Here is a 288,358-nt window from a genome sequence, read left to right on the forward strand (position 1 = left end):
AGCACCGGTGGTTGGGGCATAGACTTGGACTACTGTGATATTGAATGGTTTGCCTTGGATTCGAACTGAGATCATTCTGTCATTTTGAGGATTGTATCCCAGTATTGCTTTTCCTATTTTTTTATTGACTATGAAGGCTACTCCATTTCTTCTGAGGGATTCTTGCCCGCAGTAGTATACCTGATGGTCATCTGAATTAAATTCACCCATTCCTGTCCATTTTAGTTCGCTGATACCTAAGATGTCAATGTTTAGTCTTGTCATCTCTTGTTTGACGACGTCCAGTTTTTCTTGATTCATGGATCTTACATTCCAGGTTCCTATGGAGAAAAAATCTTTATAGCATCGGACTTTCCTTTCACCACCAGACATATCCACAGCTGAGCGTCCTTTCGGCTTTGGCCCAGTCGCTTCATTCTTTCTGGCGCTACTAGTACTAGCCCTCTGCTCTTCCCCAGTAGCATATTGGACGCCTTCCGACCTGAGGGGCTCATCTTCCAGCATCATATCGTTTTGCCTTTTGGTACTGTCCATAGGGTTTTCATGGCAAAGATACTGGAGTGGGTTGCCATTTCCTTCTCCAGTGGATCACGTTTTGTCAGAACTCTCTGCTATGACCTTTCCGTCTTGGGTGGCCCTGCACGGCATAGCTCATAGCTTCATTGAATTACGCAATCCCCTTCGCCACGACAAGGCAGTAATCCATGAAGGGGTTTCCATGAATAGATATGTGCTAAATCTATAGTTAGAACACAACCTCCCCTTCTGCCCCTTCTCTTTTTTAATAAAAAGACAAAAGTCTTTGGGGAGAGATTATTTTATTTATTCATTTTATTGTTTGATTAGTATAATTCATGTGCCATATATAGGTGTCTTCATAATCTTGATCCTAAGGTTGCATTATAAATTGGGTACAAAGATGGGTATAAAGCTTATAGTGTTGTGAGATGAAATATTAGAATAACAAAGTACAATGTATCAGTAAATTATGTATTGCTTTTTCCAGTGCTTTTTTTGTAAAAGGTGCCGGAACTGACACATGTCATACAACCTGCCTTGCCTACCCTACAAGGTTCCATCCAGAACAGGTGCCGGAACTCCGTTCTGAGGGTTCTATGACAAAAAAAGCCCTGGCTTTTTCCATAAGCTTTAACATGCGTAACAGAATATTATGGAAAACATTAGTAATGTTGTTACACAAAATATTCAAGATTAAGTATCCTAGCATACTGTTTCATATAACTTGCTACTTTATTGTGATATTACTGAATATTTCACCAACAGTGAGTGGACTGCCTACTTAATATATGGACAGGGCAAACTGTGGTACAGGCCACTAATTGGGTCATTTGAATGAAATAAAATTATATTTGCCAGCCAAGAATGTTTACCATTTCAGTATAGTGCTGTTTTGGGGGAAGAAGATTGATTTGAATATCAAAAGTTTTTGCTAATGTGCTCCAAACATGATAATAGAAATGGCAGACATAGAAAGTTATGAGCTATGTCAACTATATGATTATTCCCAATATAGAAATATGCTCTTGGCTCAATTTACGTAATTCTTTGCACTGAACCATTAATGAAAGACATCTTCCACAACGCAGTGGGCTAAAATACAGTTGCCTAGTTTGAGCTTGATTGTAATGTTTGAACATGACTTTGGGTCCGTTTTAAGCTTGCATGCCAAATCTGAAACCTTGAATTTTAATTTTTTTTAAAAAAAGGAGTCCTTCTACTAGTGTAGTCCTTCTTTAGTAGAAGTAGTGCAGTACTGTAGCAGAAGGACTCACTGCATCTGTGAGGCCACACTTGGAATACTACATCCATTTCTGGTCATCACAATATATACTGAGACCTTAGAAAGTGTGCAGAGAAGAGCAACAAAGATGATGAAGGGAACCACGTATGTCTGCCTAATAGAGAGAAGGATTAGGGATGACATAATAGCTGTCTTCCAGTACTTAAGGGGTTGTTACAGTGAAGAGAGGGTTGACTTATTCTCCATAGGACCTGAGGCAGGACGAGAAGCAATGAGTGAAGCTTGTCAGAGGGAAAGCTAACCTGGAACTAAGGAGGACTTTTTTAAAAAGAATGAGAAAGATTAATCAGCTTGCCTCCCATAGTTGTGGGTGCTCCATTAAAGGACGTATTTGGAAAAAGATTGGACAACCATTTGCCCGGGATGATATAAGGCAGCGATGGTGAACCTTTTAGAGACCGAGTGCCCAAAAACTGCACCACCCCTGCACCGCCTCTGCTCCACCCCTGCACTGTTTCCACCCACCCGGAGGGCCACCCACCACCTCCACGGCCCACCACAGATTGCCCAGGCAGCCCAGCAGGGCCATGGAGGCCATGCCCTTCACCCGTGCCCCGCAGCATCATCTGTTTGTGACGGGGCGCATAGGCCAGAGTCTTGTCCCCACTGCCCGGCTGCCATGTCCTTGGCTGCACTGCTCCAGGCGGGCTGTGCCTGGGGGCGACTCTCCTCTTGGGGGGAGCTGCTGGTGTGGAGGGGGCTGTGTGGGGAGGCGGGGCTGGGGGAACAGCACATGTGCCCACAGAGAGGGCTCCAAGTGCCGCCTCATCAGGCAGCTTCAAACAAGGGCTACATTTGCATGTAAAAAAAATACATTTTGAACTTTCACACAACCTAACCTTTGACGTCCATGAGATGAAACTTCTGAATCTCAACAATTAGCTGAACTTATGGAGGAGAAGCTTACAGAAATGAGGGCAGACATCTTACTTGCATTTCAAGGCATGGCTGTATGTATAGAGCGTCTGGATGAGAGAGTGGAAGATCTCAGCCAAAATAATATCAGATTAGATGCAAAAATGACAGAGACTGAAAATGTGGTGGATAAGATTGACAACGATTTGACCTTGGTACAGTACAGGGAGATGGAGTTCGCTGTGAGAATTAGAGGTTTAAAAGAGGATTCTAAGGAAAATTTGAAAAAAATAGTTTCAGAGGCTTTGGAAGGTGTTTTGGAGCGATCAGCAGAAGAAATTATGGTGGATATAGACAAAATATTTTGTGTTAATTTGTGGATTGCAAGACAAAGGAAATTACCCAGAGATGTGGTGGTTTACTTTACAAAGAGAGCAATTAGAAATGAGGTTATTCAAGCTTTTTACAATAATAAATTTGCAATTGCTGAACAAGAAGTTTTAATTTTAAAAGAGATCCCTCCAAGAATCTTAAGGAGAAGGAAGGAATTTGCTTTTTTGGCACAAGAATTAAGAAGACGGGATATTCAGTTCAGATGGGAGATACCAGTGGGCATGGTGGTGATGCATGCAGGCATGAGACATCGTCTTCTTACAGTGTTACAGGCACGTGATTTTTATACTAATGTTTTAAAAGCAGTCCCCATACCACTTTTGGAATCTAAAAAGAAGAATGGTGAGGGAGTGTGTCATTCACAAAGTGAGAATCTACAAGGTGCTGAAGGAGTTACGCAGATGAAAGATGGAGAATTCCAGAAAGTTACAGGAGTGGATCAAATTTCAGTATCATCGGAGGTTAGAGACCAGAGAATGACACGTGCTGCTGCTAGATGAATGAGACAAGAGCAAGAACAAGAACAGCAGAGAGTTATGATGGCACCTCCAAAACCTACTTACAGTGAAGCAGTGGGAGGAGCGCGACCTAAGAGAGTGCAGGTGATTTTGGAAGAAGCGCTCCAAAAGCTTTAGGTCGCGAAAGATGGCGACAAAGTTTCTAACCTGGAATGTTAATGGTTTAAATTCACCACAGAAGAGAAAGTATTTCAATACTTAAAACAATTTAAGAATGATGTTATTTGTCTACAAGAAACACATATTAAAGCCACGGATCAAAAGTATTTGATAAACTCAAGGTTGGGCACACAGTTTATTGCTTCTGCAACTGATAAGAAAAATGGAGTGGTTATTTATGTTAAGAATACTCTGACAGCAGCTTTAATTGAAGCAGATAAACAAGGAAGATATGTTATAATTGAACTGTTAATAGAAGGCAAGAAAACGCTTTTGGTTGGACTATATGCTCCTAATCAACAACAAGGAGATTTTTACAGTTTATTACACAGCAAGATTATTCAGTGGGATTATAAATCTTGTATTTTGATGGGAGACTGGAACGGTGTTTTGGATGTACAAATGGACAAGGTTTTTTTTTAAAAGCACCCCAAGTCATGCTAAACTGCCTAAATCTTTTTTTGAGATGAAGGATGACTTGGAATTGCGAGACATTTGGAGAGAAAGAAATTTGCAAGAAAAGGACTATACTTTTTTCTCCGACAGGCATCAATCTTTCTCCAGGATTGACTTTATATTAACCACTAATGACTTTTTTTCTAGGATTAAGAAGATTAAGATTTGTCCAAGAACTATGTCTGATCATAGTCCAGTATGGTTAGAGATAGAAAAAGATAATAGGGATAGACGGTCCTGGCACTTAAATGAAAACTTGTTTAGATATCAGGAAAATGTGGAAGAGTGTAAAAAACAGATGAAGGAATTTTTTAAAATTAATATGCATAAAGGTACTTCTATTGAGATGGTTTGGGATGCTAGTAAAGCTTATATGAGAGGTGTACTAATATATTTGAACAATAAATATAGACGTAACTTGGAATTTAGGAGGAAAGAATTAGAGGATGAAATTAAGGAAAAAGAAAAGGCCTTAATTTTGAATCCATCTGATGGGAAGTTTAAAGAGGTAATTACTTTATTAAGGGGTCAGTTTGATAAGTTAATGGCAGATCAAGTGGCAACTAATTTACGGTATGCTAGACATAATATTTTTTGTAATGCTAATAAACCAGGTAGATGGCTAGTTTATTTGTTAAGGAAGAAGCAAAGGGCTTCTAATATAGATAGAATAGAACATAAGGGTAAGGTAGTGTACCAGCAGAGTCTTATCAAAAAGACTTTTGTTGATTTTTATTCTAAGTTGTATGCCAGAGCTAAAATTAGAGATGCAGATATAGAAAATTACTTGGCAAGAGCTAATATTCCTGTTCTTACGCAAGAACAAAAGGAAGGGATGAATCAATTGATAACTGATGAAGAAATTTTTTTAGCAATCAAACAACTGAAAGTGGGCAAAGCGCCGGGTACGGATGGATTGACTGCTGTGTATTATAAAAATTTACAGTTAGAGATGGTGAAGCCTTTAAGGGAATTGTTCCAGACAATTCAAATGGGAGGAGGGGTACCTCCGTCTTGGAAGACTGCTTTTATTTCCTTGATTCCGAAGGAAGATCAGGATGTCACCCAAGCAAAAAATTATAGGCCAATATCACTTTTGAATATGGACTACAAGATATTTGCCAAAGTTTTAGCTAACAGATTGATGAGGGTAATACAACAAGTAATTCATGGTGATCAAACTGGGTTTATAAGTGGTAGACAAATGAAGAACAATGTGAGACATATAGTAGATTTGTTGGAATTTTTGGAAAGAAACAATCAGATCTCTGCAGCGTTGATCTTCTTGGATGCTGAAAAAGCCTTTGACCAATTGGATTGGCAATTTCTGATGAAAGTATTAGAGAAAATGGAATTTGGGGATAAATTTCTACAACCAATCAGGGAAGGGCTCGCAACTTGGGAGTCCTCCTAGATTCACGACTTACTCTGGAAGACCATATAAAATGTACTGTAAAACTTTTCAATAAAAAAAAGAGAGATGAAACTTCTGTTCTGCATAGAAATTCAAGTTGAAGCATTCCTAGAAGGTGGATGTCTTAGGTCCTGGTCAAATGCATGCAGAGGAAGTAAGCACACATCTCTAGATGATTAGTTCTTCCTAACATTTCATTGAATTCAGTCTTTCTGTAGCTTAAATCCATTCCTCTAAGTCCAAATCCTGGAAAGATAGTGAACAGCTCTTTATTTTTGTTACATGACATTCTTTGACATATCTGAAGGTTGCTATTATATCCTTGCTCAGTCTTCTCTTTTCAAAGCTAAATTATTCCCAATTATCTACCATCTCTCTTCAGAGGACTTAATTTTTAGTACCTGAATATTCTCATTGTCTTTCTGTGATTCAGCTTTTTTAAACCATTCTTAAATTGCAGTGCCCATAATTGGATGTGATGCAGAAGGTAAGATTTGACCGATGCAGAACAAACTGAAATACATTATATCCCAGGATTTGGAACCTGTGCTTCCAAATTTGGTGAGCCATCCAGCACCCATGGAACTGTCTTGCTCATTAGAATTTAATGCTTTGAAAGATACCGTATGTTGCCGAGATTGTCTTTTAAGCCGGCTAGTAATAAAAAGATTAGCTGCACTTGACTGGTTGGAGTAGTCCTCAGGATACTCACTGACTGATCTCTTATGTGCTAGAAAATCCTCCCAGATATTGATAGTTTGCTGTATCTTCCTTTTTCTTTTTGAACTCCAGTCTGCTATTTCTTCTGTCTTTCAGAACTTTTTGCAGGTGATCCATAACTGATTGAACAGACCATTAACCAGTACTCTACAATGGAATTCATCCATCTGGATATTAGTTCTGTCACTTTGTTGTTAGCAAACACCCGACCAGAAATAGGAACTGAGTAACTCTGCTTTTCCTTTAATATTTATAACAGAATTTTGCCATCTTCATTGATTAACTGGCATACTAATTATTTTGCTTTTATTTATCAACACATCTGAAAAATAATGTCATTGTTCTTAACTAACTTTGGCTCATTTTCACATTTATTTTTCCTTATTTTTCTATTGCTCTGTACAGCCTTATGTATTTTTTTATGACATGTTCTTTCCACCTCTTAAGTGTCATTTTTGCTATTAGGCCAGACACGTCAAACTCCTGACATCACATGACGTCGCACAACATATCGGGACGGTTTTGCCATTGCCGGCAATGGGGTGGGCGCAGCTTCCAGATGATGCGTCCAGCCCAGGGTCCAGCAGTTTGACACCCCTGTATTAGACCTTCATCAAAGTCAGAAATTGTTTCTTCCGTGTGGATCTCAAAGCTGTTTCTAAGGTCCAGTGATGCAATTTTCTTAGGGCTCTCTTCAGTTTCTGTCGGGACCTGCATCTTAAACAAGATACAGTAATCAAGTTTTGTGCCTTACCATTGTCATTTGGATCAAGTTTAGCTTCTACTCTAAGGTTTGGGAAACTGGAACTTGAGGTTGACAGCAATTCTTTGTTATAAGTTCTCATTTTCAAGCTGCCTTGTGATATCTGTTTTTAGTTTGAACGCATTTAGCTCTAAAGCTAGATTCAAATGCAGGATGTTGCAGGAGAACACAAATAAATTGGTGCTACTGATTTTTTTTCTTATTAACATGCAAACACAGTCTTTGTACTTGCTGAGAGTGCAATCTATTTTACAGTTGTGTTTGCACAACATATTTACCCGCAGTTAATATTTAATATTTACCCAGAGCTTTGCTGCTTCTTTCCCCAGTTTCTTGGGGGGTGGGGGGGCTGGGGCAGAGTGGTCGGGGGAAGAGAAGTGATGTTGTATTGGGACAAGCCCATTTTATGGAGGTCCTACAGTATTTTGATTTCAACTGCCGAGAAATATTTAACTTCAAACTACCGTATTATGTGTGTGTGAATGAAGGGAACCAGTTACCTTCACCTGGAGTATAAAAATGTTAAGGCACTTGAACTTGTGACTCAAAATTCAGGTTTGGATGATATGCCAAGGCACAACACAAATACCCATGATTTGTGAATTATGGTTAGTTAAATAGAGTTGACTGATTTGCAAGACTCATGAGCCACAAGCTGGTAAACTACATTTTAGCCCAACAGTGCACAAATAATCTACAGTATTGTGTAAGTCTAATTTCTTTGTTAGTTTATGGTTGTCACAGAAGCCCTGATACTGAGATCATGGTCACGCTAAACCTAAATGAGCATGAACAGAGTTTGGTAAAGATATCAAAACTGCAGGCATGTAACACTCACCTGCCTTTGGAAAGCAGTGTTGTTTATCACAAAGTATAATTGCATTGCTGAAGTCTAGACTCTGGCTTTGCAAGTGAAACAACGTGGCAGACTCAGTCCAGCACAGCCTATGGCTTTTACTGATCATGATCATTGAAACACTCAAGAATGTTCCTTTAAGCGCTACCAAGGAATCACAAATGCTCTAGTTCCTCCCTATCCAGATGTAGTGCCAGGAAGAAGAAGGGGGAACAAGGCTGTTTGGGTTCATGTGAGAGTCAAGACTTGGAACTCTCCACTACAATTTGTCCATTCCTCAGAATGCAGTCTGTTGTTGCTATTAGTGGCGGGATCCTGTCTTTCCCTCCATTTCAGCCTTTGAAAGAGAATTCGCAAGTTTGTCATCCTGTCCCCCCCGCCACGTTGGCAATCAAGTGTTGCATAGTGCATTGCTCTCAGGTGCGTTGTAGGTAGTTCTTGACTTACGACCACAACTGAAACCAAAATTTCCATTGCTCAGCAAGTCGAGTTTTGCCCCATTTTACAACCTTGTCATACTTGTTAAGTGAATCACTCCAGCTACTATGTTTAGTTATACAGTTGTTAAGTGACTCTGGCTTCTTCACTGACTTTGTCAGAAGGATGCAAAAGGTGATCCCATCACTGCAACCATCATAAATACACGCCAGTTGCCAAGCGCCGAAATTCTGACCATGTGATCAAGGGGATGCTACAATGGTCGTTAAGTGTGAAAAACGGTCATTAAGTCCCTTTCTTCCATGCTGTTGTAACTTCAAAACAGTCATTAAACAAACGGTCGTAAATCGAGGACTACCTGTACAACTTGCGAGGCAACAGAAGGGGAAGAACTACAGAGTAAGGAACAGGTTCAAGGTAGAGTTGTTTACATCCCGGGAGAGGTCACATTGGGCAACCTGTTTGCTGTGGGTGTGAGAAAGAGCTTTCAAACTTTTGGGTGTATTTGGCATCGGGTGGCACAAGTGGGTTTACTGCATTCTGACTGCATGAGTAAGGAGGACAGTCTGCAGGCTGCCACTTGTGCTCTGGGTACAGGTGACTTCCTGCAAAGGAAACCTTCTCAGGTCCTCAGAGGGGCCACTGGTCTTCTGCAGCTGGGGTGCCCTGCAGCTGGCTGGCAGCCATCTGAGCCCCACCGGGCACAAGGGTTGGAAGAAGGGAGCAACCTCAACGGGCTCCAAACCGCCACGGGCTTCAGGAGCCGAATTTACTTTCAAACAACACTGAGCCCCCTCCCCTTTCTCTCTGTTTAGTGCCAAAACTCCCTCATCCCTCAGAAGCGCCTGGCGCTGCTAATCCCCCAAAGCCACGAAGGGTGCCCATTCCGCGCTTCCTTCTCCAGAAGAGCGGTCGAACCCCGGGCGGGGCTGAGGTTTCTCCGGGTTCCGCGCGGGTAGAACTTCTCCGGGCGCGCATCTGAGCCTCCAAGGCCTGGGCGGTGCGTTTGTGCGCATGTGGCAAAAGTATCTGTTGCGTGTGTCGGCCGCCCTCTTCTCTCTCGCCCATTGCCAACCTCGAGCGGAGTCCGGGCTTTGATTGAAGGCGGCGGCGGCGGCGGGGCGGTCTCCCCGCACACCGAACGCCACAGGTGATCTTGCCCGGCCCTTCTCTAGCGCGGGGAAGACCGCAGACGCCTATTCGGCGGCCCCCCCCGCCTCCCGTGGGGGGGGGCGTGGGTCTGCCGGCCGACCGGCCTGCCTGTTGCCCTAGAGACGGGCTTCCCCGGCTCGCGCTCTTCCTCCTTCCCGCGGCAGGGGGCCCAGGAGCGCGCCAGCGGGCAGGCGGGCGGAGCCGTCGGGTCTGGCCCGGGGCTGGGATCCTCCTCCCGCCTCCCTGCCGCGCGTGGCTCAGACGTCAGGAGGAGCCCAAGCGGGCAGGAGGAGGCAGCGCCCATCCACACACACACAGCTGCCAGAAGTGTCGGCGGGTGCCGGACGGGGCAGAGCCGGGCGAAGCGGCTTTCCTGGCTTAAGCGAAGTCGAGGGAAAGCAAGAAGGAGCGAGAGGCGGGGAAAGAAGGAGGGGGGGGTGTTTCGCTCGGGCGCGCGCGCCATGGCCGACGTCTTCCCAGCCTCCGAACCCGGTACGGGTCCTGACGCGGCTCGGCGGTTCGCTCGGAAAGGAGCCCTTCGGCAGAAAAACGTGCACGAAGTCCGGGACCATAAATTCACCGCGCGGTTCTTCAAGCAGCCCACCTTCTGCAGCCACTGCACCGACTTCATCTGGTAAGGAGAGCCGCCGACCCTATCTTCTCCGGCCGACACCCCCCTCCACACACACACACACACACACACACACACACACACACACACACACACACACACACACACACACACACACCCTCGGCCGTTGCCTCCTGTGCAAAGCCCTCTCCCCAAAGCGAGCTCCGCAGCGCCGGCGCCTCCTCAAGCCGCCGCCTCCCTCAGTCTCTGCTTCGGTCTGGCTTCACCCCGCTTAAGCCTTCCCCGAAAGGCAGCTCGACTCTTCGCGCCGCCTCTCCGGAGCTGCCTCCTGCGCCCGTCCTTCTCCCTTTAACTCCTCGGCAGATTTCCCAGGGGATTAACCGTCTGGGTGCAGGAAGAGAAGAGTCCGCTGTCGGTCCTTTGCACTGGGAGAAACGGATTTCCCCTGGGAGTGAAGTCTTGGAAAGGCGAGAAAGGGACTCCCGAGAGCCATCCCAGCGAGGGCGGCTGCTCCTCCGCTCTCTTCCTCTCCGGGCTGTCACAACTTTGGCAGTTTTTCCCCAACCTGATATCTTCCAGATGTGTTGGACGCCAGTGTAAGGTCCTCCTCTGGAAAGGATGGGAGGCGATGTTCCCACACGCCTGGAGGACAACAGTTTGGGGAAAACACTTCCTGAGTAGGTGTGTGTATTGCTGAGTGAGGGAATCTTCCAGCACACCATGGCTTGGATACCTGTGGGGATAGATATTCATCTTTGCTTCCTTCCATTGAGAAAGCTTTTGGCCGCTCCTCCCAGCTTGCCAGAAAGGATCCTCGTTGCCTGGTCACTCTGGAGAGATAATTAAACAGTATTTCATCGTTCTCCAAAGGCACTTCCTGCCTTGTAACCTTCCTTCTGTGTCAACTCCGCCACTCCCACTGACCACATCAGAAAATGAAGCCTCTTTGTGAACCACTTCTGCTCTAGACACAAACACACAAATTCAGATCTATCCTTTCTCAGCACCAGCTGACTTTTTTTTTGGCCGTAAAAGACATTTTCTCTCTTCCTTCTCAGAAAAGGATCTTTGTGTGATAACCCTTGAAAGAGAGCACCTTTCTAACATTTGGGGCCAGTGTTTGGGTTTTCCCAAGATAGATAGATATATAATAGAGATTAGGTAGGTAGGTAGGTGGTAGAGGATAGGTAGGTAGACAGACAGACAGACAGACAGACCAACTACAGTGTGTCCCAGGGAAGAAGCTGTTATGTCTATCCTTCCACTTGTTGCTTTACTGACATGCATGACATAGCATGTGTCTTCCAAAGGAGATGTGTGCATGTTGTGTTGACTTATTTGCCTTTAAACCAGTGTTTCTCAATCTTGGCAACTTGAAAGTCCACACATCTTCAAGTTGCCAGGGTTGAGAAACAGGATCTGGGCCCCTCCCTTCTTTGTAACACTCCCTTTCCTTAGAAGAAACGGGAAACCTGAGGCCCTTCATATATTGCTGAACTACACCTCTCTGCATCCCTCATAACTGTATCATGGTTAGAATTTCTGGGAAGCCATTGTAGGGGAAGACCAGATGTAGAAAAGATACTTTTCTACATCTGGAAAATTACTGGCTGTGCTAAGATGAAGAAACTGACATCCGCTCTCTACTCTTAAAAATACAAGAACTTTGCCTTCTGTTGCCCTCAATTATCTTGTTCTTCCATTAAACTGAGTTCATTTGATAACGGGTTGATAAATTTTATTCCCTTTATCTGCCCCTTCCTGGTATGGGATACTGATTGGTAGCAACTGTTGAGAAACTACTTCCTAATGAGAAAATTTTATTGACTTCCTGACATCACATCAGAAACAGACACAAAATACATTTTTCTTCCAACATAGGAATTATACTAATACCGCCAAAAGGTTAATCTTGTCTGAAAAAAGATAGAAGTAATAATACCATTATATATGTCTTCTATGAATATTAGCAGAAATTCAAATTCAGGGCATCTCTACCTTCCGAAATACAGGGTAGGTGGGAGGATATAAATGAGAACCTTGCCAAAAGCACTCCTTAAATATTTTTCCTGAGAATTTCTTCCTTAGACCCAGAATTTCTTTAGGAAGACACTTCTGTCTGACAGAGACTTTCTGGCCGTATTCACATGATATATTCATACAATAATACTGATTAATCCACAGTTTATTATTTATTATTTATTTATTATATTTTTATACCGCCCTTCTCCCGAAGGACTCAGGGCGGTGTACAGGGCGTGTACATATTGTGGCGGGCAGAACAGTGCACCATGAACTAACTTTGGGCTAGACTTGAATGTGATTGTTTGTTTATGTAAAAGAGAACTTATTTATGCAAAACTTACCCAACTGCTGTGTACTGACTAGTGAGATTTCCAGTTGTAGTCTTGTATAAAAGAGTCTCTCCCCCCACCTTAAATTCTGGCGTTCTTTCATGCTCTACTTGAATTCTGTATTGATTGTCTAACCTATTCATCGGCTTTATTATTATCCTTTAGAGACTTTCTTTCTCCTTTCTGATCTGTCTTGCTCTTTAATGAAAAGCTTTCGGTTCTCACTAGCTACAGTATTGACAAACCATGCTAACATATAGTTCACGCTTAAGTCTTTGTCATGGAACATGCAAAGTAATGCTACGACAATCAGACTCTCTCCAACTAATCCATAACATATCCACATATATGTTGCCTTGAATCCCCCTGAGAAAAAATGGGATGTAAATAAATAAAAGCATATTGAGCTACAAACTAACTAAATACAACATGTGGGATCCTACCCATTATGTCTCATTTCATGCTTTTACTGGTTACACCTAGGTATATGTTTGGTACTGAACCCATAGGTTATAATTGCACATAACACTAAATCTGAATTTTTAACCATGGACTATTCAAGTCAGTTGGCCCTGGAAATTAGCAAAACAATTCTAGCTTATTGAATTAGTTTCTATTTAATTTTTCCTCAGTCTCTTTTGCCAGAACCAGAATTGGTTTTATCAAACAGTTGGGAATAAACTATAAAGCCACAAATAAGCCATGACAGACAGTTTGGTCTGGTGGTTAAGGCACCAGGCTAAAAACTGGGACACTGTGAATTCTAGTCCTGCCTTACACATGAAAACCAGCCTGGTGATTTTGAGCCAATCACCCTCCCTCAGCCCAACCTGCTTCACAGGGTTGTTGTTATGGGGACAGTAGGAGGAGGAAGGAATGTTGGATATGTTCACCACCTTGAATTATTTTATAAATAATAAGGGCAGATTAGAAATAAATTTTGGATTCTGACATAATGGCATTTCACATTTATAATTAACCAGAGCTTGTAACCAGTAGCCTCCAGCCATGGTTTCATTGTAAGAATTATGTTTCTTGATGGAATCACATCTTATCCTAAGCGTAGAAAAATCAAAGTATATACTCACTTTACTGAATTTAGAGGGCATGTGGCAGGATTTGCTATCTCACTTTCTTGTTTTAATAAGGCTCAATCTAAAAGCAAGACCTATATATTTTTTTTATTTAAACATAGCTGTGGTGAATTGTGAATTGGATCAGAACAGTAAAGATGTTGGGGTCTTTAAAATCTCTCCCATTTCCACCCCAGAAGTCACTTGAAACCAACAGGCCAAACCTGTCTTTGGCTTGAAAGGGCAAAAATACAGTATTTGTATTTCCTTGGAAAACCAGTTTGAAACCCTACATGTCTTGATAATTAGTAAAAATGACATGGTGGAAAAATAAATCCCCTTGCACCTGTTTCAATTAAATTCAAAGTCCTTCAGGTCTGTTTTTAAACAAAAGACAAAAATAGCAATAGGTTTATCAGTTCATGCATAGTTTGCATCTAATTTGTCAGCTGTCATTTGGCTTTTACTCTTTTTCATGTTGATTTACAGAGTTCTTAACTAATTAACACATATTGGAGGGCAGGTCTTCATATGCTAAACAATGAGACTTAAGGTTAAATTTCCTTTTTAATGTTAGTGTAAGTTAATACCTGAGTCTTCTGGATTTAACAGAATTAAGGATTTTTAATTTAAATTCTGGTTTATTATCATTGCAGAAAACTGGTGATACAAGCGGTACCAATCACTTTTGCTATGCTTTTTAGGCTAGGGAGAGCACTTAGATAAATAAGATTTCTATTCATGATTTATTGCTTTTAAAGAAGCCAGAATCTGAAACTCTTCTGTCTTGACTTATGTTCTTGCTTCTCTTGAGAACAATAAGTCAGGAATCCTATTAAGATAGTCAGGGCTTTTTTTCTCATAGAACGCTCAGAACGGAGTTCCGGCACCTTTTTGGGATGGAACCTTGTAGCAAAGGCAAGGCGGGTTGTATGACATGTTTGTTTGGCTGTGTATACTGAGCAGAGATCTCACAGGTTTCCCATGCTCTAATAGCCATTGTAGGAGAAGACCTGTGCTAGTCTGGGTGGAAAGATCTCAAGAGGAGTTTCATAGCACCTTTTCTTGTTAAAATATTTTATTAAAACTCATAAGCTTAAGAGATGCATAGAGTATCTAGACAGACGTAGGATTTAATCTGGAGTGAGGCAGGGGAGAAGAAAGGAGAAGACAGAGTAGTTATGCAAATTCAGGTTATATGTCAGACAGATTACAAGTATCTTACCAATTAACAATTGCAATCTGTTAGAAATATATTGTGCGTCTTACACTGGCATGCCCTGGAAAATGAAAATGATCTAGTATTATTCTGTCCTTGTTTTGAATCCTCATATCAAAGTTGTGTCCATTAATTTTTTTTTCTGCAAACTTTTTCCCCATTTGACCTAACTAGAATCCAGAGGGGCACTGCTGACAGATGATAGCATATTTCACGTTAGAAGAAGAGCATGCGAAGAAGGTGCCTCTGATCGTGTACGTGTACATGTTGGGGCCTAGGACAGTGCTGTTGACATAGAAGTTTTATTTTATTTATTCATTAAATATTTATGCCACCCATCTTATTGATAAAGCAACTCTGGGCAGTTTACAATATAATAAAAAGTAAAAAAAAAGATAAAGCAATTAAAATTAGGAGAGTTAAATATAATAGCTAAAAACCAAGACGATGGGTGGTCTGGTGTTGGGGATCTTCTCTACCCCATCAGCCACCTCCAATGTAACAGGCCTCTGTCAGGATCCCAGTCCAGGTGGCAGAGCCCAGATTTGGAGCTGTTCTGGAAGGCCAGGAGTGTGGGGACAGATCAGGGGCCACAGTAGAGAAGGATCTTCTCCTGGATCCCACCAACAAGTTCTTTGGCAGGTGGGATATAAGTAAGCTGTTCTGCTGGAATGATTGGGGTGAGCTACTATCACTGGGATGGCAAACCTCAATGTGAAGAGTTGTATGTGCGTGTCTGTCTGTCTCTCTCTCTCCCCACTGTATTTTTTTCTCTGTCTAGTTGTTTTCTGTCTCTCTCCCCCCCCCCCTCTGTTGAGTTGAACTCAACTCAACTCCTGGTAAGAACATGAATGTATGTAGGGTTTTTTTTGGCAACAGTTCACAATAGTTTACTATTGCTTTCCTACAGGTTGCCTTTTCACTCCTGAAATTCCCTGGGGGTGGGTGGGTGATTATGTCTACGTATACACACATGTACACACTGATTATTATGAGGAAACATACATGTGATATATTGAGCATCTTCATCAAATTCATTGTGAAGTGTATGTAACTGGGCTGTTTAAAATCAAATGATTTGGCAACTGGCAAACAAGCAATGGGGTCTTTATTACTGAAGTCAATAAAGAACTATACTGGGTTTCTGTTACTGCACTCACACATACGTATTCAGTATTGAAGCTATGTATTGTGGGAGAAGGAATTTTTAAGGTTTATTATAGTCTTAGAGTACAAGTGAGACAAAATTCTCCACATAGCAAACCTCAAGCCACTGGGAATAAATTCCACTGGGAAGTCAGAAAATAATGTTTCTTTGTTAAATCCCTAGTTATCATGAAAACTAGGTAAAGCTGTGTGATTAAATGTGTTTATATAGATTGTTGTATTTTAGCTGATTAACCATGGATTGCATCCAGACTAAATTAGTTTAACTAATAGCCACCAAAATCACCAAAACCAGTAATGCATCTTGTATAGTATGGTTTCAAAGGGCGTGAAATTTAGTCCAGATTCAAGCATGTACGTGATCCAGCATATTTCTCCTTTATGTTCATCTTGCTAGCAAAACATGACTATTCAAGTGTCATTAACAATTTACATTGAAATCATCTTGCTTTTACAGTACTTTCATGTGGTAGTTTGTTTATCTAAGAGCAGGTTCAATACATGACCATTGCAAGATGACTGAAAGGTAGAATTTCCAGGATGTAGTCTTTGTTTAAACTATCTTAAGGCACCTTGCATTGAAGATAATGGTACTCTCTGAACAGCTTCTTTGAAGCTAAATTGTGAATTTAGGAAATAGTAGTAGAGTGGTCCTTGTTCCATTGTGAGTGAGTGTCAAAAAAGGTTGCTGTATTTTCATGCTCAATCATGGTTTAACCATGGTTTATGGAATTACCCAAATTTTTTGATTTCACATAACATGTTGAATAGTACATATAGGCAGGGTTTGCTAAGACATTAAGCTAAAATCTGATTGTTTAGTTTATTGTTCCCTCCAAAGCCAGGTATTTGGAGGAATGTCTGAATGAATTGGAATATATTCTTTTAAAGGATAATAAAAACAGAAGTAGATTGAATTTTCTGATATGTAGATTCAAGGGATACTAGTCCATTATAGACAATTAAAACTTTGTATCCTGGAGAATTCCTGAAATTCTAATTGTGTTTATCCAGTAGAATCAGAATACAAAATATCCTGTGCAGTGTCTAAACATCTTATTATATCCTGAATTAAGATAGAAACTGTCCCTTGGAGGAAAGCCTATAAATACCATGAGAGTAACACCACTGAATACAATAGTTTTCAAAGGAAGATGAGATTGCTGTATTATTGGCTGTGTATTTTTTCTCCTCTGTGTACTTGTTGAAAATACCCTGTATGGGCAGTGGGAAGCTGAAGATAAAGAAAATGGGAAAGATGTAAAAGTGTCCCTGATTTACAAACATGGATTTTTAAAAAAAAAAAGTCACAAAGGAGGAAATGTCTAATGATTTGAGAAGTAGGAACAGAAAAGAAAGGATAGGGTTTTTCAGAAGTAAAATTATATATTGACAGTATCATTAAGTAAAAAGGTAAAAAAGGTAAAGGTTCCCCCGCAGATGCGTGCTAGTCGTTTCCGACTCTAGGGGCCGGTGCTCATCTCCATTTCAAAGCCGAAGAGCCAGCGCTTGTCTGAGGACGTCTCCGTGGTCATGTGGCCGGCATGACTAGTACAGAGGGATAATTAATGCATTTTAAAAGCTACAGTACTTTGATGTTACATTATGAGGAAACTCTTCTTGTAGCTCTTGAATTCTATATTGGTAAATTTGAACTCCACTTTTACATCACAAGCTCAAAGTTGTACTTATATTAGCTCTGCCTCTCAGAGCACGTAGGTTTAATGGGGAGACAAAGAGAGAGAATGAGAGAGAAACAGAATATAGTGAGCTGAAAATTGGTTAGTTTCATGGTTGAAGCAGGTTGCTTTAGTCCTTATTTTCCTCTCTCTGGTGTGTTTTCTGTGTTAGCAGGCAAGGAGTCACACTCACACTCACACACACATATTCTTCAAAGCTTTCCTTATGGTTTATAGGAGAAAAATATCGTTGAGTTAGAAGATCTTATCTCTAATACATTAGAAGACATTAAATTACAAGAATTCATCAAGGATGCTAGCAATGGTTATGTAAATAGTATGCTTCAGTTAATCAGTAGTACAGGTTGTCCTCAACTTAGAAATTCATTTAGTGACCATTTGTCCTGGAGGTCATGGGATCCCCTTTTGTGACCTTCTGGCAGGCAGAGTCAATGGGGAAGCCAGGTTCACTTAATAACTGTGTTACTAACTTAACAGCTGTAGGGATTCACTAATCGTAGTAAAAAAAGGTCGTAAAATGAGGCGAAATTCATTTAACAACTGTCTCACTTAGCAATAGAAGTTTGGGGCTTAATTGTGGTTGTACATTGGGGACCACCTGTATTTATCAAGTATGTTGTTATTGGACTAAAAGGGAGCATCTGTGATTTTAATAGGTTATGCTGGCTATTTTTTCCATGTAATTCTTGTATGTTGAATATTTTTAAATTTATTTCTAAATTTGTATTCAGTGAATACTTTTTATTTGTTTGAATTATTTGTATTCAAAATCTGCACATTATAGAAGTGGTAATCAATAAGCACAAATTATTATTTTTTAATTTAAGTCTGCTGCCTTGAGGCACTGGATAGAAATTTTTTTATTAAAAGCTTAAGTTTCATCCTGTGGTAAGGGTAACAACTGTTTTTAATCACATGGATATTTTTGTAGCATTATTGTTTGCACCTTCAGAGCTTGCTAACATTTGCAGAAGTAAGGCTTTCTTTTGTTTTTTAACTGGCCCGAAAGAATATTGAAGTCAAACATTTGTGGTTCTAGTTACTGATAGGTAACATTAATAGACACTATTATTTAAACTCATACAGTTTGCTCATAGCAGACAGAAGGCCCTTGCACATATGAAATCTCCACCTTACTGTGGAAAAAAAATTGTTTACCATTCTGTGGTCTCTGAAAAATTATTCATTGCAGCTGGATTTAACTAAGTTAAATATCTCAGTGGGATTGCAACTGTTTTATTTGGACACAGAATTGCTCTTCCACTGGGACCTTTTCTCTCTCCCATGACCCTTATGCTGTTACTTGCTGTCAAGTCAATGTCAACTGGTCGTGATCCAGTGAATGGCTGTATTAAACTGTGCTCAGTTTTAGACAGCTGATTCTTGCTAGGATGGCATCAGGGGCCACTGGTGTTGTACCAACCCTTCACCTTTCATATTTTCTTTCAACCTCACTAAGCAGGAGATTTGTCTCTAATTATCCATCTCTTTGCCTAAAGTACCCATAGCACGAAACCTAGTTTTGTAATTTGAGCTTTTATGGAAAGTTTAGCTTTGATTTCTTCAATATTGACTATATGTTTATCAGGCAATCCCTGATATCTAGAGTATCCTTTGCTAAGTTTATTACTCAAAGACATGGGGGTGTGTGTTTCTCTTCATCTTGTGCCTCAATTGTTTAATTTGCACATCCATGTTATGTACTTGAAAATATCATGGTCGGAACAAATCAGATCTTGATACGTGAATATTTTTTTCTGTACTTAAAGAACTTGTTTAGGCCTTACACAGTCATTTTTCCAACATTTTTCCAATTCATTATTTGGGTGCTTATAGTTTCATTACTTATCCAAGCCAATTGAATTATCAGCTATATCTATTTCCTCTCAAGTCAAGGACAAAATTACTGATATTACCAGTTGTTAGAAACTTTTTCCTCTTTCATTAAACTACAGTCCTATTTTGAGACTCTGCTCTTTGATCTTGATAAGCAGACAGTTCAGAACATTTTCATACACAGCCAATAATTTGCTATCATAAGTGTAATGTATTGGGATTTTACTTGAACTGTTTCACATGTCTGTTTGAATGCTGCTTAAGGTTGCTCAATTGGTGTATCTGTGTAACGGTCACTGACTAGCCAGACTTGCTGTCTCCAAGAAGATCATTGGATTATTTGGGGCGGGAATGGGTTCCTTTAAACCTATTGGCCACTGCCTAGTGGCCAACCGTATAAGTAGCTGCACAGAAGCCTCTGTTTCAGTTCTGTTCCTGTTTGCCTCAATAAAGCAATGTTCCTGTTTGCAACTTCTCGTCTCACTTACTGCCTCCAAAGAACTCACTATACAACACTGGCGACAAGGATGGGACCCTGCTTCTTCGTAAGAGCTGAAAGTCACTTAGGGGGTTGAGGCCAGAACAGCTCCTGGCAGGGACCGCGTTCCCCCCCCCTCAGTCAGCCTAGCAAGCCACGCTAGCAACCACACTGCCCTGTGGACCAGTCCCAGGGCCTACAAGAGAAGCAGGATGAGGCAACGTGAGGCACGAGCCGTGAAGACTTTCCCACCATGGCGAAAGTTGGAAAGCTCGAGGAATTTGACATCACTCACCCAGAGAGATGGTCGTTCTACATTTCAAGAGTAGAGTGACGTCAAATTCCTCGAGCTTTCCAACTTTCGCCATGGTGGGAGTCTTCACGGCTCATGCCTCACATTGCCTCATCCTGCTTCATCGTCCTACATTTCAAGAGTAGAGAACTACCTCCATGCCAGCCAAGTCGCTGAGGATGGCCTGAAGGCTGCAACACTTCTCAGTGTCTGCAGGTCTGCAACGTTCAACATCGCGGAGAACTTAGTCGCACCGACGCAGCTGGAGTCCATTACTTACGCGGATCTGAAGAAACAGCTCGGTGACCATTTCCAACCAAAGCTGTCGGTGATAGCATGGAGGCACACCTGTTATGATTCAGCATCAGCCTGTGGTTTCGGCAGCTGAATCGGACAATTCTGAGGAGGAGGAGGAGGGGTTTGGAGAGCCTTTGGTTGCAGATGCATCACAGAGCTCTCAGCCAGGCCCCTCCCATCTTGTTCCTCCTCAGACCCAGCTGTGTGAGCCTGAAAGATTAGATGAAGATGATCCACAGCTGGCTTTGTTCAAGGACGCTAGAAGCAGGAGGCAGACAAGCAGAAGTGAACAAAGAAAAGCAATGAGGCACCTCGGGAGGAGGCAAAGAGAAGCCACGCCCTGAGACTGTTGTTTAAAAGGGGAATGTGTGCGAGGTGCTGGTTGCTGAAGGCAACCGGTTGAAGAGCTTCTGATATAGTCTCGGTCTGTATTTGTTTTACTGTTTTGAACTGTTTTGTTTAGTTTTTGCGAATAAATTTGGTTGGCTTAATTCCAGCCTATTGAATATAACAAAGGGGTTGTCCCTGACATTTCTGCAGGGCTGGTTGTAGGCTGGAACAGAACAACGCCTTCAAACAACAAGTTCAACAACCCAGCGAGATGGCCAAAGAATTAATCATGGCATTGAGACAAGCTTCGCGCCTGTGCCAATTTTTGGACTTAGAAGAAAGGCTTTGTGACTGAATAGTCTGTGGACTCAGGAGCAGAGAGTTACAATAAAAACTTTTTGCAAAAGAGACTCTCTCGCTCCAAGAAGCCTTAAAAGAGGTCATGGCAGATGAAGCCGGGGCCGTGAAGGTGTTGCAGCCTGCCAAAAGCACTCCTCACGAGGAAGCCGTCCACCATGAGACGCCGAGCATTCTGAAGATGTCGACTCCAATCATGAAGTTGACAAGTTCCAATGGTACCACGACAAGGAACTGAAGCCCCCTTACAAGGCAGTTCCCTTCCTTCGATGTTTGGGCTGTGGTGGCTGCCACCAACGAGCGGACTGCCGGTTCCGGACAGCCATGAGTCGGGCCTGCGGGAAAACCGGCCACATCGCAGCAGTCTGTAGAGGTCGCCAGAAGGACCACCAATCAGATGATCCGATCAGGAGAGGTACCAGGGCCCCGGCGCAGCATAGAGTAGGGTTCTGCTCCAGTCGTTGGAGTGTTTGCTGCACTGGAGCTCACCGCCCCCTTAAGCCAAAACTTCGGCTTCAAGTTGAGCTGCAAGGTGTCCCTTGCAGACACTGGTTCAGCCGTTTCCATTATTTCCCTGGAGACTTTCCAGTTCATGTGCAACCACAGCAAGAGATAGGCCAAGCTTAGGCCATCCAACATCATCCTTACTGACTTCCAGAATTCCCGAGTAGCCGTCAAAGGCGAGGCCACATTGGCTGTCAAATTCAAGTGGTTTTTGGGGGCCCTAGATGTGATTGTGGTAGAGGGCCAGAGAACGAGCTTAATAGGGCTTGATTGGTTTCATGCACTGGACATTCAAGTAACTGGGATCCACCAGACACAAGCCGCGAACTTGGCATCAGTATGCAAGGAATTCGCAGATGTTTTTGACACAAGCCTGGGAGAGTACAAGGGCCCTCCGATAGCTTTAAGCTTGATCCTGCCATAACGCTTATTAGGATCAAGCCCTGTAGAGTGCCATTTGCACTGAAACACAAAATCGACGCAGAGCTGGACAAGCTAGTCAGTCAGGGGGTACTACAGCCCGTAGATGGGGGTGAATGGGAAACTCCCATTGTCACGCCACTTAAGGCCAATGGAGAGGTCAGAATTTGTGCTGATTACAAGTGCCCCATTAACCAGGCACTACAGCAGCACGTGTATCCGGTGCCAGTTATTAGCCACATCTTGGCATCGCTGCAAGGGGGTACTGTGCTAAGTTAAATTTGGCACAGGCCTATCAGCAGTTACCTGTGGATGAGGCCACAGCGGCTGCCCAAACAATTGTGACACATGGGGGGGCTTTTAAAGTCAAATGCCTTCAATTCAGGGTTAGCATAGCCCCAGGAATCTTCCAGGGAGTTATGGAGCTCACACTCAAGGGCATTCTGGGGGTTTGCCCCTATTTTGACGATGTGCTCATCGCTGGTGAGTCCACTGAGGTGCTTGCAAGGAGGCTCAAAGCTGTCCTTCAACAGTTCTGCACAGCAGGACTCAAATTGAAAAGGAACAAGTGTAACATTGGGGTCCTTTCCACTGAGTTCCTGGGATTCTGTATTGATGCTGAATGCATCCATCCTGCGGAGTCCAAGCTTAAGGCAATTCAGCTGGCACCAAGCCCCAGGTCTAAGGGAGAGCTTCAGGCATTCCTGGGTCTCCTTAATTTTTACCATGTGTTCCTTCCTAACAAGGCCACGGTGGCAGAGCCATTACACTGGCTCTTAGACAAAAACACTCCATGGAAGTGGATCAAGGTTCATGAAAATAGTTTTAAGGCAGTAAAATCACTACTGTCCTCCAATTTGGTGCTTATGCACTTTAATGAAACATTGCGTGTGATGCATCCCCTTATGGGGTGGGGGCTGTTGTAAGCCATTTGTCTAGTGATAGGACTCAAGTCCCTATTGCCTGTTATTCAAGGACATTGTCCTCAGCTGAGTGCAATTTTGCTCAGATTGACAAAGAGGCCTTGGCCATTGTGGCCAGGGTGAAGAAATTCCATGATTACTTGTATGGCAGGAAATTCACAGTCTTCACTGACCACAAGCTACTGTTGGGGTTATTTACTACAGATAGGCAGACGCCTCAAAGACTGTCCCCTAGAATGTTAAGATGGTCCGTTTTTATGTCAGCCTGCAGCTATAGGCTGGTTCACAAACCCGGCAAAAACATGGGCCATGCAGATGGCCTTAGCAGGTTGCCATTTCCACAGGTAGATTCAGATCCAGCTCCAGCAGCTTGCATCTTGTCAATTCAGGATTTGCCTGAGTTTCTGCTCCATGCTGGCGATTTGGCTGCAGAAACTGCTGCAGACAAGTTTTTTAAGCAGGGTGCTATCCTGGATTCACACCGGGTGGCTTGAAAATAGCCCTGGACCACAGTTCCAGAGCTATTTCACACATAGACACGAGCTTTCAGCTTACAAAGGCTGCATCTTGTGGGGGAGCAGGGTTATTGTCCCCAGTTCATTAAGGCACCGTATGCTTCAGTCTCTGCATGAGGGCCATCCGGGCATAGTCCAGATGAAGGCATTGGCATGAAGCTACCTGTGGTGGCCAGGGTTAGATAAGGCTATTGAAGCCCAAGCACATGGTGTTACACGTGTGAACAGTCCAGACCAGAGATGCCACAGACCCCTGTCCACTGATGGGAGGAGACTCATACACCGTGGTCAAGGATTCACAATGACTTTGCTGGGCCCTTTCAGGGACAGCTGTTTTTGATAGTGGTCGACAGCCACTCTAAGTGGTTGGAAGTAATTCCTATATCTACTATGACTACTGCTAGGACCATCCAGTTGCTTAGGAAGGTTTTTGCTACACACGGGCTGCCGGACGTCGTAGTCTCGGACAACGGGGCCCAGTTCACAGTGGCAGAATTTCAGGCCTTCTTGAGGACTAACCTCATAAGGCATGCAACATCAGCTCCCTTTCACCCCTCGACTAACGGGCAGGCTGAACACATGGTGCGCACAACAAAGGAGTCACTCAAGCATATTGTGACCTGGGATTGGCACCATAGGCTATCTGATTTTGTGCTTTGCCAGCACACTACACCTTGCACAGCAACAGGCAAGAGCCCAGCAGAGCTTCGCTGGGGGAGAAGGCTAATCACGAAACTGGATCGGTTACATCCTGACTGGGTTGTAGTAGACACCGCATGACCAAAGGCTCCAAGGGGGTTGCAAGTGGGTGATGGGGTGTGGGCCCGGAACTTTGGTCATGGGAACTTGTGGGTGCCGGGTAAAATTGTCAAAATTTCAGGACCTCTTTCATATGAGGTGGATGGGGGGCGAGTTGTTCGCCTCCATATTGATCAGCTGTGGAAGTGTTTTGCAGAATGGCCACTAAACGAGGATCTCATGGCAAGTCCGCAATTAGGGCTGGAAACCGGCAGCCAAACAGGGCAGTTCACACACTCTGAGGACTCAAGCAGTCAGTACAAAGGGGAGGTGGTTGTAGATGGACAAAGTCCGGGAGTGTTACCTCATTGGACTTTGGGTTGGGCCGACCAAGAATGGCCAGCCCAAGGGGACCTCCGGTGGTGACGCGACGCCGAAGACAGCCGTTTTCGGGCTGCCCGCTCCGCAGCTGTGTTTTTCCATCGTAAACAGCGCCGATCAGCTGTTTAGATGGATTTGAAGCCCCCTCCTCGGGAGAAGAGGAGGGGGTGAGGCCCCAGGTAGGGGTTGAGCTCTCCGGGGCTGCCTGAGCTGAGAGTTTGGGCGGCTGAAGGATGAGCCCCCCCCGAAGCCTGGGTTGCTCTGAGCTACGCAGCGCCCCTGCTCCGGGATTTTTGGAGCAGAGCCAGGCGTTAGCAACCACCCCTGCCAAAAGGAAATACTTTTGATTATCAAGATGCAGGCAGAGCGGTACAGGAGGTCAAGGTGATGTGGACTCTTATCTTTACTCTCTAGCTCAATGGATTTTATAGCTTTAAAGTGAAAGTGCACAATAAGTGAAAGTGGGGGAAGATGGCGGCTAAAACTTCTAAAGCTCTTCGGAATGCGGGCTCTTCCCTGGTGCAACAGACCTCATTGCAAGCTTTGCTTCCTCCTGCACCTCCTCTGGCATTGACGCTTAAGGATTTACAAGATGCTCTTGGAAAGCATTCACAATTGATGTCTGACATGATGGATGAAAAGTTGAAAAAGCTGGAGGAGAAAATGGAGAAATTGGAGAAGAAGATGGAAGAGAAGTTTAGAGCAATGAGGGTGGACATGTTGTCTATGATTGAATCCGTAGCTGAATGTGTGCAACAGCTGGATGTAAAAGTGGAGGATCTCAGTCAAAAGAACTCTATATTAGAAGCAAAGGTATTAGAAAATGAAAATATAAGGGATAAAATGGACGGAGAATTGAGCCTTGTTCAGTATCATCAGATGCAGTATGCTATTAGAATCAGGGGTTTAAAGGAGAATTGTAAAGAAGATTTAAAGCAGCTGATTTCTGAGGCTCTGGAAGGGGTACTGGGCCAGCCAGCATCTGAAATTGAGGGAAATATGGACAAAATTTTTCGTGTAAATTCATGGATTGCAAGACAGAGGAAGTTACCCAGAGATGTGGTGGTCTATTTTACAAAGAGAGTAATTAGAGATGAAGTCATTCAAGCTGCTTATGATACTAAATTGGTAGTGGCTGAGCAAGACGTCTTGGTTTTAAAAGAGATTCCTCCGAAGATCCTAAGGAGAAGGAAAGATTTTGCATTTCTAGTACAGGAACTTAAGAAATGTGATATTAAGTTTAGATGGGAGATTCCAGTTGGACTGGTGGTGACGCATGAAGGTAAAAGACATCGTCTGGTTACTGTGGCTCAGGCACGTGATTTTTATAGCAATGTGTTAAAAGCAACCCCCCTATCATTTTTGGAAGCTGTAAAGGGATACGGCGAGGGAAAGCTTCAAGATCTTGCAGATAGACAGACAGAGGACAATGGTGTTGGAGGGGATCAAGTTACAGTCTCTTCGGTTGTTGCAGGAGGCCAGAAGATGACACGTGCCGCCCTAAGAAGAGCGAGACGAGAGCAAGAGCAAGACCAGCAGAAAGTTATGGAATCTCCAAAGTGTACTTACAGTGAAGCTGTGGGAGGGGCGCGGTCTAAAGAAGTTTTGGGGGTCATGACAGACGTGCTCCAAAAGCTTTGGAGCGTTAAGATTGGTGATTAAATTTTTAAATTAGAATGTCAATGGATTAAATTTATCATAGAGGAGAAAGAAAGTTTTTTTAATATTTAACACAATTTAAGATTGATGTTATTTGTTTGCTAGAAAAGTATATTAGGGTTATGGACTAAAAGTATGTGTTGAATTCTGTGAGACATTTGGCGTGATACATGCAAGAACTATTTTTGATCATAGTTTAGTTTGGTTTGAGATTATTAAGGTTAACAGAGATAGGCGCTTTTGGCACGTAACTGAGAATTTGTTTAGAAATTAGAGAAAGGTGGGAGAATGCAAATAGTAGGTGAAAGTTTTTTTTCTTTTTTTTTTTGAAATTAATATGAATAAGGACTGGGATTAAGAAAATCTATTCTGAGTAAAGCTCTTTTTCTGTTTTCCTCTTTTTCTTTTTTACTTTATTTGTAATATTAATATTGTTTGTATTCATTTTATATGAGCTAGAGGGAGATAGAATTAATAGTTTATTGTTGATAACATAGGGGTGCTTACGTTTGTTTTTCGATTTTATACCCTGTATTTAGCTCTGGGAAGTCGGGGGGGAGGAGGGAATGGGGGAGAGGGATAGGGAGGGCTAGATAGGGGTGGGGGAGGGGGGATTAAAGTCAAAATGTATTGTAAAACTTTTTAAATAAAAAAAAAAGAATTGCCAGCCCAAGGGACTCGAGTCAATCCGACTCATGTGAACCTAAGAACCCAGGTCTACCCAGCCCAGCAGGCAACCTGGTAGACTGGAAGTTACTTGGATCCCCCAGGCATTCTGAACGGTCGCGAAAACCACTGCAATATTTACAAGATTATATTCTTAAATAATGTATGTACATTCTAGCAGGGAGGGGTGTAATGTATTATGATTTTACTTGAACTGTTTCACATGTCTGTTTGAATGCTGCTTAAGGTTGCTCAATTGGTGTGTGTGTAACCGTCACTGACTGGCCAGACTTGCTGTCTCAAAGAAGATCATTGGATTATTTGGGGCGGGAATGGGATCCTTTAAACCTATTGGCCGCCGCCTAGTGGCCAACCGTATAAGTAGCTGCACAGAAGCCTCTGATTCAGTTCTGTTCCTGTTTGCCTCAATAAAGCAATGTTCCTGTTTGCAACCTCTCGTCTCGCTTACTGCCTACAAAGAACTCACTACACAACAATAAGCACAATAGCAACTTTCACTGTGCATGATCCTTATATCTTCTATAAGCTATGAAGTTCTATTTTTGAAGGTTGGGGATTTATTTAGAGCAGTCTATGAATGGGACTATTGCCCTTTTCCATTTGATGCTGTTGAAGTCGATTGCCACTTCTCATCTCTTTATTTTCATAAAAGTTTCAGTAGGGAAATCTGACTTTCATGCCATAGGTAGAAATTTGGTATTCAAGGGATAGACTCCAGAGAACTCCTAGACTAAAAACCTGAAAGCCGGTGTTAACAAGACAGGAGAAAGAGGCCCCACTATAGAGAAATTTCCTGACAATTAGAACTATTACTCAGTAGAACGGCTTGCCTCTGAAAATTCTGGGTGCTTCATCACTGGAGATTTTGAAGAAGAGACTAGATAGCCATTTGTCCAGAATGGTATAGGACCTCCCCCTCAATCAGGGGGTTGGATTAGAAGACCTCCAAGGTCCCTTCTAACTCTGTTATTCTGTATTCTGTTATTCTCTTATATATATGCTTTGTTAACCAAATTTTGAGTGGAATGTGGAGCTAAGAGAAAGTTTTACTAGTATGCGGAGAGTAGGAGTAGGCAACCTTGGCTCTTTTATGACTCGTGAACTTCAATTCCCAGAATTCCTGAGCCTAACCCCTGCATCCAGTCAGATGAAGACTAAGTCTGACAGGCGAGTGGCTGCTTTGAAACTGAAATCTGAAATCTCTTAATGGAGGCGGGTGGCGAGGGAAAGATGAGGGAGGGATTCATATACCTGCTGGCAAGTTAGGGCTGGCTGGGAGGCACTAGTAGTGAGTGGGTGAACCCTCTTCCTCCCTGGAGGAGGGGGCTCTTGGGGTCATACCAGGATGAGGAATGGGGGGGTACAATTTTCCTTATGGTCCATGACTCCCTTTGTTCCTCTTCTTCCCAGCAAAACGGCAGGCAGTTCCGTGGGTCAGCCAAGTAGGAGTGATTACTGATGCTCCCTGCCAGCTTTCCACAAGCACAGTCAGTGGGGAAGCTGGCAGGAAGTCCTTCTGATGCTCTGTTTAGTTAGGAAATATCTCTGAAATGGTGACCCAATGGGTGACTGATTGTCTCTGTATGTGTGTGTACCTCAGATTATAATTCTTACAGTAATATATGATGCAACAAATTCTTACAAAGGCAACAGCCAATCAAATGTGAGCGTCTACAAGAGTGCTTTTTGTATTTTTGAATATAAAACATAGAAGGTCTGGCATGAAAAATAATGTCTCCCTGAGGAGAGAAGATGGATAAGACTATTGAAAAACTACCAATAAATGAATATCTTGGCTTGTGGATCTCGTATTCAAGCCCAACAACTGTCTTCCATATATATTGACCTACAGTCCCATAATTCTGAACAAGGATCAGTTGCTATGGGAATTGATGTCTATTTTATCTAAAGAATACCAGGTCATCAGAATCTGACTTAGACATAGTCATGCAATAGCCAGATATGACAGTGGTGTACTTTGGACATTAAAATTAGTTGCAAAGATAGTTTAATCATTAATTATCATACTGTTAAAAGATATCCTAATAGAGTGATGTGAATCATTACATTGTCAAAAAATATTGCTTTTTTTAAAAAAAAAATCAAGAGGTATCTTTCAAAGAAATATGGCTTTCATTTGAATCAATTGTAACCCTTTTTTCATATTTTTTCTCCTGTGGCAGAATTTTAGTAGATAAAATGTTAGTAAATGTTAGTAGAGTTAGTAGAGAAAATGTTAAGCTACCAATACATGTCAAATATATGATAGCTTGCATTATTTTTCACATTATTAAGTGTACCCCATCACAATGTTTCCACATTACATCAATATATTGTATCATTGTGCAGCACTTACAAGGTTTTTTCCCCTCAAAACTGAATATAAGAATTTTTTTTAAAAAATCCTGATTTTAGTTGAAAATAAGAGATCTTAACAGCTTTACTTTGCTCTGACAATAAGTTTAAACATATTGTAGTTCAGTATTACGTAATTGAATATCAAAATATATTTCTAAGTCTTTTCCTTTCTTTTTTCTCCTTCTCTTTGCAGGGGCTTTGGAAAACAAGGGTTTCAATGCCAAGGTAAGATACAAATGGTTTTACAATGGTTTCTATTTCCGTTTTAATAATCAAATCTAGGTAATGTATGAACCGTACCTCAAGAAGGAATTAAGCATGTTAAAAGGAGGATATTAAATTATCTAAGAGGATGTGTATTGTTTAATCATTTATCTCATGAACTGTGAATCATGCACTGTTTCATTTCAGCAGAGTTTCCTAAAATTAAATGTCATGTAATCTGCATATAGAGAACTCTTTAATTTTTCATGAAATGAATCTTTGTGGTTTATTTTGGTAGAGAACATTTTTCTTGTCGGGAGCTGCTGTCTCTGTGTGGGTGTTTTGAAAAGTGGTTTCACTCTCTGTTGGGTTTCCTTTAATACTCCCTTCTACCTTTTCCCTCCATTACTAATCGGCATGAGTTTAATATTCAGCTGAACCTTTGGTCATTGATTTATAGTTTGTTTATTTTGTGGCACAGTATAAGAGAAAACAAACTGTTTCAAAGCAGTGTCGGTTGCTTGCAGTGAAGTCTTTTAAATCTTGGGTTGGAGAAGAAATCCATTTCTGTAAACTGCATTATTAACGTATTAAGTCATAATATGTACTCAACAAAGCTGAAGCATATGCTTTGAAAATGAATACGAAAACTAACTTGCCACACATCAGACTTAAAAATTCATCTACCACAGTATAATCCATGCCAGATCTCAGCACCCCTCAAAGGACTTGCACAGAAGACTTATTCAGCTATTTCATTTTCTCTTGCCTGGACATTTTATGGATTGAAACTAGAAATTTCTGCCTTTGAAATATGTGCCGTGGCCTCTTTCCTGATGCCTGTAACTTTATCATGGATATCCTTTCCCTGAGATGCCGATGGAGCATTAATGTACTATTAATATCTCTAAGCAATATTCTTCCTGTTTATAGTTTAATATTGTTATTGAATATTGATTGTATAAGTTAGTGTTTTACCATGGAAACCGTTTGTATTAGCTAGATGAATGAAGCAGCATTTAGTCAGATAATTTCATCCTGTCAGAGAGCAACTGATGGTAATAGTTGAAGATTGCTACGTGATACCTATAAGATTTTTTTAAAGCCTTTGCCCTGTGGTTGTCTGATCTGATTATCGACTTGATAAACACTGTTGGCATGAACCTTTGCAGAGGTCATGACCACCACACCACAAAAACTATATTTAACGATCGTGAAATTTGAGCCACGAGATCTGATTTTAGAGTGATACTGAAAAGGAACAGGACATTAAATTACAGTCTCTTACAGCTGATAGCTAGCAATATATTGTTCAATCTTGTCACGCTAACAAAAGAGATGGTTTCTCTTATATTAAATGTTCAAAAGGTAGAGAAATGTGGTGCCACTTTGTGAGAACTGGAATGTTCCCAGTTCAAATAGTTCCTTTGTTGCCTTAAATGACCTCCTGGTCATGTTACCATCTCGAGAAGGAGATTCAGAGAGTTCATGACTTAACCATTCCTTTAGTGACTGTCCAAAGTTGCAGTGGCACTGAAAAAGTGACTTATGAGTCACGTATAAGTTTTCACACTTACCACTATTGCAGCATCTCCGTGATCATGTTATCAAAATTCATTTAGTGACCATTCAAAGTTACAGCAGTGTTGAAAGAAGGGATTCATGAATATTTTTCAAACTTATGATTGTTGCAGCATCCCCATGGTCACGTGATCCCCTTTTGTGACTTTCTGGCAAGCAAAGTCAATAGGCAAGCCAGATTCACTTAATAACATTCACTAATTTAACAACTGCAGTGATTCACTTAACAACTGTGGCAAGAAAGCTTGTAAAATGGGGCAAAATTCATTTAACAATTGTCTTGCTTAGCAACAAAAATTTTGGGCTCAATTGTGGTCATAAATCGAGGAGTACTGTACATTTTCTTTGGAGCAGTTTGTCAGAATTGTATGAATTTATTCCAAGTGCTATACTAGTGCTAGGTTTTACACCCTGTTCCGAGTACAGATATTCATGGTCCACTAGAAAGCTAATGTTATACAGTAGTTCAGCTGTTGAATTAGGACGAGGAAGATCCAAGTTTTGATCCATCCCTAACCATGGAGATTCACTGGTTCCCTTTAGCCTAGGTACACTTTCTCAGTTCAATGTTATTACCAAGAAAAAAATATGTGCTTGTGTGCATTTGAGCACTTGAATGAAATGTGGGATATACATTTAATCAAATAAATAAAATGATTTCCAAGAGAAGGTTCTTCAGTACAAACTTTCTAATGAAACCATGCAGTTGGGCATGTCTGTTGATTTCTCCATTGTCATGAACTTCAGTTCAGTCACTTTGAACCTTTGCATTGTAAATATTAAATTTGTAAATATGGCCTTTAAACTCTGGAGGCATCTGATCTCAAACACAGAAAACGATTGGAACCTGTGCTTCAGTCAGGAAGCGATTGGCAAAATATAAGCAATGCAAACATCCAGCGTGAAAGCCAAGCTACTGTCAAAAGAAAAATTATCAGGTACAGTCAGGGCTTTTTTTCTCATAGAACGCTCAGAACGGAGTTCCGGCACCTTTTTTGGTTGGAACCTTGTAGGGTAGGCAAGGCAGGTTGTATGACATGTGTGAGTTCCGGCACCTTTTTCTTTTACAAAAAAAACACTGGGTACAGTCCAAGCTGGGAATAAACAAAATGGAGACTGCTTAGGAAAGAAGGTTCAGTTTATTTAGTTGCCAGAAACTTCAGTGACACAGCATGTTTCTGGGGTATTTGACAAAATGGAGCTGGGAGTGGTGGGTTTTTATATCTTCTTTGGGCTTTGCATTTGAGGTTCTTCCTGTTCCTGTGACATGTATTTGACCTGAGCTTGAGTGTGCTCTTTTGGTATTCTAATGGTGGTGGTGGGGTTAATCCTATTATGTCCTAAAGATCAGGCCCTGCTTCTCTGGGGCTGTGGCTGAAGGCATTTTACTTATGAATAGGTGGCCCAGTCTTTCTGACTAGGATTATCAAATCTGCATTTCTACAGAGCTGGCCTACTCAGTTTCTGCCTGGGGAAACTTGGGCAGAAAAGCCATTTAAGTTTTTTTTCCCCTCCATTATTCCTTTGGGGAAATATAATTGTTAAATAGTGGGTTCTTTGGTGCAGGAATGACGACATGAGGCTGAGTACAAGATAACTCATACTTCATTTCTTACTAGAACTGTACTGAAGCATGGGCTGCAACCAGCCGCAATATATAGTCTAGCCCTTAGGCGGCAGCCAATAGGTTTGAACCCACTCTTGCCACCTAGGGCTAGCCAATTGCAGGACAGGAGACAGTTAGTCTGGTTTGCTGGAGAGCCGTTAGCTGCTCCAGCAACATATGTGGTGTATCACCAAAACCCAGTACATAACAATAATATTCTGCCTTTTTTAATATTCCCCCAAATATTTCCTTTTTTGGAGGGTTGGAATGCTGACTTCTTACACTACTATAGGGATTTATTTCTTTATACTTGCTCCTTTGCCTGCTCCTAAGTGCTGCATTAACTTCTTTGGATTAGGCTGTTTTTTTCCCCTGAGACTGCCAGGTATGTTGCAGAATTTGCAGAGGTTTAGGCCAATTTGGTCAACAGCTGTGATCGATTAATTTGAGGTTGTATTCTTGTGAACGGACTGATAACAAATGCTTTAATTTTGCATCTCACAATGTCTCTTGTCTCAACATGTGCCCCTTGAGTGCTTGAATGAAATGTGGGATATAAATAAGTACATAAATGTACATTTGAGTACATTTAATCAAATAAATAACATGATTTCCAAGAGGAAGGTTCTTTAGCACAAACATTCTAATAATGGGCATGTCTATTCATTTCTCCATTGTCATGAACTTCAGTCACTTTGAACCTTTGGGTTGTAAATATTAAATTTGTAAACATGCCCTTTAAACTCTGGAGGCATCTGATCTCAAACACAGAAAACAACCCCATTGGAGCCTGTGCTTCAGTCAGGAAGCGATTGGCGAAATATAAGCAATGCAGACATCCAGCATTAATTCCAAACTACTATTGGGATTTATTTTCTTTATACTTGCTCCTTTGCCTGCTCCTAATAGTGCTGCATTAACTTCTTTGAATTAGGCTGGGATTTTTTCTGAGACTGCCAGATGTGTTGCAGAATTTGCAAAAGTTTAGGCCAATTTGGTCAACAGCTATGATCAATTAATTTGAGGTTCTATTCTTGCGAATGGACTGACAACAAATGCTCTAATTTTGCATCTCCCAATATTTCTTTTTTTTATTATTGAAAAGTTTTAACATACAATTTATCTTTAAGAATCCCCCCTCCCCCTCCCTTCTCCCTCCCCCCTACCTCTCCCCCCTCCCCCCCTCCCCCCCCGACTTCCCAGAGCTAAATACAAGGTATATATAAAAAAACAATCATAAACAACCATATACTAACAACCATAAACTCTAAAATCCATCACTCTCTAGCTTATATAGGATAAGACAAACCTTAGTAATATTAAATATATAGAGAGAAACTAAAATAGAAAAAGAAAAAAAGAAAGAAGACTTATTCAAATGCTACATGAAACTTCTTAACCCTATACTTGTTCTGGATAAACTCAACCCATTTTCTCCATTCCATAATATAGCGTTCTTGTGAGTGATCTTTCAAATAGGCCAAAATCTTCGCCATCTCTGCCAGGTCGGAGACCTTTAAAGTCCACTCTTCTATGGTCGGCAGTTCCTCTTTCTTCCAATACTGACCTATCAAAAGTCTTGCTGCCGTAATTAAATTTAACATCAACTTAGTGTCTACAACCGTAGCATCCGTAATTATTCCCAACAAAAAGAGTTGCGGACAAAACTTTATCCTTTGCTTAAAAATCTTCTGCATATTCCACCAAATTTTTATCCAAAAAACCTTGATCTTTTTACAAGTCCACCATACATGAAAATATGTTGCATCTTCATCTCCACATCTCCAGCATTTTGGCTGATAGTTCGGATACATACTTGCAAGCTTTTTAGGATCTAAATGCCATCTATAAAACATTTTATAAAAGTTCTCTCTTAAGTTTTGAGCTTGTGTAAATTTTACGTTCCTCACCCAAATCTTTTCCCACGTGTCCATTGTGATAACTTCCTGGACGTTTTGGGCCCATTTTATCATACAATCCTTAACGAGTTCTGTTTCTGAATCAATCTCTATCAACGCAAGATATATCCGTTTAATATGTGCTGGTCCCTGATTTCTAATTTGCTTTATCAGATTTTCATCAGTCATTGTAAAACCATTTTTCTGGTCTTCTTTCCACCTGGCCCGTAGCTGAGTATATTGAAACCAATTTTGAACAATCTTCTCGTCTCGCAAGAGACTATATGGCTTCAAACACCAATCATTTCTTTCCAAGCTTAGGATCTCCTTGTACGTAGTCACATCATGTTTGAAACCAGCATGTATATTTTCTATTGCATGTTTTGGAATTGCCCACAATGGTATCTTACAATCTAACTTATGTCTGTACTTCTTCCAAACTCTCAGCAATGCCTGTCTTAAAATATGCACTCTAAACACATTATCTACCTTCTTATCATACGACAAATATGCATGCCAGCCAAACAGCAAGTCGTGGCCCTCAAGATTTAATAATCTCTCTTGTGTCAAATTAATCCAATCACTTATACCTGCTAACGCAGCAGCTTCATAATATAATTTAAAATTAGGCATTTTAAGACCACCTCTTTCACGAGTATCCTGCATAATCTTAAGTTTAGCTCGTGGCCTTTTCCCTGCCCAAACAAATTTATTGATACCTCGCTGCCATTCCTCCAAATTAGAATCTTTCTTAAGAACCGGTATCATTTGAAATAAAAATAAAAATTTAGGCAGGACATTCATTTTTACTGCTGCTATTCGCCCCAACAAAGACAATTGCAGTTTTTCCCAACTCTCCATTTCTTTTTGGATTTTTCCCCATAATTTTTCATAGTTATTTTTATATAATTTTGTATTAGAGGGCGACAAAAACACCCCCAAATATTTAACCCTTTTGACAATCTCAAATCCAGTTAACCCTTCTAAAAGGGCCTTTTGCGATGCTGTCATGTTTTTAGCCAAAATTTTAGTTTTCTGTACATTAACTTTAAATCCAGAAACCTTCCCATATTGCATTATTATCTCCATCAGGTCCTCAACAGAGTTCTCCGGCTGGGTCACTGTAACAACCAGATCGTCTGCGAACGCTCTCAATCTATAATCCTGATCTCTAATCTGTATACCCTTAATTCTTTCCGAATTTCGTATTTTTACCAATAATATCTCCAATGTTAACACAAATAACAAGGGCGATAACGGACACCCTTGCCTTGTGCCCTTCTCAATATTACATACTTCTGTCAGACTATTGTTAACTATTATTCGGGCTGTTTGTTTTTGATATAATGCCCTGATTGGTTGCAAAAATTTATCCCCAAAATTCATTTTGTCTAAAACTTTCATCAAAAATTGCCAATTCAATTGATCAAAAGCTTTACATCTCCCAATATTTCTTGTCTGAAGAATTTCCTTTTTCTTTTCCTGCAACACAGTCCTTTTTCTGGAACAGTTTTTGACAATCTGGTGGTTCTTTTCTTTTATCTTTGATAGGTTGGGCTTTAATTCCCCTCTTAGCAAGTTTGGCATTGAAGATAACTGGAGGGCCCTAAGTAGAAAAATGGTGCTAGAGGCTGTAGTAGTAGCATTCTGAACTTGGATAACCAGTTAAGGAAATACTTTAATTACACAGCTGGCAATTGACTAAATTGCCCTGGCAATTGGTTACCTCCTTCAGTGATCTACAATTGAAATACAAACATGCTGTCAATCTCACATTTATGTGTGAACTTTCAAATGCTTTATTTTCAATATATAACATCCTTTTGCATGAATTATTTTATTGATACCACTGGAAAATTTGGGGATGTGGGCACAGGTAGTTTAAAATGTTGGTAATTTGATTTATGTCATGTATTCTTTTTTTTACATATACCTAACTAATGTGCATTGGGGAAGGGAACAGAGTCATTATAGGTGACGTGTATTTAGTTAGAAGGAACGTTATGGCTGCCTTGGCTTGGAATCTAAATTATCATAAACAAAACTCTCTTGATGGGATATTTCCTTTGCAAGTAGAGAAGAGTGGCCTATTTATGAATATTCTTCCTGTATTGTTAGAGGATCTTCAGAAAAGGATGTTGTGCTCTAACTGAGCCATGTTGTGGATTTAGGGAATCTTTCTATTTATAAAATGGCAACAAGGATCCAGACACTTCAGTGTAATTTCCCCCCTAAACCGTGCCATTTCTTGCTATATTTAGGCAGCTCCAAGAGACTTCCAAGCAAAAGTAAATATTTTCAAATGAAAATCCTATTTATTGAAATCACACCAGCCATTTAAAGGGCACAAGTTAAAAGAAATTCAGTAGTGATTATATGGCACTGACTGTTAATGAAAGAGAGAGAGAGAGAGAGAGAGAAAGGGGGGGGGAAGTATGTGGCCTGATAAACTGGGAAATTAAATTGAATGCATGGAAGATTGTCCAGCCATCGTATCCTTCTCAGTCCTACTTTGCTTGTAGCTGAAAAACTACTGGCTTTCGTTACAGCGCTGTTATAATGTAATAGTTACTGACAAGTTTTTTCCTAGTTGTCAAACTGTCCAGAAGGTTTCCTTCTTGGAAACATATGTAGACTTGCAGCTGTAGCGAAGGCAGTGTGAGATGGTAAGATGAGGTCAGTGTGAGGTGATACTACTTGAAATAGCAACAAGCAAGAGATAGTTGACTTATAAAACCAAGCGTATCAAACATTTATCCAGCACTTTACAAGCGTCCAAAGCATTGCAGTTATATCATTTCTGTAACTTTTACAGCAGTTAGGTATGTTGTTAAAAATGTCCATAGTACTTGAACACTAGAATGGACAAGCTAGCATTTCTAAAATGTTTGGGACTACAAGCCCAGGCAGTGCATTGTGGGAATTGTAGTCCAATATATTAGGAAGATGTACATGTTGCTGATTCCTATGGCAGTGCCTTTGTAATTTGTAAATGTAAAAATGCCTTGGGTAGAAGGGCAATCAATCAATTTTTCCTACAGAAAATATAATTTTGTTACTGTACTTTGTGACTCTGGGCAGGGAAAAAAATGATTTGAAGATATTTTTTGGAAATGGAATTTAAGTACAGTTTTCATGTTCCCTAAAAATTCTGTAAACATTGTCAGAAATTTAGAAATAGGTGATAAATATTTAAGAGATATTGAAGTTGTGGATAATCTTAGCCCTCTCCTTGATTAAGAGAGGCATCCCAAAGAGCTGATCCACTCACCGGCTTCTCTTTTTCATCACAGCCATTGAATCTGCTCTTGCATCTTCAATCTGCCTCTATTTCCCAGAGGTCCCAATGATATGCTGCGTTTATCAATGATTTTCCTCATAATGACTTAAGAAATAAATATCTGCTTTGGTGTTACGGAATATGATCAAATCATTATTCTTAAGTTTTAAATAAAATTTAATCTTTAAAATATAATTCTGAAAAAGTATGTGTATTTTCTCTGAAACAGTAGTTCAATAACATTTACCTAATGGCGATTTAAGTAATGAAAATTGCATCTTTCCCGGGAGAGGTTTAAATCAAATCTGTGTGATGGCTATGTAATTTTCCTTGCTTATTTTGAGATTTTTTTGTCCAGTGAGACTTCTGTTATTTGGCTGCTTAAGGCAGCCAGAGTTGTTTTCTGTCTCAACTTCTATTTTGGAAAAGGAAGATGGTAAAAGGGTTGAAGCTGTGTTAAGAGTACTTGAGCAAGAAGGAGCAGCATATATTCTGGATTGTGTAAGAATGGGATAGCTGCCCTAGATCTGGGCTTTTCAACCTTTTCACCCATTGTACCACTTTTAGGATATGGCAACATCCGAGGAGTACCACCAGTCGCCTAGCAAGGTGTCAAAAATTTGATGACCAAAAAAAAAAGGAAAAAAGTGATGAAGTACAGGTAGACCTCGACTTACAACAGTTTGCTTAGTGACTGTTTGAAGTTACAATGGCACTGAAAAAAGTGCCCCCAAGCCACAGCCAAGCAAGACACCTGCCTGCCCGCCCAGTGGCGTTCTTCCTCCTGTCTGAGGTTTTCATTGTTGTGAGCATTTCTGTTGAGGATTGGCAGTGGGGGTGGGGTGGGGGGTGTTTGGTTTTTATTCCCCCATCTGCTGGGTGATTGCAGCAGGTTTTGGTCACTTCACATGACCTGGGACACTGTGACCATCATAAATATGAATCAATTGCCAAGCATCTGAATGTAAATCACAAGACCCTGGGGATCCTGCAACATTCCACCTGATCAGCGCTTCATCTGGGCTCAGCAGAAGCACCAGGATCAGCGCCAAGCTCCAGCTGGAGCCTGTTGCTGATCCTGGCGCTTCCACTGAGCCCTGACAGCCCTGCAGCTCCAGCCATCTCTCGCTCAGACTTGTGTGGTGCTGCCACCAGTTCAGCTTATTCCCCTCCCCCGCTACCACTTTTCTAGGATGGTCGCGTACCACCTGCCAGGTGCCAATGTACCACAGGTGGTACCTGTACCACTGGTTGAAAAGCCATGCCCTAGATGCATAAGTAAGAGGGAAATTGAATGTTGGCCCTGTGTGTTGAAGGACTACTGCTAGGCTGCAAAATCCTTCTTCCCCTTCTTCTCTTCAATATTTTATTTGTATTAACAATCAGATGTGATTGAATTGCTATGCTATGAATTTCTATGAAGTACTGCAGCTAAAAGGGCAAGATTTTTGAAATGATATCTTCATATCATGTTATTCATTTAAAAATCACTCTGGACATGTGAGCAGGTGAATCTAAAGATTCAAAATATTGTCAGCTTGGAAGAACTCATATAAGTATATAATAACTTTTCATCATATCCTTGGCCTTTTCTTTACATTTGTAAATTTGAACACTGCAAGCATAATTTAATGACTGTCTCCATTTCTGTCATTGCTTGCGTTATTGCTGTGCAGCAAAGGCCTGATTTAAGGACAAGGTATATTTCAGGACACTGGAACTATGCAGTGGGTTTGAAAATTCATAAGTGAATACAGTTGTTTTAATCTTTTGAAAAGAAGCTTAATTTCTTCTGTTGGAGAAGATTTGAATAATAGGAATAATCATGCAGGTCTTGTAAATTGCAAATATTTTGATGAGCTCAATCCTCATGTAGTCTCATGGACTGGAATCCAAAGGACCAGCTCTGGAATATTTTTTTTGCCACAACCAAGAATCCAGTTTTGGAGAATGTAGGGGACTCCTCTGAATAAGGGGAGGTTGGAAGATGTAGTCAGGAATCAGCCATTTATCACCTACAGTTTCCTCTGATCTGTTCGTGCCTTTAGATCTTGGCCATAATTCTGTTTTTTGCTTCTCACCACAGTAAGACAATTTTAGTGGCTTCTTATTTTCTGTTTTGATTGGATATATATCATTAAGCATTTCTGTTTTGCATTACACTATATAACTTGGTAAAACCTTAGCAGCCTTTTATCCCATATAAAACAGTGACATTTACATCTGCTTGCTGTTAGGAATTTTGATATTTTGGAAGCTAAATTTTCTTAAGCAACCCTTTTGGCCTTGCACTGCATAGTTTAACCCACATCTTGACAGCTTATTTTGCAGATCAAACAGGAGAACAAAGTAATTATGAGATTAATGACATGTATTTTAGTACAAATTATATGAAGCATGACAAAGAAATTACAGGGAATTAGATAAAATTAAATGTGTATTCACTCTTTTCCATGAAAAGAACATGAATACTTTGTATTCTATAAAAATAAATAAAAAATAAGGGTGTTCTGCTTCCTGTTACTGTATCTTTTTATATATATATATACACTTTTATTTCTCTTGGCTTCATTTTGGAGGAGAACATTGGAATTCATTGGAGAATTGAGAGGCATTCATAGTATTAGCTTCTCTGCCTCAAACCTAACCAGGAGTATTAATATAATGGTGGCTGGAGCACTGTTCAACTCCAATAATGTGAATTGCTATGACTTAACAATATATTAAAAATATTCTTGGATATATTTGAGCGGCTGAGCAGGAGGTTTGTTTTTTTTAAACAGTGCCAGGAGAACTGGAATAAATGTCAAATACAAAGTGAAAGAGTGCATTTGTTTACTTTAGAGAGGGTTTACGGACATTCCCTTAAATGCTTATCAGTGACTTTTTCAAACTGAATAGAGGTTCTGAAGAGGATGCTTGGGTAATATTTCAGGCCGTAGGCAGCATGGGGTGAGGCATTATCAATACAGTGATGATATTCAATTATATGTCTCTATTCTAAGCTGATGCTGTCAAAGCTCTGTCCCAGTGTCTGGAGGCTGAAGAGGTCTGGACAGGGAAGAACAAGCTCAACCTAGCAAGACCAAGTGTCTATGGGTTTGTGGCCCCTCTGATCCCAGAACTGGCAATTATCCACCATTGGCTATAGGGTGGGGGGGAGTTGCATTTCCCAACTCATAACTTGTGTGCAATTTGGGGTTCTCCTGAACTCACAGCTTTTGCTTGAGGAGTGAGTGGCATCTGTCATCAGGAGAGCCTATGCACAACTCCAACTTATATGCCACTTGCAGTTTCTAGATTGGGAAGGCCTACTTCTGGCCATGCATGTCTATACATGCCTTAGTCACCTCCTCCTGGATATTGCAATATGCTCTGCATGGAGCTGTCCTTGAAGACCATCCAGAATTTGTAATTGGTCTAGAACAGTGTCCCCCAATCTTTTGGGCACCAGGGACCGGTTCTTTGAAGAGAGGTTTTTCCACGAACCAGAGGGGGCATGGTTTCACATGCTGCCTGCATCCTGTGAATGGGGCTTTGCTTGTTTGTGCGGCCTGGTTTTTGGCATTCCGTGACCCGGTGCCGGTCCATGGACCAGGGATTGGGACCCTTGGTCTAGAATGCAATGGAGCTTGCAGTCTTTAGGCACAGTTTGGTATGCCTGTGTAACACCAGCAGTGTTTTGCCGGTTGCATTTGTTTCCATTAGACTTCTGGGTTCAATTTGACATGCTCATTATTCACCTAATGAGTTTTGCATGCTACAGGAGTAGTTATTTGCAACACTGCCTATCTCTGCCTTCTCTAGAGGGCTAGATCTTTGCAAAAATTGTCTGAAGTAGAATAATTTGAGCCTGATCATTTGTTCCTCAAGTAAGAACACTGGGTTGATTCGTTTGATGAGCCATTCGTTTGTTTCTTTCATTGTCCACAATATTCTCAGGAGTCTTCTCCAACTCCACAGTTGAACCTTTGCTTCCATTCAGTGCCTCAGGGAATATCATGTCTTGCAAATTCTGATCTTTGTAGGGACCACATTTCAATATCTTTTCCAAGGCCGAAATGGCAAAGATTTCGGCGTATTTGAAGGACCATTCGCAACAGAGATATATTGTGGAGTGGAAAAAATGGATTGATTATATCCAGAATAAATATGGGACTAAAAAGTTTCATTTAGCATTTGAATAAGTATTGATGTGATATTTATATTGCTTGTAGTCATTTTACAAGAGCTAAAGTGCGGTAGACTTAATAGCTTATTGTTGTTAGCAGATGGTAGTTTATGATTGTTTTTACTTTTATACTTTTTATTTAGCTCTGGGAAGTCGGGGAGGGGGGAAGGGGAGGGGGCAGGGCTGGGTTGGGTTGGGAAGGGGGTGGGTGGGTGGGGAGGGGTTGTTTTGTTAAAGATAAAATGTATTGAAAAACTTTTCAATAAAAAAAATCTTTTCCAAGGCCTTCGTGGCTAATCTACCAAGTGCTAGCATATTTCTTGATTGTTTCTTCCTTTACTAATAGTACTAGTGTTGATGACTGATCCTAAAAGGCAGAAGTTGTCCACCACTTCTATATCTTCAATGTCGGTTCTAAAGCTGGTTGTTCTACCAATTGTCATTGGTTTGATCTTCTTTATATTTAATTTTAGTCCCATATTTTCACTGTGCTCCTTAACATTTACTACTAGGGCTCACAGCTGCTGTGCATTATTTGTTATCACAGTAACATCAATAACCTAGTGCAGGTTATTGGTGGTTCTTCCTCCAGTTTTAAAACCACACACAGACACCTTCTTCCAATCAAACTTCCTTTAAGATATTTTGCCATACAGGTTGAATAAATAAAGGGGGAGAATAACATCCTTGTGTCACTCCCATCCAAACTGGAGCCAGTCTCTTTCACCATGTTCTGCCTATGAGCTCCTCCGTCTCCTTTTACCAATAATATAATCAATTTGGTTTCTACATACAGGTGGGCCTCAACTACCAGCAGTACATTTAGTGACTGTTCAAAGTTACAACGGCACTGAAAAAAGTGTCTTATGATTATTTTTCACACTTATGACTATTGCAACATCCCCATGGTCACATGATCAGAATTCAGATGCTTGGCATCTGGTTCCTATGTATGAGGATTGCAGTGTCCTGGGATCATGTGATCCCCTTTTGTGACCTTCTGAGAAGCAAAGTCAATGGTGAAACCCGATTCACTTAACAACCATGTCACTAACTTAACAAGTGCAGTCATTCACTTAACAACGTGGCAACAAAAGTCATAAAATGGGACAAAATTCACGTAACTGTCTCTCTTAGCAACATATATTTTGGGCTCAATTGTGGCTGTAAATTGAGGACTACTTGTATTCCCCCTGGTGACGTCCATATACAGAGGGATTGTTTTGGTTGCTTGAAGATGGTATTAGCCATGAAGAAATCATTGGAGTGGTAGAAGTTGGTAAGTTGGTCTCCTGCTTCTTTTTGGATTCCTAAGCCATGCACTCCAACTACCTTTTCCTCTTTCATTTTTCAAACTTGGTCATCCCCGTCTCCAATCCCAAGCAGCATGTTTTGCTCACATTGTTCTCTCAATTTCAAATTAATCACGATCATAATACTCACCAACCTACTCTTTTTCTGCATCAGCGGTTGGAGCACGAAGGTGAATGGTCGTCATATTACAGGGCTGTCCACAAAGTTTAATGATATTGTTTGATTTCTTTGTAGCCAAGTGCTGTTCTTGCTGTAACCTTCCTAACTATGACAGCAGTGCTGACCCTTCTTTGTTTTTCATGTCCTGAGTAATAAACTGTGTGATCCTCTGACTGAAATTGTACGGTCTCAATCTGATTCAGTTTGCTGATGCTTAAGATGTCAATTGGTATTGGTTTCATTTCATCTTCTACCATGTCGAGCTTTCCTATGTTGATGCTTCTTACATTTCATGTTCCTATCGTCTTTACAGCTTCAGATTTTCTTTTCCTGTATGGCAACATTAGCAACTGGAAAGTTTTAACCTAGGCATTTCATAAACACCATTTGTATTCTGATAGATCCTCAGCTCTTCCTCAATAACATGTTGAGTGCCACCTGACCTGAGGGACCCATCATCTGACACTATATTGTCCATCATTTTATATTTTCTATCCATGTTTTCCTGATTTAAAATACAGGAGTATTTTACCATTGCCTTGGTTATCTGTCTGTGGCATTTTCCTATAACACTGATGGCTAATATAAGTGCCCGCTTGCTTTTAGCTAGGCAGAAGTGGTCTTCACGCCTCAGGCGATCTTGCTGGGAAAATATACTCAGGAGATACAACTTTCAACATTCTTGGCTCATTTCTCCCAGGAGTGCACCCCAGCTCCTGCCATGATGAGGCAACACAACAGGACTTGCAACGTGTGTGTGTGTGTGTGTGTGTGTGTGTGTGTGTGTGTGTGTGTGAGAGAGAGAGAGAGAGAGAGAGAGAGAGAGAGAGAGAGAGAGAGAGAGAGAGATGGCCTTTAGGAAAGCTTTGGTTTCTCCCCCATGTGTTAGACCAGGATGAGAGAGAAGCCCTCTCTATGTCTTGGGAAATGGAATGTGTATTTGTTGGATTCTGATGATATGCTGCTTGTATGTCAGTGTTTGCCTTGTTCTTAATATCAGAGGTTTTAATTATAATTTGGCTTTTCCTTTGCTGTACTGGTCTACATCGTCACCTGAATTGTGTGCCTGTATACATTTTATAAATATATAGAACAAAGAATAACAGGGTTAGAAAGGACTTTGAAGGTCTTCTAATGTAACCCCATCCACATGCTTGGGGAGCCTTATTCTTGGCCCATAGTGGTGGGGAACTATGGCCCCTTTATGACTTGTGGACTCCAACTCCCAGAATTCCTGAGCCAGCCATGCTGGCTCAAGAATTTTATTTATTTTATTTTTTTTTATTTTAATTCCATTTATATCCCGCCCTTCTCCGAAGACTCAGGGCGGCTTACAAGCAAGAATTCTGGGAGATGAAATCCACAGGTCATAAAAGGGCCATGGTTCCCCGCCCCTGGTATAGCATTATATTAGACAATAAGGTTGCTAATAAACAGATCTGAGGTTGCTAATAAACAGATTTTATCACTCCAAGTTTTATGGTATTTATCAACTGTCCTTTTTCAGATTAGTAAACAGTCCTAGATAATGCTTATCAATTTTACTGATACCTCTGTGTTTGCTTGTGTGTGTGTTTGTGTGTGTGTACACATATACATACTGGATTTCTTATCTCATTGTATTAAGCGCTAAGGGGATCAAGGGCAGAACAATACTAAATAATATTTTATAGACCGTAATAGTTTAGGGATTTTTTGTCTGTTAAGGAGTATTAGAAGCTGCTGCATAATTTAATGTTTTTTTCTCTTCCTTTCAGTCTTAATGAGAAATGATATTTATTAATTTTTAATTTCTTATTCTTTAATTGTAAATGCTTTTCTTTTTTCTTCCTTACCCTGGAAATGTTCAATAAAAGGATTAAATCTCCTTTAAGTTTCATCAAAAGCCGATTAGTACATTGCTAAGGAATGAAAATAGTATTATGTTGCAGAAAAGAAACACTGTGGGGTTTTTTAATAGAATAACATGGTGCTTATTCTGTGTTATCACAATTGTATTTTGCATTATACAGTGCATTTGACCTTATGAGTCATTTCTCCTTCTGGTTCATAGTGAGTCTTCTTTTAGATTTATCTACCATTTTATCAAGTTACACCCCGTTAAATGATTTCTAGCCAGTAAGCTATTACAGTAGATTATTGCTGTGAAACCACAAGTGTATTCTGGGACTAAGTGGTTGGACTGGTGGAAGGAAGTTATACACTTAGCAGTGAGATTAGTTGAACATACTTTATTTAGATTTCAATGCTTTCCCAAATACTATTCTCTGTGTAACATTGTGTCTTGCTTTCATTAAGCCATAGATCTCACTCAACATAGTATGTTGTATGAATTCAGTCCTTGTGTTTTATAAACAATGAACACTTGGCTTATGATATTGTATATACCGAATAAATTCAGTATATTGAATCTATTCCTTAATATGGGAATTTTGGTGATTTGCTTTGTTTTGTTTTAAAGAAGTGTAATTTAAGCAACTGAATATTCTGTTTATGTTGTTGCTAGTTGCCTCTTAAGTATTGCTCCCAGCTTGGCTAATGATATTGGCATATTTACGGATAAATCTATTTTTTGTAAAATAGGCAAAATTAGAGATGTGAAAGCTTCTTTGGATATATAGGCTCCCAGATTAAACAATGTAACTTTTATTCTATTAGGTTTGCAATAGCAGCAACCCCTGGCTATATACTAAGGAAAAGTTAATTATGTTTGTTCTGTAGACTAATGTCTACAATGTTATGCAAATGGACATGACTTGAACAAACCCAGAACTCTTGGATGAGTCCATGAGCCTAGTTTGTTCGTTGCACTAAGGGGTTTCAAAATGGTGTTATCATTATTAGGTGATTGGCTTTAATTTCTAACCCAATGTTTACAATAGTGGCACATTCACGCTCCTTTTGTGAAGAATCAAAGTGATTCAGCTTGCAGCAATGCCCAAACAGAGATGTAAAATTCAAGGAAGTTTTAAAGCAAGTGGGGAAAAAATCTTTGTTTTAAAGCATAAGAGTTAAATATATAGAGTGCTTCTCTTTTATAAAGCAACTGTGGATGCGGTGGCTCAGCGGGTTAGGACGCTGAGCTTGTTGATCAGAAGGTAGGCAGTTTGGCGGGTCGAATCCCGAGTATCGCATAACAGAGTGAGCGCCTGTTACTGGTCCCAGCTTCTGCCAACCTAGCAGTTCGAAAGCACATAAAAATGCAAGTAGAAAAATAGGTACCACTACGGTGGGAAGGTAACAGCGTTCCGTGCGCCTTTGGCATCTAGTCATGCCAGCCACATGACCACGGAGACGTCCTCGGACAAGCGCTGGCTCTTTGGCTTTGAAACGGAGATGAGTACGGCCCTTAGAGTTGGAAATGACTAGCACGTGTGTGCGGGGGAACCTTTACCTTATATTAGGTATATTCCTCAGCAGTTTGGCTTGCTGATAAAAGAATGTTTAAAACACTGGCAGGCATTGTTTTACAGTCAGTTAGGAAGATGTTGATTTGACTCTTTAAAAATAGTTTAAATTATTGCTGCAGGTGGAGCTGCATATACCAAGGGATGTAGTAACCCTTCACCTTTGCCAGGTCAGGAAGAACAGGCAGGTGCAAAAATAGTCATGAAAAGAGGAATAAACAAGAAGTTAGGTATTAGATTAAGTCTAGTGGAAGAGATACATCCAAATTATAGGGATCATGTTTGAAACTGAATAGTGGCCAGTTAAAGCTTGTATTGCTTTGTTCAAAAGGCAATGCAATGTTATTAATTTCCCCAACCAAATTATATTGCAGGAAATTTAGATCCGGGGTGATTTTTTAGAAGAGTTGTCTGAGCTAATGTAACCACAGGTGCCTCCCTTAGCACACAGAAAACTACTTGTCCTCTTAGACTCAATGTTCTTTTGTTTAAATAGCAACAATAAATGGGACACTGCCATCTGCAACCAAAGTGCCAGCATCAATTTATTTATTGTACCTAGAAAATAAAAAGGTGAATAGCAACAACTCATGACTTTATTTGGAGGTGCGCCATCAACTCAGACAGAAAGAAGAGATCAGCTGACTTCTGGCTGACTCGAGAAAGGAATAGTTTACTTTCTGGTTAGTTGTCATTTGGTAATTGGTATTGACCACTATTTTTAGATGGCAATTATATTGCAAGAACATGAAGATATGTTCTCAAGTGTTCAAATGAGCTTCCTGTGTTCCTTCCTGAACAATTAGGGGTCTCTGAAAAAAGACTATAGTCGGCGACATACAACACGAAAGGCAAGGGCCACATATTGTGCTAGCTCAGGGGTAGGCAACCTTGGCTCTTTTAGGACTCGTGGACTTCAACTCCCAGAATTCCTGAGCCAGCATGGCTCAGCTTGGAAACCTCTCCCTTTCCCCTCAGCACAGCTGGCTCAGGAATTCTGGGAGTTGAAGTCCATGAGTCATAAAAGAGCCAAGCTTGCCTACCCCTGTGCTAGCTTATGGTTTACTGAATAATCATTGAAACGTTTCATGAAATCCAACCCAAATCAAATTGTATTGTGATTTAGTACAGTGTCTGAATTTATTTTATTATACTGTATATGCCTGTGGAATTATTTTATTTCAGGGTAGACAATGCCCACTTTCTAGAACAGACATGTCAAACTCACGACGTCACGTGACATCGTGAGACGTATCGGGACTGTTTTGCCATTGCCAGCAATGGGGTGGGCGTGGCTTCCGGATGATGCATCCGGCCCGTGGTCCAGCAGTTTGACACCTTTGTTCTAGAACCACAACCCCTTCCCCCAAGATCTGTATGTTTCCCGGCAATCCTATTTAAAATGTCTTTGAAAACTGGTTTTGTCTCCAAGCCATGGATTTTATGTTAATTTGAATGTTTGTTCTTCTGGATGTACATTGTTCTTTCCTTCTTTTGGTTCTGTCCTGCATAGCCTATGGAGTTGGATGGCTTTCTAAATGTGATTAAACAAAAGAATAAATGTGCCATGTACTTGGTGGACGCAGTTGTAACTTTAGAAATCAGTCCCATTATAGCAGTTCAATTTTTATCTCTCTTATGTTTTTAAAATATTTTTGAAATATTTGTAGTTGTTGTATGACCAAAATTGAGCCCCAATTTTCCGTTGCTAAGCAAAACAGTTGTTAAGTGAGGTTTGCTCCATTTTACAATCTTGCTTGCCATAATTGTTCAGTGAATTGCTCCAGTTGTTCAGTGAATCTGTCTTCCTCATTAACTTTGCTTGTAAGAAGATCGTAAAAGGTGGTCACATGACCCTGGGGCACTGCAACCATCATAAATATGAGTCAGTTGCCAAGCATCCAAAATTTGATCGTGTGACCATGCAGATGCTGCAACAATTGTGTGAGAAACTGTCATAAGTCACTTTTTTTAGTGCTGTTGTATTTGTGAATGGTCACCAAATGAATGGTTGTAAGATGAGGACTACCTGTATGATGTGGAGGAGCTAAATAAGTTGAATTTATTACTGCCTTCAAATCTTGACATCTCAAAATATTTGCAGCCCACGTTTCTCTTAGAGCTACACCGCCCTGAGTCCTTCGGGAGAAGGGCGGTATAGAAATTAAATTATTATTATTATTATTATAAAAGGGACGTGGTGGCTCAGTGGGTTAGGACACTGAGCTTGTCGATCAGAAGGTCGGCAGTTTGGTGGGTCGAATCCCGAGTGTCGTGTAACAGAGTGAGCGCCTGTTACTCGTCCCAGCTTCTGCCTAACTAGCAGTTCGAAAGCACGTAAAAATGCAAGTAGAAAAATAGGGACCACTACGGTGGGAAGGTAACAGCGTTCCGTGCGCTTTTGGCGTCTAGTCATGCCGGCCACATGACCACGGAGACGTCCTCGGACAAGCGCTGGCTCTTCGGCTTTGAAACGGAGATGAGCACTGGCCCCTAGAGTCGGAAACGACTAGCACGCATGTGCGGGGGAACCTTTACCTTTATTATTATTATTATTATTATTATTATTATTATTATTATTATTATTATTATATCATTAAAGGATTTTTCCACAATTGGCTTAGAAAGGGCCTGTGTTTGTAGGAACCGAAGCTTTCTATCCCCCATAATATGCCACCTGGAGAAACATATGCCAACTCCCAATTTCCTTTCCATTACACTTTAAAGGATTGCAGTCAAACAAAAGAGTACTTATCTCATCTTTCTGTTCTGCCTGAATCTGCTCAGTCTTAGTCTCTCTGCCTTCCTTCCCAGATTGTTAGGCTGGCTCACTTATTAGAAATAGAAGGAACACTTACCAAAATGGAAACAGAAAAGAACACTTATGGAATTAGACCTCACATGCCTGTTCTCTTTGAGCTGACATTGTACATATTAGCTGAAATCAGTGAAATGTTGAAATTCGTTGCGGTGAATGACGTGAAGGAGCAGGAAGTTATGAAATTTTTTTTTAAAAAAGATGTTGCTCACATTTAGTAGCTCAAGAATTTAGGAGAACTTAAATAAATAGTATAAGAAATGATTACAGCAAAATAATTTTTTATTAGTTTTATTCATTTATAACATAAAATGTGAAAATACAAAAGCAAATAGTAGGGGAGAAGAGTAGAAAAAGGGAAAACAAAAAAGGTGTGAAGAAGAGGAGGGGAAGAAACAAAAAGCATTGACTTCCGACTCTCTCTGTTGCAGTAAAACCAGACATTAAAATCAAATTTCAACTTTTTATATTTCTATGGTAGTATGCACTAGCTATTTCTGTATTGGCAGATCAGTAAAACCCCAAATCATATCATTTTTTCCCCACAGCTAAATTGCTTTTGATTTCCAGAGATACATAATTTGGCCCTAATATTAGCAGTTGTATTAAGATCTAGTCATATTTTATCGGAAATTTGGAATATGAAGAATTTAACCTTCATAATTAAGGAACTATTAGACCAGGAATAGGCAACTATTTATCTGGGCTTTCTGTTGGGAAACCTTCATAAACTTACAAGTACTAATAAGCTTAGCAGCCACAGTTATTTATTTATTTATTGATGGGATTTATATCCCGCCCTATCTCCCGAAGGACTCAGGGCGGCTAACAACCAAACATATAATAAGTACAGAAATTAAGATAAAAATAAAATTAAAATCATCTGTGCAATATATTAAAATTAAAAAATAAAAATAAAATTAAAAATTCTAAATATAATTAATTAAAATGCCTGTCAGTCCAGGTCAGCCTGGTGGAAAAGGAGTGTTTTGAGGCTGCGTCGAAAGGATTGGAGATTTTGGGCCATCCGAAGCTCAGGGGGGAGCTGATTCCATAGGGCTGGCGCTCCCACAGAGAAGGCCCTCCCCCTGGGGGTCGCCAGCCAACATTGCCTAGCTGATGGTACCCTGAGTAGGCCTTCTCTGTGTGAGCGTACTGGGCGATGGGAATTTGTTCTTTGGTCCTTTGGTTTCAAGCATATCAGATTCTTCTACTCAATTTGCTGTGTAGTGCCATCTACTTAGCAACAGCAGGAGCACTTAGACTTATATACAATTTCACTGGGCTTTACAGCCCTCTCCAAGCAGTTTACAGAGTCAGCCTATTGTCCCCCAACAATCTGGCTCCTCATTTTACTGACCCCAGAAGGATGGAAGGCTGAGTCAACCTTGAACCGGTCAGGATCAAACTTCTGGCAGTGAGCAGAGTCAGCCCGCAATACTGCATACTAACCATTGCACCACCATGGCTTACTTCACTGTTTCTCCAGTGTTTCTGGGAAAGATTCCTTCCATGACTCTAGCATATCACTCACTGTGGTGGTACCTTATGTAAAGGCTCTTTGCTGCTTATGATGATGTCATGCCTCAGATGGCAAGAGGGGCCTCATCTTGTATAAGGGAGCTCCCTTCCTCTTCTTTGCTTGCTGCCATATTCCTTTGTCTCCAGTGGTCAAAAGTTATTCCATTTGCTGTGCAGTCCAGTGAAGAGTCCATTTTGCTGGCGATGCTGTTTATCAGGGAAGCTAATGACTGGATGTATGTATATAGTGAAACTGTAACTAAACTTTATGACCATTTTGGCTACTGAAGTGACTGGTCATCTGACAGCCATAGCACCACTAGATGGCACCAAAAATTATTCTTAGACTTAGAAATAGCATCTTTGGCACCTGTGACATTGCACCACATTGCATTACCTATAAAGGTTGCTGTTCCTTTGCTTGACCTCTATTGCCTGATAAATCTATGGCCCCTGAAGAACTTCAGTGGGACAAAACAGTTCAGCAAAATGTACCTAACATGTATTTTATGGGCAATGGCCCAAAAGATCTTGATGAGGAAAGCCTAGATTCAAATTTAACCACTAAATGCTTTGGGTGAAGCAAGCATCAAATATTTTTCGGGGTCATGGTGAAGATAAGATTACAGAAATGTCATTGTTTTGCTTATGGTAAGGCAAGATACCTATGTGATAAAACTCGGTATTTACCCTGAAAAGGGAAGCTTGTGTGCAACTGGAGAAACAAGAGGCAATTATGGAAGCACAGCAGAGAAGAGGATGCAGTACTTGGTTCTATATTAGCCACTTTAAGGTGGTTTGTATTCAACCAACATCTATCATAGTAATAGCACTAAAACTTATATACCGCTTCACGGTGCTTTACAGCCCTCTCTAAGCAGTTTACAGAGTCAGCCTATGGCCCCCAACAATCTGGATCCTTGTTTTACCGACCTTGGAAGGATGAAAGGCTGAGTCAACCTTGAGCCGGTGAGGATTGAACTGCCAAACTGCTGGCAGCCGGCAGTCAGCAAAAGTAGCCTGCAGTACTGCATTCTAACCACTGCGCCACCACAGCTCATCATGATTCTTAATGCAATTCTTTTCAAGAAATAACACTGCATATGTGAACAATTTTATTTTATTTATTTTTTATTTTAATTCCATTTATATCCCGCCCTTCTCCGAAGACTCAGGGCGGCTCACAAGCTTAGCAGTAGCCTTCATTCTATGTATATGCCTGCTTATTAGGGCTTTCACACACACACCCCAAGCGGCATTATTACAAAGTCAGCTTAATTGCCCCCAACAATCTGGGTCCTCATTTTACCTACCTCGGAAGGATGGAAGGCTGAGTCAACCTTGAGCCTGGTGGGACTCGAACCTGCACTAATTGCAGGCAGCTGGTGTTACTTAAGGAGGCATTAGCCCACTGCTCCACCAAGGATTATTGTAATGTTGAAAGACAGTATTGCAAAGAAATTTACTACCCACTTTTCAATAATTCCTTTCTGCTTTAGACTTTTTTGCCAGAGGAATGGTTTATACAAAGCTTATAAGGCATGCACATATTTTTTGAAGCCAACTTTATCATATCTTGGTGACAGAAATTAGGAAAGCTGTATAAAAGCTGTAAAATATTAACTTTTCATCTTGAATAAAACTTTAAGCATATCCTACTTTCCCCCAAATATTTCCATTGGTTAAATAGACATGTTTCATTATTGTTTCTAAATGTACCCATTTCCATATCTAAAATTCACCACATGCTAGTAGAAATAGAATTGTGTATTTTAATTTTAGTTCTTGAATCCGCAGGCATTGTATTCATAACTTGAATTAAAAGGTGTTGCTGTTCATGAAAACCCATTGCTATTAGGAATTGAGTGTTGTGATTAAAATGTAATGTGAAAACCAAGCTTATTTTGACCAGGGAATTAACCAGCTGTGTTTGTATGATGCTTGCTTTATAATGGTAAGGGCCAGTGTCATATAAGCAGTAGAATCAGGTATACATACAGTACAGCTCAACAGACTCTGAAGAGTTTGGTCCTCAACAAATAAGGCCAAAAATTGGAGGAACATTTTTGCATTAGTTGTATAATATAGTGGGATGTTGTGATAAAGTCATTGAACTAAGATGGGTTGATCCATCTTCAGGTCCGTCCTGATCCAGTAATTTGGAGCCAATCACACCCATCCATCCATCCTAGCTCAATGAGTTATTGTTGTCAGCAAAAATTTAAGAGAACACCCAATGTGAGCCTTCTTCAGCTCCTGGAGAAAAGAAGGGATATAAATCAAACAAGTTAAATAAGTTTATTAAGCTGTGTAATTACTTAAGGCACCCATTTCTCTCCTTAAGGTAAAGGTAAAGGTAAAGGTTCCCCCGCACATGAGTGCTAGTCGTTTCCGACTCTAGGGGCCGGTGCTCATCTCCGTTTCAAAGCGAAGAGCCAACGCTTGTCTGAGGACGTCTCCGTGGTCATGTGGCCGGCATGACTAGACGCCAAAGGTGCACGGAACACTGTTACCTTCCCACCGTAGTAGTCCCTATTTTTCTACTTGCATTTTTATGTGCTTTCGAAGTGCTAGGTTGGCAGAAGCTGGGACGAGTAACAGGCGCTCACTCTGCTACGCGGCACTCGGGATTCAACCCGCCAAACTGCCGACCTTCTGATCGACAGGCTCAGCGTCCTAACCCACTGAGCCACCACGTCCCATTTTTCTCTCCTTAAAGAATAATTTAAAAAAAGCTGGACAAGCACTTAGAGGTGTTATTCACTGCCTGAATCTTGCCAGCCACTGAATATTATTCTGCAGTGTATCCAACTCACCTTGCTGTGAGATAGATCTTGACATACATACATTTGAACTTCACTTCCTGTGGAGCTATAATTAGGGACAGCTGCTCCTGTTGTGGTTTTCCTCCAGCATTAACAATTTTTCCTTTGCAAAGAATAGAAAAGTGTATATGAATCTTCCACAGTCCAGACCATTTGGAGTGTAGGTGGTTTTTTTTTTACATTTTTAAAAGCAATCAGATTCATGAAGGCCCTGAGTATTGGTTGGGTACAAGTCTTTGTAGCTTCATACTATCTACAGAATCACAGGAGGTCTTTTTTGGATGCCACTAGAATGCCACTTTGGGAACAACACTAAAAGCTCTCAAACACAGAGGTACTGACTGAAAGATAAACATCAATCAGACATCAGAGTTATGGGTAGACATTAAAGCAAGGAACATCTGTGCCTCAATAGGTTTTTCTATCTGTGACTGAAAATGGAATTTGTCTTACAAACAATCACAACTATCCACAGCTATCCCAAAATAGGAAAATTTTATTTGGTCAGAAAGCCGTAACCAGTTCTTTTTGGAATGTTAAATAATCACTAAGGTAAAGGTAAAGGTTCCCCTACACATGCGTGCTAGTCGTTTCCAACTCTAGGGGCCGGTGCTCATCTCCGTTTCAAAGCCGAAGATCATGTGGCCGGCATGACTAGATGCCAAAGGCGCACGGAACGCTGTTACCTTCCCACCGTAGTGGTCCCTATTTTTCTACTTGCATTTTTACGTGCTTTCGAACTGCTAGGTTGGCAGAAGCTGGGACGAGTAACAGGCGCTCACTCTGTTATGCGGCACTCGGGATTCAACCCGCCAAACTGCCAACCTTCTGATTGACAAGCTCAGCGTCCTAACCCACTGAGCCACCGCGTCCCTTAAATAATCACTACACATGTGAAATTCTGTTTTTAAAAAACAGCCTTTTTTTAGGTTTGTATGTACAACAAGCCCACGAGCAGATGTTTTGTTTGTCAGATAAAATGAAACCTGATATTTTTATACTTCAGATTGGAATTTTCTACAGTTAGCCTTAAAAAGCTATCTGGTGAAACTATTTTGGGGGAGTAATCCAAACATTGAGAATAATGTGAAAGAATTTGAAACAGGCTTTACCCATTTATTCATCTCCCATTGCATGTTATGGTATGTGTGGTGCTGTCCCCTGAGTAGCACTGTGGGAGACATATGTTTCTTACAGATTTGAAGTTATGGAGGTTGCAGCAATATCTGCATTCCTTCCAGAAGATTGAATTGAATGCTATGAGATCAGCCTGAGAGATTCCCTACTTGTCGGGCACAAGCCACAAGAACCACTCGTGGATAGTCTCAAGCAGAAACATTATTACTAGCCATCCATGTTACAAGAATCTCAGCAGACTGACTGCATTCCCTTGGGAATGGTCAGATCAGACTTTGGGGATTCGGGGGAAGATCAGGCCTGTGCTTCTTTCTGAAGTGCAAGGACTCTAAGCTCAGCCTCTTCTTAATACCTCCCTCCACTCTAGCTGGAGATTCCATCATGCTACCATTAATAATCTGTATACCAGCTATATTTCCCCCAGGAAAGAAAGAGCGAGGGGACATTTTGCCATTGATCAAATAATGAGTTTTGAGTTTCTCCATCAAACACTCACCTGTATCCTATGTAAGGAGTTTTGGTGGGAGTTCCTTGGTTTCTGGATTGAGGTGCTTGCCTCCTACTGACTAGCAGTAGACTGCATTTTTAATTATCTCAAATTGCAGTATGGCTAGAAAGTCTAGCGAAAAACTATGGATCAACTATGGAATTTAAACTCTTTCTACACCCCACAAAAACTGAATATAAGTAAATAACTATTACTTTCCTTAACAAGTCCCCCCCCCTTATTGCCATATTTAAAGTAGATAACATTAAGTTTTTCTGAATGTTACAAGTATTCCTTCTTGGAGCACTTCCATTTCTATCATTAAAATTAACAATATGTAAACTAATAATGGAGAAAACTGCTTCATTATGGGGGAGTTGCATTGTTAATGATATAATTTCTAAGTTGGAAAGTGTAGATAATTCTTCAGCTTTCAAAGAACTTTATTTCAGGCTAAGCAATTCTGTACACGATGTGTTTATATTATTAAGCTTTGTTCTTAAAAAGAACTGCACTCTCTTGAAATACGATCCCTGCAAATAAAACCAATTTGTCTTCAACTGAGTTGCCGTCACTATTATTGTTGTATTCTTTCTTTTTTGTTATTAATTAAAAAGCAATAACAAATTTTAAAAAGTTCTAGAAATCATTAGTCATTATAGCGATGTGTCGAATTGTTTGGCCACCACATCATGATAATGGTTTATATATGATATATAACAGAGCAAATGCGAACTACTTTGTGTTACTTGGCATCTGCCCCAACCACAGAAAATAAACAGATGTGGCTTCATGCTGAACGATATTGTAGCAGCTGAAGACAGATAGTTAAGCCACACAAAAAAGCAAGAGAATACAGTACATTTACAGTGATATGTGCCATTTTTCAATTTATCTTCTAAGGTTGAAATAGATACAGATTGGCACATTTTCCACCATATTTGAAAACAACAGTCATTTAAGATGAACTTCTGAGAATGAAAGAATAAAAAGACTTTTGGGGTGATTAAATACTTCCTGGCATCTGTAGTCTTGAGTCAAGTGGGATATTTACTCTCTACAGTTCTACCTTTAAAGAGGAAATTATTAGATAAACATCAGAGCATATTAAACCAGTGGAATGATTCTCCGCATATGAAATATTTCTGTCATAAATTGCTAGTTACTAGTTATGCTTAAAACTGGGAAAAGAAAACAATAGAAAACAAACTATAATGCAAGGAGAGAGAGACAGGAAAGAAACAAAAAGCTAAAGTACTATTGAACAAAATATTGTATTGTAGCCTTATATCTTCATAACACACCAACAGGGATGAAAAATTGATCAGAGTATCTACTCCATTTAAAATACATGAGATTACATTTCTTATTCAACAGGGGTCCCGCAATCTTAATCACTGAAACAAATGTTTAATTTTTTATTTATTTTTATTTTATTTTTATTACATTTATATCCCGCCCTTCTCTGAAGACTCAGGGCGGCTTTACAAACTTAGCAGTAGCCTTCATTCTATGTATATGCCTGCTTATTAGGGCTTTCACACACCCCCAAGCGGCATTATTACAAAGTCAGCTTAATTGCCCCCAACAATCTGGGTCCTCATTTTACCTACCTCGGAAGGATGGAAGGCTGAGTCAACCTTGAGCCTGGTGGGATGCGAACCTGCACTAATTGCAGGCAGCTGGTGCTCCACCAAGGCTCTGTAGAAGACAGTATCCATATAAAACTGTTGCCTGGTATTCTGCATTAACCAACCAGTTAGCTTTCATTCATAATAAATTAGGTACACTGTATCAAGCTAGGAATGTGAGGATGTATTGGTTATATATTGGAAACAGATGGCTGAGTGAATAATCCTAAGAGTGAAAAGTGCTGCTTTCTTTCTCGCTCTATCATTGATATCACTCGGGGATAGCAAGATAATCAAGAAAGCAAGGTGAATATTGTTTGCCTTTCTGTGTACAACAATAGAGAAAAGTTTCCAGCGAGCAAAAGATTTTCAGCCTTCCAGGTTTCCACTGTTTTCTTGCTGGGTTATTTTGTTTTTTTCTTAAGATCAGCAGCTATATATTTGTTAATCTGGTTCTCAGTTCCAACAAACAGCTTTGTTGGACGATTAGAGTCATGAATTATGCAGAGAGCAGTAGGTCCATCACAAATAGAAGGACCGTATTTAACATGTAATGTCGTTTGTGTACAAATTCAAGCCCATCCAAAAAATCCAGCTGGAATGTTCTAAGAAATGTTACATAATTTTTGAAATATAATGGTAGATCTAGTTGGTCCCATATGTACTGGAGTTAGGGTAAAACAAACAGTGTAAGCATCTTACACCAAGGAGAATGAGAATGTTCTTCACATGTGATTATCAAATTATATACAGCAGTGCAAAACTTTATTGTCCTACTCATACCCTTTAAAATCAGTTGTATTTTAAGAAAGATATCAAAAACAGATAGAATTGTAACTGTTTATTGTTATAATGGCATCATATTATGTTTTTTTCTTTGTTATATTTCTTTTACTTTTTTGTTAAACCACTTTTGATGTATCCTTTTTTCTTCTTCTTCTCTTTGACAATGTATGTATCTCAATGATTCCTGGAACTTGATTAGAGCAGCAGGCGGACATACAAGCCAGTGGAAGTTTGGGTGGTCAGAAACAAACTTGCATGAAAGATCTAAGGAAATACCTTTCACCCTGGTGTTGACTTGTATTATAATAGTGGTTTGTATAAGGTATATAACAGATTCTACCTCATGCCTAGAATTGTCTCCCAGACAAGCCATAGTTATTTAAATTTATCTAATTTTCCAATTACCAAAGCAAAACAAACTATAGAAAACTATAGGATAATAACGTCACCTGTTTCCGCCAAGACAAAAAGCAACATTATTTGGTGTACTTTGCTGTAAAAGAAAAAAGGTAAAGGTAAAGGATCCCCCGCACATGTGTGCTAGTCGTTTCCAACTCTAGGGCCGGTGCTCATCTCCGTTTCAAAGCCAAAGAGCCAGCGCTTGTCCGAGGACGTCTCCATGGTCATGTGGCTGGCATGACTAGATGCCAAAGGCACACGGAGCGTTGTTACCTTCCCACCGTAGTGGTCCCTATTTTTCTACTTGCATTTTTACATGCTTTAGAACTGCTAGGTTGGCAGAAGCTGGGACGAGTAACAGGCGCTCACTCTGTTACGCGGCACTCGGGATTCAACCTGCCAAACTGCCAACCTTCTGATAGACAAGCTCAGCGTCCTAACCCACTGAGCCACCGCGTAAAAGAAAGGATCTTCTTAATTTGAAAGATTGGCTCTGCCTCTTTCTCAACGTAGCATTTCCCAAGGATGTTGTGTTACATCTGTCTCATTTACACAATCTCTAATGAAGTCAGGCAGTTCCAGAATATTTTTGAAAGATACTGTATTGGCTCTAGATTTGTTTTCCTCAAACTTCAAAATTGGGGAAAACATAGGGTTTTTTTAAACATTTCTTTAACTTTACTTAATAGAATGCTTGGCATGTCCAGCATGGATTCATTTGTGATATTAACATGTCACATTTAAATGTAATTTTAATTTGTATACATTATTAAAATAATTTCTCGTAGGTAACCTGAGATAGGTGAACTGATACATGATATTGTAGGTTGACTATGTCTAACCGCATCAGGGATATTCAGCCTTTTTGAACCTATTAAAGGTTTGGAATTTTGAGAACATATTATTGGAAATTTCACACAGCTTTTATGGTTTTGTCTCTAACAAAGCATTGATTTATCATAAGGTTTGAGGTTGGCCTGCACTGTGTTTTCTGGCTTCTCAGCGACACGTCACATGACACGGTAAGTTTGACACCCGTGATCTAGCGTGTCTTTGGAGGCCTACCTAAAAGAGTTTTGAGAAGTAAACATTATGTCTTTTGCTTCACAACACATTGTTGTATGTAATTTGATGAATGCCTGCACAGGGAGATCTGTGCAAGTGCACTAGCACTCCTGCGCCTGTGTTGCAAGCTTTGGATACAACCGTAGCAACCTCTTTACCAGATATTATGAAATCTGGATAAGCCTCTTTGCTACATAAATACATCACCAAGTTCTATGGAAATTACATAGTGTCCTTATTAAAGTTACAACCTATTTTTGAAATGAAAGAAACAGGAAGTATAGATCTGTGAAAATAAACATAAATGCAGTTGACAAATAATTAACTGAGGTCTGTTGATAGTAGTATTTTATGTCTGATTTGGAAGAATTACTTTTCATGGGAAAATTAGCTGACCAGTTTGATTTCCTGAAAGCAAAACTGTTATCTGCCTTTAATAAACAGCTGATTTTAATCAGATTTTGGTTTCTTCTTCTCTTGGTTTCTTCCATGTGTTTTTAACAGTATATATTGCAACAACTAATATATTGTAAGAGCTGTTCAATTAATGGCAACTATCCTACTGCATGTTTAAGTATTTCAAAGGTTTCTCCCCCCCACTTATTCTAGTTGTTTGAATAGGAAGTACAAAAAATGGTATCAGAAATAATTTGTCCTGGCGAGGGCATCAAAGTATTATGATAAGGCAGATACTATAACAAAATTTATGAGATATGGAGGCCTTCTTTTCCCTACAGGATATTATCTATACTTTTTTTAAAAATTCCATTTATAACCCGCCCTTCTCCGAAGACTCAGGGCGGCTTACAAGCTTAGCAGTAGCCTTCATTCTATGTATATGCCTGCTTATTAGGGCTTTTGCCCCCCCCAGCGGCATTATTACAAAGTCAGCTTAATTGCCCCCAACAATCTGGGTCCTCATTTTACCTACCTCGGAAGGATGGAAGGCTGAGTCAACCTTGAGCCTGGTGGGATGCGAACCTGCACTAATTGCAGGCAGCTGGTGTTACTTAAGGAGGCATTAGCCCACTGCTCCACCAAGGCTCTGTAGAAGACAGTATCCATATAAAACTGTTGCCTGGTATTCTGCATTAACCAACCAGTTAGCTTTCATTCATAATAAATTAGGTACACTGTATCAAGCTAGGAATGTGAGGATGTATTGGTGTTACTTAAGGAGGCATTAGCCCACTGCTCCACCAAGGCTCTTGAATGTGTTCAATGTTTTAAGGTCTTTCCATTATATCACTGAGGCTAATGAGAGTGTGAAACAGGCCAACTAAAGAATCCTTACCTGTAGCAGCTGAAAAAGTTGTGGAGCATGTATAAAGATGAAATCAAGCAGTGAGATCCATAATCATGTCATATATTCCTGCCTGTTGAGTGATGATGGAGATCTCCAAGGCAAAGACTGGGCAACTGGTGTGGGGAGTAATTGGAAATGGTGAATTTGTAGCCCAGCTCCCATACAGTGCTTGAAGGCTTCTTTTAGGTTTTTTGGCTTAAAGTGATCACAGTTCCCAGGTCATGTTTAACAAAGACAGGCCAATTTTCCTAGTGCAGAGAATAGAAAATACTACTCTTTTATGGAAATGGTCACTGTATTTTATCCAATATTTGTATTTGCTTCTTTATGTTCGCTTTAGTTTTCCCTACCATATCAAGTTCCCAGACAATAACTTTATTCATGCTGGCATGAGAATTCAAAATACATTTTTTTAGGAGAAAGTTTTTCTGTACTTAGTTGTGTGAGAGCTAGCCTGAAAACATAGTAGCTTACAGTTTACATACAAAGAAATATAAATAACTTTAGGCAGAGTTTCTGTCCCACAAATTATTCCACTATTGGTAATATATAATATTCCCAGTACAAAACTTTGCAAGATAATTTTTTTCGCACAATAAAAGCTATGAAAGAAGATACTTCAGTTCTCATCTGGGTTCAGAATTGCCATTCTCTTATTTCAGTTCAGTGTCCCTTGTTTGACCACCCTGGTGATCTTTACAGTTTGAATCAGCTTTTTACAATCTGGTACTTTCAAGATGCTGAGACGCTGAATCCTAAAATTCTGAGCTAGGGTGGTAAGCAGCCATTTGAGCAAAAACAGCTTAAATGCTAGTTCAGATCATAATGGAGTACATTAAAAGCTATTAGTTTCTATTCTTGCATGGAAGAAGAAAACTCTACTAATTGTTAACATATTCAGTAAATGCTCGGCATATTAAATACATGGGCGATACAGGATTTCCTCTTCAAATTTTGTGTCTTTTTTTTATCTTGTCTCCCCACTGTTTTCAGATCTATTGTGTATTTTTGTGTCTGCATGATGCATTTCAGTAATCTTATAATCTTATGATAAACTGCTTAGCCTGATAAAGAATACCATATATCAGCGAAGCGTACTATGGTGGCACTATATTTTCTAACATCCTTTCAAAGGATCTACAGTGGCATCTGTGTCACTGTCATTACATTAACCTAATCAACTCCCTCCTGAAGAGGGCCACGTCCTGGATTAACATTTTCAAAACCTTGCGATTATCAGTGATGCCACCGGGTCTGTGCATTTGAAAGGATTTTAATCATTTTACATCTCTTTATATTCAGATAATGTTTTCTCATTTATGTAATTGCTTTTTTGTTCTGCCATCTCTCCCTCTTTCTCTCTCTCTCTCTCTGAGAAAGAGAGTGAGAAAAGGGCTTGGATTTGGCTTCCAGTAATGCACTGGTATGGCCTGTCAGTCATCCCTCTTCAGAGACTGCTTTGTCTCTGTGGAGTCACTAATTGCGGGCAAAACAAGACAAGGAACTGCTAGGAACTTCGGACCTTTAGCCCAAAGAAAGCCTGTGTGTGCTAGGGCTAGATCAGTTTTGACTTTAATTTCTCACTTCTGTGTCCTGATGCTCAAATACAGTGCTTCTTAATTGGAAAAATTCCATATGAAAAAGGAGTGGCCTGCTAACTGTGAAATTTTCGTTAGAAACATTTTTTTCTTATAAGAGAAACTAGTTCCTGGTTAAAAGTGAAATCCATGGGAAAACATAGATTAGTGCTCTATTAAGTAATTTTATTTTTGATCGGTCCCTTTCTTATTAAAGAAGTTGCCATTTTAAAAAATATTATTTCCCTCAGGCTTTAGGGCCAGGAAGTTAGTGGAGCTCAATTTGTGTTTCATCTTTCATTAACCAAGGAGTTGAGCATTTTTACATCTTTATTATTGTTTTTGTTATTGTTATACATTCATTTTTGCCCAAGATGGGCGGCCGTATAAATTTGCAGAATAAATAAATATTTCTTTGTTAAACTATTTTGGAGTACATTGTAAATTTTACCCATGTTTTAAAAAAGTTTTGCAATGTCATAATACAGGTAGTCCTCGACTTACAATCATTCATTTAGTGACCATTTGAAGTTATAACAGCATTGAAAAAAATGACCATTTTTCACACTGTTGTAAAATCCCTATGTTGATCAAAATTCAGAAGTTTGGCAACTGGCGGTTACAGTGTCCTAGGGTCATGTGATCTCCTTTTGTGACCTTCTGACAAGCAAAGTCAATGGGGAAGCCAGATTCACTTAACAGTTGTATTACTAACTTAATACTTCCAGTGATTCACTTAACTATGGCAAGAAAGGCCTTAAAATTGGACAAAACAACCATCTTAGGCACAACCATCTTGGCTTGATTCTGACAGGATCCTCTATTTCATAGCTGCCATTCTATCATTGCCTGTGGATCCTTTTTTACAATAAAGGATATTATTAGGCAACTGATGGGTGATTTCTAAACAGACGATCTGCCTACATATGAAGAGTTCTTGTGCATCCAACTTTTCGTCCCTGTCATTCTCAACCTTCTTATATAGAGGGGAAAAGTCTAGGAGTGCTCCCAGCTACTCTCATTTGAACACAAATAAAGAGTCCCCTTCAAAACTCCCTGCTGTATGTAGTAAGATTAGAAACTAAGAAGGGTGTGTCCAGCACAAGCTATGTGTGCAAGTGTACATAGGCTGGTTTCCCTTTCATAAAGTTACACCCTCCTGTGCTTTGCCAGTAGTTATTTAACTCCTAGTTAAACATTAATTTCTTCAGAAATCCCAGTTTATTCTAGAAGTGGATGTTAAAAATAAATATATAAGTGAAGTATTTGGAAAATCCCAGCTATTTTAAATGTCAAGGATTATTCCTTGACCCAGTTGCATCACTTAACAATTTGTGCAGGGATACTTTAAAAAAGTTAGGCATTTTAATTTAGCCCCACTATTTCCACTATGATCAAGCCTGTACTGTGTAGTAGTAACTTCCAGTGTCGCAGTTCCACTTATTCTCATGTTTTACAAGATTGTGATTTCAACACTCTATAGTAGCAATAATGCATGGGTAACTCTAACTCAGACGGGTCAAACACAAGGCCCGGGGGCCGGATCCGGCCTGTGAAGTGGTTTCATGTGGCCATCCTGGAAACAGTGAGGGAACGGCCCCCACTGCCTTGGCCCTGGCCCAGAGACCCTCCTTCTGCCAAAGACCCTCAGATCTGTCCCAATCCTGCCCAGGCCCCCATAGGCACCCTTGATGCGAACGATGTAGAGCTGGCCACGCCCACCCAGTAGGCCATACGCACTCTAGCCACAACCACCCAGTAGGCCACGCCCACCCTGGCCATACCCACCCGGCCCCCTGAGGGCAACCGCAATGCTGATGCGGCCCTCAATGAAATTGAGTTTGACACCCCTGCTCTAATTGAACTAGTTAAGGTAGAAAGCAAAGCAATAAGTTAAATAAGGAACATTTGGGGTGAAAGCCTTGAATATATAAAAGTAACATCAGGAAGACTATGGGTGAAGCATTTGGAACATAGTAAAACTCCATCATTTCCTACATTTTTGGCATAGAACCTGTCATGTTTTCAGCAAGGAGTGCCAGGGTCCCCATAGATTTCACCGCAATGTTTGGCTGGCGTTTTTCTTTTCTTCTCTCTAAGCAACGTTTTGCCCGATACCAGTTGCAAGAGTGACGATATCATAAAATGAATTGCAGAATCATAGAATACTATGGGGAAAAAAATATCTTGGAGATCACTAGTACGATATCCCTGACAGATCACCATCTACCCAAGCATTTTGTTCCATTGTTCAGCACTTCTTACTATTAAAAAAAAACACACCTTTCTGAAGTTCATTGTTTTATGTGATTAAATCCTCTCTTCCTCTGCACCTTGCTGTGCATGAAATCACCAAGTGTTAAGCTCTGATGTGTATAAGCAGTGCTTTTTTTGTAAAAGAAAACGGTGCCGGAACTCACACATGTCATACAACCCGCCTTGCCTAGCCTACAAGGTTCCATCCAAAAAAAGGTGCCGGAACTCCGTTCTGAGCGTTCTATGAGAAAAAAAGCCCTGGTTATAAGCACAGTGTCTTTTTCTCTTCAGTCTCCTAGTTTTCAAGTATCCTCTGTCAAGCATCCTCCCAGCCTGGAAGACTTGTTCTTTTTCTCAATTCCCTACTTGGGTTTTCTTCAGCTTTTCTCTTCTTCCAGTCATCCGCCTTCCTAACCAGACCTTTGGGTCCATCATGTTCTTAACCCCTCCCTTGTTCACTTTGTTTTGCCAACTAATTAGTCATTGTTCTTGGACCTAACTATCAGTGAAGCTCACTACCCTGTTGACCAATCAGAATTATGCTTCATTTACTCTGTGGTCTCTGTAATCCAAGACAGCATCTCCCAGAAAACAGCCATTGTAAAAACAACGCCTAAGTTCCAAAGGATACATTTCTTCATTTTTACTACATTTTGGCTATTAGTGAGTTCCACAAGCTTAGGCAGTTATGCAATATCCAGTTTGCATAAATTTCTGAAATGGAACAGGAAGTAGTCTGTTTCTCCTCTCTTCTCTGCTTTAAATTCAACTGTATTTGCACCACAGCTGGAAGAAGATGGAATACATAGCCTGGAGAGAACTAAAGAAAAATAAGATTCCTAGAATTGCGGCAGAGTTCCTTTCAAGCCCCAGTCGGTATCAAAAAAATGTCTGAGGCCATCTTGGAACCATGTCCAATACAGCAATTACAGGAAACCTACATCAGTGTTAATTTTTCCTTTCTGAGTGGTTGGAAGTGGAGGTAGCAGAAGCATAGCCACGTAGGGAGGGCTGAACCGACTGCAAGAAATGAGCAGAAACTAGTCCATTTACTAGGTTAATCAGTGCTCAAGCCTAAACAGATTGCTGAAGTTGATAAAGCTGATAACTTTAAGCAACAGCTCACATACTGTGCAGAGTAAATATATTATCTATATCTGTATTAGGAACTGGCTAAATAGAATGAAAGGATTTTCCTCTGTGATGTAATAATGCTTTCTGTCTCCAAGAGGAAAGCCCCTATTGTTTCTGATATGACTGGGTTTGCAGTCGCAGAAAAAAAAAAGATTAGATTAAGCACTTGGAACAATATGCTTGTACTGAGAATCAGAAACATTCTCGGGTTTTGGAAGCAATGCATTTGCTGCTGATTCTCTGAAAGCTGGGTCAGGCCTCAAACCAAGAGTAACATGGGGTGATTCTTCCAAGCTGAGTTCTTCATTGTTTCACACCTAGAAGCCAAATCTTTGCCAGATTGAGGACACTGCTATCTGCATCTACAATACCGGTAGGCCTCCTGTACTTATAACCACAGTTGAGCCCAAAATTTCTGTTGCTGAGTGAGACATTTAAATGAGTTTTGCCCCATTTTACGACCCATCTTGTCACAGTTGTTAAGTGAATCACTGCTAATAACAACTTAGCGGTGGTTAAGTAAATCTGACTACCCCGTTGACTTTGCTTGTCAGAAGGTTACAAAAGGTTATGGCATGACCCTGGGACACTGCAACTGTCATAAATACGACTCAGTTGCCAAACATCTGAATTTTGATCACACGACCATAGGGATGCTAGAACGGTTGTGAGTGTGAAAAATGGACATAAGTCACTTTTCCAGTGCCATTGTAAGTTTGAACAATCACTAAATGAACTGTTGTAAGTTGAGGACTATCCTTATATTCTATAAACTATTAGGAAGGTGCTGCCTTCACCCTGATTCTCTCCCATATAACATTCTCCCTCTGGAATGCAGCTCCTCCCTCCACCTTCTTAACTTCATCCATCACACCTAAGTTCCTTTCTTTCATTATGATTCAAATATATGCCATTTTTTAAAAAAAACAATCAGGAAAAGGACATGAATTCAATAAGATACGGTACTAAACTAAAATAAAGGATTCTCTTTGATCTGACCCCAGTTTTGTGAAATAATAATTGGGCAACATGATGGAATCTCTTTTTACTATTTCAGTATTGTAATTAAGTTACCTGCAGATCAGGTTTTGGGGTTTGTTTGTTTTTTGATACATCAGTCACTGACTAACTGTAGAATGATGTATATCTTAACCTCTACATATGCCTTAAAATAAGTAAATTGGATCTTGCCCTGAAATAGTGATAATCAGGAAGATGATTACAAGAACTACTCATTGAAATGTATATTTATTTTCCTTTCCAACTATCCTCCCTTGTATTTCTTTCTATTCCATTTTGACTAGTGTCTAACTCTACTTGTCATATATGACATAGAGCTCTTTTGTTTGTAATGTCCCATGATAACAGTGTGCTTAATGCTGCTTATATTTATGCATTATAAAGGGCAAAACTATGAACAATCTGATTTTATTGGTTTTACATTTGTAAATATAGATGAATATAATATATAGATAATATAATATGTTGGTGAGACAAAGTAATTTATTTGAAATGCTTTTTGTAGAATAATGTGGTTTAAAATATTTTTTTCCTCACAAAAAAGCCCACTGGTGTATTTCCCCCCCCCACAAAGGGGGGAGGGCCTTCTCTGTGGGCGCTCCGGCATTATGGAACCAACTGCTAGTGGAGCTCCGGATGGCATCAGACCTCCGAACCTTCCGTCGCGGGTTGAAGACCCACTTATTCGAATTAGCTGGTCTGGCCTGATGGGGGATTATGGGTTTTAAATTTGGTGTTTTTAGTATTGTATTATTGTTTTAACTGGGCATTGATTTAATTTCTTTTTAACTTTTGTACCGTTATTTATATATGCCCTGTGAACCGCCCTGAGTCCCTAGGGAGAAGGGCGGTATAGAAATCAAATAAAACATAAACATAAACATAAATATGGAGAAACGCCAGGCATATTCTATCAACACAGAACACAGAATCATTGGGCTTCATTGGTTTTCTAGTCCAACCTTTTACTCAAGGCAGAAGCCTTATACCATCCCAGTCAAGTGGTTGTCCAGACTATTTTTGAAAATCTACAATGATGGAGCACCCACAACTCCAGGAGGCAAGCTATTCCATTAATTAATTGTTCTCGCTGTCAGAAAACCTGTCCTTCTAGGTTGATTCTCTGCTTAATGAGCTTCCACCCATTACTTCCTGTTCTGCCCTCTGGTGCCTTAGAGAACAAATCAATCCCCTCTACTGTGTGCAGTTAAAAAGTATGTAACAAGTACCGTTGATATATTAAAGCTTTCATGAAGATATTAGGTAAAGGTAAAGGTTCCCCCGCACATGCGTGCTAGTCGTTTCCAACTCTAGGGGCCGGTGCTCATCTTCGTTTCAAAGCCGAAGAGCCAGCGCTTGTCTGAGGACGTCTCCGTGGTCATGTGGCCGGCATGACTAGAGGCCAAAGGCACACGGAACGCTGTTACCTTCCCACCGTAGTGGTCCCTATTTTTCTACTTGCATTTTTACGTGCTTTCGAACTGCTAGGTTGGCAGAAGCTGGGACGAGTAACAGGCACTGTTACGTGGCACTCGGGATTCGACCCGCCAAACTGCCGACCTTCTGATCGACAAGCTCAGCGTCCTAACCCACTGAGCCTATGAAGATATTATTAAGATATAAATAGCAGTTATCAGAGACTATCAGAAACTTGCATGATAATAATTGTGTCTTTGAAATGATAAAGTTTTCTGGAGAGATTTGCCATTTGGAACTTGCATGAAGCTTCTAATTAATAGTTTTTTAGTAACATGTATTGATCTGAAAAAAAATCTGCTTAAAGGTAAATTTTGTACTTCATTTCTAAAAGCACCTTGGAGCTAAATCTGAAAGTAGATAGGGGTGGCCATGGGTATCTATTTTAGAGACTCCAGTTTCTTCCCTCTGTAGTATTAAATATTAATATATATTCTAAACTGAAAGGTGTCATTGGTTCAATTTCTTTTATTTATCAAGAATTGCTGATATGTACTTGAAGTACCTGAAGTCACTTAAGGTTAGGATATAGTTAGTTCTCTGCTTTCTAGTAATTCTATCTTTAATCAAATTTGCTTAGATATTTTGAAGTCTCAATTAATCCAGGATAAACCAAAACAGGTATTTCCTTGACTACAGTACCTGTTTTGGTTTATCCTGGATTAATTGAGACTTCAAAATATCTAAGCAAATTTGATTAAAGATAGAATTACTAGAAATCAGAGAACTAACTATATCCTAACCTTAAGTGACTTCAGGTACTTCAAGTACATATCAGCAATTCTTGATAAATAGAATTTATAAATAGAGGTCATAGCTTATTTATAGACATTGATAAATAGAGGTCATAGCTTATTTATAGACATTGACTCCAATTCATATCTCTCTTTTTTTGCAGTGAGATTATTCACTGCACCAAAGGTGAAATTTTTTATACGGGAGAACACTCTCATAGTGAAAAAAGCCTTACCAATTTAGCCCTGTATCTATATCAGACCAGAAATGTAGGGTTTTTTCCTACTAAAATTTGGATAATATATAAATGTTAAAAATATGAATGATTTGCTTGTAAGGTTTCATCTTCAGTTAAGAATTTTTTAATTAGTGGGTTACAACTTTGAAATTTTTTTCCAGTCAGAATAGAGAATAGATGGGCCAGGTGTCTGACTTACTCAAAGAGAGTTTCAGTGGCGCAAATACTGCAGGTAACAGGCATTTCAAATATTAATTGGTGCATATATTGAACTTGGTATTTCTGAACAACTTCCAGGTGTACAAGGAAGACCTGACTGTGGAATGCTGCAAATGATTATAAAGCTGACCTGCCCAACAAGCCAGTTGGTCTAGTGCAGGGGTAGGCAACCTCGGCTCTTTTATGACTCATGGACTTCAACTCCCAGAATTCCTGAGCCAGCATGGCTGGCTCAGGAATTCTGGGAGTTGAAGTCCATGAGTCATAAAAGAGCCGAGGTTGCCTACCCCTCGTCTAGTGGTTAAGGCACCAGACTAGAAACTGGGAGATAGTGAGTTTTAGTCCCACCTTAAGCATGAAAGCTGGCTGGGTAACTTTAGGCCGGTCACTCACGCTCAGCCCAACCCACCTCATGGGTTGTTATTGTGGGGAAAACAGGAGGAGGAAGGAGTATTAGGTATGTTCACTGCCTTGAGTTATTTATATCAATAAGTGTGGGAAATAAATAAATGGTCACATGACTGTAGGTCTGTGTGCATGCATGTATAGACCGTTTAGGTGTGCTTTGTGGACTGTAAAGCACTTATTCCATGACCATCTTAACTTTGGTTATAATATGACCAGTCATTAAGCAAGGTCCAGTGGTGGGATTCAGCCAGTTTGCACCACTTTGGCAGAACTGGTAGCTAATTTTTTGTTGCCCAGGCCCAGAATGGACTTCCGGAAGCAGCATCCACACAGAGAACCGTTTGTTCACGTATTTGAATCCCACCACTGGCAAGGTCTACCTATAATGAGGAATATAGTTGGCATAGCCTAGTGGAATTGTATTTTACGGGTTACAAATATATTTCACTGATTACAAATGTGGTGCATACACAGACACAACACACACACAAATACATATAAAAGCTCAGCTCAAGGTGTTGGTGCTTAACTTTATAGCCCTGTGAGCCAGCAGTTTAGTACCGGATTAGCCAAAAGGAACATTTTTTTCAGAGCACCTTGCCTGTGTTTTAAATCATTAAGACAGGTCTTCAAGAAACATTTATATATTCTTGAAGAGGAAAATATTCTCTTTTTAAGTGTTTTGTTTGAGGAATATCTACTCCATAGGAGTGAGATTGGCACAGTAGCTAGGATTGAAGAATGATTAATTTGTTGGACTAGAACAGGAAATCCACCTTCAACTATGAAATCTCAGTAGGTGATTTTGGGGCAGTAATCACCATCACTTCTGTCTGTCTGTCTCCATCCATCCATCCATCCATCCATCCATCCATCCATCTACCCATCCATCCATCCATCCATCCATCCATCCATCCATCCATCCATCCAATTTATTTCCTGCCGATCTCGTGGTTCAGGATGACTTTATTCACAGTTCTACAAGGAAGGAAGGAAGGAAGGAAGGAAGGAAGGAAGGAAGGAAGGAAGGAAGGAAGGAAGGAAGGAAGGAAGGAAGGAAGGAGCATGACATAAACTTATAATATATTATATACACATGTATTTCTACAGCCAACAATAAAAAACTTAAACATAATGCCTGAACCGCAACTTACTAAATTTACATTGATTGTATCCCTGCCAATTATAGCAGACTTTCAATTGCTAAAATAAGTTATTTTATTTATTTATTTTATTTTATTTATTTTAATTCCATTTATATCCCGCCCTTCTCCAAAGACTCAGGGCGGCTTACAAGCTTAGCAGTAGCCTTCATTCTATGTATATGCCTGCTTATTAGGGCTTCCCCCCCCCAAGCGGCATTATTACAAAGTCAGTTTAATTGCCCCCAACAATCTGGGTCCTCATTTTACCTACCTCGGAAGGATGGAAGGCTGAGTCAACCTTGAGCTTGGTGGGATGCGAACCTGCACTAATTGCAAGCAGCTGGTGTTACTTAAGGAGGCATTAGCCCACTGCTCCACCAAGGCTCTTATATAGATGAATAGACCTCCAATTGGTTTCTACATAAAATTTGGCCACTCTAAGAAACGTAACTCAGGGGATGCTAGATAACTATGTCTTCCCCACTCTAATTTTAATGAAATATTAAATATCTCACTTCTAATGAGATGGGCAGCTATATAAATTTGATCAATCCATCAATGAAGTGCATTATGTAATTAAATTGCTCAGATGTTCGTCTGACATAAATTTGATGGAGTAAATAGGGATCCAAATGTAGCTGGCTGAGGGAATACCTTCTCCACAAGGAGGAGATTTTTCTTCATTATCTAGAGCAGGAAATGAACACCGTAAAAAAGCTCAAAGAAGGACAATGCCGTTCATTGCTCATTTAGGGCTGTTGGTTGAAGTCCAGTTTAAGCAAAAAAATTGGATTAAACGTTTTCTGGAATAGATCGCTTACATGCGTCAGGCACTGCTTGTATTTCTCTGTTAAAAGGAGCAATGCAACATGTTCCACTGACTCAGTCTTTTTCCTCATGCTCATGTGTGGTTTTCAAGTATCTGCTTACTAAAAGTACCAGTGACATAACATTAAGTCTGTCAAAAGTGAAAGCTCTCCTCTGTCCAGTGTAGTAATGCAAAGCAAATAAATAGGTAGTAAATAAGTGTAACATTCAAGCATCTTTGTGGATCAAAATTTCAAACCAATTCTTTAATCACCTCCCTGATCTTCTTTAGATATAAGTAGGTCATAAATTCTAAGGAAAAACTGCAAAAATTGTTTATTTCCAATGGAGCTCTTCTATTTGTAAAGGTGTCTGGCAGAATTAGTGAGATGAGCTCGATGGAGAAAATAATTTGAATTATTGGCTAAAGTGTACTTTTTCTCCCTTTGAATTTATCCCACTAATTCTGCAAGACAACTTCACAAATAGTAGGAGAGCCTCATTGGAACTAAGCAATGTTTAAAGTCTAGTTATAAGTACATACTGGCATTAGGCACACATGATCAAATTTGATTGCAAGTATTTCAAATGAAGAGTCTCTAATAGAAGAATTATAGCAGCTGTTTTATCTTCCTGACTTCAAAAACTTTAAGGAGGGGGGGGATCATTTGTGTTGTGCCATTCACCATCTGTCAGAACAGTTGATTTCTCCAAGTCATGAAGAAAGCTGAGTAAACTCCTTTACCTCTTGAAGTAAAAATGGACTTTAGGCCTCACAAATAAATAAATCTTAAAAGACCAGACTGAAATATGTTTTCTAGGCATTTCAATTTTTTGTTGGAATTAATTTTATATTTGTAAACTGTATAGCCTGATTGTATTGCTATAATATATTATCTTTCTACTCCATTAAACTGAGAGTTACAAATTTTAATGTATTTATTTTTACACACATGTAATTTATCTCTAGGGGCTATAAAGCTAAGAGCAGTACATATAGTTCTCAACTTACAACAGTTTGTTTGGTGACCATTCAAAGTTACTACAACACAAAAAAGTGACTTATGACCATTTTTCACACTTATGATTCTTGCAGCATCCCCATGGATTTGGGATCACAATGCAGATTCTTGTCAACTGACTCCTATTTACGATGGTTGCAGTGTCCCAGGGTCATTGCGATCCCCTTTTGCGACCTTCTGACAAGCAAAGTCAACAGGGAAGCCAGATTCACTTAACAACCATGTTGCTAACTTAACAACTGCAGTGATTCACTTAACACTGTGACAAGAAAAGTCGTAAAATGGGACAAAAGTCACTTAACAAACATCTCCCTTAGCAACATAAATGTTGGGCTCAGTTTTTGATATAACACAATCAGCACATTTTGGGCTGTGATGATGTGAATGTAATGCTATTTCATAAGTAACTTTCCAGATTTCAGATTTGTATCTCATGAACTCATAATATTTTTTGAGAGTTGAAAAGGACAACATCATGATTTTATCAGTAGCCAAGGGATTCCAATCTTCTATATTGTACACAGTTATTTTAGCTGGTGGCTCTGGGCAGTTTACATTTGTTAAAAACATTTAAACACAAAGAACAATACAAAAGCGGCAGAAGGCACAAGATTAACAATAGCATGTTTTTCTTTTTATATTATGCATTCTTTTAAAATTGTAAACTTCCCTGAGTTTTGGCAACCTAGAAATCTAATACATAAATAGCCATAAATATATACCAAGGATAGTCAACCTGATTGCTTCAGAATTAAACTCCCACAAGGTCCAGAGAGCATGACCAGTGCAAGAAGTTATTTGAATTTCAGTCCAAAACACCTGAAAATCACTGAATGGGCTGCTGTTAATGTGTAACTTATTGAGTTTGGGTTATGAGACAGGATCTTAAAAGAAAGCAGATACGTTTGAAGGAACAAATCAGACAGTATGATTTGCTTTAGTTTTTCTTGGCATGAATTTAAAACCATATTTATTTAAGTATTTAGAATGCATAAGGATCATATGTTTTGACAAGTGAAGTTGATATTGCAGCTTTTTGTGTGTGTATTTTGAATGCTGTCAGATAATGGAGAGCAGCAGATAACTGAACAGCATTCTCCAATCTAATGCCCTCCAGGTGAGCTGGAACTGCAGCCTAGAATTTGCAGGTAGTTGAATTTTGGGGAAAGTTACAGCATTTTATTTTTATTTTTTATTTTTAAGTGATCTGTTATGTGCATTAGGTACCATAGGGCTATATTAGCAATTACAGTAAATAGGATCATTACATTATCAAATATCAATAAAAATCTTCTACGAGAGCCAATGCATCAAAGTATTACATAAAAAGCAAAAGATAAGGATAATAGTATAGGACAATCTCATTTCCTGGTTAAATTTGCAATTTTTAAGCAATTATTTTAAGACATTTCCACTGAATTTGAGCAGAAGGCTAGGGATGCCACATGGGGTTTTTTGGCAGTTTCTAGCAAGAATTCCCTCCTTCCTACACTCTCTGCTTTGATTCCCTGCTTTGGATTTTTTTAAGGTAAAAAACATTTTCTATTTCTTAAAGTGACATTTCACTTTCATGTGTCTCTGGAACTCTTTCTGATATAGGAATATACCTTTTAGTCACTTGCCTTCTTTCTTACGTTTTGTCTGTATTTTAATATTATTGAGCCCTATACCAACCATGAAGGGATGTTTACACATAGCCTCAAATGGGAGAAGATATATTAAGTAGTTCTGAAATTACTAATTTATGCCATTCAAACATGTTTTACATTTTGGAAATTTCTAGACTGTAACTTTAATACATGTGCAAATTACTGCATCGTTCCTGTAATCTTCAAAATCAGTAGGCATGTAGCTCACCCAAGTCTTTGGAACAGACTGGTTAGCTGGCAAAGTATTGGATGAAACCTGCTTGTTTGAGCCAGCCTGGGCCATAACATTGAATTAAAGGTGAGTTAAATAAACCTAAAAAATGTGGCCCCCTTTCCCCTTCCTTCTTCCAGTTAGGGAGCCAGAAATCACTGTAATGATCTTGCTTCTCAACATAAACCTGCAATGTGAGGTATTAAATAGTACTGTACACTGTTACGTTTCAGTAATACAGATGCAGAGCAGATTAAAAAAAGGTTTAATTGCAAATTACTAGTTTTAATAAAAATAATTTTTACCTTGTAGAATTTAACAGACAAGGTAGATGTGTGTGTGTGTGTGTGTGTGTGTGAGAGAGAGAGAGAGAGAGAGACAGACAGACAGACAGACAGACAGACATGGTAGATATGTGTGTGTGTGTGTGTGAGAGAGAGAGAGAGACAGACAGATAGACATGGTAGATGTGTGTGTGTGTGTGTGTGAGAGAGAGAGAGAGAGAGAGAGACAGACAGACAGATAGACATGGTAGGTGTGTGTGTGTGTGTGAGAGAGAGAGAGACATGGTAGATATGTGTGTGTGTGTGTGTGTGTGAGAGAGAGAGAGACAGACAGACAGACAGACAGACATGGTAGATGTGTGTGTGTGAGAGAGAGAAACAGACAGACAGATAGACATGGTAGATGTGTGTGTGTGTGTGTGTGTGTGTGTGTGTGTGTGTGTGAGAGAGAGAGAGAGAGAGAGAGAGAGAGAGAGAGAGAGAGAGTGTTAGCCAATCAACCAGACATAATGGCAGTAGACAAGGACATGAAGACAGTTGTCTGTGCACCAAAGCTGGAGAATAGTTCCAAGAGATCCAAGAAGCGTCATTAGAACTCTATGTCCAGAAGAGTGTAGAGTTAGAAACAGCTAAGAGACTGTACAGAACCCTCAAACTCCCAGGCTTCTGATAGAGGAACCCAGGTTGAGAAAGACACATCCGCCCATAGGAATGAGAAGGGACTTTTTATTTTAATTTCCTGTGTGCCCAGTTTATAGGTGAACATGGAGAATCCAGAAACCAATGAAAAGAGTTAATTTTGGTTCCCAGTATGGAGAGAGACAGAGGAATGTGGGCAACAAATGCAATGAGTTTTAGCGACGGAAGAAAATTGAGCTACACTTGAGACAGGCAGTTCTGGTTGGCCTAGACTTCCAAAGTTCAGTATGTCAGTAGGGTTACTGAAGAAAATTTATTGAGCCACTTAAGAAAACAAAAGTGCTAGGAGGCCAAAAGGATTAGTAAATGTTATGTACAAAATGGAACTCTGCTGGGCAAGATAGGATGCAGAATAGAATGAAACAGTAGGATAATATCACATATTATTTATTTATTACATATTACATAATACCATGCAGGAGAATAGTTCAGACAGTCATTGCATTAGTGAAGCAAAAGCCATGAATCTTTAAATGTACCACATGTCCTATCTATAACTGTGAGTGGGTAATACAGGTGGAAAATATTAATCAAGATAAAAGACCTGTCCTGTGACAGCTTAATTATGATCTCCAAAGGCAACTAAACAGGTTTTTGCAGAGATTTGTGAAATAAATTAGACACATTTCTGAATAGATCAAGCTCAGCAGTTGAGGGCTGTCTGCAGGTGAAGATGTCTTTCTAATCTAGGCATCCTTCCTTGTTCACAGCTGAAAAGTGAGAGGTTTTGAGTGGTGTCATGCAGCAGCATAGGGACTACTAGTTAGTTTATACTTCAGGAAGTTTTGTATTTCAAACCCACTTTCTGTTCATCTGGCGAAACTGACTAGATCTACACAATCTTACCTAAATATAAACCTACAAATTTTATTTATTTTTATTATTTTAATTCCATTTATATCCCACCCTTCTCCGAAGACTCAGGGTGGCTTACAAGCTTAGCAGTAGCCTTCATTCTATGTATATGCCTGCTTATTAGGGCTTTCACACACACCCCAAGCGGCATTATTACAAAGTCAGCTTAATTGCCCCCAACAATCTGGGTCCTCATTTTACCTACCTCGGAAGGATGGAAGGCTGAGTCAACCTTGAGCCTTTAAAACACTTCCCCCATCCCAAAATTCCTTCTTTTTTTCTTTCCATCATGACAGAGGAGGTTTCTCTGTTGAGAAGATTTGCTAATCCTGATTGCTGATGGATCCAGGAAGATGTCTGCATTAGCAAAGCTTCGAAAGGCATTTGGTTGGCTTAGGGCAGGGGTAAGCAACCTTGGCTCTTTTATGACTCATGGACTTCAACTCCCAGAATTCCTGAGCCAGCTGGCTCAGGAATTCTGGGAGTTGAAGTCCATGAGTCATAAAAGAGCCAAGGTTGCCTATCCCTGGCTTAGGGGATTGTGGGAATTGCAGAATGCTGTAATGTTTACTGGTTCAAATTATAGCATAAATTTTAATAGATCTGAGACCTCAGTTTCTCAGTGCCCAATTCTAGTGTTTAAGAAAGTATTTAAAATGATTAATAGTGCAATCTTGTGCATGATTCCACCCAAGCAAATCGTAGGACACCTAACTCAGACAAATAAACTTCTTTTATTTATAGCAGTACTTCTCAACATAGAGATTTCTATTGCTAGCATTTCTGTAGTACCCCTAATTAGATATATACTTTCTCTGTTCCTTCAGTAATGCTATGTTGCCATCTGGTTTGTTTGTATAAGTGCAAAAAATAATTGGGCTCAGAATGAATGGGCACTTTGATTTATTTCTGCGTTATGACAGTATGTTGAAAATGAAAGTGACTTGTTTCTACATGCCCAGTGCCAATATCTTGGAAACTGAATAAAATAAAATTTTAGAGGTATCTCTATGTGTATTTGAATAGAATAATTTTATATTTGCTTTTTAAAATGGGGAATATACAATAACAATTTCTGAAGAATCCCTTTATTGCATATGGTTACTTGAGCAGAATTTTGATGGGATAGTTTAAAACAAATTAACCTATTCATGCAGTAATATTATTTTTATCGGTTTTGTATGTTTCATAAAAACCATGTCAGGTACAATTGGAATAGTAAGATGATGGCTTCGGTAATTTTGGTTTCCTGAAACTCCTTTTGAAGTATCTATAGCAGTGTCTAAGGCTTGGGCACCAATCTCAGGAGGATTTCTGAACAACTAATACTCTTTGTTTCCAGATTTGGACACCAGATCTTTCTTTGATCTCTAATGATAAGGGCGACTTGAAAATAGCTTAATTGGATTTCCTGCTTAATAGTATTAGCAGGAATGCTTTGGCTTAGTTGAGCTTTAATGCCTTTTCTGATTATGAGGCTACAATTAAATGAGATTCTAAGTAATAATGTGCAGTGGAACTAAATGTTCGTTTACCATAAAAGCTTGAACTCTACTCTTATGAATAGCATTTCAGTAGGTATATCTGCCTCACTCATCTTCGGTTTAGTTTTTCAGTTAAAAAATGGAACACTGATGTAATTCATACAAGTTTGCAAATGTCAGCTTCTAACAAAACATGGTTTTTTTGTTGCTGGTAAAGAGGCAACATAAATATGAACCATACTGTACTTGTAACTAATGTCACTTCCTATTAGAAATAGAACTTCTGCTTAAATCCTTTGTATTTCAGCTCCTGTTTGGCAATTAAGAAACAAGTATCCATAGAAATGAGCATCTGATTACAGGGATGAAGTCTGAAGTATGTTTTCACTAATGGAAAAAGTATTTAGATCAGACATGTCAAACACAAGGCCCGGGGGCCAGATGCGGCCCGTGAAGTGGTTTCATGCGGCCCGCGAAGCCATCCTGGAAACAGTGAGGGAACGGCCCCCACTGCCTTGGCCCTGGCCCAGAGACCCTCCTTCTGCCAGAGACCCTCAGATCTGTCCCACTCCTGCCGAGGCCCCCATAGGCACCCTTGAGGCGAACGATGTAGAGCTGGCCCAACCAGTAGGCCATACGCACTCTAGCCACGCCCACCCAGTAGGCCATGCCCACCCTGGCCACACCCACCCGGCCCCCTGAGGGCAACCGCAATGCTGATGCGGCCCTCAATGAAATTGAGTTTGACACCCCTGATTTAGATGGTGATTCGAGTCCCAGTACATATAGTACTAGAACATCAATAAACATTTAACTTTTCCCCTGACCATGGGAACATTAAAGGTACTTCAAAGTCTTCCCCCCTTTTTTAACATTTCTATTTAAAAAAAAACCTTCCTCAGCTTGATGGCACCTACTTGTATTGACCAATTTATATAGCTCTCTGAACATAGCATAGCATAGCTACCCAAATTATGGAAGCTGAGGTCTAATATGTGGAAGTCACCAACTTGGTGAAGATGGTCCTGTGGTACCTGTGCTGCTTTGGGACTTAATAACAGGACTTTAATGAGTAGTGGATGGGCAGGTAATGGGTAGATGCTCGTATGTTAACCTTGTGCTGCAGTCAATTATAGCTCAAAGGGATTTACCATACCAGAAGGAGAAGGACTATAAGCAAGGAAGGAACTGATTAAAATGCCATGTTCTGTCTCTTGCTCCAAACTCACTGTATATGAAAGTGTCACCAGAATGATCCATTCAGAGGAATGTTCCAAATTGAGGCGCGCATATATTTGAGAATAAAAAGGTAAAGGTAAAGGTTCCCCCGCACATGCGTGCTAGTCGTTTCCAACTCTAGGGGCCGGTGCTCATCTCCGTTTCAAAGCCGAAGAGCCAGCGCTTGTCCGAGGACGTCTCCGTGGTCATGTGGCCGGCATGACTAGACGCCAAAGGCGCACGGAACGCTGTTACCTTCCCACCGCAGTGGTCCCTATTTTTCTACTTGCATTTTTTACGTGCTTTCAAACTGCTAGGTTGGCAGAAGCTGGGACGAGTAACAGGCGCTCACTCTGTTACGCGGCACTCGGGATTCGACCCGCCAAACTGCCGACCTTCTGATCGACAAACTCAGCGTCCTAACCCACTGAGCCACCACGTCCCTATATTTGAGAATAAGACATGCCAAATAAGTATGACACCTTTGTTAACTAAACATTCGTAGGACTTGACCTCTCTGCAGTAGAAGATTCAGCAGCAAGTGGGGAAACATGCTAAAAGCAGTGTCGTCCTGTGGTCTCTTTTTTGCAAGCATTGTGACATAGTACGCATGTATGAAAGGGACCGAGCTTGAAGGGCAGTGCTGGTTTCATTCTTTGGATGAGAGGAACAAGGTCCTGTGAAACACGCATTGGTGCATGAATGGCTTGAGTGAAACCTAAATATCAGTTGAAGTATGTGTTATGTGTCATCCATGTAGAAGCATGCCCTTGATAAAAATTACTGCTGGCTTTTCAACAGCCACTTTTTTTCTCTATTTTTCTCTTGGAATATTGCCTTGTCACTCTTTTTTGTAACTTGGAAGCTGCTGAAGAGACTACAGTGCAACGTTGTACTAGGAACATATTGCAAAGAGAGCTCAACCCAGCTGTTCCTCTTCTCAGGCATCTTGGTCCTTTATATTTTGCTGTATTGGTTGACATTCCAGTTGAGACCATTCATTGCTGTCTTGATTGCCTTTTACCCTTTGTGCCCTTCCTGGTCTCAAGACTGTTTAGGAAACAAAATATGGGACGGCGAGCTGTCAAACTTTTCCTTTAAAGTGGTTTGCTGTAAGTCAGAACTGTAAACATGACCCAAAACCTGTAGTATCCTTTTTTTTGTGTGGCTCCCAGAGCACCTCTGATTGTTTTTTGTTGTTGTTGTTTTGTTTTTTTGCTTTGGGTTTGGGTTGGGATTGTATCTGTGCATTTTTGGAGGATATTAAGGGGCAAAATGATTGCACCAAGTCTTATAGATGCTTAAGGCAGTCATTTCATTCCTTAATAATTCCTTATTCTTGCCCTGTACACCGCCCTGAGTCCTTCGGGAGAAGGGCGGTATAGAAATATTAATAATATTAATATTAATATTTCCAAAACATTTCCCAGAATAGGACTGTATCCATTTTGGGAGTGTAGCCTTCTCCATGCCTGGGGCTCTTGGAGGTTTTGGGCCTCTGGTGTAAGTGATGGGAGCGGGGCTTGATCCTTCAATCCGCAAGAGGGTGAGATATTTTCTGGGCTGAGAATTCTCTAGCTCCACTGATGCTGCAGTATAATGGATAATCGTGTTAGGCTCTTAGAAGGCAGTTAATTACTTCTCTCTGTTAGTGACTCACCAAAAATTTAGAAAGGTCATGGAAAGGTTGGAGAGTGTATTTTTAGGCCTTATTCTGCACTGTGTTTTAGGACAAAAATGCTGCTGCTATTGATACGCCCCCTTTCCTCATACAGATGGAAATCCTGCCTTGCCCTAAACCTTAATAAATTCATTGTATGCATTGCGAAAATTGAAGGCGTAGGGCAGTGTGAATTTGTTAGCTTGTCTTGACAGCCATATTTTGTTGCTTTGACAAATTTGCACCTCCTAATGCAGACATGTCAAACACAAGGCCCGGGGGCCGGATGCGGCCTGCGATGTGGTTTCATGTGGCCAGCGAAGCCATCCTGGAAAGAGTGAGGGAACGGCCCCCACTGCCTTGGCCCTGGCCCAGAAACCCTCCTTCTGCCAGAGACCCTCAGATCTGTCCCACTCCTGCCCAGGCCACCATAGACACCCTTGATGCAAACGATGTAGAGCTGGCCACACCCACCCAGTAGGCCATACGCACTCTAGCCACGCCCACCCAGTAGGCCACGCCCACCCTGGCCACGCCCACCCGGCCCCCTGAGGGCAACCGCAATGCTGATGCGGCCCTCAATGAAATTGAGTTTGACACCCCTGTCCTAATGCCTTTTGGGTAGGAGAATCTGGTTCAACGTAATGCAAGCCGTCCTAATTCAGTCCTGAACTATTTCTCTTTTCCATTTAGTTCTTGCAGTTTTAGATACCATGATTTGGTATTCAGGATGTGCTGTGAGTTGATGTGTTTTTTCTCCCTGACATCTAGTTTGCTTAAACTTCATGGTTGAGGGTACTCATCATGTTCTTTTGGATTAAATTTAAAGCCACATGTTGAAGTGGTTCAATTACTAAACCAAATTTTATGTATGTATGTATGTATGTATGTATGTATGTATGTACTTAAATTTCTGGGATGGATGCCTTTTAACCATCTGACCAAGGCATCTTGAAAAAAGAATAGAATTAAAGTTCAAAGCAACATTAATACCAAACCCAAATAAGTTATAACCGAAATTTCTGTTGCTAAGTGAGACATTTGTTAAGTAAGTTTTACCCCATTTTACGACCACTCTTGCCACACTTGCTAAGTGAATCACTGCAATTGGTAAATTAGTAACACGATTGTTGAGTGAAACTGGCTTCCCCATTGATTTTGCTTGTCAAAAGCTCACAAAAGGTGATCACATGACCTTGGAGCACTACAACAGTCATAAGAATGAACCAGTTCCCAAGCATCTGAATTTTAATCAGATTATCATGGGGGATGCTTCAAAGGTCGTAACTGAAAAATGGTCGTGTCATTTTTTCCAGTGCCATTGTAACTTTGAACGATCATTAAATAAACTGTTGTAAGTCGAGGACTACCTGTAAATCATCTTAATTCTAAATGGGAGAATGGTAAGCAGGTGCAGGAAACTGCTTTGGGCAGGGAATCCCTGCCCCTGATCTGAGAATTAGATCTTTTCTCTGAACAGAAAAATCTGAAGTTTCCTTTGATTATGTCAGTACTTAGGATCTGGATGTACTATAGGATGTTCTCCTTGGAAAAGTCATTGAAGTCAAAGAAATCAGGAACCAGGATAAGTTCAAAAGCACTAGGACTTTATTTTGTGCTACCATATGGAAGAATGTGAACTACTAATTGTCAAGGCAAATTGGCATCAGATAAAAGTCTTCAAGGTAGACTGGACTTAGGTCTCTTATGGGGGCGGTGTAGTGACTCCAAAGTGATTCATGTGTTTGATCCTCGCCCTCAAGCTCAGCCTGTTCATCTCCGACAGTTGTTGGCAGCAACATCAAGCTCTCCAAGTGTGCTGGCCAAAGTCCATGCTGTTGAGGAATATTGAGAGCTGCAGACAAAGCTGGAAAGTTTTAAGCTGAGAAAGTGTGCCATGAGATGCAAGCAGAAGTGTTAATTCTCAACAAAAGGACTATACCGATATAATTGTCAAATTATCTATATGTTCCTGATTTAATTCAACAGAACTATGTCATTGGGAAGGCAATACTGAAGTCTCGGATCCTACAGACTGCATTATTTCATTTTTTCTTTGACTAATACTGTCTTTCCTGTGATTGCCCCTCCTAGTGATCCAGTAGTCCCTCACCCTATTAGCTTTTTGGTAAAACCAGCTTTTTTTTTTTACCAGGCACTGGCATAGAGTGAGTTTATCTGGAGCAGGCTGTGGAGCATCCCAAGAGGATGATTAACACACTGAGTTTTGGTGTTTTGATACTGTGGCTGTGGTGTAATGGTTTATGATTTTATAGCTTTGGATTTTATTATTATTGTGAGCTGCCCAGAGTTGTGCTTAAAATTGGCAGCTATATAAATATTTTAAATGAAGGAATGAATGAATACTACACTTCTGACACAAACAACTTTCACTGAGATAACGTTAAGGACGTAAGTTGAGAATTAGAAGAGGGGACAGTTGATCCAGTCAGGTTACATTGAGCTGTCAGAATACAAGATTTCTCTGCTGCTTGGCTCCTCACCTATTCCATCAAAGGCTCTTGTGCATCTGTCACTTTATTTGTTCCTTTGGCATATTTTCTCTGTAAGAAAGGAATAGGATGAGCAGTAGACAAGCATAGAATTGTTACCAGTGAAAAGCAGGTGGTACGTTTTGGATGTCCCCTTATAAAATCTTGTGTTTGATGCAGGACGGTTGCATTGTAAAAACCTCATCTGGAAACTCCCTAACAGTTTCTGCTAGGGAGATAATACAGTAGTCAGAATGACCCAAATACATCTGGAAAATTAAAGGAACTGATAATAAACAGGTTCCCAGTGTTTAGGTTTCATATGAAAATAGATAAGCCTAGTTCATATTAAAACTCAGTCTTACTGTTAAGAAAGTGTTGATTTTAGTTAAGTTAAGGCTTTAACATTTCACGTGCACCAGGGAAACATTTTTAAAGCAAGGAGATATGTGAAATGCAAGTTGATTTCAGAAGCTTTAGGATTAAGAGACTAAGCAGCTTTTGGAAATGGCAACAAAGGGGCATTTCTTTGTTAGCAGGTATTAAAAGCAAAAAGGTCTCACTAGAATGATTTAGTAGATTTAAATTTGGATTCATTTCACTGATGATTTTTTAAAACGTAATCATTTGAAATTTTAGATGGCTTCTTGTTTTCTTGAGATTAATATGTATTTGAAGATACAGGAACCCATGTGTCCATTCAATCAATAATTAATCCATTGATGTCAGCCCAGAATTATGAAGTAATTACAATGCATAAGATGAGATTTGAAACAAGTGCTCTCGCTGGTGGTTTTGTTGGCTTTAAATTTGGCTGTCTGAGGTCTTCTTCTTTTAAATGGAAATATCAAGGAAAAACAAGCTATGTGTTTACACATTTAATATGGATAGAAATAGTTAAATACATTATCGATTGTTTAAAACTTGCATTATTATTACTTGATTAACTGTCTACTTGAATTTATGGAGGTACGGCACTTTGGTATCTTTATTTAAAAGGATGCTTAAAGTGGCATTACATTTTTCAGTGTATATGTCATGCATTAAGCTAATGCTTCAACTGTGCTTGACCACATGAACCATAGCTTATTGAACGAATTATTACTAAGACATTGACCAATGGGGAGCCTTTCTACTTATCATATGCAATTGGACCTCTCATTCCTGGCTATGGGCTATGCTGCCTGTGGAAAATGCATGAATTGCTTTGCATTAATCTTTCTGTATGTCTCCACTTGGCTGTAGTTAAAGCTACTCCAGCCAATTTCAAACAAAAGCTGCAGCAGTTTCTACTAACTCATCATCCTAGGTTAGCAACAAGCAATCCTATATGCCGTGCAAAACAGCAAACCTCACATTCTTTTTTAGGGCAGGTTAAACTCAGAAAGATGCATTTGGTGGCCTTCCCATTTTTTGTCCATAGCACTTGATATTTGGGAACATACTCTAAACATGGAGGTGCTCAGCTTTTCCCAATCGGATGCCCTCTAGATCATGGGTCTCCAATCTTGCCCACTATATGATTTGTGGACTTCAACTCTCAGAATTCTTCAGCCAGCATGGCTGGCTGAGGAATTCTGGGAGTTGAAGTCCACAAATCATAAAATGGCCAAGGTTGGGGACCTCCACTCTAGATTGATAGGAACCGCTGTTTTCTAGAATGGATCGTCTATTCCTGCCTTTCCAGATTATGCTCTACTGGTCAGACCTAGGATGTTGCAGCTGTAGACCAACTGTAGACTACAGTGTTTTCTTAGCATTTCAGTGACACCTTCAGATGCTGCTGTTGAGGACAGAAAAATAGTGAGAGAACTGCTTTGGCAGAAGGCCTGTCCCCCTTCAGAATGCATAGCAGCCTCCTTAGCTATGAATCCCCAAGGCAGCCTTCGGCCTCTAACTTGCTCAATACTTTGGAGAGCTTTCTCCTTACACCATATCCCCTTTGCTTTTTATGGCTTTATTACTGTTGCTTTGTGGGTGATAGTTGTTTTTACCATTCCTGATAAAGTTTCTGCCTCTTTCTATGTGCCCATGGACATTTTAAATCTTGTTTACACTCTATATTAACTATGAAGAGCCATTTTGATTACAATGGGGTGGAAATGTAATAAATAGAAAGAAAGAAAGAGAGAGAGAGAGAGAGAGAGAGAGAGAAGAAAAAGAAGAAAGAAAGAAAGAAAGAAAGAAAGAAAGAAAGAAAGAAAGAAAGAAAGGGAAAGAACGAACTATACAGGTGGTCCAAAATTTCTGATGCTAAGCAGCACATTTGTTAAGTGAGTTTTACCCCATCTTATGATCTTTCTTGCCACAGTTGTTAAGTGAATCGCTGCAGTTGTTAAGTTAGTAAAGTGGTTGTTAAGTGAATCTAGTTTCCCCATTGCCTTTGCTTGTGAGAAGGTCGCAAAAGGGGATGATCACGTGGCCCCGGGACACTGCAACTGTCATAAATATGAACCAGTTACCCAGTGCCTGAATATTGATCATGTGACGGTGGGGATGCTAGAATGTTCGTAAATATGACACAAATGGTCATGAGTGGCTTTTTTCAGTGCCATTGTAACTTTGAATAACCCTAAACAAATGGTTGTAAATTCAGAACTACCTGTACTGCAAATTGATTTTCACCAGGTAGCTGCTGCATTTTTTTCTGCTAGGGTGGGCCTGTGTCAACTCTTCGGCTTGCTGCCAGTGCTGCCTTCTCAGGGGATTGTTGACAGACCCTCTGGAGCAAAAGACCGCGGCTTATTTCCCTGCTCAGAGTTTAATTGTACCATTGCAGTTTGTTCCATGAGTGTCTGGGTAACTTTGAAAGTTGCTGCGCTGGTATTTTTAGTTTTATTCTCAAAGGTAGAGAAGAAGCAAAACTGTGGGAGGAGCACTGTTCCCTTTTTCTGGGAGGGTTGTGTGACTGTCTCTTACGGAGGTGGCATTCTTTGTAATTAAGGCCTTTCCATTTCAATTGCTGCAATCTTGGAATAGAAATAAAGAATTGGCACCTCATGGCGTTCCTCCAAAGATATAATTTCTTTAAGAGGCAAAGTAATTGCTAAATGGTATATCGACTCTTAATGCCCACGTCTTTCTAAAGCAGGGGTGTCAAACTCAATTTCATTGAGGGCCGGATCAGCATTGCGTTTGCCCTCAAGAGGCCGGGTGGGTGTGGCCAGGGTGGGCGTGGCCTACTGGGTGGGCGTGGCTAGAGTGCGTATGGCCTACTGGGTGGGCGTGGCCAGCTCTACATCGTTTGCATCAAGGGTGCCTATGGGGGCCTGGGCAGGAGTGGGACAGATCTGAGGGTCTCTGGCAGAAGGAGGGTCTCTGGGCCAGGGCCAAGGCAGTGGGGGCCGTTCCCTCACTGTTTCCAGGATGGCTTCGCGGGCCACATGAAACCACTTCGCGGGCCGGATCCGGTCCCCGGGCCTTGTGTTTGACATGTCTGTTCTAAAGTAAATCACTAGCACTGATGATGTTACTTAGTTTGGATAATGAAACATCTGCAAGAAAGCAGCCCAACTCAGAGAGCACCAAGGACCCCTCTTTCTGTAGTAGCTTCTTAGATGGACAGATGCCCGTTGCTTAGAGCAATGCCAATGGGATCACACTGAGTTCTTAATATCATGCTGTTCAACATTTCAGTCTGGGCCAAGCATGGTTAACATAATTATACCTTTCTGAAGGATGCTTGTAAGCAACCCATTTCCTAAATTCCTATGTATCAGCTTTAGTTTTTTCTTTGCAATTAAAGTTAATTTAACCATTGCACAGGACATTTCTTCCCAATTTTTCATTTCCCAATTTTTTCATTTTAATGTAGTTTCTGGTATAAGAAGACTTAAAGATTTCAGCCTTATTCTGGAAAGTATTCCTTGGCTTTCCTGGCCTTTAATTCAGTGGTGGGATTCAACTGGTTTGCACCACTTTGGCAGAACCGGTAGCTAATTTTTTTGTTGCCCAGGCCCAGAATGGACTTCTGGAAGCAGCATCCACACAGAGAACCGGTTGTTCGCATGTTTGAATCCCACCACTGCTTTAATTACTACTTTGAGTGAACTTTTGACATAGTGGTTCATTCTTTCTTGCTTTTATGTAGCACAAATCCATTAGAGCAAACATTTTGAGGTGTGTTATTTACATACTGTTAGGGTAAACTCAAGAAATGAGCATGTTAAAAACAAAGCAAAAGAAAACACAGTTTGATAATAGTGCAGGAATTGTTAGGGAAGCTCTCCTTAAAATCCTAGTTGTCCTTTTTAAAGAAAAATTGACATAGTCAGCCCAGTACAATGAGATATCAGCAGTATTTGTGGTGAGATATTTGGAAGGTTTAAATCTTGTTTGAAAAAGCAGTTTTTCAATGCTTATCATTTAACATTTTGATAAAATTCTAATTTGGTAGACATCCTCTATATTTTAATTTGTCTTAGTTCTGCATTTTCACTGACACCAATAGAAAATGAACAAGAAATATTGAATAAACAAAAATGTTTGAGATGATTTCTGTATAATACATAGTAAAATAGGATAAAAAGGATGTTGCCAGAATGATTCACTTTGTTTTGAATGTTAACTGCAGTGATTCCTCAGATTAGGGTTACATGATAAATAGACCTTGTAAATGGCAGAAATTGCAAAGCAGTGGACATAAAATAAATGCACCAAGATAATTATTTTTCTAGAACATTTTTTTCATCTATCATTTTCTTTGATTAAAAAATGGACCCCTCGGTATTTTCCTTCTTATTTTGGATTTCTTAGAATGAGGTTGCACCCTTTTCTCCTGTGAGATTAATTCTCTTCCCCAATATGGATCTACTTCTCCCAAATGCTTTCACTGTCACATATGTATACCAGGGCTTGCCCTGTTGATCCTCCAAATGGCTATAATTCAGATCAGAATTTTCTTTCTCTAGGATGATTACCTTCTTAAATTTTATTTTATTTATGTCCCACGTTTGTTATTTTGTGTTAGAAGTCACTCAAGGAGGTAAACATAGTTAATGCTACTTCCTCCTCCTATTTTCCCTACAAAAACAACCCTGTGAGATGGGTTGGGCTGGGAGGGAATGACTGGCCCAAAGTCACCCAGCTGGCTTTCGTGCCTAAGGCAGGATTAGAACTCACAGTCTCCTGGTTTTTAGCCTGATGCCTTAGCCACTAGACCAAAGTGGGTGGTTCATCCACTTCCCCTTCTTTAAATAGAACTTTTAAAAAAGTACCGTATTTTCCGGCGTATAAGACGACTCGGCGTATAAGACGACCCCTGACTTTTGAGAAGATTTTCAAGATTTTTCGTCTTATACGCCGGAAAATACTTACATGCCAGTTGCCAAGTGTCCAACACAAGCCCGATTCAGCCCCGTCTGATGCAGATGGTGCAAAGCCTCCCTTTTGAAGCCCAAAGGGGCTTTTCCTTCCACCCACCCTTTGGAATAAACGCAAGAGCTGCGTTCACACGACGCGCTCTTCCAGGCCAGACTCTGCAAACTGCACGCCAGAAGCCGCAGTCCGAGTCCGAACTCCGAGTCCCCGCCTTTCGGCAGCCTGCAGCTAAGCACAATCCGGCTTTGAGAGCACATTTGCAGACAGAGCAGCCGCGCGTTTGGAGCCAAGCCCAGGAGGCGTTCAGCCAGACGGGCCCGGAAGATGCGCTGGAGAGCCGGGCTTGGGGCGGCCATGCCGAGGTCGGCTGGCGAGGGCCGCTGCGTGGTCTGTGGGCGAGAGGAGCGCCAGGCTGCCAAGTACCACTGTCCAGACTGCTGGGAGAGATAGCGGGTAGCAGGGCGCGCTCTGCTTATGCTCAGATGCCGCTTGGGTGAGGGTGAGGGGCTTCCTGCCGCTCCCAGGGTTTGGCGTTTGCAAGGGGGAGGGGAAGGGGCTTAGAGGCTCTTGGGGGTAGGAAGGGAGAGTCACGTTGGAGGGGGGACTGGACTAAGGAGGCTTGAAGTTGCTTTGCAAGAACAGAGACACTCAATTGATTTATGGTTTTTTTCCCGGCGTATAAGATGACTGGGCGTATAAGACGACCCCCCCAACCTTTGAGAAGATATTCATGGGTTAAAAAGTCGTCTTATACGCCGGAAAATACAGCGTGTGTGTGTGTGTGTGTACAAACAAGAAGAAAGAAATGGGGGGAACGTAGAAATAGGATCAGGTAAATAACATTTTAAAAAGCATGGTAAAGTTACGTTTTTTCTTTATAAGTGTTAAAGACATCTGAATATTTTTGATCCCCCAAATCACTATTAAAGTCTATATAGAATACAAATAGCAATAATGACAAATAATACAATATAAATTTTATATTTCATAATTAAATTACAATAAATTTCTACAATAATAATAAAGATTATGATAATAAATAATACATAATAATAAAGGCTATTAATGTAGAAAAAGGAAAAGGAAAGAAAAAAGTAAAAAAAATGAAAAATGTAAAAATGTAAAAGACTAAAAATTACCAAAGCAGTACCAAAAACTACTCGCTTACAAATTATATTCCTCCCTCCCATTGGGAGGAAGCAGGGCAGGCCGGCGTCTGGCGGGAGCCGGCAGGGCAGTCCTGCGCACGCGCACGCGCACGCTCCCCGGCTGCTAAGGAGTCCTCGGGGAGCCATGGCAGGCGCCTCATGCTCTTCCCTCTTGAAGCAGCATCGGCGGAGCCGTCCGTAGGCTTAAAATACAGAAGGATCTGGACAGACTCAAACACTGGGCACTATCTAACAAAATGAAATTCAATGGTGAAAAAAGTAAGGTTCTACATTTAGGCAGGAAAAATCAAAATAACAGGTATAGTATAGGTGGTACCTTGCTCAATAGTAGTAACTGTGAGAGGGATCTCGGAGTCCTAGTAGACAATCACTTCAATATGAGCCAGCAGTGTGCTGCAGCTGCCAAAAAAGCCAACACAGTGCTAGGCTGCATTAACAGAGGGATAGAATCAAGATCAAGTGAAGTACTAATACCACTTTACAATGCTTTGGTAAGGCCACACCTGGAATCCTGTACCCAGTTTTGGTCACCACGATGTAAAAAAGATGTTGAGACTCTAGAAAGGGTACAGAGAAGAGCAACAAAGATGATTAGGGGGCTGGAGGCTAAAACATATAGGGAACGGTTGCTGGAATTGGGTATGTGTAGTTTAATGAAGAGAAGGGTGAGGGGTGACATGATAGCAGTGTTCCAATATTTAAGGGGCTGCCACAAAGAAGAGGGAGTCAAGCTATTCTCCAAAACACCTGAGAGCAGGACAAGAAGCAACGGATGGAAACTAGTCAAGGAGAGGAGCAACCTAGAACTAAGGAGAAACTTCCTGACAGTTAGAACTATTAACCAGTGGAACAACCTGCCTCCAGAGGTGGTGAATGCGCCAACACTGGAGGTTTTTAAGAAGAGACTGGACAGCCATTTGCCTGAAATGGTATAAGGTTTCCTGCCTGAGCAGGGGGTTGGACTAGATGACCTCCAAAGTCCCTTCCAACTACTACTACTACTTCTTCTTCTTCTTCTTCTTCTTCTTCTTCTTCTTCTTCTTCTTATTATTATTATTATTATTATTATTATTATTATTATTATTATTATTATTAGGATGTTATACTGTATTATTAACTAGATGATGTAAGATGGTGAGAAATAGAATATACTCAAATAGATAAGATCTGTATCTTGAATATTAGACTTTGTTATGAATTGTGATAAAGGAAACTTTGGTTACCTAAAACTTGGAAATTATAAATATCAAATGTTAAATTTAAATATTGATGGGAAACTAAAAATTGGGAAAAACTAACAATAGGACATTGATTGCCTATAAAGGTTGAATGTTAAAATAACTAGGATATGCATAAGCTAAAAATTTATTGATAAATGTAAGAATGTTATTTTTACTTAATTGATATATAAGAACTATATTAGTTCAAATATGAGACAGTAGATATTAAGGTAAAAGGAGAGGAAATATTTGATGTGGTAGCTTGAGATTTGTACTAAAGACTTTTGTATGTTATTATTATTGTATGTTATTGTATGAATTATTAACCCAGCCACCACATTGCTTTTTAAATACTTAAATCTAAAATTAGAAAATTAATAAAATATTACAAAAAAACCCCAACAACTTCCCATGGTAAAAATATGATCACATTGTTTTTTCTGTACAATACTATAAAATCTGTTTTTCATTGTACAAGTTGAATAGTAGAATTCCATCTTGGAAACCATCTTGGACTAAGCCGTATTTCAGGAATCTTAAGTGATAAAGAAAACCAGAAGTGCTGTTTATTAGCTTGGGCTAGTTATCCCCTGTAATCTATTTTTATCCCTGTTAGCATCTTATGCATTACTATTATTTGTAGTAAAAATGTTATCTGGAGATCTGTATTCCAGGATGTTAACTGAAATACCATTTTTTTTCAGTGCAGTCTTTCCCAAATTGCTATTTTACAAATGCCCTGTGTTGGGCTGTAATTTCCAAATTTGCAGGTAGTAAACCTATCTGAAAAATGTCAAATAAGGGAAGCAAGTTTTAGATATCAATTTTTGAATTAATTTTTTCACTCAGTTTGTTTCCAGGTCTAAATAAAAGTGCAGGATGTAAAGCTGTAAATGGCTTAAATAATTACCATAAGGATTAATTGTCTCTCTTAGAGTTATGCAATATTTTATGCCTACTAATTACTATGATACTTAAAGTTGTTCCTTGGATATCCTAATTATACAAGAGTTACAGGGGAGGATTATTGGTGTCAAATGCTGTCTTTGGCAAAGAACGCTTCCTGCCCTATAAAGATTTGGAGATCCTAGGTAAAAACAAAAAAAGAACTCCATGAGTTTAGTGCTTCTGCTCTGATGTAAGTTGTATTTGATTCTGAATTTATTTAATATGATTTATGGGGTTTTTTTGCTGTGACATATAGGATACAAATTGCTATTTTGTATTTTATTTGTATGTATATCTAACTCTGCTTATTATTTACATTTATATAATGGATTTTAAAAATCTCTTAGCCGTCTTTTATAGCCATTTTTCAGACAAAGTAGAGGTGTAAATGATTCATGAGTACCACATTAGGAATTATAAATATTTCTGGAGCTTTAGGAGTTATAGTCTGGAGGTGTATGAAAGTCTGCAGTGCATGTATTTGGAAGAAAGAATATGTGTGGGTTGAGATGAGTGGGGAATATCTTTTGATTTTGGGATATGTGTGTAGGAGAGGGGAAAAATACCTTTTGGGGTAGAGGTGATTCCTGAGACCATGCTTCTACGGTAGCCTATAAGAAAAGAAATGCTTTCAGTAGCCAAAAAATAAAACTTTTTTCTGTCATCGTAATGAGATATAGAAATAAAGGCTTAACTGCCTAATAAAAAGTATTACTTCTAGGTCAAAGATGCTATGACTTGGATTTTGGTAAAAAGATATAAAAGTGTACATTTTGAAAATATCTGCAGAGAAGTCACGTCTATATCTGTATAGTTCCTGAAATGTAAAATAGGTTTCCACAGCTAAAGAGTGCAAACAGTCTGAAAGCAATACGTATTAAATTCATATAAGAACTAGGTATTGTTCTTTATGATTGGCCCCTACTTTAGGCAGCCTAAGGGCAACAGCAGATGGACAATGGAGGCATAAATCAGAAATATGTATCTATTACATGCCACCCCTATGCCTGCAAATAGTTTATGGAGGGCAGGATAATAATTGAATTGGGCTGCCAGTCAAGTCTATATTTACATCAGAAAAATCAGAGATAGCTGACGAAGAAAAGATACAGCTACCCAAAGGCCTGAAACTACCCATGGTTGAACTACCCGTAGTAGTTTAATGGGTCCTCTGGATTCAAAGGCTTACTTTTGCATATATGTAGCGAAATTGTCATTGTTATTATTATTGTTGTGGTTCATCACATAGTCAGATGCCTAGACTGGATTTGGCATTTTTGTCTATCTATTAGGACCTGGGATAGGCAAATATTGTTTGATTATATTAAAAGTACCATAATAGTAAAGGTGGCTTTTGAAGTTGATTGATGGTGATTTTGTCAATGCTGATTATTATGATTCAGACTGGATTTGGCATTTTTATCCACCTACTGAGCCCTTCCCAAGGATAGGCAGATGTTGATATTTTTTAAAAAATGTTTGAATTTGATTAAAGTGTTCTATTAAAGCAGTGTTTCTCAATCTTGGCAACTTTAAAAAGTGTGGGCTTCAATTCCCAGAACTTGGTTCTTTATTATGATTATTTCACAAGTTGAAAATATGTGTCTGCATCAGATTTTTTAAAATATGCATTCTAGAAATAACATGTCAGTATTTATGTAAATATAAATGAGTAAATCTCCCTATTATGGTGCTCTTAAAGAGCCACTGAGATAAACATAGGAGGTTAAATGTTTCATTCACACTAAATTTGGTGGCTGGTGAAACACTATAAGAAGAGGCTTGCTGATTGCTTTAACATAGTTCATAGTTGGCAAACAATAACTAGCCTTTTTAAAAAATTGCCTAGTGATAACTATAGCAGTACATGAAAATTTACCATAAATAGGATGCATTCTTTGGTGTCTGACTCATTACTTTCAGACTTTCTTATGAGAGATAGTTGCGCAGCTGATATTTTAGTCAACAAGATATGAAAGATGTCCTCTGTGTTAAAGACTTTAAATTCACTGATGTAGGATTAATATTTATTTTTCCTTCCTTTTATCCTGGTCCTAATGTGTAAACAATTTTGAATTGGATTTTCTAATGATGCCTTCTTTACCTAAAAAAGTGCTACATCATTATAAATGTAGAAGACATTCTCCATTTACAAAAGTATTTCAGCTGATCTTAGCATAGTGAGGTGATAAGGAATAAAGCACTGTGTTAGTATTGTGATATTCTTGTCCATTGGTGCTGTTTATTCAAAGGCTCAGATTTCTATGTAAGAAATAATTTGTATGCTGAAAATAGGAAGACAATTTATTTAAATAATATTGAACAAGTTTAAATCAAATACAGAGACATCCTCAAAATAGCTGCAAATCCATGGTTTTAGCTTGCACTTGGCAACAGATAAGTTCTGGGATCTTTAATTGAGAAATGATTAGGATAGGAATGTCTTTTAAGTTTAAAATACTCAACTCCAGGGACTTCATTTGCAATGATAGCAACTAAATATGTGAAAAATACTTAGTTTAGAATTGTTTCAAATGAGAACATCATGAAACATCCTGTTTTGAGTTTTGTATATTTGAAAAAGGTGTTTGGTGAGCAGTGAACCTCTATTTTGGCAGATATACAACTATGTCAGTCTCTGATATAGCACCTTCCTTCCTAATTTTGCTTTTTTCCATTCTCATGAAAAGGATTTTTAAAGAGGGAAAAAAAAGAATATTTCCATCTTGAATGCAATGAATGTTGGTAAAAGTGTTACACTAGAGTTTGTCGCTGTAGACCCAAAGAAATTAGCAAAGGAATTAGCAAAAGACAGTGTGCTGTGTGTTCATTTTTATCTCTGGAATTAAGATAACAGTATTCTCTCTTTAAGTAAGCAAATTGTGCATGAGCTTCTTAATAACATCTTAGAATCTTGCTAATTGTGCCTCACCAAAATATTTTCCAGTAGTTTCTTTCAGGGCAATTACACATATATTATCCTCTCCCCTAACCAGGCCTCTTAAATTCATTCCCCACCTGTTTCTTTTCTGATTAGTCATGATTGCTGATATTGTTGCTTCTATTTTGTAGGAGAAAAAGAGTTGTAAGATAAAATGCAGCATATCTGCTAGTAATAAAAATTCTAATGAAAACACAGCCCTAATATTTGGGATTGTGTGAGAACTGACAATGCTTGGCCTCAGCAAAGCATCTCTTCAGTGCTTTGTAAATTGTTACTAACCATTGATTTCCTGCAAGTAAATGATACACATGCCGAGAAGTGACATCTGTGTTGAACTTAAATGACTCTGATAAGTAATAAAATGCCTTGCCATGCTGGGCATTTTGTTTATAAGAGATGGCATCAGGCACCAGGACTGGAGGCTAAAACATAAGGAACGGTTGCTGGAATTGGGTATGTGTATGCTTTTTTTTGTAAAAGAAAAAGATGCCGGAACTCACACATGTCATACAACCCACCTTGCCTACCCTACAAGGTTCCATCCAAAAAAGGTGCCAGAACTCCGTTCTGAGCGTTCTTTTAGAAAAAAAGCCATGAGTTTAATGAAGAGAAGGACTAGGAGTGACATGATAGCAGTATTACAATATCTCAGCGGCTGCCACAAAGTAGAGGGAGTCAAGCTATTCTCCAAAGTGCCTGAAGGGAGGACAAGATGCAACAGATGGAAACTAATCAAAGAGAGAAGCAACGTAGAACTAAGGAGAAACTTCCTAACAGTTAGAACAAGTAACAACCTGCCTCCAGAAGCTGTGAATGCTCCAACACTGGAAATTTTTAAGAAGAGACTGGACAGACATTTTTCTGAAATGGTATAGGTTTTCCTGCCTGAGCAGTGGGTTGGGCTAGATGACCTACAAGTCTTCTTCTTCTTCTTCTTCTTCTTCTTCTTCTTCTTCTTCTTCTTCTTCTTCTTCTTCTTCTTCTTCTTCTTCTTCTTCTTCTTCTTCTTCTTCTTCTTCTTTTTCTTTTTCTTTTTCTTTTTCTTTTTCTTTTTCTTTTTCTTCTTCTTCTTCTTCTTCTTCTTATTATTATTATTATATTATTCTTATTATTCTTATTATTCTTATTATTATTCTTATTATTATTATTATTATTATTATTATTATCTTCATCATCTCCATCATCATCTCCATCACCATCTTCATCATCATCATCTAGTTGCTAATTAATATTGAAATGATTGATTCAGTCACTGTAAGATTTTGCTTGCACAATCAGAAAAGGGAAAGTCGTTTCTGCCGAGTATCATTTTACTTGTATTGTCAGAGTCAGAAATCACAATTATTGCAGTTTATTGTAATACAACTAATGTCCTTTTTCTCTTTCCCTTTTTTCCTTGGCAAAAATATTAGCATTAGAACACTTTCTTTTATATTAAATGAATTATATCAGAAATATTTATTTTCATGTTCCATCATTAGTTTTTTGCATGTCTGTATCCAAAATAATATTTGTTGAAGTTAGATTATAAATAAATAATATTTTCATTTTGTTAATGTATGCTGTATAATTCTAAAGTAAAACACATTTAATTTAATAATAGACATTACCAAACTTAGTATTTTTATTGGCATGTTTAGTTGATCAAATGGTAAGTGATTTTTAGTCATTTATGGTAAAGATTTATTGTATTTATATTGGTGTTTGGGAGATTCTCAAAAAGAACTTACACAAAACAAAATATACAACTTTCTTCATTATGAACTAAAACAGCAAGAAACATTAGTGTACACGATTCTTAATTTTTCACTGTGCCTCAGAATACAATACAAAGCCAGCCAGTCCTAGGTCTAAATGTAGTTTATAGCTCTATTTTGTATCAGTTAACATATGAAAACAGATAATCCCTTAAATCATAATTCATGATTTATCTTCAGACAGAACATTTGCACATTTGCTTCTGTTTCAGCAAACTGTATTTCCTATTCACCAGTCAACATTTGGTAATCAAATATTAAGAGTAGGTAGGATAATATAAATGTAACTCTAAATTTTTAAGAACAAGGAAACAGCATGACAATACAGTAGTTCTCTATTCTTTATTGTACTTTTCATTTAGAAAAATAAAAGCAATATTTGTAGTAATTAACATGTGGACTAAAGAGAATGATAAGAGAGTAAAACCTGATGAAAACAAAGGTTTTTAAACAGAGCATCTGTCAGAGGAAGACCTAGGTAAATTTGTTTTGAATTTTCACCAGAAGCCATCCCCAATGCTACTAGCCTGGTTTCTGTGGGAAGGGTGTGGTGCCTGATACTGTAGTTCTATGGCAGAAAATACCTGTTACACTTCCAGCTTGAGGAATGTCAGACATTTCTGGGATTAGGAGGACATCTTCCCACAAACAATAAATCAAGCTCAGCCTAGATGGAAGGGTTCCAAGCTTACCGGTATATATGAATAACACCATCTTGAAAAATGACACGGCAATTCACCTGCAATATCTTCAGCCCACATGTCCAGTGTGCCGAATGAGGGGATCTGCTGAGTAATGATGCACCTCGCTGCAGTTTCTTTTACCTGCTCTCAAGAGACAAGCCCTACATAGAGATATTGTTCACAAGGTTTTATTGGGTTCACTGTTCCCACTTAGTTGAGTCTCCATTATGCACTAGCAGTGTCCATTCAGAAGTGACCAGTCAGGTGCAGAATGGCTATTTTCAAAGATTTTTCTCTCTGTTTCAAAGGGAATTGAATGACTGACACTTCCTTGCAGTTTCTCCCATCCTGTGATAAAAATTGTGATTTTTCTATTTGGGCTCAATCTATTTATATAGCCATCCACCTCAACAAGATGGAATCCCTATTCATTATCAACGTATATGTGTGTACATAATTTTGGATAGAGTATCTTTCTCCAATAAGCTTCTTGCAGTTTATTATGCATTTCTAAATTTCTGTTCAGCTCCAATGACTACGTCAGGAAATTCTCTTTTTATTATTTTATTCCATGCAATAAGTGCCCAGCAATCTGGAGCTCTGTCAGATCCACTACAGAGTTGCACTGTATGGTTTCCATTGTGAATGAACTGCAGTGGCACTTCAGCTGTTGCTTTACTTTTTCCTGTTTTCCCTCTTCACATTTCAGTAGAGGATTTTGCAAGGTTTTGTTTTAAAACAAACTGCAATCCCCATGACATTCAATCTTAAAGAATTGTTGTTTGTTCTTGGCTTCTTCTCACATGTGAAATAGATTTGCTCTGCTTAAATGGTGGTAGACTACTTTTCTTTCGTATCCAGGCACAATAGTCCCTGGTTAAGATGAGAACAGTTTTCTGAACTGAAATGTCAGATTGTTTAGCAGAAGAAGTTTCTGATCTTTTTTATGATATGCAAGAAAAATGGAGAAAAGAAGAAGGAACACATCAGTTTGCTGGGGCTTATTTGCAAACTCATCAGTCCTCATTAGATATGAACTGGGTTTCTGCTTCTGCTTCTTCTGAGCAGACCTGTGAATTGGACTGAGAAGCCAACATAGTGGCTGAGGAAAAAAGAGAATCTGCTTTATAAGTGAAACACTGACCGATTCGAAAATTGACAGTTTTATTTTAATTCTTATTTGCTGTTCTCTAATAGAGGATAAGACCAGCCATAGTGCTCTCAAGTGTTGACAGTTTGACATATTGCCTTTCAGATATGATATAGTCTGGGTTAAATGAGCCAACCAGAACATTAAATATAAAGTGAACATTTTAGGTAGAGACAGTAGATTTCGTGCGTTTCTGATCATGCAAACTTTCTCAGAAATACAGCAGGCAAATTCCAGGTTGGACATCCTATGAGGAATAAAAAATAAACTCTTAGGACTATAATATACAAAACTGAGGAGTGAGTACACTGGGAATACTTTTTCCGGTGCTAGGCATCCCGCCTCAAAATGGAAATTATAGAATTGGAAGAGATCTGAAAACAGGACCTTTAAAGGTGCAGGTGAAATATAACATTTGAGACTTAGTCATGGGGAGGAGCAAATGGAATTGAGGGATAATTAAGTACAAATAAAGTAAAGCAAGATAAGAAGAAAGTGGGAAGTGTGAAATCTTCCCTTGCTGAAAATGTTCAAACCTGTAAGTCATCCAATGAATGATGAATGAAGGCGATCAGAAAATGAGAATGTCCAGACAAGCAAGAAGGCTTTGCTTCATGTGATGAATTTCCCTGAGTACAGTATAACTGTAAAAAATAACCAAAGCAGGAAAATAAATCAGCCGAGAAATGGCAATTGGTATAAATAAAACTTGAATTCTTGAGTAAATAGTCTTTTCTCCAGCTATTTACATTTGTATTTGAGAGAATTTGCCTCACATGGAGGTGATGAGGGTTTAATATTAATGTTATTAATTAATATCGATAATGTTTATTTTAATTTTAGAATTAGAATTTTAGGAAATATTAATATTAATGTTTAATAATAGTACATTTTTCTTTACAAATGGACACTTGTTATTGATACCAGCCAAAAGGTGAAGGCTCTGGTGGACTGGTGCAATAAAAGTAACCTGGTTGTAAATGTTGATAAAACAAAGGAGATCATTGTAGGTTTTAGAAAGAGCCAGCATAGTCATACTCCACTCAGTATCAAGGATGCAGCTGTGAGGTAGTCAGCAGTATTAAGTATCAGGGGGTGCAGATAACTAACAATCTGAATTGGTCTCTCCACACCTCATCCTTAGTGAAGCATGCAAACCGGTGTCTGCATTTCCTGCACTGGATGAGGAGACCACATCTCTGTCCTGTCCTGGCCACTTTTTTCAGAGGCATGATTGAGAACATTTTAACAAACTGCATCATTGTCTGGTTTGGTGGCAGCTGTGCCTCAGATAGAAAGTCCATACAGAGATTGGTAAGGACAGGCGAGAAGATGATAAGAATCTCGCTTCCTGATATTCAGGATGCTGCTTATAGGAGCTATGTGCTTAGAGCTCAAAGCATTGTTAGAGACCCCACACACCCACTTTACGGTATGTTTCTGTTGCTCCCCTGTGGGAGGAGGTTTCAAAGTATTTGTAGCAGGACTACCCGATTCTGTAATAGCTTTGTTCAATATGCCATTCGTTTTTCTCGCCATGCACATGTATACATAATCTGAACTTGACTGGGTTGTTTCTTTGTGTCATATAATATATGTGGGTATATGCATAATTCTGTATTTATTTTTGTCATATTTATGTAGTGTATATTGGAAGCGGTGACCCTTTGAGAGCTGTATGCAACAAATTTTCATTTTAATGTATGCCAATTAGTGTACATTCAAAGTGACAATAAAGTTATTATTATTCTATTCTATTCATGAGTGACCAGTTCTTCTACAAAGACAGAACTCTCCATGTTGAGGGAGTGTGTTCATTCTCCCTCAGCTCGTTGATTTACCTCTGTGGGCTGACAGTGCATAGACATAAATGATTTACTCAACTGACAGCCATCTTATAACATCTCTTTGGGTTCCCAAAACACAGTTCCAACTCACCATTTTCCCTACCATTGGAGCATTAAAAAAAGAAACTTACCATATGGCATGACTGAGATTAGTGTAATGTATGGGTGTGAACGATGTCTCCATTTTTAATGGCCCTGCTAATTTACATACCGTGAGCTTTGATTTGTTAGCGTTTTGTCTCTAGTGCACTTCATTCATGGAACGTCTTTTTTAAATAATGTTTCATTGAGGCTTATTATATAATATAAAAGACAATGAAAATGAAGATTTTAAGAAAGGGGAAGTGCAAGATTTTTTAAAAAAAGGAAAAGGAAAAAAGAGCATTGATTTTCCACTCTTTTCAACAGAGTAAAACACTAATGTGCCAGAATAACAGTCAGCCATTTTTATTGGAAGCCCTCTCATATACTGAACTTCTGATGCATTCTAGTTTTATGTTTTTTATTATGTGATGAACCTTTCAAGATGATATTTGAAATAATTACCTTCCCTTTATATTTGTTTTTAAGTGAAATGTCAGTATGGTATAATAACAATAAATAAAGTTATGGTTAATCAAGCCTTGGGATTATCATTACTAAGCTCAGAGAGAAAGAGCGGAGAAAGAAAAGGCTAGTAACTTGAATGCAGATGATTTTATGTGTATATTTTGTGCTACAGATTACTGTCCCCTGCCAGTTTTAGCTTTTGGTGATTTACTAATTAAGAATAGATTTTCCTATTGAACTGTTGTCATACCTACTGCTGTAGGAGTAAAAGTGTTCTCAATTAGAAAACTGGAGGTGTTTGCCTGGAGAAAGGAAAAATTTGGAAGCTAAAGATGAGATAAATTATTCAGGGCTGGAACCCTTTTGGTTTTTTTTTTTTGTGGCGGAATGATTATAAAAGATTTGCTGAAAAATGGCAAAGTTTGAATTTCAAATAGAAACTAGTTTCATGAATGAAACCATTTTAATTAAACTGTGGATGCTGGTCTAGGAAGCAGGTGCCATAGCGTGCACTGTACTCCAAGATGTTGGTTTTGCCCCAACTTGATTTTTAACAACAACAACAACAATAATAATAATATAATTGTTATTAGAGCAAATATGGGTCTTTGGTGCTGCCAGTGCAACCACCTGTCAATTAATGCCTCTGTTCCTCCCAGTTGGTGAAACCTCTAAGACTGTAACAGCCAGATGGGTTCAGGCAGTGATAAATTCCTCACTGCAGGAGGTATTAGGGGTCACTGAGCTCATCACTCAAGCTGTAGTCATCTCATGGTTGGATTACTACAATGTGCTCTACATGGAGCTACCCTTGAAGAGCATCTGGAAGCTTCAGCTGGTGGAGAAAACAGATTCACAGACAGTTCTTGGGCCCCTAGGGTGGTCCCCTGCTGTGCCTCAAGCTGCACTGGCTGCCAGTTTGCATCTGGGTCCAATTCAAGGTGTTGGTTATCAGCTTTAAAGCCCTGCATGTCTGTAAGCCACCTGGAGTTGACTCTGGAAAGAAGGGTGGCATACAAATTTAATGAATGAATGAGTGAATGAATGAACAAAGAGACAAATAATTATAGTAAAAGATATATTTTCTAATTTTGCATGTGCACTCTGGGCCTTGCTTTTGCTACTCATTTATTTTATTTATTTGTCATATTTAAGAACTTGGGATACAAATCTTACTGCAGCAGTTTAATTTTGTGATTCCCTCTTATAATATGGGTATTATTAAATGGATGTGCAGCCTTCTCAAACCTGATGCCTAACAGATGCATATGACTCTATTGCTCACAATTCCATGCCTATCCTTCCTTTGATCAGACTGATTGACTGATCAAATTCTGAGAGAAATTGTCCAAGACATGGCTGTGTGTGTGTGCGTGTGTGTGTGTGTGTGTACATACATACGCACACACTTCTCTGCAGGCACAATGTTTAAGAGTTCTCAGGTGCTTAAGAGTTCAGATTAACAGTTTTTTAAAAAAAATAGTTATGTTAGTGGTATTTTTATGCCACCTCATTCATGTTTGACTCCAAGTAGTTTTTTGGAGTCTGCTATTTTATTTGCTATTTAGCTTTCTCTTGTAGTTGCAGAAGTAAATATTCTACAGAAAGAACAATGAAAATTCCTGTGATAGTTGCTTACTTTGCTTTTGAAACAGTTCAACATTCCACACCTTGTGAATAAATATATGTAGAGCAAGCATTAAAACTTAATATTGTGACTGGCGTGTTAAAAAGAGGGAACAGGATATTTCAGTTACCTGTACTCAGGGCTTTTTTTCCTCATAGAACGCTCAGAACGGAGTTCCGACACCTTTTTTGGATGGAACCTTGTAGGGTAGGCAAGGCGGGTTGTATGACATGTGTGAGTTCCGGCACCTTTTTCTTTTACAAAAAAAGCACTGCCTGTACTGAAATGTATACGGTTGTAAAGATAAGATATGCAGACCATTTCTAATTGGTCAATATTTCCAGGGACCTCCAACAGCAGGTTCCAGGTAGCAATGATGACCCAAATGAGAGGGGCAGCAAGGTGGCCCTTGTTCCCTGCTTCAAGTTGGCAGTGCAGCAGAGGACAGGACTCCCAACTGCTAACCCCCATAGGTAATGGGGAGAGCAACACCGATCTCTGACTGCCTCTGTCACCCAAGCTTCTGTCATGTCATAAGCTGAGCAACCTCCAGTTTCCAGTCTCTGGTGGTGAAGGGATATGAAGCTTTGCATTTATTCATTTTAGTATTGCTGGTTTTACCAATAAAGAGCCCCGATACCGCAGTGGTTACAATACAGCATTGCAGGCTAATTCTGCTGACTGCCGATTGTCAGCAGTTTGGCAGTTCGATTCTTACCAGCAAAAGGTTGACTCAGCCTTCCATCCTTCCGAGGTGGGTAAAATGAGGAGCCAGGTTGTTGCAGGCAATAGGCTGACACTCTTAAACCGCTTAGAGAGGACTTTAAAGCACCAGGAAGCAATATATAAATCTTAAGTGCTATTGCTATTGCTTTTGCTAAAGGAGAATTTTTGTAGTTCAGGGTTGAAATAAGGGTCCTTGGTCGTCTCTGATCTTGGTTGTTTTCTTACAGATGTTTCATTACCCAAACTAGGTAACCTCATAACAACAGTGCTGATGATGTTACCTACTTTGGGTAACAAAACATCTGCAAGAAAACAACCAAGCTCAAAGAGCACCAAGGACCCCTCATTGCTGGTTTTATTGTGATCATTTTATTTAATGTATATTTGACCCTTTTTGTCCTATAAAGCAGGTGGCACTGGTCTGTGGTGCACCAGAAACTGATCCATGTAAATGAGCGAAACCCAATCTGCACATGTGCGGGATGCAGGCAGGTGCACAAAACTATACCTCCTCTAGTCCACAGAAAAGCCTTTCCATGGAACCAGTCCCTGGTGCCCAAAAGGTTGGGGGGGGCACTTCTATAAAGTATATTTTATGAAGTAAAATAACCCCACAATCCATTACAGAAATGGTACATTTGGCACTGATATGAGCACCGGCCCCTAGAGTTGGAAACGACTAGTACGCATGTGCGGGGGAACCTTTACCTTTACCTATTCTCACATGAAATAAGAGGATATGTACAGGTGAAACTCGAAAAATTAGAATATCGTGCAAAAGTTCATTTATTTCAGTAATGCAACTTAAAAGGGGAAACTAATATATGAGATAGACTCATTACATGCAAACCAAGATAGTTCAAGACGTGATTTGTCATAATTGTGATGATTATGGCGTACAGCTCATGAAAACCCCAAATCCACAATCTCATAAAATTAGAATATTACATGCAATCAATAAAACAAGGAGTGTACATAGAACAATATCGGACCTCTGAAAAGTATAAGCATGCATATGTACTCAGTACTTGGTATGGGCCCCTTTTTCAGCAATTACTTCCTCAATGCGGTGTGGCATGGAAGCTATCAGCCTGTGGAACTGCTGAGGTGTTATGGAAGACCAGGATGCTTCAATAGCGGCCTTCAGCTCTTCTGCATTGTTCGGTCTCATGTCTCTCATCTTTCTCTTGGCAATGCCTCATAGATTCTCTATGGGGTTCAGGTCAGGCGAGTTTGCTGGCCTATCAAGCACAGTAATCCCACGGTCATTGAACCAGGTTTTGGTGCTTTTGGCAGTTGTGGGCAGGTGCCAAGTCCTGCTGAAAAATGAAGTCAGTATTCCCATAAAGCTCATCTGTGGAAGGAAGCATGAAGTGCTCCAAAATCTCCTGGTAGATGGCTGCGTTGACCCTGGACTTAATGAAGCACAGTGGACCAACACCAGCAGATGACATGGCTCGCCAAATCAACACAGACTGTGGAAACTTCACCCTGGACTTCAAGCATCTTGCAGTGTGTGCCTCTCCATTCTTCCTCCAGACTCTGGGTCCTTGGTTTCCAAATGAGATGCAAAAGTTGCTCTCATCAGAAAAGAGGACTTTGGACCACTGAGCAACAGACCAGGTCTGTTTTTCTTTAGCCCAGGTAAGACGCTTCTGACGTTGTTTGTTGTTCAGGACCGGCTTGACAAAAGGAATACGACATTTGAAGCCCATGTCCAGGATCCGTCTGTGTGTGGTGGCTTTTGATGCACTGACTCCAGCCTCAGTCCACTCCTTGTGAAAGTCCCCAATACTTTTGAATGGCCTTTTCCTGACAATCCTCTCCAGGCTGTGGTCATCCCTGCTGCTTGTGCACCTTTTTCTTCCACACTTTTCCCTTCCACATAACTTTCTATTAATGTGCTTTGATACAGCACTTTGGGAACATCCAACTTCTTTTGCAATTATCTTTTGAGGCTTTTCTGCACAACTGTCAGGTCAGCAGTCTTCCCCATGATTGTGATTCCTACTGAACCAGACTGAGAGATCATTTAAAGGCTCTGGAACCCTTTGCAGGTGTTATGGCTTAATTGGCTGATTAGAGTGTGACACTTTGAGCCTAGAATATTGCACCTTTTCACAATATTCTAATTTTCTGAGATTGTGGATTTGGGGTTTTCATGAGCTGTACGCCATAATCATCACAATTATGACAAATCACAGCTTGAACTATCTTGCTTTGCATGTAATGAGTCTGTCTCATATATTAGTTTCCCCTTTTAAGTTGCATTATTGAAATAAATGAACTTTTGCACGATATTCTAATTTTTCTTTTTTTTTTATTAAAGAGTTTTACAAAAACAAAATTTTACAATATATCCCCAAATCCCTCCCACCCCAAACCCCCCACTTCCCAGAGCTAAATACAGGATTATAGTTACAATAATCATATTCTAAATAAAAATTATGCATAATATACAATTAACCAAATTCATAATGCGCTTTAACTCTCTTTTAACATAGCTACCAACAACGTACCAATAACAATATCCCACTAAAATCTACTCATAAGCTAAATGGTACTTTTTAGTCCCATATTTGTTTTGAATATAATTTATCCATCTCCTCCAAATTGAAATATATCTTTCCTGTGAATGATCCTTCAGATAAGCAGAAATCTTAGACATTTCTGCAAGATTCGAAACTTTAAACACCCATTCTTCTACAGTGGGCAAACTATCCTTCTTCCAATATTGTCCCACCAGTAACCGTGCTGCCATTATCATGTTCAACATCAAGTTAGTTTCTTTAACATCACAATCTACAACAATGCCCAATAAAAACAATTGCGGGGAAAACTTTATCTTTCTCTTAAAAATCTTTTGAATGTTCCACCAAATTTTAATCCAAAAAGCTTTTATATTTCTACAAGTCCACCACATGTGAAAATAGGTAGCTTCTAAACTACCACACCTCCAACATTTAGACTGTAAATTAGGATACATGTTGGACAACATCTTGGGATCCAGATGCCATCTATAAAACATTTTATAAAAATTTTCTCTTAGATTTTGAGCCTGGGTAAATTTAACATTTCTGACCCAAATTATCTCCCAGATATTCTAATTTTTCGAGTTTCACCTGTAATTCATGCTTTGCAAGGAGAAAATGTAAATGATTGCCTCTCGGTAGATTCAGTACTCCATTCCTTTGATGGATTCCTACATATATTTGTGTTTTTGTTGGCTCAGGAAAATTATTCTATGGAAAATGGTTACTCAGAACAGACTGATAAATGAATATTTTCTTGGAAGTTTTGAGGAGTAGCTTTAATACCAGGTGAACAGAGCTGTTATTGTTCTTATTATCCAAATAGAAAGGATCTATTATCTAAAAAATAAACCAGATGCTTGGGGGGGAGGGGCTAAAATCACTCAATGAACTAATCTGTCTTGTGTTGCATAAACCGATTATTGGAAGATTAATTTAGTTTATGACCTACCAAGGCCTTATGAAAATAGGAATAGGAAGTGCTATCAGTCTCTTACAGTATTTGTTATATACTGCTCAAAAAATAAAATAAAGGGAACACTTAAACAACACAATGTACTGTATTTAATAGTAGGATGTCTTATTTTGTGTTCCCTTTATTTTTTTGAGCAGTATATTTATCCAAATAGAAGATTGTTTCCCGCTCCCAAAAAGGTGAAGAGAGACAGAAATTCTGCAGTGCTAATCTTCTTCATCAATTTAGGGGAGCTGACTACAGATCAAACAAATCCAGAAAAGTGGGACAGAAAAAAAAGTAATTGATTACTTGTAAAATAAAAGTACCTCTGTTATAAAACTCATTCATAGGCACCTGCACATGCAATCATTCGTATTTAGTTACCCAGACTACTGTCACAAATAAAATCACGCAAGTATATCTACTACCTTTTTTTCCCTCCTTGCAGCAAATGTTACAAAAACAAAGGGGAAGTTATCATGATGGATGGATGAATAGATGGGAGGGAAAGGGAGGGAAGGAAATCTGTGTAGGCATTGCAGAAAAGCTTACAATTTCACCCCCATCAAAGAAATGGCTTATCTTTGAAGATATCCATACTTTTCAACAGAAATATCCACTGTACCTCCCTTATGTTTGTTTATTTAATTTTACTTGTTGGGTATCATATGATCTTCAACCCAACTGATAAAAAGTTATTTGAGGCTGAAACAGCCAGTCATCTTACCAGATAAATGTAGTAATTTATAATCCCAAGAAATGGATATCCTTGAATATACCGATCTCATTTCCCAAAGTAATTTTGGGGAAAATACTTTCTGATTTTATTATTTGTATTATTTGTAGTTGTATTATTATTTAACTCTAAAAGTAAAAGTGTTAGCTTTTTGCCTGTGAGGACAAAAATTAGATAATTATCTAAGCATGAAAATAACCTTCAAAGAAATGAGTTGATAAGAGCAGAAAAACATTGGATAAGAGATAAGGAAAAACAATTATGGATGGATGGATGGATGGATGGATGGATGGATGGATGGAAGGAAGGAAGGAAAGAAAGAAAAACAGAATCTGTAAATAATATAGAGAATCAAAACCCAGAACAATTCTCAAGTCGCAGCTTCAAGGACAGATTTCAGCAGAAATATTTATAGTCTTGTGGTCCTCCATTTCGTCTAGATACGCTATGCTTCTCTGTAAAAATATATAATCAGCCCCAACCTTATATTCCTGTTTGGGGTTAAAAATCAAACTGTTTGGGTGAATGAAGTTCAGAATGGAGGAAAAGAGGCCAGCTGTCAATCTCATTCTTTCTTTCTTTAAATGTATGTTATATATTGTTATTGCATTAAATAAAGAGAACTTTGTGCCTTGTGCCTTATCAGAGTTGAGGCATAATTTATCTGTGTTTTTGTTTGCTGTGCACACACAGAGCTGTATGTGTTACTTTTAGCCTTCCAGCAATAGTCCTGCAACCTTCCCATGCAATGTTTTGAGCATGAGAACTATTTAAGGCTGTGACCTTTCTTGACTCTATCTTGGCTATTTAGAAGTGCCAGCTGCTGCTGGTGCTGGTGCGTAATCAAGTCTGTGAAGGAGACTCAATTCCCCTGAGAGATGGTTAATATGTGGATAATATGTGTTGTAGCTAAATATCTTCAGTTTTAGTTTTGGTTTGGGGGATAGTTTTATTTTTTTTTATTTGCATAGTTTTAATATTTTATTATTTTTCTATTTTTTTTTAATCATCTGTAAGCCACCCAGAATCACCTTATCGGGGAGAAGGCTAGCATAAAAATTTAATGCATAAATAAATACCTTACATGTCAAGCAGAAATGTGTATTACAACCATTGCATTTTAAAAAAGTGGGGCTTGACTGTCCTTCCTTCACCAGGTAAAGAAAATCAAGAAGTCAGGAGAGCAGTGCTACTAAGGTTGCTATTATTTTACAAGTATGTACAGTATGTCTCCCTTTTTTAGTGTTTCACTAAGCTTTTCACATACTACAGCAGCCAAAGCTAGGAAACAAACCTAATGCACAAATGACAGAAAATGTCTAGGAATGTATTATTTTATTTTGCAAAAAGACCTTGCAATAAAATGCTGTGTTATAAATATATTCATCTCATATAATCTTGGAGAATGACTAACGAATGGACGGAGCCCTAACCTAGCAAAATACTATTATTTTGACTTTTCTTTTTTCATACTAAGCAGACAGAAATGTAACAGCTGTCCTGAGGGGAAGAGTGCAGGCAGTTCTGGCTGTACTGTAAATGAGATGCATTCTTCCTGATGATGTGGAGTTTCCTGACCTTCTGACATTCAGGTCCTGTTGAAATGGAGTTCTTGTGTGGCCATTCCTTCTGCAAGGTAGCCAAATATTCACAACCATCCAGCTGTGTTTGAGGGGAGCAAACCTCACATCAGACACTTACAGTTTTTTTCACTGAGCTCAGATAGTTCCTAGAAATTTTTGATCAATTTTCAACATGCATTTTGGTGGCCACCTTCTTTTAACAGATAGAAAAAGATGAAGAATTCAAAGACGTGCGATGGTGTCTTTGAAAGTGAGACTGGGGGAAAAAAGAGTTCTAATGATATACAAACAGTCTGAACAAAAGATAACAGAACTCTTCATAGACTATTAGAAGAGAAACCACAGATATTCTGGCACATAAGTACAGCTTCCTTTTTAAAATTAAATAATAGAGAAGAATTGGACATGCTTCTTTGGTTCTAATAAGAAACTGAGTTATATTTTCATATATTTTTTTTAAATTCCATTTATATCCCGCCCTTCTCCGAAGACTCAGGGTGGCTTACAAGTTTAGCAGTAGCCTTCATTCTATGTATATGCCTGCTTATTAGGGCTTTCACACACACCCCAAGCGGCATTATTACAAAGTCAGCTTAATTGCCCCCAACAATCTGGGTCCTCATTTTACCTACCTCGGAAGGATGGAAGGCTGAGTCAACCTTGAGCCTGGTGGGACTCGAACCTGCACTGATTGCAGGCAGCTGGTGTTACTTAAGGAGGCATTAGCCCACTGCTCCACTAAGGCTCTTAAATATAATTTAATGACTGCAATTGTTCTAATGATTCAGTCGTTAAATGAAATGGTTGCTAAGTGAGTACATGCCTGAGAAAGAAGCTAGAAAGATTACTGGTTGCTGCCATCTCATTCTTTCATAGTATCCTTGCTTGACCAGTTTTCTTTTCTGGGTTTTGGGGGTTTTTTGCCCCCTCACAGAGGGTATGCTCAAACATGTTATCTCTTCCCCAACTGCTTTTCACCACAGTGCAGGGATTTCCTAAAGTGTGCCAATTGTAAGTTAACAAGTTTAGGTTTATGACCTTAATTAGTTGATTAGAGCCCTCCCAGACTTCAACAGCTGCCTGAAACTGACAAGACGTTAATCAGTTTCAAGTTGAAGACTTTCTTGCCCTTAAATGCCAGACTGTTTATTACCCTTTTATTTCTGAATAGTGCTACTTTAGGCAGTTGCCAAATGAGAAGTGCCTTTCAGGTATGAATTGTCAACCTATTCGATGCATTTCCTTTAGCATTAACACAATTAGCTCATTTATTGCCAAAGATGTGTTTTATAGAATTTCATTTTTATTTCTTCCCATAAATCAGAGAACCCTTTGAATCTTCAAGAATTCTGAGTCAGAAAAGATGGATAAAAATCCAGAGGAATCGTAATAGCAATAGCGCTTAGACTTAACTGTATATATATAAGGGGTTTACAGAGTCAGCCTATTGACCCCAACAATCTGGCTCCTCAATTTACTGACCTCAGAAGGATGGGTCAACCTTGAGCCGGTGAGACTTGAACTGCTGAACTGCTGGCAGTCAGCAGAATTAGCCTGCAATTCTGTATTCTAACCATCCTGCCACCACGGTTCCTCTACAAGGAGCAGGATGCAAAAAAGACATGTTTAGTTTGATCAGTACCAAGTGTTTAACTACTTAACCTTAAAAGTCAATTGAGGATCTCTGTCCAGGGACAATCCAACACTAGGTTATACTCCTTAATGGGCTTTGAAGTACTTTGTATGGAAATGGAATTAGGTTGCACTGTAGTTATTCCCCGTGCATAGATTAAAGCAGTAGCTCTGTTGCATTTTATATACATTTTATATTGTTAGAAATACAAGATTCAGCAGTTAATGGCAAAAGAATTTCCTTTCTGTCATTTTTCCTCTTGTTATATTCTCTTACTTGGTATCTATTTAATCATCTTCTGAGCCATTTATTGATTCCTTTCCTAGTGTACACATATGTGTCATGAGAAAAAGAATTAATATCTTTTCCTTTTATGGGTCATGCACAGGTCATATCAAGTAAAATTATGTGGAACTACAAATAGGTAAGGAATAGTTTTCGTGTAAGTGACAGCCAATCACACTTCTCTGTCTCTCAAAGCATTTGCTGAGTACCAGACGGAGTCAGCTATCCGTTCCTTACAAAGTATGCCTACAGCATTTGAAAGAATCAGGGCACACTAAGTACTTTTCATTCAAGGCCAACAATCCTAGCTGGTTTGCTACAGTCCCAAGGATTATTTCAGCATATGAAATAATCCTACCTTCTTGGAACTGGTATGGGGGTTTTTTTTTTTGCCTTCACTACACCATACATAATGAAATAAGTAGAGAAAATAATATTACATTAGTTGAGAATACAGTGAAAAGAAAATGTGTATGGAGAGTTCAGGTGGTCTCAGTCTTTCGGAAGCTATTGAGATCAAAATTAAGAACCAGTTGGGCTTCTGGAAAGAACTTTATTTCTAAATTTAATTTAATTTTATTTTATCCTGCCCTTGATACTTTAACTCAAGATGACAATCTATCTTCTAATACTCTTTTCTCCTATTTTGCCCACATCGGTAATACCTGGTAATATAACAATCTTGAGAGCCTGTGAAATATATTCTCTTGCTCAACTTACGGGTAGTGCAATTAAAGAAATTACAGAATGTCTTTCTTATGTTTCTCCCCACCCTGGACTCAAAAATTCTTCCTGCAATGGCCCTCTTTCATCTCTTTAAGTGCCTCCTTTGTCTTCCTGGGGTCTTTTTGGCCTATGCCATCACTCTGGGTGGGTTTTGTTTGTTTTTGCCTGCCTGATGATGCTCAGAATTTTAAACTCTCTTACCACAGTGGTGATCTGTATCCATGTCTCTTAGAAGGAGAGGAAATTTTTCCATTCCCTCTCCAATGTCTGAAGGGGAATGGGAACTTGTTGACCATCAACAGAAATCTGTTTGAGAACCTCTGGTTGTATGAAGCTAATAATGTTTATTATTTGTTTCAATGGCCACTGTTTTGTTTTGCTGGGTTGTTTTTTTTTTGCTGTCCATTAGATTATTTTAATCTGTGTGATTGAAAGTTTTTAGCTGTTTTTATGTTTTCCCCAGTCTTGTATACCGCTTGGAGTCCACTGGAGCTGGGAGGCCAATAAATATAAATAACAACAATAGCTTTGAAACACTATTAGCCAGTCTACTACAATACACACACGCACAAATCATCTGATTGTTTTTTGAACTGTTTAATTGAAGAAATTATACTTAATTAAATATGCTATGGAACCCAGCCATGAACATACTAAAAATTGGTCAAATTAGGGAAGTATTAATTTCTCTTTGAGTGTGACTCTGTTTTGGATACTCTGTTTTGTTGTTACTACAAGCAAACACAATAAGTCAGATAAATTCTGCATTACCGTACATTATTTCCTTTCTGGTTCCATGTTGCTCTTTTTTAGTTCTCAGGCTTACCTGCTCCATTTTTTTTCTCCTTCAAGTCCTTCACTCTGCTAGTTCAAGAAAATGGCCTGTTTTACATTTACAAATTCTGTCTAAATCTGCAGCCCAAACAAATAGCTCAGTGTAGATCCCATTAGCCTTAGTAAGAACTGAAACAACTTTGTGAATTGAATACCTTAATGAACCCTGCCTTCTCCATATTGTTGCCCTGGTTTGCTGTTGCCTTTTTTGTGACTTTCCAGCATAGCTTACAGCCTTGATATGTTTTGTGACTCTACCATTCAAGTACCAGTCTGGCCCAACCCTATTTAGTTTCTGAGCCCAGACAAAGGTGAGCATTTGCTACCACTGTGAAAATTTGCAAATGAATGATTAGGACAGCAGCAGCTTAAAGGTTGGGAAGGCTGACTTGGGCCCCTATTTGCCAACAACTTACTTTATAAAGTCCCTGTGAACATGAATGAATACAGTTTCAGCTAGAGCAGCGTGTGTTGGATTGCTTGCTTCTGATGTTCATAAAAAGAACACAAGGTCTGGAAAGTAGTACAGTAAATACTTTGTGTTTACTAAATCTGTTGATTAAATAAAATGCTTTGATATTAAACAGATTGTGTTTTCAAATTAGAATTAGAGAGATCTGATCTAAAAACTTGTCTATTTTGAGTAATGAATAGTTCAAGGCAAATAGTTATTTCTATGTGTAATTTCAAAATACACAACAGTTGGTTATTCCTATAAGCTCAAAGCTTCTTTCTTCTACCTGCTTAATCCTGGTTTAATTATGCGTGGCTTGTTTATTTATTTAAATTATGTATGTAGTCACCCGTCTCACAGCAGTTACTCTGGGCAGCTTACAAGAAATTTGAACTAAAATCAAAATACAGATGTAACCCTAAAATAATAGTAATAATAATAAGAGAAGGAACTGGAGAAAATAACAAAAAAAACACAAACAAACACAGAAGTAGAAGTAGAGATAGAAGTAGAATGACTATGGAAAAAGTAAGCAAACGAAGTACCAATAGTAATAGGTGCCTTGGGGGCAATCACAAAACAAATGGAGCACCACTTGAACATCACCAGCATTGACAAATGCGCCATCGGTCAATTGCAAAAGACATCTTTACAAGAACAATTTAAATCCTGCGACAATACCTCCAACACCATCAAACATCCACATCTGCCTATCATAGATCCTTGGGAGGGACTTCATGGACAAAAATGCCAAATCCTGCAATCTGAATATCAGGCTGGCTATGCGATTAGCCACATATACAATATATCTGGATCTAAAAATAATCCAATTTTGAGTAGCAGAAATAACCTGCTGGGCACCCAAATGCCTGAGGGAATATTTGGGTCTTTAATGCCTTAGGAAAGCCCAAAGATTGGGGCCATCCAGACCTGTGGGGGGATGCTGTCCATAATGCAACCTTTTCTCTATACCTTAAGAAGGGAAGTGAGTTTGACAGCATAGCACCTTTCATTGTTTTGGAAATGGTGACTTATTCTTTCCCATAGATTCTGTACCCGAGTTTAAACTTCTTTACTCAGCATAGCATTAATTAATTCAATGGATTTAAGCCCAACTTAACAAGCATACAATGACATTTGTAAGCTGTTTTTGTTAGTCCTAGAAATTGTTTGCTTTTCTCATCTTGAATTAAGACTTTCTTGGCTAATGAAATGACTGTGTGTGTGTGTGTGTGTGTGTGTGTGTGTGTTTTCTTTTTAACTTTTCCTCCCCCTGCCACCTTCCCTCTGATGACTGCACTTGTTTCTGGTTTTGTTTCGCTTTCAAAATCTGGCCAGCATAAGCTCATTTTAGCAGCTCTTTTCATAGGGCTGCTCTAGATCCCATCAATTGATCAGTGTCATCTTATGGGAACCAGGAGGCATACTTTCTGTGACACAATGCCCACCATAGGAACAAGCCTTCCCCCACTTCACAAAAATGCGGTTGGATTTGCAGCTCGGGTTTTGAAGTCTGACAGCCACCTTTCCCCACGGTCATATGATTGCATTTTGGGAGTTTGGTAACCGGTCTGCATTTACAGCTGTTTGCAGCATCTTGCAGTCCTATGGCCATGATTTATGACTTTTTTTTTTACCAGAACTGGCATTTACTCTGGTTTCTGACAAAAAAAATACCCATTGCAGACAATGGATTCACTTAAAGATTGTGGCATTTGCTTAATGACCACTACAAAAAAGTCATAAAATAGAGTCAGTCGTATGGGTACTTTATCTTATGACCATCAAGATATGTGATAGAAAATCTGGGCTCCATTAAAGTCATAAATCAAAGACTTCCTGTAGGGGTGTTTAAAATTCCTTCTTCAATTTTTGAGCTACAGTCATTGGTAGATGGAATGGGACAATTCACCTCTGTGCCCCCTTCACCCCATGCCTTCCAGCCACAGCTAATTTGCAGCTGGCATTCAGACTTAGCTGGCACTCTTCATTGCTCTGCTGCCGCCAATGGACCCCCAGCTCTCCATTCTCCCCATGGCGGGTGATTCACAGAGGGATAATTGTACTTAAGCAATTTGCCCCAAGGGACAAGTAGCCGCTCCTTCCAACAGCCAACCTGGGCTCCCAGTGGTGGGTATGTTCATTTTATATTTTATCTTGTTCAGCCCTTCTGTTTTAGATTTTACAGGTATAAGCAGCATGCACTAGTGCAGTTGTATGAATATAGTGAAGAGGCTAGCTCTGTTATGCAAATATATGGAGAAGAATTTGTGATCTTACTTCAGTCATACTCTTTCTAGTATAATACAGGATTATGGCCCCAAAAACCTGAAACTCTTCTTTGAAAAAAAATCAGATTAACTTACTTACATAAATATGATGCACTGGTTTAAGCAAGTCATTTGCTAGCCAGACTTGTTCTTTCCACCTTAAATAAAGGTTTGCTTCCTTGTTGGATTAAACTTCTTAGTTTTTATTAAGCATGCAAGATTAAATCTGTTGGCAGCTAAAACTGTACACAGGTTTAGTATAGTTTGTATTTAAGTATTTGAAATGTCAGTGATACAAAACTCTTTTTTGCATTAATGAAATAAATGTACCGGTATGTTTTCACTGTGATTATATCCATCTCATAATATAAAAGTGAATCTTTAGATATGATGTATGAGGGTTTTTTTTCTTTTCTGTGTAAACAATATATTTTTTATAATATAAATGTTTCTGAAAAGAAGGGAGAATGCATTTTGATAGTGAATGAAGTCTGTACGTAATTTTAATTGATGGATCTTTTCAAAGTAAGACATATGGGAATAATATTATGGATTGAAATCAATCAAGTGCTCGGTGTGCATTAAATTCAAAAATTATTGGGTAAAAATATTGTTCAATATACTTTGATCAATCAAGATAATGCTTTAGCAGTCCGTGTTACATCTTGAATTTACAGAATCAAATGCTATTGCTTTGAAGAGGTTCAGTGTTGGGTTAGGAATGGCTTTTTACAAATTAGTTCAAAAGGTTTTTTTTCTTCCATCCTGATTTGCCTCTATAGGGATTATTGGCTAAGACCTAGAAAATTATGTATGTAAGAAAGTTATGAATATGACAAAAATTGCAAATGGGCAACTGTTACTTTATTTTCTTTTTCCACTCAATCATGTCTGATTCTCAAAAGATTGGATAAGTCCCTGCAGTTTTCCTGGCAAGGTTTTCAAAAGTAATTTCCCCTTGCCTCCTTCTTAGGGTTGAGAGAAAGCGACTGGCCCAAAGTCACCCAGCTGGCTTTTTGCCCAAAGCAGGATTAGAACTCACAGTCTCCTGGTTTCTAACCTGATGCCTTAACTACTAGACCAAACTTGCTTTCAAGCAGTAATATAGACTTGCACAAATGATTTTCTACCGGGACAATTTGCCTCATAAGCTTGTATCGAGGATAAAATATATAACTAAATGCAATAGCAAAACTTGGCTATTATGTGTGCATGCTCAATTAATCCAAAGAAGCTGCTCTGAAAATGTTAACAAGTTCATTACTATTTTGCGGCTAATTTGTGCATAGATCTTAGTGATTGGCCCCAGCTTTCCACTACTTGATATTCTTCAGATGTATTAGGTTGTAAACACTTGTCATTTCCAATAGCCAGTAATGAAGATGGTTGGGTATTATGACAGATGTAGCTTAGTAGACTTGGACTCTACCAGAATGAAGAAATTTAATTAACTATTCTTACGTTTCCTCTTAACTGAACAAAATTATAGCCACTAATGGGGGAAAGAGGATGGTTACATAGTAGTTTTGAAGCATATTGATAATCAGGTTCAAATATTAAAATCCCCAAAGGCAAAAAATAGAAGGTGAATTCCAGTGTGGCCTAGATGGACTACAACTACTACTACTGCTACTACTACCTCCTCAACATTTCTACTCACATCAGAGGAGTTTTGGGGGATGCTGTGGAAACTACACATGAGGAGAATTGCAGTCTACCAAGTCTGTTCCAAGAGCATGAGAACATATGTGGGCTCCACTTAATTATACCATAATCATGTAAGATTGCTGATTAGTTTCATACTCCTTTCTGTTGAACCATCTGAAGAAGCTAAGTAAGAGCTACAGAATCCATAAGCATTTGGTATATTATCCCCATATGGCATCTATTGGCATATGGGATAAGGAAATAGTGTCTTGTAAACTGTTACATGGATAGAAAAGGAGATGGTGAAGATTGGTGCATGATTTGAATGCTTGTCAAATAATTTCACAGGGCATATTACTGTGTCACTCTAACTTCCATGCATATAAACTACTGTAACTATAGATTTGTTGACATGGTTAAAGAAATTTATATTTCTTCTCTTTTTAGTTTGCTGTTTTGTGGTTCACAAGAGGTGCCATGAATTCGTTACTTTTTCTTGTCCTGGAGCTGACAAGGGACCTGACACTGATGTAAGTACATTGGATTTCATTCATTTTGCTGTATTAATTATTCTGAAAAGTCCTTGGAACATTAGAATATCTTAATCTTCTCTTTTCTGCATTGTGCCTTATACATATGTTTTCTTTGGCACTGGATAACTATGCGAATTAGAGACATGCACAAGCAGGTAATGATAGAAATAAATAGACAAAAATAAAGATACGGAATGTAGAAAAGAGAATGCACAAAGATTCTTCCTGGGATTTTCCTCGAAAGAGCTTCTAACAGACGTAGATCTTATCAGCAACAGCATGTTTTATTTTAATTACAACTTTTCTTTCTATTTAATTACCTGTAGAAACTACCTTATATTTATGGTTCTGGAATGCCTGATATATTGTGTATAGAGGCGGTTTTGTCTAGTACAGCGAGTAAGTTACTCTATGACAATATGCTCTTTACTAAATGTGTAAGAACTAGTTAGTCACATCACATGAAGTTGTCATATGGCATCCTTTGGTTTGGGTTAGCATGAAACATTAACCTATGCATTATTTTGTGTAAATTATAATTTGCAGTAAAAAAGACCATTTGATTTCCCAGAGATACATTAAGTATCCAAACTCTATTATTTTGTAGCCTTTTCAAGCATAATTGTAAAACAATTCTTAGTATGATTTCCCATTACAGTACTGTTTTTTTAATTGAAGCTAATAATAATATAAAATACAAATAAAAACTTCAAATATAAGGGAATAGGGAAGGGAAAAATAATGGGAAGGAAATGCAAGATAAAGAGGAAGGGGGGGAAGGATCAACTTCCAACTCTTTTTGATGCAGTAAAATACAAAATACAGTTACAACCTTGACTTTTTTTGCTTATACATTGAGTATATATTTACCATCTCTATAGCAACAAACTAATCTAATCATCAAAACCCTAAATCAAAGTTTTATTTTTTTCCTGTTTCAAGCATAAGGTCCAGAAGCCGTTTCCAATAGAAACAAAATTAGATACACTCTTCTCTTTGCCATCTCTTCCAGCTGCAACGCTTTCTCCATCCATTCTTCCATTGTGGAGATTAATTGTAGCATTGTGAGGGTAGAAACTCAGGCAGAGTGAAATTCAAGTCCTAGGCTAGGATGGACAGAAACATAACAAAGAAGTGAAACTCTTTCCCAAGAAAATAGTATATGTGTGCATAGGCTTTCCCTGTATGTCACAAGTTATCCATTATTTCCCTACTTCCTGCAAATTTCAACATTCCCAAAAACGGAAAGCATGGTCTGTGATATGTAAAAGAATAGTTTATGCTTTATAATGTGGAATCTAGGATTTACTGGCAATCATGGTTTTGTGAAGTGCTTATAATCTTTGTGTGAGTCAGAAAATCTAGTTCAGTGTTGGCTGCACAAAGGTATAAAATAGTGAGTGAGTGGCTGAGTGAGTCACTTAGAATAGTGAGATGATTGGCATATAAATTTAATAAATATATTAAGTTAGTAATGAAAGCCTTGGAGAAACTATTCAGATGCTCTGGCATGTTTACAGTTACAAGTTTATAGTCTATAGCAGGGGTAGGCAACCTTGGCTTCTTTTATGACTTGTGGACTTCAACTCCCAGAATTCCTGAGCCAGACGAAAAAAGAGCCAAGGTTGCCTACCCCGGTCTATAGTTTATAGCAGGGGTGTCAAACTCAATTTCATTGTGGGCCGCATCCGCATTGCGGTTGCCCTCAGGGGGCCGGGTGGGTATGGCCAGGGTGGGTGTGGCCTACTGGGTGGGCGTGGCCAGCTCTACATCATTTGCATCAAGGGTGCCTATGGGGGCCTGGGCAGGAGTGGGACAGATCTGAGGGTCTCTGGCAGAAGGAGGGTCTCTGGGCCAGGGCCAAGGCAGTGGGGGCCGTTCCCTCATCGTTTCCAGGATGGCTTCGCGGGCCACATGAAACCATTTTGCGGGCCGGATCCAGCCCCCGGGCCTTGTGTTTGACATGTCTGGTTTATAGAGAACCTAGGGAATGGCCTTGAAGGTAGGGAACAGCTGTTACCAAGGTGATAATCAGACCAGCCAGACTGAGTCCTTCCAAGAAACAAACTTAAGAAAACATCTCAGACAGGGCCCTCGTTAATTTACATAAAGATAAATGAGGGAAGGGGAAAGCACATTCAGTCTTGCAACGTTCTGCAACTATAACTGTTCCAATAAAAGTTTCAGGCCTATATGGCATTGATTTCTTGATTTCTTCTACCTTGTACAAAGGTAGAAAGACTGGAATCATTGTAGGCAATAGAGTTCTGTTATATTCTGTGGAAGTGAACATCAGTCTTCGAAGAAGTTACATAGAAAGAATAGTAACACTTTTGAACTTTGGTATTGGAGAAGGCTTCCAATAACTGCCTCCACCATGGATAACCAAGAAAGCAAACAAATATATCATAGAACCAATGATCCTATTGTTGAATGCTTTATGGAGCTATGTGACCCTCTGCATTTAATAAATAAATAATAATTATTTGAACCTGGTCATTTGATAGGAACTTGATGATACATAATCAGTGAATCAGTGGATTGTACTAATTGCAAATGGCTGTCCAGAATTTAACCAGAAATCTTTTTTCACCTAGAGATACCACAAATTACAGCTGTGATATTTTGTATATAGAGCAGATGCTTTGACATAGAATAATGGCTTTTCATTTCAATGCATGCATAATTAACTTTCCTAAAACAAGAAATAGCAGTAAGCCATTCCCAGGAAACAACCCAAATAGCAAAGTGAAGTCCATTGACTCTGTTGGCAAAGCACAGATTCCATTAAAAAAATCCCTTTCTAGCCAGTGTATATGGTGAATTCTCTAAGAATACACCTTTTGAACACAATATGAAATTAGGAAAGGGAATAGAATTCTAAGTTACCCTAAATTTGACTTCTGTTGCTTTTCTTCCCAGTTCAAGCCATTAATGATAGATTACTGGATCATGCATAATTCCACTTGTAGGAATGCATGCTCATTGTTTCAAAGAAACCACAAAGTGCCTAGGTTCAAAACCTGAGGATGCAATTTCTTTTAGAATTTAAGAAACTTTCAGTTTTTCGGATGTGTTCAAAGAAAATATAGAAACGTAGCTAGATACAGCCTAAGTCTACCACTATAAAGATGAGTCAGCCACAATAAACCATCAAATTCATACAACAAGACTTTTCTAGACTTTATTACTAGAATTTTAAAAGCTGTGGACACTCAGAACTCAGAAAGCAGCTTTGCGTCACATGGAGACTTCTGTTCACGAGGGAGTCAGAAATACTGTGCTTTTCTGGATCTTCACTTATTTCTGAAGAGGCTTTCAGTATTTCAACACAATAGTATAAATCTTTATTTTCCATCAATCCCAGGATCATTTCTTTTAAACGTCAAGTGAATTCAAAAAGTATTTATGTTGATGGTATCACAATAAGTCGGTCAAAAATTAAGCAGATTTTGTTTTTCAGTGTTTAATATTGTTCTCTGGCAGGTGACTTTATTACAGAAAACTCTTTCCAGAAGATACAGAAATATAATCTTAGAGAATTTGTTTTAAAATTTGCAGAGCCATAGTGGAAGAGAATGGAAAAAAATAGTTTGGTTATAAGTTGCAATGCATAAGAGGAGCTCCGATAGAATTTTCTTTTTGCTTATTTATTGAGAGAGACCGGCCCAAAGCTTTCATGGCTAAGGCGGGACTAATACTCACAGTCTCCTGCTTATGCTTATATGCCTATGCCTATGTTTCAATTAATAGGATACCTCCAATTCATCAGCAGTTAATTAATGCAGGTTTTCATTTCTGAATTGGGTCAACTGCTTGCTTCCCATTATAAGACAAGCTATTTTGTGCACAATGTTCTCTTAGAAAATGGTATTTATAACTAAATCACATTTAAAATTGATCTTTTCAGTCCACTCCAAGATTCCCATTGAACAAGAAGAATTCTTAGTCTTTGAAAAATATTTGATTTAGTTATTTCTCATATTTCTAGAGCAGGGGTGTCAAACTGCCGGCCCATGGGCCGGTTGCATCATGCGGAGGCCGCACCCACCCCAGCTCTGGCAATTTTAAAAAAGTTGCCATACGTTGCGACACATCACATGATGTGGAGAGTTTGACACCCGTGTTCTAGAGCAACTATTTGTGGTTCGTTTGTTTTTTTTGTCAGATTTGTATGGCTGCCCATCTCATTAAAAAATTACTCTGGGCGGCATATTACAACAATCCATATATATAAAACAATCAGCATGTAATATCAGAATTGGTATTAAAAGAGAAATAATACAAAAACAAAATATATAAACCCTAGACAAAGAGAGAATAAGAGTAGCCTAGAGCCATCTAGGCATATCTCCAGTAGCCAGGAAGCCTCAGGCCTGATGACATAACCTGATGAGGTTATGATGAGGCCTGATGAGATCTTGAGAGACTTCTGGAATATCAAAAGGGATGGAGACGATCTAATTTCAGGGGGAAGAGTACTCCATTAGGGTCATTGTACCATGGCAGAGAACTCATATCTCCTGGGACCCATGTAGGTGTAGATCCTTAGCTGATGGTATCTGCAGCATGCCATCTCTTCTTGCAGGAAATTTGAGGGTCTGCAAGTATTTTTGCAGGATTGTATTGTTTATTTATTTGTCAGCTTGGAGCTTAATTACAAAGTGTCCCTTTTGATAAGAAGTATATTCTCCAGGTTGGCTGAGCTTTCCTTTGTTCCTTGCATAATCTGATGTAAAAAGCTGCCTTGAACTATGAGTTATGTGGCTAATTAAAATTTATATATTATTTATACATTTAACAAATTTATATGGCTGCCCACATCATGTTTAGATGACTTCAGGCGGCGTACAACGTCTAAAACTTCATAACATAAAAACCCATAAATGTTCCACCTCATCCCATCCTCTATGGCAGCAACAACACAATCAAATCAACTATTTCATCGGTTGCATCTCCATTCGGGGTCCCTAGGCCCGCTGACACAACCATATTTTTAAGGTCTTTCGGGGGGAAAAGCAACAGGGTAGGAGCTGACCATACCTCAGTGGGAGTGGTATTCCACAGAGTAAGGACCACCAAGATTAAATTTAAATTAAAAATAAAGTTTTCTTTTTTTACTAAACAGTTACTATATTGTAAGTGGCTTTTAACTATTTTATGACTGTTCGCTGCTCAGAGTCCCTTGTCTGAAAAGGACAGCTAAAGAAATTGACTGAATCAATAAAAAAAATGGTAAAAATTAATTCCATTATTTTAGAATGCTACTGTACCCTCTGTTTGCTTGATATCACATGGTTTCATTTCAGATACCATGTTTCTCCAAAAATAAGCCCTAATGGGACCAAAAGACCCATTAGGGCTTATTTTGGGGGGGATATCTTATTTTGCGGCCACTTGCCGACTCTATCCCACCATCTGGTTGCTCGCAGCTGCAGTGGGGCAGGAGAGAGCACATTGCATCAGTGCCACTGCCATGAGGTGAGGTGAGGCAGATTGGGGTGGAGCTGCCCCACGTACCCCACACCCACTTAACTCAGGGCCCCCGCAGCCAGGCCACCCATGCCCCGCCACCTGCCTCACCTCATGGCGGCATCACCGGCAACAGCAGCCCCAACCAACAGGAGCCTACATGGCCCCTGGCCCACTTGTCTGGTTGCTAACAGTTGCAATGGGGCAGGAGAACAAACGTCACACTGGTGCCACCCCCATGAGGTGAGGCGAGGCAGGTGGGAGGATGGAGTTGCCCCATGTGCCCCACACCCGCTTACCTGAGGGCTCCAGCAGCCAGGCCACTCCCTGCTTGGTGACCTCCCCCAACTCGTTCTATGACCCGGCTGCCGGCCCACCTCTTCCTTTTCACTACTCTCTCAAGCCAGACTGCCACAGTCCCCCTCCCCCATTTCTGAGCCAGGTGCGGTGATGGTCAAAGGCCTCTGCCACCACTGCACATCAGGCATGTCTGCACTGAAAGGGATTTCTTTGGTCCCTGTTGGTGCTGCCCCATGCCGCAGATCACCTGCCTGGCGGCGGCCTCCTCCACCTACCACTTGGCTCCTGCAGTACTGGGTTGCTCTGCCTACTCCCTGTTCACTACGGAGCCAATTAGATGGTACCGCCCCAGACGCTTAATGGATCCTGATAGATTCCAAGCGGCGCTGGGGTCCCCACCTGCCTCCACTGCTCACAGCTCGGCGGATGCCTTAGTGGAAACCTGGGAAAGGGCAGCCACTGAGGCACTTGACCGGGTTGTACCCTTGCGGCCCCTGACCCGGCGCAGATCCCAGCGAGCTCCATGGTTTTCCGCGGAGCTCCGGGAGATGAAGCGTCGGAAACGGGGCCTAGAGAGCTGCTGGAGGTCTAGCCGATCCGAACCCGACCGGTTGCGGTTAAGAACCTATATTAGGTCTTATCTCGCAGCGATGAGGGTGGCGAGGTGCAATTACTTCTCCACCCTCATCGCGTCCGCAGATAATCGCCCGGCCGCCTTGTTTAGGGTGACTCGCTCACTTCTTAATCAGGAGGTGAGGGAGGATCCCTTGCAGGGTCGTGCCGAGGAATTTAGTCAACATCTGTCGGATAAAATCGCTCGGATTCGGACCGGTTTGGACTCCAGCTGGGCAGAGTCAGGCGATCAGGACACGGGCGGTCTTGTCAATGTTATCTGGGAAGAGTTTGATTCTGTGACCCCTGATGAAGTGGACAGGATTATGGGGAGGCTGAGCTCCTCCACATGTTTGTTGGACCCGTGCCCTTCCTGGCTGGTTTATGCAGCTAGGGAGAGGACACGAGGCTGGCTCCAGGCGGTTATATCTGCTTCTTTGAGTGAGGGTTATTTCCCCACCGTCTTGAAGGAGGCGGTGGTGAGACCTCTCCTCAAGAAGCCTGCCTTGGACCCAGCTGTTTTGAACAACTTTCGTCCAGTCTCCAACCTTCGCTTTCTTGCGAAGGTTGTCGAGAGTGTGGTGGCGCATCAGCTCCCTCTGGTCCTGGATGAAGCGGATTATCTGGACCCCTACCAATCGGGTTTCAGGCCCGGGTACAGCACGGAGACGGCATTGGTCGCTCTGGTGAATGATCTCTGGAGGGCTCGGGATAGGGGATATTCCTCTGTCCTAGTCCTATTAGACCTCTCGGCGGCTTTCGATACCATCGACCATGGTATCTTGCTGCGGCGTCTCAGGGGATTGGGAGTGGGAGGCACAGTTCTTCAGTGGTTCTCCTCTTATCTCCTGGGACGCACGCAGTCGGTGTTGGCAGGGGGGCAGAGATCGGCCCCTAGGTCTCTCGTTTGTGGAGTTCCTCAGGGGTCGGTTCTCTCGCCTCTCCTGTTCAACATCTATATGAAACCGCTGGGTGAGATCATTCGTGGTTTTGGAGTTGGGTATCATCAGTATGCCGATGATACCCAACTTTTCTTTTCGACCCCAAACCACCCCAGTGATGCCCTCACTGTGATGTCCCGTTGCCTGGAGGCGGTTCGGGTCTGGATGGGGAGGAACAGACTTCAACTCAACCCTGACAAGACTGAGTGGCTGTACATTCCGGCATCCCGGGACATTCAAAATGTTCCATCTCTTTCTATGGGGGGTGAGCTCTTACCCCCCGTGGATAGGGCTCGCAACTTGGGAGTCCTCCTAGATTCACAGCTTACCCTGGAAGATCATATAGTGGCCGTGACTAGGGGGGCTTTCGCCCAGGTTCGCCTGGTGCGCCAGTTGCGGCCCTATCTGAACCGGGATGCCCTGTGTACGGTCACTCATGCGCTCGTGACCTCTCGCCTTGACTACTGTAATGCTCTCTACATGGGGCTTCCCTTGAAGACCACTCGGAGGCTCCAACTGGTACAGAATGCGGCCGCGAGAGTTGTCCTGGGAGTTTCCCGGTACTCCCATGTTACACCTTTGCTCCGTGAGCTGCATTGGTTACCAGTTGTCTTTCGGGTGAGGTTCAAGGTTTTGGTAACGATATTTAAGTCCCTACATGGCATGGGTCCGGGATACCTCAGGGACCACCTGCTGCCGGCGTCAACTCCCCTCCGCCCTGTGCGTTCCCACAGAGAGGGCCTCCTCAGGGTGCCGCCAGTCAGGGAATGCCGACTGGTGACCCCCAGGGGGACAGCCTTCTCTGTGGGCGCTCCGGCATTATGGAACCAACTGCCGGTGGAGCTCCGGATGGCACCAGACCTCCGAACTTTCCGTCGTGACCTGAAGACCCACCTATTCGAAATAGCTGGTCTGGCCTGATGGGGATGGGTTTTAATAGTTGTTTTAGACTTGTTCACTGTTTTTAACTGGGCATGGGTTTAATCTTTTTTTTAATTTTTGTATTGTCTTTTTTATATATGCCCTGTGAACCGCCCTGAGTCCCCACCAAGGAGAAGGGCGGTATATAAATTAAATAAAACTATAAACTATAAACTACCTGTATTGTACGGTTTCAGTGGTGGCAGTTCTGGAAGCCAATGGTAGGCTCTCTGCATCGTCCCTGGGCTGCCTTCGCGGCTTTGCCCACACAGCCCTGGGAGAGTTGATGGCTGGAATCACGGCAGTGTGGTCTTCAGAGCACCCCCGCTGCCAACCCTGGTATCTCTCCCAGGGCTATGTGGGCAGAACCGCAAAGGGGGCCAGCCCAGGGACGACGCAGAGAGCCTACCACTGGCCTCCAGAGCTGCTGCCATTGAAACCATACAATACAGGCAGCAAATGGGGAGCAAGCAGTGCAACCCAGCACCGCAGGAGCCAAGCGGCAGGAGGATGAGGATGCAGCGGCTGTTGCCAGGCAGGTGATCGCAGAGTGGAGTGTGGATGGCAGAGACCAAAGAAAGCCCCTCCAGCGGCAGAAGTGGCCGATGCGCAGTGGCGGTGAGGGCCTCTCATTGTCATTACCACCTAGCTCCAAAACAGCAGAGGGGGACTGGATAAGGAGACCAAGCGTCTCCCACTCATCCTCTGAGGCATGGCAGGAAAGAGTCGGGCAGGCAGCTGGGTCATTGGATAGGCAGGGAGAGGTCGCTAAGTGGGGAGTGGCCTGGCTGTGGAGTTCCTGAGGTAAGCAGGTGTGGGGCATGTGAGGCAGCTCCACTCCCTCCCCCCACCTGCCTCGCCTCAACCCATGGCAGCAGCACCAGTGCACCATGCGGCCTCCTGCCCCATTGTGCCAAAAATCAATCAGACGATGGGATGGAATGGGCGGGCTCTTAACTAGGGCTTCTTTTGGGGGTAGGGCTTATATTAGGTGCATGCTAAAAATCATGCTAACACTTATTTGCTGGGTGGATCTTATTTTTGGGGAAACATGGTAGCTATTTTCATTTAAAAATGAGCCTTATTAGAACTTCTGTCTTGATCCAATTCATGATATATTAGCTTTAGCATGAAATTATATATGCCTATTTCCCTCTTAACATTTTTAAATTAGTATTTTGTGCAAGATGTATAGGATATTAAAGAAGAATGTTTCAAGTAATATTAAAGAAGATTTTGTTGCTGAGGAAATTGAGGAAGAATGGGTCATTCTGATATATGTCATGCACTGTTAAATTACACTGTGGAGGTGAATATTTAAAATCTACTTCATGTGACAAGAAACCTTGAAATTATCTCCAGATGAACTATCTTTCCAATACTTTGCAGTTTTACCCTGAGTTTTTAGAACATTATTCCCTGAAGTTAAATGATGTAAATGGAATATTGTCTTTGATAATAAAATCTTCTTCAATCTGGTGTCCTCCAGACACCCTGAAATGAAACTCTCAGGGTTGTAATAGTTAGAGGGGATCAGATTGAAAAAAGATTGTTTTGTGGGTATTGTGGCTTATACTTTAGTGGACTTCTCAAAGCATTCTTTTTTCAACCTCTAAAGATCTTTCCCTCCCCTGGCCTAGACAATTTGAATTTACAGCTTTAAAAATTACAAATGCATATCTTTCATTAAAATAAATGGATATATATGTGATTGATTATTTCAGGATAATTCCAGTATCAAAAAAGAACATGTTCCTCAAGCATGTGCTTATAGGTAGTCCTCATTCAGTGACTGCCTCTTTTAGTGACTATTTAAGTTATGACAGTGATGAAAAAGGAATTTTGTGACCAATCCTCACATTTATGATTGATCGGGCTTGTAAAACAAAGGAAGTAAGATCATAAACACAGTTGTGGTTTCACTTAACTACCACTTTGCTTAACCGGGTTGCTAGTCCCAGTTGTGGTTGTTAAGCAAGGACTAACTGTATTTCCTTAAAAAGTCAGCAGTGAAACATATCAATCACTAGGTTTGTCTACATGAGGGATTTGTTGTTGTTCAAGTGTATGTAAATCCTTCAAGGAATATGAAATTACACATAAGATTCACAGTTGCTATTATTTGGTAGTACCATTTGGGATATAAATTGGAGCAAAGAGAGTAGGTAAACTGTCTGAAACACTAGACAACAACTCCTCTTAACCAATAAACCTCAAATGATTATTTCATACTTAATCCTGAAATAGGAAAAGAAGTGACTGCACATTTGGCAAAATGCATTTCCTTCATTTTTATACAACAAAATGTCTACCCGTCTCCTAATTTGAAAGTGGTTTCTAGTGAATAAAACTCATTCCAAACAAAACTGGGCAATAATATTTACCCATAAAAATCTCATCTCTGAGAATTTCAATGTCATCTCTAGCATATTACTCAAATCAATAGTCAATTTGAAGGAATTATACATTTCCTAAGGCAATTTGACCCCCACCCTTCCCAAAGAATCGCTCATCCTCAGCACCAATAATGTATATAATATTAAAGTTAGAAAGCTTTCCTGATAATCAAACAATGTGAATTCTAGGCAGTGACCCACTTTATCTATGTTCACAAGATTTTCATTGCATTTTTCTTTATATTAAGTCTTTCCTTAATATAAGGAGGTCATATCTGTGTTACTTGTGAGAATTGTATGTGAAAATTCCTATAGTGGGGGTCCCCAACGCCAGGGCCACGCCCACTACCGGGCCATGGCCTATTCAGGAATTAGGCCGCAGTCGAGCTGCGGGTCCATGCATGCTGGCCTGCCGCTTGTGTTAATTGAGCTGCACATGGGCGCTGGCCTTCTGCTCACACAGCCTGTTTCTTCTCTTTCACCCACAGCCAAGCCGCTCAAGGTTGGGGACCACTGTCCTATAGCATGAAGAAGCCTCATTTAAAGCTGTTATTTGATAAAGATAGTCTTTGATTTACAGTCAGTTGTTTAGTGACCAAAATTACAACGAGCACTGAAAAAGTTACTTGTGGCTGGTTTTCGCACCACCATTGCACATTCCCATGGTCACGTGATCAGGTTTCAGATGCTTGGCAAACAAGCATGTATTGATGACAGCTGCCCTGTCCCAGCGTCATGTGATCACCATTTGTAACCTTCCCAGCTGGCTTCTCACAAGCAAAGTCAAGCGGGGGTACCCTGATTTGCTTAAAGACAGCATGGTTCATTTAACAACTGCAGTGATTTCTTAACATTTTTGGCAAATGGGGCAAAATTCACTTAACAACTGCCTTCTTGGCAATGAAATGTTGGGCTCAATTGTGATTGTAAGTTGAGGATTACCTGTATATTCTTTAAAATAAAAACAAACTTAATATATATTTTTCCCAGTATTTTGCTCATCTTTCCTATACAAATCTTAAATGCTTCTTCCCTGTTCAATACGGAAACCATTTAGTCTGCTTATATATGTGAGAAGCAGAAACATTTAAGGAGCAGTATGATTGTATGGTAAATATGGGCAATAGTAATTACAAGTAAGACTCACAAATGCTTTTTTAAATGTTTTTGATAAAATTTATTAGCGCCATTTTACTCTAAAAATGGTAGAGATTAATTGCTCATCAGAGCTTTGGAACTGTTATTCTTAAGCAATACACCTAATAGTGGTACAAAAAAAGGGCAAAAATTCTGAAAGCAATCTGAGCATCTGTTGGGCGAGGATGATGATTAGCTGTTCAGTTAGCTGATTATGGACTTTTTTCTTGATTGCACTTTGTATGTTATGGCTGTCCCACACTCTTACAGAAAGTGGTGAAGTAACTGAAATACCGTAATTCTCCTGGGCTGAAATTCCTGAAGTAGATCTATGTATATTTTTGAAAGTAGGCAATTCTTTTTGAATGACTCATGCACTGCTATATACATGATGAAACCTTATGAGTTTTAAGGCACAGAAAATTAGTAGGACAAACAAGCCAGCTTCCTGCCCTAGAATTCTTCTGTTAAATCAAGATTTTTATATAGATTATGGCTTCAACTTAAATGCTTTCTAAAATGATTGTGCAACAGCATCAGTTTTGTTTCCTTGTGTCATACACCAACTGAAATATACTATGTTGAAACGAGAAACTCATAATAAATGGCAAACACAGGGGGATTACATGAAGCTTTTTTTCTAACTTAGGTAGCTATACCCTTTTCCTGTTGTGTGTCAGAACTATATGCTTCAAATAATGATAATTTAATTTCAACCTTTTTTTTCAGTAAGCAGATGTAATTTGGGATAATCCCAGATTTAAATGGGATTGAGTTGTAAACTCTTGAGCCAGTGCTTTTTTAATTTTTTAACATGTCTCATAATAATTAACTTCTGCAGAAGTTATAGTTGGTACTTCATCTGTCTCTTCTGCTTGACCTGCACATTGAGACAGTAAATATGTGAGGGCATCTCGTGATCAATTCAGAGGTTAAGTGAATTAGTGAAAGAGCAGTAGTACTGAATTGAATAGCTTTGCTCCTTGGTGTAAGTAGGGTAAAATTGAGCATCCATATGACAGCAGACCCAGGTGCAATAAGAACTGCAGTAATATCAGTGTTCACTAATCCAAGAAGTTCATTTCTCTTCCCCTTAATGTTTTTACTATATGGGAGAGAGAAAGAGACTCATGAGAACATGAAATGTATTGCATAGCAGGGTGTGCATTTTTTTGGCCCACAAACTTCATTTGGGCCTCTATATTTTTGCCATTGAATTGAGAAGATCACATTGCAGAAATTCAGTGGCAAAATTTGATGTAGGAGGAGATATCTAAAATAATGGAAGAAATTTGCTTCCCAGAGTGTTATCTTAGAAGAATTATGGAGGGCATATCAGATGAGATCTGAGTATCCCACCCTCCATTTTTTTACTAGAATATCAAAAGCAAATTTACCAAAAATGATTGAAGGCTCCCTGAGAAGTTTTAATGAGGTTGTCAACTCTACAACGAACCCGGCTGCAGCCATCTTGCTCGTTCTACATTGCCACAAAGATGGGAGGGGGTGCGGAGGATTTCTGCTGGTCTAAACAGTTCAATGTCCCGTGGGAACCAAGGTCATTGGTTAGATTGGGAGGGTGGGGAGCATTTGGGTAGAAAGCCTGTCAAACCATTCTGTTGGGAAATGTAGTTGATTTCAGACTCGGTTTCACTTTTGACCGCGCTAATACTTCGTAACCAATAAACATGTGCTTTGAGGAAACCTCGAGCTTGGAGTTCTGATTTAATTGGCCTCATCTATTGAAACCTTGACATAGGTGTCAGAAATTAATTTGTCACAAATCTCTCATAGGACTTTTGTTTTTAACCTGGGAGGAAGCAGATGGAGGAAACAGTTACATCTGAAAAAACTTAAGAGAGAGTGAGAACTAGGATGGGAACTAGTTATTTGTCCCTTCTGATCTGTCCAAAACCAAGTAAAGAAGAAAAGGATGCCAAGGTCTCTAGTGTCAACATGAATCCAAATAAATAAACGCCATGGCAAAACATAATTGCATGGAGCTTGCTAGGATAAGCCACTGATGTCAGGAATTCTAGAGGAATCAGGTGGAATATATCCTCACAAGAATGTTCTCTAAGCAAAATACAAGGGATCTGTGAGATCGTGGCTCGTTGAATAAATTTGCTTTGCTAAGCCTTCCTCTGGTCGCCACTGGGGTCATATGATCCACTTTTGCGACCTTTTGACAAGCAAAATCAATGGGGAAGCAAGAATCACATAACAAACATGTTACTAACTTAACAACCGTAGTGTTGGCTGTACAACTGTGGCAAGAAAGGTCACAAAATGGGGAAAAACTGATTTAATAATCGTCTTGTTTGGCAATGGAAATTTTGGGTTTAATTGTGGTTATACGTTGAGGACTATCTAAGAATAACTGTTATTCATTATTTCTAGGATATAGATATATGCCAATCCGTAGCCAGTGTTTTTCTAACATAAGATAAACATCAGTGTCAGGCATCCATGAAGCACCACATAAACTTAATAAAATAAATAAATAAATCATCCATTAAATGGGATAACTGTTCAAGTCTGTATTAATAATAAGTTCTACTTTTATCAGACAGCATAGGTTAGAAAAAGGTGAAGGCATTTTTAATTTAATGTTTGCACATCTGAGTTTTTAAAAAAATCAAAAGCCTTTTAATGTTAAAAGTAGGGAAAGCTGCATCTTTTTTCTGCTCGTCATAAAGAGTACCATAATCTCTTCCCTGAATCTTTGTCTGTATCAAGTGTAGTTACCAAGGAAACTGATCACTGACACACTTTGTTGAACAGCTTACAGAAGGCTCCCTAAAATCTTTCTGATCCTTAATATTTCCCATAGCTTTAAGTCCCTTGTTCTCCTAAACAAACCTTCCAATCTTTTTGCTTAACCATTTCTATTAGCAAACTCTACACCACATTGGCATATTTTATTTTGTATAATTTCCTTTCTGCACAAAAAAACCTACACACAAGATACACCCAGGTAGGATAATTAGCTTACTTGGATAATGGAAGATAGTCTTAGTCAACCCCTAAATTTTATCTGCCAAGGGAGCCAGTGTGTACAATATGCTACTTTCTATGCATCACAAATGTTGGTGTCCTTCAGTTGTGTTGAATTTTAGGTAATTATAACCATACATTTTTCTTATAATTTCAAGTATAGTATGGTGATCTAAAGCTATATAGACAAATATATCGTATAAATATAAAATGGTTAGAAAGATAAGATAACCTTTATTGTCATTTTTTTACTGTGGGCAAAATGACACACACTAAAAATGAAATTCTGTTGCTGCTCTCAAAAGTGTACACATACATAACACACATAAACATGCTATATACAACATATGTATATATCTACACCCTTGCATATAAATACATATAAATATTAATCACTGTCCATCTTGAATACATAATGGAAGAAGGAAACTTGAGAGTTCACAAGGTTAATACAGTATGGAACAAAACTGACTGAATCTGGATGTTCTGCTTCGGATACCACCGAGCCTCCTCCCAGAAGGTAACAAGGAAAATAGGTCATGAAGAGAATGTGTAGACAATCCTGCGGACCCTGCTCAAACAATGCTTATATGCTATGTCCTGGATGGAAGGGAGGGAACTGCCAATAATCATTTCTGCCATCCTCACCACTCTCTGCAGCACCTTCCTGCAGTCTGAAGCAGTGATGCTTCTAAATCAGACTGTAATGCAGTATGACAGGATGCTCTTGATCCTTCCTCTGTAGAAAGTGGTAAGGACAGGGGAAGGAAGATGTGCTTTTCTCATTCAACACAGAAAATGCAGGTGCTGCTATGCCCGCTTCATCAGTGTCTCACTGTTGAGCAACCAAGCCAGCCTACTCGTTAACTGCACACCCAGAAATTTGATGCTGGTAACCATCTCCACAGGTGAATCATAGCAAGCTAATCCTAATCTATACTTTTTAAATTGACATGTTTGGACATTTAACTTGCTTCATAATTTTGGTTTTCTGTCCAAGAATATTGTTTCTAAAGGCAAAACTAGCTTTGAGTTCTTTAGGATGAGGGAAAGGATATCCTGTATTAAAACAATGAAATGTACATAGTCATCTCAAGACATTTCACCAATGATTTTTACAATGCATTGTAAAAATATCTATGTTATTATGGATAGTTGAAGCAACTCCCTATAATTACACTTGCTGAGAAATATCGTAGACGGCCAGGCTTCAGGAAGGCTGAGGTAAAACTCCTGTTCATTAGAGAGTAACAGATGAAGACTTTTGACTGGCTTTTTAAACCTGTCGCTTTGCTTCAGAAGCAATAAAATGTTTTTATAGTCCCGTCCTTGTATGATAAATGAACACAGTCAGTTTTTCTAAATGAGTTGGTAACAAACATAGGGTAGCAGAATAGAGATGAACTGAATTTTCAATAGACAGAATGAAAGCTGGTGATTGCCAAGTTTCAAAGAAGCCTGAACAGGGTTTTATCTCTGGGGAAATTATACAAAATTTGGAATTGGCATGGTATCTGTATAAAGATGATTAAAGAGAGCCAGCTTTGGAAAGATTAAGCATTTAGAAAAGTTAGGACTTTCACTGGGTGAATTTGGTGGTATTTTTCTTAGTGCATTATGCATATGGAAGTTGAATCAAAGGGAAAGTTCTCTTTTTTTTTGGCCATAGGAGAAGCCTTATTCATGGAGTGCTGAGTTCACATAAGAGTGAAAAAGCAAAAGTAAGTGAGGAGGGAGGAGGTAAGATTTAAGGGACAGAAAGAAATTTGTTATACTTATTCTTAGGCTATTTATTTTGAGGGGAATGATAAAGTTGCTCTGCCTTTCCATATTGATAAGGCTTTGCTTTTCCAGAAACAGATGGGAGATAAAATAAAATGGCAATTCAAATATTATTTAATATATTAATAAATTGTACACCCACGTCTTTCAGATAGAGAGCCAATTTAGTGTAGATGTTAGGCAGCGGTCTTCAAACTTGGCCGTTTTATGACTTGTGGACTTCAACTCCCAGAATTCCTTAGCCAACATCCACAAGTCATAAAAGGGCCAGGTTTGAAGATCCCTCAGTTAAGGCATCAGTCTAGAAACCAGGAGAATATGAGTTCTAATACTGCCTTGGATATGAAGCCAACTGGGTGACTTTGGGCCCACCCACTTTCTCTCAGCCTTGGTAAGGAAGTAATGGCAAACGACTTCTGAAAAACCTTGCCAAGAAAACTACAGGGACTTATCCAGGCAGTCTCTAAGATTCAGACCTGATTGAGCAGAAGAGAAAAAATTAATCTTTCAGATGACCATAATCTTTCTGTAATTCTGTAATTCATGCATACATATATCCCTACTGAGAAAAGTTCCTTTTTAATCTTAATTAAATATTTTCTTGTAACTAGTTCTTCCCCTTATTACCTCTTGCTGAAGGCAGTAGCTGATTTTGATAGACTGAAATAAAATAGTGATGAAAGTCAAACACAGAAGCCCAAACTGAGAACATTAATCATAGAAACCCAAAAGTAATTGAGAGGCTTATCTTTAATCCTTTTCCCTGCTCAAGAGATTTAGTAAAGGTTTTATAGAAAGCCTTGAAAGGACTAAGTGGTGATAAGATAGACTGATAAGACCCATCTGTTCTCCAAAGAGTTCTCTCTGGCTGTTTAAATTGGGGAAGAGATACATTGTTGGTTTTTCACTGATTCTGATTACAATGGGCTTTACTGTTTATCTGTGTGCCAGTGGTATCATTAGGACTATTCCAACATCAGTTTGTGTATCCTGTGGATCAGTTTAAGGTGCTATTGGTTGGGAACTCCATATTTAAACACAATTACTACACTTTTGAAAGAGTATTATTTCAATTATTTAGGGGGGGGGAAGGCAAGAGAGGCAGCTGTGAAAACACTTCAGGGTCATTTGGGGATTTAGTTAAGAATGAAGCTTGTTGTATCACTGCCAAAAATAATTCTTAAAGTTAAAGGCAAGCCAAGATAATATCTTATTTGCTTAGTATTTATATTAAATATAATTTCCTGGACTCTGATAAACTTTGTGTATATCTTAAAATTGTCATTATAGTCTATGGGTTGTTTCTAAAGAAATTCTGTTTATTCATATTTAAACAGAAATATTTCATCTTGTGGCAACTTAAAGGCCAACAATCTCATTAGAAATTTCTCAATAGAAATACTGTGTGTTGTCTTGAGATGAGAGCTTATGTGTGTGCATTCATAGATTTGGTTTAGGTGGGTAAAGGAAGTATCAACCAGAGACTTAACCATCTTTCCAGAAGGCATTTTGAACTGTAAGGTGAATTCATGATCACATTCAGCACCATAAGAACCATTGGTTTCCCTTTAATCTAGACCAGGGGGTCAGCAACCTGAAACAGTGAAAGAGCCACTCAGAACCGGTTCCCTCACAAAAGGAAAAACTGGGAGCCGCAAAAAATGTGTCCGCATGTGCAGAACAGGGTTTGACTGAAGAGTGGAGCCAAGGCGAGATATGCACCTACCCTGCATATTTGAATTGATTGGTTGAACTTTTTTAGTCCCACTTTTTTTTGGGGGGACTGCACATGGCAGAGGACTGGGAGCCACAGGAGATGGCTGAAAGAGCCACATGCGGCTCTGGAGCCGCGGGTTGCAGACCTGTGATCTAGACCAACAATCTAGACCACTTCTTCAAGGGTAGAATAAGAAAATATCAAAAGTCTGTCAGAGTTTCTCTCTAATCCATTGTATATTAAAGAAAACCGAGAGAGGGTTCTTTTTCTTTACTATATCCTCCTTCTCAAAATTGAAAATCCTTTCTGAAACTTTCACCTCTGTCCACCCCCAAAAGCTTGCTCATTCCTTCCCCATTTCCAAAGACTGGTTTTAATTCACTCACACACTGCTATCTTGAAGATTAGTTAAATATTAGAACAAGTAAGTGTGTGTGTGTTTGTGTAGAGAATGGTTGGCTGACTTGATAATTATGGAATTCAAAATTAAGTCTACTACTGTTAGAAACACATGAAATGGGGAAAGGAGATTGAGCAGTTAAATAGGGAAAGTAAGAATTTACCTTGCTTGTGGAGCTTAGAGCCAAATGGAAGGGTCTGTTTCTTCCTATTTACACAAAACATTATTTTTTTCTGAGCCAGTTCTAGGAATGATAATCATCTCCTCCTTCTCCTCCCATCTATCTTATGTTCTGAGGATTTTCAATTGCCATATGGAGATAGTATAATCAGGGATATGGGGAGAAGTTAAGAACTAAAGAGCAAATTGTGTTAATATTGCAGACATAAACAAGAGCCATGATTAATCTTGCAACTTCACAGATGACTTTCAATGGTGACTTTCCCAATCTTTAAAAATCTTCAGCTTTCACCTAACTTTGTGACTACAGTGTAATTAAATTAAAGAGCATAGCTCTCAGTCTTGCCACAGGAGAATGCATTTGAATTGCAACTGAAATGACTATCAAGCAAGGACACTATTTATATTATCTGTCTATTTTATGCTAGGTTTGCAGTATTTCTGAAGAGCTAGAAAGAAAATCAGCACAATGTTCCTGAAGGCTGAACCCTTCAGAAACACCACTTTCGCTAGCTGTCTGTCTGTACCTTGTGTCAGCTTGGCCTGCCTGTCAGCAGCTGCACAAAAAGACAAAGGTAATTTGACTCAGGCGTTGTGGGACAGGGAGAGGGCCCAGGCCTTCCGTGCGTGGAGCAGCAGTGAGAAGTAGGCAGAAAGCAGGCTGAGGCCTCCAGGGCCTCAACGACTTTGCACATGCTGTTAGGTCAGGTGGGCAAATGAGTTGGGAAGGGAAGAGATAGGCAGCTGGTAGGAGTTTTAGCCCCCCCCCCCAGTTGTAAGAATGCACATGCTGCCAAGTACCTGAATTTTGATCACATGACAACAACAATTACAATTGTGACTTAGGACAATAGTTGCAATTCCCTTTGCTCAGTGCTATTACAATTTCAAACAGTTGCTGAATGAACAGATAGTGAAGCAGTAAATTGAGGACTACCTGGATAATACCTAATCAAAATAGTTAAGCAACAAACTTTGACCTATATAGATTTCTTACAGAATGTTTTGCTGAACTTCCAAGATAATACCTGCGTTGGAAATTGCATAGTTAGCATGTCATTTGCGGACAGTGTTATCAATCTTCAGCTATAAAGAAGTGTTACCATTTCTGAATAGCTATGTTTAATCTGGCTGTGACATAAACCACTTAACAATGGTCTCAAATGTCAATTTTCTGTTTTCCCCTTGATTCTGTTTCATATTTCTGACACTTCCATTTTCACCAAAACAGGCTACTGGTTCTAAGGTAATCATGTGTAACAGAGAAGAAACATGCCGAGAAAGAAACAGATTTAGAGAAAGAATAATAATTATTATGTAATTATTACTCCACCGCTGTTAGCTACTTTGATTTCTGGTTTTTATTAAGATATTCACAAAAAGATACAATTTGTAGTTGAAGTTGCTAGCAGGAGATGGAGAAATATAACATTATCTTGCTGTCAAGCTGGTCTTTCTCAGCATGATCTCCATCCATCATTGTGGCACTGCCACTTTGAGGATGTTATTTTTCAACCAACTCTATGTCCATGTATTTCCTAAGCTTTGCCATTCATCCATCCATTCATTCATGTGCTACTCATTTCATTTAGAGCAGGGGTGTCAAACTCAATTTCATTGACGGCCTCATCAGCATTGCGATTGCCCTCAGGGGGCCAGGTCGGTATGGCTAGGGTGGGCGTGGCCAAACTGGGTGGGCGTGGCTAGAGTGCATATGAAGGCTACTGCTAAGCTTGTAAGCCGCCCTGAGTCTTCGGAGAAGGGCGGGATATAAATGGAATTAAAATAAATAAATAAAATAAATATGGCCTACTTAGAGGCATTCTTCTACTTTGTTCCTTTAAAACAGTGATCCCTAACCTTTATGGCTTGGGGGCGGGGAGGAGAGGGGAACCAGCCTGCTGCTCACACAAATAGAGCTAAGCATGTGCATGCACACTGGCCCACTGCTCATGAAAGTTGTACTCAGCACGCATGCACACAATCCCACTGCTTGCCCAGGTCAAGCTCCGTGTGCGCACCGACCTGCTGCTTGTGCAAGTTGAGCTTGACACACGCGTGCGCCAGCCAGCCGAACAGGCCACAGTCCAGTAGTGGTCCTTGACCCAGGAGTTCAGGACCCCTGCCTTAAAAGTTTCTCATATTGTTTTGTACTCCAGCAAATGTAGGGTTCTATGGGAATCAGTGGGTTGGATTCATGCATTGTGCTAAACCATAGCTTCTTTCACTGTAGTTTAGATAAGCCACCATTGGCTAAATTTGCACAATGTACTAAACCATATACCATGATTTAGAAATCATAAATCACAATGGCTGGCTGAATTCCTATAATATTCTAAAGCAAAACAAACAGAACAGCCACAGTATTGCATAGCACAATATTACAGCCCTCCCTCCTTATGGCAGAGAAAGTTCTGGAAATTTTTCTTTTGCATAGTTACAGATGTAACCACATTAAAAGAAAAATGAGTTGTGGATATTTAAAAAAATTCATTGCAAAATTCAGTGAACTTTTAAAATATGTATTATTTTCCACTTTTGTTTAAACTAATTCCTTTCAAAGATAAGGATTTCTCAATGTGTTCTAAAACTGAAGAGCTATGTTATGTACTGACATTGTATCTCTGCTGATAGATGATCCTGTGAAATTCCCCTTAACAAAATAATTATTTGTCTATTTGCCTTGACCTAAAGAGGGAAAAGCTTTCTTGTTCATTTATTATTTTTCAGCTTAAAATAAATATGTACACCTCACTTCCATCCCCGACGCAATGATATTCAGCTAGAAAAGAGAGTGCAGAGGTTCACAGTAGCGCTGTTACAAATGTGGATGTTGTTTTTTCTGGTTTCTTTAAAAATAGATTAGCCTCCACGTAAGCCTCATTCGTTCCACATAAAGTATATGGTTTTACATTATTAGAATGAACATTACCACTTCAGTATAATGCATCACTAACTAATCTGGTTTAGAAAATAAGCAGGAACAGATCTGGTTACTATTCAGATGGGGACCTCCTAGAAATGCCAAGACTGCAGGAGTTGAATTTTCTTATTGAATTTTCTTATTGCCTTTCTTTCTACATTTTCTCAAGAATTTCTCATAAATAATCAATTTAATTGGATGTATTAAACCATTCAGCTAACAACAAACAATAGTGAAATGAACTTCTAGTAATAATAATTTCTACATTTCTAATTTAATTATCATTTCACTATTCCACTATGGTGCAAAGCTCTTAACATGCTACTGTTTCCATTAGAAGTATTTTACTAAATTGGACCCTGTGGGAGACAGATTAAAAGCTAGACTTTCCCAGAGCAGGAGAGCCATTTATATCAATAATCAAGTACAGCCTAACTCTAACCAAGATGTCTATTAAGCCACAAAAAGTGTGGGATTTAAATGACAAAGGTATAGATTTAGCCCTCCTGTTTACAGAAACCATATAATTGTTTTAAGTTGCTTCACCTCAGCCAGCAATAACCATTGAACTTGGCCATGTCAATTACCATGTGTAGAGTTTCTTTTTTCTAATGTAATTTCTATTAAAAATTACAATTATCAAGATAAAAACTAATACAAACTAAGAAAAATAAAAGAATGAAAAGAAAAAATGCAGGAAATAAAAATAGAAAAATAAGAATATAGTAATGAAAAGAACCACTATGGTGGTAAGGTAACAGCGTTCCGTGCGCCTTTGGCGTCTAGTCATGCCGGCCACATGACCACGGAGACGTCCTCGGACAAGCGCTGGCTCTTTGGCTTTGAAACGGAAATGAGCACCGGCCCCTAGAGTCGGAAACGACTAGCACGCATGTGCGGGGGAACGTTTACCTTTACCTTTAATGAAAAGAAATATATAAAGAAATAACTTCTCCTTTCATGTCAGGTATAAATTATTTTATACTTGTCTTACAATACAACAAACGATTTCTTCTTCTCATATCTCATCTTTTATCTATAAGCAAAACCTCAAACCTCATCATTCAGTCCTAATCAGCAAAAAGGGTTACCAGAGATAATTGTCAGTAAGCAAAAATCTGTGGCTGAAAATTATATATGTGTATATATATGTATTGAAAAGGTACAGATAAATGGAAGCTTTCAGTATTTTAAATATTGAAATTCCAAGGACGGCACCTGGGAAGCATATTATATAAGGTCATGCCTACTTTCTAAACATTATGCATATGTACAGTACTTCACACCTTCTAGATAAATATGTGCTTCTTTCTTTTACATATTCAGTGAAAAGGGTATTATGTTTTCTGTATTTTATAATTTTATAATCTGTTCTAGATTTTAAACCAAGAAATAGGGAACAATGTATTCATGTCGTGGAATGTAAATCAGGATCTTTCTTTGTGCCTTGTATAGAACCAACCCACAGAAGTCGCAGAAGCTCTGAAAAATTTGTTTGACTGTTTTTAAATAGGTTTCCTTAGAAGATAAAACAGAATAGCCTTCCCTAAACTTTTTAATTTTGTGAAGTGATGAAGCTATTACTCCCAGGATCCCAGCAAGTGGTCCATTCTGGAAGTGATGGTCCTCAGATTTGGTGGACATTGGACAAACCAGTAAAAGCTGGCCTTCTTATACAAAGAACTATATTTAGCTTAGCAGGACTAAAGAATGTGTTGTGACTAATTCATACATCTCATTGCCACAGTTGGACAGATTCACACATCCGATCAAGTTACGGTATAAGCCAGGGGTTTTGCAGCTGAAGCCCCCTATCCTTGAGATGCCTACAAAAGCTTTGGCCCCTGGTGTTTCTAATTTTTACTATGATAGAAACAACATTGTTTTAAAAAACTGTGGAAAGTGACGATACTATTTCAACTTACTTAAATATAAGTGCAAATGGCATGAAGTCAGATGAACTTTCATCCTGGAAAAGTCCATAATATTTTTTGAAACGGCCTCCAACTATGCTCTCTAATGAAAGCAGTCCCAATACAGGAATCCAAAGCTAAGCAAATTACATTATGGCTTTGAATGATGCATGAACCAAATCACTATTTCATGCTACTGAGGGCAATGCCTGTTTTGAGTACAGCTGAAAAAATGTTCAAATAATGACTCTTTGTTTTTCCAAATCCAACCTGCCTGGGCTTGCTAAGAGCATTAGCATACAACTGGGCCTGTTAACATTCTGGGTATACAGAGAGATTTTTAGTTAAACTCAGTTTTATGTGCTTAGCTGGTGAGCTGGAGCAGGAGAGGATGATGCAATTTGGGGATGGGGGGGATGTATTTTTATGATGAAAATATGTATTGTCATGGTTTTAATTACATGTTGGTTAGTCACATTTATAACATTTCACTGGAAGAAATTGTAATATTAATTGAATAAGCAAATCAGCACTGCAAAGATGTGATGCCAGGTACACATCCCTTTAAATCCAGGATTCTATTTTTCAAGCTACTGCCTTTATCAGGGGTACCCTAGATGAATAATTGACCAGGTATCTTCTGTAATAAGAGCCCAGTGATGCATATTTCTACTATGCCTGTAAAGAAACTTGCACTCTTAGCATTCAATGAATAATTCTGTGTTTTGACCATATACTTATTGCAAGTCATGGGCCATCTGGAGCGCTCTGTGTAGGCTGCTTTCATCAACTGCCTCTTGCTTTTAGAGCTCTTAATGTGCCCTTTCACTGACACAGGAAATTCAAAAGAGCATCTTGAAACAGCAAGGGCTATCAGATCTGAAATGTTACTGAGATGTGCTGGTATAGCTGCAAAACGAGGAGGCATTTTTAAAAAATGCAGCTGAAATTTGTTTTCCAAGAGCTAAAGAAGTTGCTTGGGCTGAGACACAGACAAGGGAGTTCTCTGTAAACCAGGCTTCCCCAGTCTAAATGATATCAGTCTGTGGATAACTCCCATCAGACCAATCTTTACATTTAGTTTTTTAATTCTTCAGTTTACAAAACAGACTGGAAAACCAGAATATAAACTGACAAGCAAACAGCACTTCCTTACTAGCATTGATGTTGTTATCTAGTTAGGGTAATGAAATGTTTGCAAGAAAACAAGCAAGCCCAGAGAGCACCAAGGACCCCTCAGACTGGACAACCTCTGACTTGAAAACTCTGGGTGGATCCCATTGGATCTAAATGCCATTCAATTCATTGATCTTGCAGCTTCTTTGAGAATACCTTAAATGTGATGGAAAGGCAGACTTTCCTAACTTGGGAATTTCCAGGTATATGGGTTTTGATCTCAGAAACTCAGCAATGGATGTCCTGGTCATGGGATTCTGGAAATTGGGATCCACAAGTCAGGAAAGATTGTGCTGGCTGGCTGCAAAAATCCTGAAATAGGACTAAATGTGTGCAAATCCACGATGGTAAATCTTCTCAGTAAGAATGTGTCCTGGATATTTAAAACTAGACTAGTATAATCTAGCGTTTTCTAGGATATTACTAGTTCTCAAAATTGTAGCCCAAACATAACTGAATAACAACAGGTTGGGAAAAAGCAGTGTTAAAATCACTGGCTCTGAGACCTGACTTGAACTCAGACACAATTTGTAATGGCCATTCATTAGACAACTGGCTATATTTCTGTATCATCTCTCTTTGAAAAGGGAGAAGATAGTTCATGTCTTTCTCATCACAGTTAGAATCCATCAACCTTAATTTGAATTTCCGTTGTTTGTCTAGAGTGGCCATAGTAATTTAGCAGTCAAATTGATTTTCAGAGGAGTAAAAGATGAATAATTAACTTTCTTTCTGAACATTTCAGAATCCATTTGTAGAATAGATTCCTAGAAGATTAATTCTGTGAGGATAACCTAGCTGGGCTTTTTTGGAGGTGTGTGTGTGTGTGTATGGGGAGGGGAGATACAGCTGAAAAGAGAAAGGATTAAAGAATATGTGCCAGTCAATCAGTTAACAGGCTGGAAGTTTCCTTGATCAACAGTGAGCACTTCCTTCCTTTTGTTTTAAAATAGTATGGGAAAATTATGTTCCCATAAGAGCTGAACATGTTCCCTCAGATTATAAAAAATAGGCAGAAAGAACTCTGCAATAAATGTCTTCCTTTTATTTAATAAATAGAGTCAACAGAATGTTGTGTAATGCATCCTAATATTTGCAGAACTAATGTTTAAAATGACACAATAAAGCAATATTTATGTTAGATCTTATAAAGTTAGAAAAAATAATGTTACAGTTTTCTGTCATAAAAAAGAGAAGGACACAGGAGAGAGAGAGAATCTGTTTGGTCTGATGATTAAGGCATCAGGTTAGAAACCAGGAGACTGTGAGTTCTAGTTCCACCTTAGGCATGAAAAGCAGCTGGGTGATTTTGGGCCGATCACCTACCTCACAGGTTTGCTGTTAGGGGGAAAATATGAGGAGAAAAGGTATGTTTGCTGCAGAAAATCAGAAATATAGTAGTAATAAATGCTGTATTAAAGTAGGCATTTAAAGGTTGTTGTAGTAAAAATCTCTGCAAGTTTAGAGAAGAGAGTGTTGAGCATGGCATCAGCACAGAGAAAACCCAGCTGTGAGCCTTTAGCAGTAACTCTTGAAATACATACCTCAACCTCCCCTTATGAATTCTCTCAGTGATTGACTAAGACAGGGGTCAGCAACCTGAAACAGTGAAAGAGCCACTCGGAACCGGTTCCCTCACAAAAGGAAAAACTGGGAGCCGCAAAAAATATGTGCACATGCACATAGATGCACGCATGTGCAGAACAGGGTTTGACTGAAGAGTGGAGCCAAGGTGAGATATGCACCTACCCTGCATATTTGAATTGATTGGTTGAACTTTTTTAGTCCCACTTTTTTTTTTTGGACTGCACATGGCAGAGGACTGGGAGCCGCAGGAGACGGCTGAAAGAGCCCCATGCGGTTCCGGAGCCGCGGGTTGCAGACCTGTGCACTAAGATATAGAACAATGAAAGAATCATGCAGATATTCAAGTCTTAAGTTATTTAAGGCTTCATAGGTCATAATCAGAACCTCAAAACCTGTTTGGTAACTGATTGGTAGCCAGCCTGCAAGGTTGCATTATGTTGCAGTGAAGGCTCTCACAGGCCACACAAAGGGAAGAAACAAGTGGATGTAAAGTGTTGGTTTTTGGAAAGTTAAATTCTAGCTCTTCAACTGAAAAGTTTCCATCCTGTTACAGACCCCATGAAAATTTGAAAACATCAAAGAAATTAACAAAATAATCAAACTGAATATAATATTAGAAGTTGCACTGTTAACAAAATTAGCCAAACTTTTATCCGTTGGTGATATAATGTCCTCCTTTTCCTTTTGTAAGGACTTATACTATATTCAGTATTTTCACCAATAAGCAACAGTAACTGTCCTCTCTATAAGGAAAAAAAAATTACAAATTTAATGAAAGCAATTCCTTCAGGGCTACCAGAAAATAGATAAATCATTGCCTGGCTATCCCAGGCAAGCTATGAGACAGCTTCACTGCAAGCTTTCAATGTATTCTAAGGCCCAATTTGTAGGTCTAAATTAGAGGAATCTACTCATTTTATGTAATCATTTAAAAATCTAGTCATTTTTTAAATATTGCTTTCTGTTCTCTTCCCAAACCATTTAGTGTACTTTATTTCCTAAACTATATTGTGGTATCTTAAGTGTGTGTTGGTATGTACATCTTAGTTACTAGCTTTGATTGTGCTTGTAATAGCCAAAATAGCCAAAATGTTCTATATCTGATCGATACTGACCTTATTCTAAACAGAATATGCTACAAGTGTAAGATGGATAACCTAGTCTTATTTTCCTGTACATTACTAAAAAGTAGGATGGCGTCTGTTGATCCGAGTTCTCAAGCTAGTCTCTAGACATGAAATGTCAACGTTGACCTCAATATTCATACATTTATTTGCAGCATAAACAAATATAAATAAATAGTTAGCTTAGTTGCTTTATCGTAAGCAAGAATGAAGCCATTACACAAATAATGTACTAGAGAAGGCAAAAATCAAGCTTTCACTCTCTGTGTTTCAGGGTTCCAATTCTAAGTATTTTTCTCTGACTATTTTCCAACACCCTTCAGATTGGGAGGGTGATACAGGCCTGGCCGCTGCTGATTCCTCCCTCACACCTTCATTCTTTACAAACTGTGACAGACCAACAGAGGCCAACCTTGTGAGGACCTTGGTTTACGGCCACCTTTCTTATCTCCTACCTTTAATTTGTTTTATTTACATTTTAATAGTCTTCAATCCTTTGCATAATGTTACTTACCCTAAAAAGAAATAGTGCAATAAGTATATGTACCGTATATAATCATTGGGTAAATACGTTCTTCGAGATTGGTTATACTTATTCCTTTTATGAAGTCTAGCATACGGTTTAGCAATGTGTTGCATAATATGTAACTTTTTATCTGTATCTTGACCCAGAATATGTTAAAAGCATGGAAAGAATTTGGGCATGAGAAATATAAAAACAGAACAAGAGACTGTGAGCCAACAGTAGATGGTTCCTTGGCACAGCTCATACACCTAAAAAGTTCTTCCTGAATGTTGTGAGAAAGAGCACATCCTGAGGAAGGTTCTGCTATGATGATTCTGCAGCTGTTTTAGGCTGAATCCACTCAAATTTTCATTCCTTTGTGCATTCATTATTTTGTATTCAGAATGACAATATTCTGACACACTAGTCTATTCATCTGATAGTTAACTGAGTTAATTATTAAAAGCAGAGGCTGTAAAGATATAATGCAGGAAAAAAAAGAGACTGGTTAAACAGTCCCATGATGATGTATGGATTGTGATAAGTTCCAATCTATCCCAAAGATGCTGGTTTCTTTTCAATTAAATATTCCACAGGAAATATTTAGAAAAGTATATTAGGGTTACGGACTTAAAGTATGTGTTGAACTAAGTGTGGGTATGTAAGCACCTAATTAATAACAAGTTGTCTTAGAGATTGCTTACATTTTTTTTTTATATATACTCTTTTTATTTGAACTTTTATTTGAACTTAAGGATGATTTGGAACTGTGAGACATTTGGCGTGATACACGCAAGAACTATTTTAGATTATAGTTTAGTTTGGTTGGAGATTATTAAGATTAACAGAGATAAGCGCTTTTGGTGCGTAACTGAGAATTTGTTTGGAAATTAGAGAAAGGTGGGAGAATGCAAATAGCAGGTGAAAGTTTTTTTTTCTTTTTCCCCTTTTTTTTTTGAAATTAATATGAATAAGGACTGGGATTAAGAAAATTTATTTTGAGTAAAGATCTTTTTTTGTTTTCCTCTTTTTCTTCTCTACTTTATTTGTAATATTAATATTGTTTGTATTCATTTTATATGAGCTAGAGAGAGATAGAATTTATAGTTTATTGTTGATAATATAGGGGTGTTTATGTTTGTTTTTTGATTTTATGCCCTGTATTTAGCTCTGGGAAGTCGGGGGGGGGGAGGAGGGAGTGGGGGAGAGGGAGAGGGGTGGGGGAGGGGGGGATTAAAGTCAAAATGTATTGTAAAACTTTTTAAATAAAAAAAATATTCCACAGGAATTAGTTTTTAGGGACTTATTGATATATTTCACTGTTCATAACAAAACTGAGGTTGCATCAGTTTTCAAGAACTTTCAAAAATAGAGCAGTACTTTAGTCTAGTTGTTAAGACATCAGGCCAGAAACTAGGAGACTGTGAATTCTAATTCTGCATTAGGCATGAAAGCTGGCTGGGTGATTTTGGGCCAGTCACTTTCTCTCTCAGTCCATCCCACCTCACAGGGTTGTTGTAGGAAAAAATAGGAAAGAAAGAAAATTATGTTCGCCACCTTATTTATAAAAATAATAAAAACGGGATTTAAAAATGTGCATTGCTGGTATGTGAAAAAACATTGCTCACTGAGTTTGTGGTAGATTAAAAATTACTTGCAGGTATAAAATGTATGTGAGAGCAGATATTGCACTTCTAAACCTCTTTTTTGAGTGGCTGTTTTTCAAAGGAAAAATAAACAATTCATGTTAGGCACTATACAGGTTTCCAAATCAATATTAAGAGAAGTCTTTGCCTTCAACATTGTTTGAAACTAAATAAAATACCATAATCATATGGTAATGAGTTTGCATATCAGTTAATACTAATCTGACTATTCATAAACATGACATTTTTTTTGTTAAAGTTAAAGATTTGCAATTAACTAAGCACTTTGAAGTTACTTTGGAAATGAATGACAGATTTCAGCATTGTATCAAGAAATGGGGATTCATGTTCTGGGTTGTTTCTTAACCACACAGCAGAAACAAAATGAAATGTGCAAAAGGTCAAATAGCTGTTCTTAGTATAGAATTTTGGACACTTCGGTGCAAATCTCTTAGCTTTTAAAACAAAACAAAAAATATCAAGGCTGATCTCAGGCTTACTCTCAGGATTGATGCTCCAGGCAAGAACGGCTGATTTTATAAAAATATGATATGGATGTTATCCAGAGATGTATATTGAATATCCATTAGAAAGAACACTGTTGGCTAATAAGAGATTTTTAAAAAATCTGTATGTTATAACTAGAAGGATAGTCCAAGGTGTAGTATTATAAACAGGACTGGTATTTAAAGAACTCTTATGAAGCAGAAGAAGGATGATATGGGGAAGAGGTTTAATAAATAGAGGAATTAATATGGATCCATGACAAAGGAACTGGCTGCAGCGCATCAGAGCAGAGGAGATGAGTCAACAAGGAATTGCAGGGATGGTTTGAATGAAATGGGTCAAGTAGGGCAGAATAGGAATAAAAGAAATATACAGTATAAGGAAGGAATGTTGCCCGTATGCCTATAGAGTTTTGAAGCTAAAGGAAGAATAAATGCAGTAACTGCAAGAAAAAGGGTATTTATATATGGTAAGAGTAAAAATTTTCCAGCGAGAGCAAAAATTGCTCAAAGAGCAACTACATTCTAGAGCAGTACAGTAAAGAAAGTTTTAAGTTCAAAATGAAATGATGGGTCTATAGAGGGGATGATGGAGATCTATTGAGTTGAGTTCATGGGTATAAATGATGCGGGTGAAGAAGGAGAGTGCAAACGTTGGCTTGAAACTCAACATTAAGAAAACAAAGATCATGGCATCCGGCCCTCTCAATTCCTGGCAAATAGATGGGGAAGAAATGGAAGTAGTGACAGATTTTATTTTCCTGGGCTCCAAGATCACCGCAGATGGGGATTGCAGCCAAGAAATTAAAAGACGCTCCTGGGGAGGAATGCTATGGCAAATCTAGACAGCACACTAAAAAGCAGAGACATCACCCTGCCAACAAAAGTGCATATAGTCAAGGCTATGGTTTTCCCAGTTGCAATGTATGGCTGTGAAAGTTGGACCATAAGAAAGGCTGAGCGTCAAAGAATTGAGGCCTTTGAACTATGGTGCTGGAGAAGATTCCTGTGAGTCCCTTAGACTACAAGGCAATCAAACCGGTCAGTCCTACAGGAGATCAACCCTGACTGCTCTTTAGAAGGCCAGATCCTGAAGTGGAAACTCAAATACTTTGGCTACCTAATGAGAAGGAAGGACTCACTGGAGAAGAGCTTAATGCTGGGAGAGGTTGAGGGCAAGAGAAGAAGGGGACGATAGAGAATGTGGTGGCTGGATGGAGTCACTGAAGCAGTAGGCATGAGCTTAAATGGACTCCAGAAGATGGTAGAGGACAGGAAGGCCTGGAGGAACGTTGTCCATGGGGTCATGATGGATCGGACATCTTCGCAACTAACAACACTGTGTGTTTTCAAAATACATGTTACATTAAGTATAATGTACATTATCCCCATCTTCATCTGTGGAATATGACTTCTAAGGATAAACTTTCTAGTTTTCCAGCATTCATCCTGGAAATTAGTTAGGACAAGATCATTGTTGACTATGTTGCCTTTTTTCTTTCCAACCTTTTAAGTGGAGTGGTTCTTCCAGGGTTTCCTAATTACACAAGTAACTTTTTTCCAGCAGCAGCATTTGGCACCTTAGAACTAATCTACAAATCTTTCAGGTAATTCTGAAATAAATAACTGTGGATCACTGCAGAAGTATCAACACTGACAACTTGAGGCAATACAGACCTAAGTTCCCTGGCTCACAGTAGTTTTTATTAAGAACTTAGATAGTGAAAAACCTTTAGGCTTACTAGCTCTTTTATCTATGCTGTAGGGAACTGTAGTAGAAGACATTATTTTCTTTAGAAAGCAGTTTAATCCAGGCATCAAAATGAAATGAGTAAACTTTTCAACACTTCCATGCTATTAGTGAAACGGGTTTTTGGCATTACTTTATTATACTTAACCGGACTTACCAACATGTTCATATGCTGAGGACAATTTGTAAAAAGAAGTTACTGGTAGACATGCATTGCCACATATCTCTGGTGTGTTTCCCAGTAATATTTCAAAATCATAATTTCTGAACAGCTATTTCTAATTTATCTGTCTGCAAAGTGACCACAATGCAGAAGACAGTCAGTTACTGGCCTGACTATTGCAGGTTTTCCAGCTGTAGAAGTTAATACATCATTTCTCAGAAGGCTAAGGTGATAATGTTAGTAAGTCGTAAGTGTTGGTGTAGAGTTGGAGATTAATTGCCTATTGTCAAAACAAGTGGAAAGACAAGGAATTCATGTAGCTTTTGAGAAGAAATGCTGATTCCCCCCCCCCGTACACTTAGAATGCAATTGACTTTGGATTTGGAGAGATAAAGTGCTTATAAAGGAATTTCTGTCAGAAATGTAAATAATTGTATGGCAATGGTTTTTTAGCTTGTGTAATTCTTCCTTTTTCCAATTCCTTTTTCCAATTCCTTTTTCCAATTCCTGCTTCCAAAAGAAGTTGAAAGAAGATAGATATGAGAGCGAGAGAGAGAGAGACAGACCGACAGACAGGATCGCAAATGCTAATCAAAGATCAGTAGCCTTTTAAAAATTTTATAGTGCCATACTTTTACTTCTGAGAGTTTTCAATGAGCTCTCAGCTTGAAACTATACATCATAGTCATTGACATCTTGTTGACATATAAGAAGTCTGAAATAGAGTTTATTGATCTTAACAGTTGTTTGTGATAGGCCTAAAGGTAGCAGATAATTCCATTTAATATATTTTGTACAAATTATTGAATTATTAATATCTTATCATTGAGTTGCACATTGTATAATTTTTAGGTGAATGTGCATCACATTTTTTAAAGTCACACAGTGAAGATTAATGAAAGCTTTGCCTCTGGAGTGCAGCTGAGCTTTCTGAACAAGGTGTCTAACATTTTTTTTATTAGATATTTTTATATGTCATTCTGCCTCCCCCTAGAGGGGCATTTTATATTCTTTTCCATTGTGGATATTTTTATCTTTTTATCTTTTATTTTTCATAAAATAATTTGGCATGAATCATGCACACAAGAATCTATCCAAAGAATATCTATTCATGAAACTGAACACTTGTATTTCAATGTAGAATTTTTGGCAAGAACTAAAAAATTGCACTTTATTCATTAAACCACTTCAGTCTTTCTGGATCTTTTGCTAGTGTAGATTTAAAAAAAAACTCTTTTAGAACCTCATTTATCTACAGATGTGTGTGTACATCAATAGACTGAAAAGATAACTTTGTATCTAACAAAAGCTCTAAACTTGATGCAGAAAATTGTTTGGATACAAATATGAGATTATCTTTTTGCTTGTATAATCTTGTATTGAAACATATTCTAATTGGTGTTGTTGTTCCTGCATTTTATAAGCTGGCAAGATTTTCTGATATTTGTGACTTGCATTAACTCTTTGATTTGTTTAATAGCTAAAAAATATACTGTACTTCCATGTAAATATTTGTAAAGGATTTTCTGTCTTGACCCAGAGAAAATGGTCAATTTCTTTCCCAAACTCTATAAAAAAGGAATAAGGAGCCTTATTATAGGAACATTGGAAGCTGCCTTAAAGTAAGGCACAGTATTTGACCTTCTCACATAGTCTTAAAGTATAAAAGGGTCTTTTTTCATTGTGTGTAACTGTGTATTGGAAATGTCAACTATTAAACCTGCAGTTTAAACCAAGCACCTACCATCTCTTCTCTGTAAAATGGTTGTGTCTTAAGTTTAAGGCAGGGGTCTTCAAACTTGGCCCTTTTATGACTTTTGGACTTCAACTCCCAGAATTCCTCAGCCAGGCATACTGGCTGAGGAATTCTGGGAATTGAAGTACACAAGCCATAAAATGGCCAAGTTTGAAGACCCCTGGTCTAAGTGATCTCACAGGCTACTCCAATTTTTGCCATCTGCAGGAGCTGCCTAAATTCTTGAGGAATCCCCTTGTAGGGCTGATAAGCTCTTGCTTTCTTGCTTTCCATTTTAGGGAATTATGGAGCAGTATATGGTTTTGTGGTCTGGGAGTATTTTTCTGGGACAAAACCAGATCCTGAGCAAAAAGCTAGAAGCTAAAATTACAGTATTTTCTGATTAAAAACACAGAGCTTTGGCAACTGCTGCTTTCTTTCAGAATCAGTCAGAAAACATCATCATCTCTGAAAGCATCACTTGAAGGAATGAGAATTCCTTGGGAGTAGTTTTAAGTTGTTGGTAAGAATGAAGAATAAGTTTTTCATACTATTTCAGCCAGTTCAATTTTCTTTATATCTTTATAAGATATAAAGCATGTGTGTAATAAGATATTATTACACACACACTCAAGTCAAATGACTCTAATTTTGTTATATTACAGGGTTTTATTTATTTAAGGAACACACAATTATTGTCGATGGAGATATGTATTCTGCAAGGAGTTGTACATGGATTTTAATTCAGAAACTTACATGTAATGTTTGACATTAATGTCTTCAATTTCATTGATTAATAAGTAACATGACACTGTCATTTCTCTTCTTTTTAGGATCCCAGAAGCAAGCATAAGTTCAAAATCCACACATATGGGAGCCCAACATTTTGTGACCATTGTGGTTCATTACTTTATGGACTTCTGCACCAAGGGATGAAATGTGACAGTAAGATATATATTTCATGCAGTTTTTTTTAAAAAAAATCAATGAAGCCATTAGAATTTTGCCTAACTACTTTCCAGTAAAATTTATTGTAGTTCTTGTTAATTACAAGTGTAGCAGTCCATTTGAAATGAATATTTCAACACATCTAGCAAAAGACTGTAAATGAGAAGAGCTTTTTCTCATGTTGATTTTTCTATAGTCATATATTAATGGAAACTTACCGGAAGAAAGAAGCATTATATTCAATCAGCAGTTGACTTGCAATATTGTGATAAAAGCATAAGCATTAAAAAATTAAGGATAGTTTGTGGCTTCATAATAATGCTTCATAATGCTTGTTCGCTATCCTTTTGTTTTGTTTTTTTGTTTTGGTTGATTCACCCTTGCAAATTGCCACCACTTTTGTTCTGAGGAATTGACTTCCCCCTAAATAAAGCATTACGGTCATGTCCAAAAAGTGTGTGACATTTTGACTATTGCCACATGATTTCCACTGGAGCAACCCAGTGGAGCTGGCAACAGAAACCATTACATCCAAGTCTCATACAAAAGATCCACGGGAGAATTCTCTTGCTATGTCATTCCCAGGGATTAGTTGAAATAGGGAAAACTAGAAGGATGTAGATTAGTATAAATATCCAATACTATAAAAACCAGGACTCTCACACCAGGGTATCTGAACTTACTGATCATTAGTTTTATTTTTATTTATTTAGAAAATTTGTTTTGCTGCCTAATCACACATGGCGACTGAAGGCGGCTTACCAGATAGATAAATGCAAATACCACATATCCCTTCCCATTACAATTTTATCAAAAGGCTCTTTTTTAAAAGAAAAAAAAGAAAAATCAAAATGAACTTATGCTGCATCAAGTGGAAGGAGAGAAGTTGAAAAAATGGAGAGGGGATAGTGCCTCATGAACAATTTAACAACATAACCTATGGCAGTTTGTCAAATTCTAAGTATCAGGTATCCTGCTACTAGGAATGCAACAGTAGCTGCAACAAAGAGATGAATAAAAACAGCTGTTGTCAGAAAATACACAAACTGCTGTTTCTCCTCATGTGGTTTGAATAGAACTCCTCTTCAATAGCTATAAAAATAGCAAGCTGTCACCTATGACTAATTAAATGGCTTGGAAGCTATTTTGGGGATTCCTTAGAAACCTGCTCCTATGAAGTCCTTGGTGCTCTCTGAGCTTGGTTGTTTGCTTGCAGATATTTCATTACCTATCTATGTAACAACATCAGTGCAAGTAAATATGGGCTTCGCGTTCTGTTTATATACAGTAACTTGCCCTGCCAGTGTTACTCCTTGGCGGTTCCTTGATTGGGTATTGTTTCTATTCCATCACTTCCCCACTGAAGCCCACTCCACATTACAATTCCCCACTACTGTACATTTCAAATATATTATCAGTTCTCCACTACGAGGCCTCCAGAAAATTAAAGGTCTAAAAATAGAAGATGAAATTATGGTTTCATTCAGCGTCACAGCACTCTTCACATACATAGATCAACAACTCATCTGTCCTAGGTAAATACTCTTTAAGATCAAAATACCCAGAAACATGGACCCCCATCAACCTCTGCCTCAATACCTACGTGCACTTTGATTGACAGAAATATGAACAAATCAGAAGAACATCCATAGGATCACCACTCTCAGGACTTACAGTAGAGGGTGTAATGCAGCAGCATCTGGAAGAAACAGCCCTCCCACACAAACATCCAAAAATATGAATCCGATATGTAAATGACACCTTTATCATAATAAAAAAGGAACAATGAGAGAAGACACAAAAAACAATCCACCATATCTTCAAAGGAATAAAGTTCAACAGAGAAGAAGAAAGCAACAACTTGTATTCTTTCTGGATAGCTTCATCAGCAGAGGAAACAACTGCAAAAAAAAAAAAAATTAGAAACACATGTCTGTTGAAAAATAACCCACACTAAACAAATCCTCCCACAAGAGGAACTGTGTAAGAAAATTATTCAAATGAGCACAAACTGCAGCCACCCAGAACACTAGAAAAAGGAAATGGATCGCCTATACAACATCTTCCAATAAAATGGATACCCTTGTAACTTTATCAAAAAGTGCCTGACCGTTCAACCCACAACAGCACAACCACGAGGTATGAAAAGGATAACACTGACCATACATAAAAAACATCTCAGAAACAACAGACTATTACAGCCACATGGCATCATTGTAGCATAGAAACCCATTAAAGCCATCAAAAACATTTTAAGTAAACCAAAAGACCCAGAAGCCTAAGAAGAAAAAACATAGTCATTTACAACAGAGTGTAAAGAAAGTTATAACTACTATGTGGGACAAAAAGGTAGAAGGTTAGCAGAATGCATCTATGGACACCAACTAGCAGTCAGAAGACATGATGAAAATGCCATCTTTTGTGAGATGGACAGACCCAGCCACGGTTTCAACTGGGAAATTATGAGCATCCTAGACCAAGTCAAATCTATAAATGCTAGGGAATTCCTGGAAACTTGGCATTCAGACAGGTCAGCTATAAATAGACACATAGAAATAAACCATATTTACACACCGTTCAAAAGAGACAACAAAAAGTTAAATGAAACAGAAAAGAATAGAAGTCATCCACTCCAGTAGCCAGTATCCAGATAAGCAGGGATTCACAGCAGGCAAGCAATCCAGCAGAAAACAATACCCCAATCAAGAAACTAATCAAGGAGAAAACCACACTCCCACCAACACTGGCAGGGCAAGGTGCTGTACATAAACAGGGAGTAAACACCATGCTCTAGCATCGATGATGCTGTTTAGTTGGGTAATGAAACATCTGCAAGCAAATAACCAAGTTCAGACAGCACCAAAGACTCTACAGTTCAACCCAGAGCTATATATAATCTCTTCTGTTGAAACTCAAGACCATTAGTAAGAAATCATTTAAGTAGTTTAAGGTAGGAATGTAAATATTTTATTTCATCCTACAAAGCTATCTCTTTCTATCTGGATTTTTTTTTAAAAAAATTGATACGATACCACAGTTCAGGCCACCTTTCTTTTCGAATGTATGCATGTTGTGGAGAATCCTACATGAAAAGGCATCAGCCTCCATTGTTGCTTGGTCTACAGTTTTTTAATTTGCTTAGTATTGCATCTACATTTTGTCTTCCCTCTTAAGAACACAAGGTAGCATCCACGGTAGTCCTCCCTTATAATAATCACCAGAGCATCAAGCCTGAGAAGCTGTACAGAGAAAGAGTGAGTGGGTCCAAAGTCACTCAGTGAGCTTCATATCTGTGGTTGAAGCCCGGCATTTTAATCACTGTGCTACGCTGGCTTTCATTTGTTCCGACTCCCCACGTTCCTATGGCTCAGTGGTTGGCTTTTGAGAAAAATCAGGCATTCTTAAGACTTTGTTTCTTATGGAAGAAAGACAGAAAACTCTTTCAGTTTTTCTGCCTTTCAACTTTTGTTGCTGTTTCCCACTCTTAGATATGAGACTGTTCCTTAACTAGGTTTACCTCTAGAATTAAAACTGTGTCTATAATATCTGAAGGGATTCTAATGTTAAGGTCTAAAGATATACTTTCCCATAATATGAAAGAACTAAAAATTAAGTATCTCAATTCTTAATAACATTTTCATTCAGCGGTTTTATTGTCAAACAACACACTTGTCAAGATTTTGATTAAAAATAGTTGTGGTCACTTGTTTTCCCAATCAGATTTTAAAAAAATCAATCCAGAAATCATTTTTCACATCGTGTTTCCTGGGGAATAGCTAAAACATATAATTCTTTTGCTAATATATGGCAGCTTTCCTGATCAGGCATAACCTAGTTTTTTTTATTAATGGAAACACTATGTGTGCATTACTGGATGCTCAAAAACAGAAATAGTGGTTGATAGTTGTACAGTGTTTTAAATTGAATTTAATGATTGGACAATAGTCAATCTCGAAAAAGAGGAGATCTTATGATATTGAGTTTTTTTTTAATTTTCATTTTGCTTTTGGTAAAGCCCTAGCAGGTATTCAATCAACTTCTGTTTTCCCACATTTTGCTTATTTTCAACTAAATGCCACCCACATAGTTTTTAATGTCTAAACTGGCATCATTAACGTTTGTCTCAAAACGTTTGGTATGTTGGGGAATCATTAGCTCCGGCCAAATTTGTCATATGTCACTGTAAGATTTGTGTAAAAGACTACAGCAGAAAGGGCTGTTTCTTAACTCAAAATCATGTTTCTTTTGTCTTATTTTGTTCTGCCCTATGAGGGAGAATTACTTGCTTCCGTTCATGAGAAGATAACTGCAAACACAATTCTTAACTTATTTATTGAATGTGGGGAAAAAAAAATTCTGAGTCCCATTATGGCCTATAAATTGACAAGCTTTCCCTAATAGCCCAAAGGAAAAAATCAACTTCCCTGGCAATGTAAAAGTAGCAGTGCCAATTAGTTATTTTTGTCCTTTTCAGTCCTTAGGATATTAAATTATTTATTTTCTGACTTGCAGCCTGTGATATGAATGTTCACAAACAATGTGTAATAAATGTTCCAAGTCTTTGTGGAATGGATCACACGGAAAAAAGAGGGAGGATTTATTTGAAGGTTGAAGTGACTGGTGACAAGCTGGAAGTCACAGGTAAGGAAAGCTTAGAAGTAATGTACCTCATTTAAGGATCCCTTTATTCATTTATATTGAATAGCTTTAAGACAATAAATGTAAAAAATGACTTATGTGCTATATTCAGTAAAAGCTCAGCTCCTGGCTGGAACAAAGGATTATGAATTCCCTTGAACTGGAGGATGTAATTCTTACTATCCATCTAAGAACGTATCCAGTATCCATGGTTGGAAAGCTGGGATGGAAAATGACACAGTGTGCCCATATTCTCCTTTGGGGCTTCCAGCAAGGAACACTACTTTTGGCCTAAAGGCACTACTTTTGGCCTAATTCAGCATATGTTTCCTGGTTATGCAACAATACTAAGAAAACGATCTTGAAATGATAATTGATTACAAACTGAATAAAAGTCAGCAGAGAGATGTTCTTAGATGGATAGTAAGAAGCCTATTACATCCTCCAGTTCAAGGGAATTCATAATCCTTTGTTCCAGCCAAGAGCTGAAGTTTTACTGAATATAGCAATATAATTTCAAGTGGCAGGGCCCAAAAGTAGTGTCTTTTCTGCTGTGGCTCCTGCTCTTTGGAATATCATGTCCCTCAAGGTAGGATCTGCCCCCACCCCCTGGCCTTCTAAAAAGGAACACCTGCCATCTGGCTTGGGACCTCGATGGGGGCATCCCACCGTGGAGGGAGATTAGGAGATGATCCCACCTCCACCCTGTTTATACATGGATTCATTTTTATCTAGTTCTTGGTCAGTTTTAATTTTTAATTCTTAATGCTTAATATTTTTAATGCTTTTATTGTTTTATATCACACTTTGATGTTGTTGTAAGCTGTCCAATGTGGCTTGACAATGAGATGGTCGGCATATAAATTAAAGCAATAAATAAATCAATAAAATATTCAGAGAATGGCAACTGGAGCCTAAATCTTAAGAGGAAATGTGAAGGAAGTTGGTATTTTAGCCTTGGGGGTGTGATAACCTACTTAAAGTGTCAGCTATCACAGAAGGATATATCAAAATCTCTCCTTTATTTTTTCAGGGTGCAGAAAATAAACACTGTATTTAGGTTGTGTTAAAATTGAAGGCGAGGAAATAGCTTCCCAACAGTAACATGGGTTTGGACTGTGGAATTAATTTACTTGGAAAAAAAAACTGGTGGGCTGTCCTTTATTGAATGTATTCATTGGAAGTAGACCTCCATCTGCTAGGAATGCTTTTGCTAAAACTTTAGATAACATTTGAATCATGTTTCATCGCAACTCTCCAAATACAGGCAGGTCAGTCCTACTGCTTAAGGTAGCTTGGTTTCCTTTCAACTTCAGTGACAAGCAGCCCATGGAAATGAAAGCTAAGCTTTCTGTGGACTTTCTTTTATTTTATTTTATTTTTATTTTATTTCCATTTATATCCCGCCCTTCTCCGAAGACTCAAGGCGGCTTACAAGCTTAGCAGTAGCCTTCATTCTATGTATATGCCTGCTTGTTAGGGCTTTCACACATCCCCCAAGCGGCATTATTACAAAGTCAACTTAATTGCCCCCAACAATCTGGGTCCTCATTTTTTAAAAATTCCATTTATATCCCGCCCTTCTCCGAAGACTCAGGGCGGCTTACAAGCTTAGCAGTAGCCTTCATTCTATGTATATGCCTGCTTGTTAGGGCTTTCACACACACCCCCAAGCGGCATTATTACAAAGTCAGCTTAATTGCCCCCAACAATCTGGGTCCTCATTTTACCTACCTGGGAAGGATGGAAGGCTGAGTCAACCTTGAGCCTGGTGGGACTCGAACCTGCACTAATTGCAGGCAGCTGGTGTTACTTAAGGAGGCATTAGCCCACTGCTCCACCAAGGCTCTTTTCAAATTAGGAAAGGCAAAAAAATATTAGATCTATTTTTATTCATAGGTCATTGGCAATATAATTGACACTGAATTTAGTAGGCCACTATCTGTAATATTTCTAGCATTTTCTGTGACAAAGTTATTATGTTCATGGCAAATTTCCCACAAGAATGAAATCAGAAATCTCTTCCTTTTAGTGTGTGTAGTATCATAGAGACAGTTGGCTGGTTCAGGGAGTTGAAGTCCACATATTTTCAAACTGACAAGGTTGAGAAACACTGACGTGAGACACAAAAGAATCTGGTAGGAAAATCTATCTTAACAAAACTTGCTGGCCTGATATTTCAAGAGAACTGCCAATGGTAGATGCTGTTTTCTCTATTCTCATAGCCCTGGATAGCTGAGGGAGAGGAAAATTATGGGGGAGCTCTCCTCACAACATGAGGTGGAAGGAAGCATGATATTCTTAGCCTGGGAAGATGTAGGAGTGTCAGTATTCTGAATCATCTTCCGGAAAGTGGTATTGAGTTACCTCTAATTTTTGCTGATCTTAGGGCTTAATTTAGTGTTACCCAGGGCAGAATTCTGTAGGAGTCTGAATCAGACTTCCAGTTGCTCTTAAAATGCATTGTGCTAAATAAATAAATAAAGTAGGCCTTACTTTGCCAGATGCCCTGAAGGTAGAAAAGCCAGTTAAGCTGATACAAAACTGACAGTGTCACATAAGCCTTGAAGCACTGACGGAATTACTATCCACCTCCACTCTGCTGCTAGCTTTTCTCTATTGTATGCTTCTCCTCCTCCTCCTCCTCCTCCTGTCTCCTAATTAACTCTTTTGATTTGTCATGCTAAAAGAGAGGACATGACCTGCTTTTATAGCAAATTGGAAGAAAGGAGTGTGGGTTTGTTTTGTTTTTTTGGTTAGTTGGTGGGCTGTTGCCTATTAACAGTACTATGTCCTCCCTTTTTTCCTTCCTTGATTCTTCACAATCATCTGTGACAGGGGTGGAGATTTTCTCCTTCTCATAAAATAGTAGACTCTGAGACCCAATAAATGAAGCTGAATGAGGGGTGAATAGCAGAATAATATGGCTAGAAGGGACCTTGGAAGTCTTCTAGCCCCAACCCCCTGCTCAAGCAGGAGACTCAGTCTATACCATTTCAGACAAATGGCTGTCCAATCTCTTCTTAAAAACCTCCAGTGATGGAGCACCCACAACTTCTGGAGGCAAGCTGTTCCACTGGTTGATTGTTCTCACTGTCAGGAAATTTCTCCTTGGTTCTAGGCTGGATCTCTCCTTGATAAGTTTTTGCCCATTACTCCTTGTCCTGTCCTCAGGTGTTTTAGAGAACAGCCTGACCTCCCTCTACTGTGTGACAATCCCTCAAATATTGAAAGATTGCTATTATATCATCCCCTAGTTCTTCTCTTTGGTAGACTAGACATACCGAGTTCCTGCGACCATTCATGGTATGTTTTAGCCTCCAGCTCTCTAATCATCTTTGTTGCTCTTCTTTGCACTCTTTCTAGAATCTCAACTTATTTTTTGTATCGTGGTGGCCAGAACTGACACAGCATTTCAAATGCAGTCTTACAAAACAGCATAAAGAAGTACTGACACGTCATGTGATTTTGATAGTATCCCTCTGTTGATGCAGTCTAGGATTGCATTGGCTTTTGGGGCAGCTGCAGCACATTGCTGGGCTCATACGTAAGTGGTTTTCCACTAGGACTTCTAAATCCCTAGATCACAGTGACTGCTGTTGAGCCAGGTACCATATGTTCTATACCTCTGCATTTGGTTTTTCTTGCCTAAGTATAAAACTGTACTTTTCTCACCACTGAAATGCACTTTGTTGGATAGGGCCCAGTTTTGAACTCTGTCAAGAGCCTTCTGGATCTTGAACCTATCTGCTAAACTGTTGGCTATTCCTTCCAACTGGCTATTCCTGCCAGTTTAGCACTGTCTGCAAAGTTGATGAGTTCCCCTTCTATACCTTGATCTGAACCATTTATGAAGATGTTGAAGAATGCTGGAGTTAAGACAGAACCTTGGTGTACCCCTGCATGCTTCCCTCCATGTACATGTACTTCCACTGAGGACTACATGTTGAATGAAGTTTGACAGACAGTTACAAATCCATCTGGATTTTTCTATTCCACATTTTTTTATGCCTTACTGAAGTCCAAGCATACAATGTCCACAATATTTCGCTGGGCCACTAATTTAGTCACTTTGTCAAAGAATGCAATAAGATTTGTTTGGCATGATCTGTTTTTGACGAACCAATGTTGGCTTCTAGTAATAACTTTGCTTGTTGAAGGGAAGTTTTTCACACAGTGCTACTGAATTATGGAAGTCATTGTCAGCCTATGATAAAACAATAGCTATTAGCTTGGATGTTTTTGACAAATTCTTATTTGTGTAAGTTTGTCAATGGCTACTAATCAAGATTGTTATATGGTGCTTGGAGGAACAACAATAGGAGGAAGCAATTGCCTTCACATCTTGCTTGTGGTGCTTTCCTACACATGTCTTGTAGATAAATAATCTGTGCTAAATATGTTTCTGTCAAATCCAGCATGTAAATTTGCCATTGTTTTTAATTCTAGCATTTAGTCCTAGTACATAAAACAAAGTCTGGTATTCATAAGTTAGGTTGAAAATTCAATACAATTTTTTGTATTGAAGGTCTCCAAATGAGGGACTGCAACTTATTGTGTGTTTTAGAAAGAAGGATTCTCTTCAGGATATTAGTTCCTCCTGCCTTCCCCCCCCCCCGCCAAAAAAAATCACCAGATTAATGTTTTAAGGCATGTCATCTATTTCACTGTTTTTACCTTCATGTATGCTCTTGCGCTTTTTTTTCCATAATGGAGAGCATACATGGACATTTTCAGAAGGTGAGAGTTACGCTAAAAATTTAGTTCTATGCCTCTAGGCTTCCCCAGAAAATGGAATCTTATGAATTGTGAAAGAACTTCTGAATTTAAACTTTGGAGCAAGACAAACTATTAGTTGATTTATTATTTCTTCAGGCAGGGCCTACAAGAAGGCAGTCAATCGTGGGGAAAAGTTATCCATATTTTACTGATAGCGCATTCTACAAAGTATATTGAGGGGATATACACATTTTTCATGCCTTGATTTCTGAAACAGTAATAAATCTCTGTGGTTAGAATAGGGTAGAACTGGAAAATATTTTCCCTTTTTTTAAAAGATTTTTTTTAATCCCTGTATTATTTTTTATGAATAGTTCAGGGTAGCAAACATACCTAATACTCCTTCCTCCTCCTATTTTCCCCACAACAACAACCCTGTAAGGTGAGCTGAGTTGAGAGAGAGTGACTGGCTCAAAGTCACCCAGCTGGCTTTCATGTCTAAAGCAAAACTAGAACTCCCAGCCTTCTGTTTTTTAGCCTGTGCCTTAATCACTACACCAAAGCATTTTCTTTTTCTGTTTCAAATATAGTATAATAAAGTTACAGCAATGTCATTATGTTACGTATTAAACTTATTTTCAGAGAAATGAATCACTGTTCTCTACCTTACAGTATAGAGCATGGGTGAAATAGAAACTTTTTAATGCTCTGTGGTTATTACAGAATTACGCCTCAGGAGTCAAAACCTGAGAATATAATCAAGAGCTATTGCTCCTGAGAGACACATTAAAATAACTTCAGTGGACTGAGAATCATAATGTATTACAACACCTCAAGGTGTAGAAGGGCATTGAGCATGATGAAACTTAATGCTATAGGAAAAATACAGTCTTCCTAATTTATTTTGCTGATGATTGGGTAACTCTGTGGCAAGTAAAATGAGAAAATGCTTCCTCAACCTTGCATCCTTAGACACCTCAGTGGAATAGTTTTGGATTTCTTGTTTTCCATATGAGGAAAGTATTACACTTTCTCTTAAAAGTGTATTCTCCTCAGTGCAGGTTTAACAACTGGAGACGCTGATTTCTGCTCTGTGTTACATGAATTGCACTAGAGACTGGAGTCAGTCTTAGCTTATCTCAATGCAGATGTGATTACTACAGATATTTTCTATATGATATATGAACAAAAGAAGCTCAGAACAGTACATGCAAGGGAGTGGAGGGGGTCTTGGACATTGTAAAACAATGAAACAACAATAGGCACAGTGTTCTCCAGGTGTACAGGGCCATTTTTCATCTGTCACAGTTGGCCCAGCCAATAGCAAAAGATGGTGGGAATTTTAACCCAAAAGTTCTGAAGAATATCAGCTTGCATGCCCATGTAATAAACTTAGTATTTAGACTTGGTTGAGGACTTGATTTCTTGGCCATCCTATTCCAGGATCTGAGGCATGTAGCATTACAATATATCTGGAACAAAACAAGTGGAAATTTTTGTTGTTGTTACTTGCAAAGTCATGTCTGACCCATCATGACCCCATGGACAACGTTCCTCCAGGCCTTCCTGTCCTCTACCATTTTCTGGAGTTCATTTAAGCTCATGCCTACTGCTTCAGTGACTTCATCCAGCCACCTCATTCTCTGTCGTCCCCTTCTTCTCTTGCCCTCAACCTTTCCCAGCATTAGGCTCTTCTCCAGTGAGTCTTTCCCTCTCATTAGGTAGCCAAAGTATTTGAGTTTCAACTTCAGGATCTGGCCTTCTAAAGAGCAGTCAGGATTGATCTCCTCTATGACTGATCAGTTTGATCGCCTTGCTGTCCAAGGGACTCACAGGAGTCTTCTCCAGCACCATAGTTCAAAGGCCTCAATTCTTTGGCGCTCAGCCTTTCTTATGGTCCAACTTTCACTGCCATACATTGCAACTGGGAAGACCATAGCCTTGACTATACACACTTTTGTTGGCAGGGTGATGTCTCGGCTTTTTAGTGTGCTGTCTAGATTTGCCATGGCTTTCCTCACCAGGAGAAAATTTAATTTCTTGGCTGCAGTCCCCATCTGTGGTGATCTTGGAGCCCAGGAAAATAAAATCTGTCACTACCCCCATTTCTTCCCCATCTATTTGCCAGGAATTGAGAGGGCCGGATGCCATGATCTTCGTTTTCTTAATGTTAAGAGTTGGAAATTATCAGCCAGCAAATTTCCCAAACTAATTTGCAGCTGACTCAGACTGCTTCCAAAAGCAGGTACTGATTACGGCTTTGCTTTCAAAATTTATGTTTTACTTGATGCATGAATGTTAGTGTCCAGCCTTTTATTATGAAAGAAAAAAGCTGCCGCTTCTGACCTCTCTTGACCTATCTCATTCAAGACAGGTTGCTATCAAAGAGGCAGACTGCAGAAGGGGTAGTCCTTTCTAATTGGTATTCTTTCCAATCACCATCACCAAAAAGGGGAAATAATAAACCTTGATCAGCTAAATAGAAAGAAGATATCAGAGTGCTAATTATGTAGACAAAAGTACAAATAGAACAGATCTTATAAAACAAAGGCAAGGAAAGCATTTGACTTTTTCTTTCAGCAGCCTGTGTTTTAACCTGCAAATTTCTACAATGTGTCTTGAACAATCTCTCTCTCTCTCTCTCTCTCTCTCTCTCTCTCTCTCTCTCTCTCTCTCTCTCTCTCTCTCTCTCTCTCTCTCTCTCTCTCTCTCCTTATTTCTTGTGCCATTCAGTGCCATGAGAAATAAAATAGAAATACTTTGTTTGCAGTTCCAGGGTGCTGCCTATCAGTGTAGATTCCTAGATTACAGAGTGTGTACCCCAGCCCCATCTTTGTTACTACAACAAGGATACAGTGTTTTGGGTCTTTCATGAAAACTAATTTTGTACCTCAGTAACTCATAGATATAATATCTATTAATTTTAAACTAGGATTTCCATTTGTAAAATATATAGCATATGGATAACCACTTTGCCAAAACTGCTGGTCAGGAATCAACAGGAGAGAAATTTCCTCCTTCATAGGTTATGGAGAAAGTAGCTTCAGGTGGGAGCTACTTGAGAGAAACAATTAAATATAGCAAATGAAGGGAAGGGAAACATGTTCAGCTATGAAAATTCTTACTTGGTCTTTTTTCTCTAAGCATTTAATTAATCCCACCTTTATTATTTTTATAAATAACACAAGTCGGTGAACATACCTAATATTTCCTTATTCTCCTATTTTCCCCACGACAACAATCCTGCATGATGTGTTGGGCTGAGAAAGAGTGACTGACCCAAAGTCACCCAGCAGCTTTCACACCTAAGGCAGGACCCTGATGATTGGTTTAATGTCAACCAGTTGCTTTTTCATGCTTAAGATAGGACTAGAACTGATTGTCTTCTGGTTTCTAGACCGGCACCTTAACCACTAGACCAAACTGACTCTCATTACTCCCCATGTACAAACCTACTGTTTGAGCTGAATCATGAAGTATAAATATTTTATTTAATGTGTGAGGGCAGCAATATATCCCTGTAATTGGGGAGAAGCTGTGTTTCTCAGTGGCAACATAGATGGACATTAAGTGGAGCTTCTAGACAGAATTAGGAAGGAGAAAACTAGTTGACTCTGGACACAATTAGCCAGAAGAAGATTATTTTCTTTTGTGCACACTAAGAATTTTCAATTAAGAGAATCAGATTTGCCTGCACCACATGACCTATTTTGAGGGTAGAAGTCTTGGAGATACACTTTTGAAACAGACCATTTGAAATGAACATGTAAGATTAAACCTTCCTATGTGCTCTACATATTCTTCAATCCTTCCCTGTGCAGGTTTTAGCATCTTCCCTCTATCTGTGCTCCTAGACCTAGATCCTTCTCCAGTTAATATTACCTATACACCTATCAGCTTTATTAACTCAATTTTTTGTGGGAGCTTTTGCTTTTGCCACCAACAAATAGTAGTCCTCCTTTTAATATTGATTTGTTTGTATTTCAGCTGTGAAAATAACTGCCATAAATATTTATGACCTTACAGAACCATTCTGATTCCTCTCCCCAACACCCAAGTGAGATTTTGACATGTACAACAGATTGGCTTCTGAACCTGTCACCATTCCTCACTCTATCAAATCTGTGGTTGGTGTCACAATGTCAGTGTTTTAAAAATCTATTTTTAATTGATGCCAAAACTTCTTTGAGTTAGATCTGTGCTTAAACAAATGAGCACTACTGTCTTAATCTAAAAATTATGGGTTTTTTTCCTTTGACTTTAAACACTTTTCTTCATTATTATTTTTGTACTCTTATCTCCTCATTCTTAAGACTTGGTTCTTCTCCTTTTACAGTGGAAGATAATTTTGGCCCACATTTGTAATACTGACCACATTCATACACCAGACTAAATGGTATTAGGGCTTATGAACGAGCAGCAGAGTGACACAGTTGCCAATGTCCAAATGAATCAAGTCATACAGACCAGGGATTCTAGTTTATTTCATGAAGAACTAGTAAAGAGAAATGGAAAAGAAAACTTTTGGAACAGCCAGCAGACTCTGCAATACATATTTAGTACTAAGTTGTGGCGTTGTTTCTTTCAAACCCCATGAATGGACTCATTGTGGAAGCTTAGCCAAGTACTGACAAAGGTTCCATTACTAAACAATAGTCAGTAGTTATTCATTATTTTTAGAATATATATAAATGCAGTGGCAAAAATGCCATAATGTAAGCCGCCCTGAGTCTTCGGAGAAGGGCGGGATATAAATGGAATTAAAATAAAATAAAATAAAAATAATATAATCTTTAAAAATGGCTCGTGGTTAGAACGCTAAGTCAGAAGACCATTGAGAGGTCAATGGCTCAGCAGTTCAAAACCCAAGAGTGAGCCATGTGACGGAATGAGCTTCCATCAATATGTCCCAGGTCTTGCCAAACTAGTAGTTGGAAAGCATGCAAATGCAAGTAGATAAATAGGTACCACTTTATTGGAAAATACCAGGGACATGAAAGGAGTGCCATCGGGTATTCCCTGGACAACGGTGATGTCACTAGCTAATCCTTTCAATCCGGAAGCACCTTGGTAGGTGCTTCCGACACAAAACGAAGTAGTAATATAATTTGGAGCTACAAAGCAAGTATCAGTGACTTTGAATAGTTAACTATTCAATTTATCCTTAATTGGATTAGGTACCAGCTTTTTTATCCCCTCAACATGTTGAAGAGGCTAGCAGATATGTGAAAGTGTTGAGTATGCAGTTCTTGTTCTTATATTTGAAATAGTTGTTCCTGGGTATATGATTTATTGGTAAGAAGACGTATTGGTGCTATATTTCATTTTTGGTTAACAGTGTTTCTAGTTCAGCACTGTAATAATGCCCAAGTAGTCATAAAATATAACAGTATGTTTTTGAAAAATTCAAATGTATTTTAATGAGAATAATACAATGCAGTTAAATTATAGATATACTCTTTTATAATTGGATTGCAGACAGAAAAGGAAAATAATTACATTGGTTGACATCAATCCTACATGCATGCATTTTGTCCCAATCTGAACTAACAGTTCTATTAAAATAAGATAATGGGGGGGGGAGCTTTGGAGTGAGAAGGCACTGATCTTCCACGTGTCATGAAATGAAAATTATTTATGGAAGGATAGTGAATTGTGGTAATCCAAAAGTCAATGAACTATACCTCCCATCATATTCCAGCCATCACATTCAACAATTAAATATGGAAGTTATAGTTCAACTTTTGGGGTTCTCTAATCTCTCAACATTCTTGCAGGAACTAGTCCCATTTGTCTGTCTGTCTATCTGTCTGTCTGTCTATCTATCTAGATATTGGGATATGGATGGATATATAGATACATATTTAACATTCATCCCCAGCTGAAAAATTAAATGTTATTCTAGTTAACCTATCATTCAAATAAATAACCTGTTTTCCACTTATTTATTCACTTTTTATGCATTTGGATTTTGCAAAAAAGTAACTTTATTCTACCTAAATGCTGGTTTTCTTCAGCCCATGTTACAAGGTAGAGGTTTTTTAGTGCCAGATTTAACATTATAGAAACTAAAATGATTCAACTGACCTTTTACTGAACAATTATGCACATTTCACTGGTTGTTTTGGTGACATGGCCAGAGATTCTGAGCCTTTTGCTCTTCGTTGTTTATTATTTCTGATAACAAAGGCAGTACTGTGTTGCTGTAACTCCCACCACAATCATTCCTTTATTTTCAGAAAGGAAAATGGGTCATGTTCTCAGAAGCTGTCTGGAAAAATGTTCTGACTTGCAATTTATAGCTAAGTTATTTCTGCATTGGTGGCCAAATTTAAAGTTTACAGAATGTTTTGTTGTGCAATGTTTATCTAGCAAGTTTGCCTAAGTTCTATTTTTTTTAATCTTTAGATGTTAAAGTAAGTTAAGAGGCATGAGCTAAAAAAACCTACCTGCATCATATACTGTATTCTCTCTCTCTCTCTCTCTCTCTCTCTCTCTCTCTCTCTCTCTCTCTCTCTCTCTCTCTCCTCTCTCTCTCTCTCTCTCTCTCTCTCTCTCTCTCTCTCTCTCTCTCTCTCTGTTTTTCTTTATTGATCTTGTGGATAAATAAATAAGGGGGTTTTATTATTGTTTATTAAATTTATATGTTGCCCATCTCATGGCTTACAGTGTAAAATATTCCTCCTGTCAGACCTGCCCCAGTCAGATCCCTTCGGAAAAAAGACCCTCAACTGTGTTTGGTTGAAGTTATAGGTTCTTTTACTAAAGGTTGCTAGCTGCAGTAAAGCCAAGCTAGAACTAAGGTTCCTGCGCAAAAGGTTTCAAACTTTTCCCCTTCATCCCAGATCTCCCCCCTTGACCAGTTCGTCTTCAGCCAATAGCAAGCTGTATGAATGTTTTAAAGAGCCCCTCAGGATGTTTGGAGCTAGTTTCTTGCGTCCTTGCTCTCTGTCAAGCTGTCATCTCCCCTCCCTTTTCCCCACCTATGACCCATGCATGTTTATTTCCCACTTGTTCTTCTCCTGCCCCCTGAAGCTGATGGCAGGATGCCAGCAAGGCATGAAGCCAAAGATGGCAGAGCTGACATCTCCGTTACTCCCAGAGAAGCCTTGACTAGATCAAATATAGTTCTGCCACAGGAAGAACTTGCATGTGTGAAGAGTACTTTTTTAAAAAAATTATTCCTCTCTTTTTTTTTTAATTTGGAAAAAAAGAGTGTTATTTTCAGCAAATAAAACTTCTCCAACCTGAATAAAAGCCAGTTCATTCTCTGTTTTGGTTGGACCGGAAAGATTATTAAAATCAAGACAAAATTCAGAGAACCATCTGGTTCCTGGTCTTCCCAGATTAGCTTGGAGGTCTGCTTTGAGTTTCACTGGGCACAAATTGTCAGTTGTTACTGCTTCAAGAAAAATAAGAGGGTGTGTTAAAATTACTTTTGTAGAGATTAAAAGATTTTGATAATTATAACTCTGCAGCAAGGATGGGTAGATAACACGCCTATTTTACCTTCCCGGAAGCCCAAGATCAGGCTGTCAACTTGTTCTGGCAAAATGGTCAAATTTTATTGAGATTTTTGTTTGTATTTGTTTGTTTAGTGGATTCCCCGGGGGTTTTTTTCAGCTTAATTAGAATGCTGATAAGCCATCAGTATGATTGTGTTCTCTTTTGAACAAATGTAAGCTGAACATTCTGTACTGAAAACAGATGGATCAACTCAGGAATGGAAAGCCCGGCATAATGGTGACTATTTCAACGGCAAAATTAGAATCCCTATTTGTACTGATCCAGTACAAGTAATTCTCGACTTAGGACCACAACTGAGCCCCAAATTTCTGTTGCTAAGTGAGACATTGGTTAAGTGAGTTTTGCCTCATTTTATGACCTTTTTTCCACAGCTGTTAAGCAAATCACTGCAGTTAAGTGAAACATAAGGATCATAAAGTGAATCTGGCTTCCCCTATTGATTTTGCTGATCAGTAGCCAGTTGAAAAGGTTACAAATGGTGATCACATGACCATGGGACAGTGCAGCTGTCATAAATACATGCTGGTTGCCAACCACCCAAAATTTTAATCACATGACCCTGGGCATGCTCCAACAGTCAATAAGTGTGAAAAAAGGTCATAAGTCACTTTTTCCAGTATTGTTGTAACTTCAAATGGTCACTAAACAAAAGAACTGATATGTTCCCTGTTTAACAGCTGAGCCATCTTATTTTATATCAATGGAAGCTTTTGGACTTTGTTATTGCTAGCATCAGTAGCTCTCTGAGAAGATTTACACTAGCTTAGTTGGACTGTAAGAAACTGCACTTTTGCCAGTTCAGCCAACATTGCCACCACAAAGTGTTTTGGGAACAGGAAATGGAAGGTCCTAGCACAGTGGTGGCAAACCTATGGCACGCGTGCCAGAAGGGGCACTCAGAGCCCTCTCTGTGGGCATGCATGCCATTGCCCCAGCCCCGCCTCCCCCTGTGGCCCCCTCACCAGCAGCTCCCCCAGAGGAGAGTCGCCCCCCCCGGGCACCGCCCATGCAGAGCTGCACATCCAAGGACATGGCAGCTGGGCAGCGGGGACAAGTCTCCGCCCTTGAGCCCCATTGCGTGCAGATGATGCTGCGGGGCATGGGTGGAGGGCGTGGCTACCATGGTACTGCAGGGCCACCTGGGCAATCTACTGCGGCAGGCCATGGAGGCGGTAGGTGGCCCTGCGGGTGGGCGGGGTGGGAGCAGGGCAGGGGTGGGGCAGGGCAGGGGCGGGCGAGGCAGGTGAGGGCGGGGCGGGTTTTGGGCACTCAAAAAGGTTTGCCATCACTGTCCTAGCATATCATACTAAATCCTTTTTCTTCTCTTTACTTTTTCTCAAATGAATGACATATCTAATAACATTTTGCTGCTTGTTTTTAATATTTAATGTAGGAATATGGCACAAGGTTGTGTTGAATGTGTTACAGTAGAGGTCTTTATTTCCCACCTTTATTGGGTTTTTTTTTTAAAAAAAAACTAAGGCAGTGAACACCCCTAATACCCCCTTCCTTCTCCTGTTTGTCTTGCAACAACAACCCCCCCCCCCCCCCGTGAGGTAGATTGAACAGAAGGAGAGGGACTGGTCCAAAGTCACCCAGCTGGCTTATTTTTATAATATTTACAACTTACTTAACTATTTTGTATATTTGCAGTCCGGGATGCAAGAAATCTAATCCCTATGGATCCTAATGGACTCTCAGACCCGTATGTTAAACTGAAACTTATTCCAGATCCTAAGAATGAAAGTAAACAGAAGACAAAAACCATCCGCTCGACACTCAATCCACACTGGAATGAGTCCTTCACATTGTAAGTTTCCTTTGGATACTTTGCTTAGCCCTATTACAGTGACATTTTGTTGTATGAATGCCTAAATGTGGTAACTTATTTTTCTGTTCATAGTAAATTAAAGCCCACAGACAAAGACAGAAGATTATCTGTGGAAGTCTGGGATTGGGATCGAACCACCAGGAATGACTTCATGGGATCTCTTTCTTTTGGGGTGTCGGAACTGATGAAGTCACCAGCTTGTGGGTGGTAAGAAATCTTTGTAACCTTTGACTATTTAATATATTAACCATAAATCCTATTCAATTCTTGAAATGCTTTTTCACGGTGTCAGTTAGATAGTTATAGAATGTGTAATTATCAGCTCATAAGAATTGGAAAGCAGAAAAGTTGCTGAGTTTTAAAATAATACTTCAGTCAGTAACTTGCTTTGATGCAGAAACAGCATCTTTTTTTTCCCAGTTGGTTCCCCAAAGGGTAAAATAATCCAAGGCAATAATACAACCTTGGTTTCTCCGGAAGGGATGAAGCAGCCTTCATATCAGCTGCCTATTTAGCATCCTCTATGCTAATTTCTTACTGTAGGCAAATGCTGCACTTTTTAAGATTATTTACCATCATTTTATTAAGGAGAGCCTGTTTGGCCTCAGTAAATTTAGAATACTAAGACTGTGCACTGCTTCCTATTTTTGGTCTTTTCTTCTGAAAAAAATGGCCTGCGTTCAAATAGTAAGACTAAAATCCATTAAACAATCCTTTTTATGTATCTCAAATTATTTTCCTCATATTGTTCAGGTATAAATTACTTAACGAGGAAGAAGGCGAGTATTATAATGTGCCGATACCAGAAGCTGATGACGATGGAAATGTAGAACTCAGACAGAAGTTTGAGGTGAGAACATATTATTGGAGTCAATATAAGGAGTATTCCTGTCATGTCATAAGAGTGTTTAGAGAAGTATATAAGGGTCTGTTTAGGAGTCCATTCTCGCATCTCAGAAGTTTTTTCTGTAGAAATACTACCTAAAAAATAAACATTTCAACACCTTTGGTCCCATTAGGTAACACTGTTCTTTGATATCCAGCAATTTGCCATGATTCTATTACTTTCAGTATGTTGATAACTCACATTTAATATCAATATAAATTTCAGCACCTTTCATATTCACTTTTTAAAAATTACACTTAAGTAGTAAGTATGCATTCAGATTTGCAAAAAGATGTGACATGTAGAGGTTTGTGTCAGTTTCTGCTCATTTGCGAATTCATTTGCCCCGGAGAGCCTAAATTTCACTTTCAACTGCAGTCTATGGAACCCAATCAAGTGTGTCGTAAACATTATTTTTCAATCAACTGGACAAGTTTGACTTTAGTTTACTTTGGGGTACGTGCACCAAACATGTAAATACTTAGTCACTACACTTGTTTTTGATTTAAATTAATGCTGTTCTAATTAATGTTTAATTAATCTGACTTACTACCAATTTTCAACTTGCGGCACTCTCATTCTAGCACTCTGTATTCGTGTTTCACAGCTCAGAGTTGCTGAGTTGTGGGGTCATTTCACTGAACATTTGTACCTGGAATGGAAGCAGGCATGCAAAGATGTGTACGACTCAAATTTTTCCTCCGCAGCCCTCACCCCCACCCCAACCTGCTCTGTTTGATTGTTCAGTCAGTGTTGCTAGTTCTTCTGATAGTGGTAGTCCTTGACCTATCTTCACAATTGGAATCAGAATTTTGTTGCTGATCCAGGTGGCTGTTAAGTGGGTTGCACTTGACTTTATGACCTTCTGCCATGGTTGTTAAATGAATCACTGCTGTTGTTAAGTGAATCACATGATGGGTAAGCAGATCCTGCTTCCCCCATTAACGTTGCTTGTCTCAAGCCAGCTGGGAAGGCTGCAGATTGTGATCATATGACCCTGGGACACTGGTCCCTTCCAACCTCTTTCTGTATTCTGGTGGCTGGCTTTGATCTCAAACCAGGTATGTCTGGTAAAGCACCAATGTTTCAGGTGTGAAACCAGAAGCCAACAGAGGAGCCTAAACCTGCATAGAAAAGCAAATTCGGGGCTTCCTGAAGAAGCTGAACCTATTTTTTTTAATGTAACATTTAATTTCTTGTTGAAAGACAATTGGTTTTAGAGGACTTTATATACGTAACAATTTTTAGTACAGATCTCTTCAGGGAAATATACATCCTAGCAGGTCAACTAATTCAAGCACAATACTTGAAGAGAAATCAATGCGACTCATTGTTGTGACCTGCAGTTTGAATTAAAAAAATAAATAAATGTTGCTGTTAAATAATAACGCTGAAAACAAATGGCAAAATATGCAAATTGCACAATAGAGTCTCCTGACTTCCTAATGTTGAACGATGTGCTTAAGGACTGCTTATTTTAAAGTTAAAACACAATATTACTTGGGAATATTGTCAACTCTAGAAGAATATAACACTGATTGACATAACTACTCAAATTTGAAACTGGTATTGATCATTTAGGGGGACAGGTGTAACTATACATTTTAACCATGATTCCTGTCTGGATATGAGAAAGTGAAAAAAACCCTTTTAGGCATATTTTAAATCAGACATGTCAAACTCGCAACGTCACGTGATGTCGCACAATGTATCGGGACAGTCTTGCCATTGCCGGCAATGGGGTGGGTGTGGCTTCTGGATGACACAGCTGGCCCTTGGGCCGGGAGTTTGATACCCCTGTTTTAAATGTAGATAAATGCAGTGTGGTTTACTGAAACCTAAATGCAAAAAGAAAAACAGAAAAAGTAAATGTTAATAGCAAAACATAAGCAGCACTTCCGAGTTCGCATGACCTACAGTTAAAAAAGGTTATTTTTATTTAGAAAATCTTGTATATGTATTTTATTGGTCTATGTTTGATTTTCACGTTTTTTTTTGTTTTTTTTAAATTCCATTTATATCCCGCCCTTCTCCGAAGACTCAGGGCGGCTTACAGGCTTAGCAGTAGCCTTCATTCTATGTATATGCCTGCTTATTAGGGCTTTCACACACACCCCAAGCGGCATTACTACAAAGTCAGCTTAATTGCCCCCAACAATCTGGGTCCTCATTTTACCTACCTGGGAAGGATGGAAGGCTGAGTCAACCTTGAGCCTGGTGGGACTCGAACCTGCACTAATTGCAGGCAGCTGGTGTTACTTAAGGAGGCATTAGCCCACTGCTCCACCAAGGCCTTCCTTCCTTCCTTCTGGCTTGTAGTGAATAATCATGGCAGCTTTTGCAAAGGGTACTTAATAGCTTGATTTTGTATTAAGGAACAAACCAAGGAATGCAAGAAGATGGACCTACTAGCAGGTTTCTCTAGAGACAGATTAATCTCTAGATTATTTTTTAAACTATTATTTCTTCCCACTGTATGGCATCATGAACTTGCTGGAAGCTCACCATTCCTAGGCAATTTTGAAAGATAAAAGAATTTCCTTTCTAGTCTGCATTTTTAAGGTACTCTGGAATAGCAGCTGGAATAGTATGTTTGCTCCCAAAGTTCACTGCAAATACTGTTTTGTTCTTTTAAGTCCCCTCCCCCTCCTTCTTTTAGCCAATTGATACATTAGGCTCATTTCCCTCTTTTGATTATAGTATTTCTGGACTCAGAGGTTGCAGCCCTTCTGTTCTCTACTCCCCTCTCTGAGAGAGGCCAGAATATATTTTCCTTTAGCTGAAAATATCAGCCTAATACTTTCATCTATATTACGAACACGGTAGAGAAACGGTATACTGACAGTGGTATACAGGTAGTCCTCAACTTATGACCACAACCAGGATCAGAACTTCCGTTGCTAAGCAAAGCGGCTGCTTTGGTAATTTGTTTACCTTAAAAAAAGCAAACCGTGTGAGCACACTGCTGTGTTGGATATAAAGTAATAGTTCCCTCAATATGTTTTACCTAGCAGGGATGAACCTGTGAGCAAACAATGCAAATATGAAATTTAGACAAATATACTTTTCCTGTATAAAGTGCTTTTCTGTAAAGTGTAAAACTGTTGCTCAGCTTTATACAAATTTTCTCCCGACTGGACCTTGCAAGTTCAATTTCAGATAGGAGTGCTAATTGGCTGCTCCTTTCAGAATTTGTTGGAAAATACAGCTCTGCTTTGCCATTCACAGAAGCACTGAGCAGTTCCGAAATTACAGTCTTGAATAAAATAAATGCAGTTTTCAGAACAGGGTAATGTCATGGCATAATGAGCATTATGAGAGGGATGAGCAAACATCTGTGCCAGAGGACATAAAATGTTGGATAATGAAAGTAAGCATGATCACTTAGCTGGGTAGCTGTGTGCTTATGGTGATTGTGAGAAACACAAATGAGTGTGCATGCAGGCACATAGTATAATATTATCTAACTGCACAGAAAACTGATAAGTGTTTCTAAGGACATTTTTTCTGTATAATGCTCTATCCTAATTATCCTGTAATTCTTCCTTTTACCCTTTTATTTCTGTTTTTCCTCTAAAGATCTTCAAATTATTCTTACACATACTGTAAGATTCGTTAAACTAGTTGGTTTCTTCCTATGGATACTTTATTGAACCCAGTAATTGCCTATCTTGGTCAATGATTCCAACTGTCATGTGATGCTCTTAATAGAGGAAATTGATCCAGTAGTTACAGATAAGGTGCTTTAATGATTGCTTCAAGGCAATTATTGTCTTGCATTGTGTCTTCTCTTGAGGGTGACATTCTTGGTACAATTTCATTTTTTTTCATTTTTTACCTGGCACAGAGCAATTTTATCTGGAGATTATTAAGATGGGAAGGCCTTCATTCTTTAAATGTTTCACTTCAAAGTCTGTGAGGATCTTAGGAAGTCCATCCAAACACAATTATCTTTTTTTTTAAAATCCCATTTATATCCCGCCCTTCTCCGAAGACTCAGGGCGGCTTACAATTTAAAGCACAAATCAATGTGCTTAGCAATAGCCTTCATTCTATGTATATGCCTGCTTATTAGGGCTTTCACACCCCCCCTAAACGGCATTATTACAAAGTCAAGCTTAATTGCCCCCAACAATCTGGGTCCTCATTTTACCTACCTCGGAAGGATGGAAGGCTGAGTCAACCTTGAGCCTGGTGGGACTCGAACCTGCACTAATTGCAGGCAGCTGGTGTTACTTAAGGAGGCATTAGCCCACTGCTCCACCAAGGCTCTTGGCCTTCCTCTTACTCTCAGTGCACTTTTCCATCATGTATTGGTCTAGTGATTTGATCCTTGTTCATTCTCTCTCTATATAAAACCAACCCACCTCACAGTTCATTTTTTGTACACATCACCCATCTCTATTTAATATGCATTCCTGTGCTGCCACATGCTCCTTTTTAGTAACCCATTCCCACTTCATTCAAAAAACTTTTAGTTTTCTTCTGATACACCCAGCACTCCCTTCCAGATAATGGGTAGAAGCAAGCTCTTGTTCACAGTCATTCTTTCTTTCAATAAATCTTTTCATACTCATGTCAGGCCCCACACGATCTTTCTCCTAGCATTTTTCCCCTCATAAAATTCCTTCATCCCCATTCTCATCTTTAAGATCTTTAAGCATTCTATAAACGTTCAATTTCACCCACTAGCTCTATTTTTTGCCATTTGTGTAAAAGTTGAAATCACTGTCTCCATGCATTGTCAAAAGTAACTGTGTTGGTCATTGGTATATTAATTTTTAATTGCATACCTTCATGGCAGCATGCTATCTATCCAACATTCACTGCAAATAAATAAAATTCTCAGCCAAACTATAGCATGACTTGTTCATTATGTCTCCCACCAAATATCACTACAAATATTCCTTATATATTTCTGTAAAAATACAACAAAGGGATGTTGATTTTAGCCTTATAGAGATAAAGTGATGTGTGTACATGTGTGGGCTTTCAAGTCGGTCTTGAATCTTGGAGACTGCCTGGACTAGTCCCTGCAGTTTTCTTGGTAACTGTCAAGATTGACTCGCACTTTCATCTACATTCTGCTGCTTTGGCAGCTTGACAGAAAAAGGGAGAGGTGGATGGAAGGCCATGGGAAGGGAATGACATCCAACCATCCGTCAGCTCTCGTGAGATATTGCTTTCATCTCAAGGATGCATCGAGCAGATGTCCCAGAGTGGCTGGCTGGTTCACATAACAAAATGAACAGAAGTGATTGGTGGACGTAATGGACTGTAGGAAAAGGGGGAATTAACTACGCTTGCTTTTGCACGAGAAATCCAGAGCTGGTTTAGCTTCTTCTGTGCCAATCTGGTTTATTCAGTAAACTTTTATACTCTTGGTAAAACAACAGGAGTTTCTTTTTTTGGATTCACCAACTGTACAGTTGACATTAAACTAGCTTTCTCTGTAACAGCCTACCTGGACCCCACCAGGAGGTTGGCAGTTTAGAGATGTCAGCAGCCAACAAAGGAACAGAGGGGGTGAAGCCAGGGGACGCCTCCTCTCGAGAGACCCCGGTGGTGGCCTAAGCTGTAGCCAGAATGCAAGCAGCTGGCGCACGCCCCAAACAGAGGGCTGAGAATCCAGAGCAACAACCTGCTCTCAAGGGGTAGAGAATGATGGAAGGACCCTATTTGGGCCACAAGGGCCAGTGAACGAGCCATGTGGGAAAGGCGGCAGAAGCAAGAGAGTTAACTGGTCCCCCCTGAAGTCACGGGGAAGTAAGTGAAAGGCTAGACAAGCAGCTGAGTGGGATGACCCAACTGAGTGGAAGTTCCCAGCCACAGCTCACAGTCCATCGGTGGAACAGCTGAGGGAGAGGTTTGTCAGGCTGGAGGTCAGGGAAGCCACCTCACCAAGTGCAGCGATCATGGGAGTCAGGACGGGGGCATGAAATTGCATCTAACCTGTCTCCTCCCCTCCGACAGCCAATGGTGCTGACCCCACTTAGGGCAGTGGGAGCCCCTCCCCACCAAGGGGCAGGGACCAACACACATAGCCCCATTGGCAGCTGGCATCCCCATTCAGGCACTCCTGGCAGTAGTGCGGTTGCTGCCTGGGTACGTTGTAGTGCAAGAGGACTGACGAGTGCCTCACCTAGCGGTGCGATTTGATGGGTGACCCAACAACTTGGCCTACTTCCTGGCCCAGGTCTGGAACTATAAGGAATGCCATGGAGCGATGTACCTGGACAAGCGTGCCCAGGTCAATTCTGTTACATCCAACCTGAAGGGGAATGCAGCGGGATGGCTGGTGTTTCTCCACAACCAGGGGGCTCCAGAGCTTCAAGACCTGGATGCTTTCATGCAGGTGTTGTGAGACAGATTCAAGGACCCCACAGCAGCCCGGCGTACATCTGCTTCCTGCAGCAGGGCAAGCAGCCAGTGGTGGAGTACATCCAAGATTTTCGTAACCTGACAGCTCACCTGAAAAATTGACCCGAGTGTATGCTGCTTTACCAATTTGGGGAGGGGCTGAACAAGAAGCTACGTCACAACTGTCTGCCCCAGGAGGTGCTCTGTGACCTTCGAGCATGTTACCAGTTAGTCACAAATGTGGAGCTCGACCTGATGGAGCATGCTGCACAAGAGAACTAGCCCCGCCTAATGCCCAAGAGACACCTAACGCCCCTTGGAAGAAGAGGCGGCACGCCCCCTGCCATGGGGGAGAAGCCTTGTCAAAAGGCCACTGAGCAGCCAATTGCCTCATGCCACAGCCAGCATCTGCAACACAAGCCCCAGCCCAACCAAACCTGAAAAAAACCACCTGTAAAACAAGGAGAAAACACAGGTGGCTCAACAGGTTGTGGAGGTCTCTTTCCAATCCAGTGAAGGGAAGAGAATTCTGGCCTACGAGAGCAACAGTGAAGGGGAAGATGACCCAATGGTAAGTGGCACCATCATCCCTATGACAAGCCAGGTGGAGATATTGGTGCCCTCCTCAGGAGTAAGGGGGGCCCTCATGGCCTTGCTGGGCTTGGGGTGCATTCAGTGCCTAATTAGCCTTCAGACAGTGGAGAAACTAGGACTGAGGCTGAGGAAGTTAAGGCAGCCCATGGAGTTCTCTCAGTTAAATGGTTCCCTTATGGGAGGGGTGCCAGCAACTCACCTAACGGAGCCAGTGAGCCTCAGGGATGGGACCCACATAGAGACACTCTATTTTATTGTGGCTCCTGGAATGACCAAGACCATGATCCTAGGTCCTAGTCTGGTTGAGGAAATGGAATCCATCAGTAAATTGGGACAGCAACAAGTGGCAAATGAGACAAAAGCGGATAGCCAACAGGAGCCAGTAAAAGCGCCAAACGCCAGACACAAGCCTGTGATTAGAAAAGCAGAGATTGAAAGCAGAGTCAGTGAATACACTAAATGAAAGTGAGGAGTTAGAGCCGCTTATTTCTTTTGAATACTGCGACCTAGTAAAGGCATTCAGTGAAAGGGAATCAGATGTGCTCCTGTCTCATCGCCCCACAGGCTGTGCTATTGAGATCTTGCCAGGAGCTAAATTACTCAAGCCGAAGAAGTATTCCATGACACCGAAGGAGATGGAAGAACTTTGGGGGTTTATAGACAAGAACTTACCCAGGGGAGTTATCCAGCAAGCAAAGTCAAGTATGGCTGCCCCTGTGCTTTTCAAAGAGAAGAAAGTTGGGTCTCTTAGATTATGTGTGGATTACCATGGACTGAATTGTATTTGCATGGAGAATATGTATCCCCTCCCCCTCATGAAAAACATGCTAGGAACACGGAGGGGAAGATCTTCACTAAGCTGAACTTGAGGGGAGCCTATTACTGAACGAGGATTAAAGAGGGGGATGAGTGGAAAACTGCATTTAACTGCCCTCTGGGTTGCTACCAATTTTGGGTGAAGCCATTTGGACTTCAAGGGATGCCAGCAGTATTCATACAGTTAATAAATGAGGTCCTGCATGAACACCTCTAGAAAGGGTTTCTGGTAGATGGCATTCTAATTTATACCAAAACCATGGAAGAGCACATAAGGCTAGTGAGGGCAATACTTGAGAAGTTGCGTAAAGCCCAGTTGTACACGAAGTATCTAAATGTGACTTCCACAAGACCAGCCTAGAGTACCTGGGGTACCGCATCTCCAAGGATGAAATGGAAATGGACCCAATTAAAGTGAGAGCAATCCTGGAATGGGAGGCCCCTCGGACCAGGAGGCAGTTACAGAACTTCCTGGGATTTGTGAACTTTTACCGGCAGTTCATTCCTACATTTGCCCAGATATCCCTGCCATCACCAACGTCCTCAAGATGGGGAGAGGGGTGAAACCCAAGCTGAGTCAGGCACTAAATTGGTCCATCAAATGCCAAGCAGTCTTTGAAAAACTGAAGCAGCTCTTTTCTGCAGAGCCAGTTTTGAAACACCCAAACCCAGATGAGCCTTTTGTAATTCAGATGGATTCTAGCAATGTGGCAGTGGGGCAGTTTTACTCCAGAGGAACAAAAAGGGGGAGTTGCAGTCCTGTGTCTACATCTCACAAGTTAACTGATACTGAGAGGCGTTGGGCCATCTGGGAGAAAGAAGCTTATACTGTCCAGTGGGCTCTTCTGACATGGAGGCAATTTCTAAAGGGTAGTAAGATCCTCTTCAAGGTGTAGACGAACCACAAGAACCTAGAAGCATTAAAGACCCCAAGGAAGCTATCCCCTAAGCAAGTCTGGTGGGCTCAATATTTTAACCACTTTAATTTCATCCTTCACTACTTGCCGGGTGGGGAGAATTTTCTAGTGGATACTCTCTCATGTATGCCTCAGTACAGAAGTGCCCAAGAAGTAGTTAACTCCATCATCCCTTCCAGGCAGCTTGCAGCTCCAGTGCTTATCAGGCAGCAGAGAACGGCCTCTCTAGCAGCCAGCTAGACACTCAACGCAGCTACTAAAAGATGCTTGGGGGGGAGAAAATGAATGGTTCCAAAGGCATAAGGATGACTTGACGTTAAGGGAGGGCTTGGCATGGAAGGGGAGCAAATTGTACATCTCAGCCAGCCAGAAAACTTCTGTCCTGCAGAGGAGCCACAACACAAAACCCACAGGACATTTTGGGTTTGTGAAAACCCTTCATTTGGCAAAGAGACAATTCTGGTGGCCAAAGATGAAAAAGGACATAGAAGGGGACATAGAAGTGGGCCTCCATGAAACGCCTACTTGGGAAGCCTCCAGGCTTGCTACAGTCAGTGGCCAACCCTACCTGGGAAGCTTCCAGGCTTGCTACAGTCGGTGGCCAACCCAGCTAACCCATGGGAGGAGAAACCCATGGACTTTATCGTGGAGTTGCCTGAGAATGCTGGGAACACAGTAATATGGACTGTCATTGACCTGTTCTTGAAGCAAGCACATTTTGTGGCATGTCTGGAGATTTCTTTTGCCCAGGTTCTAGCCAAGATGTTTGTGCAACACATCTACAGACTACATAGGGTCCCAAAGCACATTATCTTGAACAGGGGGTGGAATTCACCGCAAAAGTTTAGTGGGAATTTTTGAAAATGATAGACTCCTCCCAGGGACTTAGCTCCGCCTATCATCCTAGTACCAATGAGGCTGCTGAATGTGCCAACTCATTAGTAGAGCAATACGTGGATGTTAGGTAAATTATCCCCAGACTAATTGGCTGAGCTCCTGCCTTTCACAGAAGTGGTTTACAACAACTTGGTGCACAGCAGCACAGGTTTTACCCCTTTCAAAGTGGCCAGAGGGACTGAATTTGTGCCCATGCCACAACTCCCACAGGAAGGCCTATCCCCCATGCCATTAGCTTACTTAATGAATACCTGTGTTTCCCCGAAAATAAGACCTGGTCTTATAATATTTTGCCTCCAAAAGAGGCATTAAGTTTTATTTTGTGGGGATGTCTTACTTTTTCCCTGACACCTGCCTCACCTCATGGCGGTGGTACCAACAGCCCCATCCAGGAGCCACATGGCTGCCGCCTCACTTCTTCTGTCTCATGCCACTGCCACTGCCACGAGGTGAGGCAGGGGAGGGGGAAAGCTGCCCCACACGCCCTGCAACTGCTTAATGTGCCAAAGGGCCCCCGCAATCAGGCCTACCACACCCCAACACTTGTCACGCCTCGCCTGTTCAGTAGTGGCTTCTCCTACTTTCTCCTTCCTCTTCCTTTGAACAGTCCTTCATTCCTTTTGCTGCTTTTTCAGTCCCAGATCTCAGTTTGTCCAGAGCCTGTGCAGAGGGTCTTTGGAAATGAAGCACTGCAACGATCGGGTGGAGTGGGAAGCATCCCCTTCGCTTTGGGACTGGCTCTGAAATGGGCTGGAAGGAGCAGCCTGAGGACTCCATTCTGGCTTTGCAGCAAGCAAGGGGATTGGAGGCACGCGAATGCATGCTAGTCTGGCGTCTCAAAAAAGCGGGGTTTTTTTCCCTGCTGCCAGATTTTCACTGCCAGACTGTTTAACTTTCTTTAAAGATTACTTGATGTAGAATGCAGATCCTTCCCATTCTGCATCAAGTAATCGGGGAATTGGGCCAGCCGAGCTGGAGGCAGTGGTGCTCCGCTGTACTTGCAGTGCCACCCTGTCTTTTCAAGCTAACTGCACTAATTTGGGAAGTGAATGCAGCTCCGTGTGTCAAAACTGGGCTACCGCCTTCTCCAAAGGCACAGCTCTCTTCCTCCGCTCCTTCTATTCCACTCGGAGGCTCCTGCCGAAATGAAGACAGTCCTTCATGCCCACAAGCCTTTCTCACCCTCCAAGTGGAAAGCTCAGAGAGGGAGCTGGAGAGAAGGTAGGGCTGGCATGGTTTTGTGCTGTGTCTTTCTGGTCCACAAAGTGCACTCTCTCGCTCCAGAGGTCTGGCAACTGAAATCCAATAGTGGCGGGGAAAAAACCCGGTCTCACATACAGAGAATCTGCACTGCCAGCCTCCCCCTGTGACTTCAATTTGCTACAGTAAATCGATCACCCGACTAGAAGTGCCTCTGCCTGAACACTCGGCCTGCTACCCTAAACCTCACTTCTAGCTGGATGATCAATTTACCATAGCGAAATGAAGGCACAGGGGGGAGGCAGGCGGTGCAGATTCTCTCAATGTGAGACCAGGATTTTTCCCCCCACTGCTGCATTTTTTCTGCCAGACTGTATAACTTTCTTTAAAGTTTACTTGATGCAGAACGGGAAGTCTGGCAGCAAAAATCGAGCAGCAGGGGGGGGGGGAACCGGTCTCACGTATAGGGAATCTGCACCACCCACTGCCCCCTGGTGCCTTCACTAAATCGATCACCCAGCTAGAAATGAGATTTAAGCAGGCCATGCACAAAACAGAGGCACCGGGGGGAGGTGGGAGGTGGGTGGTGCAGATTCCCCATACATGAGACGGGTTTCTTTCCCCACTGCCGGATTTTTTGCTGCCATACTGTTTAACTTTCTTTAAACGGGGGAAACCTGGTGTATTGAGATGCCAGACTGGCATGCATTCACATGCCTCCAACCCCTTGCTTACTGCAAAGCCAGATTGGAGTTCTCGAGATGCTCCTTCCAGCCCATTTCGGAGCCATTCCCAAAGTGAAGGGAATGGTTTCTACCCCACCCGATTGTTGCAGGGCTTTGTTTCCAAAGACCCTCTGCACAGGATCCAACAAACCAAGATCCGGGACTGAAAAAGCAGCAACAGGAGCAAAGGGCTGTTCAAAGGGGGAGGCACTCCTGATCTGGCAAGGCATGACAGGTATTGGGGCACGATAGACCTGGCTGCGGGCACCCTTTGGCATGGTAAGTGTTTGCGGGGCGCATGGGGCAGCTCCCCCACCTGGCTCCCCTTCCACCTGCCTCTCTAGCAACCAGACACTGTGATGGAAAGTGTGGGCAATGGCTGTGCAGGCTGTTAAATAGGGCTTATTTGGGGGGGAAGGCTTATATTAGGCCCAACCCCAAAAATCAAGCTAGGTCTTATTTCGGGGGTAGGTCTTGTTTTTGGGAAAACACAGTACTCTAAAAGCCACGTGACCCACCATGCATGAAGCCCTAAATAAAGCTAGGGAAAGTAAAAAAAAGCAAGCAGATGGGAGAACCCCCCCCCCCCCCGAGAGAATTTAGAGTGGGGGGATAAGGCGTATTTGTCCACTAAGTATCTAAACCTGAGGCAATCTTGGAAAAAGTTAGGTGTCAAATACATAGGGCCTTTCCAAATCTTCCAGATCATGAAACCAGTAATGGTGGAGCTGAAATTGCCAAAAAGCCTCAGGTGGGTTTACCCGGTATTTCATGGCAGTCTTTTTAAATCTGAGATGAAAAAGATTGTCGACTCCAGATATCACAAGGGAAAATTACAATTCCTAGTACTGTGGAAAGGCTACCTGTTAGCAGACGCTGAGTGCGTGGCTGCTCCAGATGTTAGGGCAGTGAGGTTAGTTAAGACGTTTCACACTAGGTACCCTCAAGGGCCCCAATAAGGAATATAGTAGTAGTTGGGTTGTAAGTAATAATGTGTATGTATGTTTATTGTTGTTTCAGGTCTACCCTTCTTCCGGGGGGTCGGCATGTCAAGACTGACTCGCACTTTCACCTGCTTCACTCGCAGCTTGACAGAAAAAGGGAGGGGGGTGGAATGGAACGCAAGGGGGGGAATGGCATCCAAGCATCCGTCGGCTCTCGTGAGACATTGCTTCCATCTCAAGGACACACCGAGCAGATGTCCCAGCGTGGCTGGCTGGTTCCCATAACAAAATGAACAAAAGTGATTGGTGGATGTAATGGACTGTGGGTGGCCCATAGGGAAAGGAGGAATTAACTACGCTTGCTTTTGCGCAGGAAATACACAGCTGGCTTAGCTTCTTCTGTGCCAATCTGGTTTATTCAGTAAAATTTTATACACTTGGTAAAATATTGTCCCAGGAGTTTCTTTGTTTGGATTCGCCAACTGGACAGTTAATAGCAACATTTTAAAGAAATAATTTGCAGTACTTTCAACTGGACTGGAAATGTCCTTGTTGGCCAAAGAAATCTCCATAGCTATAAATTTGTTACTAGCAGTGGCTCTGCTAAAGGTAAGTCCAAAATAAGCTATTTCATGACTTGCTCAAAGCAGTCTTGGATCATGAGCTGCAGGAAAGCTGGATCAAATATTTCTTTCAGTAGCATTGAGTTTGGGGGAATCCCATTTCAAAGCCTGTGCAACTTAATTTTGTTATCTTTTTTAAAAAGAGTTGTTTTTCCTACTGTTCTTAACACAGACATACCTAGTTCATGAATAGGTACCTAATTCTTTTTTTTCCTGTAAAGTGCAGTGCACCCATTATTATAGTAACCTACTAATTTGTTTATAGCCAGTGAATTTCTTCAAAGAGTAATGTTTGCAATTATTGTAATGTGTATCATTGTAAAATAACATTATCTGCTGGTTTCTATTGCCTGTAGAATTCTTACAAGAAGCAAAGATCCTTATTTTTGCACAATCATATTTTTTCCACAATTGGAGAGTAAATTTCAGCTATAAAGGAGAATCTTTACTATGATTCTGTTACTCTCAGCTGACAAGGACTAATGTGTTCTCTAGATATCACATTTCCTTTTTTTAAACCACATGAGGGCAGTAGCACATTGCTATAACACAGCAAATACCATTAGTAACTATTCCTTTAAGAAATAAATCAATAAATGATGCATAATATCTAATCCCAGCAAAATATTCATAAAATGAACAGATTCAACTTTTAGTTAATGATAAGTATTTATCTAGATTCTAGAACGGGTAGGCAACCTCGGCTCTTATATGACTCATGGACTTCAACTCCCAGAATTCCTGAATCAGATATGCTAACTCAGGAATTATGGGAGTTGAAGTCCATCAGTCATAAAAGAGCCAAGGTTGCCTACCCCTGATCTAGAACATCTGGCCCTAACATTTAAGTAATTATGATATACCCAATATGTAGCATGTAAATTTATACCTTGCAAATAAACTCCATATAGCTCCATATACACTCCAGCCATAATCTTTTCTTCCCATTCTTTCATAAAGCAAACAGTATTCCATGAACAGTGATTCATTCTGGTTGAGCATTTCATTCTGACTCTAAACTGTTTTTCTTGATTGAGTTAACAGGTATAGATACAGCCCAGGCAAAGGGAATTGTTCTACATTCTACTTATGTAAAAGGGAAGGAATTAAACATTTAACATTCCTAAAATTTGGCAAAATCCACACTGGTGAATTCTAAAGTCATCTTATTTTTGGAATTCCTATGGAAATATAGAACAATAGGAAGTTTTTGTTATTCCACTCTTGGTTATTTCACCCAGAAACTGTTCATCTTGCTCATTTGTCATAACATTCCTGCTGTTAGTCAATGTCATCTAGCCATTTAACCAATACTTCATGATATCCCCGTAACAACCCCTTTTTTCTTCTTCAGAGGATCCCTGATTCAGAGACCTGTTCCAGTCCAAAATTGTCCTCAAGCTCAGGGCTTTTACCACCTGTGGTACTTTGGCACCTGGCAGTTTGCACAAGACAAGTGTAGCAGGGGAGGGGAATGAGCTGAAGCGACCGAAAGCTGAGGGAGAGGCAGCTGGAGCTGCAGGACTGTCGGGGCTCAGCAGAAGCCCCAGGAGCCCCAGCAAGGCTCCAGCTGATTGGTGTTTCTGGTAGCAGCATGGAGCTGGAGGTGAACTGAAGAAAAAGGGGGTAGGGAAGAGAGGAAAGGATATAAAAGGAGGTGGTTTTGGTGGGAAAGGGGGAAAAAGACAACAGGGAAAGAGAAGGGAACGGAGAAAAAGCTGTGGAAGGAAAGCTCAGCAGGCAGAGATGAAACTGGGAGAGAGAAGAAGAAGCAGCTTTTGCTGCAAGAAAAGGTCCCCTGGTTTGTTTTGTCCAGCAAGGAGAATGCAATCAGCGCTGATGAAATGAAAAGCCGGAAGATGAGCATGTCGGAAAGGAGGTGGGTTTGTTTCAGAAGCCAGTGAGTTCCTGGTCAACCGGCAGCTTGAATGGACTACCATAAGGATTTTTATACAGTTTTTTACAGCGTTTTGTAATTCAGAGGCTCATTTGTGTGCTTTGGTTATTGGAATATTTTAATCTGTTTCACAAAGGCTAGCAATGAGTCTAAAGTGTTGGCTTCGTAGGTGTAATCCCTTTAAACAAATGAAATTAGTTTTACCCCCTTATCTTGAGTCTGTCTATGGCTTTTAGCAAGTTTTCCTTGTAGGTAAACAGGCTTAATTTAAAGTTATCGCTTTTCGCAACTGCTGGAGCCTGTTTGCTATATTGTTTAAACTGAAACTCGCCTGAGGCAGCTTAAAGAAAAAAAATCTGTTTCTTTATTCTGGGAGGCCTTTGTGAGCCTTTCTTGCTTTGCACTTGATTCCTGTGTCTTTAAGGGTACAGGGAAGGGACTGGGGGTGGATGCATTCTTACTACACTGTGGAAGGAGAGCTCAGAAGGCAGGGAGGAAGAAGAGAGGGAGAGAGGAAGGAGGGGTCTACAAACTTAGCAACTTTAAGACCTGTGGACCAACTCCCAGAATTCCTCAACCACACATCTTAAAAGTCTGAAGACCCCTGAACTAGCTGGTAGTGGTGCATATTAATAAACATGGATAAATTCATCCTACATTTGTGAGTGCAAAAGGAAATTGATTCAGCAAAGGAACAGCCACCAAAGAAATTAAACCGGAACTTTTTTACTTTTTTCTACAGTTTGTAACATTTTATTAGATTATAGAATAAAATACAAAAATACAAAAGCAAATAGTAGGACGCAGGGAGGAAAAAGGGGGGAAAGTGAGGGGGAGAAGGGGAAAAGAACAGGCTTCCTCTGTTGCAATAGAAGGAAGCATTATCATTGAACCTTAACTTTTTACTTTTCTATAATATTATAAACTAGCCATTTCTATAACAACAAATGAATCTAATCAATAAAACTCAAAATTCTCCCCTCCCTTTCTTTTAGTCATTAGGTTTTTGACACCTTGCTAAACACTAGTGGTTCTCAAATATTGTCATGTCCTAAAAGTGGTACAATCTATGAAAAGGTTATTAAGCCCTGCTCTAGCTTGTCCTTGCACCCACCAGGACTGAAGAGATCTTGCCAGCTTAGCAAACCCATCACCCATTCAATATGGGTAATATGTAGAATTTCAGATAGAGCGACGTAAGCAGTTAGAAGAATAACAACAAGAAGCAGAAATAAAGATGAAGTGGTGTATTTCAATCTATTTCTTAATTTAAAGTTAAAATAAGCAAAAAAATGGTAAGAGAACACCTGTTCGATCTTGATGAATATAAATTACCGGAGCCTGACAGATTACATCCCAGAGTTCTAAAGGAGCTGGCAGATGTCATCTCAGAACCACTATACCATATCTTTCAAAAATCCTGCAGTACCAGGGAACTACCAGTACCAGAGGACTGGAAAAGAGCTGATGTGTTTCCATCTTCAAAAAAGGAAGAAAAAAAAAGACCCAGGAAAATATAAACATGTGGTGGCGAACCTATGGCACGTGTGCCACAGGTGGTATGCAGAGCTCTTTCTGTCGGCACGTGTGCCATCTCCCCAGAGGGATGCGTGGCGGGGCTGTTCCCCTCTCCATGTGCGCCTGACTAGTGGGAGCTGGAGACAGCAAGGAAACCAAATCCAGCAGCGCTCTCATTCTCTTTCTCTGCACCGGGAGTCTGGGAACAGCTGGGTGAGCTGGGTGGGGAGAGGGGAACCTATAAAAGGAGCAGGTTTTGGTGGGAGAGAGACAGATCACGTGACTTTTGGAAGTGACGGTGCAGTCGGGACAGTGAGCGAGCGGCGTGAGTTTGGAGAAAGAGCAAGCGAGCTAGCGAAGCAACGTGAGTTTGGACTTTGTAGAAGGGGTGAGCAGGGCAAACGAGGAAAGTAGTACGCACAAGTTTGGACTTTAGGAAGGCAAGCAGGGCGAGCAAGGAAAGTAGTATTCACGTGTTTGGATTTGAGAAGGCGAGCAAGGGAAGCAGCAGGAGTTTGGACTTTGGGAAAGTGACCAGGGCGAGTGAGGGAAGTATCACGAGTGAGTTTGGACTTTGGGAAGGTGAGCAGGGTGAGCAAGGGAAGCAGCGGGAGTTTGGACTTTGGAGAAATGGCGAGAGAAGTGTGAATGAGCAAAGCAGAATGCATTTGGAGAATGTGAGAAAAGGGTGAATGAGCGAAGCAGAAAGCATTTGGAGAAAGGAGATCTGCAAATGGCCCTTCACACACCCATGGACTCCGGAGGAGGGGATGCCATGAGTGGCATGAGAGTCCACATTACCTGTGCTATGCTGCCCAGACCCCAGCCTGGTTTCAGCAGACAGAGGCACGTTCTCCTCACCGTGTGGAGCGGCTGGGCCAGGTGAGGCGAACCAGGGACATGCCGAACCTGCCTGGGTGTGTGCAGAGGCAGTGGCAAGCATTGGCACCCGGCGTCCTGGGTGATTGTTTTGCCACGTAGGCTGACCGCGTTCTGAGTGCTTCCCTTTCACTGCCTCTGCCCATGCCCAGGCAGGATTGGCATGTCGCCTGTTCTCCTTGCCTGGCCCAGCCACTCGGTGCAGTGAGGAGAACATGCCACTGCCTGCTGGGGTCTGGGCATCATAGTGCAGGTAATGTGGACTCTCATGCTGCTCACGGCATCCCTTCCCCTGGAGTCCACGGGTGTGTGAAGTGGGCGAGAGCCATTTACTGATTTCCTTCAGGGGATGCCTGTTTTTCTTCCTCCCTCATTACAAATATCTTCCTGCCACTCTGTTCTCATGGCTGTGTGGCTCTTGTCCAGCAATTTACAGTGCCCTTTCAACCCATGGCCACCAGCAGCACAGCCTCCAGCCACGCTGGCAGCCTGTCCCCCTCCCCTTGTCCCTTCCTGGGCACAGAGGGAGGGAGGGAGGGAGGAAGGAAGGGACAGTGAGAGGGAGGGAGGGAAAGAAGAAAGGAAGGGACAATGGGAGGAAGGCAGGGAAGGAAGGGACAAGGAGGGAGGGAAGGAAGGAAGGAACAATGAGAGGGAAGGAAGGGAAGGAAGGAAGGAATGGACAATGGGAGGCAGGGAAGGAAGGGACAATGAGAGGGAATGAAGTAAGGAATGGACAATGGGAGGGAGGGAAGGTGCCCACCGCACTCCCACCCCCTCCACCAGATCCCCCCTCACAGCCCTGCCCGCATCCCCCAGAGGCGCCCCACAACCTGAGTGATGTTGAGCTGGCCATGCCCCCCCTGGCCATTGACTTCACTTGTCAAAAAGTTGCAAAAGGTGATCACATGACCCTGGGATACTGACAGTCATAAGTATGAATCAGTTGCCAAGCATCCAAATGTAAATCACATGACCCTAGAGATGCTGCAACAGTCATAAGTGTGAAAAATGATCATAAATCACTTTTTTCAGTGCTGTTGTAATTTCAAACAGTCACTAAGTGAATTATTGTAAGTCAAGACTACCTGTACTTTATCACTTTTTACCTATTTTTTTGGTCATGTTTTTGACACCTTGCTAGATGACTGCTGGTACTCGAATACTGCAGCCACACCGACCCAGTGGCACCTGGCAATAAATAAGTGGGTTTGAGGTTGCAGTTTGGGCACTTGGTCTCTAAAAGGTTCACCATCACTGTTGCAGGTCATCTAGTCCAACACCACCCCCTGCCCAAGCAGGAGACCCTACACCATTTTTGACAGATGGCAGTCCAGTCTCTTCTTGAAAGCTTATAGTAATGAAGCTCCCACAACTTATGAAGGCAGTCTGTTCCATTGATTCAGGGGTGTCAAACTCCTTCCCTCCCTCCCATTGTCCCTTTCTTCCTTCCCTCTTTCCTTCCTTCCTTCACTCCCTCCCATTGTCCGTTCATTCCTTTTTTCCTTTGCTCCCTTCCTTCCTTCCTTCCTTCCTTCCTTCCTTCCTTCCTTCCTTCCTTCCTTCCTTCCTTCCTTCTCATTGTCCCTTCCTTCCTTCCTTCCTTCCTTCCTTCCTTCCTTCCTTCCTTCCTTCCTTCCTTCCTTCCTTCCCTCCCTCTTTGTCCCTCCCTTCCATTGTCTGTTCCTTCTTTCCTTTCCTTCCTTCCCTCCCTCTCATTCTTCCTTCCTTCCTTCCTCCCTCCCTCCCTCCCTCCCTCCATGCTCAGGAAGGGGGAAGGGGAAGGGGACAGGCTGCCAGTGAGGCTGGCGGCTGTGCTGGTGGTGGCCTTGGGGCCACTGTAAATTAAAAGGCCACTGTAAATTGCTGGACAAGAGCCACACTGCCATGAGAGCAGCGTGGTGGGAACATATTTATAATGAGGGAGGGAGAAAAACAAGCATCCCCTGATGGAAATCAGCAAATGGCTCCAAAGTCCAAACTCACTTGTGATACTTCCCTCACTCGCCCTGGTCACCTTCCCAAAGTCCCAACTCCCACTGCTTCCCTTGCTTGCCTTCCCAAAGTCCAAACATGTGCAGATTACTTTCCTCGCTCGCCCTGCTCACCCTTTCTCCAAAGTCCAAACTCATGTTGCTTCGCTAGCTCACTCGCTCTTTTTCCAAACTCATGCCACTCGCTCACTGTCCTGATTGCACCATCGTTTCCAAAGGCCACGTGCTCTCTCTCTGCCGCACCACAACCTCCTTTTATAGGTTCCCCTCTCCCTGCCCAGCTTTCACAGCTGCTCCCAGACTTCCGGTGCAGAGAGAGAGAGACTGAGAGCGCTGCTGGATTTGGTTTCCCTGCCATCTCCAGCTCCCTCTAGTCAGGCGCACATGGAGAGGGGAAGGGGAACAGCCCCACCCCGCATCCCTCTAGGGCAATGGCGTGCATGCTGACAGAAAGGGCTGTGCGTGCCACCTGTGGCACGCGTGCCATAGGTTCGCCGCCACGGATCCTACAAGGTCCCATATTCTATTCTATTCTATTCTATTCTATTCTATTCTATTCTATTCTATTCTATTCTATTCTATTCTATTCTATTCTAACTTAGTTCATCTCAAATCTTTTCATTCTACTCCTTTGTTGGGGTACTCAGCTGAATCTGCAAATCCTCAACAAGATATATTCCCAAATATATATATATATAGTTTTTCAGTTGTGCCACCATATGTATTTTTTTGTCAAGAGTAATAAAGCTGACATTAAATGTTTACACAATGCCAGGTTCAGTTTTTTTGTTATTTGTAGAGAAAGGGAATTGGGACTTAAAGATGGGTTTAAGTCTGGGTTCAGTCATTTTGTACATCAGCACCAGAACTTGAACTGATAATTTCATTCGGCTTAAAGCGGTGGTGTCAAACTGCTGGCCGGCAGCCCGGTTTCATCATACCGAAGCCATGCCCACCCCATTGCTGGCAATGCAAAAAGGGTCGTGATATGTTGCGACACATAATACTGACGTGGCAAGTTTGACACCCATGGCTTAAAGTATTAAAAATCTGGTTACTTGCCTCTTAAAACATCTTTGCTCTTGGGAACTGCAATGTAGATGATTCTACTAAAATTAAAAGCAGGCTTATCTTTTGTTTTCAGCTCATGCAAGGAAATTTGTGATATTAGGCATTGCCTTGTACTTCTTTGCTCCCATGCTGATTATATCTATTCTTTTTTTCTTAAGAACAAAGTAGTAATTTATAAAGAACTGTTGCTTCTATGGAGTTGCTAAATTTGCTTAACTCACTTAAGAGAATTTCTGAAACCAACTGCAGAAAAAAAGCTGTATATCCTTCTTGCCACTAGATGTCGCTGATGTGAATGAAAACAGTACAGTAAATGCATTCCTCGGAAAATATGGGTTCCTTTGTTCGGTGTGTAAAAGCATTAATCAGATTATAGCTTTCTACATATTGGGCAAGTGAAATCAAGCTATTGAGCTCCATAGAGATATAAAACGTGTTGCTATGACAACCAGCCTATGGTGCTTTCTCAGATCAGATGGTAGTCTCACTGCTACTGGCAATTTGTTGTAATGACTCACCGTCTTAATTTTTTATATAGGTCTCATAGCCCCTCTTCTTTTCTTGTACAACCTCCTTCTCTTCCACCCCTCTCCTCCTTTATAACAATTGTTTGATGTGATTTCCCATTGGCAAATTATGGTTATCACTCTTGGGAAATCCCATTAAACTGTAGCTTCACATTACTGAAGTCAAGGTAGCAATCATTGTTTCAACTGAACCGAGAAAAGAGTGTGTGTGTGTGTGTGTGTATGTGCGTGTGCGTGCATCTATCTGTCTGTCTATCTATCTATCTATCTATCTATCTATCTATCTATCTATCTATCTATCTATCTATCTAATTTGCCTGCCTGCCTCTCTGTCTGTCTAAATTAATATAAGCAGTAGTGCACTGAGTAATGCTGATTGGTTCTCCAGGTCAGTAATTTACTTGAATGCAAGAAGTAATGTTTGCTTTCTAATAAAATTATTAAGAGATGTAAGAAATGGAGCTGTTTGTAGCTCACCCTTTTTTTTCAGCCTTCCAAAGATTCCTTAAATGTAGCTTGGACCCATAATTTCAGTTCCATTGTTGGTAAGTTTTAGCACAGGGGTCCCCAAGCCCCAGTTTGTGGACCGGCACTGAGCTGCAGCAGAAACTGGGCCATACAAACAAGCGAAGCCCCATGTATGGATGCATGCCCCTCCAGTCCGTGGAAAAACCTCTCTCCATGGAACCAGTCCCTGGTGCCTAAAAGATTGGGGGGGCACTGTTTTAAGGGATTTCAGGAAGCAAAATTTCACCCAGAATTGGACCATTTTTCGTTTTCATTTCAGCCCCACTTTGCAGCTTGGTCTTTTAATAAGCCATGCAAAGTCTGGTACAGGCCTTGACAGTCCAGCCATAAATTGTGAACCTTTGGCTGGAGGGGGAAGTTTGCACAACTTGTTTCCCCTCCCAGTTAAGCATATTGTATGCATTTGATCTAAAAGTCAAACAAGATCAGGCCTGATGCCATTTGGCCTCAGTGGTAATGTTTATATACTTAGGAATTGGGGTTAGGTTATAATCTGACATATGGAGGCATACGAGATAGAATAAGCTTGCTTTTTATTGCCATGTGAAAAACTTGGCAATAGAACAATACACTTCAGGAGGAGTGATGCTATAACATCCTCAGTCCCAAGTCTAGAGACTGCTAGGTAAGCAAATTGGTAGGTAGGATGACATGGAATGAAGTTCCCCTTGAAATTTGAATGGCGGCCACCTTTACTTAAGAGTCTCAAAGAGCTGGGTCTTCACCCAGTTCTTTGGCAAGGGTGACTGACATCCCTTTCTTCTTTTTTGTTCCCTTCTGTTTTTTGCTCTCTTTGTCATCTTGTTCTGTCCTGTGCTCTCTCTGTGTGTGCGTGCACCTGTGTGTGTGTTTATATTGATTTCTGTTCATAAATGCTTTTAATAAACATAAACTGTGCAGAGTAGCTAGGGGTTGGGCGGCATATAAATTTTGATGGTGATGGTGGTGGTGATGGATAATTGTCAGTGAAGGAGAATATTTGTAGCTCAGGGTTGAAATGAGTCCTTGGTGCTCTCTGAGCTTGCTTGTTTTCTTGCAGACGTTTCACTACCCTAACTATGTAACATCATCAGTGCTAGTGATGATGTTACCTAGTTAGGGTAATGAAACGTTTGCATGAAAACAAGCAAGCTCAGAGAACACCAAGGACTCCTCATAATTGTCAATGTCCAATTAGGGAAGAGACTAATTTCCTGGCACACAATGAGAGAGTACTGCATTCACACACAAAATGGGTTTGCTTATAGAAATAAGTTGAATATTAGGTTTTGACAATCAGTATATTTCACTTGTTAACCTTAACTATTATGGTGCTATGGATTTGGTAGTTGTACTAGTAGGTGTGCTTGGTTGTCTGTATACCATTAAGATCATAAAGGGATACATGAAAGAGGTTTACACTGGGTTTCCAAGTAGCACACCTGAGAAATAGCCATGCTGAAGTCAGCTCTCTAATTACAGTAGGTAAATGTGAGCTTGAGTTTGTTTCTACCTGTATAGCCATTTTGTTTATATCCTAGAGCTGAAAATGTATAAGTATGTCTTGCCTGTGGTTACAGGGTAAAAGAAAGGTCCAAGATAAGGTGCGTCCAAACCAAAGAAAGTAAGATTACTAGCATGTCTTGTTTTTTTCCCCTTCTCTCATTACAACTAATTAAAAAAAACTAGGTTTGAGTTTGCAGTAAAAGATTTTGTGTGGGTTTTTTTTTCTTGGTTGAAGGTACTAAGAATATTAATTCCTATAGTAAATCACGCAAAATGGGCCCTAATCATATTACAAGAGAAATGCATGTAGCTGTCTCCATGACAGTTTGATACATGAAGCTTGTACTAACATAGAAACCAATACTAACAAAAACAAGCTCTGGTATCTGATGAAAGCTCATCAACAAAACATGTGGTTTGAAAAGAGGCACAGGTGAACTTAAGCCCCTTCCGTATTTTACAAAAGACCAGAGGAAAACAGCAGTGCTAATGTAGGTCTTACTCAGCTAATACTTTGACTGTAAGAATTGGCACAAGGATTTTATATGATGTGTTGGTCTACAAGTGTATATGGAATCTGCCTATTTTTAAAAAATACCTATATAAGAAACCAAAGAGCAGAGGCATCTTTTCTTAAACACAGTTTTGACTGTATTAAACATAGATTTTTAATAATGATTGTTTTTATATGCTTACTGTTTTATTAATTGAAGCACACTACCCAGAGTCACTTTTTGAGAGATTGTCAGCCATATAAATTTGAGATTATAGACACATACTACTCTCATTAATACCTGAAATTTCTTCCCTCGCTAAGACAATGTAAGTGTCCTGCATGGGCTGAAGAACCAGTTAGCATGTGTTGCACATTGCATGGTGAAATTTGGCTTGTAATAGAGTGTGACAAAGTATTGTGATTCCATGTTTGAAAGGTCCCTGTGTTCTTCACAACCAATACTGTGAGAGAAATTTTTTGCATGAAGATCTAGTTAGAATGTTTATCTATGACCATATTGGTCTGAATTGGTCTTTCATATCCTGCTGTCTTCTTAAACTTGCCAAGAAAGATAAGAAGAAAAGTACTTTTTTGGGTCACAATTAATAGTGTTTAAACTGAAAAGGCATTTTTCCTCAGAACTGGATTCTGTTGCTGCCTAACTATTTGCTTTCTATTAAAACTCTTCTTTTTCCACTCCCCTTTCCTCTTCTACCTTTATGCATGTCTTCACTAAATATGCAGCATGTTAATTTTTCTGAAATGCAGTCAAAATATTCAGAACTCATTCCTTTCCCTCTTTTTACGGGAAAATGTCTTTCTGAGAATGTGAGCCATCTGTCCTTGTTAGACACCTTGGCTGAAGGACACATGTCTTCTAGGATGTAGTATTTTAGATTCCTGTAGTTGTAGAACAATGAGAAGATTATTTATGCCCATTGTCTGAAATAAGTGCTTTTGAAACCAACAGTGGGGGTGGCAGGTGGAGGGAATCGCCCAACAAATAAGCATAATATAATTACCAAGTGTTGCATGGTGCTTTGTGGAGATAGTGTAAAATTGTTGCAGGAAATTAGTTTTTGACTTTCAAACGGTAATTTAATTAAAACTATAAATCTTTTAAGACTAGGAAAAATACACTACATGCTATGATACAATAATTAATAATATTTTGTTTCCTAAAAATGAGAACATGTTAACTGTATTTTGTGTATTGAGTAATATTTCATATCCCTGCACTTGCTTTCAATATGTCAATAATTCATTGGATTATGATGTTCTGAACTTATTTCAGAACAACAAAGAATAGCTGATTATGTGGCTTAGGTTGAGTTGTGTATGTTGGACAATAATATGCAACTGTGCCAAAATGGAAACTAAAATTGGCTAATTCTTCTGTTCAATCTCAAGTAATGTGGGGGGGGTTATTCCTTGATAGCAGTGGGTCATCAACCGTGGGAACTGGGCACGTTCTGTATTATTATTTTGAAATCACAGAAGAAAAATGACAGATTATGTAGTGTCACATTATGAATCAGTGCTTCAAGTCCCTAATGTTAAAATGGGCATGTGACTTTTTGCAGATATTTCACCCCAGTTAAAAGGGGTATCAGATAAGCCTTGATCTTTTTGGTTAACATGGCTTTTCACACAGCATTACAGCGCAGACCAGAAGCAATACAACACTTGATGTTTCTAACAAATCTGAAATGAAGAATTTCAAATGCAGTCCTGTGTGATTATAAATTATTTCTAGGGGACCTTCTTTAACTTCCAGTAGTAACTTTCAAGGTATATTTCTAGACTTTGGATATTTACATTGTACCTTTCAAAACATTTCTTGATAAACAATCTATTGCTTGATGTAAATAGGAGACATCAGAGAGCATCCCGATTCCTTGGACATAATATCTCTTGATGCTTTCTATATTCTTAAGAAGTGCTGTTGTTTCAGTCCCTAAAGGACTGAATTTAAATTGTCTCCTTTATTTTGTTTTCTTATCAATAGTAATTTCTGAACAACATGATTTTTAAAGGTTCGTTCACATGCTGCCAAATATTTTTTAATATTATTTTAATTTTATCATAAAAAATAAAATACAAAACAGTAAAACAAACAAATAAAATGAAGTAAAAGCATACATTCAACCCTAACAACAACAATAAAAATAAAAATAGTGTGCAAGAAAAGAGGAAAAAGTGATCAATTAAATTTAACATTTAATTAATTTTAACATTTAGCATCCACCCTGGCTGGGTGCCATGGTTCCAATAGGTGAAACCCATCAAAAGAACTTCCAGGCAAAATTATTCCTTAAAGAACATTTTATTCAGGAAACAAAGCATCGGCACTACATAGTTTAACCCAAAAACTAAATTTTCTTCCCCCCCATACTAAGTAACAAAGTGCAATTCCCACTCCCAATAAACTGTGATAAATCACATTCCCCAATTAGCTAAAAGCCCGGCCTTTCTCCCTAGCTCCTCAGTCTGCCAAAACATTATCAGCTTGTCCTTGGGTTCCCACAGCAGAGTTATTATTTATTTATTTATTTATTTATTTATTTATTTATTTATTTATTTATTTATTTATTTATTAAATTTGTATACCGCCCTTCTCCCGAAGGACTCAGGGCGGTGAACAGGGCAATACATATCAAAAACAAGATACAAAAATTAAAAACGATTAACCAAAATGCCCACGAATAAGTTAAAACACATTAAAAGTCAGGTTCATGGCCGTCATGGAAGCCATGAGCTCCCGAGCTGACTCGGATGATCCTCCCAGGGATGGTAGATTGAAGTCACCCAAAACCATGAGTTTGGGGAACTCAATCACCAGCCCCGAGAGGATATCAAGAAGCTCAGGCAGGGCTGCTGCTGCACGACTAGGCGAAAGGTACACCAGCAGCAAGCCCAACTGCGCCCTAGGACCACACCTCAGAGAGATTCACACCCGACTATCTGAAGAACGGTGGCCTCCTGCAGACATAAGGTCTCCCTCATAACCCGGAAGCCTGGTGGGCAAAGATCAACCAGGGGGATACCACCCTCTGGGCCCAACCAGGTCTCCGTGATGCAAGCCAGGTCCGCATGCTCACCCTCGACCAGATCCCGGACGAGAAGAGCCTTATTAACGACTGGCGTTCAGGTACACCAGCCGGAGCTCAGGTGGCTGCACATCCTTGCTCCCGGGGCCTTGGGCTGAAGACAGAGGGTCAGAGCGCCTCACCGCTTGTAGATAGCGGGGATGCCCTCCCAGATATCAATACGGCCCTCTGTTCATACACCTGCTGCCATTCCCTAACGTCGTGGGAATAGGTAATCCCACAACCCGCTCCGGAGCTCCGGAGGCAACTAACCCCGGCTCCCCCCCCTACGCGATCTGTCCCAGGCCTGGCCTGAACAAATGTTGGTGGATTACCCCCCCATTTCCAACCAACCACGACCCTCCCCCCTCCCTAACCCCACAACATTTTTTGCTAAAAAAGTAACCAGGGGCCTCTTATTAAATTTAAACCTGAGGCCCCTGTTCCTGCCCAGCCATCTCTCAGGGTTCCAACAATCGGGCCCTTCATCAAGAGGCAGAGTGGAAAATGAGGCAGGTCGCACCCAGGATGGGGGGGCACCTCTGAGGGCGAACAGAACGGTACTAGGGTAACTAAGGCGCTTAATAATAATTAAATAAATCCAGCAGTCCACATTGGGCTATTTGTAGGTAGCTAGGTAGTTAGAATAAAGTTAGAATAGAGATGTTAAAGAATATTGTTGACCTTGTCAAGTCAGGGCGGCAAAACATAAAAAACCATTAAGCCAAGCCCGTCCAAGCCAAGCCAGCCAAGCCAGCTCTACTCTCACCTGAGCTGGCAACAGATATAAAGCCAAGACAGTTCTCTCACAACAAATGGCGATATATCTGGGCAACACTTGGCTAAAGACAACCGGGATAAACCCACCTCAGCTGATCTTTCACATCAGAGGGTGGATTGATAGTTAATTGTTCTGCCCTCTCACTGCAGACAAGTCCCCGATCTGTCAGGGCCAATTCTTGGCCAACAATAACTCTTAAAGTTGCAGCTGATGCTCCATAAGCAAGAGAGAGACGGGGTGCCGGTCGGCTGCTCCGAAGCATCAGAGTTGGTTCCTAGCCGCCGTATCCCACAGTATCTTGCAACTCCGAAAGAGGGGAAGGTCTCCACAGCACAAATTATGACTAGCTGAGCTTTCATCCAAGCCCCACCCCCCTGCTGCACCTGATTTCTAAAAGCAAGAAAAGCATAGTAAAGGAAAAGAGAAAATGGCTGCATTTTCAACACTTGTCAGAGCAGGAACATCCAATGTTAGCAGCGTTGACACTGGGTGCTGAAACAAAAGAAAAAGCAGTAAATTCTTCTACACTTTTACTAAACATTACACTAATCTTCAAATCCATCTGTTAACCATCTGTTATTATATTTAGTGTGTAGAAATTCCACAAACGGTTTTCAGTCTCCTATAAAGCCATGTAATCCATTATCTCTAATCAGAGCCGTTAATTTCACAATCTCTGCTAATTCAGTCAGTTTCAAAAGCCATTCTTCAACAGTCGGCATCCCTTTTTCTTTCCAGTGTTTGGCAAGTACAATCCTCACAGCTGTCACCATGTGAAGGAATAGCACCCCAAATTGTTTTTCATTTGGCAAGTATTTTTGTGAGGTATTTTTAATGAGCCTATTTTTGCCGAGTATTTTTAATGAACCTCCTAGATCAAGAGTTGGAATTACTAAGGATATGTAAATAATTCAATTTGTTTTACTTTTCCATTCTCGTGATGGGCAGGAGAGTCTCAAAGCAACTACCAGTATGTTAGGTCAGATTTCAAATAACTTGATTGCTTCATAAGGTTCAGGAATGGATCCAGATTTGGGGGGGGGGAGCTTTGCTCTTGAACAATACTCTTGCTGAGTAAATTGCATGGCATAATAACTACAGCATTGTCTGTAGTGTTTCTACTTTTGACTTCAGCAAAGATGCTGTTTTTCCCCATACTAACAGCTGGACCATAAGAAAGGCTGAGCGCCAAAGAATTGAGGCCTTTGAACTATGGTGCTGGAGAAGACTCCTGCGAGTCCCTTGGACTGCAAGGCGATCAAACCGGTCAGTCCTAGAGGAGATCAACCCTGACTGCTCTTTAGAAGGCCAGATCCTGAAGCTGAAACTCAAATACTTTGGCCACCTAATGAGAAGGAAGGACTCACTGGAGAAGAGCCTAATGCTGGGAAAGATTGAGGGCAATAGAAGAAGGGGACGACAGAGAATGAGGTGGCTGGATGGAGTCACTGAAGCAGTAGGCGTGAGCCTAAATGGACTCCAGAAGATGGTAGAGGACAGGAAGGCCTGGAGGAACATTGTCCATAGGGTCGCGATGGGTCGGACACGACTTCGCAACTAACAACAACAACTACAACACTGAAAATAGAAGGGACATTCCCCCTTCTATCCCTCAAGATCACCTAGGTAGAATATAGGTCACAGGTTCTTTTACTTTCCATGTTAGTGGCCTCCAAAACCCCCAGAGAACCAACACAACTCCATCAGGCATCTAGGCAACACACCCACGAGTACTCAACGGCTAGTACTCATTGCTTACTTATATCACTTTCCCCCAAGGCTACCATTCCTCTTTGTGAGCCCAATTTCTGAACAACAGTAATGCTTCTATTTGCCTTACGCTGCTTCAGGGTGTTTTAGCTTCCCAAACAAATACAATAGCCTTCCCTCTCACAGCAACACTGTCACATCCAGCTGCCTCTCTGCTCATGTGTGTATAGCCACCAACTGCTGGCTGGCTAGATAGATACAGGTCTTAAAGGGACAGGGCACCAGCAGGCCAGGTGCTGGCCATTTTGCAGGCAGCCTGTCCTCTCACAATATAGAATATAATGGGGGTGAACAGGGTTGTATGAATTCTTAACATAACTTTTATGATTTTGGAGTTTATTGCTCCAACTCAATTGTCAAAATGTTCAATATATTTTCTTTAATCAAATGATTGTTTAATATTGCTACATCACTTTAAGACATGCCACATGCCCCCCCCCCCCCCCATGATACACCCTGAAGTGTGTTCTGGTGGGCTTCATGAGTTTCCACTGCTTAATATGGGGTGGCTGTGCAGGAGGCTTTAAGGAAATTTTACCACGAAAACATCACAAATGTTTCCCAGCTCCCGATATCCTACATTCTGGGGTGTGTGTGTGTGGATTTTTCTTTTTGGGGAGAACTTTTTTAGGAGCTGACAGTTTTCTGCATTTATATTATAGCATCTGCACTGTAGTACTGAAATGATTGTATAGGATGTATCTTAGATTTATGTCTGACACGAAGAGAAGGGGAGAGGGGGAAGGGAGAGAGGAATAAAGCTATGTGAATCATTATATAAATAGATTTTCTCAAGTCATTTGTAAAAACTCCCATACAGATAAAATATAATGAAATAAAATATAAGAAGTTTGCAATTGGATTTTAAGGTAGACATTTTCTTGGAGGTGAACTTTGCAATCGTTCATGAATGGACAAAACGTGAACTGAAAAATACTCTGTATAAAGATTTGCTGTTTTAGTTATTCCAGTGTATGCTTCTGCAAGCCATAAAACCCTTACCAAAAGGCTTTGAATACAATGTTTTTACATTGAAATCAGCATTTGATTAGATATAAATAAATATAAATAATGATGCTTGAAAATCAATGATTTATTCAATATGCTATCTATTCAGTTAACAATAAAATTTTCCTTTAAAAAAGCATCACAAACTGATATAGTAAACATGATGCTTTTAAGAAGTGTGAATTTCAACTAAACCATTAAAATGTTTAGTATGTTGTTACTTTCAAGCTGCCATCCTACTCCCAATTGAGAATAAAATATTTTAAACTGAATGGGACTCTTACATCTGAACAGATGGCAATACCTAGGATCATATGAGCCCTGCAATTTATTTTAAACACTGTTAATGATTGAAAAGGAAAAAAGGCAATTGAATTTTGACATTTTAGCTTGAAAGTAATGACTTACATTGTTTGGACTTTGCTTTGCTTCCAAAGGTTGTTGCTTCTACTTCTATACTACTTTATATCACTTTAACATTATCCATAATTGAAATATTTGAATGGGCAGTTGAATTTGTGCTTGTTCTCTATTTACTATGAAGAATCTTCTGAAAGTACAAACCTTCAAACTTATTCTTTTATCATTACTAAAACCAAATTTCAGGTCTGACAGCCATTTTCTTTCTTTGTTTAGAAAGCCAGGCTTGGCCCATCAGCTAACAAAGTTATAACTCCAATTGAAGACCGGACTTGTAACTTACCATCCAATAATCTTGATCATGTTAAACTAACAGACTTCAACTTTATAATGGTGCTTGGAAAAGGGAGCTTTGGGAAGGTAAGAAGTATTGATAATTTGCAAGGTTCTTTATAAACAACACAATTTCTAAAATACATACACAAATAACAAGAAAGAAATATGGAAGAGACATAATGCTTCTGGGCCTTGAAAAAAGGGGAAAAAAACCTAAACTGGCACCCAAATCCGGACAATGCACTCCCCCAAACACTTCCAAAATTGTGGTGCATATGCTCCTTGTACTGACAGTAATGCAGAATAAGCTCAATCAAAAGTTGGGAATAATGAAATGTTTTTCATACCATTCCTGAATCTATAATTTCTGGTTTGAAATTAAAGATCAACAACATATTTATAATTTAAATGCAGTGACATAGTTGTACCTTTAAAACAAACTGAAGTTTTGAACATAGGCTTGGCAAAAATATATGAGTTCTTCATCAGGTGTAAAGAAGTTCCAGGGTATCAAGATTTCCTGGGGGGAAAATGCTAGCTTCTTATAGAGGGTAGTTCAAAACTTTATACTGAATCAGATGCAATTTTAATCAAGTGATGGTAGCTTAAATCATATGGTACTTTAGCTAGCAGAACAGAGTCTACCCATGTTTGAGTAAATACGTGGGTATTTCAGACACAGATTAGTACATGCAATCTACTGACAGTCAGAAAGTCACATATAGTAATGATTCAATTTCTGCATGATCAGAATATAACCATCTTTTACTTTAAAACAGCTCAACCTCCAGGCAGTTTGATCTGGAGTCAGATGGTATCTTGATTCCATATATTGTCCACCATGAAAACAAACTAAGTATCAAGTTTTGTGAATGAGGGTAAAATATCATGCTATCTTGCTTTTAGAGAGAGACTAAAGTAAGGGAGGCACTCTTTAGAATCAAGGGCCAAGGGACTAGGTCAAAATAACATTTTTACAAGTTTGCTGTGTATTTTACTTCATTCAGACTTTACAAGTACTGAGCAGTAATCCCACCTACCAAAAAAGCTTGGGGAAAGGTGTCATGAATTATACAAATAAAAACTGGAAAAGCAGATCACTCGTAATAAATAAATTACCCCATCCATTTATGTTTGGTAAATAATTTACAGAAATGTCAATACACCAGAAAGAAATATAAGGTTCTGCACTTTGATAGGAAAAACCAAATGCACAGGTTCAAAATAGGTGATCTCTGATTTAGCACTAGCGGGAAGGATGTGGTTGTCCTGGTAGACCACAGATTTAAACATAAACCAGCAATGTGCTACAGCTGCCAAAAAAAAAATATCAATGCAATCTTGGGCTGCATCCACCGAGGCGTAGTGTCAAGATCACAAGAAATCATAGTAACGCTCTGCTGGACCATACTTGTGATATTGTGTCCAGGTTTAAATGCCATAATGTAAAGAAGGACACTGCGGAACTGGAGAATGAAAACAAAGACGGTGAGAGGCTTGGAGTCTAAATCCTATGAAGAACAGTTCAAAGATGTGGGTATATTTAACCTTTAAAAAAGACTAAGGGAGACATGATAGCAGTCTTCCGATACTTGAAGGACTGTAACAAAGAAGGTTTGGACTTATTGTTTTCATAGGCCCTGAGGATGGTAAAGAACCTGAGGATGGGAGAGAGAGAGAGACGCATTTTGAAAAGCAGGATGTTTTGCCAAGTGTCAGGGCAGTCATCAGGCTCCCTAACAATGGGTTCTTTTGGATCCAGAGACAGTAAACCCCCCAGTAAACAAAGAGGTTTTAAGCTTTACTATTATTCAACGCAAGTAGAAAAATAGGGACCACTCCGGTGGGAAGGTAACAGCGTTCCGTGCACCTTTGGCATCTAGTCATGCTGGCCACATGACCACGGAGACGTCCTCGGACAAGCGCTGGCTCTTCGGCTTTGAAACGGAGATGAGCACCGGCCCCTAGAGTCGGAAACGACTAGCACGCATGTGCGGGGGAACCTTTACCTTTACCTTTACCTATTATTCAAAGAGATTGAAAAGCATAACATAAAAAGCCTACCTACCAAGCAAGTTAAGACCCATATCTCTCACAAGCTGCCAGGAGCTCCTTAATAACAACAGCAGTGACAACTCAAACCAACAGCAACAACAACTCCAAGGTTTTTTTTTTTTAATGAAAACCTGGCACCAGGACTTTATGGCTTACCTTACCTTGACTGGCTGGCACATGATTCTGGGGGGGGGGACTCCGAAGTGTGAGGCTTTCACAACAAGAAAAGCCTTGAAGCTGTATGAAGATTCCTCTCCCGTCTCCTTTATTCAGCAAGCGAGGGGGGGGAGCAGACCAGCTCAGAATGCCCATGGAGATTCCCAATCATTTAAGTCATGGTTGTCCCAAAGGTGCTTTTTTCCAAAAGGCAACTGGGCTTTCTTGATTTTTTTTTTTTTTGCTTTGAAAATGTTTCGCAGCACGGTTACTGGTGGGACAATATTGGAAGAAGGATAGTTTGCCTTCTATAGAAGAATGGGTACTTAAGGTATCGAATCTTGCAGAAATGTCTAAGATTTCTGCTTATCTGAAGGATCATTCGCAAGAAAGATATATTTCAGTTTGGAGGAGATGGATAGATTATATTCAGAATAAATATGGGACTAAAAAGTTCCATTTAGCTTATGAGTAGGTTTTAGATTTTTATTAACTTTAGTATTAGTATTGATTATATTTTTGTTTAAGTTATTATTATTATGTTTTTAATAATTTGAATGTATCAATGTTAAAGGGGAGTTAAAGCACATTATGAATTTGGTTAATTTTATAATGGATAATTTTAGTTAGAATATGCTTATTATATTTATGACCCTGTATTCAGCTCTGGGAAGTGGGGGGGAGGGGGGGTTTGGGGTGGGTGGGTTTTGGGGATATGTTTTGTAAAACTTTTTGTAAAACTCTTTAATAAAAAGAAAGAAAGAAAATGTTTTGCTTCTCATCCAAGAAGCTTCTTCAGTTCCTTATTCAAGGAGAAGCAAATGGATGAGAAGCAAAGCATTTTCAAAGGAAAAAAAATCAAGAAAGCCCAGTTGCCTTTTGGAAAAAGCAATTTTGAGATGACCGGCTTAGAATGAGCTCTAAACTTTTTCTTAATGTGGAGGAGAAATGAAAATATGTCACGAACTCCTCAAAATAACAATGGTCTTCCTGTATTGCCCTCGGAGAGGATGGACATCCTGGATAGTGAGAGTTATTAAGCAGTGGAACAGCCTGATTCCTGAAGTCATGGGTGAACCTGGACTGAAGGTTTCTGGACAAAGATTGGACAGCCATTGCCTAGAATGGTCTAAAATTGCATTAGAAGAACTCCAGACTACCTTCCAACCCAGTGATTCCATGGTTTTAAAACCTGAAAGGGGGAAAAATGTTAGAGATGCAGCTGATTTGTTAATAATTCATTTAGCTGTTCTGTTAACAAAGCTGCAATCCGATATTTGCCTATGTACCTACAATCCTACATTTGCTTACATGAGGAATTAACTTCACTGAATTCACTGAGCTTTAATTCTGAGGAGACACATATAAGATTTAGTGTAAACATAATAAAAGATTTAGCCTAAGCCTAATAAAACTTGCTATTCAGGATCATGCTTCTGTACAGTTTGAGAGTCAGGTAAATACTGCTTTGAAAACACGATGGGATTTGGAGAATATATTGCATGTATTTGCTCAAGATTTTCTATAAGCAGAGGGCAACTAGACTACCAGCCTTCCAAGAATATTTTTGCCTTATCTTTAAGCAGCCTCATGTTAAAATTAGAATATGCAAATCAGCAAAACATCGTTTAGCTGTTAATGAGGTGTCATAGTTTGTCCTTCGATGGAGGTGCAAAGAAATGGAGTTGTGAAACAATGTTTTCCACAAAGCTATTTTGTGCTTCTTAATTATCATCCATTTAATAATAGGTAATCTTTATATCAAGAAACACGCAGGAGAGATGATCGACTCTTTTACTTATCCGTTTATTTAATCAATTTATATAGTCACCCAATCATGTACACTTAGGGCAGCAAGATAAAAACTAAATACTAACAACCATTGATCCTGACCTGAGGGGAGAAAGCTGGGTCTTAAAAGGCAGGCAGGGTTGAGGCTATTCGAATCTCAGGGAAAGTGCTTTTCTGGAGGACAGATGCAGTGACAGAAAAGACACATTGGTCCCACCAGAAGATGCTATTTAAAATATGGGACCCAGACCTTAGACAGCCAAGAATTGAGAACTATAACTGAGCAGGATCAGCACATTGATTATACCTATCCTCATACTGATAGGTGACCTCATCCAGCAGCCTCATGTACAGGAGCTGGAACAGAACCAACCCCTGAGATACATCCTCTCACAGTAGAGGCTTAGGGCCTCTTTCCCATCAACACTGACTTAAATTGACCATGGAAGAAAGAACTGAATTATTGTAACATCATGTCACCTATCCCCAACCCCTTGAGCTTGCCTAAAAGCATGCCATGATCAATGGTATTGCTGCAAAAAAAAGAACTTTTAAAAAGGGATGCAATAAAGAGAGAAGGGAGGATGGATGGAGCCCCCACCTCCCCGGGGACTTGTTTTTTGTTTTGCAATGCATTTCTAATTTGCCTCCATCTTTCCCCTCCCCATTTTTCTTGAGGCGCAAAGGCACTTCCCGAAAGGTTAGAGGGAGATCATTTTCCGCATTCCTTCCCCCTATAGCCCCCTGTTCTGAACCAGATGCAGGTCATCAAAAAGTGCAACCAATGCCCCCTTAGTGCAACATTCTCTTCTACTAGATTGAAGTGGTCCATACAATCCACTTTCTCCAGAGTTCTCTGAAGCTTCAGGGTGACCACTTCTCAACCATCTTCTCCAGAAAGAGAAGGTTGGAGACAGATAAAAAAAATTATCCAATGCTGTATGGTCTAGCAATGATTCCTTAACTGAAGACAGAAGTACTACTCTCTCACCACTGGTTGGACCCACCTACAAATCAATTCCTAGGAGGCTCTGATGAACCAGGATTCTAATATGAACGTGGCCTGCCCTTAATTTTCTCAGGGCCAACAGGCACAGATCCTTTCCAAATAACTTTGATGGATCCATATCTCACTTAACTGCATCTGAATGGTGGTAATCCAACCCAGAATGAATCCCAAGAAACTTTTTCTTGAGATGCCTCAAATAGTCCTCATAACAATCCTTCAGATGCTATTCTAACCAATCCTTTCCTAGGAGACCCACTGGACAACAATCCACCGACACAATAAGAGTGGAGAAATAGTTGCATTTTGTTGCTTTTATTGTCACTATGTAATCCTTTTCAGAGGACTTTAGACTAGTATTCCATCACCATTGTTCTTCATCTCCAGTGACATACTAAGCATTTCTTGCGCTATTTTATCTCCCAAAAATTCTCTAAAAACTAGGTGGTGATTAGGATCCACATGAAGGAAGAAATCAGTTTTAGGGCCTTATTCATCCTTTTATGAACTTCTGGAATAGGTAGTCTTCACTAGTTTTTATGTAAGAAATGGGAGAGCTACATTGAAAAAACAAAACAGATTTCTTAGACTGCAAGTTAATGAATGTATGTAGGGAGCTAAATTACTAGAAATGCTTTTCCATATTTCTGAATGGAAATAACTCTGTAGTCAGCAAAATATTCACCTTTTCTTTATATTTGCCCAGGTGATGCTCGGAGAACGAAAGGGAACAGAAGAATTGTATGCAGTCAAAATATTGAAAAAAGACGTGGTGATTCAAGATGATGATGTAGAGTGTACCATGGTTGAAAAGCGAGTTCTAGCTTTGATGGACAAGCCTCCTTTCTTAACGCAGCTTCACTCTTGCTTCCAGACTGTGGTATGTGTTCATACATCTTCTTGTGCTGTGATTTCTCACACACAGCATTTTGCTGTACTGACATCCACAGAGCTTTTGAACTGTGTGAGTGAAAATGAGGTGGGGGTAGGTTGATAAATAATATACCATAGTTCTGTCAGCTGATGTATTTATATATCAGCAGAATGAAATGGAAAAACATAGGTTGGTTAGAGAGCATTTCTTTTGAATATCTGCCAGTAGAAGATGGATGGACAAGATTGACATTCCTTGCATTTTATTTTATTTGTTTTATTTTATTTGTCATGGAATTGTGCAGCAGCTGTCCAGATGAAGTCAGAGATACTAACACAAACTTGTAATTGTGCGTGTGTGTGTGTATGTATGTATGTATGTACATATATATGTATATATATGTATATATATATATGTGTGTGTGTGTGTGTGTGTGTGTGTATGTGTATGTGTATATGTATATGTATATGTATATATGTATATATGTTTTCTGAGGTTTTCGCGGGTGTTTGTATGTGGATCTTTGGTCATTCGGGTTTTTCCCCCACTTAGAATTGGAGGTGTAAGAGCAACATTTTGACGGAATCCCATCCGTCATCCTCAGGCTGGTGGCTTCAGCTTCCTTCTTCTGGGAGAAGCATGTGGTAGTGGCTGTTTGTTCCTCTTTTTTAAACTGCCAGAGGGGGTGTGTTCTGTGGGTGGAGGTGTGCTCTGATTGGGTGGGGGATTAGGTGTGTTCTGATTGGGTGGGAGTGTGTTTTGAATGGGGGGTGTTCTGATTGGGTGGGGGTGTGTTTTGAGTGGATGGGCTGGTCTCAGCTGCCAGCCTTAGACCTGAGCTGGTGAGTTGTGCTGCTTTTGTTCGGCTTCGTGTTTGTGGTGGTGCCATGTTTTTATAGTGGGTGTCAGTTTGCTTATTGTGTGGTTTGGAGGGGTTTAATGTTGCAGCTGTAGTTAGGTTTCTGTTTTGTGGTTGTGCGTCATTATCATTGTGGGTTCGGATTTCCTTTTTGAATGGTTGTGTGGTGGTGATGTCATGTGATGTTATCATGAGTTTGGGTCTGGTATCATTCTTGGTGGTTGGGACTCGTCTGTCAATCAAGGCGGGTTTCCAAATGGCCGGTAGGCGAGAGGTATCATCTCGTTTGTTCATGCTGTGGGGGCGTTTTTCTATCTCAATGGCTTCTCTGATTATTCTGTTGTTAAAATGTTCAATTTTGGCGATAGTTTTGGTTTTTTAAAAATCAATTTCATGTCCCGTGGCTTCAAAGTGTTGGAACAGGGATAAAGTTTGTTCTCCCTTTCTGAGTGAGTTTTTGTGCTCTTCAATGCGTGCACTTATTCTTCTGTTGGTTTGTCCGATGTATGTGGTGGGGCAGGTGGTGCATGGGATTTCGTATACTCCTTGGTTTTCTAGCCCAATTATGTCTTTGGGGTTTCTTAGGATGGTGGATATTTTTCTGTCTGTGTAGAATGCTGTTTTGATGTTGTGTTTTTGGAGGATCTTGCTGATTCTGTCTGTGGTCCCTTTTAAGTATGGGAGGAGGGCTTTGCCATTTTCTTGTTCTCTGTCTTGGGTTTTTGTGGGTGTCTCTCTTCGGATTAAGTTGGTAATCATGTTTCTTTGGAATCCATTGGCTGTTAGTACATTAGTGAGAGTGTGTAGTTCGGTTTTTAGGTGTTGTTCGTCAGCTAGGTGTTTTGTTCTGGAGATGAGTGTCTTGGCTACGGAGTTGATCTGTGCTGGGTGGTGGTGTGAGAGTGCATTCAGGTAGTGGTTTGTGTGTGTTTTTTTATGGTAGATAGTGTGTCCTAGGGAGCCGTTGGATTTCTTGTAGACTAAGACATCAAGGAAGGGAAGTTGATTGTTAGCTTCTGTTTCCATGGTGAATTGTATTTTGGGGTGTAGGCTATTGAGGTGTGTGAGGAAGTCATCCAGTTTTTCTTTGCCGTGTGGCCAGATTACGTAGGTGTCATCTACGTATCTGAGCCAGAGTTTGGGTTTGTGGTTGGATTTTTCTAGAGCGAGGGTTTCAAAGTGTTCCATGTAGAGGTTTATATATATATATATATATATAAGAGTTAAATGGGAGACTAGAATAGCTATTTTGAGCTTCTTAGCTGTCATCAGCTAGCCATATCCTTTGTGGGATTCGAACCTAGGGAGGTGATGAGAGCTGATGAGAGCTATTCTAGTCTCCCATTTAACTCTTTAACTCTTTGTCAGCAAAAAAGAAATTTGAACTTATAATGTATCGCAGTAGCAACTTGAGCTCTGCTTAACACTCCTAGGTTGGAGCTGCAAGCAAAAGTGATCATAATAATAGAACTGCAACATAGCAGTTCAAAACCAAAGGTGCATCAACCAGACCACACACACACACACACACACACACATATTTACAAGTTTATGTTAGTATCTCTGACTTCATCTGGACAGCTGCTACGCAATTCCATGACAAATAAAATAAAATAAATAAAATAAAAACAACACAAGATAGTAGTCAGGAACCCAGGAACATCATGAGGTAAATTAAACAGTATACAGAACACTCAGAAGAAAAAAAGGATGGGGGAAAAGGGAAACTCCCCCTTTATACTTACAGCAACCAATCATAGCGTAGATTGACTCATGCATGAATCAGCACTCTCTAACTAATCAGCTACCACTGTGTGTTCTGGTCTATTGTACATTTTACTGTTCCAGCTACTAAATTCAATATCCTAACATTATTTTATTTTATTCTATTCTATTATTTTATTTTGCTATGTACAAAGGAATGCAAGGGAGTCTGCCTTGGGGAAAGGAGAATGGGAAGGAGGTGTTGCACAGCTTAACACCTGCCCTCATCCTGATAAAAAGTCATTCTTGAAAGCTATGGTTTACATTTCTTAATAGTGAAAAGAAAATAGCAGCTTAACAGAGGGAACAAAAAGAATGCACATTACTTGCATTCATGACATTTAAATTGGCCATAAGTTCTTTAAATGAAGATGCTGGAATCGCATCCTAGAAAGCAAAATTCTTCGAATGTAAATTGCTTCCATTGGTAACCAGTTCAATGTATCTAAAGAAAGAAATGGGACATACAAAATTAAGCAATTTGATTTATTCATATTTTAAAAACTGGAGTGGGAGAAATCCACCTCATGATGTAGTAATGATAATTGTTGCTATAAAAAGAAATAAGATCAATTATGCATCTGAATACAGAACATAACTTTAAAGTTAATCTAATTAAACCAATAAATAATTGCTTTTAATATCTGATAATTCGTGGGGCTCTGTCCTAATTGTGCAGATGCACTTAAGACACTTTCCCCAATTTTCTGTACTGACCATTCCTGAGTGGCAGGTCCGCTGCCTGACCTATTTGTTGGTTTCATATTGTCTGCTAGGATCGCCTGTACTTTGTCATGGAGTATGTGAATGGTGGTGACCTCATGTATCATATTCAGCAAGTAGGAAGATTTAAGGAGCCCCAAGCAGTGTAAGTGCATTTTCTGTTGATTTTATATTGAATTTGTCATAAGATATTCTGCTTTAGAAAGATGTATTTTTCCATTCCCCACCTTACTCATATTTTCTAGATTTTTGTGTAATTGACACTGCTGTACAGGAAGGCTAGCTTCAAAAATTCATCAGTATTGCATAGACATAAAACTACTGAGAAGAATTAAATTCTTAGTATGGTCTCTATTAATTTCATACAATTAATCAACTAAACGAGGAGCCGAATTTCTTATAATATTGTGTTACGTGTGAATCATAGAGCAAACAAGATTTAGTGTGAATCATAAGCATTTTAGAAACAAGCTGATTGTGACACTACATGGTCTACAATCCAGATTGTCTAAATGCAAACTAATATATCACAGTTCTTGCCTGATACTAATAATACCTTGTCATAGAGGAGGAGAAAAAAGTTATAAGCCTTCTTTGGAGGTGTTCTTAGTAACTAGCCAGAAGAAGAGGGGAACAAAACAAAGTCAAAGTTCAAGGAACCATCAAGCAACATGTCTAGGTTCCAATATTTAGCTTACTAATACACAGTGCTTTTTTTGTAAAAGAAAAAGGTGCCGGAACTCACACATGTCATACAACCTGCCTTGCCTACCCTACAAGGTTCCATCCAAAAAAGGTGCCGGAACTCCGTTCTGAGCGTTCTATGAGGGAAAAAAAGCCCTGCTAATACATATTAAACTCCTTTCTCTCTACCTCATTTTTCTAGCCATTGATAAAAATGTATCCCATGTTCTGAAGTATTCTGAATCTTCTTTCTCTTTCATTTTCAGTGTAAGTCTGTCCATTTCTGCAAAGTCCAAAATTTTTCTTGATTATCTCTTCCTCCGCTGGTAATTCTTCATCTTTCCAAAGTTGAGCAAATACAATTCTCACTGCAGTTAGTACATGTAACATTCAATATACACATTCTTTCCTATAATTTCCTACAATTATACCTAACAAAAATAATTCTGGCTTAAAATCTACATGTTTTTATCATTTTCTCTAACTATATATGTATTCTTGACCGGAATCTTTTGGCTTTAGGGCATGTCCACCAAAGATGATAATATATGCCTGGTTTTTGTCTGCTTTTCCAACAATTGTTAGACATATTTTTAAACATTTTTGCTAACCTCATGGGTGGTAAGTGCCATCTGTAAAACATTTTATACAGGATTTCTTTGTAAGCCATCGCCTTTGTTATTTTAGTTTCTTTTCCAAAGGCATTGCCATTTTTCTAACTATGTTATGCCCAAAGTTTTTTACCCGTGTTTCTTTAACTTGTTCCTCTTCCATCTTTAAACTTAACATATACTTATTTAGTTTCTTAAACAATTTTTCATCTAATGCCAATGAGATTTGGTCAGATTCTATCTGTTCTTTATAAAATCCAGACGCTTTAACATCTTTTTCATATCTCGTTTGAATTTACAAGTGTGACCACCATGATAGATCAATGTTCTGTTCTTCCAGTTCTTGTCCAGATTTTAGTTTCCCTTCGCTGTTCAAAATGTCTTTATAAGTCACAATTTTCTCATAGTTAATTAGGTTTGGGTGAACAAACGCTTCCATTGCTGAAAGCCATTCAGGTATTTTCATATAAATTTTCACTTTTACCTTTTCCCATTCTAAAATAAATGTGTGTCTTATATATAGTGGTTTGGAAAATATCTATGTATTTTATTCTTCCCATACCATAGGAAGACATGCCATCCAAGTTGTAGATCATGCCCTTCTAGGTATAGTAATCTTTTATGTCTTAAGGGTTATCCATTCTTTTAACCATGTTAATACAGATGCTTGATAGTATAAAACCCATATATGACAGCCCAAATCCTCCATTTTCTTTCACTTCTTGTAGCATTTTCAATCTAATTCTGGCTTTTTTTCCTTGCCAAATACATTATTTATTTATTTATTTATTTAGCAATTCTGAACTCCTTGGGCTCTCTTTTAGAAATTTCTAGGGTTAGACCTTGCTTCAGAAGGCACTGATGTTGCATCAAGGAGCCGTGGTGGCGCAGTGGTTAGAATTCTGTATTGCAGACTAAGTTTGCATTCTACTGCCAGGAGTTCGATCCTGACCGGCTCAAGGTTGACTCAGCCTTCCACCCTTCCGAGGTCGGTAAAATGAGAACCCAGATTGTTGGGGGCAATATGCTGACTCTGTAAACCACTTAGAGAGGGCTGTAAAGCACTGGGAAGTGGTATATAAGTCTACATTCTATTGCTATCAAGACCTTTGGGATGCAGAAGACTTGTTCCTCTTGCTTGCTGAGGAAGCCATGAAATTAGGATAGAGGAAGAATCACTGTCTCAAAGTACATGTCTATGGAGATGTAGGTGCAGGCTGTTGGTGATGAGTCTGTGTTGTCTGCATCTCAAACTGAAGCACGAATGGTTCCTGTAGTCTGCAATTTTTCTGGACTACAGGAACCATTTGCTCTTCAGTTTGAGATGCAGACAATATAGACCTTGCGCCTGTGTTCAACAATGACGGGACACAGGGCAGAAAACATCCTACAGAAAGCACAGCTCCACAACACAGTCTTTTCAGCGGTTTCAAGCAGGCTCCACACCCATTTGCACTACTCATGTGACCCTGAGGATACATACAAACCTCCAGGTGGCATCAACAACTCACTAAAAGAATGCAAATGACAAGCTATCTTCAAAGAATATAAATCCATTCCCCACCCTCCAGTCAGAGCTAAAGAAGCTTCTTGGATGAGAAGCAAAATGTCTTCAAAGAAAAACAAAGTGCAGTTGCCTATTGAAAAAGCACCTTTGGGATGCCTCAAAGTATAGTATTGAATATGTTGGAACCTTCCAAAATTCAGAATGAAAAGGAAATATAATCTGCCTGAACCTGCTCAGGAGACTGATTTGGGCTCGTTGCAGCAAAACATATTCACTCTGTTCTTTGTAGAACACATTACTATATGTTAGCCATGTAGTTAGATGCTTTTAGATTTTGAATTTAAGATTTTATTGTGGTTAGATATTAGGCATCTAAACATTTGTCCTCATTTGTCCAAATTCCTTGTGTCTAATCACACCTGGCCAAATAATGTATTCTATTCTATTCTCTTGTAAATAACAGGACATCGAGTCATAGCATTAATGGAATCTCCTGTGACTTTCAACCATTGTGTTAATCTTGACCCATAATCCTGTGTAAGCATCCTTGCTTTTGCCCAGTGAGATGACTGTGGAGGTATGCATGTTTTCCTCCACATACTGCAATGTGAACATTTTCATCAGTGGCCTGATCTCTTGGGGAAAGTTTTCTTTGCAACCTAGAATCTAGGGCAATCCAGATGTTATAATCATGCAAGGCTGATGGTCCAAGAGCCCCCAAATTTTATAATGTGTCAAAATCTACAAGTGGGAACTTGATGGAGAGGAGAAGGCCAGTCCACACAACCCTGCTCTATGAAGCCCAATGGCATGAAGGAATTTTTCTTGAATGGATGGTTGTAAATTATTCAAATCTTGCATATACAGGTGAAGTTCTTTTGATTAACTCATGTCTTTTACTTTTCAGATTCTATGCAGCAGAAATCTCAGTGGGTCTTTTTTTTCTCCATAAGAAAGGAATTGTTTATCGGTAAGTAGAGCAGCTCTGTGTAACATGTTTATCACAGGCTGTAAAAAAGAAATGTTTGTGGGCAAAAATGGAGGAAGAAACCACTGAACTGTGAACAATTATTTTCCCAAATAACAGAACACATTAAATGTATTTATTTTTATTCACAGTTGCTTATTCAACTTGGTGCACTAACAGAAGTCTTCAGTGCTATAAGATTTGCAAAACATATAAAAGGCTTTTTGTATAAGCATTGTAAGACAAAGAAATGTATCCACGTCATCAATTGCTCTCAATAGATCTTATAAAGTCATTGGCGTATACAGCAGTCAAGTTAGATTTGAGTTGTATTTTATACATTTAAATAAAATATCATCACAAGAGATGCAGAAGTGAAATACTCAAAAGCAGCAGCCTTGCAGATAAAATGAACAATAGCAAAATGAAGGCAATTTATCTTCATGGACTAGTATGCTTGACCATGAAGTAAATTTTATGGATGTTTGGCCCCCAAAGCCTGTCCATTCAATCCCAAATCTGACTTCACTGAAGGACTTGCCCAATATATCTCAATAGGAGGAGAGAGTGGTATGTGTTTAAGACATACCATACAAGAGAATATATGTAGCTCAGGGTTGAACTCTGGAGTCCTTGGTGCTCTATGAGCTTGGCTGTTTTCATGCAGACATTTCATTACCCAACTAGGTAACATAATTATGAGTGAGTGTGGGGTTTGGTCCCTGTTTATTCACAGTATAGTACAGGGGTATATAAGAGACACAGTTTGATTTGTATAGTTATATAAGCAACACGGTGGCAACATGCTCCATTGTGCCCCCCCAATCATTTCCCTTGGCACCTATAAATAAATTGTCTATAAGCCTTCTCAGTAGATATCAGGTTTGCAAAGGAAAACACGGTCTTTGTGCTACCCTAACTCTAAGTTATTTCTTGCAATGAGACTGCCACAAGCATTTCTGACGACTGATGTTTAACTTTCTTAATTGTTGTGATTTTTCATAGAGATCTGAAATTAGATAATGTAATGTTAGATTCTGAAGGACATATTAAGATTGCAGACTTTGGCATGTGCAAGGAGAATATGAGCGATGCAGTGACAACAAGGACCTTCTGTGGGACTCCAGATTATATTGCACCAGAGGTATTTGTTGTTTGAGATATTATGGATCATGCCCATAATTCTTCCAGAAGATAATATACTTTTGAACAATCAATCAGTGCTAGATTGTCTGACACAATTGTTTTATTTGAAGAAGGAAATGAGAAAGATGATAAATGTTGATAAACTTACTCAGGTTTCCTGCTGCTCTCCAGTTAGTAAGGAAAAATGATGGGGAAGTGGATAAAACAACTATCACTCTACATTATCTCTTAAGCTCATTCTTACATAACTCTATAGGTGTCTCTGGGCGTAGTTGGGGGATAAAGTTGGTGGCACTTTATGAGGAAATCTGTACTGTGATATTGCAGTTCAAGCCTCTGGCTTACATGCTTGTGTGTAACATAAGGATGCATTAAAATATGAAAGGCTACAGTTTGCATCATGATGAAATGATGCACATTTCATCACTTTTTTCTCATCACTCTTTGTACTTAATGCTTATGTCCAGGTTTGTGACAAAGGAAATATTTAACCATAATGACTATAGATAGAACAGAATAGCTATTGCTCAGAATTGAACTGTGAGGTCTTTGGTGCTCTCTGGGCTTGGTTGTTTTCTTGCAGACATTTCATTGCCCAACTAGGTAACTCCCTTCTAGCACTGATGTTTTTACCTAGCTGGCTAATGAAATGCCTGCAAAAATCCCAACCAGGCTCAAAGAGCACCAAGTGACTAAGATCCCAGGGTGAAATCTGACCTCATCTCATTGTATCTTGAATTAGTGTTAGCCAGGACTGGTTCATTTTTTAGAAGGAAGAAAATCCATATCATGATTCATTTTAAATGCATCATTATATTGCTATAATGCTTCCAATATTGTGAAGCCAAAAAATGGAAAATCCTTTTTTTTCATCTTAGGTTTTCATTCTGGTTTCTCTTTATAACTAGAAAGAGAATAAATCATTTTCCAGTGGCTCATATTTTGAAATAATGTTCTTGAAATTAGTGTCTTGACTAGCACCCATTGTTCCCTTTTATGAATTAGTTACTGCTATTTTGCATTTGTGTATTTCAAATTAAAATATAAATGAAAATTCACTTAAAATGTGCAAACTATCATATTTGTAAAGACTTTTTGGAGTCTCAGAAAAGAGAGGATCTTACTATTAATATTAAATTGTGATATTCTGCCTGTTGTGTATTAACGTTTAAAAGAAACACCTAAGCATTGTATACAGTCACTACCAGTATGCATTTGAAATGTAACCGTTTTGGTGGGAGTCAATTATGGCGGGAGATTTAGGTTCAATCTGATTGGTTGGCTGTTTACTCAGAAAGGTATATAAAGAGTGCAAGTACCCCCTAACCTCCCAGTACAGTCACTTCCCCCCAATAAAGATCTGCCATGCTGTACTCATCGTCTCAGCGTCCTTCCTGCTTCCCAGAACCCAATACATAATAGTGGCGACGAGGATGGGATCCTGCTTCACCATAAGAGCTGAAAGTCACTAGGGGAGGGCAACACTTGCTGGAGGAAAGAGGCATCTCCCCCCCCCCCCCACGACAACCAACTAGCCACCACGCTAGCAGCCACATCAGAGGAGCAGGATTCACAGAAGCCGGACGCAGAGATGACACAGATCGGTCAGCTCCGAGAATTTGACATCCGTCACCCTGAACGGTGGGACTCTCATCTGGGACAGGTTGAAATTTTCCTCCGGGCAAACCGGATCACAGAAGATGACCTGAAAGAGGCGACCCTGCTCTGCATAAGTGGGCCTGCCATTTACGACTTGGCCGTAAGCCTGTGCTCACCGACGCCGATTGGATCCGTCTCATTCTGAGACCTCTCCAAGAAGCTGAACCGGCATTTCAAGCCATGAATGTCCGAGCTGGCCTGGCGGTTCCAGTTCGTCCAGAGGGTCCAACTGTCGGGTGAATCAGCGTTGGAGTTCATCGCGGCCTTGCGACAGGCCGCCCACCTCTGCAAGTTCACCAATCTGGACGAGAGGCTACGCGACCAGTTCATGTTTGGCCTACGCGACAAGCGCCTGCAACAGAAGTTGTGTGCAAGGCCCAACTTAACCCTCCAAGATGCTCAGGATGAGATCTTGGCCAACGAGGTGGCCGGCATCACGGGGCAAGCGGTCCAGACCCCCCAGCCCAGGAGGATCCATCCACCTCGAAGATGCTGCGTACGGCAGGAGCGGAGAAGCAGAGGAGACCGGCATTGACCAGGTTCGGAGGAGGCCGGGACAACGAGGAAGCCGGGAGAACCAGTGGAAGGCAATTCCCTTCCCGAAATGCACAAGCTTCGGCGGAGACCACGCACGGACAAACTGCAAGTTCCGATCGGCCACGTGTCAGGCCTGCAGAAAATCAGGCCACATCACAGCGGTCTGCTGTAGCCATTTCCGAGAGGGCCTCCACGAGCTACAGCTGGAGGACGCGTCGCAGAAAGGTACTGGGGCTCAGAAACCAACCAGCATTGGATTTTTCAAAAGTCGGAGGGCCATCTGCCAAACCAGGGCCCGACGGCCACTTAAACCCAAAATTAAATTGGACATCCATTTACAGGGCATTCCTTGTAAAATGGAGCTTGACTCTGGCTCTGCAGTCTTAGTCACATTGTATGAGACTTTTAAACTTATTTGCAGCCAGAGCAAACAGTGGGTCAAATTGAGGCCCTCAAAGATCCTCACCGATTTCCAAAACGCCCTAGTAAAAATCAAGGGGGAGGCCACCCTTTCAGTGCATTTTAAAAAGTTCCAAGGGCACTTGGATATTATTGTGGTTGAGGGCCAGAGAACCAGTCTAGTCAGGCTAGACTGGTTTGAGGCACTAGGCATAGGGATCTCACTAGGCATAGGGACCCAGGGTAGCAGCATCGAATCCATCTGCAAAGAATTTGCAGATGTATTCGATAACAAGCTAGGCAGGTACACCGGGCCCCCCATCTCTTTTAAACTAAACCCCAGCGTCCTCCCCATTAGGATTAAACCCCGGCGAGTCCCCTTCATGCTTAAACACAAGATAGAAGGGGAATTAGACAAACTAGTCGAACAGGGAGTCCTACAGCCAGTAGAAGGGGGAGAGAGGGAGACCCCTATAGTCACCCCTCTCAAATCTAATGGGGTGGTCAGAGTCTGCGCCAACTATAAATGTACATTAAATCGGGCCCTTAACCAGCATGCTTACCCGGTTCCAACGGTCAGCCACATTCTCGCTTCCCTCCAAGGCGGTGCCATCTTTGCGAAGCTGGATCTCGCGCAGGCGTACCATCAGCTGCCGGTTACCAGGGAGATGGCAGAAGCACAAACAATAGTAACACACAAGGGAGCCTTCAAGGTTAACCGTCTGCAGTTTGGTGGTCAGTGTAGCACCAGGCATCTTCCAGGAGTTAATGGAGCGGACTCTCAAGGGCATTTAAAGGGTATGTCTTTATTTTAATGACGTCCTCATTGCAGGGGACACAGAGAAAGTCCTGGCTGAAAGACTGAGGGCAGTGTTAAGCAGATTACGTGCTGTAGGTCTCAAATTAAAAAGGGACAAATGCAGCATTGGGGTGGCATCCACTGAGTTTTTTGGGGTTTAAAATAGATGCCAGTGGGATCCACCCTGCAGAATCCAAAGTGAGGGCAATTAAGATGGCCCCCACTCCGAAGAATAAGGCTGAACTGCAAGCCTTCCTTGGGCTGCTCAACTTCTACCATTCCTTCTTACCCCACAAGGCAGCAATAGCTGAGCCTTTGCACAGGCTCCTGGATAAGAAAGCTGCATGGAGCTGGACCAATGTCCACGAAAAAAGCTTCCAATCCTTAAAGGTCCTACTTTCAAGCAGGTCTACAGTCACCCACTTCATAGAAGCAAAGCCCATCTGCATTGCTTGCGATGCTTCACCCTATGGAGTGGGCACAGTACTAGAGGAAAACGGGGAACAGGTGCCCATCACATACTACTCCAGAACCTTGTCAGGGGCAGAGAGGAACTATGCCCAGATAGACAAGGAGGCCCTGGCAATAGTGGCTGGGGTCAAGAAATTCCACGACTACCTTTATGATAGGGAATTTACTATATTCACAGATCATAAGCCTCTATTAGGGTTATTCACCACGGACAAACAACCCCCCCCCCAAATTCTCTCCCCAAGGATGCTCAGGTGGTCAATATTCTTATCAACATACACCTTTAAGCTGGTTCACAAACCGGGGAAAGAAATGGGCCATGTGGATGGGTTAAGTAGGCTACCCCTGACTAACACAGAGCCTGATCCGGCGCCTGCTGCACAGATACTGACAATCCAAGAGCTACCGAAATGCCCTCTCCATGCTAAGGACATAGCAACTGAGACTGCATCAGATAAAATCCTGACCAGGGTCCAGTCTTGGGTATTCACAGGGTGGCAAGATAAGAGTCCAGGTCCAGAATTCCAGGCTTATTTCATAAGAAGACATGACATGCCTGCCCATAAGGGATGCCTGTTGTGGGGTAGTAGGGTCATCATACCAGACACACTGAGGGATAGAGTCCTGAAATCCTTACATGAGTGGCACCCTGGTATAGTGTGAATGAAGGCGTTAGCTAGGAGTTACTTTTGGTGGCCAGGGCTAGGTAAGGCAATAGAAGGGCAGGTACATGGGTGTTACATTTGTCAAAGGTGATGCCCCTGAGATGCCCCAAGCGCTTGTCCACAAATGGGAGGCCACACACACACCCTGGTCCAGGGTCCACATTGACTATGCAGGCCCATTCCAGGGACAGCTCTTCCTATTAGCGTTAGATAGCCACTCCAAATGGTTGGAAGTAGTGCCAGTCCCCAATATGACCATGGCCAGAACAATCCAAGTGCTCAGGGGACTTTTTGCCGCACATGGTCTGCCTGATGTTTTGGTATCGGATAATGGGGCTCAATTTACCGCTGCTGAATTGCAGGCCTTCATGACAGCGAATTTGATTAGACACGTCACATCCGCGCCCTTCCACCCATCGACTAATGGACAAGCTGAACGCATGGTGAGAACAGCCAAGGACGCACTCAGGCGCATCATCGTCAGTGACTGGCATCACAGGTTGGCGGACTTCCTATTATCCCAACACACCACACCATGCACAGCAATGGGGAAGAGCCTGGCGGAACTCCGTTGGGGCAGACGCCTTACCACCAAACTGGACTGACTCCAACCCAACAGAGTGGCTTCTGAGGCTGCTCAACCCAAACCCCCAAGGGGACTACAACCTGGTGACTTGGTTTGGGCCAGGAAGTATGGTCCGGGACATTTATGGATTCCGGGGGTGGTAGTTGAGAAAACTGGGCCCCTATCTTACATAGTAGGGGTGGAGGGGGGTTGACAGTTTTTTTTTAATCCCATTTATATCCCGCCCTTCTCCGAAGACTCAGGGCGGCTTACAATTTTAAGCACAAACCAATGTGCTTAGCAATAGCCTTCATTCTATGTATATGCCTGCTTATTAGGGCTTTCGCCCCCCCCAAGCAGCATTATTACAAAGTCAGCTTATTGCCCCCAACAATCTGGGTCCTCATTTTACCTACCTCGGAAGGATGGAAGGCTGAGTCAACCTTGAGCCTGGTGGGATGCGAACCTGCACTAATTGCAGGCAGTTGGTGTTACTTAAGGAGGCATTAACCTACTGCTCCACCAAGTTTAGACTGCATATAGACCAGTTACGAAAAAGAGTTCCAGAACGGTCACTAAGCGACCTAGGGAAAAATTGCCCCTCACTGAGTGCTCAAGCTGGCACACAAGCTAGCTCACATCCCCCCTACCAGAGCCATCAACAAACAATTGAGCTCGAGCCTGAGGAGGACCACAATGGCACAGAACTGCATCAGGAGACTCCTGATCATTCGGATAAGCAACCCTTCGATGACCACTGTGCTAACTCTCCCACAGGGTCTGACTCTCGGGTGGGCCTACCAGAAACGGTCAGCCAGAGCCTCCCTAATGACTCTCCAGTTCAAGAGAACTTGGACTTCCAGGGCATGCCTAGCAAATTGTTAGATCAACAGGGGAGAGAACCCCTAAGACGTTCATCACGGCCTCATAGGCCACCCACTTACCTCGCTGACTATATAGTCAATGAAGTGGAAGTGTAAATATGTTTTGCATAAGTTATATTGTTTAATCCTTAAAAGGGGAAGGGGTGTTGTGTATTAACGTTTAAAGAAACACCTAAGCATTGTATTTTATTTATTTATTTATTTTATATCCCGCCCTTCTCCGAAGACTCAGGGCGGCTTACAAGCTTAGCAGTAGACTGTCACTACCAGTATGCATTTGAAATGTAACCATTTTGGCAGAAGTCAATTATGGCGGGAGATTTAGGTTCAATCTGATTGGTTGGCTGTTTACTCAGAAAGGTATATAAAGAGTGCAAGTACCCCCTAACCTCCCAGTATAGTCACTTCCCCCCAATAAAGATCTGCCATGCTGTACTCATCGTCTCGGCGTCCTTCCTGCTTCCCAGAACCCAATACATAATACTGCCATTCTGGATTTTTATTTCTTCTTTCGTAATGAGCATTTTAGTAATATTTTTGATAAAACTCAGAAACTGATTTCCTCAGTACACCTATAAATTTCCACTGAAACTTTGTGCCTCAAATGAGCATTTTATCAAAACTACATTGTGGAAAAATCCCTCGTCTACTCCTTATACAGTACAGGTAGCCTTTGATGTACAACCACAATTGAGCCCAACCTTTCAGTTGTTAAGCGAGACAGTTGTTATATGAGTTTTGCCCCATTTTATGATCTTCTGTGCCACAGTTGTTAAGTGAATTGCTGCAGTTAAGTTAGCAACATGGTTGTTAAGTGAATCTGGCTTCCCCATTGACTTTGCTTGTCAGATGGTTGCAAAAGGTGATCACATGACATCCCCCCCAGACACTGCAACCATAATAAATATGAATCAATCGCTAAACAGCCGAATTTTGATCACATAACCATGGAGGAGGGTCATAATTCACTTTTTTCAGTACTGTCGTAACTTCAAATAGTCACTAAATGAATGGTTGTAAATCGAGGACTACCTGTAATGAATTTGCTTGTTTGTTTATTTTACAACACTGATAATCCACCCTGGTCCCAAAGGGTTTGGGGAGGCATTCATAACCAAAACAAAAGGAAACAAATAAGCAAGGACATACATAATAGTGAAGAAGAGAATAATGCCAGACAAATCCAGGGCTCTTGCAGCAAATCTACTCCCTCAAGTTTAATTGGCTAGGCCAGTTCAGGAAATCTGTTTTCCTTAAAACAATTAAGCTTAAATACCACCAGATATAGTATTTTATAGTATAAAAATATCCATGATTTCGGTATCAACCATTAAAGAAAGGTTCACTTTAATGCACGCTGCTATTAGTATAGTTGTTGTTTTTTATAGTGGTATACTTAGATTTATGTTGTATCTTTTTCAAAAACAGATATTTTCAAGATACATTACTAAATCTTTTTATTGGAATTAACAGATTATTGCCTATCAACCATATGGGAAGTCAGTGGACTGGTGGGCCTATGGAGTACTTTTATATGAGATGCTGGCTGGTCAGGTAAGAATGGCTAGGTCCATTTCATGATGTAAGCCTTAAACCAGGCATGTCCAAAGTCTGGCCCGCGGGCCATTTGCAGCCCAGGGGGTGGTTTAATACGGCCCTCTAACAGCCCTCCCTGCTCTGTGTAAATGCGGCCCTCCCACGGCCCTCCCTTCTGATTGAGGGCGGCAAGCAGAAGACTGTCTTCCACAGGAGGGAGGGTGGTGAGAGGGTGTTTCTGAGCAGCATATGGAGTCTCGGGTGCTGCCAGATCCCCTCCTTCTTTTCCCCCTTCTCTCTTTCTGTGTGTCTGTGTGTGTTGGACCCGTGGGGAACAGCTGGTAGGGAGGCGGCAGTCTGGCATTTTCCCCCCTCTCGTTTGTGTATGTGTGTGTCGGACCTGCGGGGAACGGCTGGTAGAGGTGGTGGCAGTCTGGTGTTTGCATCTCGCTGTGGGCCCAACACACACACACACAGGAGGGGGGGAACATCAGACGGCCACCTCTACCAGCTGTTCCCCACAGGTCTGACACACACACACAGGAAGGAGGTAAACAACGCCGGACCACCGCCTCCCTAACAAACCTCTCCTGCGTGCGGAGAAATGCCCATTCCCTCTGCTGAGCCATCCCAGTTGCTTGCATTGCGGAAGGCAATCATTTGGAACGAAGACACGAGATTCAGCGTTTCTCCGCCCACGCTGATCTCACCCTCCTTACAGTCTCCCTCTCTTTGTTTCAGCTTGCTTTCTGCATTTGGGATGAAGACTCGAGAGAGGGAGACTGTAAGGAGCGCGAGATCAGCGCGGGCTGAGAAACACCGAATCTCGAGTCTTTGTCCCAAATGCAGAAAGTGCTGATCTCGCGCTCCTTACAATCTCCCTCTCTCGAGTCTCCAGTCTTTGTCCCAAATGCAGAAAGCAAGCTGAAACAAAGAGAGGGAGACTGTAAGGAGGGCGAGATCAGCACAGGCTGAGAAACGCCGAATCTCGAGTCTTCATCCCAAATACTTGCCTTCTGCAATGCAAGCAACTGGGATGGCTCAGCAGAGGGAATGGGCATTTCTCCCACGCGCTGATCAGCGAGCACAGAGAAACGTGGATTCCCTGTGCGCCCTTGCAAGATATGGAGGTGCTCCAGGGAAGTAACTGGGATGGCTCAGCAGAGGGACTGGGCATTTCTCCACATGCGCTGATCAGCGGGCGCGGAGAAACGCCGAACCTCGAGTCTTCATCCCAAATGTAGAAAGCAAACTGAAACAAAGAGAGGGAGATTGTAAGGAGCGCGAGATCAGCGCGGGCTGAGAAATGCCGATCTCGTGTTCAGATTGTTGGGGGCAATCTCGCTCCAGCGTCTCGGCAAGCACACTGGGCCGCCCCGCTCCTTGGGGCTCGCTGCTGCCATGGGGGCCGGCTGGGGATTTGTTTCTGCAGATTAAATCGGAACCAAGCAGCAAGTGAAAAAGTTAGCAGCAGTAGCGGGAGTGGTTTTAATTGCCAAGCGTCCCCATGGAAGTCAATGGAGGCGCCGCGGCTGGCCTTTTGAGTTGGTGAGTGAATGAGAGCGAGAGAGAAACATTTTTTGAGCAGTGTGAGTGAATGAGAGCATGAAAGAGGCTTTTTGGAGCAAGAGTGAGGGAATGAGAGAGCGAGAGAGAAGCTTTTGCAAACAAAACATGAGTGAATGAGACTGAGAGAGAAACTTTTCCAAGCAAAGGTGAGTGAATGAGAGCGGAGGGGGCAGGGCGCCTGTATGTCTCCCCTTAGGCTCCACTGTTCTGTCAAGCCTCTTGTTTTGCACATAGAATACATTGTGAAAATTCAGCTGTCAGTTGATCTTAATGTTATAAAATGAAAAGTATGCCATTTGCAATTAACTTGGCATAAAATAATTCATTTGCATTTAATTGTAATTGTTCAAAGAATGTTCGGAAAAATGTTTGGCCCTCCAGCATGTTCACTTCATCCAATCTGGCCCTCCTTGAAAAAAGTTTGGACACCCCTGCCTTAAACAATTAAATGAGTTAGGAATGAAAGACAAAATAAGACACATTAAAAATAAAGGTTAACAGCTAAATTTCAAGTTAACAGACCAATTGAATATTCTCTGGAAATTAAAACTGCAAGATATCAGTGATACCATGCAAACAATGGCTATGTCCATGCATCGTCTAAATAATATTTTGTCTTAAAATATGATGTTGAACAAGCCAGTCTTGAAGATCAGGTGTCTCCAAACTTGACAATTTTAAGACTTGTGGATTTCTGCTGGCTGGGGAATTCTGGGAATTAAAATCCACAAGACTTTAAAGTTGCCAAGTTTGGAGACCTCTGTTATAGATGAACCAGATAAATAATATTTAATTTGTTGACCAATTCCTGGCTTGTTTTCCCTTTTTTAAGCTACTTTTTGTCTTGCAACTCTTCAGATTAAGGATCATGCAGACAAAAGCCAGAAATCCAACTATATTACTTTATTCATATATGGTTCTCAAATTATATTTTCAAATATTGTCCAATACTGAAGTATGATTTATTCTTATAAGCCACACATTAGCACATCAAGCATTAATTAAAAATAAACCAGCCATATTATTTATTTATTTATTATTTATTTATTAAATTTTTATACTGCCCTTCTCCCGAAGGACTCAGGGTGGTGTACATGGCAATAAATATCGAAATATAAATACAAAAGTTAAAAAAGATTAATTATGCCCAATATAGTACAATAATTAAAACTATGTTAAAACCAAATCCATCAGACCAGGCCGGATTGTTCAAATAGATAGGTTTTTATATCGTGTCGGAAGGAGCGAAGGTCGGGGGCCATCCGGAGCTCAACCGGCAAGCGGTTCCATAGGTCTGGCGTGCCCACAGAGAACGCCCTCTCCCTGGGGGCCACCAATCGACATTCTCTGATCGGAGGCACCCTGAGGAGGCCCACTCTGTGGGAGCGCACTGGACGGAGGGAGGTTGACGCCGGCAGCAGGTGCTGCCGTAGGTAATCCGGACCCATGCCATGTAGGGCTTTATAGGTCATTACCAGCACCTTGAATCTCACCCGGAGGGCAACTGGTAGCCAATGCAGCTCGCTGAGCAGAGGTGTAACATGGGAGTATCGGGAGACCCCCAACACCACTCGCGCGGCTGCATTCTGCACCAGTTGAAGCCTCCGAGTGGTCCTCAAGGGCAGCCCCATGTAGAGAGCGTTGCAGTAGTCCAAACGAGAGGTCACGAGCGCATGAGTGACTGTACGCAAGGCATCCCGGTCTAGATAGGGCCACAACTGGCGCACCAGGCGAACCTGGGTGAAGGCCCCCCTAGTCACAGCTCCTATATGATCTTCTAAGGAGAGCTGTGAATCTAGGAGGACCCCCAAGTTGCGAGCCCAATCTACGGGGGGTAATAACTCACCCCCCATAGTAAGAGATGGAATAATCTGCATTTCCCGAGATGCCAGCACGCACAGCCACTCAGTCTTGTCAGGGTTGAGCTGAAGCCTGTTCCTCCCCATCCAGACCCAGACCGCCTCCAGGCAATGGGACATCACATCGAGGGCATCACTGGGGTGATTTGGGGTTGAAATAAAAAGTTGGGTATCATCAGCATACTGATGATAACCAACTCCAAAACCACGAATGATCTCACCCAGAGGCTTCATATAGATGTTGAACAGGAGAGGCGAGAGGACCGATCCCTGAGGAACTCCACAAACGAGAGGCCTCAAGGTCGACCTCTGCCCCCCTGCCAACACCGACTGCGAATGCCCCAGAAGGTAGGAGGAGAACCACTGAAGAACTGTGCCTCCCACTCCCAACCCCCTGAGATACCGCAGCAAGATACCATGGTCGATGGTATCAAAAGCCGCTGAGAGGTCTAACAGGACTAGGACAGAGGAACAACCCCTGTCCCGAGCCCACCAGAGATCATTCACCAGCGCGACCAATGCTGTCTCCGTGCTGTACCCGGGCCTGAAACCCGATTGGTACGGGTCCAGATAATCAGCTTCCTCCAAAAACAAAGGGAGCTGATGCGTCACCACACTCTCAACAACCTTCGCGAGAAAGCGAAGGTTGGAGAGCGGACGAAAGTTATTTAATACAGCTGGGTCCAGGGCAGGCTTCTTGAGGAGGGGTCTCACCACTGCCTCCTTCAAGGCGGCGGGAAAACTACCCTCACCCAAAGAAGCAGTTATCACTGCCTGGAACCAGCCTTGTGTCCCATCCCGGGCTGCATAAACCAGCCAGGAGGGGCACGGGTCCAATAAACACGTGGTGGAGCTCAGCTTCCCCATGATCCTGTCCACATCTTCAGGAGTCACAGGATCAAACTCCTCCCAGATAATATCAACAAGACTGCCCTCGTCCTCATCATCAGACTCTGCCCAGTCGGAGTCCAAACCGGTCCGAATCCGAGCGATTTTGTCTGACAGATGTTGACTAAACTCCTCGGCATGACCCTGCAAGGGCTCCTCCCTCACCTCCTGATTAAGGAGGGAGCGGGTCACCCTAAACAGGGCGGCCGGGCGATTATCTGCGGACGCGATGAGGGCGGCAAAGTAATTAGACCTTGCCGTCCTCATCGCCGCGAGATAAGATCTCGTAAAAGACCTTAGTCACAACCGGTCGGATTCAGATCGGCTGGATCTCCAACAGCTCTCTAGGCCCCGTCTCCGACGCTTCATCTCCCGGAGCTCCATGGAAAACCATGGAGCCCATTGGGATCTGCACCGGGTCAAGGGCCGCATGGGTACAACTTGGTCGAGTGCCTCCGTGGCTGCCTTTTCCCAGGCTTCCACTAGGGCATCAGCAAAGGAGGCAAAGGGGACCCAAGCGCCGCCTGGAACCGCTCAGGGTCCATTAAGCGCCTAGGGCAGAACCATCTCGTTGGTTCAACAACCCCATGACGGGGAGCGGCAAAACGGAAGACCAACCGCAGGAGGTGATGATCGGTCCATGACAGGGGCATGACAATTGGGGAACCCCCACCCAGATCATCTAACCACCGTCCAGATAGAAAAACCAAATCGAGCGTGTGACACCCCCCCATGAGTTGGACCCTGAATAACTTGCATCAGGTCCATGGCCGTCATGGAAGCCATGAACTCCCGAGCTAACTCAGATGATCCCCCCAGGGATGGTAGATTAAAGTCACCCAAAACCATAAGTTTGGGGAACTCAATCACCAACCCTGAGATGATGTCGAGAAGCTCAGGCAGGGCTGCTGCTGCGCGACTAGGCGAAAGGTACACCAGCAGCAAGCCCAACTGAGCTCTAGGGCCACATCTCACACCCGACTATTTGGACAACGGTGGCCTCCCGCGGACATAAGGTCTCCCTCACGACTACCGCCACTCCTCCGCCCCTACCCTGAGCCCGAGGCTGGTGCAGCACCCGGAAACCTGATGGACAAAGATCAACCAGAGGGACACTGCCCTCTGGGCCCAACCAGGTCTCCGTAATGCAAGCCAGGTCTGCATGCTCCTCCTCAATCAAATCACGTATAAGAGGAGCCTTGTTAGCTACGGACCTGGCATTGAAATACACGAGCCTGAGCTCAGGTGGCTGCTCATCCTCGCTCCCGGAACCATGGGCCGAAACCAGAGGGTCGGAGCGCATCACCGCTTGGAGACAGCGGGGACATACTCCCGAATATTGATACAACCCTCTGTTCGCATGCCTGCTGCCATTCCCTACCGCCGTGGGAATAGACAAACCCACACCCCGCTCCGGGGCCCCAGAGGCACCCAACCCAAGCCTCGTCACAGCGCGATCAATCCCGGGCCTGGTCTGAGAAACGGTTGGTTATTAGTTGCAAACTGTCTACCAGTAGAAGAATCAATGATAGGCTTCATTTGTGGAGGATAAGGCTCTCTATTATTTTTAAAATTTTCAAAGATAATAGAAGAAGTGGACTTTGAGGGAGCTTAAAATAAGGTTAGGATCATACAGAAAAATACAATACTCTGATTAATTGAAAATCTTTTAGAGCTTGATCATAACCTGCTCTTTGAATTATAACCCAAAACAAACAATGTTTCAATTGCTTTCCCTTCATATAGTTATCGCATAGTCAACAGCTCCTTTTAAAAACTTGAACAGCTTCTTTAGATTGAGATTGAGAAGGTCAGAACACAGCATTGTTGTGACACTGGATTCCAAAACTCCAGGTAACGTCATCCAGGGATCCTAGAGGCTAAGCAGCTGGGAGACCATCATTTCCCAACAGTCAGGGCATCAGATATGAGGCCAACACACTTGGAGGGACCACCAACCTAAAGCTTTGAAATAGCATAAAACATTGTCTCTTCCATTCCCACCACCAAAAAGGAATGGTTCCGTCCTACAACTCAACAGGATGTTATCCATCCTTCCCCCAAACTCCCAGCTTCTCCAGTTAGCTTGGTCAAAGGGTAGTCTGAGGCAGCAGGAAATCTGCTTTTGAATAAATGCTCAGGGTAGGCATTCAACTTTGAATGTCCTGTCAACTTTGCTTTCTTTGAACAGCCTCCATTTGATGGGGAGGATGAAGATGAACTCTTTCAGTCAATAATGGAACATAATGTTTCCTATCCCAAGGCAATGTCCAAAGAAGCTGTGTCAATCTGCAAAGGGGTAAGGTTCTATTGTTCATTCTCTTGATCACTGTAGTCTAGTTACATTCCTCTTTTCCTTGTTGCTACAATAATTGAAGCTCATGTTTTTAGAATAAATTTTAAAAAATTAAAAAATTTCATTCAAAAATTTTAAAAATACACTTTCTCGGTTTTTTTTTAAATTTAAATATAGATTTTAAAAAATGCTACCTATTTAATTCTTGATGGAGGAGGAAAATTGTTTTTGTATCTAAGAAGGACATCTATTTTTGTGTAACAGTGGGAAGAAAAAAAATCTATAAATATATATCTTAGTAAGTACTTTTTCCAGCTACCATTATCTAATCAAATGAACATTTTTAAGGGATAGTAGTGAGTATTACTTTAGTAATTCTGGGTTCAAAAATATATCTGTTCTTTTTTCAAATCTCTCTTTCTCTCTCTCTCTCTCTCTTTTTTTTTTTGGTTGTTGACATTAACAAAAATTGAATTTCTACCATAGTGGAAAAATCTGCCTTTCATCTGTATTTAGACAAAACAGCAACCAGTTTGGAATTTAGGAATACAGCGAATGATAGACTTTTAGGATGAACAGTAGCAGATATTAAGGAAAAGATTACTTGATTGACTGTGTGCTGCTAGTCTCATTCTGAAAAATATCATTGTAACTTTATATGTTTGGTTTCCAGTTAATGACTAAACACCCTGCCAAACGTCTCGGCTGTGGGCCCGAAGGAGAGAGAGACATTAGGGAACATGCCTTCTTTAGGAGAATTGACTGGGACAGACTGGAAAACAGAGACATCCAGCCTCCATTCAAACCGAAAGTGGTAAATAAGATGGACAGTAATGTTTCTTTCAGCATTTGGTGTTTATGGTCTGATAACAAAAGCCAAGTTTTATTTTATTTAGATATTTCTCTATCAGTCAGAAAGCTGTGGTAAAATCAGGGGACAATGGGTGTGTAAAATTCTTATCAGAAAAAAAAGAATAACAGAGTTGAAAGGGACCTTGGAGATCTTGTACTCCAAACCCCTGCTCAAACAGGAGACCCTATACCACTTCAGACAAATGGTGGTCCAATGTCTTCTTAAAAACCTCCATTGTGGACCATCCACAATTTCCTGAGGCAAATCATTCCTCTGATTAATTGTTCTCACTGTCAGGAAATTTCTTCTTAGTTCTAGGTTGGTTCTCTCCTTGATTAGTTTCCATCCATTGCTTCTTGTTTTGCCTTCAAGTGCTTTGGAAAATAGTTTGACATCCCCCTTTCTTGTGGAAGCCCCTTAGATATTGGAACACTACTATTGCATCGGATTAATACTTAACTGTACATTGGCCCTTTCTAGAGCTAAGATTATTCTTTAATATACTCTTTTAAGCATGGAGTGGGGATATATTCCATATCAGTGGAATTAATGGGTTCCTTCTAATCCATTTGTATGCAGTCATCCTTTTTTTAATTTCCTGAGTGAGGTCGTCTTGAAGTCATTATCCTAAAAGACCTGTCTTATTGCATTCCCAGGTGGCTGGAAGTGTAAGAGGAAACTTCATAGTTCAGAAAGTGTAGTTTGGGTGATGTTTCCCACTTTCTCAAAAATCTATCATTATTAAATCGTAGCTCTTGGATTCATTTTTGACTTTCCCAGTAGTTATTCTTTTTCTGTTGAAATATATGTGATTTAACATGTGAAAAAAAATCCCACATGGACGTAAAGTGCCAGTAGTAATATATTTCTAAGATTAAGTAGTACTTGTACTTTTGAAGAGTTTGATTGAATTATTTTTCATACAATCACTAAGTACTTAAGGCTGTTTTTTCTGCTTCAGTGTGGGCAACAGAGAAGATCTTGAATTACATTTTGTACCAAGACGGGCTTTTAAAAATGTTGGGAGGAGATGTAATACCATTTTTTAAAAAATGGAACAGAATAAACTGGGGATGTGAAAGAAGTAATCTGTAAAGAATTTATTTTTAGTACGTGGGCTGGAATTCAACAATAATTCCCATCACGTTAAAACCTTTTCTGATTGCTATGAAGTAGTTTGCCCTTTCAAAACATAACAACAAAAAAATCCATAGTATGTATTGTTCGAACCATTTTTCAGTTGATTGCTGCAACCAGAAATTAAGAGTGTGCTTTTGGCAGAAAAATGAACGTGTTCATGGCAAAACTCCCTGCAAGACAGCTGTGAGCAACAGCAGTTACCATTTCATGTATATTTCCCCACCAAAAGGGGAATATTGTCCTCTGAATGCCAGGGTTCCTGTTTGAATGTTAGAATATTAGAGCAAGAATGATCTGGGGGAAGGGCATAGTCAGTATGTAAATCTCCCCACACAGATCAGTAACATGAAACAGAAAGTCTGTGAAATTAATTTTTAAAGGATTTTAAAATTATGTCATTGCATCTTTTTAATACAGTGAGATTGGATTTAACCTAAATAATACATCTTGAAACATTTCTGTTGAAGTTATTTTCCTCTGTGAAGAGCCTAACCAATCAGGAGACATTTCTACCACCCATTTCATTTCATCACACTTTATTTAATATACCACCCCAGTCTGTATAGACTTCCCTTGGTTCACCAGGCTGAAATGTTTCTGACTGGTAACAGTATTCCCAAATATGTAATAATTGGAATGCAGAAATTCTACAATATAAATGTTTGGGCACATAACTAGGTCCTAGATGTACATTCAAATAAAGATGTATAATTTGAAATAAAAATATTGCATATGAAGTCTAAATATGATCACCGTTGTTGGACCAGGCAGCCTAGTCAACACAAGAATTCTTGTTTTTCATATTCCCGGGCACCAGGTTTAGTTTTCATCCACCTGTATGTAATACCCAAGACAGTTGTGACTTTTAGTACCAAGAATATTATTATAGCCCTTTCATTCAAGGCCAAAAAATGTGCTTCCCCTCTCTGATCCTCAGAGTACGTTAGAGTTTTTAAGTAATCTATCATCTGTTTACTTAACGTTGCTTTCCAATTTGTAAATCTCTCTCTTTTTTTTAATTGCAGTGTGGCAAGGGCGCTGAAAACTTCGACAAATTCTTTACCAGAGGACAACCAGTATTAACGCCACCTGATCAGCTGGTCATTTCTAACATAGACCAAACAGATTTTGAGGGGTTCTCCTATGTCAACCCGCAGTTTGTACATCCCATGTTGCAGTGTGAAGTATGAAAACAATAGACTCAGGAAAGCCAACCCCCCCCCGCCCCCAGTGGGAAATTTCCCTTAGTCCTGGAGTTTTTAGACCTTTGCCTTGTTGATTCCATTTGGGTCTGGGAATTGTAGGGGTAAGGAGGAAGGGAAGATGCCGAGGAACATGTGGACATAGAAGATCACCCAGTGTATTTATCTAGGAACCACTGATGCTTATAGATTACTGCTAACCTTTGTCATTTTTATAACTTTGACTATTTTTCTCTATCTCCTGTACCTCTGAAAACTTCTTCTGAAACAGTTAATTATGAATCTGAGACTATCATGTGGGGTTAAGGAAAAAAGAGATGAAAATGTAAGTTGACTAAAAAATAAGGGGCTGGGACTGGGGGTGGGGGATGGAATAAAGGGAAATCCAGAAAATTTTCTTCAATATTACAGTTGGCCAGTCTATGATAAAACAAATATATGAACAAACAAGGCCCATAAGAGCTTTTAAAATTACTTGATCACTATAGAGGTTTCATATAGGTTTTCAATATAAAGTTTTCAGTATAAAATAAAAATTATGTGCATAGGATGAATACTAACTAGAGCCTCTGATGAACTAGCTCCAAGGTAAAACTACATAATACTGATATATGTATTATTTTTAATCTCCATGAGATTATATTATGATCCAGGGTGCCAATTTGCTATTTAATTTACATCACTAGTCAAGTTTATTATAAAGCCAGTTTTAATATTTTATCCTAAATATTTCTTAACTGGGCTCGAAGCTAATCTACACAACCCTAACTCTTCAACTTATATTTATTTATTTAGTAAACTGCATGAATAAAATATAAAAAGTGTACAGTAAATTAATAGAGATGTAGAATTCAGATTCAAGCCTGAAATCATTAAGGAATGTTTCTAAAAAATATATTCAGATTTTAACAGATTGGTTTAGAATAACGTGGAATCACAGAAATCAAAGTGAAAACCTAACATGGAATAAGTTTTCTTCAACTGCTGTTGAATACATTTTTGAATATGCATCATGCAATGAATTTTGCATGTTTAATGAACAGCATTAAGTGAATCCATATTATGAGTAATTATATCACCTGTGATACACATAATACATATTTTAATAAGACACAGCTGTGCCATATGAGGGAAAGTTCTTTGGGAGGAACCTTTTAGCTACAGCTTAATGTTCAATTACAATTTTGATTTATTTGGGATTTTTAAAGTTCTGCACCTTGTTGATAGATTAGGGAAGTCTGTGCTCTTCTGTGCTGATCTTTATGTAGTTCTACTGCTAAATCATCTTAAACTGCCATGAGACTTTGAGCACAGTGAACACAATGCACATGCATGTGCAAAGTTTACCCACCTCCCAGCTAGTATGAGGAGCTGCTGGTGCATGCCAGGCCAATTCCCCCCCCCCCATTTCTTTCTGAAGAACTTGCAACATGTCCCTAAATCAATTATTTGATCTCAAGCCATTTAAAAAGCAGTATGAGGGCTATGCAAGAACTTGAGCAGGAAATTTGGAAAACAACCATATATACCTGTGCTTTTATTATTATTATTATGAGGCTTTCTTTCAAGAGGATACTGGGCACTTACTGCATATCTATTACTTTGAAGCAGGAAAGCAATATATTCGAGCTATAATCAGATGCTTCATAGAATTTTACTCCCCTGCTTATAAATTAGTTCATTTCCTCCCCTCCTCACATACCCTCCCCCCTGGTATTTTACTAGAATTTAACCCATTTTAAAGATCATTAAATAGTGGACCTGTAATTCTTTTGCATGTACATGTGATAGGCTTTCTCTTGTAATGTTTTCCCTCTTAATTTCTGTACATTTAGCTGGCAATATATGTGGATGTAAGTTCCTGGACAGCCCATCTGCTTCTCAGTTTGGCCACACAAAAATGCATTCCCAAAATGAAAAATATTCCACAAAATTTAGTAGAAAAGGTTCCTAATTGTATTTGAAGATTATTTTTTCATACCAGCTTAAAATGTGAGAAAATCCTCTTTAGTAAGCTCTTGCTTTCCTGAACATATTCATTTTCTCCAAGCATCTGTGCAAGGGTCGTTTTATGCTTACCTTTTTGCCTTTCGTATGTGAATCTTTAGCATAGAAAAACATGCACAAGAAGCTACATGTGAACAGAATACACATAGAGACATACTTTTCAGCATGCTCAGGATTTATTAGGAAATCTTTTTTTTTAATACAGGCCATCAGAAGGGCTGCAATCATGACAAAATAAGCCAGGTCCTCACACATGATAGCATGTATTTTCCTCTACGTCTGTGTGATCCTAAACCTAAACCTAAGCCCCAAATAAACCCCATATAAGCTGTGAAACCAAGTGTAGTCATGAGCTGCCTGGGAAAATTGAGGATGCTAGTTTCAGATGCCATGTGGTGAACCGCCTATGATCATTCTGTGAGATAGGCAGCCATACAAATTCAATAAATAATTAATAAATAAAATAACAAGAGCACTGCCATCTCACCAAACAAGTAATGGGATTTTTTTTGCATGCGATAGTTAACAGTTTTTTTGTGCAGCTTTGTGCTGCACCTTGTAAAAATTATTCCTGTCATTGGCACACTTCTTATTCCAGTTCTTATACCCTGTGTTCCAAATAGATACAAAAAAATAAATAGGCTTGCAAAAATGCACTGTATCTCTAGTTCAGCTGAGAATCAATCAAGCAGCCGTGCCCTTGGTGAAAACCATAGTATGAACAAATATCTTAAAGCAGGAGATATGCATGTTGTTAAGTGGATGTAATATTGGAAGTTGTAGCAGCCTGTAAGAGCTCTGCAGATTTAGCTGTTGTTTAATAGTATAAATATATTTAAATATAAGAAATATTAATATTTATACTTACAATGCAATAGTATAAATATTTTTTAAAAACATGACCAATATACAGAAAGCAGTCATTAAACATAAAAAGATTGAACATATTAGATAAAATGTAATTGACATCTATTTTTCTTTGCCTATTTTTCATCACATTGCCAGTTTTATAAAAAGTTGTGCACATTTTGCTTTTTTAAGTGTATAATTTCATTAGGCTGGGCCAGAGTCTAATGGAAAACTCTGGGGCACAGATCCATCACCAGCCCATATATGGGCATTTAATTTTTTTTTAATCCCATTTATATCCCGCCCTTCTCCAAAGACTCAGGGCGGCTTACAATTTAAGCACAAACCAATGTGCTTAGCAATAGCCTTCATTCTATGTATATGCCTGCTTATTAGGGCTTTCTCCCCCCCCCCCCAAGCGGCATTATTACAAAGTCAGCTTATTGCCCCCAACAATCTGGGTCCTCATTTTACCTACCTCGGAAGGATGGAAGGCTGAGTCAACCTTGAGCCTGGTGGGATGCGAACCTGCACTAATTGCAGGCAGCTGGTGTTACTAAAGGAGGCATTAGCCCACTGCTCCACCAAGGCTCTTATTTAAAGTTTCATTTTATTCAAACACACTTTAACTTATTGGAGAGATGTATCTATCATGGTAATAATATTTGGGGGAACACAAATGAAAAATTACCATGAACACCCTAAGTAGAAAACTTTTGTTTCAAGAAACTAAGGATTTTGTTTGTAGGAAAGCCTAGGTTGCTTCAAACTCTTTTAGTGGATTGCTTTGTATGTAAAGCAATACAATTATTAATAAGTGCCAACATTCTATGTAACATTTCCACAGTGAAAGAAACAAAATGCCAAATTTCTCTTGTGTAAAATCTGATATTTGAGCAATTTTATTCAAGTCTGGGATATTTCCATATCTTTACCAAAAAAGAGATACTAACTATGACATAGGATGTAGACTCTCAGAACCTGGAGTTTAGATTTGCAACCACTAAATAATTTGTTTCAAAAATGTAAATTATGTAGATTTGGAACATATCACATAGAAAATAATAATGTCAATTAAAACCAGTTTAATTTTATCCCAACATATTGGGGTTTTTTCAGTGGGTTAGGACACTGAGCTTGTTGATCAGAAGGTCGGCAGTTTGGTGGATCAAATCCCGAGTGCCGCGTAACAGAGTGAGCGCCTGTTACTCGTCCCAGCTTCTGCCCACCTAGCAGTTCGAAAGGACGTAAAAATGCAAGTAGAAAAATAGGGACCACTACGGTGGGAAGGTAACAGCGTTCCGTCTAGTCATGCCGGCCACATGACCACGGAGACGTCCTCGGACAAGCGCTGGCTCTTCGGCTTTGAAACGGAGATGAGCACCGGCCCCTAGAGTCGGAAACGACTAGCACACATGTGCGGGGGACCCTTTACCTTTACCTTTATCAATTTGGATAGCATAACTTCCCCACTGCAAAGTCTTCAAAAGGCTGCAAAGAAAGGAAAGGCCATGGCTGAAGAATACCCTGATTTGCATATTAAAAGGCTAGGGCACAGGTCTGCAAACCGCGGCTCTGGAGCCGCATGCGGCTCTTTCAGCCATCTCCTGCGGCTCCCAGTCCTCTGCCATGTGCAGTCCAAAAAAATAAAAAGTGGGACTAAAAAAGTTCAAACAATCAATTCAAATATGCAGGGTAGGTGCATATCTCGCCTTGGCTCCACTCTTCAGTCAAACCCTGTTCTGCACATGCGCGCATGTACATTTTTTGCAGCTCCCAGTTTTTCCTTTTGTGAGGGAACCGGTTCCGAGTGGCTCTTTTACTGTTTCAGGTTGTTGACCCCTGGGCTAGGGTATCATCTGTCTTGTTTCCAGTTAGAGAATTGTTTTGCAACTGATGGGAAATAGTCAGTGGTGGGATTCAGCCAGTCCGCACCGGTTCGGTAGAACTGGTTGCTAAATTTTGTTCTGTTCGGAGAACCAGCTGAACCTACATTGCTTCTGGAAGTCCATTCTAGGCCTGGAGGAGGCCTCCCAGGCCTAGAATGGCCCACAGGAAATGGTCCACAGTCCATTCTAGGCCTCAGAGGCCCAGGCTTACATCCACACAGAGAACCAGTATTTGAATCCCACGACTGGAAATAATGTCACTCTTTGATCCTAGAAAACAACCAACTCCTAAAGCTGGCAATAGTAGACTAAATAGACCAGGCAACACACTGTGTGTTTTTATCCAAGTATTAGATAGTGAGAAATTAAATTTAAATTTTATTAAAATTAAATAAACAAATATGAGAAGTTGCTCAAGAAGGTATTGTGTCAGAATAAACAGAATAACAGAGTTTTCTAGCCCAACCCTCTGCTCAAACAGGAGACCTTACACCAGGGGTGTCAAATTGCCGGCCTGCGGGCCAGACGCATCATGCAGAAGCTGCGTCCACCCCATTGCAGGCAATGGCAAAACAGTCCCAATTCGTTGCACGACATCACGTGACGTGGCGAGTTTGAGATGTCTGCCTTACACCATTTCAGACAAATCCTTGTCCAATCACTTCTTAAGATGATCATAGGGACTTAAATGTGTAGCACTTACCGTAGACAGTAATAATGGTATACACAATTTATGCTATGAATTATATTTTGGTCCCCTGTTCATTGTGGGAAAAATAGCTCTACAAATGGAGTTATCTTCTTTTTAATTACCTCAGTTGACAATTCATAGCTGATAGCAAGAGCCATGACAAGAAGCAAACAAATAAATGCAACAAAGCCACACACGCACATGCACACACACAGAGAGAGAGAGAGACAGAGAGAGAGAGTATAAAAATGCACCACAGCAGTGACCCAGATAATCCCTATCCTATGAGACTATCATTTTTGCCTCATGCTAATAGCCATTGATTCTAATTTTTGGCATTTTATCTTTCAGCTAAGAGTTTGCATAGAACTAGCAGGACAGTCAATTGAGTTATCTAAGGGGGGTGGGGTGAAGAATCAAAGTCAAGGTGGTGATAGACAAAAAATAGAGAGGGTTTTGATCACTTCTTAGTCATACTGTCTTCTGGACCTTTTTTTATTTTTAAGTACTCCGCAGATGCTTTTGTGTTCCATATAGGCACAATCAGTTGCTGCCTTGCTGCAGTGCAAAAAAATTACAGTATAGGAAGACATGGTGCCCAGGCCTGACTGCTTGTTCATTACATGGGGCTTGCTCCCCAAAATTGAAAAATCTCATAACCTCCATGTAAAATGGGTGAGATTGCAAGTGGTCCTTGACTAAAAAACATTCATTAAGTGAACATTCAGAAAAGCTCTAAAAACGTGACTTACCGCAAGTCCTCATGCTTATGACTGTTGCAGCATCGCAACAATCAAAATTCAGGCACTTGGCAATCACCATGTATTTATGATGGTGGCAGCATCCTGGGGTCATGTGATTGCCATTTGTGATCTTCCCATACATGCAAAGTCAGATTTGCTTAACGGCCACATTAATTGTGCTGATTTACTTAACCACCATGACAAAAAAAGATTATAAAGTTGGGCACTTTACAATTCACTTAACAACTGCCTTCCTGAGCAATGGAAATCCTGATCCCAGTTGTGGTTGTAAGTTGAGGACTACCTATACATTCAGTTATGCCAAACAAGGGTTTGAAAATTAATTGCAAGCAGTCTTATTAAGATAAGAAACTGGCTTGAAACACCTTTTCAGATAAAATGCCAAAAGAGCTTGGTGCATGAGACGAATGAGCATAAACTCAGAAGCTTGGAAGGGAAATATTCCAAATATTAGGGCAACAGTAGAATTATCCCTTGTTCAGGTAGAGAAGCAGTGGGTGGTTGCTCAGTTCAATAGGCTTGGGCTTCCAAATTTAGCTAGGAGAAATTGTGGCCCTCTGCTGGGAGATAAGGAAATAAATCTGGGGCTATCCTAAAAATAGGTCCTCTCAGCAAGCGCAACAGACCAAAGAACCATGCCCTGATCTCTAAAGGAGATTATCCTGTTTCCAATAAAATGACTATATTACAAATACATTTTGGGAACTGTAAATAGGCATACAAGAAACCAGCTTGCTGCAATTCACATCTGAAGGCATTCTCTGGATCCAAATGGGAGCACCATAAAGGAGGTGAGAGGTTAACTTCAATATTAAAAGCTTAAATAACAATGCAAAAGATACCGATTCCTTTTAAAAGAAACCAGCAGTTTCAAACCCGAAAGTTTCTGGAAAGCACAACTTACATCGGTGAGAAAAATAACACAGGAAAGTCTTGACCTATACTCTGAGTTGCTTATCTTTGTGACGATTCTAACCTTTCATTTTGCATAATTTATCCCTAAGGAATTATTCTAAAATTTGAAAACAAAAATACAATCATTTAATAATTCAGTTAACGGTCCAGGTCTATATCAGAAAGATGGTTGTGCTTAAAACACAAATATTCCCCTTTTCAAATCCTGGCAAATATGGTTCAAGCTTATTTAATACATTTTTGAATCAAGTATAATTTGAGAAAAAACTAGAAATTATCCTTCCCTATTCCCTGGACCTGGGCAAGACTTCAGTAAAACTGGCCTGCCTTGTCATATCAGAGATGAAGGATAGATACAGGATCTTGATAAGATCAAGCAGTCTTTGGTCATTAAACAAATACTTTGGCTTTAGCCATAATGTACAGTACCTTTTAAAAAATACAATCAACAGATCCGTGAATTCTGCATACATTTTAAGGCCTTTGTGTATTTTTCAGTAAGATAGGAGAAATTACTTTTGTTAGATAATACAAATGCATTCCTTGTTAAATTTATTTAGATAAATACATTCATTTGCTTTAGAGTCGATGTCTGCTAAACAACTGCAATATTTTTTGTCACTGGCCAGTCCCACATTACTCTAAAGCCATGTATTCTTTCTTAAAAGGCACAAGATGTGGATCTGACAAAATTTCTTAAGCAGAATGGTAAACCCAAAGTAGACATTGCTTTTTTTAAAAAAATGAAAATGAATTGACAAAACAGTACTCCATTACCAGGAGCACTTACACACATGAACGTTGCACAAATCCCATATATTTTCATTCTTGCTGTTTCCCTACTGCTATGAAGATACTTTCCTTCGTGAAGAAGAGCCCAGTGTCATGGTTCTGACAAATGCAGTACTTCAAAGAACTTCAAGACATTGTTTACCTTAAAGAATCTTTTATTATACTTGCATAGCTTTGGCACGTACATATTAGAAGCCAAGATCTGAATTCTGAATTCTCCTCCCCTGAACACATCATATCAAACACAATTCCCTCCCTTAATTTAAACGTCATAAATCACATTCTCCAATTAGTTTAAAATGCAAACTTTCCCTCCTGTTTAACAACCGGCCAAATTCTTATCTTCTCTTATTACAAACAGTCTTCAGATACATTCTCCCTACTCCCCCCAGCGTCCACTAATTCTAGCTCTAAAAGTACTGTACGAGTTAAAGGAAGGCTACCTCTCCCTATGTTCTCAAGCAAGAACATCCAATGTTAGCAGCATTGACACCCAGCACATTCAGGCTCAAAGATTTGTCTGGTATGAGACTTTGGCGTCATAAAAAACCATAGATCCTTAGCAATTAGTATTAAATTAATTAATTAATTAAGAGGAATTGAGGTCAAATTGGGCTATCGTGACTAATAACTATTAAGAGCCTTCATGAATTTTTCTAGTCTCCTTTTCAAAACATCAGTGTAGTGTGTTGCTGTATCTTCTGCTACATTCCATTCTTGTAATTTGTGTTGTGGGATGACTTTTCTTTTTGTCCTCCATCTCCATCAGTGACTGATGCTGATAATATGCTCTAATATTTTGAGAGAGGAAAAAACAACCACATCTCCCTAACTATCTGCTTCACCTCATGCGTAACTGTAAACACCTTTCATAATCCCGTCACAAAATAGTTTGGTTGCTTGGGCTTCTGTATCCTCCTGCTAAAGTTGTAGGAATAGTTACATTATTATTAACTTATTTTCTTTAAATCTGAATGCCAGATTACTGGCATTAAGACACTTTGTCATTGGGACCATGGAGTTTGTCCTTGCAAAGCAATAGTCATGGTTAGTGTCTCCTCCCTCTTAGCCCTCTACGTTAGAGCTTCTCTATAGTTAGTTTAGGCTTATACATTTGCTTTTTAAACCCTTCAGACTTGGGTTTTGTCTAACTATCTGGTTCAGGATGGCTTTGCTAGAGCAGGGCTTTCCAATTTCTAGAATTTAGCTCCTGAATTAAGTCCCTCAAAAACAATCTATAGGGACTCTTAATACCTTTGCTTTGTTTTCAGCTATTAACTAATTAATTAAAGAGTAGCTCTTCTCCTCACCCAAGTGCTTAAGTTCTGTGTGTATTAAACGTCCATTTTGCTGCTTTGTCAGTGGGCTTTCTAGAAACTAAAATAGATCAACATAGCAGATAGGTTTTCCTGTTTGGCTTAACAGTATGTGGAATTAAAGCAATCTTTACTTGACTTAAGAGCTAAGACTGTATACAGTATCATCAGTTTAGAAAGCATCTTTTCACAGAACAAAGTATTGGTTCGACTTCGGAATAAACTTGTCTGCAAAATGAGACCAACGGAACATCTTATAAGAATACACTTTTGAAGGTCGCCCAAAATAATACTTTGACGTAATTAGGGCATTATCCCATACCCTTCTGCCCCTCTTTCTTGCTCCCTCTTTACTCCAGAAGGATCTGTCCAATGAAGGAATGTGTAGGAACAAAACTCAAGTGCTTAACAGAACATATTTGGCATGGACTGCTTGTGAGTCTAGGCTTATATTGCATGAGTCAAGTGTATGAATATCCATTTAAGAGTCCTGAACCTAACTTTACACATTATTTTAGAGATAAATTATTTTATTTTCAATTTGGAAATTGGGAGGGTGAGGGTGGGAAAGAATGAAATTATACTGAATATTAAATAGTTGTGACAGCTGTCATTGCATCTGTAAAATGTGTTAAATTGCATTGCGACTATTTTCAACCCCCCTTAAAAACACCCCCCCCAATTGTTTATTTGCAATGTAAGAAGCAAATCCAAAACTACAGTATCTGAAATATTTAAAATTGACAGTGATTTAATACCGCTCATAGTTTTATCATGTTATCAGTAAATGGTTGTTTCAGTGAAGCTTGGCATTTATACCACCTTATAATGCCTGCCATTAAAAGGTCTCTTGGGATATAGAAATGTTACAGGTACTCCTCAACTTACAACAGTTCATTTAGTGGCCGTTCAAAGTGCCACTGAAAAAAAGGGAGTATGGCCATTTTTCACACTTATGACCATTGCAGCATCTCCATGGCCAAGTAATCAAAATTCAGATGCTTGGCAACTGGCATCTATTTGGGTTGGTTGCAGCGTCCTGGGGTCAGGTGATCGCCTTTTGCAACCTCATGAAAAGCAAAGTCAATGGGGAAGCCAGATTCACTTAACAATTGTTAGTAACAATTGTTACTAACTGAACAATTTCAGTGATTCCTTTAACACAGGGGTCTTCAAACCTGGCCCTTTTATGACTTGTGGACTTCAACTCCCAGAATTCCTCAGCCAGGCATGCTGGCTGAGGAATTCTGGGAGTTGAAGTCCACAAGTCATAAAAGGGCCAAGTTTGAAGACCCCTGTGTTAACAACTGTGACCAGAAAGATTGTAAAATCTACTTAGCAACTATTTTGCTTAGCAACAGAAGTTTTGGGGTCAATGGTGGTTGTGAGTCAAGGATTACCTGTAATGGAGACAATATAGGTGTTCTCATAGCTGTATTACAAGTGTCGGATCTAGGAATAATGGACTCCTTTTCTCAACTCTGCCAATGATTTTCTTTGTGTGGCCTTGGGCAAGGTATGAAACTTTCTGCCTCAATTTCCTCATTTGTTAAATGGGGATAATAATAATATCCTCACAGTCTATTGTGAGGTCTATTGTTTGGTTATTATTCTTGCTGCACTTCTAAGGTTAAAAAAAACCAAGTATTAAACTTTTTAATAGAGAATCCAACAATTTACATATTTTGCTGAATATGCTGTGCTATTTGTACTTTTTTATACAACTTTTAATAGTACTGGTGAGAACAAAAAAAATGCATAACCCAATATGTGTCTCATACATGATCTGGGATATTTTAGCTCTTGCCAAGCAAAGTTCTGTGCAGATGTTGCAAGACGCAGCTTTTGCTTAAGTATGAAGGCAGGTTTTCTATTAAAGGGGTTCAAACTTTGCTTAAGCAAAAGCATCATGGAGTGCTCTAGCATATTGTCCAGATCAAGAAATTGGACACCATATATTTTCAGGCAAGATTTCATGAAATACGGAAGGGATGGGAGGTCTTTTGAAGGCAACTAGTCCCATCAACAGAAATTTTGCTTTATTTCAAACCATAAGCAAACTGCACATTTACATGATCATATAAATTAGTATGACAAGACAAAAAGCTGGAGAACTCGATTTTGCTCAGAGTTAATTGGGTGTCTTCTGATCATTGTCAGAGACTGAATTGATTATTCTCAACAACTGATGTAAAGAGTGTCAAATTGTGTACTGAGAGAGAGCCTGAATCCATTTTGATTTGATAGCCAAATTTTTACAAAAATCCACAGGGAATTTCTCCTATGCAAACCTCATGACAATCTCTGTGAAGGAGATTTTTGGGGTAAAGTATGCAAAGAACATAGGTACATCTACCTGTTTTTAACAAGACACCCCTTCTCCCCTGAGTATGCCTCAAGCCTTTCACAGCAATCCATCTTTCCATCTTAGGGAGTGATTAAGCCTTTTAAAGAGAGCCAGTCTGGTATAGTGGTTATAGCATCGGGCTAGAAACCAGGAAACTCTGAGTTCTAATCCCGCCTTGTGCATAAAGCCAACTCGATGTTCTTGGACAGTCACTTTCTCTCAGCCCTAGGAAAGAGGCAGGGGCGAACCACTTCTGAAAAAGCTTGCCAAGAAAACTGCAAGGACTAGTCCAGGCACTCTTGAGAATCAGACACAATTGAACAAAAAAAGCAAAACAGCTTTTGCAAGGATAGACACCTCTAACTCCATCTGAGTATCTATAGATGCATCCCTCCCCCTCTTCCTCATGTGGACTGGAATCAAAATGTTAATTTTAACCAATTCATGATTATCTTATTTATTTATATTTAATTATTATGTAGAGTTCAGACCTAGGATTTGTTTCTACTGTAATCAGTGCCCCAAACAACAAACTTCAGAGCTTTTATTTCTTTTCGTTGCTTAGAAGGTGTACACAATCCAATTTAATAAAAATGTAATGTAATTTTGCCAATGTAAAGCCTAAGATCCACGTGCCACATGGAAGGGATATCTTATAGCTTCTATACTATGAATTTTTCGCATGAAAGAATGAGAATTATCACATCATATTTGCTGTGTCCTCGTTCTCTCTTTGGACAAAAGTCAAACCAATCAAATTTTACATTTTATATATGCTACTATTTTAAGACTCAATATTTCTATTTGGAAGACAAAAATGTTTTCTAACTATTTAATAATCGCATGGTACTGTAAAGTAAATGGAAAGGCCATTCATTTGCTGGGAGAAGATGTTTTTAAAAATGGACGAGATTAATGTACAAATTGTTGCACTTTTTCCTTAAACTTAACAATTAAACTTTGTTTGCATGACTTTTTTTTGTTAAATAGTAATGATAGTTTGAAAGCAAGTTGAGTATGAATAAAGATACTGACCATTATTTTTGTGGAAGTCTTTCTTAGTTAATTGTTTAATTAATGAGAATTTTTCAGTTTTAACTAGATGGTTCTCCACTGGCTAAATAAGTCTTTTTGCCTAATTGTTCATTATATAAGAACGATTAGTTTACTCCACTGTGTGTACAAAATCCATCCTACTAACCAAGTTAATTCTACAATCAACATTGATTTTTTAAAATCCTGCAGCTGAGTAAATATCCTTTTTTTCTGTAGATCAAAGAGGTATAACCTTTTTGGCCTCCCATCAGGTTGATTGGGGGGAAAACCCTCATAATTATGGAGCATTGTTGGCGATCCATGTAATAGACAATATTGAATGAGATGATGAGATAAAGGTTTGAGTTCCTGTCAGCCTGTTTCTAGCTACTCCTGCCCAGTTTGAATTACTGGATGTAACTATATATCTAAAATGATTAGATACGTGTAAAACTCTTTTCAAGCTCAACCTATTAAGATAAAATGGAGAACACTTATTTTTATATCCTTGTTCTGGAACTTTTTAATGTTCAGCTCTTTAATTATTTTCATTATGGAAAAGTTATTTGTAGAGATGTGTGATTATTAACAGAGCTTTGGAAAGCTGCTGCCAAAGCAAAAAGAGGATTGCTGTCTAGGATCTTGCTAAGATGTGAAAAGCACAAGACCGGATAAAATAAGGAGAAAGGAATGCATTACTGGCATCAGCTCTGCTTATTTGAGACAACCCACCTGATAAATATTGGGATGAATCACGAAGCGGAATGTGTGCACTTGCATTTCAGAAAAGAGTTGGGGCTCCAAGTACTGGTAGTTGTTCACTGAAAAAAAAGCCACCTTCTCACAATGCATGAAAAATGAAAGCAACCTTCATTACCCATTCATTGTTGTCTGTCTTTCAAATAAGTTCCATTAAAAAGGAAGCATGTTTTATGTTGCAAAGAATGTTATTCTGACCATCTCAGCTGAAGAGCAGAGAAAAACTTCTTTCCCTTTTAGCAAACTATTCTTTCCACTCTGATGAGGGAGGAAGCTAAAAAGGGTGAAGGCCCTTGGATCTGGGTTTTGATGTCGGTGGCAAGAATGTGGCACGTAATTGAAAAGGCCAATGAAAAAAGAGAAATGGTGTCAGACTTGTTTGGCAGTACCTGAACTGTAAAACAATCTATGGCAGGGGTCCCGAAACTCTTCAGCTCATCAGCCTCTTCATGAAATTTTGGATTGTTAATTGACCCTCAAACATTTGTTATATGAAAATAATTCAGTGAATACTATTTGAACTAGTAATACTATGAACAACAACAATGGATAATCCCATTGAACTTTTGGGGTCAGTATTGTTCACTTTGGAGAACCCTGACATATAGAATGAGTTTCTCTAAAAATCTGAGCGAAAGGTTTAATGTTGAAAAAAGTTCAATGGTGAAAAAAGTAAGGTTCTACATTTAGGCAAGAAAAACCAAATGTTCAAGTTTAATATAGGGGGTACCTTGCTCAATAGCAGTAACTGTGAGAGGGATCTCAGAGTCCTAGTGGACAATCACTTAAATAAGCTACAGCTTAAGCTACAGCTGCCAACACAGTGCTAGGCTGCATTAATAGAGGGATAGAATCAAGATCACCTTTACGGGAGCACCTCTTGCCGGCGTTAACTTCCCATCGCCCTGTGCGCTCCCACAGAGAGGGCCTCCTCAGGGTGCCGTCAGTCAGGGAATGTTGACTGGCGGCTCCCAGGGGGAGAGCATTCTCTGTGGGCGCGCCTGCCCTCTGGAATCAGCTTCCAGTTGAGCTCCGGATGGCTCCCGACATTCGCTCGTTTCGCCGCAACCTGAAGACTTGGTTGTTTGAACAGGCCGGTCTGGACTGAGGGATTGGATTTTAGAGTTTAAATGTTAAAAATTTTAAATTTTAGAATGTATTTATTGTTTAGGGCTATTGATTTAATCTTATTTTAATTTTTTACCTTGTGTGTTGTTTATAGCGTTTTAATTGCCCTGTACACCGCCCCGAGTCCTTGGAGAGGGGTGATATATAAATCTAAATAAATAAGTATTAATACCACTTTACAATGCCTTGGTAAGGCCACCCTTGGAATACTGCATCAGTTTTGGTCACCACGATGTAAAAAAGATGTTGAGACTCTAGAAGGAGTACAGAGAAGAGCAACAAAGATGATTAGGGGACTGGAGGCTAAAACATATAAGGAACGGCTGCTGGAACTGGGTATGTCTAGCTTAATGAAGAGAAGGAGGAGGGGGACATGATAGCAGTGTTCCAATATCTCAGGGGCTGCTACAAAGTAGAGGGAGTCAAGCTATTTTCCAAAGCACCTGAGGGCAGGATAAGAAGCAACAGATGGAAACTAATCAAGGAGAGAAGCAATCTAGAACTAAGGAGAAACTTCCTGACAGTTAGAACAATTAAGCAGTGGAACAACCTGCCTCCAGAAGTGGTGAATGCTCCAACACTGGAAGTTTTTAAGAAAAGACTGGACAGCCATTTGTCTGAAATGGCATAGGGTTTCCTGCCTGAGCAGGGGGTTGGGCTAGATGACCTTCAAGGTTCCTTCCAACATCATCATCATCATCATCATCATCATCATCATTATTATTATTATTATTATTATTATTATTATTATTATCATCATCATCATCTTCATCATCATCATCATATCATAATCATCAGAAATTCCAGCAGATGTTTCAGTTTCCAACTAGACTGTATAAAAGCAAATCAAGGCTGTCGGCTTCTCACACTTGTGCTTGTGTTCTTCCAACCAAAGGGGAGGAGGCCTGGGTCTCTTGAGAAGGGGATCAGTTTGCAACTAGAGAGTGCTGTGGAAATGGCTACTAGTCACTTGTGAGGACCAGCCCTCATAAATGGCTGCAAGTGCTGGCTTTGAGAAATGTCTCTCCAGTTTATCTATTCTGAGCACTTGGTAGAGATGCAAAATTTAAAAAGATAACCGAAACCAAAAACTGAATTCAAAACCATGTGCCAGAATCTTTCAAAATCTGAAAGTTAGATTTTAACTAAACAACCTACACAGCCTGAACCTGTAGAACTGCCACTGCCCTACGGATTGACTCCAAAGGTTTTTCTAAAATCGTAACATTAACAACGTATGGCAGAAAAGAATTAAATGTAATGGGAAAGAACCGCATCAGTTTTGTTTTATGGTCCAGCTCATGAAATACTTTGCCTTCAGTCCATTCCCTGTTTGTGAACAAGATCCTTGGCAGAGCAATTAAAGGTCAAGGCTGGGTCTTGGTTAAAGACAAATTATTCATCCCTGTTTTACAGAATTATGATCGCTGCGATTGGGAGAAAGCTTCTCAACAATCTATTATGCAGATTGTAATGGAAATTGTCCCAAACCCATAAACCTCAGAGCTGTAGAGGTTTGAATCCTGACTCTTACCCTAGCTCCAGAAATGCCATTTTTGTAATGCTCATACAGTATATCACTTTGATTCTGTCTTTCCCGTTTCATTTTTTTTTATGTTCTGGCTCTAGTCACTCTTTTTGCACTTTTGGAGAAAGTCTTATACAATCAAAGGTCCATTAGAAGTTATTACCTCTTAAATTTAACATCTGATCTCAGCACCAATGGCTACAGTATAGTTTTACTCAAGGTTTGAGAATGAGCTTTTTTTTCACACTGGAATTGATTGTTGTTAAGCTCTTTTTCCTCCTGCACCTAAACCAATGTCAATGTTTCTTCTCTTCACAAGAGAAAATTACGTATTAGTTTAATCAGATAATGTGACATTATCTTTCCCTTTGGAAAAAATATTGGAGAACTTAGTCAATATTGGACATTTAGGATTTTTTTAAAACAGTTACAAGGTAGAGATGAATTGAGGATACATTTGCAATTATAGAGTTTGATTGCTTGGTTTTTTTGTTTTTTTTTTTTGTTGTTGTTGTTAGGCATTTTGTTGTGTCATGCTTTCCTTTCCTCTTTGGATTTCAACCAGCAACATTTGTGGGAATATGTTCTACTCTGATATTGACAATCTGTTTAAAGAGGTTAAAATGCTTTGTGGCATACAGGTTTTAATGGCTTGGCATCGCTATTGTTTTTCTGGCATGAGTCAACATATAGAGTGAGTAAAAAGGAAAAAGAAGCTAAATTGTGATCTTGCATGACAGCTGCACTGTCACAAGGCCTGATGTGGCTGACAGCAGCCCCACTCGTCCAGCCTTGTATGTAGGTGGTGAGGACTACAGTCCTGGGGTCAGGAGGGACATTCATCTATCCAGTTGCTGGGAGACAAGCTGCCAGTCAGCCTAAAAACTGCAGAGAGGAAAGGGGGAAAGAGGGAGGAGGAAGAAGAGGAGGAGTAGAAGAAGAAGTAAGTGGAGAAGGACAAGGAGGAGGAGGGGAAGCAGAAAGAGGAGGAAGAAGAGGAGTAGAAGAAGAAGAAAGTGGAGAAGGACAAGGAGGAGGAGGGGAAGCAAAAAGAGGAGGAAGAAGAGGAGTAGAAGAAGAGGAAAGTGGAGAAGGGCAAGGAGGAGGAGGGGAAGCAGAAAGAGGAGGAAGAAGAGGAGGAGTAGAAGAAGAAGAAAGTGGAGAAGGACAAGGAGGAGGAGGGGAAGCAGAAAGAGGAGGAAGAAGAGGAGGAGTAGAAGAAGAAGAAAGTGGAGAAGGACGAGGAGGAGGGGAAGCAGAAATAGGAGGAAGAAGAGGAGTAGAAGAAGAAAGTGGAGAAGGACAAGGAGGAGGAGGGGAAGCAGAAAGAGGAGGAAGAAGAGTAGAAGAAGAAGAAAGTGGAGAAGGACAAGGAGGAGGAGGGGAAGCAGAAAGAGGAGGAAGAAGAGGAGGAGTAGAAGAAGAAGTAAGTGGAGAAGGACGAGGAGGAGGGGAAGCAGAAATAGGAGGAAGAAGAGTAGAAGAAGAAGAAAGTGGAGAAGGACAAGGAGGAGGAGGGGAAGCAGAAAGAGGAGGAAGAAGAGGAGGAGTAGAAGAAGAAGTAAGTGGAGAAGGACGAGGAGGACGGGAAGCAGAAAGAGGAGGAAGAAGAGGAGGAGTAGAAGAAGAAGAAAGTGGAGAAGGACGAGGAGGAGGGGAAGCAGAAATAGGAGGAAGAAGAGGAGTAGAAGAAGAAAGTGGAGAAGGACAAGGAGGAGGAGGGGAAGCAGAAAGAGGAGGAAGAAGAGGAGGAGTAGAAGAAGAAGTAAGTGGAGAAGGACAAGGAGGAGGAGGGGAAGCAGAAAGAGGAGGAAGAAGAGGAGGAGTAGAAGAAGAAAGTGGAGAAGGACAAGGAGGAGGAGGGGAAGCAGAAAGAGGAGGAAGAAGAGGAGGAGTAGAAGAAGAAAGTGGAGAAGGACAAGTAGGAGGAGGGGAAGCAGAAAGAGGAGGAAGAGGAGTAGTAGAAGAAGAAGAAAGTGGAGAAGCACAAGGAGGAGGAGGGGAAGCAGAAAGAGGAGGAAGAAGAGGAGTAGAAGAAGAAGTAAGTGGAGAAGAACAAGGAGGAGGAGGGGAAGCAGAAAGAGGAGGAAGAAGAGGTGTAGAAGAAGAAGAAAGTGGAGAAGGACAAGGAGGAGGAGGGGAAGCAGAAAGAGGAGGAAGAAGAGGAGGAGTAGAAGAAGAAGAAAGTGGAGAAGCACAAGGAGGAGGGGAAGCAGAAAGAGGAGGAAGAAGAGGAGGAGTAGAAGAAGAAGAAAGTGGAGAAGGACAAGTAGGAGGAGGGGAAGCAGAAAGAGGAGGAAGAAGAGGAGCAGAAGGAGGAAGAATAGTAGGAGGAGCAGAAGAAGAAGGAAGAGGAGGAGGAGGAGGAGGACAGTGCACAAAATGGAGTGAATAGAGTGGGTAGAGAGAAAGGCTAGGGAGAGAAGTGTGCAGAGCAGGTGTCAGTTTCTTGGTGAAGAAGGGAGAAGAAAGACTCAGGGCTGGCTTCCCTGGAAGAAGGGAAGTGAAGACCCAGAAGGAGGAGAGCTCCATCCAAGACCCGGAAACAGGAAGGTGGCACCTGGCTGGCTGTAAGCAGCTTCATCCAAGTCCTCAGAGGGGAAAGGAGCAGATCAGCTGTCAGCGGAGAAGCCCTGGTCTCTGAGGAAGGGCTGAGCAAAAGACACTGAGAGGGCTTCTTGCTCCAATAGTAGGTGTTTGGCTCAGCAGAAGATCAAGCAGTGCTGACCCCACTAATAGGTTCCAGACTCTTCCCTTTATTTTCCCCCACTCTCTTTGTCAAGCTCCAAAATGGGGGAAGGAGACGGAGAGCTAGAGGGGGATAGACTGACACCAGCTGAACACCAGAATGGTGTTGTGTGCATGTATCTCTTATAAATATTTGCTGTAAATTCTGTCCCTCTACATAGTAAAAAGTGTAAAAGCCTCCACTGTTGTGTTTTCCAAGATTTCTCACTCTTGGCAAAGCAAAATGCAGCTCCAGCTCAAAAAGAGCCCTATCACACTGCGGTATGCTTAAAAACAAACAAAACTGAGGACATAAATTGTACTGAATTTAAGCAACCAAAGTTGTAGCATAAAGCACGTATCCGATTTGATGAAGAACATCTTATTTAACTTAGCAATTTGCTCAAGATGAACTTGGCTTTCTAACAGGACGCTCAGCTTGTCATCCTTTCCCACTATTCTTAGTCTTAGAAAAAGCGCCTTATTGCCAACCTTGTTCCAGGAAAGGCCTGTGTTTCGTTAGAGTTTGCAGCTTTTGTACACTAAGACAAGCACATTCTGGCAGCCGTGCCACGAAGTGATAAAAATACAAAGAACATACTGCTTGGAGGTATTCTCAGCCCAATTGGCTTCTCACAACCAGCAAAAATAACTCAGTGCTGTGAAAATGGTAAGTACTCAATATTATAAATTAATCAGGGCACAGAAGAGTTGGTGTGGTTCTCTCCCAGGGCTGGACTTCATTTCTGATGAGCAGGGAAGAGGCTCACTGAAGGGCTGCCAGCCTGTGGGCTTAAGATGGCTGAGGCTGGCCCACTTGTTCAATTTTGGAGAGTTTTTGTTTCAGCAACGGCTGGCAGGGAAGAATGGGCAGGGCAGATGAACAGCAGAAAAGCAGGGCTGAGAGAGAGATAAGGAAGACCTGTGTGTGTGAGAGAGTGTGACAAGGAAAAAGACTGGAGAGGAGAGAGGAGGAGAGGAGAGGAGAGGCTAGTTTGATGTAGGGGTCAAGGTGAAAGAGTGGCTGAATTCCTTTTCCACCCTAAGAAAAAGAGGACTTCCTGCTTCCTCCATGCATTCAATGCAGAAGGCCAGAGGAGCTGCACTGACATCTTCCTTACAAAGAACCAGGCAGCAGAAAAGATCTCCAGGAGGAACATCGTGAGTCCAACTTAGACAATCTCAGCTGCTCTAAAGCAACGTTCTTCAAACCTGGAGTGTAAGCCATTATCCTCCAAACAAAGTTACATTTCTTTGACTTGATTTGATGTGTTGACGTAGCAACTTGCACACATGAAAGAAGCAATCATCAACACCCAGCACCAAAGACAGAAATTTTGTATCACCTTAAATTATCAATTTGAGGAGAATTGATTCATAGTCAGCAGTCACTTGTTGAGTGTGAAGAAAGAACTATTGCAAATCGTTTTTTAACTTTTATTTATTTTTGTTGCTATCGTCATTGCATTCATCACCTCAGCCGCTGTGAAGAGTGGTAGAATTTATTTCTCATAGTAAGGAGTTGATGGAGTTCACATAATCCCTTCTTGTTGTTGTTAGTTGCAAAGTCGTGTCCGACCCATCGCGACCCTATGGACAACATTCCTCCAGGCCTTCCTGTCCTCTACCATCTTCTGGAGTCCATTTAAGCTCACGCCTACTACTTCAGTGACTCCATCCAACCACCACATTCTCTGTCGTCTCCTTCTTCTATTGCCCTCAACCTTTCCCAGCATTAAGCTCTTCTCCAGTGAGTCCTTCCTTCTCATTAGGTGGCCAAAGTATTTGAGTTTCAACTTCAGGATCTGGCCTTCTAAAGAGCAGTCAGGGTTGATCTCCTCTAGGACTGACTGGTTTGATCGCCTTGCAGTCCAAGGGACTCGCAGGAGTCTTCTCCAGCACCAGTTCAAAGGCCTCAATTCTTTGGCACTTGGCCTTTCTTATGGTCCAACTTTCACAGCCATACATTGCAACTGGGAAAACCATGGCCTTGACTATTCACACTTTTGTTGCCAGGGTGATGTCCCTGCTTTTTAGTGTGCTGTCTAGATTTGCCATAGCATTCCTCCTCAGGAGCAAGCGTCTTTTAATTTCTTGGCTTCAGTCCCCATCTGCAGTGATCTTGGAGCCCAGGAAAATAAAATCTGTCACTACCTCCATTTCTTCCCCATCTATTTGCCAGGAATTGAGAGGGCCGGATGCCATGATCATGGTTTTCTTAATGTTGAGTTTCAACCATAATCCCTAAAGCCCTCTAATTCCATGGAGCAACTCCATGACTCACTATGGAATCCCACCATCTATTGCAAGAATCATTGAGTCTTGTATAAAGGCAGTCCTCAGCTTACAAACAACAACTGAATCCAAAATTTCTGTTGCTAAATAAGACAATTGCTAAGTGAGTTTTGCCCCATTTTACGAACTTTCTTACCACAGTTGTTAAGTGAATCACTGCAGTTGTTTAAGTTAGTAACACAGTTTTTAAGTGAATCTGGCTTCCCCACTGACTTTGCTGGTCAAAAAGTCGCAAAAGGTGATCACATGACTCTACAACACTGCAGCCATCATAAATACAAGCCAGTTGCCAAGCGTCCGAATTTTGATCACATGACCATGGGAATGCTGCAACAGTCCTATGTGTGAAAACTGTCATATGTCACTTTATTAGTGCTGTTGTAACTTCACTAAACAAATGGTTGTAAGCCGAGGATTACTTGTAGTTTTGCCGTCTTCTGGAATGCTCAGCTTCCCAGTCTAGAGCAGAAGTCCCCAACCTTTTGGGCACCAGGGACCAGTTCCGTGAAGAAAGCTTTTTCCATGAACCAGAGAGTGCGTGTTTTTGTATGCTGCCTGCATCCTACAGATGGGGCTTTGCTTGTCTATGCGGACCGGTTGTTGGCATGCCGCCGCCTGGTACTGGTTCACAGACTGGGGGTTGGGGGACCCCTGGTCTAGAGGAACACCTTGTCCTTCCTGGAGATTTCCCATCCAAGTCTTCCCTAGGTCAGTTTAATTTCCAAGCTCTAAGAAAATCAGCCAAGGACTGTCATCCACCAAGAGTGCAATCTCAAATTTGGGAGTCATGGCCAACTATACAAAGGTCAGTGCAAGATCTTTGCCGTTCCAATTTCATCCCATGGCTTGTAGAAAGTCAGCACCCACCCACCCTCCTAGAGAAGGAAATACTTTGGGCGATATTTAAAAAGGCAGAACATTATATTTCCCCAAAGGAATAATGGAGAAAAATCTTTGGCAGAAACAGCCCCCAGTCTCCCTGCCCCAGACAGAAATTGAGGAGGCCACTCTTTAGAAATGGAGATTTTCTAATGCATGCAGGAAAAATGGAGCCAGGAAGCCTGAAGCTGATGGAATTAGAAAAAAAAAAGGCTCCTAAACTCTACATTCCCCACCCAGCTCCAAGGACAGGAACATGGCTTTTAGGACATTAATAGAATTTACCCACCACCACTGACACAAGGCTCACTACATTGCACCACCCCCTGGAGCATCTCAATCAGAAGGTATAAAAACCCACCCACTCTCAACTTCAACTGCTCAGCTGTCCCAGAATCACATGCTGATGGTGGTTCTGGTCATCAATAAACTGGAGCCTTCTTTCTAAGCAGCCTCCATTTTCAGCATCTTAGCCTCCATTTTACTTACTCCCAGCTTGGAACTGGACCTGATGATTTTTCTTTCAAGAGGCTGAAAAAAAAGAATGGATGACAGTAGGTACCCTGCCTACCTAAGACTGGTATCTGTTGTGATTCAGGGTCAGCCTGTGGGTTCGGCAGTTGGGTCGGACAACTCAGAGGAGGAGGAGGAGGGGGGTGTTGAAGAGCTTGCTGAGGGGGTTGGACAGCTTGATGAGAGCCCTCAGCCAGGCCCCTCTCACCTGGTCACGACGCAGACCCAGCTGTGTGAGCCTGACAGCGTGGATGAAGATGACCCACAGCTGGCCCTGTTCAAGGACGCCCGACGCAGGAGGCAGTCAATCAGGAGTAAAAAGAGAAAGGCAATGGGGCTCCTCGGAAGGAGGCAGAGAGAAGCCATGCCCTGAACTGTATTTAAGGGGGAATGCGTGGGAGGGCTGGTTTGCTGAAGGCAACCGCTTGAAAAGCTCCTGTTTCTTGGTTCGTGTCTTGTTCTATTTGTTTTTGTAGCAATAAATTTGGCAGGCGTAATTCCAGCCTCTTGCCTTCTTGTAAAAGGGGTTGTCCCTGCCTTTTCTGCAGGGCCGGTAGCAGGCTGGTACAGAACAGTATCCTGCATTTGACCAGCCAGGTATCCCTGTTGTATGTTTATGAATCTGAGATCTGGCCCATAAAATAAACCCCAGCCAATTGGATTTGAAATGTTACCTTCTAATATAGGTGCATTTATTTTACATGAGATATACTATGGCTCTCGTTTTCCTCTGCTTCCTATTTCCTCTTTCTTCCAGCAACTGCTCCCTCAACACTTTTGTTCATCGCATATGAAGAAGGCCATTCTTTCTTTTCATTCCATTTCTCCTATTATTTGTCTGTTAAACTGATTTCTTCTGCTGTTCCCCTAAAGCTTTTACAGCAAGTCTCCCTCGCTTTCATGGCCCCCTCTTGGTTCTCTTTCCGTTCTCCACATTAAACTGGCAATGAGGCCATATTCTTTGCCTTATCCAAGTGATTTGGGATTAAGGCCAGGTTATTTAGGAGCACCCTGTTCTGGAGGTGGCTAGCAGATTAGACAAGATCCTATCTCCACCCTGTTTACACATTGATGCTCTTGTCTACCTTGTTGTTAATTGTAATATTTAATGTTCTAATATTTCAAGCTCTCTAATTGAGTCACTTGATAGTGAGACGGGCATATAAATGTGAAAAATAAATAAATAAATAAGCCCCACCCCTTTTGTATGACCATGATGCCCACCTCTTGAAAGGTTTGATTTCCTCCTGTTAAGAAACCTGTAAAATCCCATTTGGGATTTAAAACGTACCAGTTTTATGAAAAGCTGGCTTCCCTGTTGAGTGACAAAGAAAGAGACTGAATTCTCCAAACAAGCTTCTCTGGATCTAGGCCAACCCATAATCAGTGGGACATATGAGCCCCTGGACAGCTAGTAATGCAGCCACACAAGATAATAAAAAATACTTAAAAAAGGAAGTCTGTTATTTATATGCGTTAACTATATTATATATTTTATATGCGGCCCAAGACAATTCCTCTTCATTCAATGCGGCCCTAGCAAGCCAAAAGGCTGGACAACCATGGTCTCGGGGAGGGGGGAAATCACCGATATTGAGCTCAGTAGTTACCGCTCGCTGTATAAAGTCATTCAGTTTGTGTATCTGTATAAAGTTGTCTGTATATCCTGGATCTCCTTGGATCAATGGGTTGTGGGGTTCCTTTAGCACCCCCTGCTGGCTGGAAGATTTTGCAGCAGTCTTCACTGGGGAGAAGGGACGCGGTGGCTCAGTGGGTTAGGACGCTGAGCTTGTCGATCAGAAGGTCGGCAGTTTGGCGGGTCGAATCCCGAGTGCCATGTAGCAGAGTGAGCGCCTGTTATTCATCCTAGCTTCTGCCAACCTAGCAGTTCGAAAGCACATAAAAATGCAAGTAGAAAAATAGGGACCACTACAGTGGGAAGGTAACAGCGTTCCATGCGCCTTTGGCGTCTAGTCATGCCGGCCACATGACCACGGAGACATCCTCAGACAAGCACTGGCTCTTCGGCTTTGAAACGGAGATGAGCACCGGCCCCTACAGTTGGAAACGACTAGCACGCATGTGCGGGGAACCTTTACCTTTACCTTCACTGGGGAGAAGGAAGTTTACATTCAAACCCAGGCCCGGCTTCTGTGAAGCAGCGGAGGCTGAGCTTCCCTTAGAATACAGTAGTCTACCTCTGTCAACATAAAAGTTAATCTTGATTCCAGTGAGATCCAGTTTCTAAAATTAGACCATTTCTGAAAGGGATGAAGCACCAACCTTTAATTAAGGATTCTGTTGCTTTTGTTATAAGAGTGAAATATACAAACTTCCTATCCCATGTCGGCCTTTGTTGCGTTTGTGACTCAGATGCAAACAATTGCCTGATGGCAAATGACTTGAAATACCAGCCTATTTAGATCAGGCATTAAGTAGAGGATGAGAGCAATTTTAAGAGTAAACTAATGGCTTTTATGGGGCACTCAAAGGTACCCCCCCATATCTTACCCTTTCCCATTCATCCATGCCCTTGTCTCTCAGCCAGAGCAAATTGCTGGATCCACTTCATTCTTCTACCTGACCTTTTAATAAAGTGAACCAGGGTGATTATGCCTGGGCTGCAAGGAAGAGGAGGAGGAGTACAAGAAGAACAAGCAAGCCCAGTGTTTTAGCTCTTTTTTCAATTTTCAAACCAATTGGGTGTTCAGGATCTAAGTTCCTACCTTCTCCAGGAAAGACCTAGTATATGGTAACTTTGTGTTTGGAACAAGTACTGGTTTTTTCTTCTTTCTGCTCCCTCCTTTGGGGTGGGGGAGCATTGCAGCCCACACACATCTATGAGTTTTTTGTATTCATTTTTTATTATTTTTAAACATGCTCTTTAAAATATACACTGAAGAAAGCCACCTGAGTCCTAATTTCAAGCCCATTTATGATTATGATTTGATTCTCATCCAACCCCTGATTGCTGAATTGCTTAGGGACTGTTCTTTTCCCCAATTTATAATTTAACAGATCAAACATAATTTTTGTAGAAGAAACAGCAGGAATAATAATCACTCTGCCTGAAAAGGTGTTTTTGCAGCTCAGAGACATGTTTTTCAGAGTCCCTTAGAATTAAATGTAGCTTCTAGGTTCTCTGGGAAAATATGAATGAAAAGGTCTCGTACTGCCATATTGTATTAAATAAACCCAACACAGTCTGGGTTCATAGGAGACACCACATAACAATAGTGTTGTGAGCCTTGTACAGGTAGTACTTGACTTGCAACTACAGAAGGGATGAGAACTTCTGTTACTAAGCTAGGCAGTTGTTAGGTGAGTCGTGTCCAATTTTACATTTTTTGCCACCATTGTTAGTGAATCATTGCAGATGTTAAGTGAATCAGATAGTTGTTAAGTGAATCTGGTTTCACCATTCACTTTGCTTGTTGGAAGCCAGCTGAAAAGGTTGCACATGGATACAAATCTAATAAATATATTAGATCTCACTCGTCACAGAACTAGGTAATTTTTCTACTCACGCAAATAAAACCCAACAATCTCAAACAAGACTCAACATATCATTGACATGTTTTCCTTCTTTTGTTGTCACCGGAGCAGGGGACAAAACTTAACACCAGAAAGTATTGGATGCCAGGGTTCTTTCTTAGCTGGAAATGCTCCTTCTGCTTTGGAAGTTTGCTGGCGAAAGGCTGATTTTCAGAAGCAGAATTTCCCCGAGTTTTTCCTTGGCAAAATAAGAGGGGAAATGGCTGCCTTAATCTGTTGAGAGTCGAAGGCACCCTATTGCTGCATTAAGACCTTTAAGTCCCCCTCCCTTAACCGTCCCCCAAAATGGACTGAGCATTTTGATGACTTCTCTTCCTGGGAAATAATCCCATTTACTGATCGGCAGCCCTTGAAGTCTCAGTTAATGGTTTTTAGAGCACACACACAAAACAGTTGCCTATCCCTGGTTTAAGGTCAGGACAGACCAGGATGAAATGGCTCAAACAATAATATATATATATAGAAATTTTTCCAGAAAATCAAGTATTTCTCACAGAAAAGTATTGCAGGAACACATGTTTTGCTATACACAGGTTTATTCCCTTTGTGTGTATTGGAACACAACAAAAAAAGGGAGGAAAAAAAGCAAATTGGACATAATGTCAAACAAAACTCCAAAAATGGGCTGGACAAAATTATTGGCACCCTTTCAAAATTGTGGGTAAACAAGATCGTTTCAAGCATGTGACGCTTCTTTAAACTCACCTGGGGCAAGTAACAGGTATGGACAATATAAAAATCACACCTGAAAGCAGATAAAAAGGAGAGAAGTTCACTTAGTCTTTGCATTGTGTGTCTGTGTGTGCCACACTAAGCATGGACAACAGAAAGAGGAGAAGAGAACTGTCTGAGGACTTGAGAACCAAAATTGTGGACAAATATCAACAATCTCAAGGTTACAAGTCCATCTCCAGAGATCTAGATTTGCCTTTGTTTGCAACCCATGGCACTGTAGCGAATCTCCCTGGTCGTGGACAGAAGAGAAAAATTGATGGAAGGTTGCAACGCAGGATAGTCCGGATGGTGGATAAGCAGCCCCAAACAAGTTCCAAAGGAATGCAAGCTGTCCTGTAGGCTCAGGGAGCATCAGTGTCAGCACGAACTATCCATCGACATTTAAATAAAATGAAACGCTATGGCAGGAGACCCAGGAGGACCCCACTGCTGACACAGAGACATAAAAAAGCAAGATTACAGTTTGCCAAAATGTACTTGAGTAAGCCAAAATCCTTCTGGGAAAACGTCTTGTGGACAGATGAGACCAAGATAGAGCTTTTTGGTAAAGTACATCATTCTACTGTTTACCGAAAATGAAATGAGGCATACAAAGAAAAGAACACAGTACCTACAGTGAAATATGGTGGAGGTTCAATGATATTTTGTTTTGCTGCCTCTGGCACTGGGTGCCTTGAATGTGTGCAAGGCATCATGAAATCTAAGGATTACCAAAGGATTTTGGGTCGCACTGTAGAGCCCAGTGCCAGAAAGCTGGGTTTGTGTCCAAGATCTTGGGTCTTCCAGCAGGACAATGACCCCAAACATACGTCAAAAAGCACCCAGAAATGGATGGCAAGAAAGCGCTGGAGAGTTCTGAAGTGGCCAGCAATGAGTCCAGATCTGAATCCCATTGAACACCTGTGGAGAGATCTTAAAATTGCTGTTGGGAAAAGGCGCCCTTCGAATAAGAGAGACCTGGAGCAGTTTGCAAAGGAAGAGTGGTCCAAAATTCTGGGTGAGAGGTGTAAGAAGCTTATTGATGGTTATAGGAAGCGACTGATTTCAGTTATTTTTTCCAAAGGGTGTGCAACCAAATATTAAGGGTGCCATTAATTTTGTCCAGCCCATTTTTGGAGTTTTGTTTGACATTATGTCCAATTTGCTTTTTTTCCTCCCTTTTTTGTTGTGCTCCAATACACACAAAGGGAATAAACCTGTGTATAGCAAAACATGTGTTCCTGCAATACTTTTCTGTGAGAAATACTTGATTTTCTGGAAAAATTTCTAGGGTGCCAACAATTTCGGCCATGACTATATATATTCCAGTTTTACATTTAAGTATTTAAAAAGCAAAGTGGTGGCAGGGTTAATCAATAGTTTGTTAACAAAATCTTTAGTACAACATCAAATATTTCCTCTCTTTTTCCCTTAACATTTACTGTCTCATATTTTAGCTAATACAGTTCTTATTATATCAACTCAGTAAAAACATCATTATTACATTTATCAATAAATTTTTAGCTTACGTGTATCTTTATTATTTTTTTACATTCAATCTTCATAAACAATCCATATCCTTATTAATTCTTTTCCAATTTTCCGTTTCCCATCAATATTCCAATTTAACCTTTGATAATTATAATTTTCAGGCTTTAGGTAACCAAGATTTCCCTTATCTCAATTCATAACAGAATCTAATATCCAAAATACACATTTTATCTATTTAAATATAATCTTGTTCTATTTCCTAAAAGTTATTTATTTCCCACCATATTAAATCATCTACTTAATAACACAATATTCCCTTTAATAAATCAAAACCATTATATATGTTACCTGGGTTAATCAATAAATCAAACATATTCTTAATAATTATTATTTTTCTTTTAAGTCTAATTTTTTAATATTTTAAATCAACCAGAATTCCCCTTATCTCATCTTTTCCCCTTAACCCTCTAATTAATAATATGAAATCCTCTTTAATAAATCAAAACCCCAATTTTCTTCAGCCTTATTCTGGCTTTCTTCCTTTGCCAACTAGGCTTTCATATCAGTGCTTTTAGATCATCAAATAGATCTTCCTCTATTATTATATATGTTATTTGAAATAAAGGAGACCATTTAATTGTCTTTTTTTGGAAGGACTAGCCCATTTCTATTCATTGGGTTGTCTCCCTATTATTCCAATTCCCCATGATTGCCCTGATATGTTTATCTTCCATTCAATCTGTTCTTCTTTCTCAGATTTCTTCTGATTTATATAGAAAGTCTTTTCCATTTTCAGTGTTGTCACTCCCTTTTCTGGATTTTCCATTAACTGTATTTGTTGGTCAATTGAGTCCTCTGTCTTAATATTTGATTGTTGCACTTCTTCTGTTATATTCTGCGTTGTTAGTTCTTTGGTTGTAGTCAAAGTCTGGGTTTGTGTATCTAAACTGGCATCTTGATCTTTTATGTTAGGTCTTATTTTATCACAAGCTGAAAGAATGGTTTCATGTATTGCTTTCAACATGGAAAGGATCTTTTCCTGGTCTTCATCCATATCTTTCATGTGTTTATAAATAGTCTTTATAGTAGAAATCATTTGTCAAGCAAAATTTTATAGACCAAGGTATTTCATCATCTCATATAGTAACCAATATTCCTCAAATAAAGATAGGAGGGCAGTTCCCCACATATAACTCTGAAAGTTAGTAAAGGTTTACAGTCACAGTTCAAGTAGGCCAGTTATGCTGCCCAGCTGTTCTCTTACAGCTGAGTTTTTCACAGGTAGTGCCAAGGTCAGAAGAGTCTTATCTAAGGTCTGGGCTTTGAGCCAAGTCTCTTTTAGGAAATAACAAGTTGTAATACCAAACCTCACCACAAGATGTCACCAATGCCATTTAAGGTTTTTTAAGTCCAAAATTTTTATAATCCTTTTTCCAATTTTATTTCTTTTTTGTAGATAAAATCAGAAGTCTCCAATAAAAATAGGAATAATTTTGGTCCCCAAGTTTCAGGAACATATAAATCCAATTAGATTAAATTTGTTCTTTCAGTGCTTTAATTCCCCTGGGTAGTCAGTCACCGCTATTCTTAGAGGGTGGGATAGAAATTCCTTTCTGTCTCTCCTCACAGGGGGAAAAATACTTCAGGCAGCTTTTACAGGAAAAGAAAGTACTTAGGGTAAAGAGAAGATCAGATCTCACCCAGTTTCATCTGTGTTGCTTTCAAAGTGCTTGGTGGTAAGTGTGACTTCGGCTGTCTGCAGCCTAGTGATGCACCATATTACTATGGCCAGTCTTCCCTCCACTGGTTTGGAGGGCTTCACCAGATCAAGCAGAAGAGCTGCCGCCCTCCTGCGATCAAGCGGGGGTCCCCTCCTTGCTCGTCATCCCTACAGAGTGCTTTTCAACCCTTTCCAGGGGCCTCCAGCAGAGCGAAACTGAACACGGAAGACGGAGCTCTCCTTCCAGAGGTCGCAGTGGCTACGATGGCAAGCTGCCAAATGAGAATCTTTGTTTCTTTAAGGAGAGGCCCCAAAAGTCACAGTGGAGAAAGCTGCATTCCACAGATTTCAAAATTTCTTTCACTTCAATTGGCTCTGAAGAGTCATTAAAATCCTACTTTTTTGTTTAAAACTGAGCTGAAGATTTAAGCTCGAGAGCTGTAAGGACCCACTTCAACTAACCACCCAAGAAAGCAGAACTCTTGAAATAGGCATTGTCTCAAAAGGAAACTTTTATGAGGGGTCAGTGACAGTAGGGAAGTCAAGGCGAGATCTGGGGGAAAACCTGTGCAAACAGTATAGTTAAGCTAGCAATATTCCTCCTCCCACCAAAGTCATAATGTCCATTTGAAATCCAGCCAATCCTCAGGTGGCATAAAGCCTGGCCGGTACAGTTGGCCCGCATCTCTCAAGGTCTTCTCCAGCTTGGTTTCTCCTAAGTGTCTCCCTGATAAGGGAGACACATTCCTTTCTCAAGATGAGAGAGGCAGGAGAGGGAAAGTAGAAAGGGAAAGTTATCCCAAGGGAAAGCATGCTTCCCCTCCCCCCAGCAGATTGACAGGCCCCAAAAGTAGGATAACTATGCAGGAGAAACACTGAGGATTTGGGGACCTGACAAGAGCTCTCTTTTAACTGAGGGGCAAATCCTTTGTCCATCCTCAGAGATGCCTTGAGGCAGCTGCAGAAGAGCACACGGAGGAGAGGGCCCTCTTCTATGCCACACAGCTCATTGGGAGCCTCTTTTCTGCTTCCTTCGGTTCTCTCCTTCGGAGACTGATCATACAGCCCTGTTAATGAAGGACATGTGTCCATGTCCTGTGCTGTGTGTCAAGCGTGGCAGGGCTCAGCCTGTCTTCTACTGCAGCCCGAGATGAAAGAGGGCTTGTGAATTACTGCTGTTAACCAGCAGAAATCAATATTTGGATCAGCTTCCCAGGAGCCCTTTTTATCAACTGTTTTCACAGAGTTGGTGAGTTCACGGCGTAGCATCCATCTGAAGTGTAGGAAACTAGACAAGCAAGGCAGCCCTTGGGCTGGACCCCAAGAAAATCAAAAGGTATCTTTCCATCCAGCTCGCAGGAAATCTCTGGGTTAGGATTTCATCAACTCTTTGGTGAGTTCATGGTGTAGCATCCATCTCCCTGTGCACTTTGACTTTTGTCCTCCACGATCTACCTTATCTCAGCATATTGCGCTGAAGATCCCTTTTCCCGCAAATACTTTCGCCTGCTTTCCTCTGGCTTCTTCCCCTCCTACGCATGCATGCGTTACTTCACCGCAGGACTTGGGGTGGGGAGGAATTGTAACACTGTAAGAATGAAAAATGCTCTTTTTTCTTGTTAATTTGCTAAAAGAGTGCCTGGACAATTGCAGAGCCTGCCAGGGGCCAGGAGACATAGGAAATTATTGGGGAAGCATCGAAGTGTGGCAAAAAATGTTAGGCAGGAAGGCTAACAAGCTCCAACACTTAGTAATCCCAGAATATTAAAAATCAATTGATCAGTTTTTTTATTATGGTCATAAACCAGCAAATAAAAGCATTAGAATAATAATAATAGTAATAAAAAACAAAAATAAAAGAGAAGACTAATATATTGCTATTGGTGGTAGATTAACAGTTAAAGTTAGTCTAATTTTACATACAGCATAGCAGAATTTGGCTACATTCAGAGAAACTACTTCATACTGATCTGATAACAGTATGCTCATAAAAAAGATCAGTATTTTTTTAAAAAAAAACTCTAAAAAATTATTTTTAAAAAAGTACAGTAAAAAAACTCCTCGCATCCTGGACATATACTGTTTCAATTCCTCCCATTGGGATGCCACTGCAGGAGCACTGCATGCCGAAATAACTAGACACCGGGACAGGTTTTTTTCCTCATGCCTTCACTCTGCTGAACACTTAATTTCCACAGTTCTGTCTTATGTCCCTCCGCCCTGTGTGCTCACACAGAGAGGGTCTCCTCAGGGTGCCGTTGGCTAGACAGTGTCGGCTGGCGACCCCCAGGGGGAGGGCCTTCTCTGTTGGGGCGCCGGCCCTTTGGAATCAGCTCCCCCGAGAACTTCGGATGGCGCCAGATCTCCGGTCCTTTCGTCGCGACCTAAAGACGTATCTTTTCCAACTGGCCGACCTGGACTGAGGATGGGGGTTTTTAATATTGTTTTAATTTATTGGTTTTAGTAATTAATTATGGGGCTTTGTAATTTAATTCCTTTTTAATATTTGTATTACTGTTTTTTATAGCTGTTTTATTGTTGTGAGCTGCCCTGAGTCCTTCGGGAGATAGGGTAGCATATAAGTCCCATAAATAAATAAATAAATAAATAAATAAATAAATAAATAAATAAATAAATAAATAAATAAATAAATAAATAAATAAATAAATAGATAAATAAATAAATAAATAAATACTACCCATGTAGTATGGCTATATTACTTTTAATCTTCTCATCTGTTCCACTACCTTCTCTATTGGTATTATTATGATTATTATCCTTTGCTATTATGATTATTATTACTTTGTTGTTTTGCATGTACAATGAGAGCTAATGCACCGGACACAAATTCCTTGTGTGTCTAATCACACTTGGCCAATAAAGCATTCTATTCTATTTCCCAGATAGTCTATTAGGTCAGGTGTTATAAATTGAGTCGGTGAGTCCTTATAGAACAGGGGTGTCAAACTGCTGGCCCACGGGCCGGTTTCATCATACCAAAGCTGCGCCCAACCCATTGCCCGCAATGCAAAAAGAGGCACGAGTTTGACAGCGGTGTTATAGAAGATGCAGTGCAGCAGGCCGTGAGCTATAGTTTCAGTGGCCTCTTGTCCACTGAAACAATAGATAAAAGCATTAAAGAGAACCCAAAAGCACTGGAACTTGGGTGAGAAACAGAACAAGACTCAGGAGTTAGGAAAGTGAATGGGACCTGGTAAAGAAACAACAAGATTCTGGAATGTGGTGCAACGTTATTGTGGTGGGATCCACTTGGGTGCATTGAGCCTCTCTTTGAGGCTGCTTCTAATTAGGCTGACCGTGAGATGTTTGGGCTCAGAGCTCAGGATGCTATGCCACGCTATGCCAAATGTTTACGTAGTATTTTTTTGACCTATTTACACAATGCATTCCATTTCTACCTTGGCTTGTGCAAAACAAATAAAGCAGCAAGAGACTCTAACAATTGAAACAGTAGTTGTTACTTTTTTTAAAAAAATGCATAAAACAATAGTTTTAAAAATAGCCAGGGTGTTTTATCTTCAGCCAATCCAAATGTATTTTTGACTCACTGAGTTGAGCAGTTTTGCAGTGGTTTCGCAGGACTGTGTCTGAATAATATATGCACAACTATCTCTTGGACACTGGCCAGCGTGGGCGGCTTAGTTTTTTTCCCTGTACTCTACATGCAAGAGTCATACCGAAATCACTTTTTGTTAGCACGCCCCAAATGTCTGTGTTGTTCTGAATTTTGCAGATCATTTCTAACAATAAATTTCACACAGGAGTGCCACAACAGAATTGCCCCAGTTCAGAAATTCAAGTCTCGTACATTCCTGATTATGCATAGATCTCTACTGGGAGGTTTCACACTTAGTACCAAACATCGCACACATCCCAAGTATGGGTGATTAAGCCATCAAAAAGGAGACAGTCTTGACTAGCATGTCCCCTTTTTTTACCCTAAGATGAGGAGGAGCTCCTGAGAAGGAGAACCTGGAGTTGATTCCTGAGGCTTGTAATACACGACATTTGCATCACAATTCTGAACTGTCATTGAATTGCTAATTTATCTATGTTTCCCTTGGTTTGCATTTATGTGATGGATTCCATTTTGTGACATATAGTACAAATGATGAGTTTTTCTAATTTGCTCTTTTGTGCTCTCCTAAGTCAGGGGTCTCCAAACTTGGCAACTTTAGACGTGTGGACTTCAACTCCCAGAATTCCCTAAGTTTAAGATGTGTGGAACTCAACTCCCAGAATTGCCAGCTGCCTGAGGAATTATGGGAATTGAAGTCCACATGTCTTAAAATTGCTAAGTTTGGAGACCTCTGTCCTAAGTGAAAGAAAGCTTACTTAAACACAGCTCATTTTCAGATTCTCCTTAAGTATGGAAAGCATATACAATATATGGAGAGGCTCTGTTTGTTTACAGCAGGGGTCTTCAAACTTGGCCCTTTTATGACTTGTGACTTCAACTCCAGGCTGAGGAATTCTGGGAGTTGAAGTCCACAAGTCATAAAAGGGCCATGTTTGAAGACCCCTGGTTTACAGTATATGGGAGAAACCTTAAGGGAGTAACTTTAAGAAACACAACATAGCTCACTGTTCAATAAGAAAAGTATGCAAGTGCTCTCTTATGCAAAGTAGGACCACTACCTTTCTTCCCCTTCCGATATCCTCCAGAAATGTTGGATCTAATTCCAATGATTGCCAGACAACCTTGATTAGGTTATAGTGAGTTGGGTAGCAGCACACATCTGCAATAAATCTATCCTGTACAGTAGGCTAGATCCTCCTCTGTGCAGAATATGCAGAGTTTAGCTCCACCAGTTTTACCCAACAGATAACAGCATTGATTTTGTTCCTAGTAGTATTCAAGGCTATTGAATAAAAGTACAGGGATGATATAAGTTATATTTTTAATTTCTGTAGGCAGATCCCTAGATAGCTGGTGGGTTTTGACAAGCACATCATGAATAATGAAGCAAGGACATTTTAATCCCTTGTTTAATTCAAAAGACCCAGCATAACTGTTGGATCCAAGGAAACTACTCATGTTTTACATAGTTCTGATGGAGTTGCCTTGTTTTATTTTTGCTCTGGGAAATTTCTGCTCTGTTGACTTATCTTCTGCACAGTCTCTCCATCACTAATTAATAAATAAATACTCTTGCCTACATCCTGCATGCTGTTTCTAAGGTTGCTGAATTCTCCACCTCTGTGGAACACTTTTCAAAAAAAAAAAGGGGGGGGGAGAGAGACATTTCATTATTAGAATGTTTGCAAGAGTCCACTCAGAATACACATTTATGGGAAGATAATATTTCTTGAAGCCAAATTCAGATGAAAAGTGAACGAACATCCTATGCAATTCAACACAGCAAGCGTTGATTCTGTTCTTTCCCTTTTTGAACGAATGAACCTTTATTGTCAAAGTACAACATGTATAAATTGAGATTGGCTGAGGCTCCCCTTCGTGCCCCCCCACAACTCACAGTGACAACAAACCCACCATCTTGTTACACCATGTGAGCTAATTCCACAACACACCGGCCTCACAAATCAATCATACATAAAGTTATTTCCTGACAGCCCAAGGATAGAAGCTGTTCTTCAGCCTGTTGGTATGGCTGGCTATACTCCTGTTTCTCCTACCCGATGATAGGAGAGTAAAGAGGTACCAGGGTGTGGGTAGTTTTTTGGAAGGTAGTTTTACTAGGGGTTTAGATTTTAGCTGGTAAATTTCATGTGGCTGAAAAGGAAAAACTGGCCGCCATGGAACTGAGGTAGTCTTCTACAACTAGGTGGTTTATTTTTTATTTTATTTTATTTTAATCCCATTTATATCCCGCCCTTCTCCGAAGACTCAGGGCGGCTTACAATCTAAGAAGCACAAATCAATGTGCTTAGGAATAGCCTTCATTCTATGTATATGCCTGCTTATTAGGGCTTTCAGGCCCTCCCCCCAAGCAGCATTATTACAGAGTCAGCTTATTGCCCCCAACAATCTGGGTCCTCATTTTACCTACCTCGGAAGGATGAAAGGCTGAGTCAACCTTGAGCCTGGTGGGACTCGAACCTGCACTAATTGCAGGCAGCAGGTTTAGAACTTTACATGACCCATTCTATAAATCTAGACTTGGCCTGTGGCATGTTGGCGTATATGAATGGCCTCAGGTTAGGAAAGACCGATAAAATGTACTAGCCCATCAAAGAGGGGGAAAAAAAGAGGTAGCCATAGGAAAATATAAAAAGATGACTATAAATTTAGAGGCTGCAAGTAAAGCTAATACTCGCAGCCCAACTTGCTAACTGTGCTTAGTTTCACCTTGTTTAATTTCTGCTTAGCCTACCATGCAATTCAACTCATTGGGTTAACTCATGTTCAGTGTATTATGCAAACATAAAAAAATGTTAATGACCATCTGAAGTCCTTTTCTTCAGTGTATTTGTAGGACCTTCCAGATCCAAGAAACATTCAGCTTTATCTTTCAGTTTTTCTGCCTTGAAACCACAGAACCTAAATTGTCACATTAAAGTGAAGAGTTTTAGAAGAGTGTCCACTCTAGATGGAGCAGGAGTGGGAGCAGAGATCCTTTCACACACACACACACACACACACACACACACACACACACACACACACAAATATATATAAATTGTGGCATGAGAATAAGCCCCACGCTCATAGAATTATGATCTCAAACATCCTGTGAAATAAAACAACATGGAAACTTATTTTTATCTGTTAGCAAATGATAAATCCTTTTCTCCACTGATATTTCATCTTATTTATGACAAGTGGCAATCACTGGCATTGACCTTATTATTTCAGGTCCCCTGACCATGCCATGAACCATATTTAAGTGCCATGTTATCATGATGTTGAGTTTATCACTCTCCACACCACAGCCAAGGCAGCTTAAAGCTGTTTCAGTTTTCAAATGGGGGGGTTTCCTTCTTCTCCCAACATGGGCATGATCTAGGATGCATTATTGATTATCTCTGGTGGTATAGTCACTAAATGAAATCAGCCTGGCACACACTTCACTGCTAGCCTATCCATGCACTTTGGCCTCAGAACCTATTTTCCAGGAGCGTTCTTCTTAGGCAGGTTCTCATTCTTCCAAAACAGGCAGGATTTGCCCTTTTACACTAGGGTCTCCCCAGTTGTGAGATCTGGACCAGCCACAAGATTAGATGACTAATAATGGTGGCAAAGGGTGGTGGAACAGGAGAAAGAGAGATATCTCTTTCTTTTTGTCACTTCAGGGTGCACTCTTGAACCTGCCCTTTGATAATATTAAATATCAAATATTAATATCTATTATTATTTACCACCAGTTGCTGGAGAATCAGAGAGAGATGGCACTTTACCCACCAGATCTCCAACCCCAGGACTGGAGGTTGGGCAGATAAACAGCCGGGTGGGGAGAACATAGGTGAATGAAAAGAATCTCTCTTGGGCACTCCCTTCCCATCCTGTGGATCAACTGCGTTGGCACCAGATTTAAACAGATGGGTAAACCTAAAGTCCTTGTCCTCGGTCACAACTCACCTCCTCCCCTAACCAGTTGCCCATCACACTTTAGTGAAGTGATGGGTGGTAGGGTTTTTTTTCCCATTGGGAGGTAATGCTAGACAGGAAGGGGAATTAAGCTAGAGGAATCCACCCATCTTTTCCCTCAACCTGTCCTACATTAAAACTGTAAGGACAACTTCATTTCCCAGCCTCTTTACTAAGTCAGAACTGGAGTCAGAAGATAATTTTCTGATGGTTTATGGATAGGCCTGCAGCTCAAGCTAAAATAAAATAAATTAACCACATGTCTTTAATAGCAGGAAAAGAATAATATTTAACAACCTTCCTAGCTTGGGTTCAGGGATAGCTACGGAAGGAACATCTAAGACTTTGCAATAAGTTGCATCCCATGTGCATTTTAGAAATGTGTGACTCATGAGAAGATAGCCATACAATTCATCTTCTAAAGTTAAAATAAGGGGTTTTGGATGATTGTATACTCCTAGCGGATCAGCTAGGGTGGGAAAGATATGATAGGGAATGTGGGAATAGCCATTACCAGGGGGGAAAACTGGTAATTTGGTGTTGCTGTCTTCTTCTTGCCCATTTGTTTCATTCCAGGAAGCTACACTGTTGCTAACTTCAGATTGATGTTTGTCAACACCAGCATCATCTGAAATGAAATAGGAGGCATCCATGAATTTATGGCAGATGAGTGGCAAAGCTGGTGTGCATTATGGAGACCCGACTGATGGAGAGTGGGACCATAGCCTCTCAGAGATCTACCCATCTGGATTTCTGGTCCTGCACCAATCTCAGCATCAGAGAAAAAAAGAAGGGATGGAGATGATCTTAGAATAACAGAATAACAGAATAACAGAGTTGGGCCTTGGAGATCTTCTAGTCCAACCAACTGCTCAAGTAGGAGACTTTATACCATTTCAGAGAAATGGCTATCCTATCTCTTTTGAGAAACCTTCAGTGATGGAGCACCCACAACCTCTGGAGGCAAGTCGTCAACACTGATTAATTGAAATTTCTCCTTTGTTCTAGGTTGCTTCTCTCTTTGATTAATTTCTATCTGTTGCATCTTGTCCTGCCTTCAGGTGCTTTGGAGAATAGTTTGACTCCCTCTTCTTTGTGGCAACCCCTGAGATATTGGAACACTGCTACCATGTCACCCTTAGTCCTTCTATTCATTAGAGTAGACATACCCACCTCCTCCAATCGTTCTTTTTATGTTTTAGCTTCCATCCCCTAATCACTAAACTATCCTGTATGTTCCATATGCTTGTTTGAAGCCTGGAGATTTGATAGTTTATGTGGCAACATTGCCAAGCCCCTTTAGTGTTATTGAAATTAGAAAAAAAATAATTAGAAAATAATGAATAAGCACACCATCCTCCCACATGTGAACAATGAAAAACAGGACTTGTGGATCAAGTGTGTAAAGGCAGTTTTTATAGGAGATTATTAGGACAAGCAGAGGTTGGAAACTGAACTTTCTAAAATTTTAGTCTAAAATCAATTTAGACTAAAAAAATTACGGATCTCTCCCTCTTTTCAGCTTCTCTCCTGTCCACCCTCTGAATCAACCCAATTTGTTAGATATTTTGTTTTTATATACCAGCAGGGACTGAAATGATTTGATTTTGATATGGATTTTTATTTTTGCCTCAGTCTTAGGGCTTTGGGTTTTTTGCTGAAGGTTTTTAGCTTCTGTGACATACTTACCATTTTATTATTTAAGAATTGTTTGTGCCAATCTTCAGAATTAAGTTTACAGCATAGCTCATCTATTTCTTTTCCTTCTACTTTCATCCTTTCCATTATCTTCTTGCAGGAAATCATCCTTAAGCGGGCAGTTTATTTCAGTCACAGCACTCTGAGTCTTAGATTGATTTTATTTGTCATCCTATGTTGAACAAGTAAGCAAGTTTCAGTCGATCCGTCCTATATGAGAATACTCCTTCTCACCCTTACGTTTGTGAAGAAGTTAATCTTTGACATTTAATTATTCTTTGGGATTCGCAATGCTTCATGTAACGTGATTGATATCAAACTACACAATTCGATTCTTTAGATGACCAATGAAAAAGCAAACACAGATCTTTGTATCTTTTTTAATCTGCTTGACTTGCAACAAAGGAGAGCTTCTAGCTGCTGTGTAGCACTGCCTGCAAGCTCTATTTTTCTTAGACACCAATATTACAGAATATTTATTTGATCCTTATCAAATCTGTGTGCTGCCAAGTCTCCTAGAGTCATGGCAGCTTACAATAGCACACTTAAATACAGTATCAAGTGACACAATAAATCAAAGGAATACAATGCAGACCACCACAGGAATGTTGTAGCTAATAAATAACACAAGAGAAAAGATGACAAATAGTCATTCCCTGATGACCCTTTAAGAGAGTTTAATCTTTTAACATTCCTGGAAGACTACGGTAGAGAGGCTGGTCCAAATTCTAAAGGGTGGTTATTCTTGAATGTAGCCACCACAGAGGCAAAGCACAGCCTTCTATTTCTCTGCTCACCTCATAAAAATAAGGCAGCTTCTCTAAGAGTCATGTCTTTATACTTGTCTAAAAATATGGTAAGGGGTGTTTCATCTGGATACCTGGGGGTAAGCTGTTCCACAGGAAGGGGGCGATCACCAAGAAGGCTGGAACCCAAGGTCCCTGAAGAGGACATTGGTGTTAAGACCTTCAGCAAATCCCCTCTCCCTATCACTAGGTAGTAGCTACTTAATAGCTAATAGGAACTACTAGCTAATTAATAACTCTGGCCTAAACCCTGGTAATAGCTAGTGATAGCCATCAAAATGTTTGATTGGAGGGGGAAACACCCAATGGTTTATGAGTTGAAACCACAAAGGAGATTGCTTGCTGATGATATATTTAATCCATCGCAGGGAAGCAGCGTGACTGCCACTGCCTCTCTAGACACACTGTACTGAAAGAGTCCGGAGCTAAGAAATTCTATTTTTAGAGGACAGTCCTCAATGTAAAGGGCTGCCAGAGGACAGGTATCCATTTGAAGAAATCCAGTCCATATCCAGTTAAGAATAATGAATCATGAAAGGGGAGTTGAAGATGCTCATCAACAGGTAGTAGAGAAAGATGTCCCAGCATCAATATGTAGCAATAGCAATAGCACTTGGACTTATATACAGCTTCACAGTGCTTTACAGAGTCAGCATATTACACCCAGCAATCTGGGTCCTTGGAAGGATGGAAGGCTGGGTCAACCTTGAGCCGGTGGGAATTGAACTGATGGCATTAAGCAGAATTAGCCTGCAATACTGCATTCTAACCACAGCTGTACCCTAAAAGGTGACTTAAGAGCCATTTCCTCCTTATTCCCTTTCCATAATAAGATGGAAGCGGGCCTGCAGTCCCCCATCAAAGTTATAGGCAGTTTCACCATGGGATACCAACTACAACTTCTCTGCCTGAATTTTCCCATAATTAATTGCTCAGTGCTACACAAAACATAGCTGAACTAATAGATGACCAATTTTGGAAAAAGTCCAACATAATAAGCTACAGGATCATGCACTATGTATTGTGAGTGTTTGTGCTATCTCCAGGCCATGAACATTACAGGTAGTCCTTGACTTACAATCATTCGTTTAGTGACCAGTCAAAGTTGTACTGGCACTGAAAAAAGTAACTTACGACAGTTTTTCACACTTATAGCTGTTGCAGCATACCCACGGTCACGTGATTAATATTTGAATGCTTGGCAACTGGCATGTATTTATGATGGTTGCAGTGTCCCAGGGTCGTTTGATTCCCTTTTGACATCTTCTGACAAGCAAGCTCAATGGGGAAGCCAGATTCACTTAACCACCATCTTGCTAACTTAACAACTGCAGTGATCCACTTAAAAACTGTGCAGGAAAGGTTGTGAAATGGGGGAAAACTCACTTAACTATCTCACTCAGCAACAAAAATTTTGGGCTCAGTTGTGATCATAATAAGTCAAGGACTACCTGTACATGCAAAGTAAGTTTAAAACTGCAAAAATGCAATCTGGTTTAAAAATCATCCTCCTCTCTTTGAAGTCCTTAGGAGGTCCAAAAGGAACTGCTTGCAATTTGAAGGTCTAGAGCCACATCTGTTGGACTAGTTTTTACTTATTAAATAAGTCAGTTTTTTTAGCAAATAGTTCCTTTGCCAAATCCACCCGCACGCCTACTTAGAAAATTTTCATCCTGTGAGCTGCCATTCAAAAAGAATGTTTATAAAAGAAAACAGTAGGTCAGGTACAGAACTAATTTTAATTTTTGGTGCATTACAACCCTGAGATGCCACTTTGGGGGCAACTTGCTTTGCAGGAAATTTAACACGAGCAATTAGCTTAATAAGACCCAAGGCCATTAATTGGCTAGAATAGGGAATATGAAGATTAATTAGGAGCTTCTCTGCAGTGTTTCAAGCATTTTTGAAGGGGAGGAAATCTTTTGAGAGAAAGCAAACTGTATTAGAGCATTTTTGTAAGGCACTGCCAGTCAACTAACTGAATGGAATATAAATAAAATTGTGGGAAAAGAAATAATAAACAATGACAGATGAGATCAAAGGGATTATGTGGGTTTTGCAAACGACTTTTTCTGCCCAGGCTCAGAACTTAAATTGAATCTGATTGTTTTTGGGAAGAGAAGACCTAAACATACTTTGGGGAGCAGAAAAACCCTCTCCACCCCCCCCTGCAGAACTTTTCCCAGAAGCCCACTGTGAAATGTTGGCATGAGGCTCCCTCCTCATCAACTTCAGGCTTGTTAACTCTTCCTCTCCCTCCCTCTTGTAGGCCAGAGGAGTCTCAGACTGCTGGGTGCTCTGGCTCCTGGCTGGGGTCATGCTGGATCTGTGGTTGGGCCAGCAGCTCTCAAGAGATGGAGGAAACTGAGGTGACCAGCAGCTCTTTCCTCAGCATGCCTTGAGTGTGTGTGTGGGGGGGTACTTCACTCCTTCCTTCCTTCCTTCCTTCCTTCCTTCCTCCCTCCTACCCTGATTTATCTCCTCCCTCCCTCCCTCCTCTATCACCTCCCTTCCACCTTCATTTATCTTTTTTCCTTCCTTCCACCCTCCCTCGTTTATCTCCTTCTTTCCTTCCTTCTCTATCTCCTTCCTTCTTCTCTCATTTATCTCCTTCCTTCCTTCTCTATCTCCTTCCTTCCTGCCTTCCTTCTCTATCTCCTCCCTCATTTATCTCCTTCCTTCCCTATCGTCTTTCTCCCTTCCTTCCTTCTCTGTCTCCCCCTCCCTCATTTATCCTTTATCACTCCCTCCCTCATTTATCTCCTTCCTTCCTTCCTTCCTTCCTTCCTTCCTTCCTTCCTTCCTTCCTTCCTTCCTTCCTTCCTTCCTTCCTTCCTTCCTTCCTTCCTTCCTTCCTCTCGGAGCCTCCTTTGGCGCCGTCGCCGTCTTCCCTGGCAGCGACTCCCTGCTCCCGCCCTGAGGAAGGCGAGGGATAAAACCCCCCGCGTTGGAGCAGCGGCACCAGCCGGCGACCGCCGCCACCGCCGTGCGCTTCCCGCTTTTCCAGCCGTGCGGAAAGACCGGCTTTGGTGGCCGCCGCTTCTCTCGCTCCACTTTGGTCGGACGGAGCACCTGCTCAACCGAAGGTCCGAGGCTGTAAAAAGTAGCCCGTATTGCGGGATGGAGAGGGGAGGGAGGCAGAGACCCGGAGCGGGCAAATGGGTAGGAGGAGGCTGAATCGGCGGCCAAAAATCCAACGGGGCACCTTCCTCCAAACCCTTGGCAGGGGACGGAGCCATTGGGCGGGGAGGATAAGGCCCGGGGTCCAGGGTGTTCTTTAATTGGGGGGGGGGTGTTTCTGGACCCCAATTGGAAATCTCGAGGCTGTATTTTCTCTGAACTGGAAGACGGAGATTGCGCGGCCGGGGCGGGTTCCAGTCCGCTTGCAAATCCGACCTGAATGTATTTGTGAATGCGCGCGCGCGCGTGTCTGTAAGCCGGCTCAGGATTCGAATCGGGCGCCGCTAGAGATGCAATTAACCTCCGCCTTCCCTTTGAGAGTCGGACGCCGGGCTCCGCAGAGTAGGCAGGGGCGACGCCGGTGAAATCCTCTTTCGGAAGCGCCGATGGGCGTAAGAAGCGCCTCGGTGGGAGCCCTGGAAAAGCGCGTCCTGGAGCGAAGGTGCCTCGATAGCGGTAGGCTTCAGACGTGCAGGGCCCTTTTGGAAACTTCTCAGCACTCAAACGCAGCCTCGCTGCCGCGAGTTGGTAAAATGTCGGAAAACTTATCAGCTTGGCCGCCGAGGTCTCACGCGCACCCAAAGGAGTCCGGGACCGTTTAGGGAGGGAAGAGGGTCCTACCTTGCTCCTATAGTACTTTCCTTGCTTGTTGTAAAGAAACCGCCTCTGTGCTCTCTATTTAGTAGCAGAGAGTTGCTAGTCCCTGTGGATTTCCCTAGTGGTGCTTGATTCCTGCCCTACCTATGCCAAAAAATGAAATTCTTATATTTGTCTTTATTTTGTTATTTCCTGAGCAGACCAGAGGCGTAAGGGTTGGAGCAGGGTGCAAGTGTTAACAGAGACATAATCTTGGCGCGTGAGGCAACAGGTGGCTGGCAGGGTGGTGATGTTGATCGTGGAGAAATTGGGCTGGAAGCTCCTACACAACCTTAAAATATGAAGAGGGAGGAAAGTGGGTGCCAATCATTAGCCCATTAAGGCAGGGGTCCCCAACCTCCTGTCCGTGGACCAGTACCGGTTCATGGCATACCAGCAACTGGGCTGCACAAACGAGCAAAGCCCCATCCGTGGGATGCAGGCAGCATGCAAAACCATGCACCCTCCGGTCTGCAGAAAAACCTTTCTCCATAGAACCGGTCCCTGGTGCCCAAAAGGTTGGAGACCTCTGCTTTAGGGGTCAGAGAGAACAATCAAGTTTTCAGCTGTAAAAAAAAAACGCAACAACTGTTCTGCAGGATAACATGTCTCATCTGCTATTCCGAAACAGGGGATGCTAGAGGGGCCATACATTTAGGCTCTTGCCCCATAAGATTTTGTGAAACAAATTCCACATGAAATGGCATGGAACAGAGTTTGGGGGAAGGGGTATTATAACTGCATACAGTCGGTGGTGGGGGTGGTACTGGTTCCAACTTAACAATTTGATGTTAATTTGAGCATCCTATATCCTTTGCCCCTGGAACTTCATTCAAAGTGATCATTTAAAAAATGATTTCATGGGTACCACAAACTACACTACATTTCATTTTAAATAGTAGAATTTTGACTAGGGAACTAGCTAGGAGTGGGGTATTACTTCTTGAACTTGCGTTTGTTACAGCATTCAAGACACAGCCCTATCCCAGAGTTGTACATTTCTGAAGATACATTGAAAAAAACAGTTGAGGCTGTAAATCTTGAAAGAGATGTAAACACGGAAATCTTCCATTTGTGGACAGTTTAGAATATCATATTTAGAAAATAATTACATTTGTATAAAACAGGTTTGGTACCATTGCCAATTAGCTGATTGTTTTCAATTATAAATTGAAATTCATGTTAGGTTGGAATAAGAAAAGCTTGCCAGAGTATTCATTAATACAATAGGAAGGTGAGAAGGGTATGATTGCTGAGATATCCTATTATTTCCCTAAGAAAAGAAAGCTGCATTATGTTAAATAGATCTTTCTTCAAGGAACATGTGCACCATGTTTAAAAACTCAAAATTAAGCACTGTGATATTTTTCCCATGGTAATTTAAAAGTGTGTAATTTGATGCAAGTTGTGGTTATGCTCTATATTTGCAGTTTATTATGTGTGGTTCATTATGGTTCTCCCTGTTGCCCATTGAAAGCAGTAGAATTTAGTTCCAAATACATAAGCAAGTTTCAGCTTGTGATAGCTTTGAAGCTAAGCAGGATTGAATCTGCTTAGTATCTGAATAGGAAATCACCAGACCAGAGAATCCATGGCCTAATCTGAAAAATCTGAGATAAGTAGGAATCAACCATGATGTGAGGGCATCTTTCGCTTAAACAAATTCATTTGTGAGCAAACTCCCTTTGGCCAAGAAGTTTAAGATATCAGTTGCTTTAATAGATCTTCTCTGAGAACAGGCTGTGACATCTGAAGCCAGGAAATAATTGCTATTTCTTATCTGTAGTCTGACAGATTGGTTAGAAAAAAGTTGGGTTTTTTTTCTAGAAGATTCTTGCAGATATGGCAATAAAAATACTGGCGAGGGGGAGGTGTGACCAGATGGTGATACACGCTAAGCAACACTTTGACATGCTCAGAATAGTCTGTGCTCACACAAGGCCAGGTGATCCTGCTGGTTTTGTCCTATCCTGAGAAAAGTCTAATGAAAGGATCGTGATGCTGAACAACTACCACCCCACCCCCGCCATCCTTTTGCTTAAAGTTATAGCTTCCTGCAGTTACTTTTCTTTGAAGGACAAAAATATTGGAAGCCAGCAATTCTATTGAATAATGTCTAGTGTAGCCCAAAAGACAGAGAGAACATGTGTGGTGATGGAAATGCCTTGAGTGAGCCTGGCCAGCTGGCAGAAGATCTACTAGGTCTTCCCAGTTCCTACAGACTGCCATATTCTTATTGCTTTCTATTTTATTTAGAAATGTTTATTGTCCTGAGTTGGGCCTACTTAATTACTGCAGATCTGTAACACTTAAACTAATTCTTCATATCTGCATACAGTTGGATTACTCCACCCCCGCACACCGTCAAATTTCAGATATAGTAAACCTCTGAACATTTAGTTTCTGCAGTCCCAAATATAATCTTTAATACAGGGATCCCCAACCTTTTGGGCACCAGGGACCACTTTTATAGAGAGAGGTTTTTCCACGGACTGGAGATTGTGTGGTTTTGTGTGCTGCCTGCATCCCACGGATGGGGCTTTGCTTGTTTGTGTGGACCGGTTGCTGGCATGCCTTGGCCCAGAACCAGTCCATGGACCGGAGGTTGGGGACCCCTGCTCTAATGAGCACACAAATATAGGTAACGTTAAACTGATTCCTGGGACTGCTGTAGAAGGATAGTTCCTGTACAAAATTCAGCAAACTAAGCCAGGTTGAACCTGATCAGGATTTGGAGGGAAACACCAAGATAATCTATCTATTTGGAGCGGTCCAGGAATCAGCAGTTCCCACGTTCTTTTTACAGAAGCACTCTGATTAGGGTGAATCGGGGATGTGGTGAAGTCAACGCAATAACTGTTTCTAAAGCCATTTTCCATTTGTTCTGAAATTTTTCCAATTTTTTAAAAGACAAACAGGTACAGTAATTCAAGATAGGGACATACAGTTTCATGCTGACAGTATTCAAAATATATTGAATTAGATTATAGCCTTGAACCAACTTTTGCTGATCTTAAAAAGTTAACTAGGTGAGGTCTGATTAATGCCACTCAAAAAATCCCGGGACTGTAGGCTAGAGAACAAAAAGCAAGCTGTAAAAAGTCAATAGCAAATCACTCTCCTATTGCTGTTAACACCAAAACTATAAATGTGTCCATGAAATCATCAGAAATTGATCATGAGTCAGAAATGTGACAAGAGTTTACATTAGTCCAAACTTTTATTCTCCTACTTCTTTTCTGAAAGGAACACAATCTCTAACACAAACAACCATTAAAAAAACTTATTAAAAATCAGCTTGGAAAAACTTTAAAAATAAGAGTGTTCTGCCTTGAAATCGTATCTTATGCTAAAAAATTTACTCAAACTTTCAGGACTATTTATTGCACACTGTCAGATACAGTGAGCTATTAAGTTGCAGCCTTGAAGATCTCGGGTCTTCTAATTTCATTTTATTAAAGCTTTAAGTTATCTTTATCAGATTAAGAATGATCTCATTAAAAATTTATGCTTGTGGAAGATATAAAGACCTTTCAAGATTAGTTGTCATTAAGTGAAGGGAAGTATTTAGCAAGTGAAGAAAAGAGGAACAGAAAAGACAAATGGAAAGGAGAGAAGAAAGATTAGCACAGGGGTCCCCAACCCCCAATCTGTGGACCGGTATTGGGCCGTGGCATGCCAGCAAGCAGGTCGCACAAACAAGCAAAGCCCCATCCGCGAGATGCAGGCAGCACATTAAACCGCGCACCCTCCGGTCTGCAGAAAAATCTCTCTCCACGGAACCAGTCCCTGGTGCCAAAAAGGTTGAGGATTTCTGGATCAGCAGGTTCCAAGTTTTAATAGCCATGATTAACACAGTAGTCAAATGACAGCCAATAAAGGTAATCCTTATTGGGGCCGTAGAAGCACATTATGTGAAATAGTTTAAAGCAAGGGTGTCAAACTGGTGGCCCTTGGGCTGCATGTGTCACATGAAGGCCACGCCCAAAGGCAAAAGGCAAAAACCATCACGATACGTCACATGAGGCGATCGAGTTTGACACCCATGGTTTAAAACCTATATTGTTGCATAGTCTACAAAAACAATAGGTGAGCTGGAAAAGTCCCAGAATAATAGAAGGGATTGTTGAAGATGGAAATGCCATTTTTTTTTCTCCATGAAAAATGGAAGGCATCAGAGCGAGCCTTCTCATCTACTGGTACTACCCATTCCATCTTTTAGGATATTATAATCTCAAATGGTGTAGGGTTTCCTACCTGAGCAGGGTGTTGAAGTAGAAGACTTCCAAGGTCCCTTCCAACTCTGTTATTCTACTGTATGTGGTGTGTATATTATGCACCTGTACACTTTTTCTTAACATACAGTATTGTACTGAGCTTTAAAGGCCCTGCAATTAAATTTCCTGAAATAACATTACACATGAAGTATAAATGGAGGATATAACAATTATGTACTAACCCAGATAGGGGGAGAAATCTAAATCTGTCATATAATAAATGTTATTCTAAAAAGGAATGTAAAAATATAGGCTGACTAAAGTAAAAAGGGATTAATATGAATGCATGTACAGACTCTGAGAAATATTTGAATGGCTCAAATAATACAGATAAAGGGATTCTTCACTTCTGTCCCTTGCCCCCCAAAGGGATCCTGCTTGACCCAACAGTCAAGCTGTTCTTCATCATGTAATTTGAAGTATTTTGGGATCAGCAAAATCTCCTGCCAGCTTGTCCAAGCCTTATTAAGGGTTGGAGCCCCTTCAGAACCAACTCTCTCTTGTTGGGAAGTATTTTTCACCACCAGAGTTTGTGGCAATGATAGGACACGGAGTACTGCAGAAAGGACCCACTTCTTTAGCTGTTGTAAAGTTAACCAGAGACAGAGCTCATAATTTCACTATCTTTGCAGGATCATTTAAGAAATTGGTATGGTTCAAACAAATCCTTGCCCCCACAGTGCCTATATTTTCTTTCTCTCCCATTAGAATTCAAAAAAACAGATGTTGGTTTTGGCTAATTTTAGTGATTCCTTTGTAGGTGGGACCACTTCACTGTTGCATCATGGCTTAAATTATGCACAAACTGACACAGTGTTGCTGACTACCATTGCAGCAACAGAGCTGGTGATGAAGAAGTCACTGATTGCCCCTACACCTCTATTGCAGGGGTGTCAAACTCAATTTCATTGAGGGCCGCATCAGCATTGCGGTTGCCCTCAGGTGCCGGGTGGGTGTTGCCTGGGTGGGCGTGGCTAAAGTGCGTATGGCCTACTGGGTGGGCATGGCCAGCTCTACATCGTTCGCATCAAGGGTGCCTATGGGGGCCTGGGCAGGAGTGGGACAGATCTGAGGGTCTCTGGCAGAAGGAGGGTCTCTGGGCCAGGGCCAAGGCAGTGGGGCCCACTCCCTCACTGTTTCCAGGATGGCTTTGAGGGCCGCATGAAACCACTTCACGGGCCGGATCTGGCCCCCAGGCCTTGTGTTTGACATGTCTGCTCTATTGTGTCTAAAGGTGTCTTTTAAAAATAAATAAATACAGGGGCTTTTATAACACTAATTTAATCAGAACAGCTAAAGGAACTACTTTCTTTAAGGAGAATCATGCCAAAAAAAAAAGGAGAACAAGAACGAAGCCACAGGACTGTAAAAGTATTCATGACAAAGAAGATCCACATTGTGACTCCAATTACTTTGGTTATAATTCTTCTGATCGTTTCCTTTCAGACAAAATATGTTCTGAAATAGCTCAGGCAGTGTTCTCTGTACATAGGTATTATCTCCTGGGCAATTGTCCTTGATCAAAAGGACTCGTCCTTAAATAAAACAACAGGTCTTAGTAGCTTTATTAAAATCATAATTATATTAGGAAATACTAATACAGACTAATACAGACCTTTGTTCTAGCTCACGAGTTTCTTCAAAATTTCAGCAAGCCTGCTTGGAAATCCAATATAGGAAAATTACCCAGGTCCCTGTTTGTATATCCAGGTTTATTGTTTGTATGTCCTTTTTAATTACTAAAACATGATTCTGTTTCTTTTATATTTGAGTATAACATCTTTTTCCATGCCATTCATTTGGCTTGCATTTGTGCATCCACATTCAATGAAGTCTCAATCTTGCCAGGTAAAACTTGTTTCTCTTCCACAACTCCTTTTAGTCGCCTTGTCTTCATAGAGGCAGATGTTTCTATTCACACTATTAATATTAATATCTCATTTTTCAAAAAATATTCTTCAATATGTCCAACTTTTAATATTTTGCTCCATTCTGTCATTGTAAGGAGGGAAACTCACATACTGCTGTTTAACTTATCAATATGAAGATTTCTAATAATTGAAAAACAGTTAACCAGCAATTTCGGAAAGTGGTTAGAAACAGAATTATGCGAATTAGTGACCTTTCAATGGTGCTGACTGTAGTGGTTTGAGGAAGATTCATTCCACTTTTCATGGAAAAGTCTTCAGTCTGCCATTTCTTCCTCCACCCTGCAAACCTCTGTGCACCATTAGAGGTAGGGGTGTACAATCCTGAGTGAGAAGCTTAATCTTTAATGTGATTGGTGGGGAAGAACAAGCCCAGAGAGTGCTGAATTGCAGAAGGTACAGAAGAGATGTTTACAAAACTGACTGTGGTCATTGGCAACACGGCTGTTGATTGTCACACACATGTAGTTTATGGTAATGGACTTTGGCTCTGTTCAGTCTTTGAACAATAAAATTAAATCTCTTGATTAATTCTAGTTCAGCTATTTTCGGCTTATAATTCTTTGCAATTCAGTGAGGAGTTTAGAAAAAAGAAGTGCTCCATTCACAGGGTGGTTGCGATTTTTTGATACCATATTTATTATTTTGCCCATGTGAGCAACATAGGAAAGAAACAGTGAACTACATCACTTTAGAAGAAGAGTGGACATATAAATCCAGATCTTAGGGGTAACATTCTTACAGTGATTCTAGAATAAATATGGGGTCAGAATTGGTATTTGTCAGAGAAAACTCATGCTGCAGTTAGGTCGTGATTTGAGACTCGGTTTCAAAAACTGCAGTGGATAGCTGCATCTTAGTGCTCTGTGCTCATCTAGTCTCTGTTCTGGCCACACAATGGAGGAAGAGGTGAGTTGTCCAATTATTTCCTATATAGGAGATTGAAGCAACTAGCACCCCTCTTTCAGCACTGCAACATTAATTTGCTGCACAAAATAATGCCATACTGTCACTGAATGCTTGGTGAGCATGAATCTACTAATCCAAACCAGAAATCGCCATCTCTCTTTCATGGAAAACATGTTCTGAAGACTTTATTCTTCAACCTGGGCACTGATAGACCCATATCTTTAAAATAAATGTCAACCAGAGCTATATCCCATCTTTGTGAGAATAGTTATAGAACTAGCAGAATGGTGATTTTTCTAACTTTGTGTGGGAGCTTTGTGTGCAGTAAATGTTCCAACCCCTCTAGTACTTTAGTGGTGAGGATGGAGATCATCTGGTAGCTTGGCTCAAGATGCTTAATGGCAAATGGCCCTTTTGCCAAATAGCAGACCGATCCAAGGACACCTGCCAGGATCGGCGTGAGTTTTCTTAACAGAGGAGACTTATGAACAAAGCTGATGGTCCCAGAGATTCTGCAAAAGTTAAAACAGTGTCATGAGGGATGGGCATGAACCAGTTTGTGTACAGTATTACAACTGAGAAATAGTTTACTCAGTTACAGGTAATCCTCAACTTACAACAACAGTTGAGTTCAAAATTTTCATTGCTAAGCAAGGCAATGGGTTCTAAAGTGAGCTGTGCCTCTTTTTACAATCTTTTTGCTGCAGTTGTTAAGTGAATCACTGCAGCTATTAAGTGATTCATGAGGTTGTTAAGTGAATGGCTTCCCCCACTGACTTCATTTTTCAGGAGCCAGCTGGGAAGGTTGCAGGTGGTGATTATATGATGACCCAAAGACAAGTACTCAAATTTTGATCACATGGCCATGAGGATGCTGCAATGCTTATAAGGTTGAAAAGTGGTCATAGGTCACTTTTTTCAGTGCTGTTGGTCACTGAATGTTTGTAAGTTGAGGACTATCTTTAGTCCATTGACCTTCACTGCCTGCTACAACAGGGGTCCTCAACCCCTGGTCCATGGACCAGTACCAGGCCACGGCATGCCAGCAACTGGTCCACACAAAAAAGCAAAGCCCCATCTGTGAGATGCAGGCAGAACACAAAACCACGCACTCTCTGGTCCATGGAAAAGCCTCTCTCCACAGAACCGGTCCCTGGTGCCCAAAAGGTTGGGGAACTCTGTGCTACAATGATGATCCCTTTCTAAGCAGTAATAATAGTTCTGCCTTTCTCCACACATTGATCCTGGCTCGCTTTAAAGCAACTTAATCTTTTTAGATACTTTGCAAATGTCTTTATTATATTTCATAAACAAATATTAAAATACAAAGTAATATAAAGGTGAGAAAAGAGGCGGGGAATAACAGGACAGATTAAAAGGTGACACCGGAATACATCAAACAAATATAAAACAAAAGCGACCTCCAACATTTTTCCATTTACAAATAATACAACATAACAACCTCTCTATTTAAATGACTATTTAATCTTTAAACTATCTTAAAATACCAATGACACTCTAAAAAACTAATATTCATGTTATAGTCTTCTCCTAATTTTAACTTATAATAAATTGTCAAATATGAATAGCCATGTATTTAAAAATCTCTAATCTTAACTCTAACTACATTATTTCCATATTCAGATCAAATTTAATCCTCAAGTCCCAAAGTCAAAACTTGATTTTTTTTTTATAAAATATCTTTTTGAAATAGAGTTATTCTTTGATAGCTCTGCTGGTCTTTGTCTCATCTTCTCCTTCAGATAAAACTAATTCAAGAGCAGAACTGCATCACAAACGAGCCAAACACATTTTAATATAGAAGGGATTGCAAATCCAGTCTGGGTACCCAGTGGACTAATTGAGTAAACCACGGTTTAAACTGAGAGCCAGTTTGGTCTGGTATTTAAGGTACCAGGCTAGAAACCAGGACACTCTGATTTCTCCAACCTTCTCCAATTTTAAGCAGGAAAGCCGGCTGCGGGACTTCGGACCGGTCACTTTCTCTCAGCCCAACCCACCTCACAGGGTTGTTGTCATGGGGAAAATAGGAGGAGGAAGGTGTGTTGAATATGTTTGCTGCCTTAGTTTATTTGTAAAAATAATAAAAGGCGGGATATAAATAACCTGCCTCCAAGAAGCGGTGAATGCTCCAATATTGGAAGTTTTTAAGAAGAGACTTGTCTGAAATGGTATAGGGTTTCCTGCCTGAGCAGGGGGTTGGACTAGATGACCTCCAAGGTCGCTTCCAGATAGATAGATAGATAGATAGATAGATAGATAGATAGATAGATAGATAGATAGATAGATAGATAGATAGATAGATAGATGGATGGATGGATGGATGGATGGATGGATGGATGGATGGATGGATGGATGGATGGATGGATAGGCAGGCAGGCAGGCAGGCAGGCAGGCAGACAGACAGACAGACAGACAGACTAGAGGGAGATAGATAGATGAGAGAGGGGGAGAGAGAGAGCCAAATAGTCCAGGAGTATCTTAATAAATCCAGTTTCCCTTTCACTCAGTTTAATGCAATGGACTGGTTGAAGAATCTGCCTTGGAGCGCAATTCTCATTCAGTGCACTCTTTAGTGAAAAAGGCAATAATTATGTAGGAGATTGTATCCAGTCTCCCATGAGAGTGACAAAAAATTGGAACTCACCAACTCCTCAGATTCTTCTATCCTTCCCCCGCCGAGTTCATCTACACTATCTTTTGAGTTTTATTCCACTTAATTTATTTGTTATTTTTTTTAATTGAAGCTAACCCACTCCCTTGTGGAGTCATGCTATGAACAATATTCTTATTGTCTCAGGTGAAGATTGTGAGCATTGTAATATTTATTTTGCAAGACACTTTGGCTATTTCAGTATCAGTTCTGGATCTGTCTTGACACTTAATGTTCATTTAACAAAAAGGGAACTTTGGTTTTACTAGAAAAATCACCTCTCATAGCGTAATTAATAGTATATTGATTCCAGAA

General features: G+C 40.4%; 1 protein-coding gene across 1 annotated transcript; it reads left to right on the forward strand.

Annotated features, from left to right (window-relative positions):
* The first annotated feature begins 9,379 nt into the window (after window positions 1–9,379).
* PRKCA (protein kinase C alpha) lies at window positions 9,380–234,637 on the forward strand. The gene is made up of 17 exons (XM_083355467.1): window positions 9,380–10,180; window positions 29,620–29,651; window positions 117,654–117,736; window positions 152,456–152,567; window positions 157,083–157,211; window positions 171,108–171,264; window positions 171,358–171,492; window positions 172,039–172,201; window positions 202,927–203,070; window positions 208,701–208,874; window positions 212,268–212,359; window positions 215,924–215,986; window positions 216,989–217,127; window positions 224,582–224,662; window positions 231,152–231,259; window positions 231,930–232,070; window positions 234,275–234,637. The coding sequence occupies exons 1-17, from the start codon at window positions 10,008–10,010 to the stop codon at window positions 234,437–234,439; spliced, it is 2,091 nt and encodes a 696-aa protein (XP_083211593.1). The 5' UTR covers window positions 9,380–10,007; the 3' UTR covers window positions 234,440–234,637.
* Window positions 234,638–288,358: the final 53,721 nt, after the last annotated feature.

This window comes from Vipera ursinii (genome assembly GCF_947247035.1).
Source record: "Vipera ursinii genome assembly, chromosome: 2".
NCBI lineage: Eukaryota > Metazoa > Chordata > Lepidosauria > Squamata > Viperidae > Vipera > Vipera ursinii.

Coding starts and splice junctions, on each gene's coding strand:
- PRKCA (XM_083355467.1), top strand. CDS start 10,008: ATGGCCGACGTCTTCCCAGCCTCCGAACCCGGTACGGGTCCTGACGCG. Junction 117,737..152,455: donor ACAAGGGACCTGACACTGAT/GTAAGTACATTG, acceptor TCTTCTTTTTAG/GATCCCAGAAGCAAGCATAA. Junction 208,875..212,267: donor ACTCTTGCTTCCAGACTGTG/GTATGTGTTCAT, acceptor ATTGTCTGCTAG/GATCGCCTGTACTTTGTCAT.